Source organism: Eupeodes corollae, chromosome 2 (genome assembly GCF_945859685.1).
Source record: "Eupeodes corollae chromosome 2, idEupCoro1.1, whole genome shotgun sequence".
Lineage (NCBI taxonomy): Eukaryota > Metazoa > Arthropoda > Insecta > Diptera > Syrphidae > Eupeodes > Eupeodes corollae.
In genome coordinates this window covers 152,704,780-152,993,137 of record NC_079148.1, presented here as the reverse complement: position 1 = coordinate 152,993,137, position 288,358 = coordinate 152,704,780, and the positions used below count along the sequence as shown (strand labels likewise).

The 288,358-nt window shown below is 32.8% G+C and overlaps 10 protein-coding genes and 1 long non-coding RNA gene across 33 annotated transcripts; 6 read left to right on the top strand and 5 right to left on the bottom strand.

Moving 5' to 3' along the window:
- Positions 1 to 101,941: 101,941 nt before the first annotated feature.
- LOC129947482 (tonsoku-like protein) lies at positions 101,942 to 106,721 on the bottom strand. Its single transcript, XM_056058059.1, has 8 exons — positions 106,599 to 106,721; positions 106,285 to 106,542; positions 106,045 to 106,210; positions 105,518 to 105,948; positions 104,951 to 105,466; positions 103,342 to 104,893; positions 103,104 to 103,279; positions 101,942 to 103,042 (listed from the first exon to the last, which is right to left on the bottom strand). Exons 1-8 carry the CDS (start codon positions 106,609 to 106,611, stop codon positions 102,027 to 102,029), a joined length of 4,128 nt encoding a protein of 1,375 aa, XP_055914034.1. The 5' UTR covers positions 106,612 to 106,721; the 3' UTR covers positions 101,942 to 102,026.
- A 1,466-nt stretch (positions 106,722 to 108,187) lies between these two features.
- Positions 108,188 to 112,572, top strand: LOC129944094 (zinc finger RNA-binding protein 2). The gene is made up of 2 exons (XM_056053283.1): positions 108,188 to 108,321; positions 108,573 to 112,572. The coding sequence occupies exon 2, from the start codon at positions 108,638 to 108,640 to the stop codon at positions 111,434 to 111,436; it is 2,799 nt and encodes a 932-aa protein (XP_055909258.1). The 5' UTR covers positions 108,188 to 108,321; positions 108,573 to 108,637; the 3' UTR covers positions 111,437 to 112,572.
- Positions 112,573 to 122,203: 9,631 nt separating this feature from the next.
- On the top strand, positions 122,204 to 124,940 carry LOC129947211 (pentatricopeptide repeat-containing protein 1, mitochondrial). The gene is made up of 3 exons (XM_056057679.1): positions 122,204 to 124,295; positions 124,356 to 124,530; positions 124,583 to 124,940. Exons 1-3 carry the CDS (start codon positions 122,638 to 122,640, stop codon positions 124,883 to 124,885), a joined length of 2,136 nt encoding a protein of 711 aa, XP_055913654.1. The 5' UTR covers positions 122,204 to 122,637; the 3' UTR covers positions 124,886 to 124,940.
- A 1,823-nt stretch (positions 124,941 to 126,763) lies between these two features.
- LOC129947358 (divergent protein kinase domain 1C) lies at positions 126,764 to 130,070 on the bottom strand. Of its 10 annotated transcripts, XM_056057888.1 has the most exons (9): positions 129,943 to 130,062; positions 129,703 to 129,892; positions 128,429 to 128,712; positions 128,206 to 128,355; positions 127,996 to 128,133; positions 127,721 to 127,929; positions 127,519 to 127,656; positions 127,269 to 127,455; positions 126,764 to 127,194 (listed from the first exon to the last, which is right to left on the bottom strand). In XM_056057888.1, exons 3-9 carry the CDS (start codon positions 128,585 to 128,587, stop codon positions 126,985 to 126,987), a joined length of 1,191 nt encoding a protein of 396 aa, XP_055913863.1. In that variant the 5' UTR covers positions 128,588 to 128,712; positions 129,703 to 129,892; positions 129,943 to 130,062; the 3' UTR covers positions 126,764 to 126,984. The 10 variants fall into 10 exon arrangements, with proteins under 10 accessions (XP_055913863.1, XP_055913864.1, XP_055913858.1 ...); XM_056057889.1 differs by lacking the exon at positions 129,703 to 129,892 and having other exon boundaries at positions 129,943 to 130,070; XM_056057883.1 differs by having other exon boundaries at positions 128,429 to 128,742; positions 129,703 to 130,064.
- A 3,671-nt stretch (positions 130,071 to 133,741) lies between these two features.
- LOC129944408 (beta-1,3-galactosyltransferase 1) lies at positions 133,742 to 198,964 on the bottom strand. 2 transcript variants are annotated; one of them, XM_056053813.1, is made up of 3 exons: positions 198,540 to 198,964; positions 151,054 to 151,132; positions 133,742 to 137,110 (listed from the first exon to the last, which is right to left on the bottom strand). In XM_056053813.1, the coding sequence occupies exon 3, from the start codon at positions 136,709 to 136,711 to the stop codon at positions 135,326 to 135,328; it is 1,386 nt and encodes a 461-aa protein (XP_055909788.1). In that variant the 5' UTR covers positions 136,712 to 137,110; positions 151,054 to 151,132; positions 198,540 to 198,964; the 3' UTR covers positions 133,742 to 135,325. The 2 variants fall into 2 exon arrangements, with proteins under 2 accessions (XP_055909788.1, XP_055909787.1); XM_056053812.1 differs by lacking the exon at positions 198,540 to 198,964 and adding an exon at positions 197,994 to 198,521.
- LOC129944409 (uncharacterized) lies at positions 198,182 to 198,801 on the top strand. Its single transcript, XR_008781429.1, has 2 exons — positions 198,182 to 198,319; positions 198,498 to 198,801. It is a non-coding gene; the product is annotated as an uncharacterized LOC129944409 (long non-coding RNA).
- A 5,471-nt stretch (positions 198,965 to 204,435) lies between the features above and the next one.
- LOC129947770 (protein boule) lies at positions 204,436 to 225,096 on the top strand. 10 transcript variants are annotated; one of them, XM_056058454.1, is made up of 8 exons: positions 204,436 to 204,916; positions 211,705 to 211,936; positions 212,016 to 212,169; positions 218,821 to 218,880; positions 220,198 to 220,300; positions 220,359 to 220,447; positions 220,553 to 220,586; positions 224,135 to 225,096. In XM_056058454.1, exons 2-8 carry the CDS (start codon positions 211,830 to 211,832, stop codon positions 224,188 to 224,190), a joined length of 603 nt encoding a protein of 200 aa, XP_055914429.1. In that variant the 5' UTR covers positions 204,436 to 204,916; positions 211,705 to 211,829; the 3' UTR covers positions 224,191 to 225,096. The 10 variants fall into 10 exon arrangements, with proteins under 10 accessions (XP_055914429.1, XP_055914427.1, XP_055914432.1 ...); XM_056058452.1 differs by having other exon boundaries at positions 211,702 to 211,936; XM_056058457.1 differs by lacking the exon at positions 224,135 to 225,096 and adding an exon at positions 220,768 to 222,201 and having other exon boundaries at positions 204,438 to 204,916; positions 211,702 to 211,936.
- A 16,797-nt stretch (positions 225,097 to 241,893) lies between these two features.
- LOC129947215 (alanine--tRNA ligase, mitochondrial) lies at positions 241,894 to 245,846 on the bottom strand. Its single transcript, XM_056057682.1, has 12 exons — positions 245,538 to 245,846; positions 245,294 to 245,467; positions 245,084 to 245,229; positions 244,827 to 245,030; positions 244,604 to 244,748; positions 244,405 to 244,544; positions 243,409 to 244,343; positions 243,189 to 243,345; positions 242,838 to 243,123; positions 242,541 to 242,764; positions 242,280 to 242,481; positions 241,894 to 242,212 (listed from the first exon to the last, which is right to left on the bottom strand). The coding sequence occupies exons 1-12, from the start codon at positions 245,745 to 245,747 to the stop codon at positions 242,009 to 242,011; spliced, it is 3,027 nt and encodes a 1,008-aa protein (XP_055913657.1). The 5' UTR covers positions 245,748 to 245,846; the 3' UTR covers positions 241,894 to 242,008.
- Positions 245,847 to 246,897: 1,051 nt separating this feature from the next.
- On the top strand, positions 246,898 to 256,185 carry LOC129948603 (cohesin subunit SA-1). Its single transcript, XM_056059745.1, has 13 exons — positions 246,898 to 247,177; positions 247,251 to 247,572; positions 247,627 to 247,800; positions 247,872 to 248,076; positions 252,922 to 253,016; positions 253,072 to 253,202; positions 253,268 to 253,570; positions 253,639 to 254,474; positions 254,538 to 254,896; positions 254,955 to 255,114; positions 255,174 to 255,304; positions 255,370 to 255,913; positions 255,976 to 256,185. Exons 1-13 carry the CDS (start codon positions 247,110 to 247,112, stop codon positions 256,032 to 256,034), a joined length of 3,387 nt encoding a protein of 1,128 aa, XP_055915720.1. The 5' UTR covers positions 246,898 to 247,109; the 3' UTR covers positions 256,035 to 256,185.
- Positions 256,186 to 258,323: 2,138 nt separating this feature from the next.
- LOC129948604 (threonine--tRNA ligase 1, cytoplasmic) lies at positions 258,324 to 261,395 on the top strand. 4 transcript variants are annotated; one of them, XM_056059748.1, is made up of 2 exons: positions 258,324 to 258,456; positions 259,170 to 261,395. In XM_056059748.1, the coding sequence occupies exon 2, from the start codon at positions 259,179 to 259,181 to the stop codon at positions 261,264 to 261,266; it is 2,088 nt and encodes a 695-aa protein (XP_055915723.1). In that variant the 5' UTR covers positions 258,324 to 258,456; positions 259,170 to 259,178; the 3' UTR covers positions 261,267 to 261,395. The 4 variants fall into 4 exon arrangements, with proteins under 4 accessions (XP_055915723.1, XP_055915725.1, XP_055915721.1 ...); XM_056059750.1 differs by lacking the exon at positions 258,324 to 258,456 and adding an exon at positions 258,470 to 258,493; XM_056059746.1 differs by lacking the exon at positions 258,324 to 258,456 and adding an exon at positions 258,668 to 258,896.
- A 3,867-nt stretch (positions 261,396 to 265,262) lies between these two features.
- LOC129946431 (isoleucine--tRNA ligase, cytoplasmic-like) lies at positions 265,263 to 268,469 on the bottom strand. Its single transcript, XM_056056614.1, has one exon. The coding sequence runs from the start codon at positions 268,313 to 268,315 to the stop codon at positions 265,424 to 265,426; it is 2,892 nt and encodes a 963-aa protein (XP_055912589.1). The 5' UTR covers positions 268,316 to 268,469; the 3' UTR covers positions 265,263 to 265,423.
- Positions 268,470 to 288,358: the final 19,889 nt, after the last annotated feature.

Here is a 288,358-nt window from a genome sequence, read left to right as displayed (position 1 = left end):
GCCCCATTGACATCACGCTAAATTCTTTCGATTATGTCAATGTCATCAGCATATGCTATTAATTGGACAGACTTTTGAAAGATAGAGCTTCTAGTGTTGACGTGTGAGCTCTGCACTACTCTTTCAAGTACGATGTTAAAAAAATATTGTCTAAAACCTTTTTTGACATCTAAAAGTTCTGTTAAGTTTTTCCAACCTTTATGGAGCAGCGTGAATTCTCCATAGTCATCCTACACAAACGGACGGGTTTGCCAGGGATACCAAAACTAGGCATGGCTCTATACAGCTTGTCTTGTCCCTGTTGATGCTGTCATATGCGCCGTTGAAACCGATGAAACGATGGTTGGTGTCGATTTGGTGTTTTTAGGGTTTTTCCAGGATCTGGCGTCATGTCTAAAATCACACCGATGAGGACCTATCAGTTGTGGAGGAAGGGCTTTAGAAGTTTACATATTACGGCAGAGAAAATTGTATAGGCGATGTTAAGTAGACTGATTCCCCTATAGTTGGTGCAGTTTAGAGGGTCTTCCTTTTCAGGATCGGGCAAACAATACATAGGTTCAATTCATCGGGCATGCTTTCTTCCGACCATATCTTACAGATAAGTTGGTGCATGCTCCTAACCAACTTATCTCCAGCTGCTTTAAAGAGCTTGGCATTCAAGCCATCCGCTTCACCGGCTTTATTAGACTACAGATAAGATATGGCAATCTTTACTTCGTCTAAGTAGGGAGGACGGGATTGTTGGCTTTCGTCGTATATGTTGCATGGATCATCCTGCCTGAGAGCGGAATTCGGTTCGTTGTCGTCGTTATACAGTCTCCAGAAGCGGTCCTTGCATATCATCAGCATTGTCTGCGGTTCCACTATGATGTTTCAACTTTCTTCTTTGCAGCTTTTCTTTATTCCTGTTTTTAAACCTCTCAACATCTTCGACCGCACGCTTCTCATGCCCTCTCTTTTTCCTTCTGAGAAGTCGGTGTTCCTTCCGCCTCTTCTGCTCATAGAGCTCGTGAGCAGCTCTCGTCCTTTTATGCACCGCCGCTTTGCGCGCCAGTTATTTGGCTGAATTTGCCTGCCGACATTCCTCATCAAACCATCGCTTCCTTGTTTAAGGCTTCTTGAAACCCAGCACATTAGAGGCGGCTTTTCTGATTGCATCTTGGAAATGTTGCCACTGATTTTCGTTGTTGGGGGCAGTGAACTTTGAAAAAGGTTACTTATAACTCGATCGGATAGGATTTGGCGAAGCGTGTCTGGCGTCGATCTTAATATGGTCAATCTTGCTGACGATAAGTAGATTGATCTGGAGAACTCCAAGTTCCTTTGAGGATGTTGAGGTGTTTAAAACGCGTACTGGCTACCATGACGTTTCGCCCCACAGCAAAATCTATGAGCCTGAATCCGTTGTCGGAAGTGGTGTCGTGCAGGCTGTTTTTCCCGATTATTCCAACACAGATGTCTTCCCTTCCTAGCTTGGCAATAATATCGCCCAGGACAATTTTAATATCGTAGCTAGGGCACTGCTCATATGTTTTTCTAAGAGCTCGAAGAATATATCTTTGTTGTTATCATCTTTCTCTTCTGTGGGGCGTGAGTACATGTCAGGCTAATGTTGTCGAATTTAGCCTTGATGCGTATGGTCATGAGGCGCTCATCGATGCACCTATAGCTCAAGACTTCTTGCCTAACTCTGGCTCCAATGACAAAGCCGCATCCAAATGAGCGCTGGTGGTTTTCTCGGTAGCAGTCATTGTAAATATCGCAGTTTTTCATCTTTTTGACCGGCTCATCCCATAATATTTCCTGGATGGCGGTGATGTCTGCTTTTTCCAGTCTAGGGCCTCCGCTAATTCTTCGGCCGCACGTGGTCTGTTAAGGGACCTAACATTCCACATGCATATCCGAAGTTCGTTTTCTTTAATTCGTTTGCGTAGGTTGTCAACAGTAAGTCCGTCCGTATCCGAGGCTTGATGGTGCTTCGCAATTATGATGTTTCTACGTGGCGAGAAAGTCACCTCGACGGCACAACCTCCAACCAGGATTTTCGAGATGACACAGTTCTTTTCTTCATTTTTTTATTTATGTTAATTGCATTTTTTCCAAAAATATACTTGTTATCACGTTACAATTTTGGTCTCTTGCGTTATTGGTTTTTAGGATTAACCAATATTTTCACCTTTTTTTTTAAACTGCTATGGTACAAAAACCAAACACGCTATTTTCTTGAGAGCCCTTCCTGCATCTTTCTGCACTATTATCTGTATAGCAAAATTTATTTGAGGGCGATATCTCTTCTGGTTCTTGAGCTATGGACAACGAAAAAAAACGTACGTTCACACGCACGCACAGAAATCTTTCCGAAAATCTTTTATTTCGACTCTAGGGAACTTGAAACGTCGAGAAATGTCAAAATGTTCAATTCGACAAATCGGAATCATAATAATAAATTAATATTGAAGGTTAATAACAACTTTCTAGCCGTTTTTGCCCATTTCTGTCAAAAAACAGTTTTATATAATGGTTAAGCATTTCTTAAACTGTAATAAATTATTACGATTTTTCAAAAATTGTATGAATTACAACAATTATTCTAGCTAATAGTTGAAAATAGAGCTTAAGTATTTAAAAAACTACCAAGCCAAATTTTATTAAAAAGGAAATACTGCATAAATTTAGAGAGCCAAAAAAGTTTTATCTTGAAAACCTGCAGTGATAGGGTGATTTTGGAATTCAGGCCGTCAAAATCCATCGAAAAAGAAATTTACAATTTATAAACTTTACAAACTTTACCGTAAACCTTATCGTAAGTACATTAAATTGACAGATTTTCCCTCAAAATTAAAAGCTATTGTATACAAATATTTTGAAAATTCTTAGATGACATTTTTAAAACCCACATTTTTGCCAAGATATTTGAAGAGAAAAAAAGGAACTTACCTATTTAAAAAATGTATTTTTGAATTATAACGCGAAACAACCGACCGACATCAAAAATTAGCTCCTTTGACAATACTTCCGAGACCGACCGCGAGACGCGCAATACGACGCGATGAGACAAATTCAAATAAATTAAAATTGAAATAATTTTAACAAAAAAACACTACACACTTATTATTTGAACTCACTTTTTATTGCACATATGAAAATAAAAGCTTTTAAGATTAAATTTCAAAATTTCTTTTCTTTTGAGACAAACGAATCACCAAATTCAAATTTTCAAATCATACCGCCAAACAACAAATAACAACCAACTAACGGACCGAGCTACGCAATGAATAGAAACTAAATCAATTGGATTCTAATTTACATTTAACACAAAAAAAGACACTTTTCTTCTGAATTAATTAATTTTTTTTTGCACAAACTTAAACTTTAACACTTACTGAACATTTTTCTAATATTTTTTTATACCGCACATTGAAATTAAATATATTAATTAATTTTTAACTTTTATATCGAGAGCGAAACGATCGCGAGCACAAGAATTTCACAAACTAACTGCTATTGGCTGGCGAATGGCTACTACGAAAGAACAAAGATAAAGAATAGGAAATTAATGGGCGCTCACATCGCGCCTACTTTTTGGGTTGCAATGCATTGGCTGGTGAACTTGTACTCCGATTACATGAGTGGGTGGGTTGAGAAATCGAATTCAGATTTAAACGCAGGTATATGGATATTTACGTTGGATGGAAAAATGAATCAAAAATTTAATTGAAATGGGATTTTAGTGACATAAATTATTCAAGGTATTCTATAAATTTACAAAAGAAATGGAGATCGACCACACAATAAAAACTAAATGAAAAAAGAGGCTGCGAATTAGTAAATTGGATAATCATTTTTCTTACTCTTTCATTAAAACAATTTTTTTTTTGACGGATTTTTGGTAGGATTAAATTCTTTGTCAGAAACAACTGTCAATTCGATCTTTCTAAAAACTATACCAGCCGCCAAATATATTATTCTTCGTTGTATACCATCAGCCTGCAGGTAATATCATTTATTCGGGGCTACAAATAATTTTGTAAGTTCGTTGATTTTTTAAGTCCAGCTGAAGCTGTTTTAAAGTCAATAATAATAACTATTGTAACAAAATCCAACACTGCCATTTTTGTAAGTATTTTTTGTAAATTGATTTTATCATTTGAACCAGTGATATGGAAATTTTATGACAGCTAGTTTATGCAGATAATTGAACATTCCTATTTTTGAAACACAATTTTATGATTAGAATCATACATTTGAAGTTAGATTTGTTTTTGAAACTTAAATTGGTCGGTGGGTATTCAAACTAAATGGAATGCCTTCAGTGGAAAAATTTTATTTTTAATTGTTAAATCAAAAATCATTATTGTTTATTGAACACGATTTCATTATTTAAAAAATTCACTGGGGTCGAATAAAGTATTTTGTGTACAGTTAAAGCGCTTCATTTGTATACAAAACACAACAAATTTAATTTTTCTAATTGCTTTGTAATCTCGAAATAAAATTTTTAATTATAAAAACCAATTTGAGATCTATGTGACTAGTTAAAGGTATCATTTTAATTTGTTTGACAGTTCGAAAAAAAAGATTGTTGAACACTTCTGTCAACGGAATCCATGGGAAATTTGTTGTCATTGGAATTGGAACACAAATCAGCAAATCAGTAGAACGATTGGTTTCATTTTTTGAGACAAAATAGATCAACTGTTTAGAAAATTGAATTATTGACAGGAGAACATAAAAATAAAGGATTATCGAATTTTGCGGTTTCAAAAGTATAGGGATAAAACTCAACCATTTTTTTTTTCTGTTGAAAGTTTGACATTTACGAAAATGGATTACTTAACTATCACAAACCTCCTAAAAAAATGATGATTCTGTCACAACCACATAACGTGCTTTAAGAGAAGATAATAGTTTACGTAATTGTCAAACTACGCAAGTAATTGGCAACATTGTGAAGAAATTTTAAGAGACTTGATTGGTTACAAATATTGTTAGGTCTGTGCATCATCATTTTGCTCGTACCACTGAAAATATCGGTGCTGTAAATGAAAGTATTGCTGGAGACCCGATTCCTTGTCGTTCTCAAGAATAAGAACTGTGGCACATCGTAGCATGTTTTGCATTTGGATCTGCACTTAAATCTATATTAAGGCCAGCTCACACATCAACTGAAGCTGACCATTCATAACGTTGTAGATACGTCGAATTGGTGCTTAAACAACAGGCGGTGGATAGCGATTTTTCGAAAAAAATTTTCTTAAGCGTCTAAGCACATTTATCACTCAGTGTGTATGTAAAGAGATCAAATTGTCGTATTTGAGGTATTGAGAATCATCAAGTAAATGAAGAGAGGCCATTACATCCACAAAAAGTGGATTACATCCACACACGGAGGTGTGATTGGGACTTATTTCTTCGAAAACTATTACGGTGAAACAACTCTCACCGTAAATTCGAAGCGTTAAAGCCTTTTCACGCCAAACCCAAAACCATGTTTTTGGCCAAAAGTTTTCGAAAACCCGAAAACTTTTTCATTTGACATTTAAATGTATTTAACACCGGCTGTCAAATTTTGTATGGATGAAAAAATTTGTAAGTAAAAAGTTTTGTTCTTCTCAAATTATTTGTGAAAATAAAATGAATTCTAAAAAATTGAAATTTATTTAAGTACATAAAAAGAAAGTTCAACAAAATATGAAGATTTTGTTCAACTTTTGTTCATTATCTCAATAAAAAAACGTCATTTTCTTTTCCAAATCCTGGAACTTCGAAAGAAAAGAAAAGCTTTAATTGACACAATTTAAAATCCTAATCGACAAAGGTCTATACCATAGAATCAACAACAAATAAAACATTTTCTCCTTCTTTCACAACAAATTCAATCCAGAATACTGAGCTTATCACTATTGCTTCTGTTGGCCAAATGTACCTTCAGAAACGCCATATATTGTGGCCATCCGAGCAACTTATAGGCGGGGTTGAGAAGATTCTGAACGATTTCGTGTAGGCCCTTATGGCTGGAGCAGAAAAGGTCAATTCCTAGTTCCAGAGACGTACTAAAATCACTCTTATCCAGAGCGATCACTGAAGCTGTAATGTCAAGAAGCTTCCCCAAAGTTTCCCTTTGCAAAAAATAATTCTTATTTTGTAAGCAAATTGTATAAATAATATTACTTACCACGGCTAAATTTATTTCAAAATGAAATATTTGTTTTGACAGCAGCCATCAGCTGTTTTGTTACATTAATTTGAGCGCTTAATGTTTTAAAAGGTTTGTTTGTTTAGTTCAACTTTGAATTGCTAATAGTTTTCGAGAGGTTTTATATAAAACTTGTGGCTTACGAAAACTTGTGGTTTACCAAAAATGTATGGGAAAACTTGAGTTTTCGATGAAGCTTCCGGCCAAAGACGATAATTTCGCGAAAAACCGTGTTTTGGACCTGGTGAGAAAAGCCTATTATGGTCACAACCGACTTTTTCTGCCTGCTATTGAAGAATACAACTTGGAAAATATGTGGTTTCAATAAGACAGTGCCACATGCCACTCAACTGGAGCAAATATGACTTTATTGCAAGAGACATTTCCTGGGCGCTTAATTTCTCGTCGTGGCGTTATCAATTGGTAACCAAGATCATGTGATGTGACACCGCTGGACTTTTTTTGGTGGGAGGGCTACGCGAAAGACCATGTTTTTACAGATATTCCTTTAACTCTTGACAAAGTGGTCGAAAATTACCTCAAAATAATCGATGCTTGCAACAATTCGCGTGGTGGTCATTTAAATGATATTGTGCTTCGCAAATAATTTCAACGTTTAAACATAATAATTTTTCAATTATTGAAAACATTTTGAAGTAATAGGCGATTTTTGATGTTACAATGCTCCATTTTGTTTAGATTGTTTGATTTCAATTAGAAAATTTTGTTTCGATGACAGCTATAAGTAAACTGTCAAATTTCAATGATTGGTTTCAAAGATTAAAATCAATGATAGTTATAACGGGGGTGTTATTATGAATAACGGTAATTGTTTTTAATACGGAGTATTTGTGAAATTGTAAAAAAACGATACTCGTATTTTTATTTACGAGTGCCTTCAAGCACTCGTTCAGCTTTTGTTTTGGCGGGTTACTGTCAAGTGTCAAACATTTTTGTGTTTTGGTTTGGTTTTCATTTTGATGAGGGAAAAAAATGTAAGTGAATAATAAATATAATGGTGAAAACATAAAAATAAGATATTTCTAATATTTAGGCACATATTTTGACATTTGTTAATAGGCGTGAAGTTAGTTGCGTTTAAAAAAAATACCATTTTTCATTTTTGGCTGGCAACATTTTCTTGATTCCATTTTCGTTTCTCATAATCGCTTTACGCCATGAGTTTCGTTTTTTCTGCCGTTCGTTTCGTATTTCATAAAAAGGGCCCTGGTTTTCAAATGTTTTTTGGGATTTATTTCAATGACTGGTGTAAGTGGTCATAGCTAAACTCTTCTCATTCTTCAGGACCAAATTCAAGCAAGTTCTAATCCATTTGAAAAGTTTCCTCTTTTTCTTCCTGTCAAACATTTAAATTTAAGTTTCTACATCGTATTACAACATAAATACATTCTTTAAGGACATTTATTCCACATTTTATGTTCAAGTGGGTTTGTTTGAAAACGCATCAATGTCTCAGAACAGAACCAGGATGAATGACGTTCATCGCAATTTTATTACAAATAATTCCCACTCTTGCATATTTGCACTTTCAATGACGCATATGAATTCACCATTTTTATTTTTATTTTTTAAACTCAATGAAACATAAATGTTTTCATCTGTACTACATTACATTCCACATATAACTATATCAAGCACAGACATTTTAAACAGGATCATTTTTCCTCACTCGTCGTCGTATTTTGTTTATATGTATTTTATTTTTGCCTGTTTGAGCCATCACCTTCCAATCTTTTTCCATTTATGTAGAGATGGATGACACAAAAGGCTCTCCAAAAAACTGTTTTTCGGTTTTTATGTTGAAAAAGACTTTATGGTTGGTTTCCTAAATGAAATTACCCTCTGTACGAGAGAGAGTACAATATTCTGGAACACTTTTGGTGGGTGTTTCATTTTATAAGCATCATTATATATTTATGTTACAGGAGGATATTACTTTTGTTGAGGAAGGAGAGGTGTATCTGAAATTTACGGAAAATGGTTTATTTTTTGGAGACACTTTAAAAGCTTTGACTTTTAACGGTGGCATTTTGCTGACGGAAAACATTTGTAGAATTTAAATCTTCACTTTATATAGAACACGGAAATATATTTTCAAATGACTCTATTAGGTGGAAAAATTATTGTGAAATAAGTTTGTTAGTAGCTCTTTCCATTTGGTGCGTAGGGAGAAAGTGGGTGAATGAATTATTAGTTCTAATTCTATGATACAGATGGCTTGCTCTAAACTATTTAAATTTACAACTAATTTAAGTTGGGTTAAAAGAGTCAGTTCAAACTTTGTGCGAAAATTGAGTTATTTGGAATTATAGTTTTGTTGGTAAACATCTGTGGCGGTGTTTTTATTTATTAGATACTTAAAAATAAGTAAAGTGATTAATCATCTTTTATATGCAAAATGTTTATGAAAATGAATAGGTACCTTTGTTTAATGATAGTACACTAAAACCTTCGTCAACAATATGTTGATATATAATTTAAATATTTATGTTACTGCAACCTTAGTGCTTTTTTATTTTCATTGCATTCAATGGTCTTCCACTTTCTTAATTATAAATCAAGATAGCGTCAATCTTAATTAAAAACAAAACGGAGGAAGCGTCTAAGAAAGGTTGTGCTGCGCATCCTGAGCGTTAACAAATGAATAAAAACTAAATTGCACATATTTTCCAACTCAACTCTGTGAAAATTTTTGTATGAATAAATTTATTCTGCTCTTTAATTTAAATAAGCGATAATGACACAAAACATCAAAAAATAAGGATATTTTTTTTAAATATCAATGAATGAAAAAATTACGTATACGCCCAGTGTAAAATTTGTTTGTTGACGTATTTCTGTAGTGAAGTAAATTGGGAGATTTTTTAAAAGCGACTTTCGTAACTCATATTTTATACTCAATACTGACAGGTAGCACCACTATTATGTTTTGACAGTTTCCATACATTCTTCCTTGTTGTCAATCTTTGACTGATTGAGTGAATGATTTGAAATGATTGGGATCATTGACTTTGACAATTGATGTAATTCTTTAGTTTCCTTATCTATTTTTATTTTTGAACTAGGTTCCTGCAAACTTTTTTTCATCAATATTTATTTGATTTAAAAGCTGAAGGAAGGTTAGGTTAGGTTGGAGTGGCTGTTCAGATGTCATTGACGCACGTAGAACTCAAGGGTTCACTGTGATACCACTAATGAGGTTACTCATGGGAGAGTAATGAACTTAAACAAACCATTTCGTACTTTTAATAAAGTAAGAGAGACGTTTTGTGTCAATCGTTGCCAGTGCACTGGTATTATCGAAGAAGGGATTACCGAGAAAGTTATTCCTTCTAATGGTGAGTGCTGGACATGTACATAGAAGTTGTTGGACCGTTTCCTCTTCCTCCTCGTCCATGCAGCTTCTACAGAAGTCATTTGTGTAGACACCTAGCCTCAGAGCATGTTTTCCTATGAGGCAGAGTCCCGTTATTACTCTAATTGTAGAGCTTATACTTTGTCTGCTCAGTGATATCAAGCCTTTTGACCGTTCTAAGTCAATACTTGGCCATATTTGCTTGGTTGCTAGGCAGGTGGTACTTTGTGACCATCTAGCATTTTTTGTTTCTAGAGCATATTGCTTGAGATGATATTTGCATGTAGCAAGTGGTGTTCCTATGTTATGTTTTTGTCTAACATAAGGCAGAAGTGTTCCGTTTTTGGCGAGCTCACCGGCTTTGCAATTTCCCGGAATGTCTCTGTGGCCCGGCACCCAAATGAGGTGAATGTTAAACTGTTCCGTCATCTCCTTCAGAGATGATCGACAATCATTGACTATTTGAGAGTTTGTGGAGACAGACACGAGAGATTTAAGAGCGGCTTGGCTGTCTAAGAAGATTCGTATATCCTTACAAGATATAGCTGAAGAAAAGTTTTTCAAAAAAAAAAAACACAAACAATTCACAATCATGCATGAAATCATTATTTGAATCGATAGTACGGTCGATATAATTTAATGTTTGAAGATTATTTCATGTTGACCTTGACTGCGCCTTAAATGGTCGATCAGCTTTGTCTAATTTTGACATACTCTTTCCAACATTTCGACCGGTATCCCACGAATTAATGCTTCAATGTTGTCTTCCAATGCGTCAATTAAAGCGGGCTTATAAACTTCAATATAGCCTCAAAAAAAGTCTAAAGGCGTTAAATCGCATGATCTAGGTGGCTAATTAACAGAACCCGACGTGGAATAAAATGTTCACTGAACTCGCCTCTCAATAAGTCCATTGATGCGCATACTGTGTGGCATATGGCACCGTCTTGTTGAAACCACATGTCATGTAAGAAAAGCTCTTGCATTTTGGGCAACAAAAGTTGGGTATCTTCATCATCTTTGAAGAAGTACGGTCCAATAATGGCACCAGCCCATAAACCGCACCAAACTGCGACTTTTTCTAGATGCATTGGTAGCTCTTGCAATGCTTCTGGCTGATATTCACTCCAAAATCCACAATTATGCTTATTTACGAACCTATTGAGACAAAAATGAGCTCCGTTTCTGAACACAATTTGTCGGTAAAAAAGTGGATCTTCGGCCAACTTTCCAACTTATACCAGCAGCCTAAATCCTTGCTCAAAATTTTCCACGTTGTTGAGAAACAGTGGCCCAATTACTGCGAATGGCGACGAATCGATAATTGATGGTCATCATTAACACTGACCAATTCAGCTGCGATATTTTCTTCAGTTTGCACTCTACGCAAGCATGTTGGTGGTTTAATGTCCAACAAAGTAAATTTGGTGCGAAATTTATTCGCAATAGTCCGAATAGCCGCTACAGTGGATCGGTTGAACTGACTATCAAATGGAAGAAGGGCGGGATGACCTTTCTTAACGGAGCACACATTTTGATAATAAAATTCAATAATTTGCAAGGGTTGTTCGTTTTAAGATCATCGATAAATTATAGAACAAGCTGAAGATGTTTGGCAGTGGAACAAAACACGAAAAGTGCTTCAGCTGTTTAAACCCGCGTTTCCAAAAAGGTAAAAAAGGTAATCACCCTTTATATTATTGCGTTAAACTTAATCAATGTTAACAAAAGAAAGAACATTTTTTTTAGACTGTTCAAACTGTTTTCTTATTTAATATAAATTTATAATTTACTGTACAACTTAAAGTTTCATTACATTAAAAATATGAAAAACTGGGAAAATCATATATCAAAAAAATGGTTAGTGTATTTGAAAGAACTAATCGAATGCACAAACCATTTTTTTCGCTAAGTTGATTTCCCAGTATTTCTTTTTTTGGGATGAGTTCTTTTCTTTCATTGTGAGTTGTCTTAGGATGAGCTAAGCCTAAGGATAACCCATGCGAAATGTTTTAGTGGCCAGTATGAACCCAGCCCATACTTCATTTGTTTGGGTTTTATGTTTAATTTTTGCAATTTCTTAAAGGCATACCATTTGTAATTTTTATCAATCACCATTATAAACTGTGACTTTTTCTGGAGGAATTGGTAACTCTTGCAATGCTTCTGGCTTTTATTCACTTCAAAGTCGACTTATTTACGTACCAATTTAGGCAAAAATGAGCTTCGTCGCTAAACAAATTAAATAGAAGAAGCGCCGGGTAACTGATGTTTGACAATGAAACAAAACACGAAAAGTGTATCAGCTGTTTAAACCGTTGTTGCCAAAAAGATCATAGCTTAAAAATCACCCTTTATCAACATACATTTATGAGGGTGGGTGATGTTCAAGTTAGCAGTAAATTTTGAAATTAATGTTCTGTATAGTTATTGTTTGTCATTTTATTGGTTTAAATTGGCCACAAATATTTCAGACTTATTATTGTTAACAGTTTTTACATTTAAAAAAATATGAAAACAAATGTTTGTCACCTTGATTATTTAAGGGTAATTTTCCTCATTTGTAACCCCGAAAGATATTATTACTAACTATCGCTCAATTTCCAAACTATCCCAGATTCTAAAACTATTTGAAAGCATCTTGTACATGTATTCATTGAAAACTTTCAATCCTCCTAGAAAACATGGGTTTCATGGATGATTTAAGACCACAACTAAGAACCTTATTTAATTTGTGTCCTTTACGGTTTCAGCGCTTGAAAAAGGAAACGACTCTAGCAAGTAATTGACAAAACATCCCACAGACGACTTGTACTCATTAAGCTTTCTACTCTAGGCTTTGAACCGATTTTGTTTGAATTTCTTATACGTATACAATTTTCACTTTTGATGCGCTCTTTCCTACCCCTTCCTCACTTAGGTCCTCTCCTTTTTATCTTCACAATACAGCAGTTTTGTTAATGGAGATATATATTCAACCTTCGAACAGAATCATGATTTTCAAAACAATTTTGAACAATTTGGAAGCTTTTGTTCAGACGTCTGTTTCACGTTGAAATGTCAAACTAAACCTGAAATAAATCACTTGACAGCTGACTTGTTGGGATGCAACAAACAAAATTCTCAGCTTAAAGATATACCTCTAAAAAAACACCGTTTAGATTCGAATAACAAGTTCTTTTGATGTTGTTTTTTGGTTTATACCACACGAATTTATTTAACTTTATTAAAGAAGGCTTAAAAATGTATAGGGTCTAAAAGAACAGAGATTTTATTTCGATATTGGAAAAATAAATCATTTAGGCCATCCTACGAAAATGAAACGATATTGGTGAAGGAGATAAAACGTTCATACATACATGTGGGATTGGCCAAACCTCGACACATCACCATACCCCAACAGACGAACGAGACAGAACCGACCACTTAATAAACGGACAGACATAACAAAAGAGAACTAGCGTCCCTTCGATTACTATCCTTCCGTTTTCTGTATATAGTGTCAGCAGGAGAAAACACAATGAGTCGTCACGCATTCGCAATCCATAAGACGCTTCGAAGTTTTTGCTCTGTTTAAAGTTATTAATTAAAGTACAATCTATTTTATTAAATATAAATTAGTGTTTTATTTAAGTAAAATAAAGAATCCCTAGACAGAAGGAGCATGAACCCCACATACATCTTTCTTCATTTTTCATTCATATGTATTAACTTTTCAAATTTTGTATCTTTTCTTTCTCTACATACTACATTACATTATTATTTGAAACAGAAAAAAGCCATCTATCTGTCATAGTGAAAACCATTTGTTAGGTTTCTGAAATTGACTCAGATTTTTAAACGAGAATCATAAATTGTTGTTGTATAATGTATAAAGTGTTAAAAAGTGACTCATTTGGATTATTTTAACTGATATAACGCATTCAAATCACCGGCATGGCTATTGTTGAAGCACCATATCCTTTATCATGAAATTTTCCATGACCGATCTTTTGAATGTCCTCCATAATTTCCAGGCTTATATCTTTAAAGTCTTCAATCGATTGTGGAGCTTTTGCTTAGGCCTTAACTTTCATGTAGCTCCAAATTCTGTGACGTGGTTTTTAAAAAGACAGTTTAAACCTGTCAAATTTTTAAAGTCAAAAGTATGACAGCTTCAAAATTGACAGTTGAAAACGTGGCCTGTTCCATTTATTAATATTTTTAAATTCTTGTATTTTATTTGCTGAGGCAAATGTTTTACAACTTGTTTAAGGTTTTGATTGGATATAAAATTTCTGCAAAGGATGCAAAAACGTCAACCTGGTGCAAGGTTAGAAATCGTTTGACAGGTATTTGTTTTAATGAATCAACTCCGTTTTAAAAAAGTGACAACTAAAAATATCTGCAGCTCTTTGTTATGAACGTTTAAAATTGCAATCAACGATCTCAAAATATTGACATAAATTTGATTTGATCTGTCATAGAGGTGACTGCACGTTATTAAATATTTAAATTTTTTAATTTTTCAAAAAACATCATTCAGCTACCAATAAAAATCTAAATACTTAATGAATCGTTAATTTATCCTCATTTATATTCATATTACAATTCATAGGCTTTTTTTAAGAAAACACCTTAATTTATGGCAGTAATAACGTGGTTGACATAAAACAACCTAATTTCCATGCCCAATTAAGGACTCGAACCGGGGTAGGGTATGAAAACGTACTCTCTATTTAGAATCCACCTTATATCTGATGACAAAGAATTTATTATGAGATGATAAATAAAGACCATTTTGTTTAAAATATCCCAGCATTCATCAATGTCTCCATAACAAGGGATTATACTCGTACCTTACCTATAGCTCCTATATACCCTTAGTGGAAAGCAAACCAGTAACAAAAAATGGCATTTCATTTATATATTTAACAACAATATCCTTAGGGTGATTTTTCGTTGTCGTCCCTGTGTTCTTCATAATGAGAGGCTTTCCGTTTTTACTTAATTTTCCTGAAACAGAAGAAAACCTTCCAAAAATTACAAATAATTGCCTGGAAGTTTTTACCTGGATCTAAGCCTCCCAAAAAAAAATAAAATCATATCAATCATTCTCTTTCTTGTTTTTGGTGCTTTGCGGTGGGGCGATGGAATAGTTTAATGAAGGGATTTAGACTTTTAAGCTGTGCGAAAATATGTCTAAAATCACTCCTGTGGGTTTTTAATGCTAATTTTAAGGTTGTATACTAATTTTTGTTTAAATTAACATAAGGCCTACAGAATGACCTTAACTTTAGAAGCTGTAGCCTAAAGCAAAAAGTTATGTTGGTTGAATCATTTTTAATAATGTAAATGTCTTTTTAATGAAAATGGATATTTTTCTATTATTTTTTGACAACTTAAAATAAAATCTGACATTTTGTATTTTTTTATTTTCATCTTCCCTAACATCAATTGACCTAAACAAAATTGTGGGAACCCTGAGAGATAAAATTTGCATTTAATTTTCATGGAAACGTGATAAAATTTTTATTTCAACAGCTTTGAATTTATAATTGAATTAAATAAAATGCCTACGCTGCATTTGCCGATGGCTGACAAGTTGATGATAGAAAAAGAATGAAAATATTAAAATAAAATCAAACCACAATATGACGTGAATAATGACATTAGTAAATATTTGAGGTTTAAAAAATATTCAAGGACAGGACTTGAAATTGATTTAATTTAAACTTTTGTTTTTTCGATATAATAATGACAGACGGAAAGCACATGTCCTCTTTTTCTGAACATTCGACGTCAATTTTGGATTGGGTCGGGAGAGGTTCTTGATTTAAAAATTACTGCAACATCTGAAAAGGTCTAATCTTTCACACATTAGAACTGTCAAATAATTTTCGTCAAAATAAAAACTTTCAAACTTAATTTGATTGATTTGACTAATGTTGGGAAAACATTATAATTTGAAGATTAAATAAAAACGTTTTTTACTGAACACTCGGTTTCATTTTTAGCGTTGGTTCAGAAGAAATTCTCTATTTAAGAACAATTCCAAATTCTGAACAAGTCCTATCTGTTACACATCTAACCTGTCAAATTGTTTTGTATTTAAAAAAAGATTGATCGAAATGATGACATTCAACGAAAACTTGATTGAGGTACACAGAATTTATTTGTCCAAATATTGCGTAAGTTTGTGTTTCTACCTTTAATTTATGTTATTTAACTTATGATAAGAAAATATGAAATTGAAGATTAAATTAAATACAAAATTAAAATAATTACGGACGATAAGAACATTCGGTGTCATTTTTTACATTTGTTCAGGAGAAGTTCTCTATTTAAAAACAACTATGAAATCTGAACACGTCCAATCTGTCACTCATCTAACTTGTCAAACGAAACAAGAAACAGCTGATTTATTAAAACAACATTAAACCAAATGACTGAAAAGGTCTATCTTATCCTTAACTTTCTACTATTAATGACTCCGTCATGTCAGTCCAAACCAAAAATCTAAATCTTATCTAATCCCAACTCAAACCATCAGAGGAGGAGCAGGAATACTAAGATTTAAGTATCATTTAAAGAAATAAATCAAAAGCCGTCTTCAATAAAACACAATACAAAATACAATTTAAATGAGCGTCCCACGAGTCATTATAAAACATAATAATACAACCATTTTCCGCTAGGTGTCGTTGAAATTACGAGGATATCAAAGTGAAATCAAATAAATTTTCAATCTTAACCTACATATCCTTTTTCTTCCTTCATCTTTATTTGGTAATTCTGTCTATGGGGACTTCTGTCTTTTAAAAGCATCATTCAGCCTAAACACAAGTTTATTCCTGGGATCCCATTATTTATTTATTTATTTTGTATTTTGTATTTTTTATTCTTTAGATTTCGGTTCTTCGTAATGTTTTGGGTGATATCATGGAATTGGGTAAATAAACATTTTGCAATTCTACAAAAGTGAATAAGTACCAAAGTTAAGGCTTTATAATGTAAACACTTTTGGTTTAGTTACACCAGAGTCTGGGATTTGATCTAAAGGGGATAAGATATGGCGACATAGGAAACATTATAGAAACGGAAATGAGCTCCATGAACTCACAGTAAGAAAATAGATATAAGTAAAGCTTTATGGATGAGTAAGATAAATTTAGATCATGAGTTATTTTTGTATTTGAATGAGATCTAAATAAAAGTGTATCCAAAATTAGAAAATGATGGTTATTCTTTTGAATTTGAAACATTTACTTTTTTATCATGTTGTTTTCTGCTGTCCACACGTGTTTCACATTAAGTCCAAATTCTCCTAAAAGTTTGAGAGTTTGAACTTCTTTCAACACAAGTCGATATATGATTTGTCATATTTTTGGAGAACCAAAGTTATAGCTTAATAGTTTCTATAATTTCTGAAATTATAGGAAAATGCATTTGAATGTGATTAAATCACTTATATAGAAAATTCCTAAATCACCAAAGCCATTTAATCGTGATAGAATGTTCTATACAATTCACAGAAATAATAGAGATTATAGATATACTCTTGCTATTAAGTAGAATTGGAATAATGACGTGTCTGACCACCATAAACCAAATTTGATTGATTTGATTTGATTGATACTATAATTACTTTTTTAATCTTTTTCGAAACAAGTTGGTGTACCTACACATGCGTAAATTTATTGAATTCATGTTGTAATATTTGAAATTTCATAGTTTCAAAAACTAATAGAATAAGAAATTGCATTTTTCATATTTTTGTAAAGAATTTTTCAATAAAGGGTTTCATTTTCGAGAGCCTGTTTTATTGGTAAGCTGTCATTCTTTGACATTTAACAATTTTTTCTTAAGAAGTATCCCTGCTTTCGTTATAAAAATGTAACCTATAATTCTTAAACGGGCTAGTTGATTGATTTTAATACCCCCTCAATTGTGTTCTAAAATTAATACTTTCTATAAGAATCGTTCAAAATGTTTAAACCTTAAAATTTAAAGGTCAGAGTAGAGCATCGAGCAGATCCTGAATACATGGAGTAAACTCTGGAAGGAGTTTGATTAGCACTCTACGATTTATTTCTACAAAACACACAGGAGCACCAAACTGTCAAAAGTTTTAGAATTTGCCAACTCTCTCTCTCTCTCTCTCTGACACACCACACTTAACACACGTTAAGTTAGCCGCGGCAAACTATTTACTACATAAACACTTTCATATTCTTCAGTATGATTGGAAAAACAAGCACAACCCGAACGTTCTGATATGATTAAGATGAAAACAAATCGCATATATTTTTTGACAGCTCAGTTTTCTTCTCGAAGCTTGAAAAATTAAAAAGTACTTTCCACTGAACTAAACTAAAACATTGTGGAGTAGTAAATTGACGTTTACGTCAAATCTCTTCAGAAATTCTACTACAATATTTAAAGCATCTTGCACATGAGCTACGAACTGCAAACTGTGGATGTTCTCGTATTTTGACTTTTCTTTTACATGACCTTTATTTATATTAGCAGACAGCAACGAATTGTCAATTAAAAGTTACCCTTTTCAACAAACAAAACAAGAGTGGTACAATTTTGAGGTCAAGTTGAGCGCTAACAATTTATTTGTGCAGTGTGGATTGTATGTGGAACGCGAATAGCATTTGACAGTTCGTAGCAACCACACTGCATTTCGTTACCACCAAGTTGTTTTTACGAAATTGTGTTGTTTTAGAAAACAACAATTGAAATTGACTTTTTGAAATGTGTAAAATCAGGTTTGTTCAACCATTCGTTCATTCGTTGTTTGCTCTCATGTGCAAGGCCCTTAAGATTTCAATATTGACCATGATTTACAATCCCGGATTTTTTTCGAATGGGTTCTGATAGCCACTTTGAAATATCTGACGTACAAAATAATTAAAATCAAGTTACCAAACTCACCTAAGTTTATTGCTTCCTCATTGGTTGCGTTCAATATCAGATAGATAGGCTATTCGGATACTTTTTTGTTAGTGTTTTACGTGCAAAATAACAGCTCATTTAGAAAATAGTTTTAAATTATAAGTTGTTAAGGGTTTAGGAGTTCAAAGTCTCAATAGCTTAAAATTGAAGCTCTTAAATTATTTTTAATAACAAAAACACATTTAAAAGTAGAATTTATAAATATTTTTGTAATTTAAACAAAAAAATGACACTTCTGCTGATTTTCTTAGAAAACGTTAATTAAAGGTAATTTTCATTTATTATAATGACACTTTGCACTTAGTCCATGGAGTTAATAACAAGACCTAATCCTTTGGCTATTAATCTTTGAACCAAACTTAATCCAACTATCAAAAGTCAAAAGGATCACGTATGCATTCAAATATTTTGCCCTTCAAGGATTTCTCTAATTTATCTCTAATCCTTAACAATAATTAATAATCAACTATCCTTTTGAACTAAAATGGATATAATTACTCTACTCATAATAATTATTGCTCAACCTTCGAAAATCCCGCCCTAATATTTATACAAAAAGGACGAAATTATTAAACTTAACCCATAAACCTTTCCCCTTTTATTATAGACTTAAACTATGTTCCTCATTAAGGATGATCTCATGTTTCGGTTGCGTTTTAATTTAAAATTTCAAAACCCTTATCCTTATAATCAAAGCTATTTAAATGATAAACCTATGTTTTTAAGAACGAGTATAAGAATATGACTCCAACATATTTGCTTTCTACTTTTTGCATCAATAAAAACTAATTGCAGTGCGTGATTTCGAAGTTAAATTATTCTTAATCCTATTTTTATACACCCACTTCCATAAACTCGAACATAGCTGTACTGAAACTGAATTACAAAAGCTACATATATGGTGTACAAATAGCATAGTAATTAATCTAGTTCAGTGATGTTGGAGTTTATATTATAAATGGTTAAATGTTTTATGACTTTGTAATTATTATCAAGGCAATATTCTACGTAACGACGACGACATGACGAGAATTATACGTTCCAATTCCAATTCTAATTCCAAGGTGTTGTTTGATTGTGATTGATGGCTTTTTATAAGGAACACAACAATAATAATACAAAAATAGTGATTCCGTGGGAATTCAACCAAATGGAAGTTTATTTTTTTAAGTACCTTTGGGTTTTGTGGTAAATAGCTGAGGTGGAATCAATTAGCAACAGTTTTTCCATTTGATGGATGAAATCAAACTCCTCACCTTTTATTGTTTCAATTGGAAATATAATGAACAAGGGTAAAGTTTTTGAAACGTATAACACGGTTTTTGTTAGATTGTGGGGAAAGCTAAGTTTTGAAATGTTGGTGACATAAAATTTTAATATTCTTAACTAGTCCTAAGCAGGATTTCAACTGTCAAGTTTGACAGGTAAGTTAACAGTTGAGAATGTCAAACTTTGTTGACATTTCTGGTCACTAAGGTTTTGCAATTTCAACTGTCAAGTTTGACAGGTAAGTTAACAGTTCAGAATGTCAAACTGTGTTGACATTTCTGGTCGCTAAGGTTTGGCAATTCATCAAAACAATTTCAACAGTCAAGTTTGACAGATTAGTTGACAGTTGAGAATGTCAAAGTGTGTTGACACTTTTCTTCACTAAGGTTTGGCAATTCATCATAAAAAGCAAATTGCTCTCAAGCTAAAACTTTTCATGAATGAGAAGGAAAAGTAAAGTACATTATTGTCTGATTTGATTTTAACCCTATCAGACTATTTAACTTTAAAATGACCAATGTTAAGAAACACATAATGGCTTATGTTTGTGTTGAGGTTGGCAAAGTTTTTTTAATTGGTAACAATTTTGTCGTCTGTGAAATGATTTATTTTTAGCTCAGTTTGACAATTCGGTATTATACTTATTTTGAAACTAATGGTTCTGTCGTATGCTGTGAATTTTGTTTAGCAATGAAGCTCATTGGCTGCATTCAATCTCAGACAGATAGGGTATCTGGATACATTTTTGGTAGTGTTTAACGTGTAAGATAACAGCTGATCAAAAACAGCCGATATGTCAAAAAAGGAATCCAAACAGAACAGCTGGTTCAACATAAGGTTGAATTTCAAGAAATTTGAAAATTGATTTCAGCTTTTTGTATTTGTTGGTAAACAGAAAGACATAAATGGATTGTCGCTTCATAAAAGTCCTAGTTTCTGTTAGGATATACACCTCTAAAAATCAGATATTTAAAATTTAAAAAAGTCTAATAAAAAGTAAACTCTTAAGCAAATTATTTAACCTTGCTTAAGGTGGCGCTACAGTCCGGGGCGGACCTGGGCCTCAACCAACAAGCGTCTCCAGCCAGCTCGGTCCCTAGCTAGCTGTCTCCAGTTTCGCACGCCAAGTTGGTTGAGGTCCTCTCCCACCTGGGTGCGCCACCTGAGTCGCGGTCTTTCTCTACTGTGCCGTCCCTCGGGATTGGATTCGAATACCTTCCGGGCTAGAGCGTTGATGTCCATCCGCTCTACATGACCTAGCCATCTAAGCCGTTGGACTTTAATTCTACTAACTAGGTCAGTGTCGCTGTACAGCCCGTACAGTTTGTCGTTATATCTTCTCCTCCATTCTCCATCTATGCGTACGGGACCAAAAATCACCCGAAGAATTTTTCTCTCGAAGCATCCTAAGACGCTCTCATCTTTCTTTGACAGGGTCCAGGCCTCAGCGCCATAAATGAGAACCGGGATGATGAGTGTCTTATAGATGGTGAGAGAGGACTTTACTTCTCAATTGCCTTCTAAGTCCAAAGAAGCAGCGATTTGCAAGAGTTATTCTTCGTTTGATTTCAGCGCTGGTGTTGTTGTCTGCATTAATAGCGGTGCCTAGGTAGACAAAGTCCTTAACTACCTCAAAGTTATAGCTGTCCATGGTGACGTTTTGTCCAATACGTCGTCGTTCAGTGTCCTTTTTTGATGACAGCATATACTTGGTCTTGCCCTCATTGACCACTAAACCCATCTTCTTCGCTTCCGTCGCAATGCTCAAAAACGCTCCACTGACATAACGCTTTGATCTTCCAATTATGTCAATATCATCTGCGTATCCGAGTAATTGGATGGATCTTTGGAAGATTGTGCCTCTAGTGTTGACGGTTGAGTTTTGCACAATTCTTTCCAGAACGATGTTGAAGAAGTCGCATGACAGTGCATCGCCTTGTCTAAAACCTTTTTTGACATCAAATGCATCGGTAAGATCTTTTCCGACCTTGATAGAGCAGCGTGCATTCTCCATCGTCATTCTGCACAAACGGATAAGTTTGACAGGGATGCCAAAACTAGACATTGCTCTGTAGAGCTCTTCCCTATAGATGCTGTCATACGCGGCTTTAAAATCGATAAAGAGATGGTGTGTATCGATTTGAAGCTCCTGGGTTTTTTCCAAGATCTGCCGTAGTGTGAATATTTGGTCGATAGTGGACTTTCCTGGTCTGTAGCCACACTGATAAGGACCAATCAGGTTGTTGACGAATGGCTTCAGACGTTCACATAATATGGCAGAGAAGATCTTATACGCAATGTTAAGGAGACTGATGCCTCTTTAGTTGGCGCAGTTGAGAGGGTCTCCTTTCTTATGTATCGGGCACACTATGCTGAAATTCCACTCATCGGGCATGCTTTCTTCCGACCATATTTTGCAGATGAGTTGGTGCATGCTTACTACCAAGTCATCGCCTGCTGCTTTGAATAGTTCGGCGGTGATGCCGTCAGTTCCAGCAGCTTTGTTTGACTTAAGTTTAGATATAGCTATCTTCCCTTCGTCAAGGTCGGGTAGGCGGAATTGTTGATCTGCGTCGCCGAGGTTGAGTGGTTCTATCTCCCTTACAGCGGAATTCGGTTCGTCATCGCCGTTATATACTTTGGAGAAGTGATCTTTCCATATTCTCAGCATCGACTGTGGTTCTACTACGATGTTCCCTTGATTTTTTATTTAACCACGAGAGGCAAAAAGTTTTATGTAAAGGTCACCATAATGGAACATAATTATAAAAATGATTAAACGGATGATAACAATAAGAACCCTTAAGTTTCTTGTTAAAGTCTGTAAAGAGTAGTTTGATAAAACTGTCAGATCTGCTACTTGTTATAATGGTGTGTTTTTAACTTCCTGAGAAGAGTGTATGGTCGCTGTCTATTGATTGACAGTTGAGAATGTCAAACGCCGATGACATTTGTGTTCATTAAGGTTTGGTAATTTTTTTAAATAATTTAATGCCAGAATAACGCTTAGAAATTTTACAGATTTACAAACGATTTGTCAAATTTTATTTTGATTAAACTAAGATCGAAATGCTTAAAGACAACTTCCATATCGGTAGATTAGTTGAGGTTCAACCTTGGTTCAGTTCAGGGTAAATAAAAGGTTGTAAGATACAAATTGTGTATTTAAACTTAGTTTGAACCTCATTTAACTCACAAGTAGCAGCTGTTGTGCAAGTCGTCCTTAGATAAATGCCTTTAAAGAAAGAACGTCAATGTATTTTAAAATTCAGCAAATCTGTTATTAAAACTTTAAACTTAAAATGGTGGGTCATGAAGAGTAACTATTTGTCTAAAATATTACTAAATGTGAAGTTAGCAGTTTATTTATTTCTTTATTTTCCCCAATTTAATTACTTATCTTTACTAAACTAAAGTCAACATTACTTTAAAAGAAAAAACTTTCCCCAAAAAAGATTCTCTAAATTTCAAAAAAAACATTGTCGTAATACCTTACTTATGAGTGTTTGTGATGCTCCAAACTGGGAATTCAAACTTTTTCAATGCTTTTTCGAAGGTACGTATCTTACTTCCTGTTGCAATAAAAAGTATTTCACAGTTTTTCCTAAAAAGTTTATATTTTTGTTTCGAACTTCACGATTATATTGATATAAGTGATTTCTTTTCTGTTGTTTGTCTTGAACGAAAGAAAAAATAAGTTTCATTCTCGAAACCTACACTGAATTGAAGATAAAAATAAAAAAGTTTCTTATTTTATTTCTTTCTATCCGAATAAAAATGGTTAGTGTAGAATTCACTGGATAAAAGTTTAAACTTTTGTGATAAATAAAAATGTACTTCTTTAACTTTTTTGGACAATGTTCATCCTTTTCTGTACATACCTTTGATTTGGTAACTTAGTGTAAAAGTGCTTTAAGTTTTTGAGAGTAAAAACAGATTTGATTGATTTAAAGTGATTTCTTTATTGAAACTATGCATTTTTTGACAGGTACAAAATATTTTGGTTCTTTTTCACTTATTTCAAACTTTTAAAATTGAAAAATCTAAAGCTGACCCCAAAGGCAACCTTCAAGTTTTCTTTGTTAAAACATCAAAAAAAATTAAGATATCGGTTCACTTGAATCTATTTTTAAAAGGTTAAAGATGTTCCAAGCCCCTGCAAAATGAACAGGACTTCTGATGTAATTTCAAGGTTCAATAATTCACAACAGATTATTTTTTTTTGCTTTCTATATTAACTTGCATAAAAAAAGTAGTCTTGTATCTTTTTTTGTGTTCTAGGTTGAATGTTGGATGTATATTAACAAAGTTGAAAGGTGATTGAATTGAAAATGACTTGGCGAAAAATACAATGACCTCTCTGATATAAATATAAAGTGAGCACATCATGTCACGTCATTTTATGTCAATTTCTCATTCCATATTTATGGACAAATATGTCAAAAGTGATTAATTTTTGAACATTAATTTCATTCTTTAATATGAAAAGAAATTAGAAAATTGTACATTTTCCAATTATAGACTAAAGGTATAATATTGTCAGACTATCAGGAAGGGATGACAATGCAATATTCAATCAAATTTGTGACATGACATTTGACACATAAAATATACTTTTATTTTTTCCAATTTATTTTAAAGCAATCATTTGAATGCAATCGTTCTGTCAATTAATGTTCATATTCTTCCTGACAGGAATAAGAGGCTTACAAGTACCTAGGAAATTTATTGTCAATCTATTAATCAAACGTCAACTTTAATAGTAAAATAGGTAATTTTATGACAATTGAAAACTCTTGAAGGTTTCGAAAATCTTAACCTATTTTCGAGGAAAATCACCTTTTCAAGATCCACACATATGTATATATGAATATAGTTTTTGGTTTGTTTGATGTTTTCAATGTTGAAAAAAAAATAAACTTTGAAAGCCATTTACGTCAGAGCTTCTAATTTCTATTCCAAATCTAAGCGATATTCCTGGCGGTCCTTTTGTGGCACAATAGAAGAAACTTCCAAGGCATCCAGGTTACGGAACATTCTTTCAAATAATCCAGCCGGACCAAGCGGTCTGAATGGCTCGTGGACAATTTCAAGCGAAGAATCGCTGAACTCACTTTCCTGGTACTTTCCTAACCGCAAATTGCAACAATCAAATTAGTTCAAGTTTCAATATAATATACCATATTGGTCTCTCAACAGCATCAAGCAATTTAAATCTGCAGGACCAGATGGCATATTACCCGCCAAACTACAAAAAGCCCCAAACATAATGGACCTTGAAGCAATTTATGAAAGCTGTCTATATTTAGTACATATTACCTCGGCGTGGAGAGAAGTGAAAATTATTTTTACATCCAAAGCAGGTAAAAGATCGCAAGTCAACCCTAAAGATCTGCAACCTATACGTCTATCATCATTCCTTCTTAAGACTTTAGAAAAATTGATTGATATCCATTTAAGAGAAAGTATTGACACAAGACTTCATGTCTACTGTTAAGGTAAATTGAAGGAAAGGGCGTTACACCGCATAGTACGCACAGTGGCGTCTTAAGGCATGGGCCCGGTAGACCAGGGCCTAGGGCCCCGCAATTGTTTGGCCTACAAATCCACCAATTCAAAGTGAAGGAATCTATATAATTTTTTTTTCTCTTTCTTCCTCTCTGTTCAATGGAAGGAATAAGGGCTATGTTCTCTGTCCCTCGCTCTGCTCATCTTCACAGTGCTCATCTGCGTATGTCATTATTTGCTTAGGGAAGGTTTCATAAAAAAAAAATACAAAATATGTCACTCGGATTTCTGCTAACAAAACCATTGGGTCACTGGAACTTTTAAGTGAATTTAATTCATTCATGCAGATTAAAGAAATTGTGGGAACTCAGAAAACTGATACACTTCCTATTTATCAGCAAATATTTGCAACGAATTCATTGATATTATGGGAAAACAAGTCCTAGTAAAGTGATACGTGAAATTAGACCGACTTTTCTCATATCGACCTGTTGACTTTTGTAATTCGGTATGTTAAAAATTGTGTCCCCATCGGATGGTTCTTGAAATGCATACCTATTCAAGAGCATAAATCTGAATATTTGGCTGACACAATCTTGACATTTCTGGAAAACCATAATATTTCAAAAGAGGATAATGCGTCTAATATGTCAGGAAAATATTCTGGTTTGCAAGCAAGATTAAAGGAGAAGTGCAAGTTTGCTACCTTTGTACCTTGTGCAGCACATTCTCTTAACTTAGTAGGACTTCATGCGGCTGATTGTGTGCAAGAGGCAACAAGTTTCTTTTACGTGGTTCAAAAAATATACAACTTTTTTTCTGCTTCCATGGCTAGAATAAATTGAATCAATGTTTAGGTTCACATAGAGTTCTTAAAAGCCATTCTGAAACAAGAAAGGTTATATCTCTCATCATCATGGTTATATCTCTAGAAATCCAGAGCAAGCTCCTGACACAAAAAGCGAAGCGCTAAGCCTGTCTAAGAAAATGTCAAAACTGGAGTTCCTCATTTTAACAGAAATTTGGAGCACAATATTAGAAAGAATTCATAAAACCAGCCAGAGCCTTCAAAAAGAAACAATAACGATTGACGTTGCTGCCAATTTGCTTTATTCACTTTGTTCTTTCATAAATGATCAAAGGGAGAAATGAATTTGATGAATTTGAAGTATGTGCCAAAATTCAAAATCCAGATGCTAATTATAAGACGAAAAATAGAACGAAGTTCGCGTGCAAAATATTTTGATGGTGCTGCACCATTCTTCCACCAAATATTTTAAAAAAATACAAATTAATTTTAAAATGATTTGTTTAAGCTAAATAATTAAAAATATGTTTATTATGCCTACTTTTTTTGACCCCCAAAAGTCTAAAGACGCACCATCGAATACCATCATAGGGCGTTCACTATGGTTGCTTTCCTTGACATTGAAGGTGCTTTTAACAGCGTGGACACATCTGAAATTACATCTGCACTACCATCTTTGAACGAAGAGAGTAAGCTTGGGGAGTTAAATCATTTAATCCTGACTAGCAGAATAATTAACACAAACCTAGGCAACTCTTCTGTAGCTCCCTTTTCTTGAAAGAAAGCTATAAGTAATAAATGGAGCTTACAACCGCGAATCACGCATTGGTTATACACATTGGTGATCAGACCGATTTTAATGTAAGTAAAACCATATATTCTTCAAGTCTTATTCTTCAATAGCAGGCAAACAAAAGTTGGTTATCATAAGACCATAACGCTCCAAACTGACGGTGACAGTCATATCATCGTCCATTAACACCTCCGGACCAAAGAGCGCAATAAACAGTTACTTTTTGTGGATGGAATGGCCTCTCAATTACTTGAGAATTCTCATAACCCCAATTAAAACAATTTGATTTGTTAACATTTCCAGCACCTGTTGTTCAAGCACCCTTCGACGTTATGTACCAAACAGAACACTAGAAAAGATCCTTCAAAAGTTAAAAACAATTGAAACCTCGATTTCGTAAATTAAACATCATGCTACAATTACATTTCTTCAAAAACAAGGTAAATAATCAAAAAACTATTCAAAACCTTCGTTAAGTACCGTTTTAAAAATGCTCAATTGAATTTCAAAGAATTAGAGAGAGCCTTGAAGTTGACTCTAGATCAAGTTGGTCGATAACTGCTTTTGCGGAAGGAAATGTAGGAAGTTCAAGAAACTACTACTGGAGGATTTCTAAACGAAGTTACAAATTATAGTAGAGAAAATCAATCTTTATATTCGTACCAAAAACTATATTCTTTATGACTGCCTAAATTGTCAAAAGTGAGCACAGGATGGAAGTCGAGTATGCATACAGGTCCTCAAAAACAAGAACAAAATCTTACTGTTGAGAGTTTTGTGGATCTTTGTGGTGAAATTCATTCTAAATTCTTGATCATATTTTTATTTGGGAAGAAACCTGGCAATAATTTTGACTTTGATAGCATATAGGAGTCCATCAGATGGTTAAAGATGGGCACAGAACATCGAAAAAGTTTTAAGTCACTCCTTCAGTAGAAAAGTTACAATTTTTTAGCACTCAAAGGATAAGCTGAAAGTCTTTGAATCCACACCCACAGAACAGCTCAGTAGAGGAAGACCTCGGATTAGGTGGCGCGCACAAGTGCAAAGTGACCTCACCCAACTTGGAGAGCAAACTAGAGACATCTAGCTAGGGACGGAGCTGTTGTCTGTTTTCTTTTCTTCAGTACAACGCCCTAGTTCACAGTCGATCAGTAGTTGCGAAAAAATTCAACATCCTCCCTATAGCCTTTACCAATTCCAAAATTATTTTTATTAATTCGCTGATTAGAAAAAAATCATCGGGGGAAGTGATTTTTTAATGATATAGAGCTCAAGTATGCAATAAACTAATGTTTTGCAGAGAAGGAGGAAGGCTACTTTTAGAGGGGAACCAAAAGTTATCTGAAGAAGTAATAACTGCATTAATGTTAGGAGAAAATTATGCTGAAAATTAAAAATTATTTGGAATTAAATTTGAGTTTCTCTTTATGTCCATATCAAGAATATTTTGAACACTACTCGTAATATTATTTGTTTTGTTCTTGAAATTGTTAAATGTTTGAAATTATTTAATAAATTGATTAAATCGTGTGTATACGAGGTGTGTTCCAAAAGTAGTCCTCCCGATATAATACGCTTATGCCAGCGTTTTTTCAAATCTTTGAAGCGTTCTTGATATTCACTTTTTGATATGTCCTTAAGCATTCTCAGCAATTCGGCATTTATTTCTTCAATCGAGGAAAAACGCCGTCCTTTCCTGTTTTAAGAAACAGGAAAAAGTCACACGGAGCCATATCTGGTGAATATGGAGGTTGGAGCATGACTACGGTATTGGTTTTGGCCAAAAAATTACGAACAAGCAACTACGAGTGAACAGGTGTATTAACGTGGTCCAAAAGCCATACATTTTTTTTCCATAAATCTGAGCGATTTTTTTAGATTGCTCCACGCACACGTCGCATAACTTTAAGATAATACTCCATATTAACAGAACTCTTGCCATTATAATCGAAGAAAACAGTAAGCAAAACCTTCACATTTAATGGAACTTGATGTGTCTGTTTCGCTCTTAGTGACGTTGATTGCTTCTGAATGGTGGAAGATTGTGCTTTGGAGTCGACGTCATAACAGTACACCCATGTTTCATCATCTGCTATGAACTTTTCAAGCAAACTTGGATCGTCGTAAACGTCATTTAACAGCTTCTGAGCAATGTTCATGCGATTGTTTTTTTGGTCAAAATTCAACAGTTTCAGCAAAAATCGCCGAGCTTATAAAAACACTCAGTTGTCCTATTGACTACGGCAGGTGTCATATTGACTCCCGCAGTTGTCCTTCTGACTTCCGCAGTTGTCATGTTGACTACCACATTAGTCAAACCGTAGTTTCAATTTCTTTCAACCAAAGTTGTCATATTGACTACCGAATTGTAAACAAATCTCGGATCCCAAAATTGACAACCGACATTTGTTCTATTGACTATCAGCTTTAAATTGACTACCAAATAGTCATATTGACTACCAAAATAGTCAATAGGATGACTTTTTTCATTTTGTGTACCACGGATAAAGTAAACAGTGACTATATAGCTAAAAATTGCATCATTACTTTAGGGGCATGTATTCCAACATAATTTTAAAAAAATTCACCTTCGGACTCTCCAGACCCGAGCAATTTAAAAATTTCCGGTACTTTTTGAACACACCTCGTCACTCTCATTTTATTCACTCTTCAAATTAATGTTTATAAAAATGATATCGTTATGACATTGAATACACTTTTCAAGTTTTCAAAAAATATTTCGACAGAGACATTCTTATTTTTTTTTCATTGTCATATCCCGTCTGACAATTTGATGTACAGTCAAAACCGCTTATTTGAACTACATACATTAACAACTGCATATTTTATCAACTACTTGTCATGTTGTTATTCATATTCATTTACATATGCGAACAAAATTAAAAAAAAATTGGGTTTTCGCCTTCCTTCCTTTCAGTTAAGCGAGTTTTTAAACTTTATACACTCATCCATATTTGTGACATATAAAAGTTCGAAAATGCCTTCTCGAGTTTCAATGCATCAATCGTATGATTCAAAAATTTAAAGATAAATATTTTTGCAATTTTAGCTACTCAAAAAAAAATACAACACAAAAATGCCCCCAAAGAAAAACATAAAGCTTTATCCTGGACGTGTATGCATATTGATATCTTCTATCCTTTTCAGCTATCAATAAAATTTTTGTTTGCTTTATGACACCAAAAGGAAGGCAATATTTCATGTCAACTTTTACAATATGCTGCAATGTACTGCTGTGCTCTGTGAATGTCCTTAAAAAAGGTTTTTGTATTTTAAAAGTTAAATACCATGAAAACATTTTTTCAGAAGTTGAATATTGTGGGTATTTTAAAAATAACTCGAGGCAAATTTGTCGTTTTAAAAATGTAAATAATTGTGAACCAAAAAGGAAACAAATACCTACCCACAAAGGGATGTGGTTGGTGTAATATGAAAAATAATTTATAAAAATAGAATTCATGTCAAACTAATTTCCTTGGAAGTTTTTGTTGATACTTCCTTAAAGGAAATACCCACCTACCTATAAATTTTCTAAATATACATATAGCCTGATTTATAACACCTTATTTTTCATTCAATCACGCATTAATATGAAACAGGGGCCTCAGAACTTTAGCTTCGTTAAACTGTGCTCATTTATTTATGATTTGTATGCATATATAACTATTTTCACCGATAGAGGGCCAAAAAGCAACAACAACATGTAATTTGGCTCCGCAGTAAATTATCATAAAAATTCTAATTTCCTTATGGGAGGGCCAATCAGGCTCTGGGTAACGAAATGCCACAAAACTCTTGACTAAAGAATTATCACCTGCAGTAATTTTTTGGTTTGAGTTTGAGGTTGGACATTAAAAAGCCAAAGGCTTTTGGTCTTTGGTGCTTTGGTTCTTTGGGCTTTTTAATCTCAACCTGAAATCTTTTCTGTTGTAGTCGTCGTCGCCTAACCTAACCGTTGCCATCATCATCCCCAACCCTAAAAAACCGCCTCCTATCGTGTGCTTAGATGATTTGATTAATTGGGTGTTCGTAGGCGACAATAAGTTTTACTATACTCGTAGCATTGTTGGAATATTAAGACAAAAGGACTTCAAGGATATGGTACCTACCTCTTAATCCCCAACCTCATAGTTAAAAAAGGGTTCTCGTTGTTGGTGGTCGTCGTTTACTTTGTCGACTTTGAGCTTTTGGGGTTTGTTGGATTTAATTGAGGCGCAAGCAAATGAGTTGTTGATTTTAGAGTGAGATTAGGGTTGGAAGAAAAAAATGAATTTAATAACAGAGATTTTTATCATGAGGTTTGAATAAATGAATGAACAAAATTATAATTAAAACACAGCTATTGAGAAATGAAAATTCTTTTCTAAGAGAATAGTAAATTCTTTTGCATAAGCTTAACCTTTTCCTTATTTTTGTATTCATTAGATTGAGTGAGAGCTTCGAATAGAAAACACCTTTTGTACCAACCCTTAACCTTTCCTTTTCATTCATAAAAATCACCCCCATGTTTTTTAATTCTTGTTGTGGCCTCATCGGAGGGGATATACAATTTTGAATATTTTTTTTTTCCTTGTTTTACCATAAATATTGAAATATTTTTCAAAGCTTCTGTTTTTGGCTGTCATGGTCATGGATGGGGAGGTCTTTTTAGGAGAGTATACGAAAAAATGTAAACCTTTGTTGTATTGAACAAAGGATTTCCATTCCTCTGAAAAAACGGTCTTTGAATTGGAATTTAATATTTGCCAATTCAATTCCTTAGATGTATTTTTTTTATTTTTCATCCTTGGAGACAAGGAAGATTGATTCTTTAAAAATGGGTGTGAAATGAACTCAACTTTCATCTTACGCAGTATACGCGGTGGAAGCGTAGACAAAAATTTACATGTAAAACAAAAAGTTTCAATTCATTGTGTTCTACTCGTAAATAGAAATTTAAATTCTCTTAAGGATGACAGCATCAGAGACAAGACTTGAAGCAAGGATTATTAAACGAGTTATCATGTGCAACATCGAAAACGAAACATATGTACATGTTCTTTTTTACACCACCTGAGAAAGCTCTTAGTGAATTTTAGGATAAGTTCATAGAAAGTATATTCTTGTACACATCAACTCGATTGTTGAAACGCACAGTAATTACATTTGCATTAAACTAGTTGAATAAAAGAAAAGTTTTTTGAGTTTTAACACCATTACACTAATTTAATGAAAATGTTGGAATAAAATTAAGTAACATTTTTTAACTTTGTTTAACTATTTGGAACTTACTACTTACGTGAGATACAAACTTGTGAAATTTAGTTTCTTATCTCAAAAAGTAATTTGCAGTGCGGAATGCAAGTAGCTCAATAAGTAGCCCAAAAAGTAGCCCATCATCTTCTAATACAAATATTTAGAAAAAACAATCAGAATTTATTTTTACTATTTAGAAAATCTCTTTCAAGTCAATGAAGGTTGAGTCTATATTAATGTTAGACATTTTATAAAAAGATTATCAAATTTCCGAATAATAGCTTAGTTTTACAGGTCAAGATTTTAGCTATCGTTGTATTATTTTTAATAGAAATACCACCTAAAAGTTCTTTTTGTCTTTAAAAAAATTAAAGTAAGTAGGAAAGTAATTCATTCATTTATTGTTTCGTTTTGCTTTTGGTACATTGTTTATAATTTTTATGAAATTTGCAGCTATGGCATTGCCGTCAGCTCGGTTAGAAAATCATAATAAATAATTTTTCAGGTATGAATGATAAACAAAAATTACAAATTTAAACAAATTCGGTTATAATTAATATACAATTTGCAGGGTGTCCCAAAATTAACGCAAGATTTGAATCTGCCGCCATTTGTGCAGTGAACTGTTGGCAACCCTGAAAAAAAAGCAATTTGACAGCTAACAGTATAGGGTTATTAAAAATGGAGCGTTACACGATAGAACAACGTGTCTTCATTATTAAAGAATATTTCAAAAATAGTGAAAGCTTGGCGGCTGCAGTTCGAAAATTTCATACAAAATATGGTCGAAATAGTGTTTTAACTTCGTCAACTGTGAAGAGATTAATTGAAAAATTCATGGAGACTGGATCCGCTGGAGACGCCAAATACACTGGTCGTCCTAAAACAAGCCGTTCAAATGTGAATGTCGAAGCAGTGCGTGAGAGTGTTGCTGACAATCCAGGAACCTCAATTCGACGTCGTGGACAAGAATTGCAAATTTCAGCGTATACTCACCAAAGATCTGTGTCTTCATGCTTACAAAATTCAATTAACACAACAATTGAAGCCTAATGACCATGGACAGAGAAGAGATCGTTGAATGGATTATTGAACATCAACAAATGGACCCAGATTTTTCGAGCAAAATCATAATAAGCGATGAAGCACATTTTCATCTTGATGGCTTTGTCAATCTCCAAAATTGCCGCATTTGGGGTTCGGAGGACCCACATGTGATTGTCGAAAAACAAATGTATCCACAACGCGTGACTGTATGGTGTGGATTTTGGGCTGGAAGCATAATTAGGCCATATTTTTTTGAAAATGATGCTGGTCAAGCAGTGTCTGTTACTGGTGCTCGATACCGCGACATGATTACACAGTTCTTTCTGCCAAAATTGGATGATATTGATGTGTCCAATATGTGGTTTCAACAAGACGGTGCCACAGTCATACAGAACGTGAAACAATTTAATTACTGCATGAGACATTTTCAGGTCGTGTACTCTCTCGTTTCGGTGATCAAAATTGGCCTCATAGATCGTGTGATTTAACACCATTAGACTTCTTTTTATGGGGTTATTTGAAATCACAAGTCTATGTCAACAAGCCCACAAACACCCGTGCATTAAAGGAGGAGATTCAACGCTGCATCAACGAAATTCAGCCACATTTATGCAGAATAGTCATGAAAAATTTCATGTGTTATTCCATACATAACCCTATCCTATGTACTTTACGAGTCAATAAAAATATAACTATCAAAAGACTAAAAACGGCGTTTTCTATTCAATTCAAATCTTGCGTTAATTTTGGGACACCCTTTATAAATGGTTTTTAAAAAGGAATAGAGTGCTTTCCATCCAAAACACTTCTACTGTTTCTTGAAGCGTTACTCCAGTCAATGAACCAACAAAATTGCGTTCACCTAAACTAGTCCAATTAATAAAGGTTTTCACCTCAAAAAAAAAAAAAAAATCCAACAGTTTTGAAACTTTGCACACTTAAATACCTATAGAGTTATTTTACAAACTAAAACAAGTACAAAAACAATTAATATTACATTTCTTTAGAAAATTTAATGAGCTTTAATTTTGTAGAAGATTATTTTTTATATACGACAAACATTTTTTAAGACAAACCCAAAAACCGAACAAATCGTATGTTTCTCTTCACTGCCGCTAAAGTTATTTTAAAAATTATAACAGATACGAAAAAAATCATAACAGCTTTTTTTATAATATTTTAATAAGGTTTAATTTTGTAGAAGCAAATTTTTTGATACGACAAATAGTTTTTGAGATAAACATGAAAAACTGAATAAATCTCCATGTTTCTCTTAACAGCCGCTAGAGCTCTCGTCGGATTCTTGGGGACTTTTTTTGGATCATCACCAGACATACTTTAGTAAGTATGCCAAGTTTCAAAACTGTTGGATTTTTTTTTTTTTTGAGGTGAAAACCTTTATTAATTGGACTACCTCAGAGAGGTTTTTCCAAAGGTTGCGTTTCTGTAGGCACAAAATACGGGATACATACTCATAAAGTGGAAGCAATCTTTCTTTGCTTTCAAATCACACAGCGTGCAAAACTGATTAAAACTCCCGTTGTATGGTGATCCGTTTAAGCTAAGGACTTAAAATCTTGTTTTAAATATTAAGGATATTTGACTGTAATTCAGTGAATCATTAAAGTGGCTTAATTCCATAAGATTCAGATTGAATTGTGAGTAAAGAATCCTGCTTTGTGATTTTCGAGCTTCCTCCATAAGAGCATCGCCTTCCAAATTTTCAAAGCTTTGTATGATTTTGTTGAAAACCTCTTTAGCATGATTTAAATTTGATGGATTCAGTGATATTGTTTCTCCACAAACGTTTCCAGAGTTTTCCATGTCGACATCCACCAGTCCTCGTTTCTTAGCTCATTCATTTTGTCAGTCGGTAATCATGATGGGATAAAACCTTTAAAATGTAGCATGCTGGTAAATATTTTTGGAAGCCCTGTTTCCAGATACAAGGCATAATTAGGTGTTTTTAGGGGTAAATTAAAAAGTCTATTCAAAAAACATCTTTTCTATCTCCTCGAATTCATTGATTCGCCATACCTGGGCAGCATAGCATAGCATTCGCAGATAATACTGCTCGCAGGTTTGAAAATATGTTCCTCCAGGTTAGATTTAACAAACGTTGTGAAGTCTTGGCTTTGACATTAACGTGATTTTTAAAATCTATTGTTTTATTAAAAATCACTCCCAGGTACTTGTATTCATTAGTAATCTTTAGAGGGTTTCCATTTGATTGCCAATTGTATTCAGTCTGGTTACGTGCAGATCTCAGAATTTTAAATACTCAAATAGTTTCAAAATAAAAAATTTGTTTGGAAAACATTAAAAGCAAACTTTATTCTGAGCATATTAAGCTTGTTTTTAAGACTCAGAGTTTAGAGCTCTCAACTGAAAAAGAAGAACCTCAATCCTGAATCTTTTTGGGAGTTTTGTTTACCCGATAAAAATGTACTGCCTAAAATTAAATTTAATATGAACAAAAATCTATTTCAATGAAATTTTCTTTCACGATAGTAACTTTTGGGCGTCATTTACGTTTCCAATTTTTAAAGAGAGGGAAGCTTTCCAAGAACAAATTGTATTCCCTATAACTACCGAATTGTTTGGTGTCTTTTTACATCCCTATTTTTTTAACCGAACTCCAAAAACCTGATGGTTTAATTTTTGTTTCAGTTTTCTAAAAAAAAATTACTATTCAAAAATAAATTTGAACTAATTTAAATACGTTTTTCATAGGCCCTAAGCCCATCCTCTTTCACAAACTGCCTTGAAATTTAAAATTTCCCCTTTCTCCCTTAAAAATAGCAAAATAAAGTCCTGATTTGTATCACAAAGAGGAATCTCTATGGGATCCGATTAACCTTTGAAACACACAACGCACACACAAGTTTTTATTTGGAAATCTTTCCTTTCTTCAAAAAAAACCAAACGTGTTTTGAATGCGAAATTCTGTTGGTGCCTTCACGAAAAAGTATCCAATTCTTATCTCTCTGTTTCTTGTTCCGGAACTCTGGAACTGTGACATATTTTAATTTTTGGGTTACGGGAAAAAAGGGATGTCTCCTTTTTCTCCAAACGAACGTGTAAATTCACAATTTTAAATTAAAGCCCACCTCTCTGTCCTTTTAACCTAGAAAACACTGGTCTGTCTATGTTTGCTTTAGGACATTTTCACTTCTGATAAAACTTAAGTGTGTAATGTAGTCTTTTGACTCTCGATGCGAAAGCGAAATATGTGCTTTGGCCATAGAACCCATCGCCATCTGTTGACTCAATTAAAAATCCATTGGTTTCATGCGAATCTATATATGAAGCAACCTCCATACGGTGGCGGCTTGGGCTTCGGCGGGCGAGAGTATTTCAAATTAGTAACAGCCATCAGGATAGCCGCCTCAAAACACATAACACATAACATTCATAGGTATGTCGCCAGGAGCTTTGATTGTACCTATTGAATTCCCATTTTGTTGCATGCATCAGGTGAATGAACAAATTGTGTTGCTTTAGCTTTAGCTTCAGTTGCTGCTCCATTTGTGGCAATTACATGTCTGGAACTGGAGTGTGGTGATTTGCTTTATGGGAGACACTTATGAACGCAGTTCACATTTTAATTGGATGCAAAATGAGTTTCTAAGGGTTTTTGGTGTCGCTCTCTGTTTGTCTGCCTCATGAAGTTGGAAAAAGGTTTTTCCAAACGAATGCAGAGACACTATAAATATTTCAAGACTATATAAAGCAATTGAGTTGGTTATAATTGCAATTTATGTACGTCCCTAACCTTTTAGCAAAAACGATGTCGTTTAGATAGAAAATTGTTTTAATTACATATAATGAACATAGGTTTAATGTTACTCTACGTGTGGTTCAAATTTTATTGCACACTTTCTTTGATATTGACATGTGAGAGGCTAGGGACTTGAGTGGACGATTTGAAAAGTGTGTCAAACTTCTTTTATAGCGGTGAGAATTATTAAATAGGCTATAATTTACACTTCATGCTTCAAAACTGTTATTTTTAGTGTCTTTCAAAAATCTTATAAACCGAAATTTCACCGGAGTTTGACATTTTTAACTGTCAAATCAGTGGCGAACGCAGGTAGGGGTTTTGGGGGTTAACTTTTTCTATGAAACTAAGTGATATTACTAACACATACATGGTCTCTTTCACCATGTTTTTTATGGCTAAAAATGAAAAATTGAAAACAGAAAATGATGTCGTTGTACTCGTTTTTGAAACGCTCTTATGACACATTTAAAACAAAAATTAAATATCAAAACACCGAAAAATTGATAGGTTCATTTATGTTAGTTGTAATTATAAATTTAAAAAAAATTTTTTAACTTAACTCCTTTCACTTTTTAAATTGTGACACAAGAATATTTTAAAATAAAAACAGCAACCCTGTTTGCCTTTATCGCGTTTCTTCCCTATTTTTCAAGAACAAAGTTATAAAGAAAGTTACCTGATGTCTCCTAAATTCAATATTTTTAATCATTTGAATGCGTTTCTGCATTTAAACATACCTTAATGTAAGACACAATACAACATGAGGCATATTCATAGTCATATTTTACACCCAAGTCTATTTGAAAAATTTGAAAGCCTTAACTTAACATATAGGTTAGACACAGCTGCTGTTCATAAAGAATTTGCAAGCTCTGTTTAGTTAGAAACAGGATAAGGCATATTGTACTACAATTTTGAAAAATTTCACTTAAACCTATTCAAAATGGCTTGTAGAGGAGACCAAAATATATTGCGTTAGCTGGAGAGCCAAAGTCTTTGAATACCTTCAAACTATTTTGTTTGCTATTAGTTGAGAAATTGTATGAAGTCGGGCTGGTGGTTTTAAGACTTGGAAGCACGCAGATGTTAGCAACACATTTCATTAAATTTCGATCTATAATATTTAGAAGGTCAATCATAAACTTGAGAGTTTTGTTCTCGAATCGATGCCTTTCATACAAATCATTTCAAAATGGTCCAATTGGGTTAAGTAGAGCTTTCGTTTTCTGTTAGTTGTAAAATTCCAACATCCAGCAAAATATGAAAATATTGATAAATGCGTAAGTCTTTTGACATATTTTTTTTTGTTTTAAAATTTTGAAATAAAATGTCTCGTAACTTAATTTTCTTAATCAGTTTAATTATTTTTGACGTTTAATAGATTTAGAAACAACTTATACATAGGTTCCGTCGTGTTTATTTTTAGACTCCAGATTATCGTTTTAAAATGGGTGTAAATTTTCTATGAATAACCAAAGACAGAATCAGAACTTATCAACTAACTGTGAATATGACCCTATGTCATCGGTCTAAAGGTTCGAAACGCATTTAAAATCATTACTTCTAGTATTTTCATGGTGAGTTTGAAAATAGAAAAATCTCACCTCATCTCTTTGTTTCTGTAACTCACATTTATTCATGTGTGAGTTCAGCCTAAGAATGATTGGATGGACAACAGAACCAATGTGATACCACATGAATCTTGATGCTTCCTTTTAGGCTCAATGGAACCAGTTTGAGTCCCTTACGAAATGTAAGAGGCTAATTATGCTGATATGATTTAGATCGTTTAGATCGTTAAAGAAGAATCTTCCTAGGTAATTATTGCGTTTTTGAGCTAGAGTAGAGCATGCACAGAGAAAATAAAGGACCGTTTCCTCCTCTTCCTCGTCCATACTGATCCTGCAAAAGTCATTTGAGAATACGCCTAACCGCGTAGCGTGCATTCCTATTAGACAGTTTTCGGTTATGGCACCTGTTATTGAGCTTATATGCGATCAGCTTAGAGATAGCAACCACCTTGAACGCTTTAAATCTAGTGTTGGCCAGATGTTTTTTGTGACCTTACACGTGGTGATGTTGTTCCACCTGGTGTTTGCCTTCTTCATAGCGTCTTGCATTAGCAACAATTTACAAGTAGCGATTGGTGTGCCAGTGTGTGCCAAACATGGTAGGATGGGCTGCACTGTACCGTTGTTGGCGAGTTCATCTGCCTTACAGTTACTTGAAATGTCTCTATGGCCCGGCACCCAGCAAAGGTGAATACTAAACTGCTGTGCCATATCCATTAGAGATGAACGACAGCTATGGACTGTTATAGAGTTTGTAGAGACAGAGTCCAGCGATTTTATAGCGAACTGACTATCTGAGAAAATACGGATATCAGATGTTGATATCACGTTTTTTTTTAAGCAGGACAAGACTTCTTTTATCGCTAATAGTTCCATCTGGAACACGCTACAATGATTGGGAACGGGACCAAGTCCCTTGTTAGTGACGAAGGTTGAGCTTCAGCTCATCTTCAACTCAATAAAAAACAAAAAGTCAGCAGGTGTCGATGGTATATCCAACGTTGTACTAAGACATTTGCCGATGGAGGCAATCGACATTTACACCACACTCTTCAACAATGCAGTGAATAATGCATATTATTCAATGCATTGGAGGACCGCTGTGGTTCACCCTCTCCCGAAAAAGGGAAAGGACAACTCCAACCCGTCAAATTTTCGGTCGATAAGTCTTCTTCCGAGCATCAGCAAAGTTTTCGAAAAAATCATTAATAGGCCTCTGAATAAGTGGGATGCGGACAACAAAATAATTCCGGATAAACAGTTTGGGTTCTAGGCGGGTCATGACACAATTCATGCTGCGTCTAAACTCGTTTCTGATATCCAACGGAATAAATCAAAACAACAATGCACAGGTGCTGTTCTGGTTGATTTGGAAAAGCCCTTTGACACTGTATGGTTAGAGTGTCTTTACCTAAAACTGAGCAGACTGTGCATAAGCAAACCATTGTTGTATATACTTTATGATATGCTTAACGGTAGAAAGTTTGTTGTCAAAAGTGGTAATGTAACTTCTACCACAACATTCTCAATTCAAAATGGTCTTCAACAGTGAGCGGTGAATTCGCCGATTCTCCTCAGCATTTACACCAGCGATCTGATAGGTAGTCTTACAAAGGCAATTGCGTACGCCGACGATCTAATTGCGTACAGAACGGCCCGAAAGGTTGAGGTTATTAGAATTCTCTTGCAGCGTGATTTCGACAAGATTCAGCGATATTGCGACGACTGGAAACTGAAAATAAAGTCAGAGACGATTCTGTTCCAGACTCCGTTGGCTAGGGCCACGAGGGATACGTGTAAGAATTGGCGCAAGATGGTCATCGTTGATCTTCACGGGCAGCCATTAGCGAGCAAAAGTGTAGTGAAGTACCTCGGTATCTAGTTAGATCAGTAATTATATTTCGACAGACATATAAATGCTGCTCTGACCAGGGCTGATAGGGTGAAGCAGGAGAACCAGTTTTGGTGGCTTCAATCGGCACTTGATAGTGGGTAGTCGGGATGGGGTTTAAGCCTTGGCCGGCTTACATACTTGTTTTATAGTTTTAGGGTTTAGTTTTAAGTAGAATATGCATGGTGGCACAAAAAAATACAAAAAAAATTAAAAAATACAAAAAAAAACAAAAAAAAAATACATGGAATATATAAAAAAAAAAAAAACATACAAAAAAAGACAGTAAAATGTAAAAACAAAAAACGTTAGATTTGCTGCTGTGGTTATTCTAGTTTTAAGTAGTTTATAGGTAGAATAGGTAGTTTAAGTTAGTTTTAAGTTTTATATTAGGGACCTTATTTAAGTAGTTTTTAAGCAAAAATAAAAAGGATATTGATATTAGTTTTTTTTTTTAATTTTCTAATTAATACAATAATAAATAAAATTGAATTAAAGTTAAAATAGATCTTAGGGCCGAAAGGCATTAGTATTTAGTGCTATAGTTTAACTTAGAGTGTCCGTATGGGACCATTAAGTTAGTTGTAAGTTATGGATAATTAGGCTAGTTTTGTGAATTTTTGTCTAGCTTTAAGATAGGTTTAAGATTGAATAAATAAAAATGAATTTAAAAAAAAAAAAAAAAATGTGCGTTGGACTGTCAAGCAAGGGGTCTTGGGTTCAATCCCTGCCTGTGTCACCTTAATTTTAAAAAAATTAATTTTCGCGAGTACTGCCTCTTGCGAGGAATTGACAAATCCTTCAAGAGTAATTCTTGTCATGAAAAAGTGCTTTCTCGGATTCGGCCTAAAATTTTGGTCCCTTCCATTCCTGACAGCAGTACTCGCGAACAGGAATGGTTGAGAGTTGTAAGTTTCACAACGGACTGTTGCGCCACCCAATTTAATTTAATTTATTTAAATTTTATCAGGCTTTTAAATTTTGTCAGTTTCACCAAGCTTAAAATGGGAAATTTCAGGGATATTTTTGTTAAAATAGAGTTCTCTTCACAACCCTGTAAAATAAGAAACCCTTTTTTCTTTCTATAAAGCGAATTAATGTGAGAAACAATGAGAAAGCATTATATGTTGAAATAAATGACAGGAATCGCAAAATACAACAATATAAACTTCTTCAAAATAAAAAACAACCGTTTCAGTTATCGTGTCGTAGAAAAAATTGAATATGAAAACCAATTTAAAAAAAAAGAGAACGAGGAAAAAATTATACCGAGGCTGAAAAAAAGGGCTAATAGCCCAATTTATTAATATAATAGAAAATAAAGCCACAGTAACTGTAGATACAAAAAAAAAACTTGGCAGGACATATCAAACATCTTTCACTGTAGCAACTTCGAACGAAAGTAGTTTTGTACAATTAAGAAGAACTTTAAGTAAGAACCAAAAGAACTTCAACACTCAAAACTTGAGCCAAAGAAAAATTCGTTTTTCTTTCAAAAACATAAAGTCATTTGGGCATCAGTTAAATTAACGCTTCTCAAAGGTGCACTTGAATCCAAGTTATCTGTGCTATGAATTATAAATAGTACATAATTATATACCAACATATGTACCTTAATACCTTCCTAAAACACAAAACTTGTTTGATGATATTTTTATTTCTACAGACCGAAATCTATAAAACTGGTGGTGGACCATGAACTTCAGCCCTGAGTTGCCTGGAAGAAAAAATCGCTGGAATCGAATGGGGGGATTGCTGTTCACACCCGAAGACAACATTAACGATTCCAATGCGGACTTTAATAGAAACGATTACGTTGATGTACTTCCGGAAAACTTCTAAATAAATTCCAAAAGCAAAAGAAAGAATGACCAAAACGATCGGAACAATTCTTCACAAATGTGATGAAATTTGCTCTCTTTAGAAAACAAAATTGGAGAAGAAGCTAGAGATCCTTGAAGTAGACGAGCTTAAAATCAAGGAGACCGAGCTTCAACTGAAAGAAATAGCTACACAAACAAGCTCACCAATAGTTGTATGTGTATATCCAAAAATAATGATACCTTTTTATATATTGCTTTAATCTCAACAATTGTTTTATTTTTTTTTCAAAGAAATGAACCATTATTACATTACGAAACGTGTTTTAATACGTTTAGCCGTTAAAAAATGTATCTACTAGTTGGTTCCGTGCTGCAGTATTGTTTTCGTTTGCGATTTGTAATTCAAAGTATGTAAGCTGGTACTAATACTTCTGCATCATTTGGAGGCTCTTCGTCTCCAATTTCAATATAAATATTATGCAAAACTGCTTTTGCAACAATGACTGCCATTATTACTTTCAATTCTATGAGCGAGCATAGCAATAGAAAGGCAAGAAAAACTCCTTTTTCAAACACCAAAAGCTCTTTAAATTATATTTCTAGTTTTTATTTGAGATTTGTTGTAGGCAATCTGAGCTATAGTATTAGGATTTAGTATTGGGGTCATTTCTACACGGATAGCCACCATCACCAAGTAGAAAACAATTTGGAAATTCATTGTTTTTAAATCTAGCATGAAGAAGTGACTTGGTTAAAAAAATTAGCATCGTGCCACAACATCAATGAATTTCAAATTACTGTCGAATACACATTGAGTGTTAATTGAAACCATCCTTTTCTGTTCCTATAAACTTCTGCTTCCGCTCCACCAGGTGACTGAATTCTAATGTGTGTGCAATCGATGGCACCAATAACTTTCGGAAACCTAGTTTCGGAAGAAGTGTAATCAATTGCGGTCCAATTAATTCTATATGGTGGGTTACTTTTCGTACGATGCGGCAAACAGTTGATTTTGAGATATTAAACATATCTCCGACGCAGACTTGGAAAGATCCTGTGGTATAAAATGTTTAAGTAATAAGCACTTGATTTAATGCACTGAAGGGTTTATTTCGTTTAGTTTTATGCTCCAAATGATGACTAACCAAATTCAACAACTGATCCACAGATGCTTTTTAAAGTCGGAACCTTAATTTGAAGTCAATATCATCATAGTCTGAAAATGGATTCTTGTGAACGCGGAATACTCTTGAACAGTGAATAACTATATGTTGTCATCTTCGTCAGATGAAGATGACTAATCTAATATTAAAATTAAAAAGAGGCTGGGATGCGACCCACACTGATAACTTCCCATCCCGTCTGTCGATTTGTCTTGCTTAAAAGTTTGTCTATATGTCTTTTTATCAAATTTGCGCACTATTTTTTGTAGATTTTATTTTTTATGAAAAAACGGACTGTTGGATTTTTATATAAAAATTACTGAATATTGAAAACAATATTTTCTCTGAAATAAAATAAGTTTGAAGCCAAAATTTTTAATTTTTGAAAAGCTATTTGAGCCGAAAGTAAATTTTTACCAAGTTTTAGTAGGTATCGTTTTTTTTTAGAGTTTTATTTTTTGTAAAAAAACTGTCAATTCGAATTTTTTAAAAATTTTACCAAATGTTGAAAACAATATTTCTTATAAGAAAAAATTATATTGATTTTTTTCAAAAAATATACCTGTTTGGTATCACGTTACAATATATTATATAAAATTTAATTCAAGTCTCTAGCGTTTTTGGTTCGTAAGATCTTTAAGGTTTTTTTTTCATCTTTTTTCAAACTGCTATGGTAAGAAAACCACCCACGCAATTTTCTTGAAAGCCCTTTCTGCATCTTTCTGCCTTATTATCTGTATAACAAAATTTATTTGAAGTCGATATCTCTTCTGGTTCTTGAGCTTTGGACGACGAAAAAACCGTCGCGAACGTACGGACGTACAAACGACCGTACACACGCACGCACAGACATCTTTCTAAAAATCTTTTATTTCGACTTAAAAGGGACCTTGAAACGTTGAGAAATGTCAAAGTTTAAAATTCTGTTAAATATATAAAAGTTCTTTATGAAATTGGGGATAAGTCTTTTAAAATTTTAATTTTTGTTTTTAAATTTTAAAATAAAATGTCTCGTAACTTAATTTTTTAAATCAGTTTGTTTATTTTTTACAATTAATAGATTTAGAAACAACTTAAACATAGGTTACGTCGTGTTTATTTTTAGAGTCCAGATTATCGTCTTAAAATGGGTTTAAATTGTCTATGAACTTATCAAGGAACTATGAATATCACCCTATGTCTTCGGTCTAAAGGTTCGGAACGCATTCAAAATCATTAATTCTGGTATTTTCATGGTGAGTTTGAGAAAAACGCGTTTGACAATTTCAAATTCAATCTAGCAATCTACTGTAAATTTGAATATGCGAAATGCAATCTACTGTAAATTTGAATATGCGAAATCAAACAAAAGAGTACTGTGAAAATAGAAAAATATTGCCTTATCTTTTGAAAAAAAAAAAACACTTGACATTTAAAATAAAAAAATAATATTAATTTTTATTTTTTTTTTATTTTTTTTTTCTGCGTTCGCCCCTGTGTCAAATCATTGAAATTTCTAATGCAGCTAATAAAACACACTTTATATTTCCAACTAAAAGTGGAAGTATTTGCAAACGTTAAAAATGGACTTGTGCGAGTTTCCACAGAATGACGAAAATATTACCAAAACAAATTCTATAAATTGTTTTGAAAACAATAAAAAGAGGATAAAATAAAGTGAAGCTGTCGACAAGGGTTTTCGCTGTGTTAAAAAATTGTACATTTCAGTTAAAAAACTAAGAATATAAAAATAGAATGCAACTTTTCAATAGAGTACTTTAAAATATGTACATATTTTTTGGTGTTCAACAAAACTTGTCATCCTTCGCATTCAAAAATAAATCTCCATTTAAATGAAAATGAATAAAAACAAAAGAAAGAATAGAATTGTTTTCTAAAGTTATATAGTTTTAACTATTCTTTATTTAACAAAACGTGGAGTGCATCAGCATTAAAAAAAAAAGTTTTCAAAAACTTCCTTCTACCTGTCTCAACCTCCGTTTTCTTATTAAGATGCATTTTTTTTATAGTCGAGCTAAAAATAAATTCCATAACTTTGGTATAAAAATGTTTTTATTTTGTCTATTTTGATTTTAATCATGTGAAATTAAATTCTCTGGAAATAACATTCGTCTTCTGGTAGTTCTATAATTTAAAGATAAATTCATGAATTTATTAAGAAATAAAAGAAACCCGCGAAAACAAAACTCATCTTCAGAGATATTTTTTAATTGAATTACCTAAGTTCGAAATTAAAAGAAATAAACGGTGAACAGAAATGTTTTCGACTTCTTATAATAACTTTAAAATTCTACAAATCTAATTGATTTTTATAGAGAATTTTATTTTATTGATTCTATTTATAGTCTTTAAAGTTCTACAAATTCAACGAGTTGTTTTATTTCACTACTTTTATAGCGGCTATCGCTTGTATCTTATCAATTGACGCCGAAATAAATATAGGAATAATTAAATAAAGAAGCTTTTTAAGATAAGTAAAGAAACTATTTGCTTCCCTATTATTATTAACGTTCGAATCAGAGTGGTAAGTTATCGTAAACACACAAAAGTTTGCTGAACTATTCCAATTTTCTTGCAGAAATTTCATCCCCAAATTTGTGTTAGTCTCCTTAAATTCTACAAAAATAATTTCCAAAATATTTCGAAACATGCATCCTCATTATTGTCAATTTGTTTATTCAACATTTCATCGACAAATATTGGTTTCTGCTGCTCACGCTCCTCATGAATTAAAAAAAATAAAATAAAATGGATTAAGAAGTTTTACACCATAAACATAATACTCCTAACTTCTATGTGCCTTCTAATCAAGGACTTAGAGAAAAAAATTATAGGGAAATGAAAGCACTAGAAATAAACAAACAACAAAAAGGCAACACATTTTCTTTGAGGCTGTGCCACACAATCTCTAATCCCCCTGAAGTTAACAACCCGATCCCGAACTCTATCCCGACACCAACATTACATTCTCATCTTCTACTCCTTAAAGAATCCTTCCTTTAAGCAACACCAACTCCAATACCACCACATTGAGTCAAATCACATTAGTCGCAGTCCTCAGAAAAGTTAATCAGTAGCAAATAGATATCTTGACGATTATTTTTCAGGATGAGTGTTTGTATTTTGTGAGCTTTTTTCCTTTCCTTCTTTTTGGTGTGTATTCTCTTTACTAAGTTTTGGTGATGTCCTGACGTCCTTGTTGAAGGAGAAATCTTATAACAGAATCAGCTTCTCGTCATATAGTCGTACTCACACTCGTACTCGTACTCGTACTCGTACTCGTACTCGTTCACAGAAATTTCGTATTTATTTGTTTACGTCCTGAGATAAAATCTCGTTTTGTGGGGATAAAGTTTCTTTTTTATCGCGTGTGACTCAAATAATCCAATATGTTGAATATATGAATGTATGAGTTCATAATATAAGAGTGTATGTGAATGTGTGGCCCTGCACAGAGTTGCCATGTAATGAATTAGTTCAATAGCTCAATTTGAAAATATTTGTAGCCCGAAATCGGTACCATAAAAGTAGTCCAAATACTGGTAATAGCTCAATTTCAAAAAATATTCATATTTTAATCAACTTTAATATGTGAGCAAAGTTTGAATAAATAAATGGATGCGTGTCAAAATTCTATGATCTGGCATAAGCCTCCCCAAATGTTGCCCAAAGATCTCTATCTTTTGCGTAATTTTACCCACTTTGTCTTTCTTTGAGCAAATTGTCTGCCCATCTTTCCTTTGGTCGTCCAATTGGTGTTCTGCTTTCTGGTTGTGTCCATTTTGTAATGATTTTTGTCCATCTTTGGTCCTGTATTCTAGATATATATCCTGTCCAATTCCATTTAAGGAGTTTTGCTCGTTCAACCACGTCCGTTAAACCAGTTTTTCGTCTCATTTCTCTATTTCTCACTCTCTGGCTAATTCGTAGGCTAAGTAGTTTTCTTTCCATCTTGGTTTGGCATATTCTTCCTTTGTAACCCATACATGTAGAATAGTAGAGTCTAGTATATATTTTCGTGTTTCGTCCCCTAGATTCGATTGTAATATTTGTTTTAGACTCCAAAATTGTTTCCAATGCGTCTAGAAACTTCTTTTTTCTCTTGGTTAATGATTGACTTAGTCTGTCCTAGATATGTATAGCCTTCTACATATTCTATGTGTTCGTTATCCAGCATTATGTCATTTTTAATATGGTTAGTCATTATCTTAGTTTTTGACTTATTTAAATGAAGTGCAACTTTCTTGCATTCATTTGTCAATTCTAAGAGCATATTTTGTATTTGTCCGGAAGTTGATGAAATGAGAACTATGTCATCAGCGAATCTAAGGTTGCTCAAATATTGTCACCAAATATTTATTCCATATCTATTGTCCCAGTTTAGTTTCTTGAATATTTCTTCCAGTACGGCAGAGCATAATGGTGGTGATAAATTATAAAGATAGGATGAATTCCTTTGTTTGTCAGTGCTGTCCATATTTCGTCATGTTCTACTAAGTCAAATGCTTTACTGAAGCCAATATATAAAATAATTCGTCAGTTTTTTTCAATTAGTTAGTTCATTGTTTGAAAAACCTTCTCGGAATCCTGCTTGTTCGCTTGGCTGATTTCTGTTTAATGTGTCCTTAATTTTTTTGTACATTACTTTGGAGAACAGTTTATATATTATAGAAATGTTGCTTATTATTGCTGTAGTTATTTATGTCATCTTTATTTCCTTTTTTGTGGATATGCGTAATTGAAGCTTGTTTCCATTGTTTTGGAATCTGCTGTGTTATAAGTATGTCATTATAAATCCATATTTGAGCATTTCTGTTACAACACCATCATTTTCTGTACACTTATCTGTCTTAAGATCGTCAATTGCTTGTTCAATATCTCTGTTTTTGTAAAAAGTGTAACAGTATTTACGTTAGAGTAACTGTCCGCCATCGATATATTATCATCTTTTATTTCTTTTGTCGATTTTAAAAGTTCTTCGAAAATCTTGGAAGCAGACTCATTTATATCTCTCCTATTAACAGCGTTGTTATTTTTGTTCTTAATTGATGTTATCCACTCTTTTCCGTTGTCAAGAAATGATTTTGTCTTTTTAATAGATTTTGTGTTGCTTAATATATCTTTTATCATTGTTTCGTTATATGTTTGGATATCATATTTTGCATCTTCTTTTACGGTTTTCCGAAGGTACATTAGTTAATTTTTTTCCTGGTTTGATAAGTTGTCCTTGTTTCGTAGGTTATCTCTTCAGGTTATCAGCGCTTTAGTGTCATTCGTTAATTTATCAGGTTTTGGAGTAACAGCAGTCATGATTGAAACTTTCGCCGAGTTCTATATTATCTGTTCTAATGAATGATATGTATTTTGAGAATTTTCGTTTATTCTATTTGTAGTTATATTAAGTCTTATTTCTTTCTTAAGCATGTCATTATATTTTTCAATATTTTCGGTTGGTATTGTTCTAGATATACTGAGGGTTTGTTTGTTTCTTTTCAACGTATAATGGTCCACTTTTATTTTTGCTCTTACAAGCCTATGGTCACTATCAAATTTAAAATTATTCAATACGGAGATGTCGTTAATAGTTTTCAGTTTATTTGTTAGAACTAAGTCAATTTCGTTCTTTGTTATCCCATTCGGTTGAGCCCAGGTCCATTTCCGTGTTTCTTTCTTTTTGAAGAAAGAATTTGTTAAATCTGAGATTCGTCTTTTTTCAACCACTTTATAAATAGGTCTCCTCTTTTGTTTCTTCGTCCGTATCCAAATGGTCCCATTCCTTCTTCATCGTTGTCAATCTGTTTCCCTAACTTAGCGTTGAAATCTTCTATAACATACATTATCTCCGTTTTTGTTTCATTATATACTTTGTCCAATAAATTGTAGAAGTTCGAAATTTCTTCGTCAGTTGCTGTTTTGGTCGGGGCATAAACCTGAATTAACCTTTTTCATTTATTTTTGGTCTCTTCAATTTGGTCGAACATGTTGGTTCATTTTCATTTGCATTTGGATCGTTGTCATATTGTCGATTTCTTTTAGGCATTCGTTGTTGTTTCTTCTCTATGTCGTTTCCTGATGAGATTTTTTGATTATTTTGATGTTTGGAAAATATTTTATTTTCTTGGACTGTAGTATTAAATTGTATGGAGCCCAAATAATTTCAATGGATAATATTGTAAATAAATAATAAATTCAATTTATTTTTATTTTTAAGAACAAAGGAAACATAAATATAGATCAAAACCCTATGCATAAATACTTGAAGCCCAAAACCAGAGCTAAAAAAGTAGCTCAAATAATAGCCCAGTATCAGTAGAAAATATTGAAGCTTCAATTTAATTAAATAAAATATAAATTTTTCGTTCATTCAAATAGATCAATAACCCTTTTTAAAAATATTTGTAGCTCAAATTCAGAGCTAAAAAAGTAGCCCAAATAATAGTCCAATTCCAATAGAAAATATTAGCCGCGTTTTATTATCACCGTGATCTGATCCGGATCAGATCATGATAATAAAACAGCATTGGATCATCATATTTTTTATTATTTAAAGTTTGGTAGCAGTGTCAAATTCGTTCTTTCAAAAGTGACATTTCGAAGCAAAAAAATATAAACAAATACCCAAAATGGAAGCTGCTATGGTTGATCGAAGTATTCATTTTAATTTTTATTTCTTTTCTCTTTTAAAAACTTTTATAATTTGTTTTTATTTGAAAGTGATGAAAGCGAAGAATCAAAGAATTCAATTTTATTCCTATTGATTCTTATCGATGATGATTCAAGTTCCAGTTGTAGCTCCACAACTTCTGAAAATGTGCAAATCACAAAAATCAAAAAATGCTGAAAATACTTTTACATGGGATTTTTTTGAAATTATTCTTTAAATTAAAAATGGTTGTAAGAAACACTTAGGTTACATAAATTAGAACTCAGAACCGTCCAAACCATTTCAATAAAGAGAGTAGTTTTGAAATGACGGTGGGTTGTATGTAACACTTTTAAGAATTTTGTATGATTTTATCTTGAAATTCTTGGAAGTGTTACATACAAACCACTGTCATTTCAAAACTACTTTTTTCATTGAGATGGTTTAGACGGTTCTGAGTTCTAATTTATGTCACCTAAGTGTTTCTTACAACCATTTTCAATTAAAAGAATGATTTCAAAAAATTCCCATGTAAAAGTATTTTCAACATTTTTTTCTGCTGCAGCTTTCTCGATTTTATTTATGTTTTTTGACATTTAAAGCAGGGTTGCCCATAGAACATTTTGCTCAATGATTTTTTTTTGTTCCTTTTTTTTTGGGCCAAATATTACCCACAAATTATGTCAAATATACATTTTTTTTGGACTTAATTATTTGAATTTCACCAATTAATTAGTTTTGTTAAAATATCTAATTATTTCATGGATTATATACTCAATAAATAAATATAAAGCTTCTCGCTTTTTATTTAAAAAAATATTTTATTTCAGTCAAATTAAAATGTTTATATGGCAATACAGGTTTTATTTAATTTGTTTGCAATGATACCAACATTTACATGTGAAATCACAATGATAGAGCGCTCCTTGTTGTGAAAAAAAGAATTAAATTTTGGATCTCAAATTGAGATCCAAACACAAAGCAGGATCTTGTGTTGTTGTTGTAATGCATGTTAATCCAAGATCCGGATCAGATCATGGTGATAATAAAACGCGGCTATTGTATCTTCAAATTTAATTTTGTTTTATATTTGAAAACAATGGAAAATTAAATATAAATTGTTTGTTCATAAAATAGTTAAATAACATTTTAAGCACGGAAAAGTAGCTCAATTTCAATAAAATTATTTTAGCTCCAATTGAAATTTAAAAATACTTAAAAAGCCACCAGAAAATAAAAGATAAAATTGTTGTTCATTCAGATTGACGACGTATTGATAGCCTAATTTAAAAATATTTGGTCCCAAAATCGAAGTCAAGAAAGTAGCCCACAAATTGTAGCTCAAATAAGAATTCGTTTTTTGTTAAAAAAAAACAACGGAAATTAAAATAAACATTTCGTGTTCATACAATTAAATCCTTAGCGCAATTTAAAAATGTCTGTAGCCCAAAATTATAATGGAAAATTTAGCCCAATTTTAATAAAACTCTAGCTTAAATTTCAACAAATTATTACTTAGAATATAAATTTTGCGTTAATAATTATAATATGTATGTTAATAATACCATAGGTGAAGTATCAAAAGTTATTGTTTTTAGCTTTTAAAAAACAGACTTGGTCGCCCAGGCTAAGATTTTATAAGCTGTCATTTTCAAACTAAATTTCTTGTCGGTGATGTAGGACAAATTTTCAATAGCTCAATCTGGCAATCCTGAAATCCCGCATCCAATTTGATTTTAGTTTTGATCTGGGAAAAATGTGTTTTTACTTTTATCAAAAATGTGGTGACTATACTATGTTAGAAGCAGAAGCATTTGTTACTTTGTTTCGATGGTATAGTGTGGAAAATTCTACGATCTAGATTATAGAAATATGTATTTTAGCACAAAAGCTTTGAAACGAATGTAGTTTTTCTATCTTCTCTCTACAGCTTTATATAATATAATATTGTATCTCATTGGAAACAATAATTCAAATAGTATTTCTCCACTTATTGTTGTTGTTTTTTATTATTGTAGTTGTTTTGATTTTTCCATCACAATGTACCAAATTGGCTTATGTTTTGGTAAAAAGGATTTATTCACTGCTGGAATTGACTTTTTGTATTGTTAAAGTTATTCATTACACTTCTGTCTAACATGAAATAGGTAGTCTTATATTGGACTTTATGTACTAAATCTTTTATATGTATATGAACATATTTTTGATACTAAGAGGAAATGACATTATTTACGAAGGACTAAATGTTGTGTCTGACTCAGCAGTAAGGATTTTTTTTGTATTTTATGTATTTTGGCACCCTATGAGTTTGTACTTTCTTTTCGATTCATGATGCAGACTTTAATGTTTCAAATAAGAAGTTATAGCCCAAAGTTTTGTCAAAATTGATACTTTCGAAATAGTCATAAAATTGGTTGAATTCAAATAAAGACAAATCTTAAAGAAACATAAATAATGTCTATGTAAGCAGATTACAAGTATACTCAACTCATAAACATATCTTTTGCAACTCATTGGATACTCCAGCTTTATTTTTATAAGAAGTCCTTGAATCTTGATGGTTTTTGTCTTATCTATAAAACGATACGAAAAGTATTTTGTGAAATAGTTAAAGGGTCATCATTAATGAAAGGATAGAACAGTATCTTCGTAAAAATACAAATATGCACATAAATACAAACAAAATTTAGTAAACTTCTTTATTGTTATGAAATCTAATAAAATAATAAAAGTTAATTTGACAGTTTTCTTAGAAAATGAAATACTAACTGCTGGTAAATTGGTTTGACGTCTTCAATATCTAAACTTTTAATTATTTATTGCATAGTTTTTGAATGACAATATCGTTTTTAATTAAAGTTTTTTTTTTCAATTTGTTTATTTGCCACTCATAATAATTACAATTAGGTGCTAAGCTTAAATAAACTGAAAAAACTACACTTAAATATTTTGATTTTGGTAAATGACAACGCAGGTACGCATTACTTGTATTTATTATTAACTTCCCATAGGAAATTATTGTAATGGGTCCGATTTGTCAAATTGGAAATTTTGACATTTCTCGACATTTCAAGGTTCCTATTGTCGAAATAAAAGATTTTTGGAAAGATTTCTGTGCGTGCGTGTGAACGTACGTTCGCGACGTTTTTTTCGTCGTCCATAGCTCAAGAACCAGAAGAGATATCGACTTCAAGTAAATTTTGTTAGACAGATAATATTGCAGAAAGATGCAGAAAGGGCTCTCAAGAAAATTGCGTAAGTGGTTTTTTTACCATAGCAGTTTGAAAAAAAGGTGAACATTTTGGTTAACCCTAAATATCTCAGGAACCAATGAGCTAGAGACTTGAATTAAATTTTATATAATATATTGTAACGTGAAGAAGTATATTTTTTGAAAAAAATCCTATTAACGGTTTTTTTATAAATCAAAAAATTTTACGACTGAAATATGATTTTATCTCCAAAACAATTTTGTGCAACGAAAAATAATGTTGTTGACATTTGATAAAATTTTGAGAAAAATCGAATTAACATTTTTTTATAAGAAATAAAAATCTAAAAAAACATTACTAAAAGTTGGTAAAAATTGAATATTGATTCAAATATCTTTTTAAAAACTTGAAATTTAGGCTTCAAACTTATTTTATCTTATAAGAAATATTGTTTTCAAGATTCTGAAAAATGTTGAAAAAAATCGAATTGACATCTTTTGTACAAAAAATTAAAAACCGAAAAAAAAATTAACAAAAGTTGGTAAAAAATGATTTTCGACACAAATATCGCTTCAAAAATTTAAGATAAAGCTTCTAACTAATTTTTAATATTAAAAAATATTGTATTCAACATTCGGACAAATTTTAAGAAAAATCGAGTTGACAGTTTTTTTTACAAAAAATAAAAACATAAAAAAATTTATAAAAATTGATTTTCAACTCAAATATCTTTTCAAAAATTGTAGATATTGGCTTTAAACCACTTTTACCTTTCAAAAATATTATTGTTAACATTCCGTAAAATTTTGAAAAAAAAATCGAATTGACAGTTAAAAAAATTTAACAAAAATTGGTAAAAAATTGATTTTCGACTCAATTATCTTTTCAAAAATTTGATATATTGGCTTCAAACTAATTTTATCTTATAAAAAATATTGTTTTCAACATTCGGTTAAATTTTGAAAAAAATCTAATTGACAGTTTTTTTACAAAAAATAGAACACAATTTGGTAAAAATTGATACGAGTACATATAGACAAACTTTTAAGCAAGACAAATCGACAGACGGGATGGAAAGTTATCAGTGTGGGTCGCATCCCAGCCCTTTTTTTTAGGTATTATTTTTAATCATATCTACAATAAAAATTTTTGTTTTTAAATATCGATAAAGAAAAGATAAATTTTTTTTATCAGTAAAGAAAACGTGGAAAAAACCTTTGAAAATATGCATTATTTTGTCTTTTTACAAAATAAGGCTTAATGACTAAACATAAAATACTTATGAACTAATACTTAAAACTAACTTAAAAACCTAAAATTAACGCAGTACAGGACTCACTATGCAACAGTCATTCCATTGATTTATCATAATAAACCAGTGAAGTGAAAAAACTGCGAACTAAATCCAGGCCCGCTTAGCCTAAGTATCAGCTACAACCCAGTAAAGCCACCAATATTTTTAACTGTCAAGGCGTTAAGTGCTATTAATATATTTTTCTGGTACCCTAACGCAGTAACTTAGATCCTAGATCTACTGTTTGCACAACTGTCGGGTTCATATAATATTCTTGTCAGTCGCTCTTCTAAAAAGATGGTATACTATAGGCACGTTTGTTGAATTCGATAGGTAGCCATGTGCATCTAGATATAGAAACCCTTCCGGAGGTTTGTATCCACTCTCGAAAGTATTTCCAAAAAATACTGAGGGTTGGGATTAAACCATGCCATTGCCCGTAACATTAACTGATCGTGAAAAGTGATTTCTCCGAGGTTAAAAAAAAGTTATCAATTTTCGATACACCGGATTAATCTAGAAGTATTTTGTTTGAGACACAATGCTGAAAATCTGAGTGTGCTGTGCCCTTGACATTTTGTTTAAATATACGATATTTTTCCATGACGGACTAATATTCCATTTGCGTATGTCAAAATTGGACGAATAAATGCTTAATAACAGATGATCTTCACATCAGAACTCAAACGGTTGCAATAAAGAAGAGGCTTTTGAGAAACATAAATGCAGCTCTGGCTTTTTTAATTGATTATTTGCTTGGTCATTGAAGAAATAAAACTTTTCCTAAGTATTTAACCACCGTTTTTGTTTTAATGTGAAGGCCATTGGAACTTACAATTTTCAAATCTTTCCAATTATGTCTCAAACCTAAGTTACCGCATCACATTATGGATGGTTTATTTTAAGTTTCCAATCTGTGCAGAATGCTTGTAGTCAAAGTTATTTTGTAGTACCTCTAGTATGTATATTTTGCATTTTTGAGCTAATTGCATACAAGATAGTATCATCAGAAACGCTAAGGAGTAATCAATTTCTTTCAGAATATCGGCAATGAAAATGTTAAATAGGGGCGGTGCTATGACTGTTCCTTGTGGTGAGCCATTAATGACTTCAAAAACTATGGTGGCCATGATTGTCAGTTACAACAAATTTCTTTCCATTAATCATAGAAGATACTATTTTTATGAGATGGGTTGAAATATTTAGCGTTTAAATTTGAACATTAATCCGATAAACCAATGAAAAAACACTTATTGCTTGTAATTTAAACCGAGATTTTGAAATTTGTTTTATTGATTTTATTTGCTCATTAGGCCTTTGGCAAGTTAATTATGTTACTAATTGTTTAATGAAAATATTAGATCTTGTTTTTATTTGCTCTGATGAATTTAACGTTAGTGTTATAGAAGCTCCATTTTCTTTACTTAATAATTCTCTTCACCATAAAGAAATTGTTATTAATATTGTTATGTACGATTACCAACAACAAATCGAAACCAATTCTTATGTAAATTCATTTAATTTTTCAAAAACTAACTTCATTGAACTAGGAAATTTCTTTTCTGGCATTGATTGGAATATTGAACTAAAATTTTTAGACTTAGAACGCGATTATAATCGTTTTACAGAAATTGTGTTTATGGGCTTTAATCAATTTGTCCCGCGTGTACAAAAACGGAAATCTTCGAAACCTTTATGGTATAACAAAAGGCTTTTACACCTTAAAAATATTAAAAATAAAGCATTAGCGAAATTTAAAATAACAGGATACCACACTGATTATACGGTTTTTAGTAATCTTAGACGAGATTTTTCAGTATTACATAAGTTCCTCTACAGAAATTACACTGTGAATATTGAAAACAACATACAAAATAATAGTAAATCGTTTTGGTCTTTCATAAACTCCAAAAGAAAGTCATCTGGGATTCCTCAAAATGTTAGTTATAAAAGAGTCAATTCGTCAAATGTTGATACTCATTTGGAACTTTTTGCTAACATTTTTGGGTCTGCTTACTCCTTTCCAATTAACACTTTTGTTTCAAAGTTGGAAGAAAAAGTTGACATTGGTTCAATGGAATTGACTTTCGATGAGGTTTCAGTAGCATTTCACGCCCTTAAAATAAATAATAGTTGCGGTGCCGATAGAATACCATCAAGCATTTTGAAAAATTGTAGTGATTCTCTTTGTTTGCCACTTTTGAAATTGTTCAACAACTCATTGTCCATGGGGTTCTTTTTACCAGAATGAAAAGAATCATTTCTTGTTTTTAAATTCAAGGCAGGTTCTAAAAATCTAGTAGAAAATTATAGAGGAATCTGCAAGCTCTCAGCCATCCCCAAACTTTTCGAAAGTCTGGTTAAAGATAAAATAGAATTTATGATAAAGGAATGCTTATCTGAGTCACAACATGGCTTCGTATCAGGTCGGTCTACTGTGACTAATTTGGCTGTTTTTTCTTCATATGTCCTAAATGCAATGGAGAATAAATGTCAAGTAGATGCTATTTAGTAAAGCTTTTGATTCGGTAGTTCATATTATTTTACTGAAAAAGCTTTAATATTTTGGTTTTCATTCTGAGATGCTTCAATGAATCTCTTCGTATTTAGAAACCAGAACTCAACGAGTAACGAGAAGTATAAAATGTACCTCCGGTGTTACGCAAGGGAGTCATCTTGGCCCTTTACTTTTCCTAAAATTGTAAATATCTACTATATGCTGATGATTTAAAATTGTACTTTAAAATTAAAACCATTGATGATTTGTAAGACTTCAACAAGATTTGGACCATATTTCTACGTGGTGTTTTTTGTACAGTTTGAAACTTAATATTGGAAAATGCAAAGCTATATCATTTTCTAAATCTGCATTAGCTCTTAATTTTTCATATAAAATCGAATCGAATCTTTTGACTAAAGTTAACAATATCAAAAATCTAGGCGTTATTTTTGATAATACTTTGTCTCCAAAAAAGCATATAGATTTCATTGTGGCTAAGGCGAACACCCTAGTTGGTTTCATTAAAAGGAATAGTAAGGATTTTACGGATCCTTATGTTTTACTAACCCTTTATACCTCACTAGTTAGGTCAACAATCGAATATGCTGATGTGATTTGGAACCCATACTATAGAGTTCATTCTAATAGAATTGAACAGGTCCAAAGGCGGTTTACTAAATTTGTGTTTCGTAAAATGCGTTGGAATTTTAGTCCAGACTATAAAGCTAGGTGCTAGGTTGAAAAATTCATGATGTAATGTTTGTGAGAGATATACTTTGCTATCATATATATTGCTTTCTCAGATTTCCATTTATGTACCATCTAGACAGTTAAGAACAAGTTGTTTCCTTTTTGAAAAACTGCATAGAACAAATTATGGAAAAAATGAACCAATATCACGAGCAATTTCCTCGTTCAATGAAGTATGTGTTATTTTTGATTTTCATTTATCTCGAGATAAATTTAAATTGAATTATTGTATAAATTTATATTTTAAATAAATAAATACACATTTTTGTAATTGTATCTGTTAAGCAAATCGCTTGTAGATAAATAAATAAAAAAAAAATAAGATTCAACTTATCTATTCCATTATCAATAATGAACTGTTTGTTAATGATGATCAGTGTTCTCTTTTAATACCTGCTTGCGATATAAGCATTTGAGAAGACAGTGGGATTTTCAGCTTCGGAATTTTGACAACGTTACCGAGCCTGTTCATTTGATTTATTTTATGGAACATGGTTTTTGAATCCGATTTAATTATATTTTCAGCCCTTTGCTTCCAGTAATCGTTGACACAATTCCGAAACTGCTGACTCCACAACGGCTTCACTTTTCTCAAGAGAGATTTTAGTCTTATAAGCTCTAAGAACTAGGAATCATCTTGGAATTGATTCCGAATTTGATTGATCTGGGTAAACCGAAAGCTCTTATGTGTTTGAAAAGTACGGATATTTCGTTTTAAGTAACATTTAATATTATTTTTTTCTTAAATTTTTGGAACTGTTGACTCTATGACTTCCAAAGCCACCTGGTAAAGGCTCCTAGTATATGAATCGCACTCCTCGTTAGAGAGATTTCTATTACTAGGAATGTTCGACGACAAAAGGCAATTCCTATATTTTCTGGTGGCGCAACGTTGAAATCGACACCAATAAGTTTTTCTTAAATTTAATTTAGGAACACTCGTTGCAAAGCTAAGCGATGAGTCTCCAGTAAATGTTGTTGGTATCACTATAGCCATATGGTCACTTTTATCGTGAACCGTTTCAATTTGCAATCATGCGTAGTCGATACAAAGCTCTAGGTACGATTTTCCAGAAGGGTAACTTGGTTTAACAAAACGTCACCATGGACAGCTATAACTTTGATGTAGTTAAAGTCTTTGTCTACCTAGGGACCGCTTTAAATACAGACAATGAAACTCATCATCCCGGTTTTCATTTATAGCGATGAGGACTGGACCCTGTCAAAGAAAGATGAGAGTGTCTTAGGATGTTTCGAGAAAAATTCTTCGAGTGATTTTTGGTCCCATAAGCATTGCTAGAGAATGGAGAAGAAGATATAACGACGAACTGTACGGGCTGTACAGCGACATTGACCTAGTAAACACAATTAAAGTCCGAAGGCTTAGATGGTTAGGTCATGTAGAGCGAATTGACATACTCCAGCTCTGAAGGTCTTCAAATCCAATCCCGAGAGACGGCGCAGAAGAGGAAGACCGCGAACCAACTTGGCGTGCGAAACTGGAGACAGCTAGCTAGGGACCGAGCTGGCTGGAGACGCATGTTGGTTGAGGGCCAGGTTCGCCCCAGAATGTAGCACCACTTTAAGAAAGTAACTTGGTGTAACCGGGCTATATGACTTAATTTGAAATTCAATATGACTATCATTAATAAAACATCGTAAGAGACTACCTCTTGTGTTTTCTTTTAAGTCCAACAAGTCCTTATGTTTTGCGTTAAGATCTTCCGCTAAAATATTATAGTTGGATACATTATCTGACCTTAGTTTTTGAATAAATACTTGAACTCGGTATAAAATAATATGAAAATGTAATAAAAATACAATCAAAAAAACAATTAACTTTTGACCTTCAAGAAATTTAAGAATTTTCTTTCAATTTCTTTAGTTTAAGAAAATTTCAACTATAACTTACTAGAATGTCACTTTTTTCACTTGACACTATATTTCCATTAAGTATTCAATAGCTTTTTTAAACATATTTAATTTCGAATAAAATCACCTCTAAAATATTAAAAATAAAAAATTACATCAACCTAATTTTTTGGATGTTCAAAATTATAAAACTTAAAAAAGATTACCAAATAAATGTCTTTGTTTTTTAAACTTCTGCCAAACAACATAATTTACAATTTGATAGAAATTCCGGTTAAACTTTTTTATTCCAGTTTTATTTAAAGATATGTTCATTCATTAAAATTTTTTTTTAAGCAGAAATCCTTTTGGTTATTATATTTGTATTCTCATTCTTTTTTTCTGTATCTTTATCCCTTTTCAAGGTCCTTTATTGCCATCAATTTAAATCATCCTCAGCCTCGAACCCCTCCAATAAAAAACAATAAAAAGTTCTTAAAGAATTTTAAAAGTCATTTGCAAAACTCATCATTTTTGTTTGTTTCTGCCTTGATTATATATTCTTAAGCTACTTTTGTGGTAATGATATTTTGTTTTCATGAAATAACGAAAAATATATTTCACAATTTTAAAACATAAACACTCATTATACGAAATTGCTCTTGGAAAATTTCAATTGAAATGGGTACGAGTATGAGTCAAAGTAATTGAAACTTTTTTTTTGATGTCTAGAAAAATGATACCTAATCCAATAATTTCATCCTTTGTTCCATTATTATTTCTTTCTTTTTTGTAAGTAGAGACTTTCATTTATTATTGACAGCTTTATGAATTGATTTAATAATTATAATTGCAATTTTCATTGAAAAAGTCATAATACCATGTTTAGTATTAATGCTCCTGGAAAATATTAACCTTTAAACAAATTGGCCATTCCTGATTCATTATGAAGTAAAAAAAAACGAATTTAAATTCATATCTCTCCTTTTTGAATTTTGAAACACGAGCTTGGTCCTTGATGAATATTTACATTATTTGTCAGTTTAATTCTCCCCTTTCTCTGTTAAGCTTCTCAATTTCTGAAATGTAAATTCCCTCAATGGAATCTTTTGTATACACATAAAAAGTGGAGAGATATTGAATATTTGTCCGCATCACATCGCATCCTTCCATTTAATATCAAATTAATTACTCAGCAGCAACATTAAACGCAAAACGATGATGTCCTTAACCAATCGATTTGTGTCCTTTGCAAACATATAATTCATTTGAAAAACCAAGATCCTTCTTGTGGTTTGTTCAGGGAAATGGTTTTGACTATGGCAATGGCTATGGCTATGATGGCACATTCTGCTCTTTATCGGAAAGTAATTGAATGGCGTACATACATACATATAATAAATATATAAAGAATAAAGAATGAAACTCTGGAGTACACTTTGGTGACGAATATTTCTTGGTCAGCAACGCTGGCTGGCTAGAGCTGGAGCTGGGAAGCATTAATCTCGGTTAGATGTACCAACAACACTACACTCCATCCCACAAGTGGGACCGCACAACTATCGGTACTTATACGTATAGAACAAGCTTCATCGGATGACAAATAACCGGGGAAAAGCTTGTGGGCAATGTGCACTTTAAATTGAAAGGACACCAAACCAAACTAACTATAGCTAAAAAAGGCTACAACTACACCATCCACCGGGCTTAGTAAAAGAAAGTGTAAAGCAAGAAATAGAAGGAGAATACGAGAACTTGTAGAGACTCCAAGAGCTGGGAGCTTGGAGCTAGTCTGATTTATTAGATGTAAGAAAAAGGATCAGTTTAACAGTTTGCGGTTGAGCTTGTTTAAGTTATGGTTTTTCAATTCCCTTACCGAGATAAATTAAGTACATAAAAAGAATCGAGTTCCTTTACATTGACTAATGTTTGAACTGACGAATATTATGTTCTATACAAAAAATGGAAAAAGGGTTCTTCTTCCTCCTGTGGGATTGGTTAATACAAATTTAACTTGATATATTCTTTAAGTTGTTTTTTTTTTTGTTTAAGATTGTCAAAATATTTTTGAGTATTCTAAGAAATTGGTTCATTTTGTCTGATTTGGAATTTAAGGACACAATAAATCGCCATGTACCTTAAAAATGGAGTACGAGGAAAGTATTCTGTGTGTCCTTTTGGCAATATGAGAAGAAGTTTTTTAATAGTTGTTGTCTTAGGTTTGACAGTTGAGAATGTCAAACTGTGTTGACATTTCCGTTCATTAAACTTTGGCAATTCATCATAAAATCGTTTAACGCTAGAACAACACTTAAAAATTTTAGTAATTTACTTTGAAAAAATAATTCTGTTCATGAAGTTCTTAGAGTTCTTCGTGTTCATGCTAACGCATTGACTTTTGATTAGACTTTTAGGATTTGAAAACTAATATATTTGGCATAAGAATTTTCACTGCATTCATTTTAAGACTTATTCAAAAACTAGCGGCTATCGAAGTGCTTTACGGTAACATGTAACCCCGATTTCATATTAACTAACTTCTAACCTTTTAATAACCTATTAAATTAATTTCCTCTAAAAAATATAGTCACAATTAATTATTTAAAAATATTAGCATATAAATTAAATACAGTGCATATGTGTTCAATTAATTTATACCCGTGACGCTTATATATTTTATTTACATTATGTTATATCATTTAGCTAATATCAAACCTCGTTGAGAGAATATTAAGGACATTCTAAATGGAAAACGACACCCTTCATCATTATTTCGATATTGATTTTCCCAGTTCTATGTATAATAGAGGACTTAAACATCGTCACCATATAATATGAATTACATAATATGTATATATATTGACCCAGCAGGTTGTAATCAACAGTAATAGCCAATAATTGGGTAATTCTTTAGGCCACCGAAAGTAATTAAGTGGATTGTTGAACCTGTGGTGTGGCGATGGCAATATTGGTAGCTGGTGTAATTTGCCAAACATCCGAACTACCAGACTATTTTGGAACATGGTTTGGGAAGTGGGCGATAATAAATTAGGTCTCCATGTTCTAAGCTTGATTCTGGCTAATAATGAAAATTAATTTAAAATTAAATAATTTAAACGATACTTTGATGTTTAAAAAGTATAAAAAGAACTATGACATTTAATCTCCAAAGAATGCAAAGTCAGTGCAATTTATTTTATCCTTTCACCGCACAAGGATAATTTTGGAAAACCGAAAGCGAAAATCTATTATTTTCGCAACGCAAACCCTTTCCAATTACTATTTCTGTCAACAAAAACCAAAAACGAAATAAATAACTCAACACTTTGTAGCTTCTGAAAATGTGTAAGATATTTTTATGACTATGTAGAATTCTATCTCCAGCTGCGGGGATGATCATTTTTCACCCCAAAACGAAGATGATATACGAGTTATTTTTCGAGGGGGAAAAATTATTTTCCACGAAGAAGCAAGGAGATTGAACTTATGAAATTTTAAATTATATGAATTGCAAAGGATTGAAGGAACAACCAAACGACGACGACGACGTCGAAGATGCTAACGCTAACGACGTCTTTTGGTCTGAGAGCAGGGAACTTAGGGTGTCTTTTTTCGTTTATTAAGTTAAAGAGATTTTTCCTTTATGACATCAGTAATAAAAACTAGAGATGTTCTTTGTGAGTCTGTAGTTTGATAGGAATTATTTTTAATATAGTTAATGTGCTCTGGATTATGATATTCTGATATCTTGACCAGACGAGATGGTCGTTAAAAAACATTTACTAGTTTTTAACGCTTTGAATGAACCAAAAATTAAGTTAAATTCAAACATATATAGAAAATTAAAGTCGTAAAATTTCTCAGTTTCATTGCCATTTTTTTTAGAATCAGAAAATTAAGTGTGATAAAATTTTAATAGTAGTTTACTGGATGAAAAATTGTGTGCATTGGAAAGATAACTTGCTTAAGAAATATATTTAGAAGTCAAAAAACTTTTCCTCAGGACATGATTTGGAACAAAAAATATTTATAATAATAATTGTAATATGTATGTGCTTCAAGGAAAATAATCATCAAAAGTTCAGTGAAATATTCATTACGCCGTAATATGCAGTAAAACCCGCTTAAGAGAAACATCTGTAATATGAAACATTTGTTTTCATCACCAAGTATTTTGAACAATTACCTTGTAAACACTCTAAACTTAAGCAGAATTCATAACTTTAACTATTTTCCATTAAAAAATAAAATGTGTATGGGAAACAAAATTTAATCAAACAGAACGAAAATGTTGCTGAACGCTTTCATTTCTTCTCTATATATCAATTGCTTCTGGCCTACGTATGAGATGGCTAGTATATGTCTGAAAAGTTTTCAAGAGAAATGGGAGTTACACAAGGCTGTGTGTTGAGCAGACTACTATTTGTTTAGTTTAATAATGATATCTTGCAGGAGGCCGGATGAGGAATCCAGTTCGGAAGTACTCGGATACCAGGACTGATATTTGCGGATGATATTGTTTTTATCTGAATCGATGGAAGTATGGTGAACAGACTGGAGACTAAATGTACAAATTGGAATCTGTCAGTTAATTTACAAAAGTCTAAAATTATGATTTTTCGGGGCGGAGGAGAAAGATACGCTAATAAAGGTGATAAGCATAGTTGAGAAGCATAGTTCAAAGCTAACAATTTTTTAACGCTACTGCAGCTTCTATAATGCTTTATGGCGCGCATTGGGATATTGCCAATATGAGGAGGTGAAAAGGTTCCTCAGGTATTTCTTGAGCTCATTTTTCGGCCACCAATTTACACTCCAACTAATATGCTACATTTGTAAATAACTGAACCTCCATTGTTCTTAAGGACCTTAAAGCTGCATTTTGACTACATTATTAAGGTGATGGAAATAGACGAAGGAAGATTGCCGAGACAAGTATACTTAAAAAGATTTTGTCATCCAGGGTAATCTAGTTAAAAAGTGAGAGGAGTTGGCTCTTAGCTTAGGTGAAAGTATAGATTTTTTACCAGGCATAAGCCTTTCAAATCTAAAAGACAATTTTAAAACAATGAAAGAGAAGCTAAGCCATGTCGCGTATAGAAGTTTTAAAGAGGAAGCTCAATTTTACAACCGCATTACGCTATAGACAACGTATCCGCAAAGGATAATTTTAATTAAACAAATATGTTAGTAACACAATTAAACTTAAATGCATTGTTAATTTATTGCTTCCAGATGTTGCCATTCGATAGATAATTATTTGTATGTTATCGTTATTGTGTAGCTACTTTCAGTGAATAACATTTAGAGACAATGCCATAAGAGCTTTATTCCACATTTGTGAGCCTATGCTTGAAAAAATCTGCATTGTATTTAAAAACTTTAACCATTTTCATTTATTTAGTTCATACCTAATCTCAAAAAATACATTTGATATAAAAGTCTCATTTTGAATAACCCAGAATTCGACTAGATGTCTCTTTTGAATCTGTTATGTTTTGGCAGTTGACAAGTTTAAATTACGATAAATTCTTATACGATGCATTAAAATTTGCTCAAATTCACTACAAAAAATGGTGATTAGTTTTTTGTTTTATAAAATAAACATTCAATAATTTTTTAAAAATGTAATTTGTTATTGGAAAACGCATTATTAAATCAATCAACTTTTCTGGATGAGTTAATAAAAGTCAAGTTTTTTTAGGATTCTATATTTGGTATTTCTGAACATTTCTTAAAGTATTTTAAAACTTTAACTTAGCAAGAATTAGTCTACATAAATTGAAACGAAATTCTGTCAAAATATCAGAGTACATCTGACTTTTTTAATGTCATCACAGTGTTTTATATTTTGAACACTTCTCTACGCACACATCCATCGAGTCGACAAAAAATCAAATCTCTATCCACAGTAGGATTTCACCTTCAACAAATATTGGATCTAATATTCTTTTCTGACGCACTCAATTCTGATATTGCTGTAAATTCAGCCGATACCCTACTTGTCGAAGAAGACTGACATCACCCAGTATTAGACCTATCTTTTAATTTAAATGTATGTAACGTTCCTAATTGCTTCAAAGAAAATCTAGAATTTAACTTTAAAAAATGCAGACTTAATGAACTTTTCAACCTGTTATGTAATTATAACTGGATTCATTTGTTTGAGAACTGTGACATGTGCTATAAATTCTACTGTGTTCTCTTTAACTGAGACCACACCATTGCAAAATCCGCGCAATATTTCTAAACCTTCTCCATGGTTTGACTCTTGCTTAAAAAACTTAAAAAATAAAAGAAACAAGGCCTGGATTAAATATAATAAAACAAAAGCTAATAATGACATAATAATATACAATGCGCTAAAAAATATGTTTATTGACTATTCAGATATTCTTTGTAATGACTTTATTTTAAATACTGAAACCGGCATAAAAAACAACCCAAAAAACTTTTGGAGCTATGTTAATAGGAAGAGAAATACTGACGGGTATCCAAACTGCATGTCTTTCAAAAACGAACTCAGCCATGACACTAAAAAATTTCAGATATGTTTACAAAATTTCCCTCATTTGAATTCAATAAGTCCTTACATCTGACGCTTGTTATAGCCCTGTTTCAGATGGTGTAACTCCTTATATTTTGAAAAAATGTGCATCCTATTTATCCTATCCTCTACATATTCTTTTTAATGAATCGCTCAAAGCTTAAATTTTCCTGAAATTTGGAAGATTTCCTACATAACTCCGCTACATAAAACTGGTAGTTAAAATGAAATACAAAATCATCGTCCCTAAGTTATTTGAGTCCATTATTTGTAGGGTCATATCGTTTAATTGTAAGTCTATAATTTGTGACAGTCAACATGGTTTTGTTCGAAATAAGTCAACAGTTACTTACCTGTTTCATTTCAATTCTTTTTGTTTAAATTCGTTAAAAAAACGGAAACAAGTTGACTGTGTCTTCACAGACTTCAGCAAGGCCTTGGATAAATTTTTCCATTAAGCATTAACTTCGAAACTTGAATTCCAAGGCTTTAACGATAAATTCGTTAGTTGGGTTTCGTCGTAGTCATATAATAGCAATGAGCGGTCATCATATACCAACTCTGGCGTACCACAACTGGATAGCAACTTAGGACCTTTACTGTTTCTTTTGTACATTAACGACTTACCTTCTATTATAAAACACTCATCTGTTGTAATTTACGCTTATAACATTAAAATTTCCAACGTATTGACTCGCTTGACAACTGTTTACTCCTACAAGATTATCTAAATAGTTTTCGCGAATGGTATTTATAAATAAGCTTTTACTAAACATAGACAAATATAAATCAATTTGTTTTACACGCAAACGAAATGTTTTGACTTTCAATTATCAATTAAACTCTTCTTATTTGACGAAACTCTCTACTTTTTCTGACTTAGGTATGATTCTTGACTCAAAATTAACTTTTAAAAATCATTATGACTATATTATTAAAAAAGCAAATAAGACACATAAAACGGTTTTCAAATGACTTTTGCGACCCTTACATACTTAAACTTCTTTATATATCATTTTTAAGACCAATATTGGAATATGGCTGCATTGGCTCCCTTTTATTCAGTCCATATGAACAGAATAGAAGGAGTACAAAGAAGATTTATGCGCATCTGCCTCTGTTTCTTCCCATTGTCCAATAGGCTCGAACTTAAACCGTACAATCATAGGCCCACGCTCATAAACCTTCCATCGCTTTCTAAACACAGAGAGTACATTCAGTTCTTTATTATAAAATTAATCACTGGGTCAGTCATATCACCATCAATTTTTGGAACAATTACATTTTATTTATAGCCGTTCAAGTATTAGAAGACAAGTTTCTTTACTTCCTGTATCAAGCAGATCGAACTATGGTAAAAACGGTCCCCTCAACCAATTGATTTCATTTTACAACAAGTATTACTTTTTGGTATATTCCGAAAGCGATGATTTTAAAAGTAAAACATTTAATGTAAATTTTTTCAATACTTCAATTTAACTTTTTTTTGCAAATTTCTTAAAGCATTGTAAATCTATAAATCTAAGAATAAATGTAATTTTAGTCTTAAGTTCTGATGTTAGTTTGTTTAACGAATTCAATAAATAGCATTTTTCCTGCAGTGAAAAAACTTCTTGTGCTTAAAAGTAAAGCAGAAGACGCATGTGCTGTCAGCCGTGTCGAAAAAATATTGTGTGTGTACCAACATTTTGTTAAACACGTACTGCTTATATTAACAAAACTGACGCTACAAAAAATATGTTTTTATAAAGTTTGAACATAATTTTTAACCTCTTTCCAACTCTTTTCTAAACTAGTTTAAGTTGAAATGAAAATGACAGCGAAATGCACATTGTAGAAATCACGTCAAAAATGATTTGAATTAGAAATTTGATATTGAATGATTTTATATCAAATTTATTTAAAATTGCATTGCGTAAAGTTAGAGATATTAGATTTGTATAAATTCAGTATAAATGTTTGACAGCTATTGCGAAGACTATACACTTACATCAGATCTCGTTCCCAATGTGTCCAGTCAGTAATTATTAAATTCTCATATTGATATCAATAAGAGGACACATTTTATTGATGGATTTTATTGATAGCCTTAATTGACCCCTAAATGAACAGAACTCAGAGATAATCAAAATTCTACTTTTATTAAAAGCATAAATAATCTCCATTCTACAACCTTTAACTTTCATTATACAATATTTAAGTAAAACAAATATATCCAATTTAATTGTAATCATATTGAATCGTTGTCAAAAGTGATTTATTGATGCTTGATACTATAATCATCTCTTTTGATTAAATATTCATACACATGTATTCCATAAAAGGACAAAAGTTTCAAATTTGACTTAAATCAAGATAAAATTAATCTATTTTGCTCAATGAAACAATATATGGTCGACAAAATCCTTTTTGATATATCCAAAGAATATTTTATGATATGACCTTTTGCTCTTTGCCAAAGATATAATCTTTTTCACAAAAGAACCAATGGTTACCTTAAACCTAACCTACCTGATACCTGATAGAAATATTCAACCTATTATCTTCTATTTCTATTTGAGTGGATAAATATAAGTGAAGAATATCAGTTTAATGCTTTCAATATTGAAAGCTATTATTTAAGCAGTATTTATTGACTTCTATTGTAACAAAAGTAAGAGCAACATTTCAAAGATCTATTTTAAGGATAAATCTTAAATGTTTCCTTCTGTAAGACAATTTTCTATTCTCTCTCTCTCTAAGGAGCAACGTTGTTTTTGTTAATTGACTTAATTAAAAATTCAAGGACTTCGGATACCATGTGAAATTTTAGAACTCTAATTAATTTAAATATTCTATTTAAAAGGAAAAAACAAAAATACCAATGAAAAAGGAATTTCCTATCAAAAAAGGATCTAGTATGATTTTTTTTTAAACATTTTAAGGGATTTTCTGTAACGATTACATAACCAAACTATATGACGTGGGATGTACTGTACTGTACACTATAATTTAGTACGTATGATAAAACTTTACATCTCATGGGAAAATAACCTTAATAAATAAAAGGAAAGTGAACCCGAATTAGAAGATTGAAGGAAAAGTATATAGATACGAGTAAGAACTTAGATAGGATATTGTTTTAGTGCCGGGAGGGAATGTGGATCTTAGCGTTTATCGACAGATAAAAGGCTATAAAATAATATTATATCCTTTGTTTAATAAGAGAGATTCTATTTTTATCTCTTTTATGATGTTTTGTTTCCCTTCTCTATTGGTCGCTTAATCATTGACACTATATTGTACGTATAGATAGCAAAAGTGGAAAGGCTTTTCTTATCCTGGAATGTTTTACAAATGTTATGTTTCTTCATATATAGATTTTTTGTCTGCTAACCATTTTTATGTGATTTTATAGGAAAAAATGTTTTGAAAAAAACATTTAATCTTCAAATTTTATTTAAAGATTTACTTTAAACTTTTAACTTTCTTTCCAGAATTAGATTCGAAGCAAATTACGGAAGTATAAATAACATCAGATGTTAACTTTGAAAACATTTTTATTTAAGTCTTTTTATAAAACATAGGTTCATAAATCATGATTTCGAGGAAACAACGGAAAGCAAACGTAAGATTACTCTCTTATTTCTTAGAAATATTTTTCCTTACATTAAAATAAGGAAATGATGAAAGTAAACGATATTTTTACCTAGAAAGGTTAAAAGTTAAAGCAAGTTTAAATTTGTATAAGAAATAAGTTACGATTTTTATTAAAGTTTGTTTTACACTTCAGAGTCTTTTTTATATTTTATATATTTATGCTAACCTCTGTTCGACGGGTCTTGTTCTTGTCTATTAAAACGCACTCGATCAATGACTTTGAATATAATCGGCCACAGTCGGGTTTTTGATATATTGGTTTTTAAAATCATGAAGTAGTTTGTTTCCAATAAAACTCATAATGGTTTTTTTAAATTTATGATCTCTATGTTTAATATTTAGTTGAAATATTTATGCAATGCAATTTCAAAAACTGTGCATAAGTTATTAGATTTCACTTGTTTTAAATATATCTTAAAGAAACGCTCAACGTTTTATTCTAAAACGATTCTTATCGGTTTAAAAGTAATTTTGTGTTTGTAACAATACCAAAATACTGTCAATGACAACGACATTACGAAATTTGTAGCACAAAAGCTAAATCTGCCAGAAGAGAACATTGTTTGCGCTTAATTGTTGAATTGTTCTTTAATCATCTTTAAGGCCAACTGGTGTACAAGTAAAGCAGTTTTTGAGCCATCCATGTGTATATCATATATTCCACCTTCATCTTCAAAAATATTGTAGATTTTGCCAATGATAAAGATGAAAATTGTTACTTTGAAGTTGTTGGTGATTTTAACTTGCCTAATATTAATTGAAAATTATCAGATGATGATAAGCAATGGCTTCCTTATAATGTTGTCAAAAATGTATTAGTTTTAAATATGTATCAAACCAACTTAGAAAATAGCATACATCACAATGCAGTTGAAATGGTTTTAAGTTTTTCCATTTTGAATGAATCTAAATTGAAAAATAATTAAAAATTGTATGATTTTAAAAAAGCTGATTATGATCCCATAAAAACTTGGCAACATATCATAAGGAGTAAAGATACTAAACAAGCTTTCACTCTGTTTCGGAACATTTAAGATTCAGCAGTTTCTTCTTACGTTAATAAAAGAACTTTATTTAAAAGTTCATATAAATCTACTTGGTTCAACAAAAGTATATCAAGACTAAAAAATGTCATGAATAAACTTAATAGAATTAAAAAATATGCATTTCATTTAAATTAACAGTTTAAACAAATTAATGGGGAGTATGAGTTTAAACAAATATACAATTATCAAATATTATGAATAACAAAAAATTCGATTGAAAATTACAGACCAATTGCAGAACTGCAGTTAATTCCTAAGGTTTTCGAAGCTGTAGTAAACAAAAAATTGTATAATCTTATTCACAATGAAATTTCAGTTTCCCAACATGGTTTCTTAAAAGGAAGATTCACTACTACAAATCTATCAATGTTTTCAAATTTTTGTCTATCACCGATGGAAATGCGTTCTCAAGTCGACACTATTTACACTGATTTTTTAAAGGCTTTCGACCGCATTTAACATAGTGTTCTCTTAAAAAAAAGATAGATAAAAGATATTAATTTCACTCTCAGCTCCTAATGTAGATAAAAGCTATTTAGTAGGTAGAAAACAGGTGGTAAAAATTGATAATGCCTTGTCTAAGGAAATTATAAATTTTTGCGGTGTTCCTTAAGGTAGTCACCTTGGACCACTTCTTTTTATCATTTTTATTAACGACTTACATCTAACTTTTTCTAAATGTCTTCTATGTGCTGACGATTTTAAAATATTCAGTTCCATAAATTCATTTAACGATGCAAAAAAAGTTAACATTGATTTAAATAATTTAATTAAATGGTGTAATATAATGGGCTTTATTTTAACAATAAGGAACGTAGCGTTGTGAAATTTTCTAGAAATCACAGTTCATTCTATTATAATTATAAACTTGAAAACAAAACTTTACAAAGACTTGATAGCCATAAGGATCCAGGCGCAATCTTCGATTCTAAAATGAATTCCTCTATGCTAAGGTTTTTTTCAAAAGATTTCGAACACCCCTATACGCAAAAAGCTCTTTATTCTATTCTCGTCCGACAACATTTAGAATATTGTACTGTTATATGGAGCCCCATTTACGGTGTCTAGCATTTGTCGTATAGAAAAAGTTCACAAAGTTTGCCTTTTGAAAAATATTTGGTTATCCAAATGTTCCATCTTATGAGACGAGGTGTATTTTAATTGATCTTAAATCTCTTGCACAGAGAAGAAAATTAAACTCAATACTTTTTGCTTTTTGTGTCTTGAATTTTAATATTGACTGTCCAGTTTTGTTATATATGTTTTTTACTTATGCGCCTTCTAGAAACTTGCGCCCTCGTGACTGTGATTTTTTAAATGTTCCTTATCACAGTACTAGCTATGCTAAGTATAATCCTATCACCAAAGCTTGTATGGATTTTAATGAACATGATTTTGCAATTGATTTTAACATTAATAGAAATGTTTGAAACATAAAGTAGTAAATGTGTTATAATGCTATACGTAAATTATGTATTTTATTTTTATAATATGTATCATAATTATCAGTCAAAATGGAGTGTGTAACTTTTAAGACGAATAAATAAGTAAATAAATTAAATACGTCTCGACTAAACAAGGATATCACAGAAGTTTGTTTTGAATATGATATTTTTAAATCTGAGTTCGTCTTCGGAATCAGTACTGAAAACTAATTCCAAAACGTATTTTTTAAAACCACGTAAACAATAAATTTAAGAATTCTCAAAACCTCACTTGTGGTTCAATTTAGTCTTTAGGATTTTTAAAGGGGCATATTTTAAAAACCTTTATGTGGGCAACTAAATCTTTTAAAAAAGGATTGATTTGTTTGTGATACATAAAAACGTAATTTAGTCGACCAGTGATTCAGTTTTGTGAAGAAAATTATATTTCTTAGTTTCATAAAAAAACAAACAAATATCAAAACCTCAAATATGAAAATTTGAAAGTTAGTAACAGAAAACTCGAGAAATTTCACTCGAAAGTGGTTTTTCAAAACAAACAAAGTTAAAATGAGTTACTCGTGTTAAGGGTTTTCAAAGCTTTTTGAAATGAAATTCACAGCTGAATAAAATCGTATAAAATATTTCATGGGAAATTATTTACCATTTTGAGTGAGTTGATTTGCAATTAGAGACTTGACCTTTGGATTTTTCTATGCCCATGCACTTTGCAAGGGAATTTTATATGAATAATAATTTGTCTATGAAATATTGATATAAACTCCAAGGCAATCAAGTCCAAATCGAAATTTCCACGTAACGAAGCGTTAAAACGGGGCATTTCGTACCAAATACCTTTGTGAGTATTTCAATAAATATAAGTTCTGACAACCTGCATTAATCTGGGAAATACCTACTACTTTATTAAATAACTTAATTTGATTTCTATTGAAATGAGTTTTTTAAAAACAAGGTTCCTTCTAAATAACACAAGATTTTTTAATTTTATTGTCTGTAGGTTTTTCATTTATGGACAAAACTCATGAAATTAATTTCAGATTTTTTCTTGTTCAAAATGTTCAAACCTCTAATTCTCGAAATTTATTTATTTTGTTAAGATCAGTGATTATTTTCAAGCTCAAAATTCACATGAAATTTTTCTTATACATAGATACAATTTCGTTTGTCGAAACGTGTGTATCAATAAATTTCCCTTTAAATTCCTTAGGGTTTCTCGGATTCCGGTTTAATTAATTTTTCCTCCACCAGAATTCACTCCATTTTTCTCTAAGTTGAATTCAAAAATAATACTAAGCAAATTTAAACTTAATTCTATTCGAAAGAACTTAAAGGTTCATTAAATTCTTTAGAGTTGTGTAATTTGTGTTTTCAAAAAAGAAACGAAAAAGAAAAGAAAAAAGGTATCTTTCGAAAACTAATAAGCTAAGGACATTTTCTTAATGGTTCGATGGTAAGGAGATTAAAGAAAAAACACTCCTTTTTTGTCTGTTAAGTATATAAGAGGCTATTTTTCCAGGAAAGTTCTATTGAGGTAGTTATTTTGGCTTCTATCCTCCTCCAACATACCTTTCGAATCCTTGATTTTACAGTGTTTTTAAAGAATTACGTTTCTTGAATTTAAAACGTATAACTTTTTAAATTCCGAAGTAGTACAATGTACATACATATGCATAGTATAAACATCGGGCGTCTTTTAAGACGCATGTGTGCGTTTACAAGTGTACACGATCGAGATACCTTTTTTCGTTGACCATACCTCAAGAACTGGCAGGGATATCGGCTTTATATACATTTTATTTTACACCAAAAGATTTCGTAACAACACCAAAAGATGAAGAAACGATTTTCAGAAAATTTGAGTGGGTGTTTTTTTTACTACAGCAATTTAAAAACAAAAATAACAAATTTCAGTTTACCCGAAATATCTCACAAACTATTAATGTGACGTGATACCAAATTCATATTAATTCGTACAAAATTTAACTAACAATTCTTTAATGAATACAAAACACTCGAATTTTTTGCGAAAAAAATATATTACCTAAAAAATAATGCTTTGCATCGATGAGTAACGTTTTTGACATCTGGTAAATATTTAGAAAAAAAAGTGACAGTTTTTATTCCAAAAAGAAATTAAAAACTTTATAAATCCTATCAATATTATCTTCAAATTAATTTTATCTCAGACATTTTTATTAACGTCGTATATTAAGTTTTTTAGTTTTGCAAAAAGTTTTTAGAAAAATCTAATTGACAATTTTTTTTATAAAAAAAAATAATCTACAATATTGTTTACATCAAATGTGTAGAAACTGATTTTTGAATCAAATATCTCGAGAATTTATTGAGACATGGGGTTCGAATTTATTGCACATTCCATTAAAAATATTCTTGTTAAAATATGTAAATTTTTCAGAAAAATATCATGGGTTTCTCTTTTTGTAAGGAAAACAAAAACCTTCAAAAAATTCTTCTAAAAATTGGTAAAAATGTCGACTAAAATATCTCGTTAACCGAAACAAAACTTTAAACCATATGCAAATTATATTTGTTTACTTTTAGTCAATTTAAAAAAAAAAATCCAATTGACAACTTTTTCTACAAAAAGACGACAACCCAAAAAACAACCTAAAACTTATAAAGAAAGAGGCGGAGATGCGACCCACACTGATAACTTCCCATCCCGTCTTTCGAACTGTCAATTCGATTTTTCTCAAAATTTCAATGAATGTTGACAATTAATTTTTTTAAAGATAAATGTAGTTTAAGCCAATATCTCAAAGTTTTGAAAAGGTATTTGAGTCGATATCAATTTTTACCAACTTTTATTAATTTTCATGTTTAGGTTTTTATTTTTTGTAAGGAAACTGTCAATTCGATTTTTCTCAAAATTTTACAGAAGTTTAAAAACAATATTTGTTATAAGTAAAAATAAGTTGAAAGCCATAATCTCAAATGTTTTAAAAGATATTTGCGTCGAAATTGAATTTTTACCAACTTGCAAAAATGTTTTTTAAGTTTTTATTTGTTTATAAAAAAAACTGTCAATTCGATTTTTTTTCAAAATCTTACCAGATGTTAAAAACGTTATTTTTCGTTGCTCACAATTTTTTTGGAGATAAAACCATTTTGTATTCGTAAAATTTTCGAGGTAACACATTTTTTTTGATTTTTCAAAATATACTTGTTTGATATCATGTTACAATATATTATATAATATTAAATTCAAGTCTCTAGCATTTTTAGTTCGTGAGATATTTAGGGTTAACCAAAATTTTTACCTTTTTTTAAACTGCTATGGTAGAGAAACCACAGATGAAATTTGCTTGAGAGCCCTTTCTGTATCTTTCTGCAATATTATCTGTATAACAAAATTTACTTGAAGTCGATATCTCTTCTGGTTTTTGAGCTATGGACGATAATTCTTATGCAGTTTCAACAAACAAACAAAAACACCCTTTATTATGTATAGCTCCCATGACCCACAAACCGATATTTCATTTTTGTTGGTTGTTTCAATATCTGAAATAGTCTTACCCTTAACCATTAAAGTAGTTTCTTTATATGCAAAGGAACAGCCGCTTACAAAAATTTAAAATATAAGTCATATCATAATGTAACCCAAAAACCCTCATATTGGAATTTGGCAGCTACATAATGTATTTTTTTCTCCTACTATGACTTTCATAGAGGGATCCTTGTACATAGCATATAACCCCGGTTTGTTTCTTTATAATATGAAAGTCCTGGCCTTGTGGCTTTCTTAAACCATAAATGTAGATGTAAAAACCCATGTTATCCTACTACCCTAGTTTGTGTTTTTTTGCACTTATTCCTTTAAAATCAGAAAAATACTTTAGCATTCAAAAATTGTACGATGTGGGCAGATGGTTAATGTTGCTTTAAGCAGTTTTCTTGGTTTGCCGATTTAATAAGGAAATATTGCAGTACTTAAACTAATCAATTGAATTTTTATGGAGTTCCTGGAGAAGAACATTTTTGGTTTTAAAGAAAATTGTAAATTTTGAAACGGCTTCTCTTTATTAAGTAGGCATACTTTAATAACACCATAAGGACACATTTAAGTTCCATCAATGATATACGTTATGGATTTTGTATCCTTTAAGATAAAAATAAGTAATAACAAAAACAATAAATGGTTTCATCGAATCTTTCAGAGAGAGAAAAGATAAGTTTTTTGAAACCATTATTATCTTTTGAAATGCTGGAATATAAGGAAAAAACTAGAAGACCATAAAAACCATATGTCTCCACATGGAATCGTCCGCAAATCAAAATAAATCTCACATTTGAGTTGATATTTTTCCTCAGTAAATCAAATTTTTTTCTTTTTCTAAGGATACGAGTATAACTAAGGATGTCATCTCAAACACTATATACAAAAATATATGTAGTATACATACGTTTCATCATCATCATCATCACCACATCACATTCCTTTGGTCTAGCTATAGATATCCTTAATGACACTTCAATTCTACATCAACATCAACAACAACAACAGAAAAAAGGACACAAAAACATTTGTGTTCATGATGGATAAAATTTTGTATCCATAAATCATAAGAAAGAAAACGAAATGAAATGCGTCTCCAAGGTAATCTAAGGCTATTTTTGAAATACTCACTAGGACCAGAATTCATTTTGAGATTTGGACAAAGTTAATTCGAGAAAGTATATGTTTTAGGTTTATTATGTACATGATTTCTTGAAGCTTGTCATTTAAAATGGTAAATTACTGAACAGCAGTTACCAAAATTTCGGTAATGCATATCACCAAATGGACCAATATTTTCTGCCATCAAAGAGATTTATTTGTAAGTAAGTTCTCGTTCGCATGGTAGAATATTTACATAACCAAATTTTCATTTTCAGCACATCATCATGCTTCATCGTATTTATAGAGGAACCTAAATTATTTTGTGTTAATTTTAGCTTTTACGAGACTAACTTCTACATAATTTGTACATATTAATCGACAAAGAAGCCTGAAACATAAACTATTTCTAATACATTGTCATTTAACTAATTGGGAGCACTTGCTTGAATTTTATTATCTTCAAAATTATTTAGATACTCGCAGACATTACGCAATACAGTGGTGACTACATAATTTAATGGCCAAGTACTTTGTGAGCACATCATTGTAATTTTATAGCTTTTGCATTGATGACCGTCCTTATTTCGTTTGAAGATGTTTTGCTAAGGCTTTATGCTTTGCTGTCTTGTCGTTTTTCTTTTTATTGACTTGAACTGAAGAAATGAACATTACCCTCCTCACTTACACACTATAAAAGTCTTTTTCTTGACATTTGATGAGTCCTCCTTATTCTGGATAGCGATGGAAAAATAAATCACATGAAAAACGTTTGATGTGGGATACCAAAATTTTTTGGTCAGATAACAGAAAAAAATTAGGCTCCATTTTATTTCAGAATATAAAATTATTTCAATTTTTAATCTTATTCATTTTAGTCAAGTTGCTATCAGCCCACGCACAAGTTCATTTATTTGTCACAGGTATAAAAAAAAGTCCTTTTTCAAAAACACACTCCTAAAAATATACATATAATTACTTATTCCTTATCTAAGTAGGTACACGTTTTGTTTAGTGCTATTTTGAAAAAAATATTTATAGACCATATTTAAATGAACCCTCCCTTCAAATATTCTGGCCTTGAGACTGCTTCGACAAACGGATTTGAATTGAATGTGGCCTTGATTGTGGTAGCATACCTTTTATTTCGGTTTTTCTTTAAATTGACTCATATCCCTTTCTTTTTATTGACTGATAAATGTCTATCAAGGAACATGATGACAGACATGGTTCGAATATATTCGAAGGATCCATGACGATATATGTATGTAAATTCCTTAACTTTGAAACATTTTTTTAGATGTTGACATTATGTTAACTGTATTGTACAGAGGTATTGAGGTAATAGGATAAGGAGTGTGCTATTTTTTTCTGGGATTTAATGAACTTTATGGTTTTTGTCTGAACGTGCCTGAGTTGAAGAAATATAGAAATGTTGGTGATTAAGGTAGGTTTTTTGATTTATTTTTATCAAATTTTTTGTTTCATTTTTTTGTAAATGGGTTACTTAATTAAAGCTTCACTGAAATAAAAAGTTATCAATGTCATAGGCTCCCAGATTAAGTTAGGAACTTTGACCCTATACCTGAATCTGGACAGTACCGCTTATTATTAACTTCAGATAGGAAGATATTGTAATGGGTCCGATTTGTCAAATTGAAAATTTGGACATTTCTCGACGTTTCAAGGTCCCTAGAGTCGAAATAAAAGATATTTAGAAAGATGTCTGTGCGTGGGTGTGTAATTACGTTCGTACGACCGAAAGTTCGCTACGTTTTTTTCGTCTTCCACAGCTCAAGAACCAGTAGAGATATCGACTTCAAATGAATTTTGTTCTACAGTTAATAAGGCAGAAAGATACAGAAAGGGCTTTCAAGAAAATTGCGTGGCTGGTTTTTTACAACAGCAGTTGAAAAAAAGGTGAAAATTGTGGTTAACCCTAAATATCTTACGAACCAATGACGCTAGAGACTTCAATTTTATATAATATATTGTAACGTTATACCAACCAAATATATTTTTGAAAAAAAAAAACAATTAACTGTTTTTTATAAATCAAAAAAACTGAACAAAAATTGTCACCTCGAAAATTTTACTAATAAAACATGATTTCATCTCCAAAAAATTTTGAGCAACAGAAATAAGATCTGTTGAAATTTTAAGAAAAAATGAGTTGATAGCTTTTTTTTACAAAAAATAAAAACCTACAAAAAATAATAAAAGTTAGTTAAAAAGTGATTTTCGACTCAAATAACTTTTCAAAACTTTGAGATTATGGCTTCCAACTAATTTTCATAAGAAATATTGATTCCAACTTCGGAAACATTTTGAGAAAAATCGAATTGACAATACTAAAACCTGTTAAAAATTTACTTTCGACTTAAATAGCTTTTCAAAAATTCCGATATTCAGTAGTTTTCTTATAAAAATCCAACAGTCCGTTTTTTCATAACAAAATAAAATGTACAAGAAATAGTACGCAAATTTGGTAAAAATTGATGTTCGGTTCTTGATATCTCTCAAATCAATTTCATTCATCCAATTTATAAAATAATGCTACTAAAATTGGTAAAAATTTGTTTTCGATTAAATATCTTTTTAACAAAACTAGATTTCAAACTATATTATTTCCTTATATGAAAAATAAGGTTGGTAATTTTAAAATTTGTAAGAATAATTCAACTAACAACTTTTTTAACCCAACACGAAAATCTACAAACTTATAAGCAAGACAAATCGACAGACGGGAAAGGAAGTTATCAGTGTGGGTCGCATCCCAACCTCTTTTTTGATTTTATTTATTACAAGGAGTTTTTGACAAAGTTTTATTTAAAAACGTTACTTCAACTTTTTTCATTTTTTAAATTCTCATTAGGAGCAATAATTTCAATCGGCATAATTTTTGACATTGAAAATTTGACATTCCTCATTAAGGTTGCAAGACTCTTAATAGAAAGATGATTTTTGGAAGATGTCCGTACGTTCGGGATTCCTTTTTTCTTCGGCTATATTTTAAGAATCAGCAGAGATTTTGAATTTAAGTAAATTTAGTTTTACAGATATGTAATAACATCAAAATATTAAACAAGGACTTTTAAAAGTTTGTATGTTTTTACTAAAGCAATTTAAAACAAAAATGTGAAAAATTTGGTTAATAAAAAATGTTACCACATCTACAAATATTTTATGCTACAAAAATACAAATTTTGACATTTGGTGTAATTTTTAGAACCTAAGAAAACTACTGAAAATTGATTTTCGAATTAAATAACTAGTTTTATACTATACAAACAAGTATTGTTAAAATGTTCTTAAAAAATTCTTTAAAAAATCATTATCACTGGTGCTTGATTTTGGTAATCGATGAGAACTTTATCAGTGACTAGGCCGTTGCCTTTAAAAAAAACCAATTCACAGTGTTTTTATATATGTAAATTAAGGTCCAAACACAAATATTAACAAATGATTTAAAAGTTCAAAAATCTGTACAACAAACATTAACTTTAATTTTGAATTACCTAAAATAAAAATTCAGCTTACACAAAATAATTTTTGGAAATTTTTAAATGTACCAGTTTAAGTTATCAATGTGGATCGCATATTAACCTTTTTCAGTGCTGACATTGAAATTAAATGTTTTGAATTTTTAAGCTTAAATTTTCGCCTAAAGTCCATGGGTTTAATTGTCCAATAAAATAACGCTAAGATATTAAAAATGTCAAAAACTTTTTTAGAGAAAAATGTTAAATCATTTTTAAAATATCACAACGTCGAAATTAGAAATTTGTTTGTTTATTTCAGGCACTACGATATTTTTAATTTAAAATTGTATCGCCCAAACCTAAACATTAAACGAAAACAATACAGATTGCCCAAGAACTAAAGCGTTACAAAAGCTTTCAGAAATCGAAATTAGGCCATTTTTTAAAGTCAAATAAAACGAAATGGTTTTCTTGCTAGCAGTGCTAGTACCCAGAATTATGGCTCATTAACAGTGAAATATGTAACCCCTCTGTGAGGTTGTGCTGTTACTAAGTTTCTTTTATTCACTGTTTCAAAGCCAAACTGCTCAAAATGTTTTTGGGCGCTATGGCCTTGAGACGTTTTCTTATTGATATTTTGTACAACGTTTCTCTTTTTGGGCCTTATGTCATTATAAGAAATGATAATAATCATAATGTTTGGAATACCCAAAATAAATGTCACAAAGCTCCAGCCCAATGTCATAAAACCCAAATTCAAAATTCAAAATTATTTTGGGCAAATGACAATTAACAATTTGGGCGTTCTTTTATTTAAAATATATGTGGGCGTTACGACATTGGCGACATTAGTGTGCCTCTTAAATACAACACAAAATGCAGACTTGTATCTACTTTGCTTTTATAATTATTTATGTTTCTAGATACTTTTGATTTGTTTTTCAATTAATTTCTGAAATTTACTTACATTTGAAGTTGAATTGTCAAAATATTAAAATCTGTATCCTATTAGTAAAGTCCTAATTAAAAATATTACATTACCAAACGCAAAACGTGAAAAATAAGTAACAAGTGCCAACAAAGGAAGCAGACAATTTTAAGTACATACAAGCAAACACAAGGTGAGTGACAATTTAATATTTTAAGTAGAACCAGCCAAGCTTGATATTTCTTCCCTTGCTATTTAAAATCTATTGTAAGGAATAATGAGAAATTCAACATTCTATTTTTTATATTTTGTTAGCTAATATGACACCCTTGTATCAGAACTTTGGTTTATATTTTTGAGAATAGGGAAAAAAATATGTACAAACTTTAACACAATCATTTTAAAATTATACTCTAATTCGTTGAAGTCAAATCAATAGACTTTTTAACTTTGCCCACAACTTTCAAATAAACAATCAAAAGTTGCATTTAGTCAAACAAAATGTTCGTAAAATTGACTCAGCCAAAAAGTGAGCCAGGAAACACAATTTCTTTCGTCAAAATTGTACATACAGTTAGTCACAAAAGTTTACGCATAGACTGAATTTATTTTCGGTGACGTTAGGGGTTACCAAGCATTCGCAAGTGCCGTTCTCAGTGAATTAAGATCTGTTATCCTAAATTTGCGAACCGCTCCTTTCCAGTTCATCCCAAATGTGCTCTGTGGTATTGAGAACTGGAGACTGCGGTGGTGGATGAAGCTGTTTCGCGACCCTAAACACCAGGCACTCCTTTATAATCTTCGCCGTATGTTTGGGGTCGTTATCTTGGTGCAGGATCCAGCTGCTTCCAAGCCCTAGTGCTTCGGTAGAGGCCATCGGATCCCTGCCATCGGATCCAAAAATTTTGAATTTACTTTTATCAGTAAAAAGCACCCTTTTCCAAAAACCGTGGTCCTCTGAAATGTACCGGTTCGCGAACTCTAGGCTTTTTTCTCCATTAGTGTTGCTGATTAATGGTTTTTTTCTTGGCACCCTCTCATTAAAACCTTCACATCTTCAAACTCTTCGCACGGCCTCTGGGTGGACTTCTTTTCCCGACGTATTTGCAATGTCTTACTCCAATTTAGGTGCACTTTTTCGAGGATTGTGGTTAACTTTCCGAATAATGCTTCGGATATCAGAACGGGGACCAGAACGGGGCTTATTTACAACATGTCCCCTTTCATTATAATTTTTTATTATTATTGTAAAGTTGAGTAACTTTTATCCACGATTTTTCCAATAGCACCATAACTTTTCCCTTCGTTTCTATGCTTTATAATTAAATTTTGTATTTCAATTGAGGTTTCACTCCTTTGTTCCATTTTCAACAATATTTTTCAAATATCACACACGAAATAAACAAGATTATGAATCCATTATTTAGTCAAACAAATATATTTGGATTTTGGCTAAAACCATTGATATACCATTTTTCATAGCTATATGTTGACTTTTGTGACTGGCTGTATGTATATCAAAAACGGTTTGTTTTCTAAAGAAATTGGGCCAGTTTATAATTTTTTTAAGATCGCAGATATATTCGTGTTCTTAGAAAATTTCTCACTTTTGCTGTGCGAAACCTGAGAGCAGAATTTGTTTAATTCGATTTCTCACCAATTTCCTTTCGCACAGTTCAAAAAAGATGAAAAGCAATGCAAAGCTTATCAATTAGGCTAGTTTATAATAAAATGTGGTGGTTCTCCTGCTATGTCAATACTTCTTACAAAATTCTCAAAATCTTTGAAATAAAAACTGGCCAATTTTGTTTCTACGAAACTTATTTGACCTAAATGTCTGATATTTTATTTTTTTGAATACGTTCAAGGCCCAGGAAAATTAGATATTCACTTAAAAAATTGAATTGAATGAGGTTTAGTTGAGGACCGGAGCAAAACATTTTAAGGGAAGGCGGGGGGATGGTTTAAAAAGGTCTTATGTATGCAAGTGCACTTTTTTGGAATATACTCTAAAGCTTGACATTTTTTGAATCATATTGTGGTTTTATAAAACAAAGATTCACAGTGGTATTTCTGTCGAAACGGGGCGTCGCGTCGCGTCATCGTATTTTTATTTTCATTTACTTTAATAACTCCGAAAAGAATCGGTCTTTCCAAAAATTATCAACATCAAGAATACAGTACAAATTATCGGGTTTTTGTACAGCTGGCTATAACTTATCGGATATGCAATAAGCACATGACTCATTTAAAAGGCCATTAAGAGCTCTAAAACCTATAGATTTCGAACTATTTGCCCACAAATGAACTTGACTCCATACACTTTTTTACTTTTGTTAAAAATAAAAAGAAAATTTTAGGAAGTGTTAAAGAAGTACTAATGAAGCTTTTTACCAATAATCAGCTTTAAAGGAATTTTAAAGAAGTAAGCCAAAAAATCTTGCATATTTTCATAAAAGCTGAGAGAAATTTCAATGCCGTTCTTATACTGTCATGACACAAAAAGTATCACAACATTTTTATGTATATACATTTTTTAGTACAAACCGACAATACCAAGCAACATTGTTGCTAGAAATTCAACTACCCCTCAACTTACGATATTTCCACTATAAACTTTTATGTTATACTCAAACTTCTCCAACAACATTTTGAAATAAGATTCATTCAAATTATTTAGTCCTTAATTTATCTGAATGTATGTACCTACATAGACTCATAATTACGAAAATATATAACTTAGGGCCACTCTTGTGATAATGAAATATGATTTTTATGATTGCTGTTTGAATGATTTCTTTTTGATGGACTCGTATATTTAGGAAGTTATAAAGTCATGAAAATTATGATAATATGCCTCTATAAAAAAAAGATATAAAATTTTCTGTTTTATAATTCCTGGCAAAGTAGAAACTGTCGTGTTTTCCTACTGATAATAATTTTCCTGACTCAATTTGTTTAAAAAATAAATCTTTTTCGTTTTGAAAAAAAAAAAGAAATGTGTGTTTGCAGTTTAATTATTAAATAACTCCAATTAAAGTCTCTCTCTGTCTTTGTTTTGATGAAAAACCTCCTGGTCATTAATTTAAATTAAAGAATAATGTGCGCATTTGCTCAAAAACAAAAGAGCTCTTTGTCTTCTTGGTCGGGACTTTTGCATACAAAAAGGTATTTTTAATTAGAACACTGAATAAATGCCTTTTATTCATGTAACTTGGTTCTAATTCAACATAATGATGATAGTTGATGTTATTTTAGATCATAATTCAGCATTTCATACTTCCGACTTAAATAATAATTATACTTTGTTGAGGTACATATTCATATTCATGCAAACATAACTTGAACATTAATTATAATTATACCTTGCTTCACAGGATGATGTTAAAATTATAATTGTAGGTTGTAAGAATGTTTAATTGAGAACATTATAACACAACATCGTCATAGATGGAAATAAAATGTTGTGTTAAAAATAAAAAAAAGAGTAACATGCAACATGAAACATATGTAAAATTTATATCGTTAAGAAGAATAAAGGGAACATTTATCTGGGGAATCGTTAACGAAAATTGTGTACATAAGCGACATCTATAGGACGATGACTACGATTACGACGCCGACGACGAAAAGCACGGCTGGTGTTTTAAGTAGATCTCATATTTCAAATTGAAAGAACGATTTGTAAAACATTTTTCTTAAAAGTCTAGGTAGGAATTTCATATTATAGGAATTGTTAGCCTAGATATTTTATTTTGATGTAAGACACATGTTGCTGGGAGGTTGGGTATAGTAATAATTTATATCTACAGCAGGTGCTTAATTGGAAAACAGTTTAAAGTACATACATATGTAGGTATGTTAAAAAATGAGGAACATGAATTTTATTCATTTTATAGGCACACTTTTGAATTGGAAGTACACAGGAATTATAATGATTGGAATTATTGGAGACCAGGCTTAGAGCTTCTCAATTAAAGAGTTAAGGCTGGAAATTATTCAGTAATTTGGTGGAAGTGTTTCGAAAAAAATCTTTTGTACTGTACCAAATTTTTAAACTTTTTTCAAAGCTTTGTTACTTGCCATTGGAGTTATTGCAATCATTTATAATATTTTAATTTTAAAAATCCAGTGGTGATTTTTTTTTAATTAAAAGATGAATAGCCCAAATCTAGATAGCAAATCGACTTCCAACAAATTATATATGCGCTCTATACTTGTTTCTTACCACTGATCCGAATACATATACTGTCAGTGTATTATCGCCTCTAGGCAAATCAGACCATTGTGTCATATCTGCCTCTCATGCCAAAAAACGCTAGTTATAGAAAAAAAACTCCTAAGAGAACCGTTTGCAAATATGAGAAAGCTAACTGGGACGGTCTCAATGCATTCTTCAGGAACATTAACTGGTCACTATGCTTCTCGATAGTGACGTGGATTCCAGCGCAGATATGGTTACAAATTTAGTTAGTTGTGGAATGAGAAATTTTATTCCGAATAGGGTAAAATCAAACCGAAGAAAAAATCATGAGGAAAACCGGAATAAGTTTAAACAAGCTAGAAAGATCTGAATCGACGCTACCGGTGAGTGTCATGAGTATTATTGTTCTTGAGATCGTAAACAATTCTATGGAAAAATCTTCTTTCGCATTCGCGCAGTTGCAAGAATACTAAAAACCTTGCTTACAGAAATCCGCTGGCTCGGAAAGAATTCCCCCTATTTTTCTGAAGAGGTTTTCTTCAACGCTGGCAAAACCACTTCGTAAGCTTTTTCATCTGTCCTATTCTACTGGTCTCTTTCTGAGTGGATGGAAAACTAAATTTCTTCAGTATGTCCCTAAAAAAGGCGAATCCTCCTCCCCCTCTAACTATCGTCCAATTGAACTTAAGTCCCTACTTTTTAAGGAAATATCTTGAAGAACGGAAGCTTCCTAATGAACGGCAGTATGGCTTTCATTGCAATAGGTCCACTGATGATCTCATGGTTTATCCCACCAAACAAATCGTTACATCGTTTTGGAGAAAGTAAGATTATTGCACTTGATATTTCAAAGGTATTTGATAGAGTTTGGCATCAAGCTCAATCACCGAAAATATGTGCTTTTAGTATTGATGAATCTCTTCTTTGTTGGGTTCGAAATTATCTTTCGGACTATTCAATTCAAGTAGTGTTGGACGGGTTCAAATCTGATATTCACAAAATAAACGCTGTTGTGCCCCAGGGCTCCTTTTTGTCTCCGACGGTCTTCCTTATTTTTATAATTGATCTTTTATCTGAAACTTCCAAACCACTAAATTTTTTCGCTGATGACAGTACCCTCAGTTTCTCATATTCGTTTTTAGATTCTCATCCTTGTTCTTCGGATGTGGGCGACCGACGGTTGCGTTTGATAAGCTCATTAAATTCTGATCTTGACAGAATTTTTCAATGGCGAATCAAAAACCGTATAGAATTTAATACTTCGAAAACTCAATGCTGTCTACTGTCGCAAAAGCGTAACCCTCCCCCAATGCCACTATCTACAGGTGATACTTGCATCGAGGAGATTGAACAACGGACTGAAACTTTTGCATCTGTCGAGCACCGTTGTAATGTTTCAAGTTTCTCATTATTTTATCGCTACTTCCATAAGCAATGCTCTAATGAAATAGCCACTTGCATTCCTCCCCTCAAACAGTTCAACCGTAAAACTCGTTCTTTTAGGAATACCTATCAGTTTACCCTTGAGCCTAATTTCGGACGTACTGTAAGGCACAGAGATTCTTTCTTTAGTCGCACTACACGAATGTGGAATGCTTTACCAGACTCAATATTTCCCACTCATTGCAATATCCAAAACCAATGTGCATCTTCATTTCCTTTCTAATCCTATCCTCCCTTAATAATTGCTCGCACTGTGATTAATCATTATAAGGTTATTCATATCCCCTTGGTTGGGCGCATAATATATATAAAAAAAAAAAACAACAATTGAAAGTTCTCTTATAAAACTTTGAAATAGGTTAAAACAGAGACGATTTTCAAAATGGAAAGATCATTTTTTGGTGTTAAAATTTAAATAGTATTTCTCCTGAAATGTGACTGATACAGCTGGTTGGTATTTGAATCTGGAGGTCCAGTTTTAGATGATTTTTGTCAACATTTGTGACCGTATATCGGAAATAGCATGGTGATCATTCTCATTCAAGTGATCAATCGTTTCGGGCTTATCTTAAATCCCAATTTATAGGTCCGTAACGTGAATCCGTGTAACATGTTGCAAGACGGTGCAACATCTCCTGCGTTTTGTCGAGCATCGTTTTTAAAAAAGTACGGGTTAGGTAAGAAGGTAGAGCTGGCAGTCACAGCCCAAGATGCGTGACTCAATTAGCTTTGTGAAGCTCCTTTATGATACCATTTGATACCGTTTAAATAAAAATTGATATTGGATTCAATATATCTTAAGAACAAATAAAATCATTAACTTATACAAAATATCTTTCTTGTCTTTTGGAAAATTAATTGACAGCTTTTTGTTGAAAAAAATAAATTTTACCAAAACTAATTAAATTATTGATTGCATACTTTTCAAATTTCCTTCAATGACAATTTAACTTGTTGCAAAAAAAAATAAGTATTTAAAAGGTTTCAACAGAAAGTTATACCCAAAGTTATGATCCCAGCCTTTTTTATAACTAGACCGAAAAATGAGAGATCAGAATTGGTTCCATATACGAAATACTGTGTCTTCAAAGTTCTGCTGTCTGCATTTTGAAACAGATATTTTTAATATAAAACAAAGTTTAGCCGGAATTCTTTTTAATGAAATTGTTTTCAGCTCAAAAAAAGGAATTTTTCTTATAGATTAATTGAAACTACATTATTACAGAGGTAGCTCATGTTTTTAAACTCCTAAAATTTGCAATTACAGATAAAAATAGAGTGTGTTAAAGTATTCCGCATTCGCTTAGTACGGCTAAAGAACTAATATCCGCACTTTTCAAAAGAACTTGAGTGTGACTCAAAGCAAGCACGTCCTTACAGTAAAAATGCAACTTTGCAATTTTAATAGATATTAATTGGCCTTGTTGTAGTTATATGTTACAAACTCTATGAGGTTCACTTGGGCGTATACGTGTTTTTTTATATTTTGTTTAAATTAATCTTTGTCTATCTGTTGTTTAAGTTAAAACTATAACAAACAATCGTTATTTTTACTCTCGAGTTGATTAAGAAAATGCAAAACGTATACTTTTTAAAAATTACATTGAAGTATTTTATTTATATATTTACCTATCCTGAGGTCTTGACAATTCTATGATGATAAACCGAAATCAAAACAATTTAAGTGGATAAAGTCTTTGAATCTGGTGACTATCCTTACAACCACACCTTCACCTTAAATGCTTTTTTTCTACATTAAAGGTTTAAGAAAGATTTTCATAGCAGTTCAAGGTCAGAATAAAATCACTCAAACTTATGTCAATTTTCTAAAATGTTAAATTCGATTTATGAACTGGAAAAGCAAGATAACCTTCAAAAAATGTAATGTTATGTTATGAGAAGAGTATAAAGTGATTGATTTCGATTCAAAATCATTTTTTCTTCAGTCCTTAACAACAATCACTTCCAATACCACTTTCACTACAAAAAGGGTTTATATCGCTAAGAATATAATAATAAATATATTAATAATACACATATGTACATTCCTACACATAGACACCAATTTATATCAACTCCTACAAAATATATAAAATTACAACACTTTTGCTAAAACCCATTGAGGCGAGGGAAGATAGAAAAACGATATTCAATTTCTCAAAACAAACCCGAAAAGGGAAAGTTAAGTTGTTCTGTTGTTGAAGAAGGTTGTTTTTAATTAATGGGTTGTTTGTAAGACCATATGCTTCCACATCATCAGCATTGAAATGATACACCCATAAAGAAAGCAAACAATATTGAAAATCAATACTGCCTCAATACCCTCAAGGATGAATCTTTACCATATAACATTTTCCATCGAAATCTGTGTCTATTTATAGATAGAAAATCCATCCATATTCATAATTTAGTGTTTCTCTAGTGTTGATTTTTCTCAGAATGAATTTATTGAATAAATTATAGTTTAATAAAACACAAGAAGTGTCAATTATCCCATCGCACCTTACCAATCATCATCTTCAAAAAGGTAAGTTAATCCTTTATCAATTTTCCACAAGTTTATACCGAACTCAACTTTGGGTTGAGGTTGTGGCGTCATAACATTCTCATACCTTTGTACAATTGAACTTTTTTAATTGAATTAAAAAGAACCCCCCTCGAGACCTGGAGATGAAAGTTTACTATTTTAATTAATTCCTATAACCATCAGAAATCCATTTACATTGTTGTTATAACATCAAAGTTGGTTATATTGATTTCCAAACAAGTTCCAATTTATTCAAGGAGAATATCTTAACCTGATCCTGAGAATCCATTTTAACGCCATTATTGTGTAAAACAATAATAATAATTGTATGGAATCCAAGGACATTGCTATTGTAAGAGCAGGAGCTAACTACTTTAAAAATGTATGTAACAGCCTAAGAGCCTCGCTATATAGCCTAGGCGCTAGACCGCGTACAGCCCCAAATACCTTTTAAAGTTTTTAAAGAAACCCATTAAAATGGCCCACTAATTTTTATGCTAATGAAAGCATCAAACCAAAAATGATTGCGTAATGTTCTTTATTATTCAGATGTGAACTTTGGTACAGCAAAAGTTTTAGCTGCAATTTACGCTTGTAAATTTAATTAGGGTAGCTTTATTGTTCTATGTATATAAAAAGAAGATGCTATAAGGATTAAATAATTATTATTAGGGTGGTCCTTTTATATTTACTCGTACTATGGAAATGGCAAAACGGAAACAATGCGGAAGTTCTCTTATTAAAGAAGGTAATTTTAAGCCTTAAGAACTATAACAGTGAAATTGGTGTATAAGAGTATAATATAGAAAAGTAAGATGGAAGTTTTGAAAAGTGACAAAGGTTTGCGAAGACAATAAAACTTTATGAATAGTAAATTTTGAAAGTGGGAAATCCATTTAAGAAAGTTTTTGAAAATTCAATATTTGTGATAAAAAGGAAACAATTACGTATTATTAGATTCATGTGAAAGAAAAGGAACTTTAATCAAAATGACGATTTGTATGTGATCTTAGGAGATTAGAGAAGAACTTGATTGAGTTTTCTAATTCACATGTTTTTCTGCGAATTATTTCTTATTTTGACGGTAGGTTCCTTGAGGAGTTTCGATATGTAACTACACTGAAATAAAAAAAAAGCTGATAAGATACTGGGAAACCTTTGACCTTTTCTAAATTTGTATGCATAATTTATTATTTACATTTATGCAGGTCAAAAAAGGGTTAAGGCAATCACTTTGGAGCTTTCCTTACATAGACACAGATGTCAATGAACATAAAATTTGTCTTGTACAAGATGCGAATACAGTAAACAGACATCAATAGTTGTTCACAGTAAAGAGTTCCAATTTAATTTCGTTGAGTAAGAAGGAATTTTATAAATTCTTGTGGTATCATATGGTCTAAGTGTGTTTTTTTGACAACCAATTCAACCTCTGCCTTAACCTAACCCTTGTACCAGTTTTAGGTCTTAAACGACACTATTTACCCATTTAAAATTCTTTCATCAAAACAGATTGCATCAACATGTTTTCAGTGATTTTGGTTTTAGTAATAAAATAAATTCAGTGATTCAATGTGTCTTTTTGAATTTTGATATACACTCTTTGGTGTGTGTCTTAATTCCTGACCTTTAGAAAAATTATCCTTCGCTCTAAAATATTTCGTTCTTGTTAATTTGAGGCATTAATAAAATTAAGTATTTTAGGTGTTTTTTAATAACTATCCAAAACTTATTGTGATATTAGAGAACGACTTATGTTGCAAACATTAAGTTAAAAGTTTTGTCTTTGTACAAATTATATTTTCTTGAAGTAATTTTTAAGAATTTCTAACGTGAGGCAAGAATGCGTTTACCAGGTTGAATAAACATTTGGTGTTGGTTTTTTTTATATTGTACGTGCACTAAAGGGGATATGAGTGCAAGTAATTAGGAAGGAAGGATAGGATTTGAAATGAGATACCGATGCACAGTGATTTTAAATGCCTGCACACATTCGTGTAGTGCGACTAAAAAACGAATCTCTGTACTCTACAGTGCGACCGAAATTGGGATCAAGGGTAAACTGATGGGCATTCCTAAAAGAACGAGGTTGAATTGTTTAAGGGGAGGAATGCAACTGGCTATTTTATTTGATTATTGTTTATGGAAGTAGCGATAAAATAACGAGAGACATGAAACCTTACGACGGTGCTCGAGAGATGCAAAAGTATCAGTTAGACAACAGTCACCTTTCATTTTTAGAGCTCTCTTATGAATTCTATCCAAGAAACTCAAGTGAGTTATAGGAGCACCTGTGCAAATATGGGAATTGTACTCAAGTTTTGAACGAATAAAGGCTTTGTAAATTATAGTCAGATCAGAAGGGGTAAAAAACTTCTTGCATCATCGGTGAAAACCTAAACACTTAGCAGCATTTTTGGCGATGTCAAATATCACTTCACAAGTGGTTTGTAGTGCACATACCTGGGGCTGATAACTGCTTAGTCTCCTCGATGCAAGTATCACTCATGGATAGTGGCATTGGTGGAGGGTTACGCTTTTGCGACAGTAGACAGTATTGAGTTTTGAAGCATTAAATTCTACACGGGTTTTGATTCCCCATTGAACAATGCTTTCAAGATCAGAATTTCATGATCTTATCATACGCTGCCGTTGGTAGTCCACATCCAAAGAACAAGGATGAGAATCTAAAAACGAATATGAAAAGCTAAGGGGACTGTCATCCGCGAAACAATTTAGAGGGTTGGAAGTTACAAACAAAAGATCATTTATAAGGTAGAGCGTCGAGACAAAACGGAGCGCCGGGGCACACCAGCGTTAATTTTGTGGATATCATATTTGAACAATTTCAATACTACTTGAATTGAACGATCCGAAAGATAATTTCTAACCCAAGGAAGAAGGGATTCATCAATACCAAATGCGAGCATTTTCGATAAGAGGCTGAAACTGCATCCTACATTGCACTTTTAAGTCCTGGTATAACAAATACGTAATTATTTCTGAGACGAAGTTCATGAAAGTCGTACAAAATTAGTTGGAACAAAAGATCCCGTCGAAAATCTTATTTGTATCCAGTGTTTTTTTAGAAGCTTATGAATTGTAAATAATAATAAACTACTCAAAACAAAATAGGGCCCACAAAATTTGTTGGCTTTCGTATGAAAAAAATAAAATGTAAACATAATAAAATGTTGGTTATTATGTTTCAGCTAAGTATTAAGTACACACTTTTCACATGGACAAACAAATCTTTATTCAAGTTACACTGAAAAAAAACACTTTATAGTAAAAGTTACAAAAATTAAACATTACATGTCACTATTTGTTGTTTTAATTTATTGTTTATTTCTTTTGCTTAGTACTACGTAGGGCCTTCTCTACTCCGTATGTACTGTTTTAACCGTTCTCTTAAGCTTTAAGCTTTCGATAAATTGTCTTACAATTTGTTTGTTTATACACTCCTAACGGACTTTTAACGCGTTTTTTAGCTCCTGTCAGTGTCAGTGTTGACACTGCTGTGGTTTTCTAAGAGGTTTCTTTTTGACTAATCCCATACATTTTCGATCGGTTTGAAGTCTGATATCTTTGCTGACTCTGACAAAAGTGTAATATTGGCGTCAAAAACAGCTGCTTGCGAGAAAGGGGAGTATGTGGGCGAGAATTTTCTTGCATAAGAACAAACCCATCAAATAATCTTTGTGAAAATATGATCACAACAGGTCATGTTACCAATTTAATGTAACTGGCGGTGGTAACGGTACCTTCATCCAGAATAGTCAGCTCTGTTCTACTTAGAAAATTGGTCACTTCCGTAAATACACAGGTCGCTTAAACGTTCGCCTGCCCTTTTCCACACTCGTACTTCTTTATTAACACTGAAAAACTTGATTTTGCATTAGTATTTTAAGAGTACATGCCTCCAGTTGCCTATGGTCCTAATAAGTGCTCAGAATTTGTGGCTCAAATTCTTCCTGATCCTGGTCTCCTTAATACACTCCTGGCTTCCTGGAAGCGTTCTCACACGCTTTGGATAGCTCGCCTTGAGACACTCCTTGCTTCAGTATATTAACCGCTCAAATTGCGTTTTCAGTATCCGAATGGCGTCTAGAAGCGGTCATTGTAATCACGTTTAATCACGAAGAAATGAAGAACAACAAGTTAATAAAGAAACACTTAGCAACACCTCTAAAATTGGACTTAGATTGAATGCAATAATTTTTGCATTAGTTTTTTGTTTTTGAGTAGTTTACTAAACATATTTTATTATTAATACTACTTTTTCTAATAGCGTATGGCATCAATGATAGCTTGAACATTGACTTTGAATGCTTCAAGAGTTGCTGATTCGTCGGCATTAGCAAAAAGTCTTAAAATAAAAAATATTCAAAAGGCGTTATGTAGAAAAAAAGAGTGCACCATTTAACAAGAATTAAATATGGGAGCGTATAGGAATCCCGATTTTTAAAAAGTCCCACAAAATTTTTAAAATCCCGTCTTCTGAAATACCGATTTTTTAAAATCACGGCTTTTATAATTCCGCTTATTTAAAATCCCTATCAATTAGAATCCCGCTATGTAAAATCTCGTCAAATCCTGACAATCCCGTTTTTTTTACAAAATACATGCATTAAACTAAATAACGATAGGAGTCAAAAGTTTAAATGTTAAATTAAGAATCATGTCGGGATCTCGCTTTTAAAATCCGAGTAAAACTGAGTTTTTTGCGTAATTCGCCTGAATTTTTAAAATTAAACAAATAGTTTTAATTGCTAAATGGATACTTTAAAACGGGATTAAAAAATGGGGTTACAAAGATCGAGATTATACAAATATGGATTTTAAAAAATGTTATTAAAAGAGACTTGAATATGAAAATACCCAACCCATAAAATATTCACCCAATTATGTTACCAATGAATTGATATTTTAATGCAAGGTAGGACAAGTTGTGCTATGCAGTCTTTTTATGACAAGTTGTGCCACAGAGTCATTGGAACTAAATATTGGAGAATAATCAATCACCTCTTGTTATTCACGAAAACGTCACTTCCTTCCTCATTTCGAAAAAAAAAATATGAACCGATGTTGAGCGAAAGCCACACTAAACTGTCAATCTTAATGGTTTACGGATTATCATCGATCTATATGCGGCAATTTAGGTTATTGAAGCAGCCAATATGAACAAGAAATGAGCTTCATCGCTGCAAAATAAATTTCTCCTATTTGGAAGCGTTGTTCTTGCGTTAAACGAATAATCTATCCAAGCAAATCATGGAGTATCAGTTAGATGAACTTAATACTACAAAGGTTATTCGTGCTCGAAGCAATTTCAAACAAATGGTCATGTTTCCTTAAAATAACCGGGTACGTGGCCACAAAACTACTTGAGGAACACAAAACATATAAACATTTCTTTCCCGGAAACGTGCTGAAAATCAATAAAAGCGGTGGAATCATTTTTCATCATGGAAACGCAAACTAGTTGAAACAACTGAATTTTTGAAATCTTAAAACTTTTTCTTTTTCCCAAACAGCAAAAATAATTTCATGTTTTACGGGTTTCTCACGATATGATTAAAAAAATGTTTCCAAAAAAAAAGTAAACACGCATTAAAAAAAAAATATATTCTAAAGGAAGACAAAATATTCAAGCCTATCCGTTCGAAACCGAAAATACTCCGACTTTATATTGTTCTGAGAATTTTTACTTTGAGCTACTCGGATTTTTGCACATTTTGAAAAATAACTTGTTGATACAAATTCTTAGCGAAACAAACTAAAAAAAATTAATGAGTTTCACTAATAGTGAAGGAATTAACGGCCAACCGATACTTAGAGGACAGCTTACACCGTTCTCTACGCCAGTTTCATTGACGAAAACTTCCTCCAACAGCAGGATGGTTGTATGGATTGGTGGGCTTATCGCATCAAGCAATTATTTGATTAACTTGAAAGTAAAGGTCGAAAAGCACGACTTTACTGATTCCATCTCAGTTGCTATTTCTAAATAACTCAATAAAAAAGTAATTTCGAAATGCTTTAAGATCCAAGCCATAAAATCATTACGTCATGTATTGCATCATTGCCTAAAGAAACGAGTTATTACTCATTTATAATTTGAAATCGAATACAAATCTAATGGGTAAACTAGGGCGTATGAGTAATTTTTGTATCATAACTCTTTTTTTATCAGACAAAATGTCACCTATTAAATCTCCCATTATTGCTCAGAAACGAAAGACTGCCTGCCCCATCGAACACCTTATAGTGTGTCTCTATATACAACTTCAGTCAGAACAAAAAAAAAACAAAGTTCTCATCCCTCAAAGCCTCCATTGCTAAGCACTCAAATTGAACAACCAGAAAGGATATACAATTCATGCCTCTATAATTCCCTACAAAGTGCCCATGAATAGAAGACCCAAGACCAAACGAAAAAAGCTGAGAAAAAAAAACAACTAAATACAAATTTATTGACAACCATAAACCGAAAACAAATGGCTAAAAGTATCTCGCTTCCTGGTTATCCCAGTATTTTTATAGACATTCATCCATTTCATTGTAGTCAAAAGGATACTTTCACATCATCGTCTGTGTTGTCTTAATCGCTGTTCTATTTGTGTTTGCTGTTGTGAGCAAAATACCGTTAATGATTGACAATATTTTCTCTCCCCTTTTGTTCTGCAAAAAATAAAACGAATTATTTATATGAACGAACGACAACCTTTGCTTTGAGAGGAATATTTATGATGTGAGATCGTTGATGCTGTTTGTGGGTGACATATTAGTTAAGCGCCGGAAATTATATCCAAGTTGAACTGATACAGACTAAAGCAGAGTCCTTTGTGAAAAGAACGTCAACCGTATACTTAATTAATAAAGTGCCTAGAACAAATCGCTTCAAAACATCCTCGAATCAATTCAACCCTCTCTGACAAAATCCAGCCCTCCCCATACGATTAGGACTAAACCAAAAAGAAAAAACACTAAGTACAAGGATTAAAACACTTATCATTGTGAACCATATGGAGCTCGTCTATTGATTCAAGCCATGAAAGAAAAGACAACAAATTCTCATAGACTCCTTTTCTACACTTACCTACATTATTATCTGTGCATTCGAGAGTTAATGACTTTTTTATAACTCATAAAAGCTCAAGAGGTAAACGCATATAACATTGTTGGAACCTTGGAGAACTATAAAGTCCTACGTCTATCTTCGTGTTGCGTAAACGGATGCTATGTTCACTAAGAACACGTGACTTGACTTTGATGGCAGTTTTATTAACCAAAATTCAGCTGGTGCCATATTGCCACTGCTTCTGTTGCCATCAACGGAGAAAAGTTTGAGAAAAACACGAATGTGTCATTATTTGGGGTTAAAAGGAAGAACATTCTTTTCAAGACAAATAAACCAAAGAAACATACATTCATTAGGGGGAAAAACAGTACATCAAATTAGGTGTTCTCATCTGAGGGTTGTTGCGGTAAAGGGTGTGTATGATAGAACTTAGGATAATTCAAACATCAACAATGACTGATTTAAAAAATTATAACAAGAATCTTGTAAATCAACATACTTTTTTAAGGTGCATGAGAATTTTTGAAGGATTTTATCTGAGGTTTGACAGCTGAGAATGTCAAACTGTGGTGACATTTTTGTTCATTGGCTGCGTTTAATCTCAGACAGATAGGGTATTCGGATATCTTTTGATAGTGTTTAATGTGTAAAATAACAGCTGATCAAAATCAGCTGAGATGTCAAAAAAGGAATCCAAAGATATCCAAGAATTTCTGGGGTATTTAAGTATCTGACAGAACAGCTGATTCAACACATGGGTGAATTTCAAGAAACTTGAAAATTGATTTCAGCTTTTTCTGTTTGTTGGTAAACAAAAATGTAAAAAATGTTAGTTGAAGTTGTATTTGAGGATGTTTTGTAAATAACAGACGCTCTTTTATTTATTAAATTTTTACGTGCCTATCAATTCATCATCGTCCGACGAATCAGTTGAATTATTCATTAAATGTTTTATCTTACAACAACTTTGACTTCGAAGCTTAAATGTTTCTCTGTTTTTTGTGAACAGCTGAAAGTTGTTTTTATTTTTGACAGCTATCTCAATACAATATCTAAAAATCCACCTATCGAAGATAACCTATTTAACACGAGATAGAACGCAGCCATTAAGTTTTAACAGTTCATTATGAATTGTTAAACGTAAGAACAGTGCTTCGAAATTCTATTAATTTACTCACAATGTATTGGCAAGGTTCATAGAGCTCTTCCATTTTACGATGTTTATTTTTGAAGTTCGTTTCTTTAGTGTTTTTTGCAAGTATAAAACTTCTTCGATGAAGAAGTACCGACCAAATGTTCCACTTACCCATAAAACACACTAAAATTTTTGTGGATGTAATGGTGGCTCTTCGCTCAACCAAAAGCTTCATCGCTAAATAATATGCGCGCGATACATATTTCGAACAGAACCAAGAATAGACGCCTTGTTTAGGCGTCGATCTATTCATATTGAAATGTCAAACCATACTATAAGAAAAGCACTTGACTCCTGGAAAATGGCCGCCAATTGAAATACTGTTCTTAACTTAAAGTTCTATACATATCTGCCGGCATCATCTGCCCCCATTTTTTTCTAAATAAATCAGCTGCTCTTCAGGTGAATGACAAGTGCTATGGAGGCCTGCTTAATGGTTTCTTATTTCCAAAAATTAATCAGCAAAACATCGAGGACATTTGGTTCCAACAAAATGGTACGACTTATCATACTTGTCAACTGATGACAGCTTTTAATTCATGTTAAAGTGTTAACTGGTCTTTTTATCGTGCGATTACTTTTTATAGGGTTATGTTAAGTCACTGGTTAATGTTGACTAATAAGCAAATATTGAAGAATTGAAAGTTAATATTCAAGCAACCATTAATTGGTTTTTGGAAAAAGTAATGAAAAACTTGTATCATCAAATGGACTACGTTGGAAACAACATTTTAAAAATAAATCCCATGATATTAGCTATTTTCTGTCATGAATTAATATTTAAAGTTCTTAAAGTTTTAAAAAACACCCGATTCTTCAATGAAACAATTATAAGTCCCCTATTTTCAACAAAGCTTTGAACTTTAATCAAATATCAAACTTCCCAAGTCTTCTATTTTTACTACTTAAATCTCCTAAAACAGTCATCGTATAGCACTCTAAAAAACACCTTGTATTATAACAAGTTCTTATCTATTTCCGCACAAGTACAATATTATATTTTATTCTATACTATGTATTTGTGGTACACTTGCGAAACAACATAAACACCAGTGATTGGTATGAGAGGCGAGTGAACTTTTACTCCTTAGAGTCTTGGGATCTTGCGGAGGCTATCATTTTGGTGTCGTAAAATAAAAGAACGTACAACACGCATGAAAGTGCTACTACTACCTGTCCTGTTTCTTGTTAAACTTTTGGTGTTGCGTCAATATAAAGGCGAAGGGCTATATATTACTCCTTAAACGATTCTTATTCGTGTCTTGCTTGATGGAAGAGGGTATAATGACAAAGGTGATTTAATGCCTGTTTTTTTTATTTTCTTCTAACCTTGAACCTTGAATCTTTTTTTCCCACATAATTTGTACTTGAGAAGAAGAAAACAATTTTTTCAATTAAGCTTTAGCTTTGTTGCCACAGATACTTCTTGGTTAAAATTCTGGCTGTTCATCATTACTGGTGGTGGTCAAGAACTGATTGGGGATGGTGTGAAGGTCGATGTCGACTCTTTAAATTATTTAGGATTAACAAAAACGTGATACAAGTCTAGAGGAAAATGATAACGAGGGTCGGATACTTGTTGAAAGTGGGAACAAAAATCTATTAACATGATTCATCCAAAACAGTATCGATATACGAGTAAACAAACAATATTTCTTGGGTCAGTAATCACATTAAAAGCCTTTTGTATTTTTGAAGTTCCATTGAAGATTATTTAACCTTTTTCAGCTTATCTTGACAAGGGTTTGGGCTATCGATTTATTTGTCTCTACTTCTGAATTTATCATTAGGGTTGCAGATATTAACATATTTAAAGCTTTTAACTTTATATTATGACCTTCAATTTTTGTATAAAACAACGTTTAAAATACAAACAGTTCTTGTGAAAAAAGTTTTATCTCAACATTGAAAATATTTTTAATAAATACTTAGTTACTTACTCGGGAAGGTTCTTCCTTAAAATAAAAAATTCCTCCTTGACTTCTCTTCTCTATGTGGTTTTCGATTTCCTGACTCTTCTGCCTTCTTAAGAGAAATGATTTGTCTGCATTGAATATCTTGAACTGCTGACCAATACTTTGCCACTTACGCCATCTTACAACGGTGTAAAATAGTTTTAAACAAATGCAAGGTTTTAAAACTAACGTGATTACTTACTTGCTTGGTGGCTTCACAGTCCGAGGCGGGTCTTATTCTTTACCCAAATGCATCTCTTACCGCCTTGGTCGCTTTTTCCTCAAAGTTAATTGAGATCCTGTTCCAATTGTGCCACAGTCTTCCTCTATTTCCTTGCAGGCGTTTTTCGGAATGGAAATCAAAGACTCTCCAGGCAGGAACGTTGGTACCAATTCGCTCTACATCCCGTGAATCTAAGACGCTTTAGAGCCCGTACAGTCCATTTTCATTTATATTCTTCTCGACTTTGAAAAACCACCCGTTGAATTTTCTTTTCGAAGCATCCTAATTCCTAAGACATTCTCATTTTGCCTTGACAAGATCCAAGCCACACTTCCATAAATAAGGAACGGGATGGCAGACTTGTAACAGAATGATTACAGTCTTTTTAAGGTAAAATATTGGTAAAGTCCCTATCTTTAGGTGAATTTAATCTTTAAATTGAATTCAATAAAGGATGTATAATGATTACCTACGTTTGCAAAATAAATTCCTTTACAAGACTGCGAGATGGTAAGCGTCTTATAAAGAGTCAACTTAGTTGCTCCAGAGATGACTTTACTACTCGATTGATTCGATTCTAAGGCTTAAGACGCAGCGATTCGAAAGGGTTATTTTCCGTTTTGCTTTCACCGCTGGTACTGCTGTTCTAGGTAAATAAAGTATTTAAGGTTATATCCACCAATTGTATTTTTCTTTTCCAAAGACGGCGTGGATCAACGAGCCTGATTAGAACATATACTTCGCCTCATTGACCACTAAACCCATCTTTTCCACTGACATCTCAATGCTTACAAGCGCGCCTTTGACATCGAGCTTTAATCCTCCAATTATGTCAATATCGTCCGTTTTATTTTGCTTCCGACCGATAACGATTGATTTTTGTACAATTATTTCCAGAACGATGTTAAGGAAGTCGCATGACAGTGCTTTTTCTACCTTGTTTGACAGCTTGTCCGTCCTTGAAAGTGCAGAACCATATCTTCTGCAAAAGGGACACGTTTAACAAGAATTCCAAAACTAGAAATTGCTCTTAGTTCTTCCCTATACGCGGCCTTGAAATTGATAAAAAGTTGATGGGTATCCATTGAAATTCCTGGATTTTTTCCGAAATCTGCGTAATGTTAATATTTGTTTCATGGTGGTCTTTCCTAGTTTGAAGCTTCATACCTTCACATAATACGTCAGGAACACGTCTTCTGCGTGGTACTCAGAAAACTGATGCCTCGATAGGTGTAGCAATTTAGAAAATCTCCACTCTTAAGGATCAATTCAAACAATATAGAAGTTTCATTCATCGGACATGATTTCTTCCAAAATTGTGCAGATAAGCCATCAAGTCACTTACTGCTTTTAATGGTTTGACAGCTCCAGCACTTGTGTGGGATGTAATTAGTTTACCAAAATTTCAGTAATTCCTCGTGACTGGCATTTTCCAAATTGAACTATTAACAAAAATAATGCTCCATCAAACTAAAACATCCTTAAGACATCTCTACTCTGAAATCTTTCTAATGTGAAAAACAATTAAACTAAGAACCAAGCTGTAAACCAATTTAAATAGATAACTATCTATTCTTTCCATTTTACTTACTTCATCCCCTTCCTCCTTTACACAGCAAATTTTTAATTAGAAAACAAAAATCCCATTACTTTTCTACACACACGGAACAAACTCCCATTTCTTCAATGATTGGCGAACTTTTGAAGTGCATCTTGACTTAAAATGGAACCTAAGGGAATTGCTTCCAGTTATAATAATTAAACGTGAATTGAACCCTCGAGAGTGCTAAGGAACCGACCTTTTACTTCAATTCAATAAGTTTTCGATGGACTTATGTATTCTGTTACTTTAGGTTAGGAACTACTCTCACGAGAAAATGCGAGAGTTAATCGATTGTTATCAAAAATAAATTAAAAATCATTTCGCTTTGTTTTGCGTCCATTTAATAAAAAAAAAAGAAAACACTTACAAAAATACAAAAACAATTAATACTGTTCCTAAAATCTTATAACAAATCCTGATCATTAACATAACAAACTAACTGCGTCCCGAATGTCTTAATCTTACCCCGACCACACCATCGTTTATCCCAAAACTCTCTTAACCTATCAACATCCGAATTCGATTCATTCAATGTGAGTGAAATGAAATTCGGTAGAATCTTCGATTCAGGGTATGTGTCGAGTTTCCTGACATCAATTATCCTTGGACAGTTGGTAACAATCAACTTCCGGAGAGGAGTCAATTCATCCAAGACATATTGCAGCGCCAATGGAGACAACGAAGGGTTCTCTGCCAAATTCAATACTTCCAACTCGGTTGCCTTGTTGAGGCTCTGGACAAACTTGTACACATCACCGTCAGTTAGGTTACATCCTGCCAATTCGAGCTTCTTGAACTTCTCACAGGTACCACTCTCGAAGAACTCCACTATCCTGGTTGCACTGTTTCTGTCCGATTCTACACAAAAACTCAAATTCAAACTTTGCAGCCGACTGCTGTTCAACAAGCTCATCAGCTTTCGGAAGCACTCGGGAGAAAGTGAATTGAAACTCACATCGAATGTCGTCAAATGGAAGAAATTCAAGTCGAATTCGAAGAAGTTTGTGATACCACAATTCGACAAAAAGAGTTTCTCCAATGACTTGCATCCTTTCGCAAGTTTGTCCAACGAACGAAGACTTTTGTTGCCCAATGGATTCTGGCTCAGATTCAACTCCTCCAGCTCGTCTAATGTAGCATTGGATGAGGCTAAACTCTCAACACCGTCACTTGTAATGCAGTTGCCTCGCAAGTTTATGGACTTCAACTGCTTGAGAGTTCGCATGGATTTGGCAAGTTGTTTGCATCCTTCGTTCTGGATGAAATTATTCGATAAATCGAGAACTCTCAAATTAGCTTGATGTAGGATGGCCTTGAAAACGGGTTCTGTTAGGTCGGGAGTCAGGGAGAAGTTACTGAAGACGATGCTATTTGTAACTTGTCCCTTCTCCAAAGCTGATTGAATGTCAGTTTGTACTTCTGCAAGGAATTAAGGGTTTTAAAATCAGTGGCACACTAAAATCTTTTTTTTGAAACTTACCTTTTTGAGTTTGATGGCACATTTCTTCGTAGCGCTGTGCAAGAGGGGACATTTTCCACTCCAACACCGACGCTGTGATCATATTCTCCTCGACTGCTACTTTTATTGGGTCATTTTCTTCGAATGCGAAACCATCAGCTGTCTTCAATCGCAACACCGGCTTTAAGCCAATTAAACTACGAAAACATTTTTAGTGTAAAAAAAACTGAGGCATCATTTGGATTGGACAAAAACTTACTTATAATAACGCCTTGAAGCTTCCTCAGCCAACCACTGAATGTTGACTTCGTTCAATTTTTTCCTATCCACTGGAACCAACAGCAGCTCCTCTTCGACTTTTATCTTAAACGAAACTGTGGACAAAACAATTGGATCGGCGGGTACAATCTTCATAGGAGACACCAAAGTTAAAACTTGTTGAGTTGTTGAGTCTGGTTCTATGGGTCTAGGAAGATCCGTGGATAATTCTTCGCTCGACATGGGACTCTCGCTGCGAAACCGACAGAAGCCACTATCGATTAGCGAAGTCTGCTGCTTCTGTTTCCTGCTCCCTGATGCGCTAGCCGTACTAGTTGTGCTTAAAGAACGCGGAAGTCTTAACTTGTTGGTGGACTTTGTCTGACGACTTGACCCCGATTCTAGGAGAACCTTGAAAGCGTCGTTATCATCAAGTGAATCCGCCGAATCAATTGTATTTGCTCTTGAGGAGGTGCCTTGCGCCTCCCAGTCGTTTTGGAACTTTCTCCTTTTTCTATCTTGGCCGAGATCATCCTCTAGCCAATCGTCAGCGACATCTTCGCTTTCGAGAAAAGCTGGTCTCTTCTTTTGCAGAGTGGGGTTGTCGTCGTCTTCTCCGGACAGTTGCAGACGGTTGGGTCGCTTTAAATGCTCCATTACACTGCGGTATTCGTCTTTGGCGCTGTGATTTTTCCGCGGAGAAATCGAGTGGACGATTTTTCGGGGGGAAATCGAGTATGAATTCTTAATAGGAGAATGGCTAAATGAACTGTTTCGAGAAGGAGAACGAGGAGTTAGTATATCTTCGTTAACTCCTTGGTTCACGTCTTCTTCTAATGCAGGAGTACATAAGTCAGGGTTTTCCATTGATCTATTCAGCGATCTCTTCCGATTGGGATTCACGCCAAAAGAAGGAACATTCCCTCCTGTTTGACTTAGTTTCTCAGCGAGGATCTTTCGAATCGATTCGTATTGAGCTTGTTCTCCAGGATTCAACTGAGCATTTGCTCTCCATTTGTATAAAGCCTGCATACAAGTATCTCCATAGTCTGTTTTGACAGTGGCATTCGCTCCACGTTCCAGTAACAACTCCACCACATCCAGAAAACCATTAGCACAAGCATCGTAGAGTGGTGTAATGCCGTCACAGCTTGTGCCACCTTTGTCGTTGATTGCAGCCGTTGCTCCTTTATCCAGAAGCAACTCGACGATATCTCGAAATCCATGATTGCAGGCTTCATGCAATGGCAACCAGCCTGCGTGATCGCGAATATTCAGAACATGTCCTTGGTCTATCAATCGCCGGACTAACTCCAGATTCCCAGCTATGCATGCCTGATGCAGCTGTGTCTCTCCTTTGTTGTTTCTCTTGATGGTAAGGCAAGTTCCTCGCTTTCTGTGCGGCCGAACTTTTTCGGTTTCATCCAAATCACTGCTGTCGGAGTCGGTGAGTTCCTCAAGGCAAACATCGTCTCCTATCTCGGGGGTGTTTTGGTCTTCAGATGGCGCACTCTCACTGTCGCTATCTTCGTCAAGGGAATCTAAATCAAATCCTGAATAAACAAAGAAGAGAATATATCATTTGTGGCTGGAGAAGTAGAAGGAAATACCTCTCAATCTAGCATCCTCCTCCAGCTGCTCGGCCAGAGTGTGCATATTGAATTTCGTCTGAATTTTCTTTAGCCTCGTGAAAGCCACCTTCTCCAGGTGAGCTTTGCTTGTCTTCTTCGCGAAATCCAGGGCTTTCTGATAGATATCTTGAATCGTCCAGAATGGCTGCATTTGGAGTTCACAAATCTCCCCTATGCTGCACAGGGTCGAGAATGCCTCCACGGGTATTTCCTTATTCAACTCAAACTCCTTCCAGAGGTATTCTAAAGCCTTGTCGTATTGTTTGTTGTCTTTGTAGGTCTGATACAGACTCACATAGATAGGAACTAGGTCTTTGCCGGTCTCTGAGTTGAGTTGGGCACATTCCAGCATCTGACAATAATACTCGATGGCTTTGGGGAAGTTATTGAGATTACAGCAACCATCACCGAGCCGTTCGAAGAGCTTCTTCCGTTCGGAATAGTTGTCGGAGCTACAAGTGACCAATTCGTCCAAAGTTTGACACATCTTAACCACTGAAAAAAGGTGATTAACTTGGTTTATCGATAAAGATCTTTGGAACTTACCAACTCGAAGAGTTTTCTCGATATTTTTGCGATCATTCTCGTCGGGAGTGTTTTTCTTGTAGGCCTTGGTCAGAATCTGTTTGGCACTTGAAAAATCTCCTTCCTTTACCAAGATCTCCGCCTTGGCTATGAGAGTTTCACAGATCTTCTTCACCTTGTCAGGCAGCCTCTTGGCCACCTCCAGAGCTAGATTGCAGTATCTCAGAGCCAGAGTGGAATCATTCATCTTGTACTGATACAGAAGGCTCATCGACACATAGCACAGATGAAGCAACTCGAAGATCTCGTTGGTCTTGCTAATCTTGATCGCCTTCTCTATATAATTTATGGCTTCTTCAAAATCTTCTATGTGCTCTTTGACGACACCAATGTTGAGGTAGAGACGTGCCTGCATGTCCAATTGCTCAAGCTTCGTGATCTGACCTGAAAGTCTATTTTTTAGCAAAAAAAAATACAAGAATTAATTTAATTTGATTTGTTTTGTAAACCAAGTCACTTCTTAAAGTGTTCCTATTTTATTTGCTTACTCTTTTGATATCAACAAACTGCGGATAAATGCCTTCTCAGCATTTTTTAGTGGGGCAAGTGCAGTTGCGGAGTCAGTCGCACTTTGCCCCTCAAGTAAATGGGCCCGGCCGAGAGTGGCATAGGCTCGTTGCTCCTCGACTTTGTTTTTAAGCTTTTTCACGGTCTCTTTTGATTGATTGGATGAAATGATTTACAATTATTGAAAGAGGAAACTAATTAAGAAAATGGGTGAACCTTACTTAGATAGATTTCGATGTGTTCCAGAGCTTTGGGGAACTCACAGAGAAGCATATACATTTCACCGCACATCCGATGGGCCTTGGCCATGTCCAATTGCTTTCCCAAGACAAGGTACAATGCCGCTTCCTGTTCATATTCGAAGATAGCTTCTTTGTACTTGCCCTGGCGGTTGTAGAAGTCTCCTAGATTGTTACAAGCTATTGCCAGTGCATCTTGATTGCCATCGCTAAAGGCCTTTTCCTTTTTCTTTAAGTATTCTGATGAAAATATGACATGATTTACAGAGATTGAATTTTGAATGGGAAGTACTTACTTTTTTCATCCATTATTTAAAAAATTGGATAAATTTAAAACGTAATTAATAACAGAAACAAGAAAACAGCAAACACCTGCGTTATGGATTTTGGAGTGAATTTGAATTTGGTTATTGAAACTTGGCGCTCTCCAATAAACATTTCGCCATAAAAGTTGTCAAATATCACGTAACGTAAGTTTGATCTTACGTTAGATGTCATATTAAAGACAGGATTTTGTTTAGAATTGGCCACATACAGTGCGAAAAATCTGTACATTTTTGCATTCAGTGATTTCTTTAAGGGGTGTCTTTCATTCGTTTTTATTTTGTTCTTTTTAAAGCTAGGTAGTTATTTTAAGATTTTGAAATATGTAGTAAAATCTGAGAAGATAAATAGTTGAACTTTTATGAAAAGCTGCATATTTTTCGAACCATAAAAAGCATTTTCGTTAGTTTTTTTATGAGAGCAAAAAATATCATTTTTGCGAAGTGACTCTATGTAATTTTATTTCCCAAGAGAATAACAATTTTTCAAGTAAACAGTCAGTCGGATTTCTGAGGATCTCATTGTCCTCACTACGAATTTTACAAAAACACTCGTATTGAAGTACTTATATTCTGTAAATAAGGCCATAAGTTTTCGCATCGTTAAAAAATGAAGCAACTCATTGCTCAATTATTACTACTACCAAAAACGTTTTTTTCTAACTGAGCCTAACGAGTGATTTTGGGAGTTGTTCTGACTTATGCAGCTCATGTTCCCTTTGGAAAATTCAGTTTATTTATAATTTTGGCTTCCACTTTGTTTTATTTGTATGTGAAGCGTTTCACTTTTTATAAGTAGAAGTTGTCACCTTTTGAGCTTACATAACACAATTTCACACTTGTTTTTATTCCATATTGTTCCATTCGATAAAATTATTAAGTGTCAAAGTTACAGAACCCTGAACTATAAAATAGCGAATTTAATCTACGCGGTCATTACAGAAAATGGATCAAAAGAGAAATAAACTTCAGATTTTACAAATAATAACATCGAGATATGTAAGAAGGACCTTTATTACAGCTTTTAAAATAAAATTTATAACAATTTGATAAATTATATCATGTAAACGAATATGTCACGAAAAAAGTGATGCAATCCACTTTAATCAAATTTTATTTTACTCATAATGACTTCATACAGAAGAATATGGACTGGGGACATTTTTAAGAATAAGTTTCTTTTAAAAAAAACAAGATATATTTACATCAAAATATAATTGTATGCATTGGAGAACATTTTTAACATCTAATAAAATGTATATAAAAATCAGATTGACAGTTTTTTTAATGCCCCAGATCTCGAATAAAATCAGTATAAAGTGGTTTATTTAAAAATTGTTTACTAAAGGAACTTATTACGCCACATCCTAGCCTCTGATTATCACTTTTTGTCAAAAGGAAACATAATTAAATATGGTTAATTATGGTAGTTCAAAATCTAGATATTTAAGAACAAAAACGTACATTTTCCCAAACCGAAAGCCAACAAAATTTCTTGGTTATACTCTATGAACTCATCCGCTCACTTTTCACAAAAATCTACTCCAAAATTGCACTAATCACCTTCCGAACACATCCCATTTGTCATTGTGAATTAACCTGGCAAATTATTGAAAAAAAGTGCGAAGTGAAAAATTAAATAAAAGTGTCCGTACCAGCTTCGTATTTTCTTTCAGCCAAATTCGTATCAAAAACGGTAATACATTAAATAAAATTACATTCATTTAAAAGTTTAAACAATTTCCTTGATTGTGCACTAAAATTCAAACAACATTTCATGCTCCTTCAAGTGAAAAATTCACATCCAAAACCGAGACAGAATTTTTTCTTGTAACTATACTGAAAAATTAAAATGGTGGTGTTCTTTTGACGCCGCCGCCGCTTAAGCTAATTTCTCACCTCCAAACTAGTTAAACTAAGAAACTAACTTTGTGTGTTCTTTTGCAGATACAAAACTGAAATAACGCGGCAAGCCAGCCAAGCATTCTCCAAATCCTCACGGTTCGCAAAGAATGGCAACAAACAACTATTTCCCGTACGGCGGCACGCAATACGGTGCTGCGGCCTCCAGTCCTCCGGTCGGCTACTCGGCCAACCAGGCGGGCTACGCAGTGCCATCAGCTACGCCCACTTCCTACAATGCCCAGCGAACGGGCTATGACCAGAGTTACACAACAGCCAGCGGAAACGCAACCTCGTTCCCGGCCGCCGCCGGCCCGGCCGCTGCGTCATCCAACTATGGCTACGACTACAATCGCACCCTGCAATCCTATGACTCATCCAAGACCTACTACCAGCAAGCAGCGAGCTACTCGAGTGCCCCCACTGTGTCGAAGACCCATTACTCGGCTCCGCCAGTGAGAAATCCTACTCCTGCGGCCGCTGCCAAGATGACGGCTAACCCAGCAGCTGCCAACGGTGCCAAAGATAAGATCAATGCCGGCGGTGCCAAGCCGGCGGCGACCGCCGCAGCAACAGTCGCACCATCGTACTCCAACTACGATGCGGCCCTGTATAGCGCAGCCACCATGTACGTGGCCCAACAACACAGCAAGACCCCCGCGGGCAACACCAACTGGCAGCCATTTAAGAAGCAGGGCGCCTCCAACTCTGGCGGACACAAAATGAGGGCAAAGCCCCCACCACGGGTACAGCAACTGCACTATTGCGAGGTATGCAAGATCAGCTGCGCTGGACCGCAGACCTACCGCGAGCATTTGGAGGGCCAGAAACACAAGAAGCGCGAGGCTAGTCTGAAGATGCAGGCCAGTGCCACCACAACCACTCAAAACCGTGGCAACAGCTACCACTGCGAGCTTTGCGATGTAACCTGCACTGGCAACGACGCCTATGCGGCCCATGTTCGGGGATCCAAGCATCAGAAGGTGGTTAAACTTCACCAGAAACTGGGCAAGCCCATTCCCTCAGACGACCCAAAGAAGATGAGCAAAATAAACTTTGTCCCAGCTGGAACTGAAGCCACTGACGCAGCCACCAAAGACGGAGTAGTCAAAGCGGATGGCGGAGCCGATGGTACAGCCGCGAAAACAGCTGCGAGCGACGATGGCGCTGCTGCCTCGGACAAAATCAAGCCAGTGGGAGTGGAGTACATTGAGGAGATGAAGGACGATGAGGGCAAAATCCTCAGCTTCAACTGCAAGCTCTGCGATTGCAAGTTCAACGACCCCAACGCCAAGGAGATGCATATGAAAGGTCGTCGCCATCGGCTGCAGTACAAACGCAAGGTCCAGCCCGACCTGGTTGTAGACTACAAGCCCACGCTCCGACATAGGAGGCTGGCAGACGCACGGGCACAGAGAGCAATGATGCAGGCGGAGTTCGGCAATGGCAGGCGAGGCAGCAATTTCGGGACGAATGAGGAGTCCGGCGACGGGATGATGTATTGGGATGAACGTCGCCGCTTCGACGAAGAGTTCGACTACGGCAACTGGATGCAGCGTGGCTTCCAAGGCGTCGGTCCGAGAGGCGCTCCATTTATAGGCCGTGGAGCCGGTGGTCCTCCTGGACACCCATTCTTCGGCATGATGCCCGGTCGCAGGCCGGAGAGTACTGACGATCGTCACGCCATCGCCAGGCACGCCGAGATTTATCCGAAGGAGGAAGAGTTGAAGACCATCCAAAAGATCGTTTCAAACACTGAGCGTGCTTTGAAGTTTGTATCTGACGTTTTCGAGGACAGTTCCCAGGAGAACGGCAAGAGTGCGAGTAATGCCAGTGGCACCGGCACCGGGAATGGGAATGGAACCAGCAGCGAGAAGAAGCCCGAGGAGAAGGTAGCCAACATCAAGGATGGCCGTGACAATCAAATGTTTTCGTTCCAGAAAGAAAATGAGAATGGAGCCAACACTCCACGTTTGCTCAAGGGTGTGATGCGGGTGGGCTACCTGGCCAAGGGTCTCCTGCTGCAGGGCGATAGTCTGGTCGAATTGGTCGTGCTGTGCTCGGAGAAGCCGACCTTGGGACTGCTCAACCGCGTAGCCGATGAACTACCAGCCAAACTGAAAGAGGTCTCATCAAGCAATAACACCAATGAGGCGGAATACAGCGTCGAATTGGCGGTGGAAGATTCAGCGATCCTAGTGTCGGACGATGCGGTTACTGTGAAAATATGTCTAACGTCTCCGCTGTTGCGGGAATCTCAGGATGCTGCCGGCGCCGGAGCCGACGAAATTCCAGAACTGCCACAAAAACCAACAGATTTTCTGCCCCGTGAGCCATGTCTACAGGCATTGGCCGAGTTGCGCCATGCCAAGTGGTTCCAGGCCCGAGCAACTGGCCTACAGTCGTGCGTCATGGTCATCCGGATACTCCGTGATCTGTGTCAAAGAGTGCCCTCCTGGCAGGCCATGAACCAGTGGGCTCTGGAGCTTCTCATCGAGAAGGTAATCTCCTCGGCTGGATTCCCACTAAGTCCCGGCGATTGCCTGCGTCGCATTATGGAAGCCGTTTCCACAGGTCTACTCATCAACGGGCCAGGTATTCTGGATCCCTGCGAGAAGGAATCTCGCGACGCCCTCGATGGCCTAACCAAACAGCAACGCGAAGACCTTACCGTCTCTGCCCAACAATTCCTCAGACTTATTGCATTTAGACAGATCTTCAAAGTGCTCGGCATGGACCAATTGCCGGTTGTTAAGTTCCCCATGCGTCCGTGGCGCCTCAATCGCAAACGTCGACGTTCCATCGGCGATGGCAACAATGACGAAGACAAGCCCGACGAGAAGCTATCAAAGAAGGAGAACGGTAATGGTGGTAGTAGTGGTACCACTACCTTGGCCTCCGCCGATTAAGTCCTTCACACCTCCGCAATAAGAATGAATACAGAAAACAATTGGGGTATTTTTTTTAATATTTAAGATTTAGTACTTATTATTCATATATATTCTAATATACATAAATATAATATTATATATACAAGATAAGGTAGAAACTGTTGGATAGTTGAAAAATTCTTGGAATCTTTTAGCTCTCCTCAAAAACAAAATTCAATAAATTTGAAGATATTTTAAGAAAAATAAATTCAATGTTCCAACCTTTTAAATGAATTAAATCCACAATCAAAAAAAAAAAAACAATGATTCCAGGATTTTTTGTGTTAATTAAAAAAAAACAGTTCCTGCCTCTGTCCTGTATTTCAGTTTAAAATCTCTATAAAAACAAAAAGAAAGAATACAGAACAAACAAACAAACTTATATACAACTTGCAAGGCCGATAGTTTATAACCTTTGACTTTAAAAAACAAAAAAAATTATAAGAAAACTTAAAACACTTTTGATCCAATGTGAGATCGCCTAAAAGAGAAAATTCAAATGGCAGTTCCGCCCGCGGTTCGTTAAATTTATAATTTATTTATTTGAAAAGAAAAAAAAAACAAAACAAACGCGAGATATTTATTTATAAAGAATAAAAAAAAAAAAAAGAAAAAACATAACTACATAGATAATAGCAACTATTCTCTATTTGCAACTTAATTGACAAACAGAATCAACAATAACTACGATTATTTCAATAATAGCGAGTGATTAAATGATAAATTGTTTAACTTTTCTTAGACGAGATGCATTGAGCATTGCCGAACAAATGAAAGAAAGAGAGACGAGACGAGAAACCGTTCTAAAGTAGAAGAAAAATAAACTAAATTCAAATATGTTATAGATTAAATCAAAAATTATAAACAATTATAAGAAAATCATAAAATCACAAAAAAAAAAACAAAAGATATCTGGAAGGAAATGAAAATGAAATTACTCGAGATATAAATTCTGATCTTCTTCTCGTCACACTAAAAGAAACAAACAAACGTAAAACACACGAGTGTAGAGTAGAGAACTTTTTGGTATTTCTCTGTGGCTCTCTGTGTTTTTGATTTGATGTCAACTTAGATGTGTTTTTTGAAATAATAAAAAATTAGTAAAACAAAAAAAACATTATTAACAATTAATTATTTCTGTAAAACTATTATGCAAAATAAAAACACTTTTAAAAAGGAAAAGAAACACCAAAATATCGAATCAACTTTTTCGAGTCGAATAAAAAGAAATGGCCGGATAGAGAGAGAGAGAGTGATTTAATTTTTTCTTTTTAATTTTATTTTTATTTATTATTAATTTATTTTTTAAGGCGGCAACGGCGACGACAAGTATTTCATTTTTATTTTCTTTCTTTTTAATGCAAACATTTTTGTTGTTGGTCTTAATGTTTACTAACTTTTAAAACAATCAACAAAACAAAATAAGAAAAGTTTCTGGGTCTCAAAACTTAAAAAAAAAAAAAAACCAATAGATAGATAGTTGCTGTTACCATTGTAAACTGCAATGAGGGTGTTCAATCACGGCGACGTTGATATTGATACCTAACTCATGTGAATGTTGAACTTTCTCTTCTTTCATTATATACGTATACTCTCGAGTGCACAAAATAAAACACAACGCCTGATAATTGCAATTTGTAACGTTTGTTAAATTAAAACAAAAACCACCCTTCTTAGGGTTTTCGTTTTAATGAAACGACTGAAAACGAAAAGGTACTGGTTGAATGATTTGTCTTTGCAGTAAAATTATTTCCATGTGATAGGAAGAAGGGTAAAGAACACCCACTTTTGCCTCCAGCTCCTTGTCGTTTTCAGTCATTTCATTAAAACGAAAACCCTAATGAGGCTGAATATCATTCGTGAAACTTTATTTGTGAATCTTTACAAAATAAATCAAAACAATGGGTTTGAAAAAAATTAGAAGACCCAAATAAAGTTTTCACGAACCTTAATCAAGAAAGTAAAAAACCGGCAGTTTGAAAAATAATATGATATTTAGATTTAAAACAGGAATTGTCACACTATTTTAATTTACTCGATTAAAATAGGTGTAATATTATTTCTTATAATTTTGGTGAGTTTTGTGTGTAATACAAAACTTACTTCCGTGAGTCGAAGTATTACCGACATGTAACTTTAAATGTTGGTGATATCGTGAATAAAATTTACCTCAGGATGTTTCCCATTCTCGAAAATTGGAACATCAATAAATTTGAATTAATTTCTTTATGTTCCAATTTGTTAATGCTTGTAGGGAACTTTAACTTTCAATTCACAAGCTTAAGTCGTCGAACATTACGAGGAAGCGCGGAAAAGTAATTGCGTATAAAATTTCGTTGATTGAAACAATTCCGGGTAAAATTTTATTCAAAACACAACCTTAAGAAGAACAGAACCATTTCTAATGGTGTTTCCCTTATGGGAAGTAAGAAAACGTTTGATTTGAAAGTAAGTCACACTTAAATCTATCAAATGCATTCGATCCTAGCGATTTATCCGTTCGGAAAGGGAAATTCTCCGATTTTATACGATTCCGAGGAATTTCCCATGAAGGTATTTTTTTCGAATGTCTCCGACATTTCTTAAAGCACTCTGGCAAATCGCGTTACAGTGATATTGATTGCGTATACTCCAACCCAAATTCTTCGCGGAACGAACTGAAAAATAATTATTAGGGACCGGTTATAGCTATCAGTAAAATTTAAAACAGAATAATTTTAAGTGTGTTACTGATAAGCGTTTAGTTTTTTAGCAATCAGTAAATTTACGTCATTAAATGTTGTTTTCTTTCGATCATAACATCGAGCTTTGCGCCTCAGACAATTTTGTTACTGTTGCTTTCATCGGTAAAATTATAAATGATGTGATCGGAACAGTACAAATTTGAAACACCAACAGTAAGGCGCCAGTTATAGCTGTCATTGGTTTTCATCATTGAAAACATTGCAAACAAACATTGGAATTTTCTTGGCAGGTCGTTTATAGCTATCATTAAAAATTTCTGTCATTGATAATAACTTCCTGATTGAAATCTACCGACAAATGTTTTCTGACAGAAATCTGTCATTGGAATTGTGTGAAATTGGAACACAAATCAGTGGAACGGGTCGTTTCCCTTTTGAACAGTTGTTCAGAAAAATGAATTTCCGTCCGGAAAATAGAAAAATTAATCTTTAGAGAAAAATAAATGCGCAATTACCCTTTTTTTCAAAACAACAAAATTTCCTTGTTTGTTTTTCGATCAATCAATTTCATTTCAAAGGAAACAATGTCAAATAATTATTCAAACATTTTTCCGGATCGATTTCAATAATAGTTATAACTGGCGCCTAAAACGAAATGAAATTTTTGTTGGCTTTTGGCAATCAGCTGTTCAGTAAAATGAAATTTCATCATTAAAAAAATAAAAATGGATTTATAAATTAAATAATTATAAATAATAAATTAAATGCGTTGATTCTTTTTGAAAGAAAAGTTCCTTAAAGATGAAACTTAATAAAAATATAAACAAATTTTAAAAATAGGCAAACACCTATTTGCGTTTATTAGACATTTTTATGAAAAGCGTCTCGAACATTCGACTCAAAGCGAACGTTTAAGAAATCCGATATGAAAATTTAATTGAGAAGTTTAAATACTTACTTAGGTCCTCAGACCTGTCAAGTCCGTTGGGAACCCCTTAAGTGGCATAGGGCCTGTACGGTTTCCGCAGATGTGTTTCAACTCCCCCTAACTTTTACATAGTGACGCTGATTCCTCTTCGACTGTCCTGCGCCAAGTACTTCTCGGTCGTCCAGCTCTTCTTCCTTCTTGCGTGAGCGGATTCCACTGCATTGCTTGGCCTGCAATGCAGTGGTTACCTTTTCGAAGCGTATGTCCAATCCATAGCCACTTACGCCTTCGTATTATAGAGTCTATAGGTTCCTGGCCTGTCATTTTATGAAGGACCTCATATGATATACGGTTCGGTCAGAAAATCTTTAGGATTTACGAAGACATATATTCACGAAGGTTTGAAGCTTTCTTGTAATGGCTGAAGTAACCTTTTAAGTCGTAGCTTTGTTCTTAAGCTGATAGAGTTATTGCTTCAAATTTTCGACAATATTCAGAACGCCGCTTTTGCTTTGCCGATGCGGCAGATGACTTCTTGTTCGGTTCCGCCTTCGATGGACACGATACTTCCAAGGTATTGTAAGCTCTCCACTTTTTCGACCGTTTAAATAGAATAACATATATTTTCCAAAAATGTTGAAGTAAACATTGAAATGGAAATCCTGAAATGATAAATTTCAAAAATGTTCGGTTTTAGTCGAACGTTCGATTCGCTGTTCATAATAAAAAAGTGCGATAATCTGCCCTATCAGGAAGTCCACGATCGCATAGTGATAGTATATTCGTAATTCATAAACGATGGAATGCATGATAGGTCTAGGTCTAAGTATTCTCTTCAAACTGTCAGGTTCTATTCAGCATCGTGCTAGCGGTAAAAATCAACGAGATTTTTAATACCGAAAACTTATTTTTTTGTTTGTTATGAAGCTATTGCAGTATTTACGTGTAAGGTTTAATATTTGGTTTTGGTATTCCAACAAACGTCAATATCTCGATATACAAAATAAGCAATGGTATCAGTTTAAGCAACAAAAAAGAAGTATTTGGAGACTTGTAGATAAATAAAATGAATGAAATTATGCACTCATGAAATAAATGAAGGGATACTCGGGCTTGAAATAATCATCCCGATTATGCAATCCGAAAAATTTGACAGCAGTAAAGAAAACGCTAGTCGAATTGTTTCAATTTTTGAGAGTTTAATTAACTCCTAGCTTTCATACAATTCATGGGTGCAAAAAGCTTTGAATATAGCGCGTAATTGTGCATATAAATTTATATATTTTTTAAGATAGCGGTTATATTTTTGAATTTGATGAACATACATTTTTCTTTTAATGGTGTCCAGACCAACATTTATTAAAGTTGAAATAATTGAGTTAATATCGTCGTTAATGCGTCGTGTTAATAGCAAGATCAACATAAATGCATGTTGATTCCATGTTGAATCCTGCTAAAATCTTGCTCTTAAGCTTCATAAATAAAACCGCTGTCCCAATTATTTGCACGCTTAACAATTTCACTTCTTTAATAAGACCCATAGGTGGATTCTGGTTTTGATTTTTAAAGTGATTATCTTACACCTTAGCATATTTTTTTCACAACCAGAATCGACTAAAGAAAGAAATCTAAGAATTCTTCGGAAATACCGTTAGAAATGTTTCAAATTTCAAAAGAATATAATTCCCAATTGAATTCTTAACACTCCAGCAAATCAGTGTAAGCAAACAGAAGATTCTTAACACTGTCCTCAAAAGTTAAGTAATTCGTGGTATAGTCTTAAATTTTCGTTTTTATGAATGGTCACTATCTTTTTTCTTTTGGTTATTGATGTTTCTTGATTTGCTCATGCAATGTTTTATAAACATTACGCTGGTTTGTGGAAGTGTACACAAAGTATACTTTTTTGATAATTAATTTGATTTTTCAGGATAAAAAATTAATTGAGGGACAGAAGCAATATGGTAAGTTACTTTCATTATTTTGTCAAGATTTTATTTACGAAATTTTAGAAAATAAAAAAAAAAGTATTTTACATCAAATTAGTTTTTTTTTTTATTTGAATTTCCTGGGAAATTGAGAGGACATTGTTTTTTTAACTAAATAATTTTAAGGTAAGTAAAGTGCATAAATTATTTCAGAATATCACAGGGAACAGGTATCGAATTATGTTATAATTATGAAATACACGAGAATACTTAAGTTTATCATTAGTCTTATTTTTCGGAATTTTAGTTTGATGCGATGGGCACCTTCCAGTTGGTATTTTCTTCCTAAAAAAGGACTTATCTAGGGAACATTTCCTGTTTTTTCTTTTCAAAATCAATACATTTGTATATCAAAAAAATACAGTTCTTGAAAGCGATGTATTCAATAAACAAATCATTTTGCAATAAATAGACAACTTCTTTTATAGAATTGTATCCTAAGATTATGACCAAGTTTTGGTAAGTTCAAAGTCGAACCTTGCAAAGCATATACAATTTCGAAAACTTAATTCTTTGCAGGAAATAGAACGCTCTATGGGGCCATAGCAGAAAAAAACTTATTAAAAGCTAACATTCACAAGTATTTTTTCTCGAAATGAGATTTTTTCAATTTAAACAGAGTACTTTTAAATAACGCTTAATCCATTTTAAGGTTTCAAAAGTATAGGACTGGAATTCGAAATCTGTTAAACTAAGTTGTCCAACCAATTTTGTTTTTTTGTTCTGTTCAAAGTCAGACATTTGCGAGAATGGATCGCTTAACTATCGCAAAACCCATAAAAATGTTTAAACCTACTATAAAAATGGTTATTCTTCTACAGCCACATATCGTGCTTTAAGAGCAGATTATGGATAACAAATGGCAAAATTGTGTAGAAATTTAAAAAGTCTGGATTGGTTGGTTACAGATATTCTAAGACCTGTGCATCATCGTTTTGGTCGTACCACTGAAAGTCTCAAGAAATTGGGCTGTTACGAAAAATTATGGCGTATTTTGCATTTGGATCTGCATCCATATAAATTTCAGGTCACACCAGTGTTGCCGAATCTCATGATTTATCATGATTCTCATGATTTTTCACCCATATCTCATGATCTCATGAATTTATTGAAAATCTCATGATTTTTCAAATCTTCCTTTAAAAAAGAATAAGAAAACCAATAATTTTTTTGAAAACTTAATTTTAAAACAAACATACCTATTTGCCCATAATAATCAGCATATGCAACTTCCTTGTTATAATTTTAAAAGCTAAATTTGTCTAAATTTGTTTTTGAGGTATTCTCACTGCCACATTCTTCAGCCAACACTGAAAGAATATTTTCAAAAGTAACATTACTCAAAACGAAAATCAGGAACAGACTTGAAGAGGATGCAATAATTGGACTTATTTATTCCAATGACCTTACTTAAAATCAAAGTTGTTTTGATTTCAAAGTCACAAAACCATTAATTGACAAATATTTTAGTAAAGTTTATAACCAATACCTAGTAATGTACATATGTAATGTATATAATATTATGTAATTTATTTATATTTTTCTCTAAAATATCACTAAATGTTATTTTAAAACTTAATAAAATGAAATGAAATCTCATAAATGTATTTTTGTATTTAAAATTTCTGTGATGAATTATAAGCTAATATTGATTATTAAGGGCCCAATAAGGAATAAGCAATCTCATGATAAAAAATCATGATAATTTTTTTTTTGAATCGGCAACACTGGGTCACACAACACTTGAAACCAGCTGAACATTCACAACGACGCACAGTTGTTGTATGGGAGAGCGGACGAAAGTCTGTTTTATCTGAACGGTTCAACGAATTTTAATGATATTTGGCAAGTATGTTTAAATTAATCTTATACATGTTTGGTCAAAATATGGTTGAAAAAAAAATTATAAACAATTGACATTTTTCTAAAATTTGAGGGTTTTGATGTTTGTATGGGAGAGTGGAAAAAAGTCTATAAAATCTGAACATGTGTAGATTAGTCTTAACATACTTGGTCAACATTTGGTCAAGAAAAAATTATTAGAAAAAAAGTAATTGACATTTTTATAAAATTTGAGGCCTTTGTTGTTATATTTTGGCGTTTCTGCTTGTATAAATAATGCAAGAGCCTTATCCGGATCAAATAGCAGGAAAAGCTATTTTTTCTTAAAATAATGGGCTCATTCTGACAATTAATACGTAAGAAATCAAACTTTTTCGTAAACACCACTGTCAAAACGTATTTTTTTTAAATCCGATTTAGTGAAACATTTTTGATCATAACTTCCAGATCTGCACTTATCTGCAGCTGATTTTTTCTGTGCATACTTACTTTCTTGGTATTTAAAAAAAAAAAATCAAAAAGTTTTTAAAAAACGCATTTTTCCTAGTACAAAACTTCAGACTACTTATAGAAGGTATCTTTTATAAATATTCAATATTTGTTTAGATAATCAAAAATAGACCAATTAAATGATTAAAGAAGCTAGAGAATTTATTTAAAGGAATTTCGGAAAAACATCTCAAAATTTGTTAAAAATACGGTTCGCGATTTGAGTAAAATTATTTTTCAACTTTCAGGGCTTGTAAATCAGAACATACAATATATATTTTAAAAATACTTTTAAATCATACCCTCGGGTTATCTAAGAGTACTTTTAAACATAAAGTTTAAAAGGGTAAATATGAATTTTTTTAAAAGACTTTTCCGCTCGTTGATACGTCGAATGAGTGCTTCAGCGACGAAGCACATTTTTCACCCGGTGGGTGAGTTTATAAACAATATTGTCGTATATGGGGTTCTGAGATTCCTCAAGTAATTGAAGAGAGGCCATTGCATCCACAAAAAGTCACTGTTTGGTGTGCTCTTTGATCCGGAGGTGCGATTGGACCCGATAACCGACTTTTTGTTTACTTTTATTGAAGAGTAAGACTTGGAGAATATGTGGTTTCAAGAAGACGGTGCCACATGCCACACAACTCGAGCAAATATGGCTTTATTGCAAGAGACATTGCCTGGCGGAGTAATTTCTCGTCGTGGCGATATCAATTGCCCATTAGAATGAGCCATTTGGCACCGCTTTACTTTTCTGTGTGGTACACTAAAGACCGTGTTTATGCAGATAAGCCTTTAGCTCTTTAGAACTTAAAAAACAACATTCGACAAGTTATGGCTGAAATACGGCCGAATATGTGTCAAAACGTGGTCGAAAATTACCTTAAAAGAATGAATGCTTCCAATAGTTATGTAGTTTTTCACACATAGAGCGGTGTGAATAAAAACGAGTACGACGAGTATTTACTTACAAGTAAAGTGTAACGAGTATTTAAACTAAAAGTAATCCGATGTGAATAAAGCGTCGAGTTTACTTGTGACCGTGTACTCGTCAACCCGAGGGTTTACTAGCAAGTATTTACTCGCGAGACAACTGAATTCACAAAAAAGGCAAGTAAATACTTGTAGCGCCACACAGACTACGCATCATTTACTGTTGTGACTTGTTCTGTTTTCGCCTAACGTTCTGTTTTCGCCTAAACTGAGCCATCTTTCGTGTACAAGTACGACTGCAAGTCTGGGGTCGGGTTGACTTGCGAGTAGACGAATATTTACTTGCTACAGAAGTATTTACTTGCGTTTATTCACACCAAAATTGGCATTTTTCCGGGTTTTACTAGGCTCTCAAGTATTTACTCGCGAGTAAGAGTAAATACTTGTTTTATTCACTTCAATTTTGGCGTTTACTTGTAATTTTGATATGTTCAAGTATTTACTTGTCCTACTCGTTTTTATTCACACCGCCCAATGATCCATATCTTCAATAGTGCGTGGAAATTTAATCCAATCTTCAGACTTCAATACTATTTTATCGAATAAACTTGAAAATGTTCTGGTGACGGTACTTCTTTCAACCCCCATGTCGTTGGCGACACCACATTGGAATCCTGGATCACTAACGTATCTCTGAAAAATGTCCATCTTTTTCGGTGCAGTTAATCCTCCACCCCTTGCATCAGTGTTTTCATCAAGAAAGTAAAAAGTGAGAAAATCTACGTTTTCGCTCTTAAACCGTAATAGTCCCTTAGATAGATCAGGACTTATATCACGCCGCGCCAATCTCTATAACGTTTCACACCCATCTTCCGTGTACAAGTACAACTGCAAGTCTGGGGTCGGGTTGACTTGCGAACAGACGAATATTTACTTGCTAAAGAAGTATTTAATTTACTTGCGTTTATTCACACCAAAATTGGCAGGTTGTACTAGCCTCTCAAGTATTTACTCGTTAGTAAGAGTAAGTACTTGTTTCATTCACTCCAATTTTGGCGTTTACTTGTTATTTCTATATATTTAAGTATTTACTTGTCCTACTCGTTTTAATCACACCGCTCATAATGTCAACGTTCAAACTTTATACTATAACCGAAAAATGGATAACCCTGTATATTTGACAAGTCTATATATCTAAGATTTCTCAGTCAGATTGACGGAGCAGAAGATTTCTACTATAAGTCAAACAAAGTTGGGAAATAAGAATTTCTTATCGTAATTAATTTAATTTTTTACATGCAAAGTAATTGATTTTTTACATCACAATTAGATTCAATTGGTTGATTAAAAATGTAATGGGTTTGATAAAATTTTTGAGGAAATACACAGTGATTGGTTTTCTGTGTTCTTTTTTTCGATCTATTTCATAACTTCGGTTACTTTTCGAAATCACTTCAGGGGAAATTATCATCCAAATATCGTTTTGGAAAGACTCTGGTATTGAAGTATTTTTTCTGAATGTGACTTAAAGGTATTTGATATAGAGAAGACATTTAGTGTCTTGAAAAATGGTTTTAAATCCTTTGTCCCTTCTCTTACATACAAAGTATGAGCTGCAACTTGTCACGAATCGAGTGTATTAATGCATTCTATGAAAAACTTAAGGTTTACACGTTTTTCATTTAAGTTAAACTGTTATTGTTTTTGAACAATTTCCTCTTGTTGAATTTAAATCACACCACCCTAATCTGGTCGAATTCAAATACCTGAAAATCGCAAATGTCGAAATTTAGAGCATGGAAATTAACTCCGTATTGAGTTCAAAAAAAAAAATTAGATATCTATAAAAAAAATTTCAGAACTTCAATTTATATTTTGAATCGATTTCAATTTCATTTCGGGTAATCGTAAAAAAAAATCATTTTTTCTTTAAATATTTCAGGAATTTGACCAAAGTCCAAATTTATTCTTTCTCTGTAGTTGGATTGGATTGCGTTATACTTTTCTCACAAGTAAATCAGAAGTTTAATAATCGCATCTTCCAAAACCCCCAATTTAAATTTATTATTGATTTAAATAATTTTCTGCTTTTGGTTCCTGATGTGTGGTGGGGTTGAAAATCAAATAATTTTCTTCTGGCATTTCCGTGGCATCGCACTCATGGCTGCCTAAGAACTCAGCTGTTTTGTGTGAAATCTGGAATGACATCTGTCAACCGGTACGATGAAAAAAGTTATTTATTTTGGTTAGGTTGAGCGTTTGGCGTATATTTTGTAAAAATTAAATAAAATTTTGAAAATTCTAATTAATAAAATGGCTTCACGTATAATTTGCCTAACATTTGCTAAAACCCTAAGAAATATTCAAATTCACCGTAATGTCTTAGTGCACAGAAAATCCCTGTGGCCATTAAAGCCACACACAAGTTTACTTCATTTCAAAACCTACGACAAAGATTTACGATTAAACGAAGACCCCCAAGTCAATGTTTCTCCACGAAAAACAGAAAATCTAAAAGAAGACCCCCAAATCGATGTTCCTCCACGAAGAACTGAAAGCCTAAAGCCAGAATTCCTAAGCACAGATCCAGATGTTTTTGGTGATGCTGTCATAGATGACACACCTCCAGATCCCGGTGATGTCCAAGAAGATGAGTACATACAAAATCCCACGAGGCGAACTAAAAAAGCTGATATCAAGAAGTATGCCAAGGAGATCAAGGAGCATCTGAATAATAAAAGATTAAAGGAAGCAATTGACGTCCTGGAAGTTAAGATGCTGAAAGAAGATCGTGCCAAACCCAATAGTTATATTTATAACCTTCTAATTAGTGGATGTGCCAAGGCCGGGTACACTAAGAAGGCTTTCCAGCTTTTCAACAAAATGAAACAACGTAACTTGAAAGTTAAGGCTAGCACCTACACATCCCTATTCAATGCCTGCGCTAACGCTCCGTCAATTGCCGATGGATTGGCCAAAGCCAATCATCTGCGAGAGATTATGTTGGAGAAAGGAGTTGAAGCTAATGAAGTGAACTACAATGCTATGATAAAGGCTTACGGGCGATTGGGGGACACCAAAACCGCCTACATGCTTGCCGATGAGATGTTGGATAAGAAACTCAAAGTAAACACCGATACCTTTAATTTTCTGCTTCAAGCTTGTGCCTCCGACAAGCGATATGGATTTCGACATGCGCTCCTAACTTGGCATCGAATGCACAAGAATGGTATAGCACCAGACTACTATTCGTTCAACTTGATGTTGCGATGTGTCAGGGATGCATCCATTGGCGATGTAGAGACCATGGAAGGGGTTCTAAGACACATTTTTGATGGAAGCAAGGATATTCCAACTTTAGGCTCATATGAACGTCTTCAAATAACAGCTGAATTTGCTGATAATACTAATTCAAGAGAGCATTTGGAGGAGAAAATACAAGTGAACCCTTTTAATGACAAGAAAACAGAACTGACTCGCTCTTCAAATTCCATTGAAAAGAGAGTCACAGAATTGGCTCATCCAGAATTCGAAACTCCAAACTTATTAACTAGTCGCCCACACCTAGGAAGTCTGGTAGCTCTTGAAGAAGTTAAAAATCCACACGACAGACTTCTTCTGATTGGGGGTTTTTCTGGGATCTTGCTTGAGATGAAGAAGTACGGCATCACGCCTGGAATCGAAACATTTACCACACTCCTTGAAGTCATCCCTCCAACTTATGCTGCCGAAAAGCAACTCATACAAATGATTCGCAAAATTGGTCTCAAATCCGACATTGACTTCTTCAACATTTTGATAAAAAAACGAAGTATGCGATTCGATTACGAGGGTGCCAAGGAAGTTCTGTCGATGATAAAAACGGCGGGATTGTATCCAGATATTGTAACATACGGAGTGTTAGCGTTAGGTTGCCAAACACAGGAAGCAGCGAGGGAACTAATTGCAGAAATGAAGAGCAAGGATATCAGGTAGGTTGTAATTCCATTTAAGAAATGTTTCTTAACATTAATTTTTGAATGGATTTTAAGAATGAACGCACAGATCCTAGGAGCAATGTTGCGCCAGGGATGTGCACAAAAAGCGTTTGGATATGTTTCGGAAATTCTACAAATTAGTTTAGATGAAAATGTTCCACCAAACGACGTGTTTTTTCGACACTTGGACAACTTCTACAAACAATGCGCTCAATTGTTAGATATAAGAGTGAGTTTTTGAAAACATTAGAAAAGCATAAAATAATGTCTCCGTATTTCAGCACTCTATGACGAGAAATAAGAACTTTAAGAGAGACCACGCGAAATTTTGTAAAAAATATCGAACCTGGCAAGAGGAGCACGGAATCGAGGGACTTAAGTTGGAAGATGCAATTAAGAAACTCAAACAAAGGCCATACCAGCATTTTAAGGAAGATTCCATTGATGGAGTAGAAGATGTTAAAAATGTTAAGCTTTCGAAAAGATCAAAAATGCGAAAGTATATCAAGAAAATAAAAGTTCATAATCTAAGAGGAGATCCAATAGATCAGTCAGCTGATGTTAAACGAATAGAACCGGCTTGAGAATTTGTTAGATGATTATTTTGAGCTATTATTAAAAAGTTATAAAAAAAGGGAATTATTTTGAATGTTCTTTTTCATTGTTTCTGTTTTCTAAATCTTGGATCTAGAACAGCATTTAACTGACTGAATATTCATATTCATTTGCAAAGCTGCTAACACATGGGAAAAGGATAAAAATGGAATAGCGATTCGAATTCTTTGTCTAAATCTTCACAACTTTGGTGTAGGTTTTTCTTTCAAGAAGAAATTGTGGAAGAAATATGTGGTTATTCCATAAGTGAATAATACGAAAAAAAAATGAGGAATATAAATATGGATATTAATATGAATATGAATATGAATATGAATATGAATATGAATATGAATATGAATATGAATATGAATATGAATATGAATATGAATATGAATATGAATATGAATATGAATATGAATATGAATATGAATATGAATATGAATATGAATATGAATATGAATATGAATATGAATATGAATATGAATATGAATATGAATATGAATTTGAATATGAATATGAATATGAATATGAATATGAATATGAATATGAATATGAATATGTTCCTCTATATAATTCAAATGTTATGCCACACTTCAATTATGGTTCGTCTTTGCTGTTCGGATCCTATAAAAAAGTCAAATTAGAAGACCAAAGGTTTCAGAAAAAGGAAATGAGGACGATACGGTGATTTTTATTGTTAATTATGAAAATCTCACAATATATATATCTGATGAAATATGGGAAGTATCTGAATTCCAGACAAAGTCCTTAACTACCTCAAAGTTATAGCTGTCCATGGTGACGTTTTGTCCTAGACGTTCTTGTTCAATGTCCTTTTCTGATAACAGCATATACTTGGTCTTGCCCTCAATGACCACAAAACCCATCTTCTTCTCTCCGTTGCAATGCTCAAAAACGCTCCTTTGACATCACGCTTTGATCTTCCAATTATGTCAATATCATCTGCGTATCCGAGTAATTGGATGGGCCTTTGGAAGATTGTGCCTCTAGTGTTGACGGTTGAGTTTTGCACAATTCTTTCCAGAACGATGTTGAAGATGTCGCATGACAGTGCATCGCCTTGTCAGCCATCGTGCATTCTCCATCGTCATTGACAAGGATGCCAAAACTAGACATTGCTCTGTAGAACTCTTTCTTTTAGATGCTGTCATACGCGGCTTTAAAATAGTGGACTTTCCCGGTCTGAAGCCCCACTGATAAGGACCTATCAGGTTGTTGACGAATGGCTTAAGACGTTCACATAATACCGCAGAGAGGATCTTATATGCAATGTTAAGGAGACTGATATGTCTGTAGTTGGCACAATTTAGAGGGTCTCCTTTCTTATGTATCAAGCATGCTATGCTGAGATTCCACTCATCGGGCATGCTTTCTTCAGACCATATTTTGCAGATGAGTTGGTGCAAGCTCCCTATCAAGTCATCGCCTGCTACTCTGAATAGGCTGCCGAACTATGCCGTCATCACCAGCAGCTTTGTTTGACTTCAGTTTAGATGTAGCTATCTTCACTTCGTCGAGGTCGGGTAGGCGGAATTGTTGATCTGCGTCGTCTTGGTTGAGTGGTTCGATCTCCCTTACAGCGGAATTCGGTTCGTCATCGCCGTTATATAATTTGGAGAAGTGGTCTTTCCATATTCTCAACATAGACTGCGGTTCTACTACGATGTTCTCCTGATCGTCTTTAGAGGCTGGTACCCTTGGGAGGTTTTTTTTACCTTTTGGTAAAATTTTAATTTAATTTAATTTTTTAATTTAATGTGAAACGAGAAGAGGGTGTATAATCGGGATTCATACATTACTTACGGATTATACCTACCATTTTCTTTTCTTTAAAACAAAACCGATATGGATGGGCTTACTTTTTATTTTATCATCAAATGTATGAAATATTTTCTTACTTACAAATGTTTTATGTTTTTGTTTACTAACCACAGTTTTAAATAAAAAATTGCACTTCTCTTAACCTATGATATTGCTTGGTTGGATTTTTTGGTTGATCGCTATTTAAATTCTATGATATTTTTATAAATGGCTTTAATTTGAAAAGTTGTTCTTCTAAGTACTACTAATGAGCAAAAGTCAACTCAGTATAGATTTTTCTTATTTCATTGTAAATACGAATACTGATATCATGGGTTGGTGCCAAATGTCTATGTGGCAAGTGATTCATTGAGTTTGAACTTGGATTTGAGCATAAATTAATGAGCGTTTTAAGCGTTGCTGGTGCTCGAGATGTTGAAAATATTCCTGGAAAAAAACGACTACCTTTAAAAATCTGAAACAACACAAACAAAATTTTCATTAAAATTATCCTTTTTATATATAAAATATGTAGAAATTGAAATTTACCTTTGAACATACAATTTGTAAATTATTGTTTTGCTGTATGCCATCGCAGTGTTTTTTGTCTAGATTACATTTTCCCAGACAATCTTCATGATTACAGTCTTCATCTTTTGAACAGAGTTCACCTCCGGAAAGCATTTTATCAATTTGGGTTTCCGAATAAGCAAACCTAGCTGTTTGATATTTTATTCTAAAATTTAATATAAAATCAGTTTGTGTCTTTGCTAACAGAAAGAAAAAAAGCTATATCAACCTCTTATCAGCCGTCATTCCAAAGAGATCCGGCTCTATTTTACAAATTCTTATAGGTTCCGGTTTGACCGATTCCAATCGATACAAAAAATCCATTATTTGCATTGCAAATTTCAGTCGTGCTGCCCAATCTATGGTTCTATGGATTTAAATAAAATATTGATTTAAATCAAATTTTTAAAGCTTATTTTCTCTTAACATACATATAATACTTGATTGAAGTTTCTGGTCTTATAGATTCCAAATTTTCTGTAGCATAATATGGCCCACAAGATCCTAGAACTGTGGGGAATACAGAATCCTCCTCGTAGAGCTTCCCCATCATGTAATTATTGTCTTTAAATAATCGCCAAAAACTTTCCATTTGTTCGGGATTTTGGGCGTCTATTTCTTGACTCAAAAGAGCTGAAATCTTTAAGTAGAAAACCATAATCATAATCAAGAAATCGAAAGTAATGTATGTATAAAGGTTACTTACCATACTCTCATCAAGAGAAACATTGTACGATAATGTGATGTGCATTTTCACCATTCGTTGGAATACATCGATATGAGGGTATTTCTGGATGCCTTTCGAGTCTCTCCAACTTAAATCATTCGGAATATCCCTTGCCAACTATGAAAAATATGAATATGAATGTTTAGAGAAAATTGCGCGCATATCACAAATGTAATAAAATAATCTAACCTTGATGGCATAAACGTCTACATTTTTAACAGCTATAAACACTGTCGTTTTTATATCATTTTGAGGACATCGGAAGTTATTGAAATTCCCAACAGTACACAATTCATCGCACAGACTTCCACTGAAGTCCTTATTTCTAAATTTAGTGCACTATAAAATTACAAGTAGGTAAAGTAAATATAGAAATAGTCGTTTTCATTGTTTATATAACAAAACAACTTACCATTTTATTGAGGCCCCCATGCCAAAGAAGTCTATAACAAATTTCTAAATCAACATACGAAGCAACAACTAAGATTGTAATAAACAAAAGCGGAACTAAAATCAATCGTTTATAATAAATTCTGAACTTCCGTCGGACTGCATTTAGAGCAGATAACATTTTTTAAATTAAATTTGTTCCATTGAATATTGAATATTGTTTGCAAAAAACTTAGTTTTGCCTTTTTGTGTTTTATTTTGTTTACTGTGTGTTTATGGTTGAAAGGATATTTCTGCCTTTATACACTAAAAATGTGAAATGACAATTGTTTGATCCTGCGCAATTTGAAATAAATATAAAAGGATATACAAATGTTCGCTATGCATATAACCTATCATCAAAGTTATAACAAAACAACAATATTTTTGCATAAATTGAATAATTATTTATATTTTGCATTGTTAATTGCATATGTAGAGTTTATTAAATTCTAGAAAATGCAGTAGGTTAAGTCCTTACTCCTGCAAATGTTAAATTGTTACCGAAAAGAAAGTCAATATGAGCCACTGTAGTCGGGGCAATGCATAACGATGCGGCAGTAACTTTTATATGACTTTTTTGACAAAACGAACCTCGACAACTCAACAACAATAAGATTAAATGAGAAATACGAAGCCCGTAAATAAAATATATTTTTGTACACACCAAAGCAAGATGATAATAATGATGATTAATAGCAAGAATGAGTAGATATAATGTAAATAACTTGAGAGCAGCTTCTCCAGTCATTTGTATAATGATAATATGCATAATCATCGCCAATGCAATTACAAAAAATCACGTCTGACACTAAATTTAAATATAGTATAAAGGTTTTATTGGTTTCAAGAAGCAACCGGAAGCGGCCAAAAAGGTACTTCAAATGTAAATTTTACACATTTTGAAATTGGTGAAGTCCCTTGTCACGATTGTCAAATTTGTTTAGAGTTCCTATAGCCCAATTAAATTTAGTTTTACATAAATGAAAAGAACTGATACTTTATTTCGAGTAATATACGATTTAGAAAGAAGACTGATATCCAACAGTACCAAGACTACACTAGGGAACATTCTGAATATTGCTTGAACTGAATTTGATGAACTTTCTATCAGCATCAATAACATAGGGGGCAGTGAAACTTTCAAACAAAAAAATAATTCTTTTATTTAATTTTTGATTTGCAAATTGTTTAATTGATCAACAACAACAACAATAAAGGGGTAATTGTTAAGGTCATTGTAAAATTAAAACTTACAAAATAACATTTACTCGTACAATGAATTTGTATATCACCTTAACCCTATGTTAGAACTCAAAAAACCAACAAAGTCAAACTTGCAGGGCTTTTTAAATTATATTGTTATTGTCAGCCTTTAGTTGAAGCTGCTGTTCGTTTCGTGTTTCGGTATAACTCATAAGATCGATGCGTTCACGATCTACATGTACTTAATAACAAAAAATTAATTATTATAAAACAATAAAAACAATTATGTACATTATGTATTTTGAAATCATTAAAACGCCCGCCCTATAGTCTTATTTATAATTTCTTCTTTTTATATTTAATTTATGACGCGTTTTGGCTTAAGAGTCATCTTCGGATCACATCACAATCGACTAAATGTATTTTATTTAATTTTATTTATTTAATAAGAAGAGACAAAAAAGCTTTTTTCCAACTTTTAATGTATGTACATAGGGTAGTCTAGCTTGTATAATTTAAAAGTATACGAGATTAGTCAAATGAGTATTTTTTGTATTGTTTTGTGCTTTCAAACAAATTTAATTGGAAAAGCCCGACTTATTATAGGCTTATTAAATGTTTGTTTGAAATAGATAAGCTTTGTTCAGCTGAGCATTCAATTTTTTCTTTAAATTGTTTTTGTATTTAAAAAAAAATTATTCAGCTAAGCACCCTCCAAAAGAGTATTTATTATTCTATGGTTCATTGGAGACAGTGGAATGAATCACTTGTCATTATCAAAATCTAACAGCCAAATTATTGTACGCGCTTCGCATGGTAAACTTTTTGTTTGTTGTTAAATTATAGCAACACTGACAGTATGAGGGTTTTGTAAGGTGGGTAATTTGGGTTTCGAGTGAACAGTTTTAAACACTGGGCAGGTTCAGACAACATAAGGGACTTCATTTGCAGTCAACTTCATTCTTTGAAAGTACATTTTGACGAAGGCAACTAGTTAGTTTTTCAAGTGTCATGAATTTCAAATTCAGAACTAGTTCGCAAACCACTACTTTATGTTCATAGTACAAAAACAACCAAAGACATTATTGTCAAAAAAACACTCCCCAGGCAATCAATAAGTCCATCACGATTTGTGTTTTGTACTGTAAAGAAATATAACTTATTTCTTTTCCGCTTTCAGTTGCGTGAAAAAGCATGATCAACTGTCATTTTGATAGAAGCAGACTCGACTTAAAGTTAGGGAGATTTTTCTAGACTAACTTTCTAGTCAACTTTCCATTAAAGTTGCCTTAATTGGAAGGTAATTTTTTGGGAGCTGGCCAATCACAGGCAATAGACTTTACTTTCAAGTCCCTTATGGCGTCTAAACCTGCCCACTTTTATTTTGCTAAGCCGAACAAGCAGACGGTAATTGTTCGCCTAATCTCCAGTAAGGTGGCGTTGGTGGAGGTATTGTTTACTACTCCCAAATTACTGATAAAAATGGAGACGTATTCTTAAGGATGTATTTATTTTACCTGGTATCATATATCACGTATTAAGTCTTATCCGCGAAAGCTTTGAGAGTTTTTGCCTTTTCTTGAATCACTGTGAAGGACTCCATTACAGCACTTTGAGATAGCCGACGAACTAGATTTGTATCGTAAACACCAAACCAAAAGTTTACTGGAAGTCGTTGAAACCACTTACTTCTTATATCAGTATTGTAAATTATAATCCAGGGTTATCCCTTTTGCGTACTTAAAAAGTAAACGTAAATGAAACACATATAAAATATTTTGTTCATGATATTTCTTTTTTATTATAAAGTTTGAACGTGTTAAACTTTAAAAAAACTTAACTTTTAAATGACCAACACGCGAATTGTTATAAGCATTGATTCTCTTGAGGTCATATTTTACCACTTTTTTATTGGGCCGTATCTCAGCCATAACCTGACGAATGTTGGTTTTTAAGTTCTCAAGAGTTTAAGGTCTGCATAAACATGGTCAAAAACAAAAGTCCAGCGGTGTTAAATTGCATGATCTTGGTGGCCAGTTGATATCGCCACGACGAGGAATTACGCGGCTAGGAAATGTATATTGCAATAAAGCCATATTCACTCGATATATGGCTATCTTGTTGTAACCACGTATTCTTTTCTTATCATTTGATTATAACGCTTTGAAATTACGATGACAGTCGTTGCATCGTCGTTTTCGAAGAAGAAAGGTCCAATCACACCTCTGGACCTCAACAAACAGTGACTTTTTGTGGATGTATTGGCCTCTCTTCAATTACTTGAGAATTCTCAAAACCCCAAATACGACATAGTTGTTTATTAACATACCCACGGAGTGAGAAATGAGCTTCGTCGTTGAGGCAAATTTAGCTTGAAAAATCGCCTTCCACCGCCTGATGTTAAAGCACCTATTCGATGTATCTACGACGTTGTAAAAGGTCAGCTGCCTTTAGTGAGCTGGATTTTATATGGATGTAGGGGTAGAACCAAATGCAGTATACGCCATAAAGTGCATTGAGACAATCCTAAAACAACACTTTCACTTACAGCAGCGGTACTAGCAAACGTAATGCACAGGCATTACAATATCTGTAACAAATCCAGACTCTTCGCATTTCTTCACATTTTTGCCAATTGCTTGCCTAGTTGGACGATTAGGTAAACCATAATCTCTTCTTAAAGCACGATATGTGTCTGTGGCATCACCATTTTTGTAGTAGCTTTTAACAATTTGTATTCGTTGTGCGTAGTTAAGCTATCCAATTTCGTTAATGTCTGTTTTTCAACTGAAAAAAAAACGAAATTTGTTTAACAACTTTATTTTTGAAACCGAAAAATGGGGGTCCCGTTACCTTTAAATGCCTGTGCTTAGACATAGCATAAATTTGGCTTCAAATGATGCAAAGTATACCTTTTCCGGTATACTACACAGCTATGCAATGTGTCAGAACAGAATCCATCAAAAAGTCCGTTAAGGTCAAAAAGTACCTACTACACCTGGACTAACAGTTCCACTAAACCCTTGACGAAAAATATTGCTGGTAATGTTACACATTTAGATGGGATGTTTCCAACACTTACTACTCCAAGGTATTTCCATCAATCGTAGGATCGTAAATGTCGAGATAACATTCCATTAAATTGACCATTGATACCAAGGAAATGTTGAAGTTATTGGACTTCTACAGCATTCGGAGATTGCAACTAACCCAGCCCGCTATAAACAAATTTAAACGACGAAAAAATCCTTTCATATTTTGTGTATTGAAAAAATATGCAGCCGTATTTCGTTTGACAACTAACAACTTTGATAATTCATACATTCTGAAAGTGACCTCTTAAAACTTATTTAATTAAAAAAATTTAAATCCTTTCGTCGATTAAAGATTGTTTTGTTGTCTACAACAGTCTAAATCATTCGCAATTAACAAAACTTTGATTAATTTTTATAAATATTAAATCAATTTGTTCCCTTCTTCGACGATGGCCAAGGCCGTAAATCAAATCCTTTTCAACTTGAATAGTGATTCTAAACAATTAAGTAAAGATTAAAAGTTTCTCCCAACAAATAAAAATAAAAACGACACCTTTCGATATACATATTTATTTTGCTTCTTTATTTTATTATTCTTTCTTAAAATTTATCAAGGGATTCTTTCTTTCAAAATTTCATTTTTCTTTTTTTAAATTACAGTCCAAAGGGTTTATCATTACACATTACACTTGTTTTTATTTTAAATTTATTTCTTTTTGTTTATAAATTGGATTTAATTGGTAATATTTGGTAACATTTCTAAGAAATATAAAATTTAACTACAATTTTGTCATATTTTGTTTTCTTTGTTTTATTTTAATTTTAAATTTGATGAAATGTACATGAAATTCAAATAAATTGTTTGCTTTGTAAAACTTTGCTTTTGTTTTTGTTGAGTTTGAGTTTGAGAAAAAAATTAAGTTCATCTTTTGAGTGTCTATAACTTTCAATTTTTAATTTATATATTTTTATTTTTTCCTGCATTTATAAACAATTTTTAAATATATATAGAATTTATTTTTCTTTTTTTTACTACATCATTCTATGATTATATGTTTTGTTTTTGTTGTTTTGCTTTACTTGAACATTTGATCCAATTTTACGATGATTCTGATTTATGTTTGTTTCTTTGTAGGTACGAGGGGAGAATTTGTTAGTAATGTTATATTTTAGGTATGTTTTCTTATCTAATAACAATATAAAGTTTATTTGATTTTTTTTGTTTAAGTTTTACTTAATTTTATGTCAATGTTTGATGAGTCTGTAATAAAAATAGAATTTATTTTTTTTATTTAGCTGAACTTAAAAAAAATGTTTCAAACAAAAACTGCCACTTTGTACAATTGATAATTATTTACTTAAATACTTTGGCATTTTATTTTTCTCTATATTTAAGTTATTTTTATTTCTTTTTTGTTAAACTTCAATTTTCCTGCAAAAGCCTTTTTTAATTATTCGTTTCTTAGCAATTTATTGTAATGATAAAAAATAAAAATTATTATAACAATGATAACTTCATTCTTTTAGTTTTAATTTCTTACTTTTTCAGTATTTCAGTTTACATTCAACATCACAATAAATGTTATTTTTTTTTTGTTTTATTAATAATGATTGATTATACATATCCATATTACATATTTATTGACACTTAAGTACATAGACGACATTAAATTTAATTGTTTCCCATCAATTCATTCCATAAGTTTCAGTGTAAATTTTTCTTTTTTAAGTTTTACTTACATTTTCAAGTAAGGTCAATTACTTGAGCTTTTTTTGGGGGGGAGGGATGATAGGTTGGAACAATAGATTATACATTTTATACCACTGACAATGTCAAAAATATTTAATTTTGATAATATTGTGTGACAACCGCATGAGAAATAAAAGGATTTTCAAAAAAAAGTAGGTTTTTTCTTGGGGAATGGAAATAAAATGGAATGATTTCTTAGTCTTTGAGTGAGACGGTTTCTTTTGATATTTCTATATTTGAAAAGTTAAAAGCTGAGTAGAATTGGTTTTGTCTTCTAGTTTCTGGCTGGGAAGTTCTAGCTTTTCTCTAAGAACCAAATGGTCCTTATAGTCAGATATTCAGTTTTGTTTGATCTCATACTCATTCTGGAGATTTCAAATATAATTTTAAGTGCATCATATTGGTCCAAGATGCAAACTTTTCAAAATCTGTTAGAATAACAGTGCCTGCCTTATCGTAAATGTAATTTAATAAAATTAAAGAAAATTACGAGTAACCATTATTTCGTTTAATTAAAACACCCAAAGACTAAAAATTTAAATGGACTTACATGAAATTATCACCTTGTGCAAAAAAAGATAAAAGAAATAAACTTTAGATTGGTTGTCACGAAAATAAGCATGATTCTTTTGTTTTCTAAATGATACTTTATTTTTTTACTTTACTGTTCTAGAATATACAATACATACATAATATATATACATACATATAATACAATACATTCACAGCAGACAGAAAAAAAAATAATAATAAAAATAAAAATAAAAACAAATAAAAATGTCCTTCAGGGACAAAAGATTTTAAAACTTTTTAAACATAAAAAATAAAAACTAAAAAAAATACATTACTTTATGTCATACTCGTATATTGTAGATATAAATAAACTAAACTACCTGAAGGAATCATATTTGTACGCACCTACGCCACCATTTGCACGTGTCGAATTGAAATGACCAAAAGTCAACACCCACAAGTCTCGAATTTGCTGTTCGCTTATATTCGGCCATGCAAACAAAAACAAATAGTGGCCGATATCAGTCTTGCCACTCAATATATCACCATAGGCTGCCGGATGGATCCGCCATGGCAAAAAGCTCGTAATCGTGATGTTCGAGTTCTGGGCCAGAGTGCCAGTTATATGAACATCATCGATCCAAAAGTATTTCGAACGTTGTGCTTCTTTGTACAATCGAAAGACCACATCCGGCGAATAGACAATCGAATAGCCAGGGCAGTAAGGTGGATAATATCGACCGGCGTATTCTTTGCCACTTACCCGCCACTTCGAGCGGTAGCTTCGTTTAACTCTAGCTTCGGCTTGTCGCTGGCAGAATAGGAAGTTTTTCGACTGAAGCACATTCAATATATGACTAGTGTTAGTGTCAGAACTACTAGGTACTTGATAGGTACGCGGAGTGAACGGTGACAGGATGGGACGTTGCTGGCGTTGCAGATCCACATACTCGATCAATTGGAGTGTGTTCACAAAAACATCGTCGTCTGTTTTGACCAAGAACTTGGCTTTTGGACAGAGATAGATGAACCATTTCAGAGCCATGACATGTTTGTAGGTCATGTTGCGGTAATCGTCTACAAAGTTTCCTTGTATCAAGTCTGCATATTTTGAGTTCTCAACGTCCAGTTGGTGTTGGAGTTTAATGGTATTAACAGCTCCGACCAGGAACAACAGACGGATATGAGGACTTTGAACGGATCCCCATGTTTCTCTAATAACTTGTCGTTTTTCGTCATTGGCTGGCGCTGAGTGGACGAGAATTAGGAAGTACGCGGTGTTTGTGCGACCGCATGGCGCCTGATTGATGAGAAACTTAAAGTCCTTAAAGTCTATGAGTGTTGTAAAGTCGTCCGCCGGCAATGACTCATTGTCAAAAGGCGGCGACTCCGTGGCCGAAGATGATGATGATGTAAAACTAACTAAACTTAAATTATTACTACTGACTGTGTCAGAGTTGAGAGGGGGTGTTGTGTGGTGGTGTTGGTGGTGGTTTTGTTGGTGACCTGGTTCGACTGAGTATCGTCCCTGATTTGTGCGATGTTGAATATGAATATGGTTGACCTCTGGTGGTTCTGGTTGAATACGCTGCTTGGACTCGAAGGCCGTTGGAGACGGACGGTGATCGTCGTATGCCAATTGGTTGCCATAGCTGAATTCGGTGGCATACATTGCGGGCTCTTGCACTGATATTCGCCATATTGATATACAAAGGGTCAAACCAATCAATAGTCCTAGGATTGGGCGACGACGCTCAAACATGACCGCCCTCCGAACACACCCACAGATAATTGTGGCTTTTTGTTTGATGCTATTCTTATTGTTGTTTCTTTTCGTCTTGTTGTTGTTTTTTTATGGAGATTGTGGCGGTTATGAATTATTTAGATTAACTACTGTTGCTGTGCGTCTGAATGTTTTTGTAATTTGTGTTTTTCGAGCGGCGATTGATGCTACTGCTACTGCTACTGCGACTACTGATGAAAATTTTGTTGTGCTTCTGGCTGCTGCTGGGATCGGAATGTGAGTATTATTTATGCGAGTTAGGTGTCGTCGTTTGTGCTGTCGTCTATTTCTGGTTGTTGCTGATAAAACTAGGTGCGGTTTTTTTCTTCTTTTTAAACGCACAATGAGCAGCATTTCAAATGGTTTTTAGGAGGAAATCTGTAATGAGAAAAGAAAGAGAATAAAGTTATTATTACGAATAATCAAAAAGTTTATGATTTTTAATACTAGCAATGCAGGAGTATGTTTTAAAGGTCACGAAAAAGAAAATATATATTTACAACAATATATTTATTATAGGCCGATAACTAACATTAATGACATAACAAAGAAATAATTAAATATACGGGCATCCGTGGTGCACAGCTTTGTCAGATATAAGAAACTACATGGATTTTAGCCTTGAGAGATAAAGAATGGAAAATAAACCATTCAAAATTAATAGATTTGAAATAAATGCAAGGAAATATATCCTGTTAAAAATGACCTAAGAATTGGATTTTAGCTGCCTTCGAAAATGTATCCCTTGGTATTTTTTAAATATTTACCGTGTGTGTCTGATACTGAGGGCCCATTCTAGGGGTTTTAAATACACTCACATTGGTTTGGAATATCAGAACATTACATTCGTATAGTGCGGCTAAAAAAAGAATATCTGTAATAAACAGTACGCACACAATTTGGCTTAACGATAAACTGATGAGTATTTCTTGAGCTTAGGGTATTAAAGTTGAAGGCACTCAAGTGGGTTACCATCTCAAATATGAGAATTGTACACGTGATTCAGACTTATAAAAACTTTATAGATTGCAACTAGATCGAAAAGGGTAGTAGCAAGTTTTTGCGAGTTCAAATATGTGATCAATTTACGAAATATGATCTGAGATGCAAAAAGCAAAGAACTTATAACAATTGTATCATTGTGAACGGTAACGCTTTTGCACTATCGACAGTATTAAGTTTTCGAACCATTTAATTTTACTCAGTATTTAATTCCCCATTGAACAATGTTGTTAAGATCCAAATTCAATAATGTTATCAATTGGTAGTTAACCTCCGATAGACAAGAATGGGAATCTAAAAACGTTACAGATAAAAGGTCATTTATAAAAATATGTAGGGAAGAGTGTGGCGAAACAGAGCCTTTGGGGACTTCAGCTTTTTTTTTCATTTATCGATTTAAAAGTACCTCATACGCAGGAATTAAAGGACAAGAAAATATTGATTAGTAAACATATTTGTTCCTGTATTTCGCAGTACTTAATTAAGGTAGTACTTGAAAACATACCATCAAAAGTTTAGCAGTTGGCTGATTCATCAAATTGTATGTAATTCATTTATTTTTAACAAATTTTTTGCTGTAGCTAAAAAATCTGATTTTCCACCTAATTTCTTCTTGTTTTGTTGATGCTATATAATTAACAAATATAATCTAATGGTTACACCAGAATAAAATCACAATACACCAATTAAGTGTTTCCGATAAAAAGGAAACTAACGGCTATTAGACACGAAACACTCAACAAGGATATTATATGTACATATCTTTGTACACACATAAATTAAACTACAATATGTTTGTTTGGATTTGAATTAATAATCCAGTAAACAGTATTAAGTAGAAGCTATAAATTATTTTATACATATTTACCTAACTCATATTACAATGTGGTGAAGGTTCTCATGGCCTGATTTAATTTTTAAATAATTCAAAGTGCGTGTATTTTCGTAGGACCTACTTAAATGCATTGCATACAATTTATGTAAGTTAAAGTGTTTCAATTTGGAAATAGTATGTACTTAGTTCCATCTACGTTAATCAAATTTTAAGTTCTCGTTCAAAGCCAAAGGAAATCTCAATCCTATTAAAAGCCACAGGTAAATGGGTAGATTAAGGAGAAAAGGACATTTCAAAAACCCCACAGAAGCTTCTAGAGAAACCTACTTCAATGGAAAGTTTTCAAAATACTCACAATGCAAATCCCAAGGCTTCACAACTGTGACATATTTTAAATCTTCGAACTTTAATTCCTTTTGTAACGTAGTTAATCTGAGCTATTTTGAATATTTATTAGCATTTAAAACTACTTAGGTTCCATAATAGAAACACAAATCGCGTGCATATCCTACCAGCTTATCAAGTCGACCAACGGCCGATATGGCGATGTGACGACAACGAAGATGGACGCCAACAAACGTTGTCTAAAACCTATCGCCTATGTAGTTCGAACAACAACAAAAACTGCAATTATTAAGAACCTTTCCTTTAATAAATAGATTATCATGGACGATAATCGATAAGCTCATTCAATATTTAAAAAGCACACCTGATGATTCCAATAGTGGTGACGGTGTCAATTGAGGTGAAGGTGGAGATGGAGGTGTTGTCGGTCGGTGTGTGGCAGATGCTTTAGAATTTTAAGCGTGTAGCTTGTCTGTTTTGTCATCGTAGGCGTCCTTTTGGTGTTTTAACCTGTCGTCATTGCCTCTCAATGTTTTTTTTTTTTCTATGTGGATCTGTTCTATTGTTCTATTGTTTGTCACTATATTTTCTTTTTTATTTTAGACAACCTCCACCGACGACGCCTTCGTCGTCGTTTTACCATCTCTACCTTCATCTAAAACTAGGTGGTATTTGAGGGTGTTGTTTTAAAAAACTATAAAGAACAAAAAAAAAAAAACACCAAGTGTTCCTCGAATGCAAACAATACTACAGAATAGAATAGCACAAGAAAAGGACATCCTTCATCAGGTACTCATACTCAATGTTGATTCTGTTTTTAGAGGCAAGGCCACATTAAATGTAAACAAACAGAATAATAATACAAAATTATATAATATAGAAGAAGAAATAGAATATACTAGAAACAGATATTTTTCTTTCTGAATTTGAAAAAGGATAAATATTTATTTTTGAGGAGGGAATATATTCAATTAGTTGGGTAAAATAGTATTTGCTTGAATAGGAGGACATCATTAGTGGATATAATTAGTAGTAGTGCATGACAATTTTTTGTTTACAATGAACTAGACGTTCGTTATGCATACAATGCCTCAGGCTTGTAGATTCAAACTACTACTAGAAACTCTCTAGATGAACTCTACTCCTGGTAGTCATTAAGTGCGTAATCGGAGCCCATAGTAGAATGAGGTGTGGAAGAGTGAAATTGATTCTATTATAGATTGATGTTTGTATAGTTTAGATGGATGGCGTTAGCACGACAAAGCCCAGCAGCGATAGCAATGACGGCTGAGACTGCAACTATAAACTCACAAAAACTAATGAAATGACCATAGTGTAAATATTCGGATTTATTTATAAAGTATCAATCAACTTAATTAATTTGTTGACATTTGCGAACCTACACTTTATTTGAGTTTGTTTAGCTGGTGAAACGTGGAATTCCTACTTCAATTTTTATAATACGAGTAATTGAAGTATGAAAATTGTAACAATATGATAGGTGGTTGAATAAATAGTCAAGGAGTTCGTCATTAAATTTAATGGTTTTTTACATTTAATTGGCATGGTTCTAACCTATAAGCAAGGGTTTTTGGTTTATTAGAGAAAAAGAAGTCATTATCAGTATAATGTATGTACACTTGAAAAATTATTCGCATGAAATCTTAGTAAAGATAAACATAGTGTTTGATCTATTAACTACCAAATGTACTGTACAGCTGTGGTCATAATAATAGGAACACAACTTAAAAGTATTCCTTAAGCTCTTGTGTGCGGCAACAAATCTAAAATTTAATCATTTACTAGTTATGGTAAATATTGTTGTAATTTTTTTTAATTGGTTTACTAGATGTTAAGATTTTTGAATCCATTTGCTAAAAATAAGAACATTTGATTTAAACTTAAAAAAAACAATACATTTCGATAAAACTGTGAGTTAATTGAATTTCTTTAATTGTAAAAAATTAAAAAACTTTATCTAACTTTAAAACCAAGAAACTTAAGATGACAGTTTTGGAGACAATGTCTAACCAAAAAGTCCTTAAATTGAAATAAAAATATTTTCGTTCAAATTGACATTCCGAAGCAAGCAGTTTTAGATTTATTTAAATTATAATAGGTCCGATGGGTGGGAAGGTTAAGGTGGTGAAAATTTCTCAAATTACGAGAGTTAGTGTAAAGGAAGATGGAGTTAAAACGATATGGACAGTTAATAGAGCCAGATAGTAGATCTACGTTCTTCTGGAGCCTTGAGATTAACTAATTAAAGCCTTGATATGGAGGAAAGTTGAGATGATCATACCAAGGAAGGCCTCTTAGGGCAAATCGACAAAAATAAAGTCTCTGACAGCTTTCAATTCTTGAAATATGTACGCCTTGATAAGGGGAATATACTTCTGGGAAGGGGACGAACAAAGGTGATGTAGAGAGATCAGGTAACGTGCACTCTTTTAACCAACGTTGCTGAGTTGGTTTTGAGTATTATATTGAGCCCTATCATGAATTCCATCGTAATCGGAAATTTTTACGAATCCCGAAAAACTGTATCATGAAATCCTTTCGTAGTGGAAAATCTCATACAATTTTGCATTACGAACGGATTTCATGATACAGTTTTTCGGGATTCGTAAAAATTTTCGATTACGATGGAATTCATGATAGGGCTGATTATCTTAATGAGCACGGAAGCTAAGCTCTCGTTAACATAAGAGCCGAAAGTCGCAAATAGCCTCAACAAAATGAATGTGTTGTATATGGAGAAATTGCCGACTATTTATTTTTACTTGCATTCGTGAAAAAAGTTACTGACTGACAGTTGTTTATATTAAGATCTAAGCAGTTTTTTTATTCCAGACTGAGAAACTGTTGAGGTCCAGTTGAATAAGGTAAGAATCATGCATTAACGTCATGAACTTACACATTTTGTGGGAAGGAAGAATAAGGGAGTATTTAGAAATCAACTCCATATAATTAATGGTGAGGATAAAAAGGAGAGAGCCTATGTGGGTACATTGTGGTACGATAGAGGTAGCAAGAAAATGGAAGGAGAGTGTTCAGAGAACAAACAAAATCGGTTCAAAGCCAAGAGTAGAAAGCTTATAGAATATAAGTCTGTGGGGTATTTTTTGTAATTGGTTATATGCATATTATATTTCGTTGAAAAATCCCTATTTGAATTCAATTGAGTTAAATATATTTTTAACTTCCCATAGGAAGTTTTTGTGATGGGTCCGATTTGTCGAATTGAACATTTTGGCATTTCTCGACGTTTCAAGGTCCCTAGAGTCGAAATAAAAGATTTTTAGAAAGATGTCTGTGCATGCGTGTGTATGTACGTTCGCGAAGTTTTTTTTGTCGTTCTATAGCTCAAGAACAAGAAGAGATATCGATTTCAAATAAATTTTGTTATACAGAATATAATGCAGAAAGATGCAAAAAGGGCTCTGAAGAAAACTGCGCAGGTGTTTTTTTTTACTATATCAGTTTAAAAAAAGGTGAAAGGTTAACCCTAAATATCTCACGAACCAATAACGCTAGAGACTTGAATTAAATTTTATATTATATACTGTAACCTGATATCATACAAATATATTTTTGCAAAGAAATTCCAATTAACGGTTTTTTTTTATAAATCAAAAAAACTGAAACCAAATATTTGTCGAAAATTTTAGGAACACAAAATGATTTGATCTCTAAAATAATTGTGTACAGAGAAAAATAATGTTTTTAACATCTGATAAAATTTTGCAAAAAAAACCCGAATCGACAGTTTTTTTCTTATAAAAAATTAAAAACCTACAAACAAAATTTACAAAAGTTATTACATTGTTACAAATTGATTTTCGACATAAATATCTTTTCAAAACTTTGAGATTTTGGCTTCAAACTAACTAATTGCTTTCAACATTCAGTAAAATTTTGAGAACAATCGAATTGGCACTTTCTTTTACAAAAAAATAAAAATTAAACAAAATTCATAAAAATTGGTAAAAATAGATTTTATTTCACATAAAATTCAGTAATTGTTTTATAAAAATCTAACAGTCAGTTTTTTCATACAAAATTAATATCTAAAAAAAAAATAATACGCGAAATTGGTAAAAATTGATGTTTAATAAAAAACATTGACTTCAAATTTATTTCATTCATCCAATTTGTAATTGTTTATATAAGAAATAAAAGCTTTTAAGAAGCGCGACAAAAATTGGTAAAAATTCGTTAATGACAAAAAATCTCGTTACCAAAAATAGATTTTGAAATCAAACTATTTCATCATATGCAAAATATTGTTGGTTATTTTTAAATATTTTAGAATAATTTAACTGATAACTTTTTTAACAAAACATGAAAACCTACAAACCTTTTTAAGCAAAATAAATCGACAGAAGGGACGGGAAGTTATCAGTGTGGGTCGTATCCCAGGTACTTTTGTAAGGAGTTGAGTGACATATTTTGGTGACGATTCTCAAAAAGTTGTTTTTTTTTTAGAAGGGTTGCTCTCAATGGAATGTGTCTAACTTAAAAATATAAATTTATTTTCCGTTGAAATCAGAAATTTACAATACACTTTGCTTCGGTCGTTAAAGGCAACATGTGAAAATATACGACTTTTTGATGGGATAAGTTTTAGACTCTAATTTAAGTTAATGTTAAGGAACCATTTTTAACAAATATAAATTTGTGATTTGTTTTTTGTATGCAGTACTAAAATGACTTCAATATTCTATTAAGTGCAATGTTTTTAGCACTTTATTGCTATGTGGCGTCACTCAAGATAACTTGGGACATAATTTTGAAGACTATTATATGGGATTTTTCTTCTATAGTTCCCATTATTTTGACCAACTTAATTGCAATATCTATAAGCTAAGTTTATGGTATTGCAACATATGTACATGTTTAGTTTAACTCAAAAGCAAGAAATGTTGCTATTATTTAGTCCATAGCTGTATACTGGTTTACTGTAAGTGGGGTAGATGAAGCTTTTGTTTGTCGTGCACTTTCATTTTATGCGTTTTCATAAACTTTATAGCAAGAGGAAATATTAAATCTATAAAACTAAGCTGATTCGCAGATGTATTCACACTTTCTTATTTCGTGTTAAAATTCGAATGCTATTTTTAGCCATAAAACGGGAATTATTTTAAATTATTGTATTTTCTGTTCATTACTTATGCTTTCTCTCTGTGTATCTTTAAATTAAGTGTGGTTTTCAAAACTCTTTGCAATATTCATAAAAACAGATCCCATCATATGAAAGGTTGGGCTATATTTGTATATTTGTTAGTTTGTTTGTACTTCGGGAGCTCAAAAAAAAAGCTTACATTTTTTATGTTTGCCAATGAAGTTCAAAAAACACCATTAAACATTTCAAATATGTACAAACTGCTGTATAATTTTATTTACGTTAACAACTCGTGCACTTTGTTTATTTGTGTCTAAATTTGAAAAATGTCTTATTGTCTCGTCGTTATAGACCATTAATCATCAGACCAATTGAAAGAAAAAGTAATCAAAAATATGTCCTTCAAACATTGTCAAGTTCCAAATTTGTACATAGTTAGGTATATATTTAAAAACATTATAGTGACCTTTAATGCTCTTATATGAGTTATAACTTATTTTTACTTGAATTTAGTTATTTTTTCTGTTTTTACAAGAGTACTTCTTGTTTCTGACATGTGTTCTTGAAGGACAACAAAAAGACTTAAATGTTCTGTATTTCTTAATTGCATTACATATTCAAGAGTCCCTACAGGTGTGGCCTCTAAATTTTAAATGACTTGAATGCATTCAAAGGATTGTACAGGTACATCACATAACTAAATATGCACGTTTTAATTTATATAAATACTGTTTTTGTTATAAACACAGTTTTTTTAAACTCTTGGACAATAATTAGTGAATATACAAAAGCTAGTGCATCTAATTTCTTATTTTTAAACCTCACTTCAATTAAAAACATCTATGTCCGTATGTTCACTTTTGTAGGTACTATTTTCAAGGATATTTATAGTCCTTTCTCCATTGAAATGCTTTGGTAACATTCGAATACATTTATAAGACTATCATAGCGATTGCATTATAATAGCTAGTTTTTAAATTGTACATTCAAGTTACATTAAAACCACAAATTAAATTACATAAAATAAAACAAAAATTCGCGTGTTTTTAATATCTTTTGGGAGTGATGAAAAGTAAAATTAATAATATACAATTAGTTATTGGTCATATTATTTATTTCTTGATTTTGTAATTGTAGGAGTAGGATTAGGGTGAATTTCTTAAATTGTGTTGCACCTAATTTCATTAAGTTTAATTTGAAAATGGACGTTACTAGTAATCAAATTTGATATTCAGGTTTAAATTTGTGTGAAATTGACCTTTGTCCTATGGACTCTTATTAATAAACGACACATGCTATTACCCAAATATATAAGTCGTCTTCTAACAATATACCTTTTTTGGTTTGAAATACAAAAAATTAAACTTAACATTTATGGTTCATTAATTGTGATCCTTACATAACATGTATTGGAATTTTTCCAAAATATTGAAGTATTATTGGTAGGGCCTAATATATCGTTTTTAAGTATATAGTTAGAGACTTTTTTAATCTACCAAAGATGCTGATCCTGTCTTGCTAGTCGAAAACTATATTTTCGACTGATAAACCTGAACAATTTATTGAATTCGAAAATTTAACAATTTAAATGAAAACAATAAATTGGAACTTAACCTATCAGTGGTTTTAAGATTTTTTAAAGGCACTGGCCCAATATTTTAATCAACCTATTGTCAAGTGTTTGGCAGTTTTCTAAATACTCGTACGTAGCAATTCATCCACTTATTTCAAATTTGATTCTCTTTTATCAAAAACAGTGCTTCTGAACACGTTTAAACTTTACCTGTTGAATAAGAAAAGAAATCTAATCAAATCTTTTTCAAGTAACATAAAAATAAAATCAAGCATTTTTGGCTTTAAATTTAAACAATTTAAAACACTTAAGTCATTTAAATAATCGTGGCATGATGGTTAGTGCGTTGGGCTGTCATGGGTAAGGCCTTGGGTTTGATCCATGCCTGTGCCACCTAAAGTTTTATTCGCGGGAATTGACAAGTTCTCCGAAGAGTAATTCTTGTCACGAAAAAGTACTTTCCCAAATGAGCCGTTCGGATTCGGCATATAAACTGTAGGTCCCCTCCGCGTTTGGCCAACACTAGATTTAAAACTTTCAATGTGCTTGCTATCTCTAAGCAGATCGCATATAAACTTAATAGGTGTCATAACCGGACACTGTCTAATAAGAAAGCACCCCAAATGACTAGGTGTATTCTCAAATGACTTTTGCAGAAGCAATTTGAAGAAACAATTCTTCATTCTTCTGAATATGCCCTGCTCTGGCTCAAAAACGCAAGAATTACCTAGGAGAATTCTTCTTTCACGATCTAAACGATCTGGATCATACCAGCATAATCAGCCTCTCGCGCTTCGGAAGGGATTTAAACTGGTTCCATTGGGCTTAGACGGAAGCCTCAAGATTCATGTGGTATCACAACGGGCCATTAAACTGGCCTAAGTGTGTCCGTTTCCATCTTGGACAGCTTCTTTAACCTAACCTAACCCCTCCACCCCTGCAATTCCTCGCACACAGGAATGGTTGAGAGTTGTAAGTCACTAGGCCCTGGTTCTCTGCGGACTGTTGCGCCACCTAACTTTTTTGGCTTTAACATTTTCGGAAATTTATAAATGTGTATTTTCAGCTCTTGAAGAAATATATTAATTATTTTTACTACTAGAAAAATTTAGTTTTATTTTTCAAATAAACAATTAACTTGCTTTTTGGTCGAAATACTTTTTCGTTCGTTATTCCGTATTTAAAATAAAACTCGTGTTTTTTTGGTATTCTATAAATAGTATAGTAGAAAATTCCTAAGAAACCGCTTCGTTAGTAGCCATATTTTTGTATTTAAAAATTGGTACAACTGAAAGAAGATCTGTCGGAATAATAATAAAAAAAATACAAATACAAGAAAGTTTTGGGAAAATCAAAAGTTAAAATTAACTTCTGCAAAAAAAGTAACTAAAACTAATAAAATAGACAATTTTCAAAAAGAAATGGTAAGAAAACATCTGGAAATTCAGATTTTATAAAAAAAAGTTCATTTAACAATTGCAGCTTTGACATAAATAAAAAGGGGTTTGTTTGTAGACTACTACATTAACATGTGGTGTTGAAGCGGACTTGAAATGATCTTCATTCGCCTGGATTCCGATCGTGAATCAGAGTCGAGTCACAGTTTGCGTAGAAAAACCTATGTGGAGGAGTTGGTCTCACAGATAATGCATTATGGTCTGTTTATTTGCATGTTTGTGTACAAAAAATGTAGTTTTGTTTTAACCAAATTAAAGAAAACAAATGCACATGGAGAAGGTAGCATATTCTTATATGGTGCTGAACTATTCAGTTCTTCATTGTTTAACACGAATCAAACTATCTCAATTGACTTTATAAGAAACATTCAAACACCATTTGCATTTTAGAAAGAGCTGTCAAACTGAATCATTTCTAAGTCCTCTTGTGCGGTGGAAACACCAAAAGAATTTTTTTAATCTAATCTTTAATAAAAATTTGGTGGAAACATAGCAAAACTTAATTATCTTTTCTATTGTTTTCTCTTGCAAAATAAGCACAGTTAGTCCATTTTCATTAACAAAACTAAATAATATGGACAGTAACAGAATGATTTTTACCCCAATGGAAACACATGAATCCAAATGCACAACAACTCAACGAACACTACCATCGAGGTACGAATGCAATATCAATCGTACCAACATTTGAGAACGAAATCACATAAGATCCATTCGAGACTCGTATAAATGTCAAAAACCCATCCGTAGTAAGATTCGACTTTAATTTGTTTTTGTAGTATTCATACTACGGATATTGTTTTTGTTATTTAAGTAAAATCCTACTATACTATGGATAGATTTTCCAACAAAACACGGGTAATGTATGTCAAAATTCTGTATGAACAAAGTTCTGTACGTTCAAAATTCAGTTTTCAAAGTGCTGTAAATAAATCTATATATTACCAAAAAGATTTTTGTTTTTTAGATTATGTACAGCATTTGGAAGTACAGAATTTTTAAAACAAAATATTTTTGAAAATAAGGCATCAGAACAATGTTTAATTGACTCTTATTTCCTTAACATTTGAAAAATCAACGTGTATTAATTTTTGTGATATTTTTTATGTTTAAAGTTATTAGTTTTTAAGATTTAAGTGGGTTTTTTATGAACACATGCAAATTTTGACTTTTTTGTTTTTCTTTTAGATAACGTTTTATTTATTTATATAATATTAGTTGCATGCATTTAATGTTTACAACGTTTGTTTGGGTTATTACAAAAAAAATATATGTACATATTAAATTAAGATACTTAAAAGCAGAGCTATAAGAAATACAAGCGCAAAATTTTAGACGATTTTGTACGATGTTAAATCATTTTTAGTTTGATATTAGGTTAAAAAAGACTTTTTTTTCTTAACATTTTACTAAAGTTAAAATCACCAAATGGCTAATTTATCTTTTTAGTATCGTACTAAATCTGTATGACATATGTCATTTTTCTAAGGTATGTTTGTTTTGTTTGCTCCACAATCTGTCATTATTTAGATGTGTTCATGTTTTTTTTTTATAAAATGGTTTTAGCATGATACTAGTTAGCAAAACAATAAAAAGTGTTTAAGATTAGTGAATAGTTAGTAGATTACTATGTATATAGTAAATTGTTAACTATTATCGTGCTAAGGTCTTAATAATAGGTTGTTTAAAATTTTGCGCCACACTCTCTAAGGATACAGTATTTTGTGAAAAGAATTCTGAAAAACAGTGTTTCGATCCAGTCCCAATTTATTGTCATCATTAAAAATATTAATTTTTTTAATAATATTAAAATTTTGAAACACATATGATATACAGTTGTGTTCAAAAAATAGGAGTGCCTGTTCTTTTTAGATTAAATCGTGACTCAAAAGTTGTATAATTTTTTTAAATTTATTTTTTCTTTTGTACAAAATAGGTAATCCAGTCTTTTATTATTATGCTTAAAGACTACTTTGTTTAAAACAAATAAGGTAGTAAAAACATGAATTTTATCAAAATAAAGCCAAAACGAATTGTTTAAAATAATAGGAGTAAACAAAATAAAGTATAAAAAACTAAAAAAAAATATTCAATATTAAGATTTTGTTGTCAATATTTTGTGGAAAATCTATTGTTTTTTTATAATTGCTGCACATCTGCGTGGCATAGAGTTCACAAGGATATGGCAACGCTAAATTAGAATTTGGTTCCCTGTTTCCTCGACTGCGTCCCACAACTGCCTCGAATTCAAGGGTCTTCGTCGAGAAACACCCTTTTTCACATCTGGCCATAAACTTTCTATGGGATTGAGGTCAGGTGAATGAGCTGGCCAGTCCATGACCTCAACCCCATTGACCCGAAACCATTCCTTGGCAGACTTACTGGTGTGTTTCGGGCCGTTGTCTTGTTGAAATACCCATTTAACCGGCATATTCCAACTCGCATAAGGCAGCATCACACTGGACATTATATCCACATAAACGCGCTGGTCCATCGTGCCAATGATTTGATGTATGGGGCCAACACCAGCATATGAGAAACTGCCCCATGCCATCACTTTAGCACCTCCATGCTTTACCGTTTTAATGGTGCACCGAGGCTTAAACTCGGAATTTTCTGGACGTCGGACGTATTGCCTAGAGTCAGTTCAACCGAATAAAACAATTTTGGTCTCGTCAGTCCACAAAACGTTTCGCCATTTCTCTGCAGGCCAATTAGCATGGCTTCTTGCAAATTTCAAACGTAGGCATCAGCACTTTTCGTGGACTGCGAGCGGAAAGATTGTATTCCACCAATCGCCTTCTTATTTTTACGCTACTTACTGCCAGTCCTAGGTCTTCCTGCATCATCTTAGAGGACGCAAAAGAATCCTTTCGGCTGTAGCGAACAATACGACGATTGTCATTTTCAATCGTTTCTCGTTTCCGTCCCCGGGTTTCGACTTTTTTTTCATATTTTACAGCATTGGCGATCATTTGGTCGGAGCACCCCAACATCTACTTTATATCCTTATACGTTTTTCCTTCATTTCGCAACTTTTTTATGATTTCCTGTTTTTCGTCGGTGCAGTGTTTAGATATTCGATATTCCAACTATTTAATATTCCTATTTTAATTTAGTTACTTACTGTTTATTTTTTTTATGTTTTTGATTTTTTTTTTTTTACGTACAATATAACTCACACTCCTATTATTTTGAATAGCCTGATTGAGAGTAAAGATCATTTGATCTCTGGTTACAAATGTAAACGGTTATAAATTGCAAATCAGTTCATTGTTTTATCATCTTTAACGTCCCGTTATACTTACCGGTAGAGAAATGGGCTGATTACCAGTATACACATGGTAAAAAAAAAACACTTGAGAAAATTTTGTAAAAGCACTCCTATTATTTTGAACACAGTTGTACATTTTTAAAGACATTCCTCGTGCCATCTATCTCATCATTCTCAAATTTGAACTGAGGTAACTTCTTGTAATAAAGTAACTTTTTTGTAATAAAGTAACTTTTTTGTAATTATTGTAATTTCTTCTTCTTGCGACTTTAACTTTTAATTTTGTTTTTAATTGATTGTTATTGTATAAATTATTAATAGTTTGCTACAATTGCTTTAAACATAGTGTTTACATACTTGCATTATCATTAATAAATATTGTATTATATCCTGTACTATTTATAAGTCAATCTTAATGTACAGCTGTTTTTTTTAATCAATAAATATCAAATCAATAAATATCAAATATCAAAATATCTATTACAATAAAAATTAGTGCTTGTGTTTTGATAATTCTTTTGGAATTTTATTTTTTACAATTTAAGAGAAAAAGCCATCAAAAGATGGCACACAAATCATCAATATTTGGAAAAATTAATCAAAGTATATTGAGAAATGTTTTTCAGTATTCAATTGACCAGGAGTGAACATGAATTTGTTTTGAAAAATAAATTTTCTATTTCTAAGTAAATAAATATTTTGTTACTTACGCCGTCTTGACAAGCGACTTCGTCTAAAATCAACTTGTGGCGATCAATGCACTCGGAAATCGCAAGCACCTTTGAAATGCTGGAATGATAAAAATAGAAAAAATAAATTACAAAAATTTGAATTGATAGATATTAAACATTAAACAATTGATCATAAAACACAGTAACATAAAAAAATTTGACATAAGCCTTATTTTAATTTATTAACAGATTTTTCTTTCTTTTTTAATATAAAGTATAAAAGCACTTCTAATGGCTTCTCTCAAGAGTAAATAATTTACTATCCAAGCAAGTAAGTATATTTTATGAAGAATACAATTCTGTATAAAGTATGTTGCTATAAATATATCTTCCACGTGCCACTCTATCAATATTCTACGAGCTATCAGAAATAACAGGAATAATAGAAAAGTATCTTATGGATGTTTAAGAGTTGAAGAATTTCAGTGAGCCATGAGTCACATGACAGAAATTCGAAAAAAAATGATTTGTGTATTGTTCTAAACATAGATTTAAATTAAAGAAGTAACAAATATTGAAAGAATTAAGTTGATAATTACATTGCCAATTTTATTTCTTCAATTATTGCTTATGTTTGATTTTAATGTATGTATTTATAGTACATTATGTACATAATGATAACATTTGTTATTGATTGTCTAATTGAAAATGCTTGCTAGTAAATTTGAAAAAATAACCAAAAATACCAAACTGAAAGCGTGTCTAGTAAAAGAACACTTGCACATGTGCCTTTCAGGGTTAGACTAATATTTGATTTTCCAGCTAAATGTGTTTCAAAATTCAAGATTCTGATTTCTTAATTTTGTTTTTATAAACACTGAAATGCTAGAATACATCGTATGATAAAATTACGTACAGTGTCTCCTTCGACTAATCAAAGACATGAAGTATAAGTTTTCGCAATACATTTCAAGTTTCCGACGGGGGCTTGCTTGAAATTCCCTTATAAATTTAAATTAAGTCTTTTTGTTAAAAAAAAAAGTCAAACAGTCCCTCTTTGACTTGAGTTTAAAAAAGAACACTTTTCTGTGGTAAATATTTTTTACGATTAAGTTACGATTCATGTACATATATTTTCTAAAAGGTTATGATAGCTTGCATAGGGCATGTTCTGGCGACATAAGGGACTTGAAAGTAAGGCAAGTTTCTAGAATTTGATTGGTAATCTGCAAAAAAATTTCTTCCAATTAACTTTATTGGAAAGTTACTCAAGAAAAATCTCACTAATAGGCTTTTCACACCAAGTCCAAAAACCCGGTTTTCGCGAAATTATCGGTTTTGGCCGAAAACCGACATCGAAAACTCAAGTTTTCCCAGAAATTTGTGGTAAACCACAAGTTTTCGCTAATCACATGTTTTATATAAAACCTTTCGAAAACTAGTAGCAATTCAAAGTTGAAATAAACAAACAAACCTTTCAAAACATTAAGCGCTCAAATTAATGTAAACAAAACAGCTGATGGCTGCTGTCAAAACAAATAATTCATTTTGAATTATTATTTATAAAAATTCCTTACAAAATAAGAATTATTGCTTTTTTTTATTTAGAGAATATGGAAGAGAAAAAAGAGGAAACATTGGAAGAGCTGCGTGGCAAGGAAAGTCCGGTGACTATTTGCGACACTGGCGGTTCTTTTATGATCCTCCAGAGTTTCGAACGTTCTTTGTTTCATTAGGGAGACTTGCTCATAGAAAAAAGAGAGAAAATCTCTAGTGGAGGCTATGTCGGAGCGGGATAGCAAAATTTGCGCCAAAACATTCTACAATGTGGGAATCATTGTTTCAGTAAATAAAACCACTTGATGGGCAGCGATGCCAACATCAAGAAGATCCTCAATCCTTTGGACAAGCCAGGCGAGTCCTCAAAAGAAGAAACCAAAGAGATAGTCATTAAGAAATTGCAGCCCATTATAACAGCTTCAGTGATCGCTCTAAATGAGTGTGATTTTGGTACGAATCTGGAACTAGGAATTCACCTTTTCTGCTCTTGCCATAAGGACCTACAACAAATCGTTCAGGATCTTCTAAGCCCCGCCTTTAAGTTTCTCGGACGGCCACAATATATAGCGATTCTGGAGGCACATTTGGCCAACAGAAGCAGTAGTTATAAGCTCAGTATTTTGGGTTGAATTTGTTGTGAAAGAAGAAGAAAATGTTTTGATTAATAAATTTTTATTGTAACAGTTTTGTTTGTTGTTGATTCTATGATATAAACGGTGATTTTTTAAGAGCTTGAAAACTTAAAAAAAAAACGCATAAAATTTGCAAAATCTCATCGATTCTTTATTTGAAACGTTAGATTGGTCCATGACATTTACTTTTTGAAGATAATTTCATTTAAATGTTGACCGCGGCTGCGTCTTAGGTGGTCCATTCAGAAAGTCCAATTTTGGGTAACTTTTTCGAGCATTTCGCCCGGAATAGCCCGAATTTCTTCGGAAATGTTGTCTTTTAAAGCTGGAATAGTTGCTGGCTTATTTGTATAGACTTTAGACTTGACGTAGCCCCACAAAAAATAGTCTAAAGGCGTCAAATCACATGATCTTGGTGGCCAACTTACCGGTACGTTCCTTGAGATGAATTGTTCTCCGAAGTTTTCCCTCAAAATGGCCATAGAATCGCAAGCTGTGTGGCATGTAGCGCCATCTTGTTGAAACCACATGTCAACCAAGTTCAGTTCTTCCATTTTTGGCAACAAAAAAGTTTGTAAGCATTGAACGATAGCGATCACCATTCACCGTAACGTTGCGTCCAACAGCATCTTTGAAAAAATACGGTCCAATGATTCCACCAGCGTACAAACCACACCAAACAGTGCATTTTTCGGGATGCATGGGCAGTTCTTGAACGGCTTCTGGTTGCTCTTCACTCCAAATGCGGCAATTTTGCTTATTTACGTAGCCATTCAACCAGAAATGAGCCTCATCGCTGAACAAAATTTGTCGATAAAAAAGCGGATTTTCTGCCAACTTTTCTAGGGCCCATTCACTGAAAATTCGACGTTGTGGCAGATCGTTCGGATTCAGTTCTTGCACGAGCTGTATTTTATACGGTTTTACACCAAGATCTTTGCGTAAAATCTTCCATGTGGTCGAATAACACAAACCCAATTGCTGCGAACGGTGACGAATCGACATTTCACGGTCTTCAGCAACACTCTCAGAAACAGACGCAATATTCTCTTCTGTACGCACTGTACGCATTCGTGTGGTTGGTTTAATGTCCAATAAAGTAAACTGAGTTCGAAACTTGGTCACAATCGCATTAATTGTTTGCTCACTTGGTCGATTATGTAGACCATAAATCGGACGTAAAGCGCGAAACACATTTCGAACCGAACACTGATTTTGGTAATAAAATTCAATGATTTGCAAGCGTTGCTCGTTAGTAAGTCTATTCATGATGAAATGTCAAAGCATACTGAGCATCTTTCTCTTTGACACCATGTCTGAAATCCCGCGTGATCTGTCAAATACTAATGCATGAAAATCCTAACCTCAAAAAAATCACCCTTTATTTTCTAGACAATTAGCTTGTCAATTAGTGAATTGTTTGGACCGCTTGAAGTGAACTAAGAGGATAGCTGCAGTCAAGCGAGCTTGTAGTTCTTGTTGGTTCATGTCGTGAGCCCATTTCACGCGTCCCCAGAACTTCAGTTAAAACTCTTCTTCGAGACGAGCTAGTGTTACGTTAAAATCAATTTGAATCGGTTAGAATTTATTTTATTTTTACAAATAATTTGAGAACAAAACTTTTTACTCACAAATTTTGTAATCAATATAAAATTTGACAGCCGGTGTTAAAAAAATGTACATGTCAAATGAAAACGTGTAAATATTCAGTGTGAACGATTTTCGGATTTTCGAAAACTTTTAGCCGAAAACCCGGTTTTGGGTTTGGTGTGAAAAGGCTATAGCTATCAATTCAATTCCACTTATGTCGAAAATACAGCTAATCATAATTTTTCATTCAACTGAAAGCTGAACTTTATTACGCTGTAATTTATTTATGTACATATTTTCTGCACAATTCTATTTGATGTTTTATGTAGAATGGTTACTTGTCAAATTGAAAAAGAAATAAATAGTACTTTTTTTTTAAATATAAACTATAGGCCGATATGGAATATTGGTGTGTAGTGTTTTGTAGATAATGTTTTTGGTAATTTTTGAGCAGTAATAAAGTAAAGTTCCAATTTTGACGTTTATGATACTTGAAAAACTAACTAGTTGCTTTGATTTGAATGTTCGCTCAAATGTCGCAGTTGACTGCAAATGAAGTCCCATATATGTTGTCTAAAAATGACAATTGTTAAAGAATTAAAGCCGTGCAGTTTTCAAGAAGAAATAAAACGCATATATTACAATGTTTATGTCCAAGATAAAGATACGGTTTTAAAAATGATTTCGGGCAATTAACCGTAGCAGCTGGCTCAAAAAATGAAGTCTCAATTTTTGAAGACTTTCTGCGCAGACAAACGACTTAGCATTACCCCACAAAAACTCCAGATGTTTTAAAAAGTAATACATTTGCAAAAGTTGTTCAGTTTATTAGAATATGCTTTACCAAACTGATTTATTTAAGTGACAGCTGTTAAAAAGACCAACTCCGAAAAAAACACCTGCTATGTATGCAAAATTTAACATTTCAAAACAGTTACTAATTTGTTAATTATGAAATGATTGAAACAAATTATTTTTTCAAGATCAACACAAATTCTTTTTATAAAGTATTTAAAATTTCTCTTCATCGATGGCAAACCTTCCCATTTAAAGCTAAACTTTATTCTGAAGCCTCGAAGTAATACAAAAAACTTCGCAGAGGTATAAGTCAATTTAAATTTTTGAATAACAATAACCATCATTTTTTAAGATCGCAATCGACCTCAAGTGAATTGTTCTTTTCAACATATTCAACAACAACATTGACCATATACTTTAGTTATTGTAATTTGTCACCCTTTGGGAAAAATTATACGATGGTAATTAGATTAAGGCATTTGTTTATATTTTTGTTAAATTAAAAAAGTAATTCTATATATTTTCTGTTCTAAAGGGTATAGACGTGCGTGTACAATGTCATATAAAAGGAGTGTGAAAGCAAATTCAAATATTCTCATGGGTACAATTCGACATGGAAACGAGAAAAAAAGTATTTGATAAATTTATTTAAAAAATAGGAACTTACGTAAGTTTTCCTTAAAAAAAAATAAATTAAATGATTAGAATTTTAAATTCAAATTAAAAACAATATATGAAAGTTTTATACAATTGATCTTCCAAACAAGGCAAGATAACTTTAACTTCTTTTATTTAGCACCTAAACCCCAGATCCGTAGCGTCCCTTTTCTAAGCAAACCTCTTATCTTCAAAAAGTCTTAAAAACAACAAAATTTTTGATAATCAATTTAAGTAAAAAAGTTAGGCATACATTTTAAGGATGATGAACATTTCTGTTAGAATATAATATAAAATCTTTTGATTGAAATATTGATGAATAAAAAGACCACCTTTAATTTTGGATAAAAGAAAAAACCTGCACATTCTAAAGGGTGATTTTTTTGAGGTTAGGATTTTAATGCATTAGTATTTGACAGATCACGCTGGATTTCAGACATGGTGTCAAAGAGAAAGATGCTCAGTATGCTTTGACATTTCATCATGAATAGACTTACTAACGAGCAACGCTTGCAAATCATTGAATTTAATTACCAAAATCAGTGTTCGGTTCGAAATGTGTTTCGCGCTTTACGTCCGATTTATGGTCTACATAATCGACCAAGTGAGCAAACAATTAATGCGATTGTGACCAAGTTTCGCACTCAGTTTACTTTATTGGACATTAAACCAACCACACGAATGCGTACAGTGCGTACAGAAGAGAATATTGCGTCTGTTTCTGAGAGTGTTGTTGAAGACCGTGAAATGTCGATTCGTCGCCGTTCGCAGCAATTGGGTTTGTGTTATTCGACCACATGGAAGATTTTACGCAAAGATCTTGGTGTACAACCGTATAAAATACAGCTCGTGCAAGAACTGAAGCCGAACGATCTGCCACAACGTCGAATTTTCAGTGAATGGGCCCTAGAAACGTTGGCAGAAAATCCGCTTTTTTATCGACAAATTTTGTTCAGCGATGAGGCTCATTTCTGGTTGAATGGCTACGTAAATAAGCAAAATTGCCGCATTTGAAGTGAAGAGCAACCAGAAGCCGTTCAAGAACTGCCCATGCATCCCGAAATATGCACTGTTTGGTGTGGTTTGTACGCTGGTGGAATCATTGGACCGTATTTTTTCAAAGATGCTGTTGGACGCAACGTTACGGTGAATGGCGATCGCTATCGTTCAATGCTAACAAACTTTTTGTTGCCAAAAATGGAAGAACTGAACTTGGTTAACATGTGGTTTCAACAAGATGGCGCTACATGCCACACAGCTCGCGATTCTATGGCCATTTTGAGGGAAAACTTCGGAGAACAATTCATCTCAAGGAATGGACCGGTAAGTTGGCCACCAAGATCATGCCAGCAACTATTCCAGCTTTGGAAGACAACATTACCCAAAATTGGACTTTCCGAATGGACCACCTAAGAAGCAGCCGCGGTCAACATTTAAATGAAATTATCTTCAAAAAATAAATGTCATGGACCAATCTAACGTTTCAAATAAAGAATCGATGAGCTTTTGCAAATTTTATGCGTTTTTTTTTTTTTAAAGTTCTCAAGCTCCTAAAAAATCACCGTTTATTAGGCGTAAGGTTGCACATTCCAACGTATGTAAGATAAGACAGGGAACTCAACCGACCTTAAAAAATTTCCCAACTAATTAGGTACGAATTTGCAAAGTGTCTTGAATTGTTATCTCACTGAAAACTAAACTGAAATTCCTCTTAGACTCTCAGTCATCATATTTTAAGTTTTAAATTTCAACTGATGGAGTGCAAATAATTTTAGTAGAGAGTTGACTTGTAAATAATAATTTTTATCTTAAAAGCAATTACAAAGAAGAACATTTAAATGGAAACAGATAAGTTTTATATGAAAATAAAACAATGGACTATAATTTATACTTTTGTTCATTTGCAAGGTCTGAAAACGAGCGACGTTCAAGCTTAAACTACATACGACCAACGATGGAAAAATAAATCTCGGCATCGACGACGACGACGCGACTTAAAGTGACGTTATCACAAAACGACTCTACTGATGGTTAAGGTCAAGTTCACGATAATTTTTTTTATTGGTGGCCTGCTGCAAGAAAGAAAATAGTTTTCTGATTTTGTTTTTTAAATAAGAGCATACAACCATTTATCACAATTAACGCATACCGAATACTTTTTTGATTTTATTGTTATTTGCCTAATAAAAATTTATTGATTGACAGTAATCAAAAGATATCTCAAGTGGTTGGTTCAGTAATGAACATATCAATTATATTGGGTCATTCGTTTTTCGGTTTCAAAAGTAAAGTCTTTACAGCGATACGAATACATTTTTGAATAAATATTTTATTTCAATATAAAGTTTGGACTTTGTCATCAAGTGTGAAAAACAATATCATTGAAGTTGTAACATCAACAAAATTAGCAGCATACGATTATTTTGAGGACATTCTGAATCACCTTATCGTTCATTTGGAGCGGTGTTTATGCCATAACTTGAGTAATATTGGTATTTGATGCTTCTAGATTTTGTGGATCATTCCCGTGAACATCTTTTGGTAACCTTATGGGAAAAAAAATATCAGTGTCAAATCCCATGATCTTGGTGACTAATTGATGTAAAAAAATGATCTGTTTGTTTTTTAGTTCACTTACTCTGTACATATATCAGAGCTCTGGATTTTTTTTGATATTCAATGCTCTATATGAACTATGAGCGCTGCTGACTTTACCGTGGGTATAACTTGTTCCGTGTAATATAACAGGGACAGAGAGCCAAAACAAAACAAACAAACAAACAACAATTATTCTAAAATTTTTGACAGTACAATGCTCCAGTGCGTTTCGAAAATAATTTGGAGAGCTCTGATTTAACTCTACTCAAACGTACTCGACGTGCTCAGCCAGTGTTACCACTATACTTCAGTTCAAGTATTTCTTTTTTTTCAAATAAATTAAAAATCTACTTCCTACTTCGCACCATCATCAAAATGTTGAAATCTACTTCATTTTTGAGATCAGTGTTTCTACCTACTTCAACTTTAATAAAAATAGACTGAATCTACTCCTTTCTCTTCTTATCACTCTTGTATGTAGTCTTAAAACTTTCTAGAGAATTAAAAATCGCTTAAGTATTTGCATTTGCCGTGAGGTTCCGTTTTATCTAATGTACGAGAATTCTTGTTTAACCCGACTTTCGACTTTTATACGCTTTAGAGAGGTTCTTGAAATTTGCAATTCTTGTCCACGACGTCGAATTGACGTTCCTGGATTGTCAGCAACACTCTCACGCACTGCTTCGACATTCACATTTAAACGGCTTGTTTTTGGACGACCAGTGTGTTTGGCGTCTCCAACGGATCCAGTCTCCATGAATTTTTCAATTAATCTCTTCACAGTTGACGAAGTTAAAACACTATTCCGACCATATTTTGTATGAAATTTTCGAACTGCAGCCGCCAAGCTTTCACTATTTTTGAAATATTCTTTAACAATGAAGACACGTTGTTCTATCGTGTAACGCTCCATATTTAATAACCCTATACTGTTAGCTGTCAAATTGCTTTTTTTCAGGGTAGCCAACACTTCATTGCACAAATTCAAATCTTGCGTTAATTTTGGGACACCCTTTATAAAAAAATATTTTTGTTTTGCTCCAGAAGGGTACCTCAGATAGAACCGTTATTTTGTTTTTAAGTTGTCATTGCTTTTTTTTAATTTAAAAACAAATATTTTTTTTTTCGAAACTTGATATCTTGAAAATGGGTCATCATTTTTTACAAAATTGAAATGCGAAATGTCTAATATAATAAGTTCAAAATTATATACCAACAATATTTTTAAACAAAAATTCAAAAACGATTTTCAAATACAAATTTAAAAAATTAAGGAAATCTACTTTACTTGTTTTCTAAAATCTACTTACACTTTTTTTCAGGCTTCTCAAATTGCTCTGGGCTGAGATTTTATGATATTTCAAATGACATCTGAGTTTGACAGATGTTAAATGCAGGTTAAGACATCGTACAAGATTTCATTTGCAGTCAACATCATTTTTAAAACGCAAAATAAGACCGAGGTATCTAATTAATTTTTAAAATGTTATTAGTTTTAGACCTGGTACTTTTCTTCGCTGTCTTTTCAGAAACTCTTATGGAGATCAAGGCAACTAGATCCAAGCCCAAAACTTGAGTATAACTCCCATATCTGGGCTGGTGCTACTGTAACTTACTTAACCCTCTTGGATAGTATTGAACGTAGAGCATTTAGATTGATTGGTGATATTACCATGATAAGATCATTTACGTCACTTGAACATTGTCGAAATGTTTCTTGTCTCACCCTCTTTTACCGTTATTTTAACGGTTTGCTCTAGAGAAATATCCAGCTGCATTCCTCCCCTTAAGCAGTTCAACCGTAATACTCGCGATTCTAGGAATGCTCATCAATATACCCTCGAGCGCAACTTCGGCCGTATTGTCAAGTACAGAGATTCGTTCTTTAGCCGTACTATGCGAATGTAGAATGCCTTTCCACACTGTGTCTTTCCCAGCTATTGCAATATTCAGGAATTCAAAACCAATGTGCACCGACATCTCCTTACAACCCCTCTCTCGCTTTCCTAGTGCTCACACTGTGTCTACATAATAAGGGTAGTATATCCCTTTGAGTGTGCGCTTATTATACAAAAAAAAAACAATTACAAGGGAATTTCGTTCATGAATTGTATAGCAAAAATCATGATGGGAGGCCCTAATGAAAGGTTGTATAATTGGGTGGAACAAGATAATATAAATTTATTAACAGAATATCAGGATGGCTTTAGAAAGATATATTCTTTATTATAACTTGACGTCTATTGTACACATTAAGCTGGCTGAAAAAAAACGTGTATGCTTTTTTCGTAGACTTAAAGGCGGCTTTTGATTAAATCTTCAGACAACTATAAATTTGTAAACCTGCTAGAGTGCATAAACTCTGATACTCGGAGTACTTCAAAACACTATATGGGTTGAAACAAGGATGCCTTTTATCACCTTTACTTTTTGCTTTAAATATAAATGATCTCCATGCGATTATTGAAGGAGGTCTTAATATCGACAGTTTAAATATTAGGTTGTTGCTGTATGCTGACGACATGGTGATCTTAGCAGAGGGCGTGGAGGTTTTGCAACGCATGATAGAACGTTTTGTAGAGTACTGCGTCAATTGGAATATCGAAGTGAATCTCTCAAAATCGGAAATGGAAACCGAAATGTTGGCAGGCTATCAAATAAGTAAAAGTGGATTTTCAACTGAGACGAAATTCGGATCGTACACATATCTTGGTGTTCTGCTCACTCCAAAGATGAACTTTTTTAAGCATATAGAGAAAAGAAATCCAGCATCAAAGAACAGTATTAACGAGACATGGCATTGTTTTTTGAGTAAGCAGAATATCAACCTCAGTTCAAAATGGAAACTCTTTTTGGCAGTATGCAGAGCTATTCAAACTTATAGTGCACAAGTCTGGGGTTTTGGAACTTTTGATGAAGTGGATAAGCTACAACTATACTTTCTGAAAAGAGTTTTAAGGTTACCATCATGCTCTCCAAACTATGCATTACCGATTGGAACTGCAGCTGAAGACGGACACTACTACACACTCGACTTACACCTTAGATATGTACAAAAGACTATATTTGAATACAGTGATACGAGACTAAATAAGCAACTTCCAAAATCCTCTTAGCAAAACAACTGTTTTGGGTTAAGGAGATTAATATGATCGGAAACAGGTTCGGCTTGCACTGGGATGAGAACATGACAAATGAAAGAGATTGGATTGTCAATAACTCACAAATTCTTCATCAACTGAAATCGCATGCCAATCAAGAAACAGAGCAGAAAGCGAGGGGATGTTGGGTTATTCAATAGGACCGCAATACATAACAGATGACTTGGAGCCTTACAAAATATCATGGATTTTCAAAGCTAGATGCGATCTAGTTTCACTCAACGAAAATAGCTGTTCAACATGAGAGAAGAAGATGATATACAAGATTTCCTCGACAGGTGTCCCGAACTAAGAGAATTCAGAATAAGACATATTGAAAAGGCAACCCTAAATGAAGCTGAAATTATTGCTGTCCTTAACGGAAATTGCAAGGCTGATTAGAACAGATTCTCGAGTTATATATTAACGTGGCTATAAGCTATACAAAACAAATCTTAACAGAGTTTATTTGATTTGAGTATACTTTAAAACTTTAAAATTTAGGATTTCTCTTTAAATTTATCTAAAATCAAAAATTGTAACTTTTTTATAAAGGTACTTAAATATAAAATTATTTGTATCTTTTCACTTACCCTTCAGACGACTCTTTATGTCATTGTCGTAAGTTTTTTAAATCTTTCAACATAACTTTCTTTCAAGTTAAATTTAAAAATGTATACAAATATTAAGTTGAAAATAAAAAACATTTTACTACTACTACTTCTAGTTAGTTTTTCTAGTACCATACATTTCAAACTCGGAGCTTATCTTCACTAATCACTATCTTCGCTTGATCGAACAAATACTACCAAGAATATTATTGTCTACAAAACACTCCTTAGAAAACCTACAAGTTAATCACGACTTGTATTTTGAACTGTAAAATAGGTAGCTATTCCTTTTCCAATATAACAAGGAAGCCTTTTACACAAAATATTAAAAAGAAATATTGGGCAGAGAACAAATAAATCATAGAGTAATACAGCTCAGCTTTCGCTTAAATGATAAACTGTCATGTTGACATATATAGACTTAACTTGGTGGTTGGGAGATTTTTCTCGACTTTCCAGTCAACTTTTCAATAATGGTGCCTTAATTGGAAGGCAATTTTTTGACAGCTGGCCAATCAGATTCTAGAAACTTGTCTTAGGCCGCGTTTCCATTTGCAAGAAAACTTCTGCAATAAATGTCCGATAGTCTGTCCGACAGTGAATTGCAAGTGGAAACTACCAAGCAATTTCTATCGCGACAGTACTTTCATAACTTCTTGAGAGTATTTGCAAGTGCAATTAATTGCTAGTTTAAACACATTTGTATCGACTCGCGACAGTTCTTGCAGCTTATCGAAACAGTTTCGTATATCTCGCGCAAGTAGCTGGTTGACATCTTTGCTTTACACATACAAAATGAGTAAAATAAAAGGTCGTGAATGGCCTCGCGAAGAAGTTATGCGTTTAATTGAAGCATAAATTAATTATAAAATTATTTCAATAAATTGTATGTATAACATAATCGTAAATAAAAAAATAAAGTTAATAATGTTATAATAATTATAATTGTTATTATAAATAATTGATTATTAAAAGTTAAATATTTGATTGTTAATCATTTAGGAATAAATCCTTAAAAAGGAGGTAATCCCCCTAAAGATAATAAATTTAAAAATAAAGAAAATTTTAAATATTTATTTATTATAAATAATGAAAACAATTGATTAATATGAAATAATTTAAATATATTAAATAAAAATACTAAATTAAAAGATAAAAATGCATAAAATATAAAATAAGTAATTCATAATGATTCATTTGAATATATACTTATTAATATTCATCCTAAATGATTAATTGAAAAAAAAGTTATTAATTTACGTAAAGATGTTTGGTTTAGTCCAATCTCGAACGCAAGTTGATCTTTTATTCTTTTTTAATAATAAAATTATCATCGCAGCTGCTAATCTTTGACGTTTTCTCGCCATGACTTCACAATTTTAAGTAAACAACCAGATTTCTTGCGACATTAATTGCTCTCCTGGTGTAAATACATCTGCAATAAATTGCGACAGTATGTTGCGCGAGCTTCTTGCAAGACATTTATTGCAGAAGAAATTGCAAGAATTCACATGACAATGTAAACGCGACTGCAAGAAACTTCTGCAAGACTTCCGCGAGTTGACTTGCAAGTGGAAACGCGGCCTTACTTTCAAGTCAATTATGTCGTCCGAACCTGCCCATTTTTAACTATTGTTGTTATGTCAAACAAAATTGATCAAATATCATTGTTACGAATTGTTGGAATTTTTTAGAATCATTTAGAAACTGTTTAGACTGTTGTTTAGTTTATTGATTCTCTTAACCGATAAAAACTTGCCCAATAATGTATTCAATTTATACATCATGTAAGAATGTATTTTAAATAGCTTCTTTCTAAAACTTTTAAATTCAAATGACGTACGACGACGGCTATGTTGCTATGCCTCATCTACCTGCACATTGTTAAAATTTAATTTCAAAATCATAAAAATGCATTCCTAAAAGGTTTCTTCATTTTCAGATTTGTCTGATGCTCTTTATATATTTGTTTTTGTTTGCAATAGTTTTGAGTTTTATTAGACAAGTGTTTGTCTGCCCATTAGCCATGTCAGTCAGTCAGCAGCATAAACAATGGGCAAACAATCACACACCCTTTATAATGTTTTCATACTTTTTATTCTCAATCCATCGTGATATTATGGTTATAGTCATTTCAGAAGACACACAAAACGAAGGACTATTTTTAATGCCTTAAACGCTATTGTTTTAACCCTCTTGTACATTTTGTCACCCCTTTATATAGTTTCTCTCTGTCTGAATAGCTAGATGGCTTGCTGGGCGGTTGGTTGGCTGGTTGGCTGGCCTGGCTCTATGTTGGCTGGCTTAGATACTTTTTCTTTTTTTATTTTGTTGAAGTTCTGCCAAATTTTGTAGCACGACTTTTGCTGGCACGAAACCAATAATAAACAATACATTTTACACAATAGAACGTAGAAGGATGAACGAAGAGAGGAAGCTAGCATAGCTTCGATTTCGAGATATTTGTTGGACGACACCGTACCATTTCGACTATACTCATATAGGTAGGTATACGAATAAGGTAACCCAACTTTCTCTATTGCGATTTATATTCCTTAACCTTCGACTTTGAATTGTCTCATTTGATTTATCATTTTCCGGTGTCTGTGATTATTTTTATTATTATTATTATTTATTAAATTGACTTAAACTCCACACTTTCAAGAAGTGTCCTTTTTTTATATCTACAAAAAATTACATGCTCACATAGTAACTTAACCTATACTGAAACTAGGTTAAGAAAAATTAAACTCTATAGAATATCGTTGTTTTTTAAGGACAATTATCCATATTCATAGCCAAAAGGTCACGATTTGCTAATAAATTGCTTGCTGGTATCCTTGAAGACGATTATGGTGGATGGCGGCGGTGGCGTAGATATTCAAAATATACAACAGCAACAAAAAGAAGCTATACGCGCCTACGTTTATAGAGAATTTGCATGAAATTACCTACCACTCAGCTAAAACTGTAACATGATATCCTTCGTTTGGTTTGGAAGCGAAGCAAAGCTGAGTGGAGTGGAGTGGAAAGTATAGGTGGGTGTTAGAGGAGGCAATTGCTTTGACTTTTTGAGAGGCTTGCCAGGTTGAATTGTTAATCGCAAATCAAGTTACATTTTCCCTTAATTGACAACAAAAAGCTTTGTATGACAGCTCGATCATAAATTGTTTCTTTTTAAACTTAGAGCAGAACCTGAGCAGAGTTTGATCAGAGCTCTCATATATATTTATGAAAGATACAGGAGAACTGAACTGTCAAAAGTTTTGGATTTGTCACACGTCTCTTTCATATCACACGAAGCAATGAAGTCGGCCGCGCTCAGCTTTTTCTTTTTAAGCTCAGAAAAGAATTCTGAACAGAGTCCTAGTATATCCAGGATGCTCTAATCATCTTCTAGACAGATGGTGTTCAGAGAACTCATTTTTAAAATACATCTGAACAATTACCTGTCACTAGTTGACATTTGTCAATATGCTTGACATTGGGAAGGTTCAGGCAACATAAGGGACTTCGTTTGCTGTCAACTTCATTCTTTGAACGTAAATTTTGACCAAGGAAATTAGTTAGTTTTTCAAGTGTCATGAAATTCAAATTCAGAATTTTATTTCGCAAACTTCTTAAACTTAAAGTAAGTTCATAGTACAAAAAGTACCAACAAAATTATTGTTTACAAAACACCTTAGGAAAACTACAAGTCCATCACGATTTGTTTTTTGTATTGTAAAGAACTATTACTTATTTTTTTTTTTTAAGTTAACAACGAACCCTTTTAAAGAAAGCATTAAATGAAGTTGTGCGGATAATAAATCATAAATTAATAAAGTTCGGCTTTCATTTGAATGAAAAAAACATTATCAAATGTCATTTTGACAGAAGTAGACTAAACTTGATAGTTAGGGAGATTTTTAACTTTAACTTTATAGTCAACTTTCTATTAAAGGTGCCTTAATTGGAAGGTAATTTTGTGGCTGCTGGCCAATCAGATACAAGAAACTTGCCTAGCTTTCAAGTCCCCTATGTCGTCTGAACCTGCCCATGTTCTTCTTCAGAAACAAAAACTAAGATTTAAAGCCAAATAAAAATGAACAGATAAATTATAAATAGACAATTATCTGTCAAATGCTTGTGTTCAGCATTCAACTCGGTCAGCCCAATTATTTTATTCTCAAGAACACTTTTGAAACAAATAAAGGGCCATGGATTTGACGATGTAAAAAAGAAACACAATTTTTTGATTGACAGTTCAGTTCTCCGCTCTGAGCTTTAAAAGAAAAAACTCCTATAATTTTGCTATAAGTAGCCCAAATTTAATTTTAGCAAGAAAATGTAATATAAAATTATTAAACTTATTATTAATTTACATTTTAGTGTCAGTTAATTTTTTAAATAAAAAGAAAAATTTTAACTAGGTATTTGTTTTTGTTTGCAATTGATTGGGCTATTATTTGGGCTACTTTTTCGTCTCGGATTTTGAGCTACAAATATTTTTTTTATTTGGGCCATCATCTGAACTCAAGTCATGGTAACCCTGCTTCTCGATAAAATAAAAACAGGGTAAATGCAGTGGTTGTACGGAGAGGACGAAGGGATATTTGCAGTAAACTTGGCGCCAGTCAATATATTTTTTTTTGTCTTCTTTGTCGATTCATAAATGAAAATGTGGTCGTATAACGGTATACACAAGTTCATCGTCTAATTGCCGTTATTTTTTAAAGAAGTATGAGTAAAGGGTGAAGGTGTTTGTATGTGTAATGTACTAGCGGAACGGGAATAAAGGTTCCTTGAACTCCTATGTTTACATAAAGGGCTATATGTACATAATATTAACAACTTAAGGGAAAGGTTAGTTTGGGCTTTTATTGACCGTTTGGTTTGGTTGTCGCTGTCGCGTCAGTGCTAAAATTGTTGCTTTTTTTATCCGGTCGGTTTTGGTGTCTGAAACTCTTCACGCAAACACTTCGGATAAAGAATTTCAATTAATTTTGTTTGTGGTTATGAAGTTAATGGGAATGGTTTAAGAAAATTTTATTCTTGAACAGTTAGAAAAGAATCTATTTTTTCCATATTTTTATGATTTTGTCTTTCATGCATCGTAACATTTTTTCAGGGATAATCAAAAGATGGTTTGGGTTTGGGTTTGGAAACTCAACATTTCCACGATATCAAAAATACTTCAGAGGCCCAAAAGGCATAAAACACATTTTTATGGGCAGTAAAAAGTATGCCGGTTATTTGCGTTGTTCGAAAAATATGTGTCTTTTTTAAAGAAATTAAATTTGATACAAATTAATCTGTTGGTGAAGTTCATAGAGTACGTTGTCCATTTGACGCCGCTTAGTGATGAAGGTTATTTCTTCTTCTCCATCGGTCGTTATATCTTTCAAAATGGCAAGGGAACCCTTCTGACTAAAGATCGACGACATTTGGTTGCAACTGTCAAAACGAAAAAGACACAATTTACAACCTTCCATCAAAAGGGTAGCAAGTACAAATTTTACTATTTGCGGGGAGTCTAAAAATTATGTATTTATTTTAAAATTTTTTGGTATTAACACAAATTTACATATTTTGACATTTTTCAATTATGCATTTAGGTTAAATAATTAACATTATTTATTACTGCGATTTCTTAAAAGGTTTTATCTAACCCTCAAGGCTTAAATATAAATCAACCCTCTGTTGATGCAACGACCTCAATCTTAAGTTTTGAGCGTATTCTCATTTGAAAATAAGTAATTCGTTACCTTTTTATGTAAGATGCGAAGTTTTTGGCAACTTCGTTTTACTTCTTTATTTAAATTGCCTTACTGTAGTACCCGTGGAGGTGGAGTAATGATTGACTGTCATGCCAGAGGTCTTAGGTTCAATATCTCCTTGTGCAACCAAAAGTTTTTTTTTCACGGGAATTGACAAAGTCTTCAAGAGACTTTGCTGCTGGAGAACAAGGTAATATTGATAAGCGTCTTAACAGCGGTCGAGTTGTTTCCGTTTTTAATATCCATAATGGTGAACTTCTAGTTTACACGAATTTAAAATGGTTTTACCTGTCAAAGTTCCATCCATTAACTTCAACCGATTCAATTATTCAATGCCTTTTGTCCAATTTAAATGTTAATCCATTCTCATTTTAAATGCTACACACTTCTGAAAAATGGATCTGACGCCAACTTGAGATATGTTTGCTTTAAAATCGGAATTTCTGCTGAATTGAAGAAATCCGTTTTTAATACATCTGGTTGGCGTTACGGAATAAAGATTTGCAAATTCGACTTCATCCCAAAAAAACCGTATCGTTGATGGAGAAATAAAGAACCCAAATGTTTCTCCATCCAATCCTGATTGCCTGAAAATGTATTCTCATAATTCCAGTGGAATTCGTACAAAAATCCCTGCGCTTTACCTTTTTACCAGTAATGTAGACTACGATGTTATTATTATTGTTGAATCTTGGCTTTGGAGTGATATTTCTGATTCTGAAATTTTTTACGTTAACTCTTATATGGTCTTCCGGAGGTATCGCTGTGTTATTGCGGGAGATCGTGGAGGTGGGCTATTTGTTGTCGTTCGCTCAACTATGTCATTTGATCAATTTCACTACCTATCACCGATATTGAACAAATGTGTGTTTCTATCAGTCTTGAACCTGGTATGTTAATGTATGTCATCGTTAGTTATATACCGCCAAAAAGCACTATTGAACTTTATGAAAAACATCTTACTAACATTGATTTTGTTGATCATTTTAACAATAATTTGCATAAAATTTGTATTATTGGTGATTTTAACTTATCCGATATAAATTGGTCATATTCCTTAAATGAAATAGCTTGTCCCATGTAATTTAAAAAAAGATTCTGAATTTGATCATTTATTTGCTTTAAACTTACATCAAGTAAATAGCATTGTTAATAATTTAGATACAATTCTTGATTTAGTTCTTACATCACAAGATGAATTGAAAGTTTCAATCACAGATACTGTTCCGTATAGTTTGTTGAAAAATTCAATCCAACAGAAGGAATTATATATTGAAATAAAATTATATAGACATTTGAAATTTAACTGTAAAAATCCAAAATCATTTAACTTCTTAAAATCTAACTTCATTGAAATCGATAATTATCTTGGAGCTGTAAACTGGAATAGTGAATTTTTAAACCTAAACTTGAAGAATATGCTTAACCGATTCACGGGTATCTTAAACCGTGCTTTTAACTTATTTGTACCTTATAGGACTGAAAATAATATCTCAAAACCTCCGTGGTATAACAAAAGGCTGGCTCATTTAAAAAATAAATCATTTGTCAAGTATAAAATGACAAACATTCATTTTGTAAACTTCGTCAAGAATTCTTGGTTCTCAGCGAATTCTTGCACAGGAATTATATTTCGAATATGGAGCTTAATTTGAAAAGTGAAACGAAACGATTCTGGAGTTTTATTAATTCTAAAGGGAAATCAATTGGCATTCCAACTACGATAAATTTAAGAGGGGATAATTCTACTGACATTAATAAAACTCTTGATCTTTTTGCTAAATTTTTGTAATGAGTTTACTCAACTTCACAAGGAAACTTGGATTTTCTTTCAGATATTACCCCTAAAGTACATATTGGCTCAATACACCTAGAATTATCTGAAGTATTAAATGGTCTTCAGAATCTTAAACCAAATCACATTCCTGGTGTCGATGGCATTCCTGCTCTTGTCTTACTTATCTTTATCGTCCGAAATATTTTTGGACGAGTGGAAATCTTCTTTTCTGATCCCAATTTATAAGTCTGGTTCGAAAAATAATGTTGAAAATTACACAGGCATTTGTAAGCTGTCCACAGTTCCTAAATTGCTCGAAAGTTTAGTAAAGACCAAACTGGATTTTTTTTTTAAAAGAACCTTGAGTTTATATCGGGTAGATCAACTGTCACTAATCTCCTCTTTCGTTATGAATTGTATAGAAAGTCAAAATCAAGTAGACGCTATCTACACGGATTTCAGTAAGGCATTTGAATTTGTATGCTCTCGGACTATGCATTTTTCTGTCGACTTAGAAAAGAATTTCTGTTTTTATCTAAATTTTTGTATAGTTCCTATTGCCAGTCAATTGAACAAAATTTAAAACGTAATCCTTAGGCCTTTTGGAGATTTGTAAATGATAAGCGAAACATTGTTGGTTTTCCTGATCGCATGCAATATACTGGAGTTTCATCAACAAATTCAAATGAAATAGTTAAAATGTTTGCTAGTCATTTTCAAATAATGTATAGTTCGTCTAACTCGTTTTCAAGTTTGCCATGTAATTTAGCACCCATAACAGATTGTTGTCCCATGTTTGTTCAATTTGATGAAGTTTTTACTGCGCTTAAAGAGCTTAAGCCTACAACTTTTCCAGATTTACTTGGGATTTACCCAATTGTTTTAAAATCATGCGCCTTCGTCTTAAGTCTGCCTTTACAAATAATTTTGAATAAATCCCTTTCAACAGGAACTTATTTAGAGGAATGGAAGACTTCATGTATAATTCCTCTATTCAAATCTGGAATAAAGGATTTAGTAATTAATTATAGGCCTATTTGCTATGTGCACAGGTTGATGTGTGCTACACAGATTTTGTAAAAGCGTTTAGCACAACTAACTTGAATATTTTGTTGGCAAAACTTAAAGCTTATGGTTTTGATGGCTCAGTTTTAAAATGGTTTGAATCTTATTTATTAGGAAGAAAACAGATTGTCTACACAGGCATCTATCGTTCTAAGGAAATCTTAGCTCTGTCGGGCGTACCAGAAGGAAGCCATTTGCGTACTTCTTTGTTTTTATTGTACATTAATGATCTTGTAAGTGTTTTTCGTAATTGTCATGTTCTTATATTTGCTGATGACATACAAATCTTCAAAGAAATAAAATCTATTAACGATTGTTTTTCCTTCCAAAATGAACTTAATAGATTTCATGATTGGTGTATTACTAACGACCTTGTGCTTAATTATGACAAATGTGCTGTAATGACTTATAATCGCATTTTGCATCCAATTTTGTCGGATTATTTAATGAATGACATTAAACTATTAAGGGTATTTGAAATAAAAGATCTTGGTGTAGTTTTTGATTCCAAACTTTGTTTTGAGCGCCATGTTGACTACATAGTTTCAAAAGCTAATACCCTTTTAGGATTTATTAAAAGAAATTCCTCTGGTTTTAAGGATCCTTATAAGGTGAAGTCTCTTTATTGTTACTTAGTCCGACCGGTCCTTGAGTATTGCAGCATTGTTTGGTTTCCTACTACAGTAAAAAACGTTAACAGAATTGAAAGAGTGCAGAAATGTTTTTAAAGATTTGCTTTGAGAAATTTTGTTTTACCTGTTAATGTCTCTTTAAACTATACTTCTAAATGTTTGTTGTTGGGTTTTGAAACTCTTGAAAAGCGAAGGAAGGTTTTTATTGTTATTTTTATACGTGATATTTTATGTTTTTCAATCAAATGTGATAATTTACATTTTGTAATGAATGTTTTTGCACCGTCAAGATCATTAAGATCAAGAGAATTGTTGTATACGGAGCGCCACTCTACCTTGTATGGTCAGCGGGAGCCTATTTGTCGTAGTATCAATCTGTTTAATATTGCCAATGAAGATGTTGATATATTTTGCATGTCCAGAGAAACTTTAAAAAATTCTCTCAAACATGTTGATTTTTAACTTAATTATTTATTTCTGCTCCTGCTAATATGTACATACATAATGTTTATAATTTATTTTACTTTGTTCTAGTTTTTTTTTTTTTTTCAAATCTGTTGCTGTTTTCATATCGTAGATAAATAAATAAATACTGCTTCGTAAGCTTCATAACTTTGGGATTCACTCTAATCTCCTTCAATGGATTTCGTCTTTTTTAACTGAAAGGAAATCTATAAAATGTATCCCAGGAGTTCCCCAGGGCAGTCATCTTTTATTTATAAACTTTATCGATGATATTTGCAAAAACATAAAATTTAGCCATGTCTCATTTATGCTGACGATCTTAAATTATTTTTAAAAGAGAATTCCATTTATGATTGCTTTAATCTCCAAACAGTCCTCGATCATTTATCCAACTGGTGTTTGGTTAACTGTCTTAAACTTAATGTCAACTCGTCAGAGAACTGCTACAGTAAAGATTTGGGTGTCTCCTTTGATTCAAAATTTACATTTGTGCGAGATATTTTATATAACCATATAGTGTCCTAACCTTTTATCGTTAATTTGTATTTATGTCCCGTTAAGACCACTGAGGGAAAGATATCTTCTTTTTCAACCTAAGCATAGGAAAAATTTTGAAATGAATGAACCAGTTTCAAGGTCAATTAGGGAGTTCAACGAAGTAATTAGTCATATTGACATAGCATGGCCTAGAAACAAATTCAAAATGTATTTGTATTATCTATTTTTAAGAAATTAATCATGAATCGTAAATTATTTATTTTTTTGTATATAATTATTCTTTTTTGCATCGGTTGAGCCTGTAGCTCGTAGATTAAACAAATAAAAAAATAAATAAATAATTAATCCTTATCTTAAAAAGTGCTCTCTCAAATTAGATGTTCAGACTCAACATAAAAACTGTAGGTCTTCTTCATCCCTGATATTATTCGCACATCGAATGGTTGAGAGTTACAAGACACTAGGAGCTGATTCTCTACGAGGGAAGCTTTGAATTCGTCGACACACCTCAGCCACTGGACCTTTTAATACCATTGAGTGTTTGTGGGAAGTAATGCTCCAGCACTGCAACCTAAGTAACACAAATCAATCAAAATCGTCAATCAATCGGAAGAATAATAATATCCCAATTTTAAACAAAAAACCTCATCGAATCTACGCCGCCGTGACGAATACAGGCTGTGGGAATGGCTCCTAAAGGTGGAGGTGCAAAATTATAAATTTTCAATTTTATCACACTTACCTTTTTTTCTTGCTTTGATATCTTAGTGAACGCTTAATTAAGCGACATGTATTTGAAGAATCTTTGTGTTATTTAATTGTTATTCTGTTTCTAATTGTTTTTTTATAGTTAGCAATAACATAAAATAATTCATAAAGCAAAATAAAAAAAAAAAATTTTGGTGTAAGCTAAAACTTTGAGTAACTGTTTGTAAATCTTTCCGAAACATATTTTAAGTATTTTTCATTCATTTTTGAATTTAAATAATAAACAATTGAGCATAGTTAAAGAAGATAAATTTCTCTTAAAACAATAAACGCAATAATTTCTATTTAGAAAAAGAAAAGGAAATTAAACAGCGGGATAGAAATATTAACCATTTTCCAACATATCTATGAATTGAGGAAGAAAAAACAAAATAATGTCACAGATTACAGAATGATTCAATGCGACTCTTAAATAGAAACCAGAAAAGAATCTATAGCACAAGTTTTATACGCCAAAGCCAACCTAGGAGGCACCCCACAAATCACAATTTGTGTGCGAAAGCAAAAAATGCAAGCAAATGGTCGCCAACCAACCAACCAACGTCAATTGGAGTGCATAGCTTTGAGATACATACATATATCTATGCTATACAGTATATTTACTATACCTACCAACCTACGTATGAAAAGAAGGGTGGGGTGGCAAACTGAAGGTAGTATGGTTTGTTCTATTTATTCTTGTGGGTTAAAGGAAATTATGTACAACGTCTTTGATTAATGGAAATCATTTTATACTCGTATCTAAATCTATAGGTATACTCTCTCAGTCGTCTATAGTATACTTTGAATCTGCTCTCAAGGCCCTATGATCCACTCATGCAATTTTATCTATTTTATTTTATCTTAACTCGTATGGATATGATTTGATGATAAAGATTCTTCTTCACATTTGTTATCAGAGAATCTTATAATGGGAAAACTATGTTCTATTTTAGTACCAAGAAAATCAATAAATTAAGATACAAGCTGCTGACGGTATTGATCAAGGAACAACTTTCAATTTAAATTCATAAAATTTTAACATTACTCCGATGTCTTTTTAAGTTTTTTAATTTTGAAGATATCCTTCTTTTTAACAACAAAGAACAGAGAGACAGTTGTAACAGATGAGTGTATGAGCTGAAATAGCATATGGAATAGGAATTTCCTGGAAACCGGAAGTCCATTGTTTATGCAAATCCAGATATACTATATGTAAGGAAGGCGGCATTGATGCCGTAAAAATAAAACCAAGAAACTATTCACAATGACCCTCTATGAATGTTTTACTGCACAGCCCCCATATGCAGTCGTAAATACCCGAAAGTGGCTCAGAGAGGCAGCAGTAGCAGCAGCAGCCACACCCTGCAACTAAAATACCCAAAAAGAAAAACAACACATACTACATTTAAGGAAGCATTTCCATTCCACTTCTTCATATATCCTTTGTTTCCTTGCTACCACTTGAGGAGTGGTTCTTTTTTGAGTTTATTATTTTTAACCAAAAATGAGCTGTTTGTGAGTTTTCTTCTTATGGGCATAGGGCGCACTGCACCGCACCGCACCGAACCACAACTTATAAAACGAAAAATAGTAAAGTAAAACAAAACCATATGAAACATGCAAATAATAATAAAAAACAAAATAATCAACCCCTTAAAAAGTTGAAGAGGGAGGGATCACACTTCTTCCATAACCATAACCATAATATTTCGTCCAGATGGTGAGTTTATGTTCCGTATGTACTTTTGAGCGCATTCGCCTTTACCATTACCATGCCAGCGAACATTCTGTGACTCGGATTGGGATTGTGACTTTGTGTCGCTTTGGTAAAGCATGAGTGACGCTCTCTTAAAATAAACGCTATTAATTAGTATTCAACTTGTCCCGCTTACAGCTTATTCGATATGAATGTGAAAAAAAATATAAAATGATTCCTCTTCAATTTAAAACTGTACAATACCCTCTTTAAATCTATTTCTATATTCGACTTGTATACTATGTTTGTACATTCATCAAAAGTCGCGTCACGTCTTGTAAACAGAAAACAACTTTTAAACAAAATGAAAATGTTTGTGGTTAAAAACAATTAAGGGCGAATAATTTTACTGCACAACAATTCAATTATTGATGTTGATGAAATTAAATTTTAATAGTTTTGTAAAATAAACAAACAAATTTTACTTTCTAACAAGTTTAATGAATTTGACTAAAATTATAATGACTTTATGCTACAGTTAATTTTGCGAAGGTAATTTAGGTTTTGAAATTATCACATTAACAGAAGAAACAGGGCCTAATGGCGAACAACTCTCAAACCCTCCTGTGTGCGTTATGGAACGGACCTACAGTTTTCTTATGCCGAGTCTTTGTCAAGTCCTCGCAAGACAAATGATAGTTTTCAAAGCACTGTTTTATTCGGCTTTCTTTAAAAATGCAAGTCGTGTACGCTACCTCTTCAAAGGCAAACCTATGGAGTCTGGTCAAAACAACATCAAATCAAATCAAATGGGGTGGCGCAACAGTCCATTGTGAACCAGGGCCTAGTGACTTACAACTCTCAGCCATTCCTGTGTGCTAGTACTGTTGTCAGGAATGCAAGGGACCTACAATTTTAAGCCGAAATTAAGGTGGCACAGGCAGGGATTGAACCCAAAACCCCTTGCATGACAGTCCAACGCACTAACCATCATGCTACGGGTACTACGGTCAAAACAACATAAATAAGTCTAAAATAGTAGTTTTTGAGAAAAACGCGTTTAAAAGTTCAAGTTTTTTTCTTAATCCTGTTGTGTTTTTTTCAGAAATATTTTGGATAATGATATTTATATGAATATAATATTTTTGTTTAAGGAGGTATTCTGGTCTAGAAATAAAAAAAATCGATTTTTTTTTCATATTTTCATAGTTTAACTATTTAAGAATATGTCTATAAGAGGATTTTCCCAAATTTAAATTATTTTCGGAGAAATAAGTATTTTGCTGAGCAGCCAAATCGGTTGGGCTGCAACTAATCGAACAAAAGAAATAATGGGGTACTTTAAACGCGTTTTTCTCTGAACTGTCTTTTTGAATCGGATACCCACGATTTCTCAGGTTCTGCCGAACCGATTTACTTGAAATTTTAAGAGAGTCTTCTTTAGGGACTTGTCTACGTCCACAACTACGGCCATCCCCAAATTTTCATTTTTACTATTTTTAACAAATCGAAGAATGTTCAAAAAAGTGGTAAATTTTTTTTTCTTTAGGCAGTCGCCATTTTGTAAAAAAAAAGGTTTGTAACTTTTCCGTAGTTCCAGACATTGCGACATTATTGTAGATTAAAACTCTTTTTGAGTTTTTGATTTCAGATTTCTAGGAGAGTTAAAATCGTGGGTATGGTCACGCACCAAATTTTTGAGACACACCACTCCATCAGCTGATAACTAACGGAAATTTGTTTTTTTTTGTCACTTTTTTACTTTTTTTTTGTATGCTTCTAATGTGAATAAATAATGTATAAAAAAATTGATGGTAAAATTGTTGCTTGCTTTTTTTACAGCACTTCAAAAATTACCTAAAATTCATGTATCTAGACCAGAATACCCCCTTAAAATCTATGTTTTAAGGGAGTTATGTTGTTTTGACTAAGCGGATAGTTCATATCATTTTAAATTGGTGGAGATAATTTCCTGTATTGAAATACATTTTGTAGACTTAAATACTTTTTTAACAAACAAATTTATTGCACAGCGCTAAAAATAATAGCAAAAACAATAACAAAGTAATATTACAAAGCTTGAATATAGTTAAAAACATTTAAATAGGACTTCTAAGGAAAATTATAGTGTTTTTGTTGATAAAACTAATTTTCTTCATCAGATGAATCAACTAGTTCATAGTCTTTGTCTTCTACCGTCTCCTTTAAATTCAATTTTCTATAGAAATCATGGACACAATTTTGGAATTAGTGGCAAAAGGAAAATTATGTAATTTTTCTTCTGATATCGGTGGCGGACCACATTTTCTAAAACAAAGTTCGACGAATTTTTTCCTCTTCACAAACATTTAATTTTGTCTTCAAAAACATTATTTCTGATCTGATTTCAAATATGTTATCCATTTGATTGTTTGGAAACCAAACATATTCCCGCCATCTTTTTTTTTGCGGACAACAAACCCCGCTTTGGCTTTCAGTAAGTTTGAAAAATTCCAAACTTCTTCCGGCTTTAATTCATGAACCAAGAATTTTTGCTTCTTTCCACATTATTTCACAAGCTGAAACCAATCATAAGGATGGTATATTTCGGAGTTAGAATATTTCTTTTTTTTGAAAATAAACCGTGTGTTACAGAACCGCTAGTATTTTATGTAGCGACAAAAAAGCGAAGAAGATTTAGTTGGAGTTATGTTGTTTTGACCAAATTGTTATTTAGAAAATAGAAAATTTTTGTTTTGTTAGAACAATATAAGTGAAGTTATGCCGTTTTGACCAAACACAATTTTAAATAAGAAATGTAAGTGCGATTAGGACCATCGAATATCTTCTCAATCGATTTAGATGGACTAACACTGTAATTATCAAACGAAAATATATTTTTTTGTGTTCAGTTCTGTATACTTAACTCAAATTTGACAAAAATGGGCTTATGCAGTTTTGACCAGACTTCATAGAAACAATACGGTTTTTTCGGAGTCCATGTATAGTACAGTGAGAAATTGTCAAAGAAACGATCCGCAGAAAGTTGATACAATAAAACATTTATCAAAATAATTTGAAAAACATTTATCAAAATAATTTGAAACATAAATTTTAGAATATACAGCGAAATTTAAATAAGATGTAATTTTAACTTAATAAAATTGACATTTTTAAGAAGGTAGTCGTACTTCACTTAATATGGGCCACACAATATTTTGAAGGACTATAAACAAATTGAGAACGTCCATTTACAAAAAGATTAAAAGAACACAGAGTTTAAAAATGCAGTGGTAGGGTTTTGTACGTTGGCACAACTCTACGAACGCATCCATTGAGCCTCAAGGATGTGTCAAACATACCAACAACGTGTAAAAATGAAACACTATGGCTGCGTTCATTCAAGTGTTGGATAGGGTCTCTTGGATAGGTGGATTTTTAGATAGCTTGTTAAACGAGTTGGATAGCTGTATTGAGATAGCTGTCAAAAAATAAAAATAAATTTTAGCTGTTCACAAAAAGCAGGTAACCATTTAGGCTTCGAAGTCAAAATTGTTGTAAGATAAAACATTTAATGATGAATTGATAGGTGCGTGTACAACTTCAACTAACATTTTATTTGCCAACAAATACAAAAAGCTGAAATCAATTTTCAAGTTTCTTGAAATTCAACCATGTCTTGAATTAGCTGTTCTGTTAGATCGCTACCTACATACCCCAGAAAATCTTGGATACCTTTGGATTCCTTTTTTGACAACTCAGCTGTTTTTAATCAGCTGTTATTTCACACGTATCCGGATACCCTATCTGTCTAAGATTGAACGCAGCCAATAAGATTAATTTCGATACTAAAATAAAAGTTAAAACTACAGTGGTGATTCTACTGTCGATGTTGTATTTCTTATTCACATACATTTCTACTGTACTCCGGATAGCTTTTTCAAAAAAAAAAAAAAAAAACAATTCAAATGTCAGTATTCCTTGGTGTTTAAATAGAACTTTTATGAGGAGCCATTGATTTTCGGCCCTTTGTGCATATCTGACAAAGATTTGGTTATCCAAGGATATCCGGGATTTATTATATTCAATCTTCAAATGTAAGAAGCTTTTACGAAGAAAATATAAGCTTTTAATGGGGATGGATTAAGTTTAAATCCTATAAATAAATGCACCTTAATTCCCTCCCTCCTTTTTGATTATGGCTTAGGAAAGGCCTAGCTACATTTCTTTGTTTTTCTTTTGACAATCGATACATCGACTGGATATTTACATCCTTCTTTATCATGGGATTAAACTAAATTTTGTACAAGTCAGCTTTATCAAAATTGCCTGCCTTATTCAAGACATTGAATAGGTCTTTAAAGCCAACGGACTATGTACTTAAAATAACACTGAAGAGAATTATCATTGATATAACATATACATAAATCACAACAAAATGTTCAAGATGTCATCACCGCAATTGGTTCTTCGAAAAGTGCAAATTATGTACCTACATTTTAAGTTTTTCAACTGAAAATAGCTTTAAATATATACATATGTATGTAGATACGATAAAACACCAGCTTCACCCTTACTCATTAAAACAAACTCGAAATGACACAGCCCGCATTGGGTGCGTTCAATACTCGTATTGGATAGGGTATCTTGGATAGGTGGATTTTTAGGTACCTTATTGAACGAGTTGGATAGCTGTATTGAGATAGCTGTCAAAAAATTTAAACAACTTTTAGCTGTTTACAAAAAGCAGAGAAACATTTAAGCTTAAGATAAAAAATTTAATGGATAGTTCAACTGATTCGTCGGACGATGATGAATTGATAGGTGCGCAACCTTAATCTGTAATCAATGTTAAATTTCCTCTTATCTCAATTGGAATTCTATACGATTTATAATTTACTTGTGGAATCTCCGGTTTTAAACGATTTACGTTCAACTGAAAACTAGCTTAATAAAGAAATGAGGACTATTATGAAGTGACAATATCTAGATATAGTTTGGAAGAATTTCGATTTCATTTCCGAATGACCAGAAGTCGCTTTGCAGTAAAATTTTGATTTGTTTTGTTCACAGTAGATAAAGTTTTAGTTTAATGGTGGGACCAACGCAAGAACTTGTGTTGGTTATCCAACGCTTCTTAAAAAACCATTCAAATGGCGCCATTAACCTGAAATCTATAATGAATTGCTTATTAACGATTTTAAATTATAAGGATCTTTTGCAAAAAAGGGCAGTAAAATAAAAGAACTTTTAACTTGGAGAAAAAACTGTTGTTTTTTGTTTGGATCCTGAGTAAACAAGACAGTTTCTTATCAACTGGAGACAGGTTCAATTTAGCTAAGAGTTCTTCTCATTTTTGCTGAAATCAATTTTCAAGGTTCTTGTGTTGAATCAGCTGGTCTGTCAGATACCTACATACCCCAGAAATTCTTGCATAAATTTTGAACTCTTATTTGACATCTCAGCTGTTTTTGATCAGCTGTTATTTTACACGTAAAACAATAAAAAAAAAACAAAAAACAAAAAGGTATCCGGATACCCTATCTGTCTGAGATTGAACGCAGCCATTATCACAGTCACAGCAAAGAGAATAACCGATTAATTTAAGAAAACTTACCGTACGTCATGATTTTTAATTTTATACCATATGAATAATTATTGGTATTTTTTTTTAGAATAAAATCATTCAATACAATTCTTTTGTTATTAAACAAGAGAATGCTTGCACTTTGTTTAAACTTTTCAGTTGTTTTTATATTTAAATTTGTATCGGTCTTAAATCGTTGCTAATATTTTTTTTCAAAACTTCTAATTTAAGACTTTCCAATAGCAGTCTCAAATTTTTGTATAATGAAACATGCATACAGATTTTATCAAAAAGAAAAGCTATTCAAATACAAATTTTGCTTCTGATTTCAAAATGTAAACAAATAAATCTTGTTTAAATAACCCCGCAGTTTTTGAGATATCTTTTTGGCGATCATTGCATTAAATTCTTATATACACAGGTAAAGATGCAGACAGGTATAATTTTATACAAAGCACTAAAATAATCAAAATAAAGATACATACAATATAGCTTTGTATCTTTGTTTGCTTCGAGAGACAAAGGTGAGATAAATTGTTGGCATTTTGTTTGAATTGAACTTTCAGTCTAGATTGAAAATTACTGCTGCTGCTGGTTCAGTTAAATGTCAAATTTTATCTCTCGCTATTTGAGCTATAAACTAAATAAACAACCACAAGGGAGGTAATGTCAGATCTTATAAATTATATGTACATATGCATATTCATATAAAAACAATCTTCGTTCATTAATTGCGTTGAACTTTACGTATTTTTCTCATCATGATGCCAATAAAAGTTAAGCGGGTCTATTTTGAAGCTTTTTCAAAGGTCTTAATAAGCATATAGGAAATATTTAAATGTCATTGTGATTTAAATTTAATGATTGTGTGTTGAGACAGGTCAGCAAATTATTTTATGTCTATTAATTTGTATTCCCAGTCTTTTTTCAACTATAAAAACACTATGGTTTACAAAAATTAAATTCAACTAGCGCTTAGAAGCTTTTAACTTTAGAACTTTTCAGTATTCTAATAATGGCATCAATGGAAGGGACATTCAATTTTATGCAGAATCCATTTCATTTGAGAAACGATTTTTTGAAGGGTGTATCAATTCTTCGCAAAAGCCAGACAAAACCAAACTTGTTGCTGGCAGAGACCTAGGCCTAAGAAAAGAGTATCACTTACATTACCCGCGTTTTGTTGGAAAATCTATCAAAAGTATAGTAGGACTTTACATGATTTAAATTAACAAAAACAATATACGCAGTATGAATACTACCGATAAAAGTTAAAGTAGAATCTTACTACGGATGGGTTTTTGACTGGAATGGATCTTATGTGATTTCTTCTCAAATAAAATGATACAATTGATATTGCATTTGTATCTCGATGGCTATGTTCGTTGAGTAGTTGTGCATTTGGAATCATGTGTTTTCCATTGGGGAAACAAATCAATCTGTTACTGTTGATATTATTTAGAGAAAACAAAAGAATAGATAATTAAGTTTTGCTATATTTCCACCAAAGGTTTACATCAGTTTAGATTAAATAAATCTTTTTGGTGTTTCCACCACATAAGAATATTTAAAAATGTCTAAGTTTGACAGCAGTTTCTAAAATGCAAATGTTGTTTAGATGTTTCTTATGAAGTGCAAGTGAGATACATAGTTTGATTCGTGTTAAACAATGAAGAATTGAATTTCAGTACCATATAAGAATATGCTACCCGCTCCATGTGCATTTTTTTCTTTAATTTGATTAAAACAAAACTATATTTTTTGTACACAAACATGCAAATAAACAGGCCATAATGCATTATCTGTAAAACCAACTCCTCCACATAAGTTTTTCTTCGCAAATTTTGACTCGACTCCGATCCCCGACCGGAATCGAGAAGAACCAAGCTCATTTCAACTCGATTTAGGTATATACAGAATTGAGGCGAGCTTCAAGCCCGCTTCAACACCACATGTCTTAGTTAGTTTTTTTTGCTGAAATTAATTTTGACTTTTGATTTTAACAAAACTTTCTTCTATTTGTATTTTTATTATTATTCTAACCGGTCTTCTTTCAGTTGTACCAATTCTTAAATTTAAAAAAATCGGCTTCTGCCGATGGGTTATCTCGGGAATTTTCTACTATAATATTTATGGAATGTTAAAAAACCTCAATTATTTTAAAGTATTACACAGGTCAATAAGATAATGTAGGTGTCAATTAAATTATACTTTTTCTAATATGTGAGATGGCTTTAGTTCGAATTTGACTCAAAATCAATCTATCACGGCAGGTTTAAAGGATTCGAAATAAACCTTATATTTGGCTTTTTTGGGCTATGTTAGTTTATTAAAGTGATTATCTTTTAATCAAATGTGTAATGATTTTCCAAATCTACAAAATCTAAAAGTTTTTAACATCTTACTTATTTTTCAAAAGAAATCCTCATTACTTGAAAGTCTTCTGCTGCCATACATTAACCTTTAAAGAACGCTGATATATGTATGCTTAAATGATTCTTAACAGAAAAGCCCAAAATTTTTGATCGAACGAATTTATAGATTAAAGTTTGAACATCAAGTTTTTGGAATATGTATATCGAAACAAAATATAAAACTTATGTTGATGGGTATTTCTGAGTTTGAGTACATAAAGCTAAAATTAAAGACAGCACTAACAAAAAAAGAGGGTTGGATGCGACCCACACTGATAACTTCCCATCCCATCTGTCGATTTGTCTTGCTTGAAAGTCTGTAGGTTTTCGCATTGGTTGGGTTAAAAAAGTTGTCAGTTGAATTATTCTTAAAAAAATTTAAATTACCAACAATATTTTTCATATAAAGAAATATGTAGTTTAGTTTGAAAATATATTTTTGTTAAATAGATTTTTAGTCGAAAAACTATGTTTACCAATTTTAGTGACATTTCATAAATTTTTACATATTGGATGAATGAAATTTATTTAAGAGATATCAAGAACCGATCATCAATTTTTACTAAAACGGACTGTTGGATTTTTATAAAAAAAAAAACTACTGAATATCGAAAACAATATTTTCTGTGAAATAAAAAAAGTTTGAAGACAATATTTTTTAGTTTTGAGTCAAAAGTAAATTTTTACCAAGTTTTAGTATTGTTTTTTTTTTAGGTTTTTATTTTTTGTAAAAAAAAACTGTCAATTCGATTTTTCTCAAAATTTGTCTGACTGTTGACAATATTTCTTATAAGTTAAAATTAGTTGGAAGCCATAATCTCAAATTTTTGAGATGATATTTGTGCAATTTTGACCAACTTCTGTTAAATTGTCTTTTAAGTTTTTATTTTTTATAAAAAAAAAACAGTCAATTTGATTTTTCTCAAAATTTTACCGAATATTGAATACAATATTTCTTATAAGTTAAAATTAGTTTGAAGCCATAATCTCAAGTTTTTCAAAAGTTATTTGAGTCGAAATTTAATTTTTAGCTTCTTTGAGTAATATTTTTTTTTACGGTTTTTATTTTTTATAAAAAAAAACTATCAATTTTATTTTTCTCAAAATTTGACCAAAATTGTTTTGGCGATGAAATCATTCGTTTTTCGTAAAATATTCGGAGTGACAGATTTGTTTTCTTCAATTCATTTATAAAAAAAACCTTCTGTTGGATTTTTACTAAAAATATAGTGATTTGGTATCACGTTAATATATATAAAATTTAATTCAAGTCTCTTGGTTCGTAAGATATTTAAGGTTAACCACACTTTTCACATTTTTTTAACTGCTATGGTAAAAAAAACAGCAACACGCAATTTACTTAAAAGCCCTTTCTGCATCTTTCCATCTTTCTGCATTATCATTTGTAAAGGGTGATTTTTTTGAGGTTAGGATTTTCATGCATTAGTATTTGACAGATCACGCAGGATTTCAGACATGGTGTCAAAGAGAAAGATGCTCAGTATGCTTTGACATTTCATCATAAATAGACTTACTAACGAGCAACGCTTGCAAATCATTGAATTTTATTACCAAAATCAGTGTTCGGTTCGAAATGTGTTTCGCGCTTTACGTCCCATTTATGGTCTACATAATCGACCAAGTGAGCAAACAATTAATGCGATTGTGACCAAGTTTCGAACTCAGTTTACTTTATTGGACATTAAACCAACCACACAAATGCGTACAGTGCGTACAGAAGAGAATATTGCGTCTGTTTCTGAGAGTGTTGCTGAAGACCGTGAAATGTCGATTCGAACGATCTGCCACAACGTCGAATTTTCAGTGAATGGGCCCTAGAAAAGTTGGCAGAAAATCCGCTTTTTTATCGACAAATTTTGTTCAGCGATGAGGCTCATTTCTGGTTGAATGGCTACGTAAATAAGCAAAATTGCCACATTTGGAGTGAAGAGCAACCAGAAGCCGTTCAAAAACTGCCCATGCATCCCGAAAAATGCACTGTTTGGTGTGGTTTGTACGCTGGTGGAATCATTGGACTGTATTTTTTCAAAGATGCTGTTGGACGCAACGTTACGGTGAATGGCGATCGCTATCGTTCAATGCTAACAAACTTTTTGTTGCCAAAAATGGAAGAACTGAACTTGGTTGACATGTGGTTTCAACAAGATGGCGCTACATGCCACACAGCTCGCGATTCTTTGGCCATTTTTAGGGAAAACTTCGGAGAACAATTCATCTCAAGGAATGGACCGGTAAGTTGGCCACCAAGATCATGCGATTTGACGCCTTTAGACTATTTTTTGTGGGTCTACGTCAAGTCTAAAGTCTACACAAATAAGCCAGCAACTATTCCAGCTTTGGAAGACAACATTTCTGAAGAAATTCGGGCTATTCCGGTCGAAATGCTCGAAAAAGTTACCCAAAATTGGACTTTCCGAATGGACCACCTAAGACGCAGCCGCGGTCAACATTTAAATGAAATTATCTTCAAAAAGTAAATGTCATGGACCAATCTAACGTTTAAAATAAAGAATCGATGAGAATTTGCAAATTTTATGCGTTTTTTTTTTTTTAAAGTTCTCAAGCTCTTAAAAAATCACCGTTTATAACAAAATGTATTTGAAGTCGATATCTCTACTGGTTCTTGAACTATGGACGACGAAAAAACGTCGCGAACGTACATACGTGCACATGCACACAAAGACATCTTTCTAAAAATCTTTTATTTCGACTCTAGAGACCTTGAAACGTCGTCGAGAAATGTTAAAATTTTAAATTTGAAAAATTTGGAGCCATTACAATAACTTCCTTCAAGAAGTTAATAACTCTAAAAGGCACTATTCAAAAACATAAAGGAAAGGAGGTTTTAAGAACCCACAAATCATTTCATAACTAATGAGAAATAACAAAAACTAAAAGAGATACTAAAATGTTTTTAATGAAATCTAAAATATAAACATTTGTACTTTGCAAAATCATCATACAATTTATTGTTAAGGGATATGTTCTGTTTTAAATTTTTCTTAAAAATTGCTTTTGGTCATCTTAATCATTTTTAAAATGACATATTTCAAAAATCCAATTTGATGCAAAAATTTAATGGAGCGAACTCAAGACAACTTAGTTCTTCATTAAAAAAGTTGTAATTAATTAAGTTTATGCAATTTAAAATTTTTGTTTAATAATTGAATTTCAACAAATGTGTTTATTTCAAATATCCCATTTTAAAATTAAAGAGTCTTGATTAAATGATCTACCCTTTAAAAAGTTACAATATCTTCTAAGGAATCTAAAACAATACTAAAAAATTATTTTTTAAATATAAGACAAAATATAAAGAAAACTATAAATTGTAATGTTTTTCTTGTCACGTTTTTGTTTAATCTTGAAAATAGATAAGTGTTTTTAAATGTCTTCGTCGGAGGAATTGTAATTTTATTTTTAAACGTCTACAGTGTAATTATAAAATTCCATAACAAAACAAGAAATTGTATTTTTAATGCATTCCACAATAATAACTATTTACGTATTAAATATTATATTCCACCTCGTGACTATTGTCAACAAATTTCTATTTAACTATTAATAAATTTAACCATATTCTAAAATGTAGACTGTAAAAAGGCTATGTTTGTAGGTATTTACTTGTATGCATAGTAGAAAATAAATTTCAAAATTTAGTTTTGCCTGCGTATTCCCTTTTTATATATAAATTAACAACAAATCAAATCTAATATTTATGGAATAAATTGCAACTGCTTGCTAATTACAAATTCATACATACCTTACCCATGTACATAAAATGTTGGTTGTAGGCCAATAAACGATTCGATCGTAAGCCAATAGGTTTACAATATAAAAAATGTATAAAATATAAATTGTACGAATAATTTTATTATAAAATTAACAACTGAATGTAGAGTATGTGTTCCATAACTGGTTTAAGCCGCTTTCGCTTCTATAATTTCCTACAAATTCCATTGTAAGCAGTTTTTGCATTTTATTTAACTTAAACGTTTAATCAAATAATTATACCAACAATAGAAACAAATTGTTATATAAATACCACTACTAGGCAAGGTGCTAGCTGATGTATACTTTTTGTTGACAATTTATATTAAACACTCTCATTTAGTTTAAACAATGAGTTTTGAAAGGTTTTAACTTATACAATTTATTTTTAACGAAAACAAATAGAAAACCAAAATAGTATTAAGTATTCATAAAAATAAATTGTTTGTATTTCAATGGAGGTCTTAAAATCTTCAATAAATAATTCTAGGTATTTCAGGAGTTTTCAACATATACAAAACTAACAAATTAAAAAGTACTCAAGCTTCTACTATAAATTTTGGAATTGTATATCTAAACTATTCCAAACATTCTTCATAGTAAACGGTGATTTTTTAAGAGCTTGAGAACTTTAAAAAAAAAAACGCATAAAATTTGCAAAATCTCATCGATACTTTATTTGAAACGTTAGATTGGTCCATGACATTTACTTTTTGAAGATAATTTCATTTAAATGTTGACCGCGGCTGCGTCTTAGGTGGTCCATTCGGAAAGTCCAATTTTGGGTAACTTTTTCGAGCATTTCCGCCGGAATAGCCCGAATTTCTTCGGAAATGTTGTCTTCCAAAGCTGGAATAGTTGCTGGCTTATTTGTGTAGACTTTAGACTTGACGTAGACCCACAAAAAATAGTCTAAAGGCGTCAAATCGCATGATCTTGGTGGCCAACTTACCGGTCCATTCCTTGAGATGAATTGTTCTCCGAAGTTTTCCCTAAAAATGGCCAAAGAATCGCGAGCTGTGTGGCATGTAGCGCCATCTTGTTGAAACCACATGTCAACCAAGTTCAGTTCTTCCATTTTTGGCAACAAAAAGTTTGTTAGCATTGAACGATAGCGATCGCCATTCACCGTAACGTTGCGTCCAACAGCATCTTTGAAAAAATACAGTCCAATGATTCCACCAGCGTACAAACCACACCAAACAGTGCATTTTTCGGGATGCATGGGCAGTTTTTGAACGGCTTCTGGTTGCTCTTCACTCCAAATGCGGCAATTTTGCTTATTTACGTAGCCATTCAACCAGAAATGAGTCTCATCGCTGAACAAAAAGCGGATTTTCTGCCAACTTTTCTAGGGTCCATTCACTGAAAATTCGACGTTGTGGAAGATCGTTCGGCTTCAGTTCTTGCACGAGCTGTATTTTATACGGTTTTACACCAAGATCTTTGCGTAAAATCTTCCATGTGGTCGAATAACACAAACCCAATTGCTGCGAACGGCGACGAATCGACATTTCAAGGTCTTCAGCAACACTCTCAGAAACAGACGCAATATTCTCTTCTGTACGCATTCGTGTGGTTGGTTTAATGTCCAATAAAGTAAACTGAGTGCGAAACTTGGTCACAATCGCATTAATTGTTTGCTCACTTGTTCGATTATGTAGACCATAAATCGGAAGTAAAGCGCGAAACACATTTCGAACCGAACACTGATTTTGGTAATAAAATTCAATGATTTGCAAGCGTTGCTCGTTAGTAAGTCTATTCATGATGAAATGTCAAAGCATACTGAGCATCTTTCTCATTGACACCATGTCTGAAATCCCGCGTAATCTGTCAAATACTAATGCATGAAAATCCTAACCTCAAAAAAATCACCCTTTATTATTTATTTCATTTGTATAAATTGTAGTATTTTAACAAATCATATTCCTTTCCTATGTGGGCGCAAATAATATTAATTCCATTTAATAGTTTATATTCTGAGAAACTAGAAATTCCTGTATTTAGCATAAGCAACTATACAAAAAGGAAGGTAGCTAGTTTTAAATAAATAAATTATTTAAATTACAAAACAATTTATTTCACCTGGTTTGGGTAGACTGCCTTAGTTTTGATGTCACGTTATTTCCTTAAAATCTTAAAGTCGAAAATGACAAAGCAATTTACACTCAGGCGTCTCGTCTTGACTCGGTTCGGTTTGGCTGTTGCTGCCTCGCACGTTTTCATTTTCATTTTCATTGGCAATTAAAAGCTTTTTGTGTATAAAATTAATAAGAAAGGGGGAAAAGGATTTTGTAATATTTAAATGATTGAAATCGATGGAAATAATTTGAATTGAGTTTTCTTGTATTCTGCCGCGCGCCGCGCCGTAGAGTAGAAGAATTGAAAACTCACTTCAAAAAGGCACAATGGAAGTTTTGATTGAATTTCTTTTGATACGCCAAAGTCAGAGTGTTAGAGGTGATAAAGTGGCAACGTTCGGTAGACCGAGATATGGATACCCACCATACCTTGCTATAAAATAAGGCAGGAATTTCATTGTTTGATTGTTGCTGTTATGCACAGAGTTTAAAATTTCAATTTCTCAAACGATGCTGCACGCACTTGTGTTTTATGATTCATAAAATATGAATAAATTAACAGTTTTGTTTTCACTTACAGACGAATTCGACAGGGAGAGTGAATTGCATGCAAAATAAGAAAAAAAAAAGCGAAAAATAAAAAAGAAAGCGTGTAATTTAAAATGGAATAAAAATTGATTTAAAAATTATCAAGTCGTTCGTCGTTGGAATTGTTCATTATTATTTTCTTCGACCTCACTTAACATTTTAAAAAGTTATTTCCACTTAAATTGAGGCAGTGGCAAAATTTTAAGAACTTTTAAATGGGGAAATTAACAAGTGATATAGGGAGAGGGCCACGTGCCGATTTGAAATTGCTTTGGTTCTTTTTATTTTTTTTTTTATAATAGCAAATCAATATTAATGTGAAGAAATTTTGTCTTCAGGCAAAATATAGAGATAAGGACACGTCGTGTATCTAATAAGGGAACTAGGTAGGTACCGACATTTTATATAGGTACATGTGTATGTATTGTCTTTTGACTATTTTAAATTTGAAAAAAAAACGAATTTAAACTTTTAATTACATTTTGTCAAAATGAGACTAATGCGGTTTTCCAGGGGTACAATAAATCAATTTATTCTTGATCTAGATTTGTCAAAACTCAATTTTTGCCCGGTTTTGCATTCCATGGGGCAAAATAAATCAATTTTGTAAGGAAATCTAAATGAAAAACTCCAAACATGATGTGGTTTTACTTGTCTCTAAGTCGTAGTTAGAGTTTATGAAAAATAAATAAATTAATGTAAGTTACGCGTCTGTGACGCGTTTCGAAGATGCTTCTCCATAACTATCGGGTTATCTAATAAGGATTTGAAAACTAATTTTAATTTGTGAACGCACCCTTTCAGTTTTTAATTTTAGACTTCTACCTACTTCTTTAATAAACTCAAAATTTTCATTATAGTAAACTACACGATTTAGCACCATCTGCAAACATTTTTCAAGAGCGTTAACTACAATTTTTAATCGTAATTCTCACCTTAGTAGACAGGCCATAGCAAGTTTAGTGGTAAAATTAGAGTCTACATATTCGTTGCGTGATGTTACCGAGTCAATGAGACAGCGGGTTGGACGAAGTGTGAAAAATGTTGCTGCTATTAGGGTGTCCGTAGCAAACGATCGAAATCAGTCAATTTTAATCCGTTATCAATATCCGAAGATTAGACTAAATTATGGCGTACGAGCCTATGGGACATTTGAAAAGACGTATGTATGTAATCTGAGTAGGCAAGTTGTCAAATCCTCACTGGTTGATTATCAGTTGATAATCAAATAATCGAACAGTACAAAAAGCATGTTTCTTACGATCGCAGCCCGAAGTGTAGAAGCACACATAAGCGGACTCTACGAGTTATAACAGAAGTGGGGAATAAGGATAAACACTTCCAAATCGGAACTGGTGTGCTTCCGGAGACAGATCACCAACATCAGCCGCTATAGATCGGCGGCAGTTGCCCGAAACCCTGTTCTGACGTTTCCGGATGGATCAAGGATTAAAGGCAAGCTGCTGCGCTTCAACCCACACTCTAAGACTGTGATAACGAAGGCCAACATTGTACTCCACCGAGTTCATCCTCTCTTGAAGAAGAAAACTAGATTGAGTAATCAAAAGACACTGTTGATATAAAAACAGCTGCTAAGACCGGTTATCACCTACGGTTTTCCGATATGGTTCACCATATCAAAAACTGAAATTTAAAAACTTCAAGTCTTCGAAAGGAAGATACTATGGATATTCACTGATCTACAATTCGACCGTCAACGACAGAAGCACTATAGCAATCGAAGACTACGAAGAAGCTGAAATCAAGCCACTTGACCAGTTGACCAGAATGAAAATAATCACCAAAGTCGCCAACCACCCTAAGCAATTAATTAGAAGGACGACACCCGGACCCGAGATACCTTTGTGGTATGGATATCTTGGATAAACTCCCCACTGACGACGACGATGACGTCTCCTTCTTTGCTGGCCAGGAGGCAGCATACTACCGCGCCTGAACGCCGCCACACCCAACCTTCATCAGGACACCCGGGACTGAACAACCCGAGATGAACCTCGCTAACGAAAATCTTTTTTTAGCCATCGACTTCCATGTTACACACATATTAATTTTTTTTATTTGCCAGTGTATAGAGTTAGGCCCCCTCTTTGTGCCAACAAATGATTTATTATTATTATTATTTATTAACAAGCAATTAAAATTACAAGCTAATATAAAATTTAACAAGCCTAGCTGCAGAGACTATGATTTAATTTAAGTTATTGTTAAATATTATTTATGTTAGAATTCAATAAATTTAAAAAAAAGTACAAAAAGCAGTAGCATTAAATCTTGTGACCGACAAAAGTGAAGGTTTGTTAGGGTTCTCCTAAAATTTTCTATAGAATCACACCGCGCATGATTATTTAATTTACACCTATCGCACGTGTATTGATGGTGATTTATTTGATTTCTTCATTATTTGTATTATGTTGTGTTTTATCATATTCCTTGCAAGAGGAATGAACTCTTTTTAAGATGATTTTAATATCAAGACAGGTACCGGTATGCTGATTATTGTTGTAAATACAATAAATATGAAATATTTTACCATTTGTCTATATTTACTTATAATTTTCTTTTATTTTAGCAAAGAACATTCAGGAGCTCTTAATTTCTTATCTCGTAAGCAATTAAAATTTTCACACGCAATTAATTTTATACTCCTTCGTTGATATATGTTTAGTTTGAGATATAAGTATAAGCAAGTTCAAAATTCGGCAAGTCTTAATATAGTACATATTAGGGGAATGAAAACATTTTACTGCATCGATAGGGCCATTGGCATTGGAGCAACTCAACCGTGTGGAAATATTTATTTAGTATACAAATATGATACAAATAAATTGAGATAACTTTGAATTAGGTATTTATTTTAGTGCAAAATGTTTCATACATGTTAGAACAGTACAAAGTTAGAATTTGGATATACTTTTGAGTAAGTTTCTGCGAAGTAGATAAATTGTAACAAAAAATACAAATATGTTTGAATTAATTTTGTGAAGGTTGTATGATTTATCTTAGCTGAATACCTACTTATCGTGGTTATTTGATTTTAAAATGATGGAATATCTGTGAAGTGCATTTGAAAGAAACTCCAGAGTCTAAAACAAGGACACCGTTTGGTTAAAATAAAAAGAAATTAATGATTTTCCACACCTTTAAAGACATGTGTCATGCTAGTTAATTCTATGGTGCAAGTTAGTACCTATTTAGTTAGTAATATTTAGTTAAGGTTCAATGACCTGTAACTCTATGAAAAGATAGAAAAACAAAACCATTCTTAATTCGTTTCTTTTATTTTTTCCAGTCGAAAATCGTGTTTCTTTTTTTCTTATACTGTTTCCAATACTCTAAAAATTACAGAAAATTCTGGGGTACCAGCTGTTTTGGATCAACTGTTAAAAATTGACAAAGCTTTTAGTCCTCCGACATATTATTTTATTTCCTTCCTTCGGGGTAAATGCCTTATAAATTTAGGGCAACCAAAAGTATGTTCGAACTTATTTTTTTTTAACATTACTATTAATACGAGGATGTGATAGAAATGCGTTTTATTGGTCGCGTTCACAAAGCTAGTGGCTACGTAGTCAAGGGATTCTGATTGGTTAAATCAACTATAAAAGTAATTCATGCCTATCACGAGTTACGTCGTAATAGAAAAAAGACTACGAATCCCGAAAAATCTATTACAAGTTCCCTTCGTAGTGGAAAATCTGGTACGAAATTCGAAATTCGTAAAATTTGATATTACCAGCCCCGAAAAAACTTGAAATATGTTGTCCTTTTCTACGACAGGTTTTTTCTTCCGTAGACTAACAAAATCAGTTATTTGAAAAAATGTGAGTTCTTTTAACTTAGTCTTGTTATTTTGTATTTATAATTTTATTTATTTACGATTTTAAAGGTCGAAAACAACCAATAAACATTAATACAATAAACTGTATGAAGCACTGTCCCGGAAACCAGACATTGCTAAAGGATACACCAAAAGAACAAAAAAGGAAGTTAATTTGTTTTGGGAAGAATTAAAAACAGATTTAAATCTACTTGGACCTCCAATAAAAGAAGCAGGAACTTGGAGAAAAGTAAGCCTTAAGCTAGTGTAATCAATTCCTTTAATTTCTTCAACTTTGTATCTAGGTTTGGCTTGATTGGAAAGCATATGTTAAAAGAAAACTCACGGAGAATCAACTTGAACATAATGCAACTGGTGGTGGTAGCTATAAAAAACATAGTTTTTCTATGTTAGAAGAAGGAGTGATTCAACCCACCGGTCTCCAAATATCTACTGCTGGAATAAGAGGAACCATTTCATATGGCGTCACAAACCAAAAACCGGTCTCTTATTCTGAGAGTTCAATTATTGAAAACAAGGAACCGTCACCTCAAAGAATTGAATCCCCTGTTAATGTATCGATAACCTCAGAACGCGAGTCGTATTTACCAGCCAGCCATCTACATCAAATAAGGCTCAAGTTAGTAATGTGCTCGCGCTTCTTGAACGTCAAATAAATATGCAGAAAGAATTTTATGAAAACACACAAAAGTACTACGAGAGTCAGCAAAAAGCTCAGTACAAAAAAAATGAGGCATCGACCAATTGTGTGATTTGGGAAAAAATGATATTATTATCATGAAAACACACACCTCAATAAAAGAAAAACTTTTAAAACAAAAAGTTAAAATTAAAGCCCAGATTCTCGAAATTAAAAAATCAAAGTATGGATTCCAAAACAATCAAGACTCTGAATCAGATTAATATTTTTTAAATGTGTTATTATTTTTTTAAGACTAAGAGCAAATTGTTTAGTTTTCAATTTTTTTCTTAAGATGAATAAATTTTATTTTGTTTTTATATAAACGTATTTTTTATATTTTCTCTTATTATATTTGCTGCATTACGATAAGTCTGCTGGTCATGTTCACCTTGGTGGATTTCTTCATTTAGACTGACTGCAGGAATTGTGTCAAAATAATTTTCTACTCCGAAATGAATACAGATGTTGTGAAGAGCACATACCACATTCACAATCTGTGCAGTTTTTTGTGGACTGTAATGGAGTTGCCGTGTATCAAGAATGCATCTAAATCTATTTTTTAGTACCCCAATGGTTCGCTCGATTATATTTCGTGTTTTACAGTGGCTTATATTGTACTTTGTTTTCGACCTGTCGTCATCAACACATCGAAACGGAGTCATGAGCCACGGTTCCAGAGGGTAACCAGCATCTCCTTAAAAACAAAACTTGTTTTTCTCAAATTAAATGCATATATTTATAAAACACAACCCCAAAAGCCAAGTGTTCCTCTCGTCTTCGTCGTACTTCTTCTTGAAATGCATTTTTGCATTTGACAGATTCCAAATATGGGAGTCGTGGTTTGATCCGGGGTACTTTGCATCAACGCATCTTATTTTCATTTTATGATCGCATATCAAAAATAAGACGTGCTTTTTTTCGTGATTCGTAGCGGAATTTTTCATTCGGGGATTTCTCCGAAGGGATCTTTTGATAGGCATGATTAAAATGTCACCTCCGACGTAGTGTACAAATTTCGGCTACAAATGGCGTTTTTCTTTTTTAGTTCAGAGTTGAGCTCTGAGCAGAGTCTGAGCGAGCAGAATAGAGTCCTGAGCAGAGTATGTTCAGAGCTCTCTGATTTCATTATGAAACAACTTGGGCACAAAAACTGTCATGATTTTAAAGGTCGTCTGTTTAAAGGCTTTAAAATTTTTATATTTGTATTTAAATACCGAAAGATTCATTTCATTTTGAATTCTTGTGTCCTTACCGAGCAGCTGATTGTGAAACGTCAAAACCAGTAGCCGAAATTTTTACACTACATCGGAGGTGAAATTTCAACTACTTTTGTAGTTAGATTTAGCCAATCAGAATCCCTTAACTATGTAGCCACTAGCTTTGTAAATGCGACCAATGAAACGCAACAGTTTTTTTGGACAATCTTCGAGTTACACAAAACATACAGAGGGGGCAGATAAACCCTTGTTCAAAATTCGCGATGAAAGCATTCGTTCTTTTTTGGAAAAATATAGGTACCGGGCACAGAATTCCTTGTACAAAAAAAACAATCGATGCAATCAAAAACAAAATGAAAAATCGATTTTTATGGGTTTCAATGGACGAGACAACATTCACAGCAAACAGACATGTTGCAAATGTTATCGGAATTTTGTATCCAGATGAGACGTTCGCTAAAGAAACATTCGTATTGAATGCAGCTAAACTCGAAATGACAAATCACTCAACTTCGATGATTCGGTAAAAATTCTGGGTGAAGATTTTAACAAAGACTCGATTTTACTTTTTTATCAGATGCTGCTCCATATATGGTAAAAGCGGCACAACCTATTCAAGTTTTCTACCCAAAAATAATGCATGTTACATGCCTCGCACTTGGACTTCACCAAATATGTGAAAAAATTAAAAGTGAATATGCTGATAATAGAAAAAAGTGTTTTTAAAAGCTGCATCCAGAGTGAAAACTCTTAGACATAGAACCTGGACTGGAACTACTACGTCAAGCATTTTGAAAAGATTGTTCGGTTTTTATTTGTTTTTTTTTGGCTTTCAGCAATTGTTTTCTAGTAACATCAATTATAAGTGATGCGGTGAAGACAATCTACAGCATTAAGCCTTGTAAATCGGTGAAAAAAAATAGAACATGTAATGGAAAAAATGTTGGCTTCGAAAAACTAAAAATAATTGCAATGGCTATGTCAGGAGAGAAATCCATTGCAGTAGAAGAATATACAATCGCTGAAGTTTTAGCATTCAAATACGCTCCGCTCACTTCTGTTACGTTGAACGGAGCTTTTCCTTGTATAAAAGGGTTTTTCGATAAAACAGACAAAGCTAAATTTTCAAAATTGTTAGTGAAATGATTGATATTTACTGCAACAAAAATTTGCAATTAATTTTTTTACTGAAAAAATTTCTTTTATTCAAACATTAATTTGCTTTGTTTTTTTTTTTCTTTCTTAAATAATATATGTATGTGTATATTCTTCAATAATATATTTTGGTTGTTTTATTTATATTCAAAAAGTTGAAGGGAAGAAGAGCTTTGATTTTTCTTTTTTTGATTGGTATTGTTCTTATTAATTAATTTCCTAAAGCAGACAACGCTTCTTATAAACATCTTTTACATTTATTAAGCATATTTTGAGGGCATATAGCACTAGTTTAGGACATATTCTTGGTTGCCTTATAAATCACTTCGCTATCAATTTTCTTCAACGTTTCGAAACCAATTAAAATATTATTCAAGCTAAATGTCACAATACCTATGTTTTCAACGTTTTGTAGATGGTGTTGACTAATATGCTTTGAACGTTGATACCATCCTTTCTTCTTTTAAATACGTGATGGATAAATAGTAAATTATATGCTTCTATAATCATTATACCATGACCTTTAAGACCATTTCTATTTCAAAAGTATTGTAAAGGTGAAAAGTTGCTTACCTACTATGTTTAACATTTAACCCGTTGACTTCTGGTATCATTATTCAAATTTTTCACTTTATTTTTTTCCCTCTAAACTGAACTTAAATTCATATCAAATCACATAAAATATGTACATACATAATTAGCTCACAATTATTCCTACCAGGAAAGTAAAAATTTCGTCTATCTATTAACTAACTAAATAGGTAGGTGTATCCAACTCACAAATTTATTATTAAAATACGTATCGAATCGACATATGGATATCATACCCACCTACTATAAATGTTTGTTCACTGTTTCGTTGTCAAAAAAAAAAATAGGTGAGGTAGGTAATTTGGTCTCCAATTATAAAGTAGGCAATGCCGGCCTAAAATTCCTTAACTAGCAATAACTACTAGGTAATGTTTTTTGCATTCTTTGTAAGACCAATAATTTGCACAAGATAATATATCCAGATACCTATACCAACATTATTCATTTGTGTTATTTCAGCTGGATGTACATAGATTGGGTTAGGTACCTACCTACTCAGCTAAATTGACAAAAACAAGGCTTATAAATAGGTTTAAATGCATAGGTAGGTACATTTGTTTAATTTGCAGTTTTTTGCTTTATTATTACAGTCACGGATGGGATTCCCAGAATTGCACAGACAACCTTCAGCAAATTCACCATGCCACACCAACCCCTAACCCCAACCCCCATCGCACCTTAATCCAGAGAAACCAGAACCAGAAGCAGAGTAACTCTGTGTAGAGATATACTTAAACTAAAACTAAAAAATAAGAAAAAAGAAACACACGACCAACAGCAAAACAGAGCGTCAACGAACTTACTTGGGTTATCGTATTCCATTCCAGTTTGTTGGAGCACAATAATAATTATTGCAGACGGAAAAAGTTGTTGTTTTTTGTGTTTTATTGTAATTAGTTCACACGAAAGTCGTCCACGCAAAATTTAAAATATACAAAAACAAAAAATACCAACCGAGCAACAAAGAGAGAAATTGGAAGGAATTTCTCGAGAATTTGCTAACTTTCTCAATCAATTTGAATTTTTTGACTGTAGGTATCTAAACTTATTAAAAACGCACAACATTTTTCTATTTTCTCCTGCTGAATGATGGTGCTGGAGAATTCACAAGAACAAGAACAGTTCACAGGTAAAATTATAAAATGATTTAGTGAATTTTGATTCTTCTCTTTTTCTATAAATAAATTTTGAATCACATTCCAATATATTTTACACTCAACATTTAAACTAACATCACTTGAATTTTGATTTAGATTTTGGATTAAATTTTATTTTTTTTATTTAACATTTTTTTCAATTCCAATGAGGGTAAGAAAGAGAAGAAAATAACCATAAGGGCATAAACGTACACTGAACATTCCTCTACTCAAAACTCAACTAGGATGCGCGTCAAGCAGCAGGCAGGCAGGACCCTCCGGTGACGGTCACGGGAGATCGAGATGGAAAGAAGATTTTTCTTCCTACAACAAAAAGAAGAAAATATGATGACGATGGATGCTGTCGCTGTTCAGGCAAATAGTTTTCCACTTCAACATCCAACTTTCACCTGCAGTTTTTGTTTTAACGTTTCGTTTTTTGATTTATGCAAATAAACTTGAATTATTACCGTTATATACACATTTTATTGCAAATAGTTCAATCGAAAGCTAGCCGACTGTTTTTCTTTTGTCCTTCACTTCACACGAAACGAAAACGAAGACGAACAAGAACAACACTCGACCCGCCTTTCTTGCTCAGTGGTACGCAGAGAATAGCAATAGCGAAGCGAGTGAGGCGATATTTCATATTCGTGAGCGCCGAGTGAGCATCAATCAAAAACCGGAATGGAAAAAGTTATACAAAATAATAAAACAGATAAAGAGAGAAGAAGACAAATGCATTTGCACTCTAGTTGACGTCTTTTATACCCAGTATAACAGTTAATTTTGTGAGTAGAGTGTTGTCCTTTTTTATCTTTATTTTTGTTTTTTGATTGTAGTAGATTATGGAAAAGTTATAAATATTAATGTAAGTTTTGGTTTGTTGGGCATTTTTTGGACGGATGTTTTAACATTTCTGACATAACGAAAGTGTCAAAAAATCCCAGTTTTGGATTTGTTGCTTATTTTCGATTATCCGATGTCCATTACTGCAGCACGAATTTCCTTCTGTTTTTTTATGTTCAGTTAGGTAGGGGTTTTAATAGAACATGTTTAAAATATTAAGGCGAGGAAACACCTCTAAGTAATAAAATAAATATTTTTTTATTTTTCGGAGTTACCCTACTTTTTTTTGTATTTCGTTTCTTGGGCCTAAAACAATTTTTTTCTTAATTGATTGTACGGCGTACTAATATCCCTAATAGGTATGTAAAGGGGACATGTTGCAGCTCTGCAACCCCCCTGTTTGGGCCCACTAAAGGATTTGGGGTGGGTGCGAGTTTAGGAACACTAAAATCAAAGAAATACCCAACAATTTAATCAAGTATGGTGACACTGACCAAAAAACAGGAAAGAAATGTCAAAATCAACCATTTTTGCGTGTTTTGTACAGTTTGTTTTGTATGCGAAAAAGTGAACTTTGAAAATTAATTGAAAATAGAAATAAATGTTTCCAAGCTCTGAAATTGCTTAAGTTATTATTTATTTGCACATATCTATCAAATAAAAAACGCGAGTCAAAATTCGTGCTGCTGTAATGGAAAGTTAAGCCGTAATTTTTTCGGCTTTGCTGTGCTGTTTTTATGAAACAGAATTAGTTTATTTTGAAATTAGCGTTGTTTTTTTATGTGTGGAGGGAATAAAAGGATAATTTGGACATTTCTACCGTTGTAGAAGTGTCAAGAAATCACTCCGAATCCATCCACAACTTAAATCCTTGGATTATGTCAGCGGCACGAAATCTCGTGCTAATTTGCGTGGGCTTAATGATCGCTTTTTGGTGTCAATTATTAAGTTTCATAGGTTTAAAGAGCAAAAAATGTTCATTGTGGGTTTTTTTGTGATAAGTTTCATAATTTTGAATTTCATTTGGAAATTTAAAATTCATAAGATATAATACAAAAAGAAGAAATGAAACGTATGTAAATTAATCTTATGGACAGGCTTATTTATTAGGATAAGGATATGTCGTTATGTTTTAAATTGATTTCGGGCCAGTGGCCATTACTGATGTTTTGAATGAATTTTAAACGAAAAGTTCAATATCAATGAATACTCTCTTCCAAGGCATCAATCGTCTCGGACTTACATATATGCATAGTCAAGTGACTTCACCAAATTGATTGCTTCCGATTCGTCACTTGGACCAAACTATTGATTAAAAACCACACGTCCAAAAAGACCACCTAATTTTAATTTTATTCAATAAGCAAAATATACACTAAACTGTACAAAATCAATGAATACAAATAAAATGACTTTAATTTAAATTAGAGTTGTAAATGTAATACACTTTCAATAAAACACAATAGGTGATGTTCACTGCTCGAGATCTTTATTACAATTGAATTTCTTAAAATACATAAAACGACCGAGAATGATTTAAAAACGGGACTATACTTGTCATGCGATGCGATGCAACAAATAATAATAACAGTTAGTTTTGTTTGAATAGACAGAAGACAGAGAGAGAATATTATATACATAGAATACATTCTTTTCTTATATGCATGCATACATGCAAGAAGTTTTATTTGAACAGGGTCTTAGATTTTGATCTCACATAAAGTAAAAATTAGAGTTTACACATGAAATTGGCTAGGCACTTATATATATTTATTGAACAACTTTTTTTCACAACCCAAAAACAAAACATTTGACAGTAAAAATGAAGATATTAAAAAACCAATGTATACTAAAAAATCCTTAAAATTTCCCTACCGACTTAAAAGGAGGTAAAGACTTTCCAAAACCTACATTAAACATACGGTAAACCAAGAAAATTAAAGTTTATGAATTAATTAATAATTCTAACTCCACAAATTTTAAGTTTGACTCAAAACTTTCACATAAAATGTCCTCTTAGGTTCCAATGGTCAATAACAAGGTAGTTCAATAATTGAAATAATAAAAAAGTTTGGCAAAAAATTAAATGTTTTTTAACTTTAAGTAATGATGATAGCTTCACTTGTAAATCGGTTGTGGCCTTTTATTGGAACTTGTATAACTACACTTATTAAAAACTAGCAATAAAACACGTTGTATTATAATTTATAATTTATATTTTTGCTTTAATTTGAAAATGTCTTCTTAAATTTTAGGTACATATCAGTATTTCAGGATCCTAAAAACTGGGGCCCTACTATGCACATATTCGTAACTCGATTCTACGAAATTGAAATTGCTCGAATTCGAAAAATTTGTACTATGTATCTATTTGACTACTTTTAAATCAACGGGAATCGAATAGTTCTAGTATTGCCAACTAAATTCTTATGAACTTTCGATTAAACGAGGAACTACGTAACTCGAAAGTAGAATTCAAAACAAGGATAAATCGAAAATAATCACTCTACATCAAATGTGTTTGCGAGCGAAGTTTTTTTTCTCAAGAAGTAAGTAAAATGTTGAATATGAGTTCCAACTACCACCCCAATTACACTGGCAATTCGTGATTTTTGCCGAAAATATCGTTTTAATTTTCGTTTCTCTTCCTCATTTATTTCAAAATTCATGACTCTTTCTATTCAAGTCAAAACTTCGGCAAGTATTTTTGAAATGGTTTTCTGTGCAAGTCCAGCGTTCTTCTCATCACCGATTTAGTTTTGGTCACCTCCTATTGCCAAAAACTTCAATGCTGCTGATAACTGATTGATAATTGGAACATCATTTTTTCTTCTGAGAGTAGTCATGTCGGATGATATGGTGTTAAGAAAGAACATAAATCCGTCTTTAGAAAGACGATAGTTCTTAACAAAACTAAAACAAAAGTATATATTTTCCATTAAGAATGTGTTCAAATATTCTACCGTATATACAAATATGTTACGGCAGATCCTGGAAAAACCCACTATCTATCAAAAGTCTGTCCAATTACTGTCATATGCTGATGACATTGACATAATCGGAAAAACTCAGCGTGGTGTCAATGGGGCTTTTGTGAGTATAGAGGCAGAGGCGGCAAAAATGGGTTTAACGGTTAATGAGGGCAAAACAAAGTACATGCTGTCGTCTAGAAAGGACATACAACACCGACGTCTTGGTCAAAACGTCACAATCGACAGACGTAACTTTGAGGTAGTCAAGGACTTCGTCTACCCAGGCTCCGACCTCACAAAACTTGGAGCGCGAAACTGGAGACATCTAGCTAAGGACCGAGCTAGATGGAGAAGTTTGTTGGGTGAGGCCCTAGTTCACAGAGGACTGTAGCGCCACCTTAAGTAAGTAAGTAAGTATATACAAATATGTACAAACTTTTTCTCACTTAGCGCCATTATGTTGGAATTATCTTTTATTCTTCTGCGTTCAATTTTCTTTTAGCGTTTTTCATTTCCTTGCAAATTAAACCAAATTCCAACGGTGTCCATTTTTATAATAATTATTCTTCCCCAAAAATTGTATGTTTTATTTTTGTTTCTTTTTTTTGTTTTTAAAACTGTCAAACAACTCGATACTCGCTCGAAACCGAAAGTACAACATTTTTTGAAAAAAAGTTGGTATAATCAGCATCCGATTTTACTTTCAAACGTAGAATCGAGTTACATAGTAGGGCCCTTGAATTATTTATCGGTTTTTGTTTTATATAAATATTTAATTCCTAAGTTAGGAAACATTTTCCTACATGTACCACCACTGACATGATACCAAATGTCAAAATATAGGACTTATTCACGAAAATCGAATTCGCTATTCACAGTTAAAGATATATCAGTCGATTGAGATAGACAATATGAAAAACTAAATTTATCTATAATTTCGACTATTGTCGTATCGAAAGTTGAACGACACACTTATTAGTCTATATTTTATCTTTTTTCATTTCCTAACTTTGCTCAACCATGTGTCTTAATAAATAGTAGTTGGAAGGGTATTTGGAGACAGTGTTTCCTCAAAAATTTAAAATGTCAGTTTTCATCCTCTAGAATCAAATCACAAATGTCAGAACCATTCTATTTTTACATGCATCTCTCACTTGTAATTTTTGTCTTGTATTGTCAAAACGCAGGGTGAAAAAGCTTGAAAATTTTACGATCTCTCACTTGAATGACGATAAGTTGAAATGGAAAGTATAATTGTGGGCTCAACTTTCCATTACCGCAGCACGAATTTCGACTCGCGGTTTTTTTTATTCGATAGATATGTGCAAATAAATAATAACTATAGCAATTTTAGAGCGAGGAAACATTTATTTCTATTTTTAATTAATTTTTAAAGTTCACTTTTTTCCATACAAAACACTCAAAAATGGTTGATTTTGACATTTCTTCCCTGTTTTTTGTTCAGTGTTGCCATACTTGTTTTTTTTCTTGGTAATTTCTTTTATTTTAGTGCTCAAATGGAAAAGTACTTTGCATATACCCAAACTCGCACCCACCCCAAATCCTATAGTGACCCCAAGCAGGGGGGTTGCCAGGGGGGCAGCATGCCCCCCTTACATACCTAGCTGTTAGTACGCCGTGCTATCAATTAAAAAAAACTTGTTTTAGGCTCAAAAAATGCAATACAAAAAAGTAGGGTTAAGTCCGAAAAAGAAAATATTTTTTTTTTATGACTTAAAGTTGTTTCCTCGTGTTTCCTCTAATTGTGTATTTTTGAGTCAATAAAATTACATAATATTGTATTTAATTATTTTGTTCTTTTTTTTCAATTTCGTTTGACAAATCGAACCTTTGACAGTTCAACCTTAAAATGATGGCCTTATTTATTTCTGTATTCATTTAAAGGAATTATTTTGAAACTTCATAAACACTTTTATGCCAATTTCAAGAACTGATTTTGTTTTATTTCTGGCCAGTTTAAGTGTACCCTCAAACAAACGTCAAATTTATACTGGGAAATCCGCATGTTGTAATGTAACCCACTGTTAAATCAACACCACACAAAAAATCTAGTTATCTCTTTCCAAATTTCCCATTTGTTTTTCTTCCTTCTCCCTCAAACCTTCGCACTCGAGCACCTCTTATATGAAACAAAAACATCTAATACTCTCTTTGGAAAGAAACAACAAATGACGAGACAGAAAACATCAAAGAAAAAGAACCACACGATACACGAACCAAAACCGAATTAGAAACCGATTAGAAAAAAAGTTAGACGAAAAAGAAAAAAGAAAAACGCAGCGCCGCACTAGAATTTAATTTTTCTCAGCAGTCGAATCGCAGGGTACAAATATTTTAGTCATCTGTTCTTCGTTCAGCTCAGTTCGCTCTGCCATTTTGGAAAATATTGAGTTTCATTCTGATTCTAGTGTTCTCGCTGTCTGAGAAAAAGAAAGATAAGAAAAAATACCAAAAGAAAACGGGGTCCTCAAGAATTTCCAACCAAAGTGCAAAGGAATTTCTAACCCGTCATTGAAAATAACATTAAACAAGTCAAAACTCCCCAAACCAATAAGAATTTTTTGAAAAACTTTAAATTTTCAATCGAAAATTCTTCCAATCGAGGTATTTTTCTAATCGAGAAAAGTTTATTTTTTCCTCTCGTCGTGTCGTGTAAGGAAAACTTTTCTTTCTACTAGAAAACTAGAATAGAAATAAAAACTGTATTCGGGAAGTGATTAGTGGCGAAATAGTTTCTATTGAACAACGGTAAGTGGAGTAAAAAATGTAAAAGGGATTCCCGCAAATTGTAGGATGAATGATTTTAATTTGAATTGTACGTAAATTGCATTAATTGTGACGAAAAATGAAACCATGAAATATACGAAAAGAAAAATTAACTTTCTGAAATCATTAGTTTGCATAGCTGTATATTTTTCGGTTCTATGTGTTCTGTGAAATTTTTCTCTTCTCTAGCGGGAGAAGAAGAGAAAAGTGCGGAAAATTGGGTTAGTATGTCATCTTGGCATCGTACTCGTACCCGTACCGTCGTCGTTGTCTAGTACTGAGTTGACTACTGCCACTGCCATTGCCTGCGACTGCGATACTGTGTAAAGTAAAGACAGAATTGTGTGGAACTGGGTCTGGTTGTTTCGGTGGCTGTGGCTTTAGCTTGCTTGGTATTCGGTTGATGGGAGTGCAACAGCAACCAAAATCTTGCAGGTGTCTATTTTTCTTATTTTCTCGAGATTTCTCGACGACCTGGTCGATTGAGATTCTCAATGCTCTAGAGCAGCTAGAAGCTTTTATTTTGTAGATTTATACGATTACCTATGAGCGACAGAATATACCAACTTATCTACCTACAACTTGTTTTTTTTTTCTCTCGAGATTCATTTCGTTTGGTTAATAGTGCCACTGCCACTATTCTACACAACTCATGAATTTGCTATTCGCTTCGATGTTGATGGAGATGGATGATATTGGGAGGTTTTCTCTTTTGATGTGTATTCGTGTTTTTTATGTTTTATTATTTCTCCATCTTTCCGTTTGGCATGTTGTGCGAATTGCTAACGTGATTGTGTTTGGGGTGGCGTTGGCGTGGGAGTATAATGGTCTCTTGGAATTCACCGCCCCTGAAACTGAAAATGTGAAAAATCGACAACCAGGGGAGGATGATGCTGTTTACTGCTCCCAAAGTTTCAGAAGAGAGCATGAATATTATAGAAGGAGTCACAAACTCAAAACCAACTAATCCTGAGAGTGGGTAGCTCTCGACTCTCTTCCCCCATAACGTTAGCAGATTACTTATGATATCGGGATTCCAGCAGTGATGTTATTCATTTAGATTTTACTTTTTATTCATTTCCTGTTTTTCTATTTTAATTAAAAAAATAACATCATAGGAACGTAGGTAGTTTCCAAGCAAAGCTATTACACTTAGATTTATTGAAGGTGTAGAAAGAAAGTAAGTGCCTTGATTCTAAAAAGAAAATTTGTAGGTATGTGAAAAGTTGTTTTTGTCTCTAATGTAATTTTGAATGCAAAAACTAGTTTGATATTTCTGGTTTTTATCAGATTTCTTTCCGTATGAAAAATTCTGATGCCTGAGATTGTCTAGAACAAAAACCAAATATAAACATTTCCCAAACATTAGTGCTGGTTACATATAGAATAATAAATGTATTTGGGCAGCTTATAATTCTAAGATTTCTGATCCTAAGATTTATGTCAGAATGACAGAGCAGTAGAATGAAAAATAAGGCGTTTTTATCTCTAAACTCTGAGCAGAAATTTGAGCTGTCAAAAAAAGTTATGTGATTCTTGACAGGTCCTTTATAGCTATCATTAAAAACTTCTGTCATTCAATAAATTTCCTGATTAAAATCCACCAACAATTTTTACTGGCAGAAATCTATCATTGGAATTGTGTGCAATTGGAACACAAATCAGTGCAACGATTTGTTTGACTTTTGAACATAAACGTATCAGCTGCTCAGAAAAATGGGTTTCCGTCCGGAAAATAGAAAAATATATTTTTAAAGAAAATCAAATGAGCAATTACACTTCTTCTCCTCACAAACAATTTCCGATCGATCAATATATAATTTTTATTTCTAATCGAAGAGAAATATAGTCAAATATTGATTCAAACATTTTCCCGGATCGATTTCCATAATAGCTATAACTGGCTCCTAAGTTCGTGTACTGTTTATTTGTTCGAGTATTTATTAACTTTGCATTTTTTTGTTTTTTCTTTTCGTACGATAGAGACAAATTAAGAAATCGATAAAAAAAATCCTTACTCAGAGTTTTAACATTGTGTTAGAAATGTTATTCTTATTCATGCGAATATAGAAATCTCTTGAGACCCTCGAAATATAAACTGGACAATTTTATTTTCAGTCAGAATATATTTATAAACCAATAAAAAAAACAGCGTCACGTTAGCAACAGCAAACCAAACTATAGGCTGGCCTGATGAACAACATCAAATTTAAAGCAAATAGGGGGGTTTACATGGACAAGCATGCTCGATAACATGGCTCGACAACTATCGACTGCATGATCAACATGCTGTATGAATTTCAAAAATTTTTAAAAACCTGAAGGCTCGTTCAACCGGCCAACTTGTGTGATTAGGTGCTCGACTAATAAATAAATAAATTGGGTGGCACGACAGTCCGTTGAGAACCAAGGCCTAGTGACTTACAACTCTCAACCATTCCTGTGTGCGAGTAATGTTGTCAGGAATGGAGGGGACCTACAGTTTATATGCCGACTCCGAACGGCTAATTTTGAGAAAGCACTTTTTCATGACAATAGTTACTCTTGGAGAATTTGTCAATTCCTCGCAAGAGGCAGTACCCGTGAAAAGACTTTAGATGGCATAGGCAGGGATCGAACCCAAGACCTCTAGCATGACAGTCCAACGCACTAACCATCATGCCACGGGTACCAAGATGCTCGACTATTTTGTATTTTTTTTTTCATTCGGTAAATGATCTCGGGCAGATAACACGGGCACGGTAAACGAAAATAATAATAATTGGCAACAATACCCAATAATAGCGAGTTGTGGAAAGAGTATTTGTTTGAACTCTACAAAAGCTTACCTGAGGTATGGAAATAAAAAGTGACATTTTTAAAAACAAAAATTTAAATCTAAAAGGATAAGAATTGTTGCTGGAAAATATAAGAAAATATACCCTAATTTGAACCTCTTTGGTTCTATACCAAAGTACATAGACAACACTATTCCTAAACCCCTATTTGGAAAAAAACTTCCAGGTATTCATTCCATCCAGAGATGAATGGGAAGACAAAAAACTCCTGGATAACAAAAGTATTCATTTTTATACAGATGGATCCAAGAAAAATGAGGGAGTTGGTAGTGGTGTGTACTCAGAAAATCTAAATCTAAGCATCTCATTCCGCCTCCCTAATTATTGCAGCGTCTTCCAAGCTGAAATTTTAGCGATCAAAGAGGTTCTCTCCTGGCTAGGAGAAAACGTGATATGAACTTCTGATATCCGCATCTTCTCTAACAGTCAGGCTGCAATTAAATCTCTTGACGGTGTCTCATCCAAATCTCAAACGGCTCTCGATTGTCGATCGTCTCTTATGGAGATGGCGCAGCAATTTAACATTCACCTATGTTGGGTGCCGGGCCACAGAGACATCACGGGAAATTGTAGAGCCGATAAACTCGCTAAAAATGGAACCGTCATGCCTATTTCACCTGAAAGGGAGGAGATATGTATACCGATAGCTACATGTAAGCTAATGCTAAAAGAAACCGCTTTTGCCATAGCAAATTCTTGGTGGCATAATTTACCAACATGCGCTGCCACAAAACTCATATGGCATTCACTGGACCTAAAGCGCTCTATCGCAAAGCAGACTTCATATTAGCTCCCTTATAGGTGTCCTTACGGGACACTGTCTTATAGGCAGACACGCAATACGACTTGGTGTAGCCTCAAATGACTTATGCAGGAGCTGTATGGCGAGGAAGAAGAGGAAATAATCTCACCTTCTCTGCACTTCTCCTGCTCTTTCACTAAGACGCAAACTTCATCTGGGAGACTACTCTTTTGATAATCCCAGTCAACTAGCTAAAAAGAATATCAAATATCTTCTTCGCTTTATGAAAAGATCAATTCGCGCCTGTTATCGCCGGGAATTAACAAAAGTAAAAAAGGTCAAAAATCTAGTATTTTTTCTGTCCATCCATAAACGTTTTTCTTTTTTCCTTTATTTTTTTTTCTTTCTGTTCCTCTTCAAGAATCTCATTCATAACTAAAGCTACCAAAATCATATTCGCCAATCTGCGTCTGGTTGATTCGAAAATTTTAAAATACTAAGACTCGATATCATCAGTATCAATGTAAGCTCAAAGTTGTGCGTACAATTATTTTTTCATTTTGATTTTAAAACTGCATTTTTTACATAGGTAAAATCAATTGATGTTGTAAAGATTGAGGGCAGTTATGTATATCTACCATTGATTTTCATCAGTAAAACCAATTAAAAGATTTCAATATTTAGAAATTAAAAATAACCTTAAAGAAAGGTTCAGCGTAACTCATCAGAATAGACATTAAACATAACCGTTTTGAGTATTATTCGCTTTTAAATAACGAAACAAAATTTTCAATGATGAAAACCAATAGCCAAATATCTTCATCATGAAATTTCTTATTGTTAACTCAAACATTGGTTTCATTGGTTAAAATAAATTGATTCATTTTTAATTTAAATATAAAAGCATCCTATCTTTCATTTGGCAGTTTGTTAAGTATAATTTTGTTCTTATTGAAAAAATCGAAATAATAATAATTCCGCAAGGAGGCAATATTTTCTACTCTTATTAAGAAACGTCATCATCGCAAAACACTCTAAATATTCTCATAAACCAATCGAATCAGTTAAACTTTGTTTTTATTTTTTAAAAGCATAATATTGCTATATAAATTAGTCAAGAGACAAGTCCATACGGATTTCAATTCGAAATGAGAAATTGTAAACCGGAAACTTGTTTTTACTTCCGTCTTGACGTGAAAAATGCATTATTAGCTTTTTAATATTTTATCTGTTTGTCTTAAACACTTTTTCTCGCGCCCAAACATTTTAGAGATAGTTGATAAAAAGTACGCAGTGCTCGGTACATTTTTGAGATGAAATTATTTTAAAAAATGTATTTTTTACTTTAAAATATGGAAGTAAATAAACCCCTTATTTCTCCTTATTTTACTGGAATAAATTCTTTTTTATCTTCAAAAAATACTTTTCTTTACAAATGAAAATTTAATATAATGTAAGCATTACCAAACCAAATAATATTTCCTTTTAGAACCAGCAAATAAAAGAAAATTGAAAATTAGTCTTTTTCGCCGTTTCCCATAACCTTGTGAAACAGGCTTTTCCGTCTTCATAGCTTTCGTAATCCTTGACGGAGCTACCCTTAATACAATACTGTCATCCTACACAGATAAATGTGTTTTTTAGGGACTCTGTTTTAAGTAACGGTAAATCAAATGAGATTGTTTTAAGCACTTTCACTTCGTGTAAAATCTTTTTATGTTGGATGAAGAAATCCTTAAAAGACGGAGGTATTCCTTCGTTAATAAAACGAGTATATAATATAAAAAATAATCACCTATAAAAGATGAACAATTTTTAAGTAGGACATTTTCGTGAATATACAAATGTGCTACCAAAAAATCAATTCAAATGGTATTGTATCCATGACGAATCAAATTCTAAGTTCTTTTAGCTATAAGAAAGAAATTCTTAATAATTAATTCATACTCCTCAAACATCATAACATTTCCACCCCCCCTCTAGTTACTAAAACCAAAAAATAATACAATATAACATCACTGAGTTTAAACAGAAGGAGGTAAATAGAAATACAAATAAAATAACGAAGTGATGACGACGTTGTTTGGCTCCTTGTTGGGGTTTTGGCCCACTACACCAAACCACATCACACCACACTACATATCACCACAACCATGCTTACAAACCAACAACCAAACGGAGAGAGTCTGAGAGATGAGGCTAATTTTGTATATATTATCGGATTTTTCCAAACCCAACCGAGAGGAGAGCAGCACAGAGAAGAAAATGGGTATATTTTCATTTTAACCTATATTTGGTGGCTGTGTACTGGGAAGCGGATTGTATTGTTCTCGTAGTTTACACTTAACTCTGTTTGCGACTGTGTGATTTCTGATATCTGGTGTAATGGTGTAATATTTAAATCAGAAAATTAAGCAGATAGTTCTCTGCTGCCGCCCACTCACAAGGATATCAGAGAGTAAAAAACAGGAATCGATTGCACACGCTGTCACCTTCTTCGTCGTTGTTAAAGTTCAAACGAAAAAATTAAAATTAAAAGAGCAAAAATAAAATAACCTACGTAATACCTAAAATCCCAGATTTTAAAATATCACAAATTCCAATTGAATTAAAACTACATATTTGTACGCAGAAAAGAATTCCTGGATATTTTTATTGTCTTCCTATTTGCACACTTTTCTCCTAGAGTCCTTCGTCCAAATCCTTGTTGTAGAACATTGTGTAAGGAGCTCTGAGTGTTCAGTGTAAAAATCGTGTGTATCTGTGGAAAAAAAGAAATAACTACTCTGAATCGTGGGTGTATAAAAAAGTTACGTATACGCACCAGTGACTTTCGATTCTACTTAAAATATTCAGTTGATGGTTGGAAATTGCTTTTGGGAGTTGTAGGTAGGTACAAAATCTTGGTCATCATCGTCGTCATATAGCGCCATGTGGCCATCGTTCGTGTGGTCTTACCGGGGTGTAGTTCAGCAAAGCTAAATGACCTTAAAATTACTGTGCCTTTTTTTCCGAGAACCAGTCATCCATCAAAATACGAACAAAAATTGTGTATACATACTGTAGAGTTTTAAAAAAATAGTTTTGTTCATGTTTTCTTCTCGTTCACAACAAAATTCATCAATCAAATAGAAATAGAATTAGAAATAAATTGTATTTTTTTTTTGTTTTATTTGAAATCAATTTAGCAGAAGAACAGATATTTCCTGTGCTAAATAAAACCTAAAGCAGAGAAGCGAAAACCAAGAAGAAAAAAAGGAACTTTTGTTTCCGTCATCATTCAAGTGAAGGAAATCCATCGAAAATCGATCTAATAATGCATAAGATGGCAGCACCTACTGGGCCAGCCCAGCTCGAGGCACCACTGGCGGCGCCAAAGTACGGGACACTTATCCCGAATCGAATTTTTGTTGGTGGCATTAGGTGGGTACTTTGAAAAAGATTTTACCAAACAAGAATCCTTTTAACAATGGTTTTTAATTGTTCTATTTTTCTTTTGTAGTGGTGATACAACAGAATCAGAACTATGTCGTGTGTTTTCCGCCTATGGCAATGTCAAATCGACAAAGATCATCGTGGACCGAGCTGGAGTGAGCAAAGGATATGGCTTCGTAACCTTCGAAACGGAGCAAGAGGCTCAGAGACTACAAACTGAGGTGAGTTTTAATTTTCTATTGCTTACAGATCGATATAAAATCAAATAAAACTAAAAAAATATTTAATTATTATAATATCATAAATTATTATTAAAATGCGCCATCTAATATGGGCAGATATATAATACAATTATTTGTTGTAATTCTCATCCCATTTAGGGCCCAAGTAAAAAACCTCCTCTTCTTGATTCATAAATGTGTGTAGTGCGTACGAAATTATCGATAAATTTTCGCTCAGTCCTCACAAAAAACACAGGGAAGATTTTGTTTTTGTTTGTTCAGTTGAAATTCTGTTTTTTTGTTTTTGATTTTTATTTTTCTTAAATAAATTAAAAGTACCTTTTCCTTAAAAAATTCAGACTTGTTACAAAAATAAAAATTAAAACTTTGTTCGATTGGTTTAAATTTTAATTTCAATTTGTTAAAAAAAATTGTTTGGTTTTGTTCTGGATTTTTTTCATTTATACTTTCAAGAAAATTCATTTAAAGCAATTTAAAAAAAAAATCTAGTTTCGAGTTGGTTTAGAATAATAAAAATAATACGAAATTGTGTGATTCAAAGTTGTTTCGCATTTTATGCTGCAAGTTGTATTTGTTTTATCTGTTGTTTGTTTTTGTTAATTGCTGTAGGATATTTTTGTATTGTTTAAATTGAATTGTTTTTCTCACTTGTTCAATTTTTGAGAAGAGAAAAAAATGTAATAGAAATATTAGATGTAAATAAATATATTTTGTTTGTGTTGCAGTAGAGAAAAGCATTGACCAATATGTAGATTTAGTCGCGTAGGATGGTATTATAGTGAGATTACTTGTTTGTCACTTAAAGTGTGGGCTCTTAATGCAATATTTTTTCTTTGCAATTGGAATCAATAGCTTTAGAAAGCGTTTCTTATGTGTAAAAATGAAAAAATATCACCAGAGATGTTTGTGTAACAGACAACACGTGCTGCCTGCGAATGGGCATCATCTTTTGAAATTGACTGCTTTTTTGATAGTACATTAGAGTTGTAAGATTTTGTTTTACTCAATTAAATCTATCTGTCATGTTGTAAAATAAATAACAAATTATTATGTAAATAAAACGCTTTTTGGCTTGGATACACCAAACTAAAAATATCTCGATTCTGCAACGGTCAAGAGTCTATTGTCTTAAATTGTGTCAACACAATGATTGTTAAATTTATTTCTTCTCCGCAAAGAATTTACCTAAAATGTACTGTTTCTAGTTTATTGGCAGAAAATAACAACTAGATTAAAAGTTTCCTATGATTTTCATCAAACGTGGCTTTAGTTGAGCGCATAATTTGTGTTTTATTTGTAAGACCTTTTTAGTGCTCTCCTTCATTATTTCATTAACTAGTTTTTGCTATCAATTTTTCACACCCAAATTTAAATAAAAACATGAATTCCTCCTGGATGTATTCTATTGTAATTAAGGAAAAAGACAACGGACACGAAGAAAAGCTAAATAAACAACCAAAAGGATAAAATAAAGGTAGGAAAAAAGGTATCGCCTTAATAATTCTCTTCGTTATCCGTATCTAAATCTACCAGGGATATAAAATGGATAAACACAGCTAAATTTAATTTATGTATGTAAATTTAAAGCAGCAGTTATGCAAATTAAGGTAGTTAGCCTTATTTTGCGTCACCATTTTTTGTTATAAATTAATCAATTCTCACAAAACAATAATTCAACCACAAAGTAAAAAAGAAACTATCTTATGTTTTATGGAGCTAAAGATGAGTTGAAAATGAAGGTAAAAACTCTGAGATTATTGGGACTTCTAAGGTTTTTTAAAGCTTTAAGTGATGATCATTTCTAACAACCAAAACTAATTTTTCAATTGTGACTGTCGTTGGTTTCAAAAGTATTCGGTTTGTGTATCGCAGATCATCACTTATGGAATGATCACATATTCGATATTGCCAAAAATGTTTCTAGCTGCTTAGGATTGTTCCGACGACGACAGTGCAAGAAATGTTTCACCTCTCTGATCTGGCTGTAATTTACATGGCCTTCATTCTTCCGAAACTTGAATATTTGGGCAAGCTACCCTAAAACAAGTTTATTTTTTTTTTGTCAGGAAATAGAGCTTTAAAATTGGTAGGCGATGGAACTATAACCGAAACAATTAAGTCTTCTTACTCTTTAGAACCGTCTTTCAATTATTTTTTTGGAACTTGAAAAATGCAAGCATAAATCAAACATAAAATATAGACACAAATTTAAATTTGTTTATAGTATTCTATTTCAACATCTTTTCGGTTAAGTTTCTAATTATTGAAACATTAAGTTCACTCTTCTTTTTTCATACGTTTTAACGAAATTGAAACATTTTTTGGTGAGCGATTCAAAAAGATCGGATCAATCACGATTGACAAGGGCTCTAGTTTGTTTCTTGTTTATATTGAAAAGAGTAAATAACGAAGTGTTTCGGAAGTTTCAACCAAATCAGCTTTCAGTTTTTACAATTAATAGAGGAAACTACATTCATTATGATATTTGTTCTTCAATCCTGCAACTCTGGGAAAATACCAGAATTTCATTATAACTTTTGTCATATTATATATTCATGTAAATGTAGGTATGTCACATATTTGCATAAAAAAAGCTCACTAAAAATTAAATTCATTAAATGCGCAGTATATGGTAATAAAAGGGTCCAATTGTATAAAACCATGAGTGTGTTCAAGCGTTTATATTATATATTTAACAGTTATTTAATTGGCTGCTCTTTTTTTTTCTTTTATTAGAAGCAGACACACATTTTTTTAAATGTAGAATAATTATTATTTTATGCTTGGCTGAACACAGTAAATTATTTAGTTGCAATTTGGCAATAAAAAAGTCAACCAAGCGAAAATTTATTATAAAAATAACATATAGATATTTATATTGATATCAATTTAGAGTGATCTTTACTATTTAAAGTTCACCCAAACATTTGTGTTATGGATTTCATTATTATAATGCTCAATAGAACATCGACTTTTGGTTATCTTTTTGTATATAAAGGGATAATGACAAAAATCCAAGTTCATAAATATGTCATGGAATTTTTGTTGATAAAAGATATAATGATAATGATTATGGTTGCGTGTTCTTTATGATTTAGCTGTCGTGTTAATTTTTTTAAAAGTTAGGACAATTAAAATGTGTGCTTGTAGCCATTGAGAATAAAACTGTATAGTAGTTCCATCTGTTTCAAGTTCATTTACAACTAAGTTCAACAAATTGGGTGTGAAATAACATTGAGGACCGGATGCATTTGTTTTTACGCATCTTAATCGATTTCAAAAACTTCTAGATAACACCTCAGACTTCATCACAAATGAAGCTTTTTAATTGTTATTGAAATGTAACGCAAGACTTACAATTTTGCATTTATCAACTTTAAGTAATAAAAGACGGAGATAATTTTGGAGTTCATTTTCTACTATTATAATCTGGTTGTTGAATATGATTTTTGTATGAAGAATCCACTCTATTAGTTCAATTTCTCACTGCTGTTGCCAATTAATCTGGCGACCAATGGAATATTGGCTTCGAATGCTTTAAGATTGCTGATTTGTCAATTCAACATACACTAATGACTAAACATATCACAATGTAATCGAAAAGCTTAAAAGCGCAAGATCGAGAATATAAATTAACAGGAGTAGTTATAGAAATAAAGTTGTCACCAACTTGATTTTGCAATAAATTGTTAATCGCGCTGTATGACAAGTTGCGCCGTCTTATTGGAACCAATGTCATCAATGTTTAGCTGTTTAATTTTTGGAAACAAAAATTCAGTCATCATGGCTCGATATCACTCGCCATTAACTGTGACTGTAGCTCCTCCCTTCTTTAGGGAGAAAGATGATGATCACTGATGCCACCAAGGTGTAAACAGGAGTAAACATTGAGTTTTAAAGGATGTTGTTTTGATATGTAAATTACTTGGGGACATGACAGTTTTAAAATTCTCAACTTTTTAACTAGACAACAGTCTTCGAAATCTCTTATGTAACTTAAAAAGCTGGTCGACAAACAATACTTTTTTAACTTGAATTTCAACTTGTTTACATCAGGTTTTTAAAATATGCCCCTTTAAAAATGCTAACGACAATTAAAAACTGGGTTTTTTGAAAGCTAAGTTAAAACACAACAAATATTTGTTTTCTAGATACAGTGAAAATTGTTTTAGTATCTTACTTAGCTAATGAAAATTCTCATTAGTTATGACTCTTTACAAAAATCTATATAAAGTTTTGCTAAAAGCTTGAACTTAATACTTTCATAAATTAGAAAAATACGTTTTGGAGTTAATTTTGTGTGCAAATTTCGAATTCGAACTTTAAGGCTAGGCGCGCACATGCAACTTTAAGTTTCGAAACTGTTTGGTTTCTAAACTGCGCACTATAGACTTATATGAGAGTCAGTGCAAATTCAGAAACTATTCTGTTGCCCATTCGAGCATCTTTTTAGTTTGTTTTGACATAAACTAGACGATCACCTCAAAAAAATTCCTTAGTTTGTGTCGCTGCGCGGACATTCAAATAAATCGTTGAATAATTTTCTGTAAGTGCAAGAGAGAGAAAAATTTAGTCAAGGTGAATAAATGTTTCCTGTGCATTGATTTATTTTGTTGATTACTTTCGGAGTTGCTTATGTGCGCAATGTTTGAGCAACTAACGATCGAACTATTTGGTTTCGAAAAAGTTGTATGTTAGTTTAACTTAGTTTAACCATCTGCTCAAGTTTTAAAAATACGAATTTTCAACAATTGTAGAAAATTAATATGATACAATTTTAACGATGGATTCGTTACATTTTGCCTTTTTCGGTGAAACCCCATTTAGTACAAATATTTAAGCGATTATTTAAGATTAATTTGTTAAGCTTGAAATCTAAAAACTTATGAAGATTTTTCGAACATTTTATGAAATACTGAAGAAAAAGATTATAGATTTGGAAAACCATCACAAATTGATTCTAAAAAAAGGTATTTCATGAACTTAGCGTAAAAAAGCATTTTATTTTTAATAAGTAATACCTCAAAAAAATTAGGGGGTAGAACAAGTTTGAAGATGGATTTAAATTAAGGCCATAGAAATTGATTAAAAAAGTGTAATAAGATTGCGAGAAGCAAATTCTTTTCGAACAATGTAAGCAGTCCTATGATGCTTAATGCAGAAGAAAAGGAGTAGCGCTTTTTACTCATGAAACATATTTTATTTTGGAAAGAATTATTTAATATTTATAGAAATGAAAAAAGGACATTAACTCCTGGTTTGAATTTCTGTTGAATTTTTGATTTAATTTCGATTGGTTGGTTATGTGTTTTGAAGTAAATTCATACAATCTGAAAAACAAAGAAATAGGCAAACAAATATAGATACGGAATTGAGAACAGGAGGCAAGCCATTAGGAAAATAACTACTTACTCAATATTCTGACAAACGTTAAGCTTAAAAAAGTGAACTTCGCAAAATACCTTCCCAATAAAAGTGATAACTTTTCTAAAAAAAAAAAACAGCTTTAGAGAGTAGGCAATAAAACATGTAGTTCTCTTTTTTATTATTTTTAAGTATAATTTTGTATTGCAGCATAAATTGCTAAAAGCTTTGAGACGCCCGCTTTTTCTTAACATCTAGACTAGATAAATGATTAAAATCCATTACTCTTGTTTTTATGGATGAATTTAAAACAAAAATTACATCTGTATAGCCTCATTGGTATGTGGATTTATTCTGAAAAATAAAATGTAAAAGAAGAAAACAAAGCAACAAAGTTTTGATTAATTTAAGAATGACTATCGAATGAATTTTATTTTCGTATTCGTATTTTATTTCGGTTAATACACACAACAAATTATTCAAATCAAAGAAGAAAAAAAACATTGTACTATAATTAATTATAAATAAAACACAGTTTTGCTTAATAATTACACTTTTTTACACACATACAATTTTTAGTCGATTTATATTAATTTTCTGTTGTAATTTTTGTTATTTAAAATTATTTTCATAAAAGCACTAATTTTTCTATTTAACAATTTTTTCAAAACTAAAAGCTTCTTTATATTATTCTTGGTTATATGGTTAATATTTTATTCAATGTTAGTTTCAATTGTTTTTTTTAAATCGCTTTTAGTAAAAAGTAAAAATATTTTTAAAAAAATAATAAATTACCCAAAAAACAATATTCACCTAATGAGGTTATACAGCACCAAATAATTATTAGAAATAGGTTGTTTTCTAAATCAGTTCGTTCTTTCGTTTTCTGTCCTCGTGCACCTTCAAAAGTTTACATATATATATATTTACAGAGTGAGCAGCAAAAATTATATACTTTAAAAAACAAATTCTCATTGATTTTGTTCACACAAGGTTTTTATTTAATTTGTTTTCGTTTTATTTTGTTCTTCATTGGAAAATGGTTATAAATACGTTGTTTTTCAGTCGTTACTTATGATGTAATTTTTTTTTTTTGAATTTATTTGAATAAAGCTTCTAACTTTTTTTTAATATTGAAAGAGAGTTCCACCAGTTTGTTTGTTACGAACGCTATAGCATTTTGATTGTTTGATATAAAATTTGGAGTTTTTTAAAGACATATTTTAATAATTTTATTTTGTTTATTTTTTCTTTCCAAAAAAACAGGGTGAAAGTGTTGTGCTCAGAGACCGGAAGCTGAATATTGCCCCTGCAATTAAGAAGCAAGTAAGTATTAAGTTTTGTTTTGGTTCGATATAGTGTTTAGTACCCGTGGCGTGATGATAGTAGTAGGGGTCTTGGATTCTTTGATCCCAGCCTATTCCAACTTAAGTTTTTTTTTTCCACGAGTACTGCCTATTGCGAGGAATTGACAAATCCGCCAAGAGTATATCTAGTCAAAAAAAGTGCTTTTTCAAATTAGCTGTTCGGATTCGGCATACAATTGTAGGTCCCTTCCATCCCTAATATGACCCGTACACAAGGGTGGAATTGGCTAAGGTGATAATTGACTATCATATTTTTGATATTAAAATTGTCTATCACCCTATTCAAGTCGATTGAATAATTTTATATTAGAAATGTCATTGTTCCTATGGTGAAATTTTAAAATGATTCCTACAAAATATCTTAATAAAACTATAAAATTGGCTGTGTTTTAACAACATTCTTTCTTTTCTTGTGTTTTTTCGAATGTCTAAGCTTTGTCGGTCACAAAAAAGATAAATAAGATTATTTTTTATTCGTTTGTGTAAACGTCTTGTAGTTCTATTCAGAAACGTCATTTTGTTGTGACAGTCTTTTAGGTATCAATGGGCAGGTTCAGGCGGCATAAGGAACTTGAAAGTAAGGAAAGTTTCTAGTATCTGATTGGCTAGCTGCCAAAAAATTACCTTCCAAGTACCTTAATTGGAAAGCTGACTGGAAAGTAAGTCAAGAAAAATCTCCCTAGGTTAGGTCCCTAACTTTCAAGTAAAATCAACTTATGTCAAAATGACAATTGATCATGTTTTTTTCATTCAACTAAAAGCTGAACTTTATAACTTTACGATTTATTTATTTTCTGCACAACTTCATTTAATGCTTCCTGTAAAAAGGTTCCTTGTAAATTCGGAAAAGAAATAAGTAATATTTCTTTACAATACAAAATACAAATCGTGATGGACTTGTAGCTTGCCTGAGTGTTTTTTAGACAATTATGTTTTTTGTAGTTTTGACTATGACATAAAGTAGTGGTTTGCGAAGTAAAGTTCTGAATTTGAAATTCATGACACTTGAAAAATTAAATAGTTACCAAAGTTTACGTTCAAAGGATGAAGTTGACTGCAAATGAAGTCCCTTATGTTGTCTGAACCTTACATAGATAAATTTAAATAATTTCGACTGTCGTTTATCAACAATCACCTTAGCCGATTGGTTGAGAGTTCTAAGTGACTTGTTCTAGTCTTGTCTAGTTCTCAATGGCATGTCGCGCCATCTAATTTTATTTATTTTGTTGTGTGTAAAAAAATGATTTTCTAAATGTAATTTTTCTTCAAATTTAAGTCAATCGTGGCAACGAATGGTGCTGTGTACTACACAACAACACCACCAGCTCCTATAAGCAATATGCCTATTGATCAATTTGCTGCAGCGGTTTACCCACCAGGTAATATAATTAAATTGCTTTCATTTGTTTTGTTTGACTTGGTGAATCTTAAAAAAAGTTACTGATTTTTCCGCAGCTGGTGTGCCAACTTTATACCCACCTTCAATGCAATATCAGCCGTTCTATCAATACTACAGCGTGCCAATGGTAAGTTTTGAAGTTTTCTTTTTTTAGAGAGTTTTCAAAAGTGTAAGCTTTCAAAAAATAAACGTCAGTTTCTTTAAATTTCCCATATTCTTATTTTTTTTTTAGAATGTACCCACCATCTGGCCCCAAAACTATCAAGGTAATTGAGAATTCCAGAATTAGCAGCATGCAACAGATTAATTTATGATTTGTAAGGGTTAATTTAATTTAATTTTAATTTTATTTATTAGTGTTGTATTAATGTATTATTTTTGCAAGTATTCTTATTTGTCAAAATAATCTTGATAATTATTATATCTTGTGCTATCTTGTGTTTTTAGGCATTTATCCGTGTTAATTTCGAGGACAAATAACACAATTTACAAAAAAGAGTCATCATCATTCATAAATTAAGTGAAACAAAAAGAAAAACTTTGTTGTGGGTATATTCAGGCTACACCAAAGATAGTTTTTTTTTTGCTAACCGCGAAACAAAATAAATAGAAGAAAATAGTAACTCATGCACAACATATTGAGTTGAATTATATATATTTATGTAAATAAAATATATATTCACACTAAACTAACAACAACAGAAGGAAGACAAGCTGATATAGCAACTAACGACATAATGCATATATTATTTATTTAAAACAAAACAAAAAACATAGATTATATTAAAATAAAAAAATATATATAATATATTAAAAACAAACCTAATTTATGTATAAACGTAACACATAGTTAATTATATATATATACTATACATAGATAAGTAAATTATTACGTATAACAAGAGAAAGCATCACAAACATACAGTAGGTAAAAATAAAACAAAAACAAAAAAAAAACTAAATAACATACTAAACTTAGTGACAACAAAAAAAAAAACATAACGAAAAATTATAAGCAATATAATAAACCAAGAAGTGGATAAATTCATTAACCATATAGAAAAATAAATAAAATATATATATTAAAAGAAATAGTATTAGCATTGGATGAACAAAGTAATGCAAACAAAACGAAAATTCAACAAAAAATCAAAAAAGACAACAAAATTTTGTTATACACCATAATTTTAGTGTTAATTTATTATAATTATAATTATTATTATTATTGTATAATTCTAATAAACGATGAGTGCGAAGTGGTGTTATGGTTTTTAAATAAACCAAACCAAGTATAATGAGAATTTATAAAAAGAAAAAAACACAAATGCGCAAAATTCTCAGATTTTGATTAATATTCATTGAAGAAAAGAAAAAATATATATATACAGAAATATATATATATATTGATATTATTTATTAATAATTAGTGGATATATTTAAATATGCAGTGCATTTCTTTTGAGATGTACATTTTTTACTCAACAAAAATATTATACATGATATATGTGCATAATTAAGTCATTCTCAAAAAAAGAAGAAAACAAAAAGAAGAAAGTAAACCACTCATTGACTATAAACAAAACTACAAAAACAAAAATTTAAAAATAAAATATTTATTCAAAAGCAAAATAATAAAAAACAAATATAACGCAACATACGCAATTGTTTTGTGTTGCATTTAATAATAATAATAAAATTAAAGAAAAACAAAAAATTAAAAAAACTGTGTCCCAGTACACACACTCTCTCTCGCCCTCTCTCTCTCTCACAGAGGAGGAAAGAGGCAAATTCAAGCAATAAAATGCATAAACATTATTATTATATTTATTTTTATTTATAGTATTGTTCCCATTATGCAGTGCATAATGCGAAACATACAATTCGTGATATTTTAAAATATAAATTTTTAGAACATACAAATTTAAATAAAAAACAAAAAATAAAAAATTAAACAACATAAAACAAAATAATAAATTATTATTAAAACGAAGGAAGGAGGAATGAAACTACTTGTTTTGACATGAGAAATAAAAAAAAATAAACTATTATTTAATTAGTAAGAAAACACTTCATACATATATAAATATATATATATATATCTAAATAATAAATATAATATATTAATACACATGCATATAATATATAATCAATTCAATTTTTTTGTTTTTGTTTTTTAACCCTAGTGATAATTTTTAAGTGAGAATAAACTAATTTATTGATTATTAATATGAACTATGAACAAAAAATATTATTTATTTGTATTTATTAAATTAGTTTAACCAAAATATACGAATTATTATAATTATTATGTTTCATTAGTAAGATTTATTATAAACTATGTTTTTTTTCCTTATACTATATTTGTTATTAAAAAAAACTAATTTGTTTGTTAGATGAAAAAAAACATCAAAAGTCTTTATACATTTTTTTCCTTATTTAAAATCTATTTAAAGAAAACAAAACACGTACATTTTTGTATATTTATATATAAAAACAAATTGTTATGCATGAATTTAAACAACATAGATAATTTATAATAAACAAAAAATACATACAACGTACACACTACTATTTAATTTGTGATTAAAAGTAATTTATACAAAATTAAACAATAACTGAGTTAAATTTACTTTTTTCATTTTATGTTTGTTAATAATTTTTTGTTTTTGTTTACTTAAATGACAATAATTAACTAGAATAATATTATGTTAAAATTATATATATTTGTTAAACAAAATGAAATGAGCAATATAATAATTATATAATAATATTCTTGAGTGTTGTAAGAATTTGTAAGTCTTTTTAAAAGACATCAAACTTTTTTTAGTTTTTTTTTTTTTTAACTGAAATGTTTTTTTAATGAATTTCTGTGTCTAGTCTTAGTTTTTGAGATCAATTAAATCTTAATTGCTCCTTGCCTGATGAGATGCATTTTTTCCTATATTTGTCAAAGAATTCATCTTGGCTTAGTCTCCTCAGAGTTAATTCATTTTTGTCAGTCTTCTTAAAGACTAAGCTTCAATTTTAATTTATAATAATCGTTTTTAATTTCATGCAAAAATATTGTTTTTTAAATAAACAATTTTTTGAAATCCTGGGCTGGACTTGGAATATTCTCAGCTTGTTGAATGTATTCCTGTGAAATAGGATATTTTAAAGGAATGTTATTTGAATTGTATCCCATTGATGATTGATGTTAAATAGTTATCAGGCGGTAACAACTTCCCATAATATTTTCTGATTTTGGAAAATGACCTAAAATTAAACAAGCAAAACGCAAGAAATTGAGTAATTTGTTTCTTCAAATTTTATTTCTAACGATTTGTTGAGCCTAGCTGTTCAACTAAATTACTTACTTTATATTAATCTTAGAATTTTTTTTCCAATTTCTGATTAGATAGCTAATCCTTCTTTTCTCATAGAAAGAGTCTTTAATTGATCCCCAGTAAATGCAATAATCCTTCCGAATTTCATTATAAATGGTAAGCATAAAAACATAATAGCATTGCAACTGAGTTAAATTAAAAGTCCAACCAGGTGTTTTTTGTGAAATAATTTGTCCTTAAGTTGAGTAGGTGCAAGATGGCAGTTTTCTAAGGAAATTTAAATACTAATGACATAGATTTTATTTTAATAATTTTTTTTCAAGCAGAGGCTATAGAAATCTAATGAAATAAACATAAATTAGTCTATTGGTGCTTAAGAAGTAATATTCGATAAATTATAAGTAAAAGAAATTATTGAAACTTATTTTACTTATATAAAACAGCTTTCTGATTTAACTAATTTTGGAATATTCTTTTTTTTGTTTAAGATTTAAATAATAACGAAATCGAATGCAACCCCAATGTATCCGCTCAAATTTTTTAATAAATAAGCAAGAACAAGAAATAAATCAAGAAACGAAACGAAAAAATAAGCATTACTGCCTAAAATTTGAGCACACAAGAAACTGGCTTTGTTATTTGTAAAAACAAAGCGAATATGTATAACAAAAGACTTATTTTTAATTTATTATTTAACAATTAGGAATGAAACAAATAATTTATAATATTAACAATAACATTCGGCATATTTCCATTCACCCCCCGTAATATTTTGTTTTCTTGATATTTGCTTCTCCTTCAATCAAATACAAATTTTTCTTTTTATTATTATTTATTAATTTCCTCCTTTTAACTATAATTTCTTTTTCTCACATACACATTACACAACAGAAAATTAAATAATGGTAAACAAAAAACTTTTAGCATAAAATTAAATCTCTCAAAAGAAAAAAAACCTACAAGAATTAAGTAATTGTGTAAAAAATAAAAATAAATGAAAAAAATATACGGTTGTGTCAAATTAGATAATATATAAAAACAAAAAAAAACATAAATAAATACTGCAACTATTACTAGGTATATAATCTACTTAATTAATATTATCTATTATATATATATTATACTTGTAAAATGTAATAAGAAAATAACATTTGTGTGTTGAAAAATAAATTTAAAAACAACTCAACCTTCTCTAGCAAAACAAAAACAAAAAAATATATATATATACATAAAAAATATTGTTATTCATTAATATATAATAAAACAAAAATACATATATACAATTATTTATAAAAATGCAAATTACCTTTTCAATTTTGTTCTTTTTCTTTTTTTTTTTCAAAAATATAAACAAACAAACAAAAACAACCAATGCACACAAAATATGTAATTGGTGATGTAATTTGCATTTCTATAAATGGTCTTAGCAAATAAATTATTATAACAAAAACCTGAGATATATTTACAAATGTATTTAAATATATATATATACTAAATGAAATATACAGTGTTATTTTATTATAAAACACAAATCTGAAAATGTGATGAAATATCTTTTTGACATTAATTCTTGTTGTCACACACATTACTGTAAAAAAATAAATAAATAAATAAATAAAAATAAAAGTAATAACTACAAAATAAATATATATAAATAAATCTTTGTAGAAATCTAAAACAAAAATCTAATCTAATGTACTAGTATCAAAAACCAAGTACATAATATATAAATTATTATTATAACAAATAAATATATACACAATGAAATATGAATGAAAAAATAAAATAATTGTACACAATAATTGCGCAACGAAAAAATGTAGTTTAACCACAAATAAATTAAAAGAAAAAAAGACAAAGTAACAACTATGCCTAGAAAAAGACGATTTTTAAAAAAGTGTTAGGATTATGTTTTATAAATCTAGAAGACTTTTTTCCGAAAGTTTTTTTTAGTTCTTTTTAATTTCAAGAAAATGTTTTTTTTTTTTTTAAATGCCGATCGTATAAATTATTCGTTCTTTCGAATATTTCTTATGCTATATTGGGGCTTGAAACTTTTTGCAAATGTGTAGAGATTCAAAATCGAAAACGTTAAATAAAAGACGAAATAGCTTTTGAATGGAGGGTCGTTCCATAATTATCGCTTGTAATTTGTTCGTCTAATTGCACAAATTTAAAGTTTCACGGAGCTACACTTAATATTCGATTCTATAACTTTACACCTTACTGAGAGCGCCGCTTGTATTTGGGAAAAAAACTATAGTACAAGAGCCACTGCAAATTTTGGCAGTAAATAAATAACCAAATTAGGTGTCGGAGTAGATTGGTTGTGGGAAAAAGTGTCTCGACATTTAACACCAAAGTCTGGGCCCTGATTCGTTATTTTTTTCAAAAACGAAATAAATGTCCATGTTCTGTATTTCACTTATTGTGAAAACACTTTACGAAAGTGAATTGGGGTGTTCCACAGTTCGCTATAGTGAATTGGATTTTCGAACATGCAAATGGATGTTCTGTATTTCGGTTTGTTCTACTTTTTGAACGCATTCAAATAACATTTTTTATTTCTGTGAATTGGTCTTTGATAGCTTCCTTCTGTTAAGTCTGAGGGTTGCAGCAAGTTTATGAATTGAAGGAATCGATGAAGGTATTATCAAAGGTTTTATTTCCCTTAGAACATATAAAAAAGCGTCTTTGCTTAATCTAAACTTCCAATGAAAGCTTAAAAGAAAGAATTTACTTTATTTATCAAAACAACTCTACATAATTTTCACACACATTCTATATTTAATTTGTCTCGCAAAATTCGTCTTCTTATTTTTTCTTTTGAATTCTGCTTCTTTCTTTCACTTAAAATTGCCAAATTTCAATTCACATTCGATCGAAATTCAGAACATGGGCGAAATTGTGCGTTAACGATGAGATTTTTTGACACGTGTTATCGAGTTGGTTTGCTTTGTGAGTAACATGAAGTAAATCTATTCCACAAGCCATAACCTTTCGTTCGTTTATTCCGCACAAATATCATAGATGGATTGCTATGGATATCAGTTAGATTCAATTTAACTCGAAATAAAATCGAAATTGAAAAATAATGGACATATTTAACTCAACACAATTGAATGATCGCTTTTTAAGTCTGATAAAAACCTATCGAAATGTGAAACAGTGGAAACAGATTAGATTGTTATTCAAATAGTAATTTGGAATTTCTGTGTCAACTAAAAAAAGGAGGATATAATGTTTTGAACTCAATAAAAATACATATGTACCTCTCTCAGATAAGCCCAAAATAGTCAAAATACAATTTATTTTCATTCATACGAATCACCAAATTTGTGGACACACAAACATCTCCTGATTGAAAAATTGAACTCCAAGCTTTCGACCCTTGCATTTGTCAACGAGAACCAAGATTTTGAGTATCATTTGACATGCAATTAAGCAGCTAGGGTCTACATTTCACTTTTACTCGAAATGAAATCAAAATTTTAGTTCTGAAACTCACTTTCATCGATATCGATTTACTTTTTTCGAACTCAAAACGAAGTGAATTTCCGTGATCTGCATTTCGATATTTGTGATTTATAAGTGATTTGAAAACTTTCGATTTTCAATTTCGATTTCATTTCCACTTGATTTTGGGAACCTTGCTGTATATTACAATAAATGTGCACACAATTCTTGAAACAATATGTCTTTTAAAGCCTTGTGCAGGATGAAGCGATCCCATCAACAAAGTTAAAACAATTTACATTGGTTCTCAATTTTGTATCAAGAGCAGTCACCTAAGTTTGGAACTAAGAGTAAAATTATAATTTTATATCGCTGCTCGATTTTAATCTTTATTTTTTGGGAAAAGTCTTCACCATCTAGATATTTTGCAAACTCGTCAATGCCCAGTTATTTTTCGTTTCCAAAAATATAAAAAAAGGTCAATAGGATTTTTTTGACTTATAACAAAAAACTGCGTATACTTGAAAATAATTAGGAACATTCACACTGAGAATAAATAAATACAATTAATAATAGTATAAAATATTAGCAAACAAAATAAATCTAATATTCATTATAAATGGCCCGCCCTCTCTTTTAATAACACTAAAACATAATTTTTAAAAAAAATATAGTAAATGAAAATAATTAACAAAACAAACAACATTACTCAAATTAAATGTGTATTTAAAACAAATCTTTATATTTACTTAACAAAACAAACAAAAATACAAAACATTTGATTACTTAAAACAAGTCTAAAAAAACATACAAAAACATAATTAATTAGTTGTAGTCAATTAAAAAACTCTTAGGCAAAAAAGGAGTTAAAATAAAACAAACACAAAAACATAAAACATGATGCACAATGTATAGAGTAAAATATTTTGTTTCTTTTTTTTATTAAGTTTTTAAAAAACAACAAAAAACCAAAACAAGTTAATATTAAATTTTAACGTTCAAGACAGAATTTTTTGTTTTTAATTTTCTTTTTCAAAACTTTGTTTTGGATAACACATAAAAATGTATGACACATGAAGAGGACGAAGAATGTGATTCAAAAACACATTGTTTTATAATTTTGAATTCATTATACATTTTTAAGTCGATGACAAAAAAACACTAAAGCTCAAATTTTACTTATTTTTCAAAACTTCTTAATTAAAAAAATAAAACAAAAATATTATAATATTGATAGAGCGAGGCAAGGAATGATAAAAAGCCACCGATTTGTTACTTAAGATTAATCACTAAAAACATAATATATTTAAAGAAATATAAATAAAAATACAGCGGCCGATTATGGTTAAAAAATAAAACGAACACATAAAACAATAATTTTCTCCTGGATTGTGGAAAACGCGGTTGATAATAAATAATTTAATATAAACAAAAACAAAAATCATTACCTAACGATCATAAACAAAACAAAAGAATAAAGTAAATCTATATTCTATACTAGAGTGCATAATATATTTTTGTTGTTATATACAAAATACTATTTTTAGTGTGTAATTTCAATTCTCAATTATACAAATTTCACTTAAGTTAATTATTTGACAATACCTAATTTAAAGTACGAAAAAAATTAATAAAGTAAACAAAACGAAATTTATTATTAAAATTTAAACAAATGAAATAAAAAAAAACTTTCTTCTCAAGTAAATATATAAATAAAATATTTAAAAAATAATAATACATTCACAAAAACGATTTTAAGATGCAGTAAAAAGAAAAGACGGATAGCAATGAAATTTAATATTTAAACAAAAACATAGCACATAATGAAAATATTATGTAGAGTGCTGAAATTTAAATAGAAAACAAAATATGGTTTCAACTGGAAATTGTTGAGTATTTTTTAGTAAACAAAACATTTGTTAATAATATGTATACAAAAACACAAAACATGCGTATATTTAAAATATGCATATGATATTAATTATTATACTGTCATCATTATTGAATTGACAAGTAAAATTTAAATTAAACTGTAGATTATTTAGATACATGAGCATTTATATAAAAAAAAAAAACAAAATTAAGTAAAGTAAATTAAATAATAGAATATTATCCACGCATGAGATTCATGAGAATTTTTCACCCGCCCTTACTAAACAAATAAAATAAAAATAATAATAATTAAAAGAAGAAGAAACAACAAGAACAAACCATGATGATAACGATAATGATGATTGAGAGCAAGAAAAAGGTGGAATGGAAATATTTGGATCGCTTAGCGAAGAAGAAATAACAACCTGACTATATCTGTTTTTTATATCAATATACAAGTTTTATAACTTTTTTCTAGTTTTTAGATTTTTAAAAAAGGGGAAATTGAAAGTTAAATTTGAAAAACAAACAAAAATAAGACGAATGTGGGTTGTAGCTTGTGACTGCATTTGCTTCTGCATTCTACAAAAATTGCCAGCTTGATCTTAATATTTTTTTTTTATTTTTAAAACTGGACATTGGAGAAATTCCTATTTCCCTTCTATTTTTGACATTGACAAGATAAAAATAACTATATATATTTAAATTAACTTTTATTTAGTTTTTGGCTTAAAACCATTAAGGTTTTAGTCATTAGAAATGATTTTTTTAAGTTTAAATTTGGCTGAAAAGCATTTCACATCATTTTAAGAATATTTATGGTCAATTTCTTACTTAAATTTCTAGCACTAAGATTAAAAAGTTAAACTTTAAGATTCATAAAGACAAGAAATTGGAAATTATGGATTTCTAGGAAACCACTTGTTATATGTAATTTCAGCTTATACAAAGTCGATATTATCGACCAAAGGCTAAAAGCCCTTTTATAGCTATTAACTATCAACAATATACTTTATAGATATCAAAAAATTTAATGGGTTGTTATTATGATTATCAACTATAAGTTTTCTCAACCACAAATTCTTTTTTTTTAAAGTAAGCACAATAATTTGTTTGATATTTTTAAAAGGGAAAAGAGTTAAAAAGGATAATTACTTCGATAAAATTGTTTTTCAAAGGGAGTTATGATGAAGTTAAATCAACAAATTAAAATCCGCCGAGCATTACGGGATTCTTCAAACCCAATTAATATGGACGAACACATGCAATGCAATTGATTACTTTGGCGAATAAAAATCAGTTGGAGATTCATTCAAAACCTTACACTTCCCAAACAAGCCTTCCTGGAGGTACGATATTGATAAGAAATTAAACAATACAAAAGTCAGCATTCCATTCCAATTATACTTAAATTGCTGCGGTCTTAAAATTCTTTGCTCAAGGAAGTTCAAAATTGAGATTTGTAACTGACTTTAATATTGGCATGTCAATATTACAACCAGCGGTGTCAGTCGTTCTGTTTATTACTTCGAATTACTTCAGTAATTCTTAACCATTCTTTCTATCACTTTTTTCTGTTGCTTACTATTTTGCTCTTTAATAAAGGAATATCATATTAAGAAACAAAGTACACATTTATAAGGTCAACTTACATCTTCGCAAAAAAAAATAATAAAACTTGTTCAAAATTAACGTTTGATAAATATTCACAATCGGTCTAAAATTACCAGTTGATACCCATAATTCCAACTTATCAAATAATTGATAGAAATTATCGACTATCAAATTGATACTCATTTAAAGGCTGTAAGGCAGACTGTAAGTTGTTAGTTTTTTGTTGAGGATTGAAAACCATGACTACTTATTAAAGCTTAAAATTTTGTTGTTCGCTTCGCTAAGCACTGAAAAAATAAAAGCCGAGATTTAAAATTAAAATTATTGTTAGTTATTCAAAAACAAAAGAAATAACTGTGATGTAGAGATATATGAGATTCTGTAACTGGTGCGATCGAATGTACGTTTTCTTGCTTTTTTAAAAGTTACATGACGCAAATCGTTTGCACATCAAATATCACAGAATATCCCCAGCTAGGTTTCACTTTCATTTGAATTGAAATCGAATTCGGAAAAGGGGGTCAAAATTCAACTCGTAGCGATAGACTTATGATCTTTTGCAACTAATAATAGGTCCTATTGACTCGACTAGAGTGATTCACAGAAGATTTAAAAATCAATTGAAATGCAATTTTACTCGTTTTTCAAAGTTCAATTTCAACAAGCTGAATGTGTATTGATTTGCTCACAATTCGAGTCAGTAGGAACTATCACCTTTTAAGACTAATCATAAATCCAGTTGACTCGATTTGAGTTATTTGCAGACATTTTTAAAATCAATTGAACACTGAATGCAAACTATTCGTTTTTTAAATTCGATTTCACCTTATTTTTTAGAACATGGCTAAATTTGTATTGATTTGCACCTTAACCGGGTCACTAGGATCTATATCGAGCTCTTCCCGCGCAATTTATCATTAGCGTCAAAATAAATTTGATCATAAAAAAAGATCTAAAGCTAACTGCTGCTCCTTTAAACAACTTGCACCTTAGTCAGTATTGGAAATTATTCAGCCCTATCATGAATTCCATCGTAATCGGACATTTTTACGAATCCCGAAAAACTGTATCATGAAATCCGTTCGTAATGCAAAATTGTATGAGATTTTCCACTACGAACGGATATCATGATACAATTTTTCGGGATTCGTAAAATTTTCCGACTACGATGGAATTCATGATAGGGCTGATTAATTATGCTAAAGTTAAGACATGACAGTAGCCTTCAAGGCTCTATGTGTTTCTAGCAAATTTTAATAAATAAATAGTCTTTTGTATTGAAAATATCGCTTAAGATAAAATGGTGGGAAGGTCTCGATATCAACTTTTAATATTAACTATAGCTTTTGTTGGCTTGACTTGAATTATTTGTAGACATTTTTTAAAATAAATCAAAATTTGGAACACTGAATGCAAATTTACTCATTTTTGAAATTCGATTTCAAGAACCTAGCTGAATGTAAAAATTAATTTCCATTGTTTTAGTTTTTAATGAAAATGATTTTCTCCTTTTTGTTCAACAAGAAGGTTTTTGTGAAATAAGACATTTTTGAGCTACTCGTATATTTTATATTGTTCATTTAATGCATCATCGGTCTAAAGTCAAGTCATCACTAGAAAAAAGCCGCAAAGAGCTGTTTAATTTGCTAAGATTTGGATCTAAAAATATAAGAGAGGATAAAAACTAAGCTTTTGTTCAGAAGAGCATGGTTTCTAAACCGTTAAACTACAATTTTAAATATTTGATTATTCTCAAAAAGCTGTTCGTAGTATCCGAGGCTTGATGAAGTTATTTAATCTACTCGTAATTTATTTCGTCACAAGCTACCAAAGAAAAGTTTTCATCTACACCTACAACAATACCCACCTTCATCAAACTAAAATAGAAAACTTTTAATTTTACCCTTAATGATTCGCTACACATAAAATAAAAAATATTCGTAAAGTTTTTCATTTTTCAAAAAAGCAATCTGATGAGGAAATTGTTCGTTTTTTGAGAATTTTTTTGAAAAAATAAAATTAAATTATTTCTCGTTTTTATAATAAAAAAAAAATGAAAAATAATAAAAAGTTCAAATGAGAAAAAAAAATTTAAACATATTTTAATTCCTTATGTGCCTACTATGTGTACGGTAAGTGTTATTTATTTATCGTTTCTGAATTGTTACATCAATCAAATACGAGAAAACAAAACAACATACAAAAAATAAACGAATTAAAAATAAAAAGAAGAAAGAAGAAAAATTGTGAAAATTAAGTGCAATTTAATTGCGTTTCATTTTTGCAGTAGTGAATCATTAACTTTAAAAAACAAAAATAAAATATTTAAAGGAGTATTGTGACTTAAAAAATACATAAAACTGGTGCATCAATAACTAGGATATCAAAAATAAAAATAAAATATTAAAAAATAAACAAAACCAAGGCAACGAAAAACTTTTTTCAAAATAATAAAACAAAACAATAATATTTAAAATTTTAATTTGTTTGGTATTTTCAATTGCTGAGGCTATTTTTTACGGATCGTAATTGATTTGTTTAAATAAGTAATAAATAAAAGAATGTGTATGAAACCACAACCCCCTCTCCCTACCCCTTATTTTATTTATTTACCCCCCCCCCCTAGATGCAATTCCTTATTAAAATATACATAATAATGTAGAAATAAAATTATCAATAAAATAAAAACATTTTATTATTTGCGCTTAGCTTTGTCGTAAAACTGTACACATAACTATTTAAAACAAAAATCAATATCTTACTATTTAAATAATTAACAAAATAAACAAAACAAATGGTGCAAAAAACATAAAATATTAAATTAGTATACTAAAGTATAAGCAAAAAAACATAAACATTATTGTTATCAAATAAAACCAACAAAAATATTACAACAAAACAAAAACAACATAATAATAATAAATAAATTAGCAAAATTATTTTTTAGAGTATAAATTGATTTAAAACTTAGCACAGTAGACGAAAACAATAAATATAAAATAAATAAATAAAACAAAAAATATTAATTATTTAAAATTGGTCTTAGTAGCAAAATAAAAAAATATTTCCTCTCTTAACAACAAACAAAATCTAAATGTGTTTAATATCCAAAAACAAATATCCAATGAAATAATATTTTAGTATTTTAAAAACAAAACAAAAAAAGAAATCTTTTTCAAAAAAATCATCTCAATGTAAAACAAAATTTTGAATTTTTAAAATTTAACTTAACAACAAAAGAATAAAACAGGTAAAAGGCGGATATAGTTTTTCTTTTACATTACTAACTGCTGCTGCATTTGCTGCAAAATCCTCTTCCATATAAATTAACAAATCAAATAAATAAGTATTAAATGGTTTTTTAAATAAAATCTTAAAAACAAAAACAAAAAACAAAAAAACACAACACATTTCCAAAAACTTATTAAATATCTTTTTTCAATCATATTATTAACTTCTTAACAAAACAAAATACAACATAAACAAATATCAAAAATAAAACCTTACTTTTGGAGTACAACAATTGAATAGATACCATTTCTCTTATAAATTATTATATATTATATCTTATCCCATGAAATAACAGAGTTCAAATGAAATCTTTATTTTTATCCAAAAATACATATAACAACAAAATGTCTATATAAATATTAAATTAATTAAACAAAAGAAATTTAACAAAACACAAAATAAAATAAATTCTATTAAAATCTGTCTGAGTGGTAAAATTTGAAATTATCTATGTCTTGATATATAAATTGATCTCTACTGTGTTCTAAAACAAAATATAAATATTTATATATATATAAAAACAAATTAAAATCAAAATTATATAAAACAAAAAATATACGTATATATGGTAAAATATTTATAAAACATTACACGCTAAAACGCAAAAACAAAAACACAACTCTATATAAATTACATAATTAAAAAAAATATAATTAAAAACAAAATATTGTTCTTTTTATTCTCTTTTGAGAATTAAAACTCTGACATACGACAACAACAACAACAAAACATGGATAAAATAAATTATTTAAAAATATTTAAAATTATTATTATTATTATAACATATATTGTGTACTGTAAATGTGTATAGCATAATGGAATACATCTTCAATATTTAAAAATACAAAAACACTCGATGATTCAAGAGAAGAAACACGAAATAATAATTTAAAAAAAAAAAATAAAATAAAACATAAACTTAAATGTAATTTAAATTAGTAAACATAAAACAAATATTACAAGACACAAAATAAAATTTAAAAAAACGACTCTATTAATATATAAAATAACATAATATAAAATATATATATATATTGAGAAATTATTTTTTAGGAATGGCCATGATTAAAAAAAGAAAAGAAAAGACAATGGAAAGAAAAGGCATCCATATATTATTATAAATATTTAAAAAAAAAAATAAACAAATAACAAAAATAAAAAAAAAAAACTTAGGTATGTGAAGACGACGAAAACATGAACAACAACAAAAAGAAATAAAAGTGTAACGTATGTTTAAACCATAAGAAGAAGCAAAAGAACACATAAAAGGCTGTAATTTTAAGTGAAATAAAAATTAAATTATAATAAATATAAATTAAACTCTAGAACTAATTGTAACCATAAAATATAAATATAAGAAAAATAAAGTGTAAATGAAATGAAATTTTTGTTTGTGTTTTCTTATTTCAAGACGAAATTTTTCGAACAGGTATTTTCATTAACAGAACAGAAGTTGAACTTAACGTGAGGATCTTTATTCGCAACTTGTGATTTATGTTTTTTTTGACAATGTTGACAGCTTTAACTTTTAATTTTGAACTCTCGAGTTGGTTTACGATTTTCTTCAGTTCCGAAAACAGTAGAAATTCAAATTTTTTTTTTATTTACATTTTAATTTATTGAACCATCAAAATTTATATAAATTTGGCTTAATTCTAACATAAATAATATTTAACAATAACTTTAATTAAAACATTTGTTGGCACAAAGGGGGCCTAACTTTATACATTGATGAATTACAAAATTTAACATGTGTTCATCTCGGGTTGTTCAGTCCCGGTTGTCCTGATGGAGGTTGGTTGGGTGTGGCGGTGTTCAGCCGCGGTAGTATGCTGATTCCAGGCCAGCATAGAAGTAGACGTCGTCGTCAGTGGGGAGTTTGTCCAAGATATCCATACCACAAAGGTATCACGGGTCCGGGTGTCGTTCCTGATTGGTCATCCTTCCCATTAATTGGTTAGGGTGGCTGGCGACTTTGATGATTATCTACCCTGCTGCCTGTGCAAGGAACTGGTCAAGTGACTTGATTTCAGCTTCTTCGTAGACTCTACAATTACTATAGTGCTTCTGTCATTGACGGTCGAATTGTAGATCGGTGCATATCTTTAGTATCTTCCTCTCGAAGACTTTAAGTCTTTCCATTGCAGTTTTTGATATGGTGAACCATATCGGAAAACCGTAGATGATAACCGGTCTTAGCAGTTGTTTGTATATCAACATTTTCGTTGGTTTACTTAATCCAGTTTTCTTCTTCAAGAGAGGATGAACTCGATGAAGTGCGATGTTGGCTTTTGTTATCAAAGCCTTAGAGTGAGGGTTGAAGCGCAGCAGCTCATTGAAGTGTATTCCCAGGTATTTGGCGTTCTTCTTGGCTTTAATCCTTGATCCATCCGGGAACGTCAGAACAAGGTTTCGGACCACTGCCGCCGATCTACAGCGGCTGTTGTTGGTGGCAGATCTCCGGAAGCATATCAGTTCCGATTTGGAGGTATTTATCCTTATTCCCCACTTCTGGTAGTACTCGTAAAGTCTGCTTATGTGTGCTTCGACTTTTCGGGCTGTGATCGTAGGAAACATGGAGGACGAATAGATGAGTGAGTCATCCGCAAACAGCAGGTTCTCACAATCCGTTGGCACTGGCTGGTCAGATGTCATCAGGCTGTAGAGGAACGGTCCAAGTTTCGATCCTTGGGCGCTTCCAGCCTTTACGTCTCCAATCGTTGACTTGCAACTATCTATTTCTACGAAGAAGTTTCTGAAAGAAAGAAAAGACATTTTTATTATTGGCTGTGGAATATTAAAAATTCGGAGCTTATGGATGAGGGCCTCAATCCATACGCTGTCGAAAGCTTTCTCGACATCAAGAAAGCATCCAACTGTGGCTCGGTGGCTATTGAGAGCAGGGGTGACGTCGGACTGAATCTTTAGAAGTGGATGGATCGTTGAATGAGCCTGTCGGAATCCAAACTGCATGTCGGGGATGATGCTATGCCCGTTGCAGAATTTCTTCAGTCTCCTTAAAATGTCTTCTTCCAGAATTTTGCTGATGTTGTTGAGGAGTGAGACAGGCCTGTAGTTGGAGATCATATTGGTACTGCCTTTCTTCGGAATTGCCACTACTTTGGCTGTCTTCCACTTTTTTGGAAAGTAGTAGAAATTAGAATATCAAATTTGAGAGTTAAATCAACTTCCCACAGGAAGTTATTGTAATGGGTCCGATTTGGCGAATTGAAAATTTTGACATTTCTCGATTTCAAGCTTCCTAGAGTCGAAATAAAAGATTTTTTAGAAAGATGTCTTTTCAAAAATTTGAGATATAGCTTCCAACTTATTTTATCTTATAACAAATATTGTTGTCAACATTCAGTAAAATCTTGAGAAAAATCGAATTGACAGTTTTTATTGCAAAAAATTAAAACCTAAAAAAAACTAACAGAAGATGGTAAAAATTCATTTTCGACTTAAATATCTTTTCAATTTTGAGATGTTGGCTTTAAATTAATTTTATCTAATGAGAAATATTGTTTTCAACATTCAGTAACATTTTGAGAAAAATCGAATTCACAGTTTCTTTACAAAAAATAAAAGTCTAAAAAATAATAAAAGTTGGTGAAAACAGATTTTCGACTCAATTATCTTTGCAAAAATTTAAATATTACCTTCAAACTAATTTTATCTTATAAGAAATATTGTTTTTACATTCGATGCTAGAAAAATTGGTAAAAATTGGTTTTCGAATAAAAATCTCGTTAATCAAAATAGATTTTGAAAGCAAACTATTTCATCATAAGCAAACATTTTTAATTTTTTTAGAATAAGTCAATTGACAAAACTTTTAAGCATGATAAATAGACATAAAGGATGGGAAGTTATCAGTGTGGGTCGCATCCCAGCCTCTGTTTGCAAATTAAATTTATACTACATTTTGATTATCAAAAATTATTCTCAATTTAGATACAAATATTTTTACACTATGATATTCCGATAAATTAGTTGTTGAAAACAGATAAAAAAAGAGAAGAGTTGTTTGCGATTGAAAGAAGGCAATATAAAATCTTTTCGAGTGTGTTGGGCTCAAATTTATTTATGGTTCTTTTTTTATTTCAAAGCGAATTCGAATTTTGAACTCCAATTGAAACAAGATGTGCAATTAAATACTTTGAATATTCGATATTTTATACATAATATTAATTTATATTAAACGAATAACGTATAGTACACAATTATGTTGATAGTTTTTTTTTTAACTTTCGAGTTTTATTTTTTTTTTAACACAAAGTTTTCATTCTAAACTCAAGATTTATTACTTTTTTTTAACTTTTGATTTCGAACACTTCCAAGAATTTGAATGGCTGTCTTTGAAAAATTGAAGTTTAGCAATAACAGCAAGGACCGGCCATTCAATTCTTTCAGAGCTATTTATTTAATAGAAGTCAATCAACAAAAACTGACATTGGTACATCCAGTCCCTATAATATGAACATCGGAGTTCCTTAGGATTCAGTTCGTGAACCCCTGTTGTTCTCTATGTTCATCAATGACTTACTTGATGTTGTTCAACATTCTTTTGTACATATTATGTATGCAGATAATTTATTTATTTATTTATTGAATTCGTTAAACAAACTAACTTCAGAACTTTAGACTACTATAACATTTATTCTTAGATTTATAGATTTGCAATGCTTAAAACAATTTGCCAAAAAGTTAAACTAAAGCTAAAATTGTTAAACAAATGTACTTTAAATGTTTTAAAAAGCAATACTTGTTGTAAACTGAAATCAATTGGTTGCAGGGACTGTTTTTTCCATAGTTCGATCTGACATCTGCTTGATGTAGGACGTAAAGGAACTTGTCTTCTAAAACTTGAACGGCTATAAATAAAGTTTTATTGTTTCAAAATTGATGGTGATATGACTGACCTTTTGATTAATTTTATAATAAAGCACAGCTGAATGTACTCTCTGTGTTTAGAAAGCGATGGAAGATTTATGAGCGTGAGCCTATGATTGTACGATGGAAGTTCGAGCTGGACCATGGGAAGAAACGGAGGCAGAAGCGCATAAGTCGTCTTTGTACTCCTTCTATACTGTTTATATGGACTGAATAAAAGGGAGCCCATATTATGCAGCCATATTCCAATATTGGTATTAAAAATAAAATAAAGTAGTTTAAGAATATAAGGGTCGCGAAAATCATGTGAAACCCGTTTTATAAATCCGAATGTCTTATTTACTTTTTTAATAATATAGTCATAATGATTTGTAAAAGTTGATTTTGAGTCAAGAATAATACCTACGTCAGAGAAATAAGAAGAGTCTAATTGATAATTGAAAGTAAAAACATTTTTTTGCGTGTAAAACACATTGATTTACATTTTTCTATAATTATTAAAAGCTTATTTCTAAAACACCATTCGCGAAAACTATTTAGATCATCTTGTAGGAGTAAACTGTAGTTGTCAAGTGAGTCAATACGTTTGAAAATTTAATGTCATCAGCGTTATTAAAATAGATGAGTGTTTTATAATAGAATAGGAAAGTCGTTAACGTACAAAATAAACAGTAAAGGACCTAAGTGGCTACCTTGTGGTACGCTAGAGTTGGTATAAAAATATGATGACCGCTCATTCCTAAAAACTACGCTGTATGATCTATTATATAAGTACGATGAAACCCAACTAACAAATTAATCGTTAAAGCCTTGGGTTTTAAGTTTGGAAGTTATTGTTTTATGGCACAATTTATCAAAGGCCTTACTGAAGTCTATGAAGACACAGTCAACTTGTTTCCGTTTTTCAAATGAGTCTAAACAAAAAGAACTGAAATGAAAGAGGTTAGTAACTGTTGACTTATTTTTACCAAAACCATCTTGATATGACTTTACAAACAATGGACTCAAATAACTTAGGGATGACGGACAGTTTGGCGATGGGACGATAATTTTTTATTTCATTTTTACTACCCTTTTTATGTATCAGTTTTATGTACGAACTCTTCCAAGTTTAAAAAAGTTATTATCTACAACTTTTGTGACCAAATAAATAATGACTACGGTAATATTCAGCCGTTTCAAATAAATGTCCTTGTTCTAGAAGACAAATTAATAATGAGAATCTTCCTATGACAATAATTTTAAATGGACAAAGTGTTGAGTATGTGACCAAAGTAAAGTACTTGGGTTATCAAAAAAATATTCGTTTAACTTTTTGTGATACAATCTCAGATGCCATACGAAAAATATATGGTACACTTAGATACTTAAGACCATCATCTCACTTCCTTGATTCAAAAATAAAAAAAACATCTAGTTCAGAGTTTAATACTACCATTTTTCACTTATAACTCGTCTGTTTATCCCGATTTAGATTCAAAATGTAAGCGAAAATTAAATGTTTGCTTTCAATGATTGCATTCGTTTCTTTTTGGCACACCGCCATTCATCAGTGTTTCTCCTCTTCAAAATTCTCTTGTAGGTTTAAACCTGGAAAACCATCTTAAAAGTAGGAATGTGATACTACTTCACAGCGTAATATCTACATAAGAAATTTCCGAGCTACTTGGAAGAACTACTTCGGTTTGCCCAATCACAGAGAGGCTTGCGAATAATATTACCGCGCTTCTCACATACTATTTCAGAAAGATCATTTTTCGTGTCTGTAGTTCGTTTGTGGAATACTCTGCCAATCAAATTGCAGAGAATAACCTCATCAATTTTGTTCAGGGAAAAGGTATATTTATTTTTCTCAGCTTCTATAAATTAATTCTAGGTATATATTCTCTTTAGTTTTAACTTTATGTATGTATTAAAATTAAATTTGTGTGTAAGTAGAATTTGTACTTTAAATATTCGTCAAACATGTTAACCTGGAAACTGTACATTTTCTTGGATCTAAAGGATTCATTATCTTGTTGCAATTAGTAAATTTAATAAATAAATACAAATACAAATACAAATAATAAATAATTTCCAAAATATGTCCTGAAGAAGCTATTGTTCGGGTTTTTTTGTATTATCATCAGAAAGTGAGAGTGGGCGTTAAATCCATCTTTACCATTTAAATTTTTGAAGATAAACTTATTTTGCAATTGGTATATTTTATAATCTTAAAGTATAGATACTATTCACAAACAAACTTTTTGGATACATTTCGTTTTTAACGATGTGGTCGACCTGTAGTTCATACCTATGCCATAATGAGATTTTAATTCCTTGTACGTTATTTGCGGGGAACGGTGAACGATCGATGATATACCAACTTTCCAGAAACGATTCGACCACTCGAGACGAATATCATTTAAGCAATCCGTGAAACTATACCCCGAAACCAACAACGCATAGAAAAATTGAAGTTCAGCCGAGACAGCCCCTTGAACCATGTTGTGTTTTTTAAAGATAAGTTTAAAAAAGTTTGTAATCTTTTGTTTGGAAAAGTTTACTTTTTCCTGTGTTAAGAAATTCAATTTTTACCAAAAAATAGTTAAAAAATAACTTTGGTAAAAAAATAACTAGGGTTGTAAAATATCCTATAAGAATGTTATTAAATTCACAGTGGCAATTTCAAAAACTTCGAGCATTTCAACTTTCCAATACTATTCCCTTAGTAGAAAATGATGCTTATCTTGATTTGTATGGGGGTTTCCGTGAGTAAATATCAATTTATTATTGATCTAGTTAGTTACACTAATACAATGTTAGAAATACTAAAAAATAAATCGAGATTACAGAAACGGGTACAAAAAACTTCAATAACTAATGTCCCCTATGCCACTAAGTTTACAATATTTTAGGGGTTTATATAAAAAACGTTTCTTAGACTCATCAGTTCAAAGTAACTTTCATGTTGCATCATTTGGATGTTTTTTAGACGAATTTTGCATGGTTTAAATAAAAAATGATTCAATGATAAAAAAAAAAATGTTTTGTCCTGGTTGCATATTTTGTCTCTTCAAATTATTAACAACTTTTCTTAGTTCATAACCGTTTCTTTTTTCTTCAATAAAACACATCAAAATTTAACTCTTAGTTATTTTAACTTTATAATCAAACAGAGATAAAAGCATCTGATAAATAAATTGTAACTTACAAAACTATACAACTAAATCCAGTATACAAATATGACTAGAACATCACGATAATTCATTAGCGGCATATTCACGGCATTTATTGATGGCAACTTCAAGTTTCTCATCGAATTCTAAGGAGACTTTCTTCCCCTTCATAGTGCAAACTTCATTTGAATTCTGACCCTTCGGGGCAGTCAGTTGTGCCTCGAAGATAGATGCAAACAATTGTAACCATTTTTGTGCGTTAAAATTATTTGTTACGAACTCCTTAAAAAAACAAAAACAAAATAAAATTTATAATAATTGTGTGATATTTATGATTGGATTTTCTTACTTTTGGTACGCAACATCTCGCCTTGACAATTCCATCACACATACTAACCACCAGAATAGGACGATCGGTACATAACTGTGTGGCTTTCTGCAAAGGTACTTCTTCAAGAAGAGCCGAACTCGATAGATAGTGTATGATAAATGGATACTTTTCAATTGGTTTCTCTTGCAGGAGACTTCTCATTTCATCTTCAACAAATGCTCTAAAAATTAAATAAAATAGTAAAGAAAATACTTTCCTTGTTTCTTTTTGTCATCTCACTTGAGCGAAGTTCGGGACGTCTTCTTAAGCTGCTTCAGAATATCGTTGATTCGGTTTAGAATTTCAACTCGAAAAACATATGGCAATACGATATCAGTGTGAAGAATGTTGTTTCGAATTTTTTGTAATTCAATTTCTGTTGTATACAAGATATCAGTGTTGGATTTGTACTCTTGCTCTAAAGTGTCGACTCTAGATCTTATTTGCGCTGCACGAGTTATGGCCTGAAAAATAACCACAAAACAACATAAATATGAAACCCCTACTTAGTGGAGTAGTCGACAAAAATAAACCTACATTATTAGCAGCTTTTCCAGCTGCAGCTGTGAAGGCGTACCTCGCACGGTTCGTCTGCTTAAGGTTAGTAATAACGACATTGTCCAACTCACTTGTGTTCAAAACATGTGTTCCACAGCAAAGTTCATTCGATAAGAAGGAAAGATTCTTATTTTCAATTGTTATTAGACGAAGACCAGTTTCAGGATATATTTCTCCAGGCACTAATGTAATATTCGTCTGACCAATAACATCTGAGGCATTCGCTAAAGAAACTTGAGAAGGAATTCCTGACTCGATAACATTTCTAAGAGACAAGAAAAGTTGCTCTTAAGCAAATTTAGTTTTTTAAGCAATTTTGTATATACACACCTTAAAAGTTTCTCGATTTCATCTACTTGCTCTCTTCCTATACGCTGGCCAATTATACCCAATTCAAGTTTGCAATTCTCACTGGAAACAGAACTTGTAACTTGATATGTGACTTTTTTGTACAGAGAACGCACAGCGCCATTAAGCAGATGAACCGCTAATAAAACAAAAAAGACCTACGTCAAAACAAACCCCGTTTTAAGTTCATCAAAGCACAAACCTGTATGATGACAAGTGTTTGTTGTACGATGTTCTGGGTCTACGTGTAAAGTAACTTTGCTGCCCACTTTCAGAGTTCCTCCAGAATCTTTAAACCTCCCAACATGAACAATGCAATCGTTCATGTGGAGAACCTTCTCAACATAGAGCTTACAACCATCAAATTCTATATAACCTCTGTCAGACTGTTGACCTCCAGCTTCATAGTAGAAATTGCTTCTTTCAGTGATTACACTGATAAGATCAGTCCCATCTTCAGCTGGAGTCGCAGATTGAACTTCTTTATCATTTTGTAGAATTCCCAGGACAACTGTTTGCACCTGTGGCACTTCGTAAAATCGTCCTCTTGTGTTAAACCTGTAGCTGTACCTGGGACTACTATCAGTGTTCTTGCAAGAGAGTGTAAGTTTCGATAAGGCTTCATTCATTTGTCGCTGATTCGTGCTATCGAAGCTTGAAGCTTTCGATCTCTCCTTAGCTCTAGCCGACTCTTCCCTATAACCTTCTTCGTCCAACTGCATTCCTTCCAATTCGGCCAGAATTTTAAATGAATCCTCAGACAACCCAAAAGTATCTGTTAATTTGAACAGGAACTTGCCGGGAATAACCCCTCCTGTGAATGTCGATTTTTGAGCTTGGAGATCTTTAAAAGCCGGTACAAAACCCGAATACTCCATCAGATCGACATCTTGAAGCTTGGGATATTGTTGTAAAACCTCGTTGAAAGCTTTCGATGAACTACTTCGAACTGTTTTGAAAACATCCTGTTCATGTGCGATTATTTCTAGAACGTCACTTAATTTGGCATTCATTTCAGGATAGGCTGTTCCTAATGTATCGACCACAACGGGTATAAGTTGTGGCAGAAGATTGGCATTTTTGAAAACATTTTCTGATGTTAGAATAGCTTTCCGTAAAACACGTCTTAGTTTTTGACTGCAAAAGATCGAAATATTCATACAAATAAGAATCCTGAAAAAAAGTTTAATGGTCATACTTTTGATCAGGAAGCATTCCATCGGCTATACACGCAGTTATCATTCTCGAATGATCAGCTAATATTCTGTATCCAGTGTCGAGAGATTGTCTCTCTGTTTCTGTTGGAAACAAGCCTCTATATTCAGGCACTTTGCAGAGCTACAAACGTGAGAATTGTTTGACCTTTTGAGTTTTTAAAAGTTTTTCTTAATACAAACCTTTTGTGTAGTTTCAAAAATTGGGGTAAATAAATCAGTGTCATAGTTTGAACTCTTATTTTGTAGAATCGCCGCTAAGCGTTCAAACCCCATTCCGGTGTCGACATGCTTCTCTGGCAATGGCTCTATAGAGCCGTCTGCATTTCTAAGGAGATTAAAATGTGATGATTCTAACTAGCTTAAAGTTTTTTAGACCAATAAAATTAAGGAAAATTCAAACCACCTGTTGTACTGTATAAACACAATATTCCATAGTTCTGTAAGGTCGGGTCTTCCGGCGTTAACAAGTTTAGCTCGGTCTTCTTTTGTCGAAAGATCTGGCCTATGATCGATGTGAATTTCTGTACATGGACCACATGGTCCTGTCGTACCCATCTCCCAGAAGTTGTCTTTGCTCCCGAAGGGAAGAATTCTCTCTGCTGGAAATCTTCAATTTTGTTTACTTTTTGATTGAACAAAAACTAATTTTAAATAGTTTACCCTAAACTTCTCCAGATCTCAAAACACTCAGTATCAGCTGGTAAACCTAGAGCCTTATCACCAGCGAAATATGTAACGTATAACCTTGAAGTGTCTATTCCATAGGGGCCTTTCAGCAACTCCAAGGCCATTTCACAAGCTTCTCTCTAAATTGACAGAGTGTAACTATGAGCAATACATACTCCATTTCTGTAGTCAATAATAGTTTACCTTGAAGTAATCTCCAAATGACCAATTGCCCAACATCTCAAAGAACGTATGATGATAGCCATCCTGTCCAACGATTGACAAATCATTATGTTTCCCACCAACCCGAACGCATTTTTGCGAATTTGCAACTCGTTTACTTGGTGGAACAGTCTTCCCCAGAAATACAGATTTAAACTAGACGACGACAGTGACAACTTGTATTTGAGTTTTGATTCATTTACAACTTTTTTGTAAACCTTATTACCTGATTCATTCCAGCATTGACGAATGCCACAGTTGGATCACATAATGGAACCACCGGACTCGACCTAACAAACTTATGACCATGACTTTCTGTGAAATATTCAAGGAATGTCTTTCTAATTTCAGCTGAAGAAATAATTCGATTCAGTTTTCTAGACGAGGAGTACATTCTTATATAATTTTGTTTGCAAAACTTTAACAACATTCCCATAAACCATAAAGAATTTTATTTTTAATTCATAGAAAAATAAAATAAAACGAAAAAATCAAAATTTTGTAGATTTTGAGTTTTTTTTATATGGCCGGTATATGAAATTTATTTGACAGTTAGTGTCAATTTTATGGGATGTGTTCAAAAATGTAGCATGAATAGAGTATGTTTTGTAAATAAAGAACTAGACATGTTTGGAAGTTGAAATGTTCAGAGAATTTTCGACAATTTTAGGAGATTTTTTTAAAAATTCCACAATTTTAATTAATAATTTGAATTATGTGACTTAAATGGCAAACCAAGTGACAGCTGTCAAAAAGACGCATTATTTCATGTGACCCCACAAAAAAGTGTAAATTTAAATTTACGAAAGAATAAACAAGATCACAAACATTGAAATACATACTATACTTATTTTTATTTATTTTTTGACTAGTGCAAGTTTACGTTTTATCTTGAAAGTGGTACTTTAGGTTCAGACCTTTAACCGAGCTGAATTTGAAAACAAATTTGGTTAACAAGAAATTTTGAGGCTAATCAATTGTTTCATTTGAAAAAACACTAAATTATATTCTGACCTTCAACATTTACGTAGGACACTATGAATTAGTGAAGGCAACAGTTGAAAAAGTATTTGGTTTTTTTTTAAGCATGGTTGTTATTTCTTATCTACGGTTTAACAGCTAAGAATATCACTCTGCTGTGACTTCTATTCATTAAGGTTTCCGCAAGACATTTTTTCCTAATAAATAGATAAAAAAACTATATCTTTTCTTTAAATTCATAGAGCAATTTGTAGGAAGAAGATTTTATTGTAAAATTACTTGATAATAGGTCTATTTTCAGAAAGGCTCCTTTTCACTGAGCTTTTATTTATGCTGTGTTAAATCATATGGCTCTATATAGAACATCTAGAAACTCTTAAAGCAGTTAAAGTCAACCTTTTAGCTCCCATTGTCATTGCTATGACAATTTTGTATAAGTTATTTTTTCAGTGAATGTTTAAGCTTTTCACTTATCACAAAACAATCAAATTTTTCAATTTGTTTATGAAATAAGGAAAAATTTCTTAAAATAGTGTGAATGCATTCATTCCACACCTGAACTTCAACTTTCATTCGCCTGACAGATACCAATTGTCAACGAGAAATTAATGGCGTTTATTTGTGTAAGGAAAACCAAACCAGACGCTATTTTAAAAACAATTCCAATTAATCTGTTAATTTTATATTTCTCATCCTATTTGTTCATTTAAAAATGTTCTTAGTGTAAAATAATTGTTCTTAGTTATTTATTTAAATAAATTAGCCATCCTTCAAAAAGGATTTATTGTGAGAAAAAGACCCAACAAGAAACTTGAATATGTTAGCCAGAAGAGGCGGCAAAAGAATCAGGATGGATGATCCTCCTCCAGATTATGAGGACGAAAGGTAATAATCGAAAAACACTCACTTCTTATTAAATTCAATAAAAATGAACTTATATTTATTGATTTTCTGTTAGGGAGCCTTTAAACGAGAGTGTTTCGGATGGAGTTGAGGGTGAAAGTCCAACAAAACGTATGACTCGTCTGAGAGCTCGAGGAGGGGTCCGAGACAAGCCACCGATTATTGACGATGATGAAGATGATTTCTTTGCCCCCGTGATTAAGAAACGCAAACAAGCACTACCCGCCAAGCCTCCCAGAGAGAAACGTGAACGCGTCGAACGTGTACGAAAAGTCGATGAAGACAAAGAACAGGAGCGTATAGATAAGGAGCGCGATGTCACAACAGATGAATCCAGTCTCTACTATATTGTCCGTCATTCCAAAGCTGCCATTGCCGTAAGTTGAAATAATCATTCCTAATTTCCATTAAAAGACAATACACTTCTTTAGAGCATTGTCGATGACTGGATTGAGAGCTACAAACAGAATCGAGACACTGCATTGATAGCGCTGATGCAATTCTTTATCAATGCCAGTGGGTGTAAGGGAAGAATCGCTGAAGATATGCCACACCCAATGGAACACACAGCTGTCATTCGTAAAATGACTGAGGAATTCGATGAGGTTTGTTTTCTTTACAAAAGACAATTAATCATAATGTTTATTTACATTTTTGTTTCTGTTCTTGATTTTAGGAAAGTGGTGAATATCCACTCATAATGCCAGGTGCCCAATGGAAGAAGTTTAAAATGAATTTCTGTGATTTTGTGCAAACATTGGTAAAACAATGCCAATACTCGATTATCTACGATCAGTTTCTGATGGACAATGTTATTTCGTTGCTCACCGGACTCTCGGATTCACAAGTACGAGCTTTTCGTCATACAGCAACGTTAGCAGGTAAATTTAAATAAGAAGAAATAAGACTTTGTTTCAGCGTTTATCAAATGACCACGATTTATGTTTTTTTTTATTTAAAAGCCCAAAATTGTTTGAATAATGCGTCCAAATATATCCCAAAGCGAAAGAAAGCGTTTTGTTCAATTTCTTCACCACCTAGTGGGTCATTCTGGCTTCTGAATCGTCCTTTTTGGAAAGATAACTTATATTTCAAATAGGGTTTAAATTATCAGATTGAAAGCTAAGTTATAGTTAGATTTGAGCTGCAAAGATGTTATCAAAAAGGAAATAGGTGACCGTCAAGTGTTTAAGAGCCTCCTTTTAAAGGTATGAATACTCTGATGAGCTTAAGAAATATCTTGAGAAACAAAAGCTAATTATTGACCGGTTTACCTCACCTAAATGTACAACAAAGCTATACATCGTTTTGGAGAAAGTATTATTGCATTTGAAATTTGAAAAGCATTTGATAGAGTTTGGCATCGTGAAACCTTCTCAAAAATCCGTCCATTGGGTTTTGATTAACATCTTCCCCCTTGAATTAGTAATTACCTTTCGAACTGTTTCAATTCAAGTAGTATTGGATGGTTACTAATCTGATATCCACAAAATAAGCTGGTGTGCCCAAGGGCTTCGTTTTGTCTAACACACTCTTCCTTATTTTTTAAATGATCTTTTATCTGAAACTTCTTAACCATTAAACTGTTTTTCTGACGACAGTTGCTTCAGCTTTCATATTCGTTTCTAGATTCTCATCTTTGTCCTTTGGATGTGGGTTACCAACGAATTGTAGAATCAAAAATTATATAGAATATAAGGCTTTGAAAATAACAATGCTGTCTACTGTCACAAATGCGACTGTTCAAACTATGTTTTTTAGATTGATTTATTTCTTTTAAAGTAATTTTGATTGCATATTTAACATTAGTTATTTAGCGTACAATCCTTTTAAGGTATGACCTTGGCCTTCGCCTCAGATGGTAGGTAGGTAGGTAGAAATGGCGATCTCAAGGCAACCTAGCCTGAGATCCAATTAGCGCTGTAGTGCGCCGTTTTGATACCAAAAACTCGTTTGACCTTTGATTGAAAGGGATAGATTGTTAGAGAAGCTTCATAGCGATTATGTTAGAGCCATTTTGTCGCATTGAGAAAAAAGATTACGTCTCTAATCTTTGTCTCAGATAGCTCATCAAGTTCTTGAAAGAATGCATTTCCAAAGTATTTCATTCTAGTGTTTGCCAAAGCAGGACATTCTCTTTGGTCACTCCAGCTACGGCAAAAGGTATTGTAAGAGATACCCAACTTCTCTGCATGAACTCCTATAGGCCAATGTCCGGTACAAACCGCAACAATCCTGGCTATGTCTTGGGCCATATCTTCCTAGATATAATGCAGTTGGGTAAATTGCTCCACCTTCGGTTTGATTCAGTTTGGTAGATAGAAAAGATTTTACCCTTCATAGCACCAAAAGGAATGTTAACCATTTCCGCAAGTGAGATATGAAGGGCCGATCCCTGCCTGGCTTGCTCGTCAGCCCGTTAATTTCCCACCATAACACTGTGGCCCGGAACCCAGATCAGGGTGACACTGAGGTTAATATTCAGGCTCGCAAGCTCATCGCGACATTTCTGGACCAATTTAGAAGAGGATATGGCCGAGTTAATGGCTTTGACAGATGCCTGACTGTCTGTAAAGATCATTTCGGTTTTGGTTTGGGCTTTGTTTAAGTATCTTACATGCCTCCCTTATTACCAGTAGTTCAGCCTGAAAACGCTAGCAAAGTCAGGAAGCCTAAAGGATTTAGCTACATTAAGGGACTCAGAAAAGATCCCAGAACCAACTCCGCACTCCATCTTTGAGCCGAAGGTAAAGATGGTTGTGTCGAAACCTCTCGACACGATGTCATCCTCCCAATCTTCTCTCGATGGGAAAATAACCTTAAAACCCTTACTAAGGTTCAAAGTAGGAGTGCAGTAGTCAGTGTCTACCGAGATAATATCTGAGGGAATCAATGTAGTGTTGCTGTGACCATAAGGTTTTGACAACCAGTTATTTGATTCCTTCAGCCTAATAGCGCTATGTATTTAATAAAAAGGTCGATTTGTAGAAGATCCAAAATAACGTTCAAGGCGTCCGTTGGGCAAGTACGCATGGCCCCTGTGGTGCCCACTGCTATTCTCTGAACCTTCTTTAGCTTATTAATATTATAGGCTTTGCTAAGAGCAGGCCACCACACAATCGAACCATATGTTAAGATTGGGCGTACTACGGCTGTGTATGTCCATAAAATCATCTTCGACTGAAGTCCCCACTTTTTACCGTAAGTTTTGCTGCAGGCGTAGAAGACAACACAGGCCTTCTTAACCCCTACTTCAATATTTAGTTTCCAGTTTAGTTTATGGTCGAGTATAACTCCCACAGAGGTGTACTTTCCTGACACCAATAGCACCAAATCATCCGCGTAGGCTACCGCCTTCACTCCAAATCTCTAATTTAACGAGAATTGTATCCATGACCAGAAGCCATAGAAGAGGCGAAAGGACACCAACCTGGGGTGTTTCCCTACTCACGTGTTTTGTTGCGATTGTATTGCCTAGAGTGGCTCGAATCTTTCTACCACTAAGCATGGAAATAATCCATTCTCGAATGAAGTCTTCTACACCGAACTACCTCAGATGGCAAGTAAAATTTAATATTTTCTAAAACAATTTAATATAATGCAGCAAGCAGCTTCCCTCCTTGACATCTATTTAAAATATTTGTTATTCTCTTTAATGTTATTTTCGTGCTGTCGAAAAAAAAATCCTTCTTATATCTCCAAGAACCGGGCATATTGCTATAAAATAGAACACATCCTCTCGTGATCCAAGGTTACATAAAGTGCAAAATAAAGGAAGATCATCCCTGTGTGGTTTGAAATTCAAGTCGTAATTAAGTGTGCAGTAATATCGTCTATAAAGAGATGACTGCACTTGCTCTTTAATCTCCTCTCTCAGTTTCTCTTCCAGTCTCCTTATGAAAACGTACAAATTCTCACTCCCAGCATCCATATTAGCAAACGTAACATTTAGATCCAGGTTGTATCTTCTTGCCAAAAGTTACCACTTTTTGTAAAACAAAGATTTGGAAGAGATTGCATACGCTACAACAAGCCTAGTCAGACGGTTAGACGGCTGCGACATTGTTTTCATTATATAACCAAAGTGAATCTTCAAGGTTGCAGTAAATAAGGCGACAAATCGTTTCTAATAAAAGCATATAGTTTGAAAATAATTTTTCAACTTCTTCAATTTGTTCGTAACCCCAATTTGCAGCGTAAAACATGACTGATTTTGAAGTCGCATCAAAAAGTTTATACTTTGCACTTAAACTGAGTGTACTCGAATTAATGCAGGATGATGATATTTTGATGCCAAGATATTCGTACTCCTTGACGATTTCAATATCTTCACCAGCAAATTTCGACTTTTCGTTTATTTTGGACTTACTCAAATTCACCATGAGATTCCATTTTGCGCAGTATTCTTCAAGGTCCAAAATCATGCGACTTAGTCCTTGAGTCGTGTCCGATAAGAGAACAATATTATCAGCATACATGAGCACTTTAATTCTCCTTCCAGCTCACAAAATTCCACCGCAAAGCTCACCATTCAGGTCGTCAAGAAATAGAATGAACAAAAGAGTACTTAGAACACACCACTGTTTTACTCCTATGTTTGCTTTAAACCATTCCGAAAGTATCTTTCCATTCCAAACTGCTGATTGTGGATCCGCGTACAAGAGTTTTAGAATATTTAGCATCTTTGCGGACATTCCAATCAATGACAATTTGTAAAATAGTGACCTTCTATCTATAGAATAAAGAGCTGCTTTAAAATCGACGTAAAAAGCATACAGTTTCTTATGTTGGTCCTGAAAAATCTGGTTGATTGTTGAATGATTTTGCCTAAATCCAGCCTGAAAATCTCTAAGCTGGTTCTCCTTTTCAGGCCATGTTGTAAGTCTTGTGAGAAGAACAGATGAACAAATCTTTAATGAACATTTCAGGAAGGAAATTCCTCTATAATTCTCGGCTAAATTTATGTGACCTTTTTTATGTAATGGAAACAAAATTGCCTTTCGGGAGCCTTGCGGTAAATTATGGAAGTTAAATATGTGACTAAATGAGTAAGTCAGCATAATTAAAGCCTCTTCTGTAAGACTCTTGTAGCACTCAAAAGGTATTCTGTTTTCCCCTGGGGCTTTGTTCAACTTTTTTTTGCGATGGCCTCTTTGACTTCCTCCAAACTTATGCATCTATCTAGATAGTCATTTTGTACTAGAGGTCTGGCATATTGTACTATTGGGCCGTTGTTTATTGGGTTGAGAATTTTGAAGAAATGCTCCTTAGTATATTTGGGTGTAAGTTAACACCAGATCGGCCAGATATAGCTTTCCAAAACTGTTTTGCATTGGTTGGAGTTCGTAAAAATTAGTTTTAGATTCTTGTTAGCTTCTAAGTACATTTTCTTGAATATATCTGAATAGAATTTACGGTATAAGTCAAGCTGCCGGAATGCCCTCTCTCTCGTTTTTTCACACTCCCGATTGAACCATTTATTTTTGAGTATGCAATGCCGTCTTTGAATATTTTTTGGCGCACATTTTGGTAATCATTTCATCAAGGAAATCTAATCGAATGGGTTCTTCGCGTTCCAAACGGTGTTTACTAAAGCGTTTTGTCCAATTGCTTCACCATCCGTAGAGTCTGAGTTTCCCTTATGAACTGTTTTCAACTCATATCCCCCCTTACCTTCTCTTATATTATAATTTTGATAATATAATTTCCTATTTTTAAAATTAAAGCCATGAAGTTGATGACCGCTTTGGTTGACGTGGCTCTCTTAGTATCGTCTAACTTTGAAAACGCCGCAAAACAATATGAAGCTGAAAGAGTAAAAGTAAGTTCAATAGATCGACCTTAATCCATAATTCTTACATAACATCTTCTGCTAGACTCGCGATCGCAGAGCCACAGATCGTCTCGAATCGCTGATGACTAAACGCGCTGAACTCGAGGAGAATATGGATGAAATAAAAAATATGCTAACTTATATGTTTAAATCGGTCTTTGTCCATCGATACAGGTACGTTTTTTTATCTCTCTCTCAATCGACAACGATTTCTTAACCTTCTGAACTTAAAATTCCAGAGATACTCTGCCAGATATCAGAGCCATTTGTATGTCAGAAATCGGTGTCTGGATGGACAACTATTCACAGAATTTCTTAGATGATTCGTATCTGAAGTACATCGGTTGGACTTTGCACGACAAAGTTGGTGAAGTGCGTCTGAGGTGTCTACAAGCCTTGTTGCCACTTTACGAGAGAGATGCCCTCAAGGGAAAACTTGAACTATTCACATCCAAATTTAAGGATCGAATTGTTGCCATGACATTGGACAAGGAATTCGATGTGGCCGTTCATGCTGTCAAACTTGTTATAAGCATTTTAAAGTAAGTCACCTTAGAAAATGATTTAATTGATTTTTTTTACAAAAGTAACGCTTTGATTCTGTCTTCAGAATTCACCCTGACATCTTGGCAGACAAAGACTGTGAAATTGTCTATGAACTGGTGTATTCTTCACATCGTGGTGTTGCCCAGGCTGCAGCTGAGTTCTTGAATGTACGTCTGTTCCATTTGACACCCGACATGGAGGAAGTAAAGACCAAACGTGGCAAATTACGTTTGCCAAATACTCCCCTGGTCCGCGATTTGGTTCAGTTCTTTATTGAATCGGAATTGCATGAACATGGAGCGTATTTGGTTGATTCCTTCATTGATAACAATGCCATGGTAAGAGACTGGGAGTGTATGACCGATTTACTGCTGGAAGAACCAGGACCAAATGAGGAGCAATTGGACAACAAACAAGAATCGACTCTGATCGAAATTATGGTCAGTAGTGTAAAGCAATCGGCCACGGGGGAGGCACCAGTTGGTCGAGCAAGCAACAGAAAAATCACTTTGAACGTCAAGGAAGTTAAGGCGATTCAAGACGAGAAAATCAAACTCACCGAACACTTCATTCTCACACTGCCTCCGATGTTGGAGAAGTATCAGGCTGATAGTGAAAAGTTGACGAATCTTTTATCGATTCCTCAGTACTTTGAATTGGATATCTACACAACTTCCAGACAGGAATCGAATCTACAGGCGCTGTTGGATAAGATGGGACAGATAATGTCCAAGCACACTGATCGAGATGTTCTCGAGACTTGTGCTAAAACTCTGGAATATCTTTGCTCCGAGGGAAGTGCCACCTACACTCGATGTGATGTAGCTCGATCGAATATCATCGATAATTGTGTCAACAAGTACAAGGATGCCATCGATGAATGGCGTAATCTTATTGCAGGTAAAAGCTTTTGAGGTCTTTGGTCATATTCTTTAAGTTTTAAATGTTTCCCTGAAATTTAAGGCGAAGAACTTCCAAATGAGGACGAAATTTACACAATTATCATATCTCTGAAAGTGGTTTCGATATTGTTCTCCTGTCACAATCTGAATCCATGGAACCTTTTTGATTCTCTGTATCAAGACATTGAGGAGAGTCAATCAAAGGAGAATCCTGGACGTGGACTGCCAAATGAAGCTCTGGCTTATTGCATTGAAGCTTGCTATTTCTCCCTCACCTGGGGTTTGTATTATTTGGAGAATCAATGCGAGAGCTCAAGTGTCCAGAGTGGATGTGCGGAGTTGAAGACAAATTTACACAAATATATGAACGCCTGCTGTGAATTGACTCGTGATGGCCCAACTCAACAGATTCAGGAATCGGTAAGTTTAAGGGAAAGGCAACCTATGGACACACTTCATATTTTTTATCAAATTGTAGGCTTATCAGTCAGTTTGTGATCTTCTGATAATCTTCTCGGATCAATTGTCCACGAATGAAAATGAACACATCCGAATTTTGGAATACAAATCTGCTTTAGACGAGCAGTTGATTTTAAACAACTTTGTCCAGCATTATGTCTTCTCCCTAAAACCTGAAGGTAATTTCTTTGTTAGCAAAGTCAACTAAATATGTACTTATGTTTGAGGTATCGAATAGAATGTCACGATGAAACTCGCATCGAGGAGCTACATAAGAAGAGGAACTTCCTAGCATCTTACTGTAAACTTATCGTTTACAATATCATACCAACAAAGAGTGCAGCTGGACTGTTCAAACATTATGTCAGAGTAAGAATGACTCTTCCTACATTTAAATCCCTGAATGTTTACACTTAGTTCGACTGTTTTTTCAGTGCTACAATGAATATGGAGACATAATCAAAGCCACCTTAGGCAAAGCAAGAGAAATCAACAAGGTTAACTTCTCGTTAACGCTTTTGTTGAGTTTAATCGCTGTCTTTAAGGAGCTTCAAACGCAATCGGAAAGTGGAATTATCTCCAAATCGTCTCATGATTTTAGCGAGTTAAAAGAATTGGCCAAGAGATTTGCTCTCACATTTGGTTTTGATGCTATAAAGAATCGTGAGCCAATAATAGCATTACATCGAGCTGGAATTCTCTTTGCAGTTCATGATATTCCCGAAGATCCATCAGCTGCTCCAACTCGACTTTTGTTTTTGGAAATATTGAATGAATTCAATAACAAACTTTTGAAGCAAGATAAGAAGGTTATTTTGAATTTCCTCGATCGCCGGATATCACCGGGGATGCCTTCGAGCAAAGCCGAAGAATGGCAACCCCTGGTTTTATATAGAAATTCGTTGCTTCATGGTGAAACTGACCAACCACCGCCAGTGGCTACTAAAAAGGCCTATCATAGAAAACGACGAGATCATGGTAAGATTTTAAATTTTTTATTTATTTGAATTTTAAAAATAAATGAAAATAAATTCTTTTAGATGACGACGACGATGATGATTATGATGACGATCTAAATGACCCAGACTTTAGGGGATAAATGGAGTTTTTTTTTATGTATAATCTTAATAAATTGAGAATTTTTTTTTAATTATAATTTAGTTAAAATTGAAGTTAAAATACTAAAATTGAGGATTAAGATCATAAAAGAATTCTATTAAAAATAAAGAATCATATGTTTTTAATGTCAATGAATTTCTTTACTTTGCAGCAAACTTTATAAAGAATCATTTTATCTTAAGCGTTTTGAACAATGTAAGCCGCCCCTTCTATCTGACATTTCTACCATAGTATAAGTGTCAAAAAATCAATTTGTTTCCTTCATTCGCCAGATTTTGTAATCGGCGTGAATAAATTAAAATATAGTTTTCCTCGTTACAAATTAAACTATTTTCGAAAAAGTCGTGTTTTTAAAAGTTTGCATAGAAATTGACAAACACATTTTTACATATTAATCTAAGTAAAAAATATGCATTAAATTGACGTCGCGACATGACGTTTTGTTCTTTCGGAACAATATGTAACCTTTCAACATATAGGTTCTTGGTACAAAAATTTTCTTCTATCCTTTCTTCAAATGTTTTCATTTTATTCACCTTTACACACGGAATTGACATTGATATCACAACATATCATACAAAAAATACATCAATTTATTTTTGAGCTCAATCTGTCAAAATTTCGATTTGGTTTTAAAACTAATTTGCAGAACATTTTTTTTTGGGATTTCCTTTTTACACTAAATTTAGAAATACATTTTAATGAAAATTTAATAGAAGCACCTGTCCTCTGCTCCAGGAATCATAGAATTATAAACTGGCTTATTGCCTTTGGGTTGAATTTTCAAAACAATCACACCGATTAAAGAATCCGATAGGTATACTAGTAATGTCAATTTTGACTTTTATATTATTTTAAAAATGCCAAAAAATTGATGGTTCCATTCGCAACTCATATGTTGGATTCTGTAATCGGATCTTAAACCTATAAACTTAACAGTTTTTATATTGCCGAAGTAAATATGATGCTTTTGTGCTAATCCGAATTTGACTGTCAGATCCTAAAATGTCGTTCTGACAATTTTTGATTGGAAATAATTCAAAAAAATATGTCTGTGATAAAAATCTAACAAAAAAAACACAATAACTTTTTTAAATAAATAACTTTTACCCAAAATCAATTGAGTAAACTCAAAATTCCTATTGAACCTATTTTGCGTTCCTTTGAACAAGAAAAAATCAATTTATTTTTTATTTAAAATCAAATTTGAAGAACTACATTTCAAAAGTTTATTTTTGAATACCTAAAACATCAACACAATTTTTATCTGTCAGAATTTTACTGTTGTGGTTTGCGATAGACATATTTTTTTAAATAATTTTACCTCAAATGTAGAAGCAGTTTCAAATGAAAAAGTTTCTATATAAAACTCACTTTCTTTTTCTTAAGTGCATCAAACAAATTTGAATGACACTTTGACAGCTACACATAATTCTAGTGTAAAATGCATTACCTCTTCTAGTAATAAATGCATCTCTACAGAAACAAACTGTCAAAATTGGTACAGGAATAAAGGAATAAGGACGTTTTATGACACTCTAAAAGAAAACATTCACACAACTGTTAATCTGCTGATTTAAGGACGAACAAAATGGTTAGTCGACTTCATTTGCTTTAATTAAGTCATTTAAGGGTATTTAAGCTACCAAAATATTGAAAATTCGATTGATTCTGACGACCTTGATAGCCTATTTGTTTGGCTCTGCAATATGGACATCTAAACAATTAGAAGTCTTGGCCACTTTAAACTGACCAATTATTATACAAAAACAAGATGGCGAATAAGTTATAAAATTTTACTTTTAAATTCTTAAATTACAGCCCTGAAAATAATGTTTGCCCTTTGTTTTCCGTTGAACTTTGCACCGGCATTAATGACTATTGAAGAAGTCATTTAATCAGAAAAAAGCTTCATCATTAAACATCTTAAAATAAAAGAAGTGATTAATGTGCTTCGCGAAAAGATTTTCTTTCTCCATATGCGGAAGCGTTGTCCTGGCTTTTAACAATGCTTGAGGAATTGTCAAACCTGAGGGCATATAAATGTGAACACATTTTTACATTCTCATCGAAACTTCTTATTCAACTAAAAAACATTTTTAACAGAGACCAAAAGTTTTCTGTCACAAATGATTAGAAAAATAGAAACAAGTTGATGTGACATCGGCTTAACTGCATCGAATTCAACTGAAAGCACAACGACCATATTCAGTGATGAAAATGTTTCAAAAGTGCTAGAAACAGCTGACTCATTTGACATTTTGAAATGCACTTTTCGTGCTTCTCCAATAATTTGAGAACGTAAGCAAATTTGGCGTCTTGTGTTGTTAAAGGCATTCCGTTCGTTCCGCCGAACCATTCTAATTATTTGGCTATTCCAGGCAAAACCGTAACAAAACGAGGTTCGAGTCTTTATTTATTTATAAACTCAAATTTAATGTAAATAAATTATAAAACAACATTCCCTTGCATCATCAATCAAAAGTGCATTAATTCATTCATCAATTCAGTGAAATTAAACCTACTTTTTTGTCCACAATCAGTTTCTTGCTTCTTGCTTTATGGATTGCTCATCCACCTCAACTTGATATAGAATCCGTTTCATTCCATGTTAAGATTTTCGCCGACGTCATATAAGTTTTTTCAGAAGAAGAAAATTGCACTTATTTTTGCGTTTTGTATTTTGTTTTAAAGTTGTGCATAACATTATGATGTAGTTATGAGTATTTTGGTTCAAGTTATTCGTCTCGCTAAACTCGATCCTCTCCCGGTGGTGCTCAGTCAAAAAAGACAAAGGTTCTTCAACCAGTGGAGGTCGTCTTTCAAATCATATGCAACTTGGGTCAGTGGGAAACGTGAAAAATCGAAAACACGTGTGCTTCACCCTTTTTCTCATATCTTTTCTTTTATTTGTTGTTTTATCTTCTTGGCTTGCTTGAGTTTCCGTTGAAATTTCGTCATCCAAACCTTAAGAGTATGACTGTATCGTAAGAACCTTCCCTGCAGTAGCAAATTCCCTCCCAATTCACAAATCGATTGTCATTCATTCTGCGTAGTTCCCTTGTCCTATCCTAACCTGAATTTAAAGTGAAATCTAACAAACTCCATTTTTCAGGCAACAAAAATGAAAAAGGAGAAACAAAAGAACGCCGCTGCAGCTGGTGGTGGAGACTCTTCGAAGAAAGTCAAGGAGCTCAATCCATGGCCGGCATATATTGAGGAGAGAAATGTACTGTGGGAAAAGTGCAAGAAAGAGTACGCCGATGAGCTTGCGGCCAAACCCAGAATTCCAATCAAGGTAACCCTTCCCGATGGCAAAGAAGTCGATGCCAAGGCATGGGAAACTTCACCCTACGAGGTAGCCAAGGGTATCTCCCAGGGTCTAGCTGACAACACAGTGATTGCGAAGGTAAATGGCGTCCTTTGGGATCTGGACCGTGTGTTGGAGGGAGACTGCACATTGCAATTGCTTAAATTCGACGATCCAGAGGCTCAGGCTGTCTTCTGGCACAGCTCGGCACATATGGTCGGCGAGGCCATGGAGCGAGTCTATGGTGGACATCTGTGCTACGGACCTCCAATTGCAGATGGTTTCTACTACGACATGTTCATCGAAGGCGATGGCATCTCCACCAACGACTACCCAGTCATGGAGAATATTGTGAAACAGATTGCCAAGGAGAAGCAACCTTTCGAGCGTCTTGAGATGAAGAAGTCCGATCTGCTGGAGATGTTCAAGTACAACGAGTTCAAGGTGCGCATCCTAAACGAGAAGGTGGACACAGAGACTACAACAGTATACAAGTGCGGGCCACTTATTGACTTGTGTCGAGGCCCACACGTCCGCCACACAGGCAAGGTAAAGGCATTGAAGATCACCAAAAACTCTTCGACCTATTGGGAAGGCAAGGCTGATGCAGAGACTCTGCAGCGAGTGTACGGCATTTCGTTCCCAGACACAAAACAACTCAAGGAGTGGGAGAAACTTCAGGAGGAGGCAGCCAAGCGGGACCATAGGAAAATCGGTCGCGAGCAGGAGTTGTTCTTCTTCCATGAACTCTCGCCAGGGTCGTGCTTTTTCCAGCCACGTGGGGCCCACATCTACAATACTCTGATGAACCTCATGAAGAGCGAGTATAGGAAGCGTGGCTTCCAAGAGGTGATCTCTCCAAACATCTACAACTCAAAGCTTTGGCAAGTCTCTGGCCATTGGCAGCACTACGCTGAGAATATGTTCTCCTTCGAATCGGAGAAGGAAACATTCGCACTGAAGCCGATGAACTGTCCCGGGCATTGTTTGATTTTCGACACCAGGAATCGTTCGTGGAGGGAGTTGCCTCTTCGTATGGCTGACTTCGGTGTACTTCATCGAAATGAGTTGTCTGGAGCTTTGACTGGGTTGACTCGAGTGCGTCGTTTCCAACAGGATGATGCGCATATTTTCTGTGCTCCTGAACAGATCAAGAGCGAAATGAAGGGAGCACTGGATTTCCTTCGCAGCATTTATACAATCTTTGGATTCTCCTTCAATCTGGTGTTGTCCACACGCCCAGAGAAGTACCTGGGAGAGTTGGAAGTGTGGAATGAAGCTGAAAAGGCTTTGGCTGAATCCTTAGATGAATTCGGTCTGCCCTGGAAAGAGAATCCCGGCGATGGAGCTTTCTACGGACCAAAGATTGATATTACCATTCATGATGCTCTGAAGAGATCCCATCAATGCGCCACCATTCAATTAGATTTCCAGCTGCCCATTCGATTCAACTTGAACTACGTTTCCGAATCTGGCGAGAAGAAGCGTCCAGTTATCATTCATCGAGCCATTCTCGGTTCCGTCGAGCGTATGATTGCCATTCTCACAGAGAGTTACGCCGGTAAATGGCCCTTCTGGCTGTCACCCCGACAAGTGATGGTCGTTCCAGTTGGACCACAATTCGATGAATATGCTCAATCGGTAAAGGATCAACTCCACAATGCTGGATTTATGGCCGAAGCAGATCTCGATGCTGGAGATACCATGAACAAGAAGATTCGTAATGCTCAGTTGGCTCAATTCAATTTTATTCTAGTTGTTGGTGAGAAGGAACGTTCCTCGGGCACTGCCAATGTCCGTACTCGAGATAACAAAGTTCACGGTGAACTGTCCATTGCCGATTTGATTGTCAAACTAAATAAGATCCGAGATGAATTTATCTTGAATGAGGATAACTTTTAAATAAATAAAACCAGAACATTGTTACACAAAACACACATAATAATTATATTTATGGAAATGAAATATTATTAATAAATTATTTGTCAAGCTTCTCTTTTTGGCCAATTGATGGCTAAATAATATTGGAAATTGTTGTTTGCTTTCTTTAATATTTTTAATTTTTAGTTACTAAGTTAAATGGTAAGAAAAATCCAAAAAAATCTACTGGACAAAGTAACCGTGTTTACTTCTCCTTCATTACCATCAAGTTCTGGAGCACCGGGGCTGATAACTGCGTCTTCTAGTAGTACTATTCAATTCCAAGTTATTTCAACTGGCAGTTTCGTTTGGTTTCCTAACTTTGTGACGAATAGGTCGGTATTTACACTCGGCATCCAACACCTCTTGAATTTGTCCTACGTCTCAAAGTTTTTCACCAGGAAACTTGGGTATGTGGCAGTTTGAAAATGACTGCAAACTCGAAATATTCAAGACTTTCGAGAGTTTGAAAGCATATAAGAGCATGGACTGGAATATTTAATGGAATCATCCCAACTTAGAACGTAAAGAGATTGGACTAGAGTTCCAAATAAGAGACATAAGTTAAGGACATGTGATAATTTTTTGATATTTTAATTTCGAAAGCGTCCCGAATCTCGACAGAGTACTGAAACTGTCGCGTAGGTATTCCTCTACTTATCCGTTCAGAGAAGTTTTCTTCCTTCCATCTTAAATCTGGCGAATGATGATGTTATCGCCACTCTTAGACCAATGTAGATCCATTGTGATACCTTGAAGTATTGAAGATTCATAAAACTGAATGATTGAACCTATAATACCTATGGATTGTCTTGTTCCAATCTAACAGGCTGTTTCTTGATATATTTTCTTTTTCTTCAGGATTGTTGAAGAAGTGTCTGTTAAAGAATTAATTTCTAGTGTGGCAGTGTCTTCTTGCTCTTCCTTATCTCTGCCGATGTCATCGGTGGTAAGCCGGATTTTCGTCTTAGGGTAACCCAATAGGTTGTGCCTTGTTAATATGTTTACAAGTAGTCGTAAAGATTTGTTTTGTAGATATATAATGGAACAGGATCTTGTTTTGTCAAATTTAAGACAAAGTTTCCTGGCTGTGACATAGGTTTTAAGGCACTTTCATCATTCGTTGGGGTTTTGGAGTATCTTGTTACCAATGATGAGTTACAATTCACAAGATGATGTGTCTAAAGTTGGTTCAGTGTTGTGCCTATCACCGTCAGCTCTGTTGTTTCCAAGTACCAAGCAGAGTGTAAAGTTGTGTTATAAGGTAAGAACCGTAAGTACTTATTGTTGACCACCTTGAGCTTTTTATTAATTATTTGTGGAAGGCAAGTAGAACCAGCATTGCCAATCTGGGTAATGCGAATCTTTGAACCTCTTCTTTTATAAGATTCTGATCTTTGTAGTGTGCGAAGAGGAGACGTTCTTTTTTGTCTCTTGTCTTCAGGTGGGGGTTTAGGCTGCTTCGGGTCCTTCAGCCTACTAAGCAGCTATTGTGGCTTTGATCGAACTTTGTTTGTTTATTTAGTTTTTCCAACTATAAATTTACAAATTTTATAAAATACATTCTTGTTTGTGCGTGTTTAAAAAGAGCAAGATGTAAATAATTTATTTTTATAACAAATATATAATTCAATAATAATTAAATTAAATAATTTAATTAGAGTTTAACAAAATGTATAATGTTCCTTTTAAAACTGTTGTAATTGGTTTCGGATTTTAAATCATTTGGCAAACTGTTGAAAATTCGAAAAAATACAATTCTGGGCTGCACTTGTTCTTGCAAATAGAATGCGGAAGTCTTGGTTATTTCTCAGAGAGAATGGTTGAACATTACCTACATAGTTGAGGAAACGAGAAAGATAAGCAGGCATTAAATTATGTTTTATTTTAAAGACAAACAGTAAAACATTCATTAAATTTCTTTGTTCAACGTTAAGCCACATTAACATATCTAACATATTAGCGATTGGAGTATAAATATTACACTAAAATTGTTCGCATTGCTTTATTTTGGAGAAGTTGCTGCTTATTAATCATTTCTTGATTGCACAAAAACAGAATTGATGGACAGTGTTCAAAGTGTGGTTTTATTATCGCATTGAAGATATTTATTGCACTAGGGGTTGAAATATTTCTTCGAATTCTTCTCAATAAGTTAGTCTTTTTTGCTATATTTTTCACTACATAATCTACATATGTGTTTATTAAATGAAAGTTGGTTGTCTATAACAACACCAAGGTACCTTACTTCTGTTATTATTTCTAAGTTTTCATTATCAACTTTAATGTTTGTCACACTTTCACTTGTATTATTTCACATATTCTCAACATCGACTGCGATTACAGGCTTCGGTTCGTGGCTGGTACCCTTGGGAGGTTTTTTTTTACCTTTTGGTTAAATTTTCGAACCTCATTCCTGATGTGACATCCCTCTATCTCCTCGATCGCGCGCTTCTCATGCTTTCTTTTTTTCCATCTAAGAAGCCGGTGTTCCTCTCTCCTCTTCTGCTCGTAGAGCTTGCGAGCAGCTCTGGTCTTTTTGTGCAGCGCCCTTGTGTATGCCCGTTGTTTCACTGCGTCCGCTTGCCGGCATTCGTCGTCAAACTAGGGGTTTCGCTGTGGTGGCCGTGTGAAACCTAGCACTTCATAGGCGGTATCTCTGATGGCTGCAATTCAATGTTGCCACTGGTTTTCAATGCTTAATGCAGGCAGCATTGGACTCCTTAAGAGGTTATTAGAGACTCGATCGGAAAAAGACATGGCAGTCTCTTGCGATTATAGCCATCTAACACAGTACTTCCTTGTTTTGGCTTGGATCGGGATATCCATAGCCGTACCTTGGCTACAACGAGGTAGTGGTCCGAGTCAATGTTGGCCTCTCGGAATGTTCGGATATCCTGTATACTGGAGAAGATTCGTGCGTCGATCGCAATGTGGTCAATCTGGTTGACGGTTGATTGTTCAGGAGATTTCCATGTCCCCTATAATGAGGTGTGTGAACTGCGTACTAGCTACCAGATTTGAATGTCATAGCCAGGGCCCTGCTCATATTATGTCTTGTCCAAGAGCTCGAAGAATATGTCTTTGGTGTTTTCATCTTTCTCCTCTGTTTTGGCATGCGCGCAGATTACGCTTATGTTGGCGAATTTAGCCTTGATGCGGATTGTCGTGATGCACTCACTCACACTGTTGAAACTCAAGACTAGTTCCAACAACAAATCCACACCCAAATAGACGCTGTCTTTGTTCTCGGTAGCAGTCGCCGTAGTATACATCGCAGTCTTTTAGTTTGCGTTTGCCCGGTCTATCCCATCGCACTTCTTGGATGGCGGTAATATCTGCCTTGCAACAGTTTAGGGTTTCCTCTAATTGTTCGGCTCAACGTGGTCTGTTAAGGGGCCTAACATTCTACGTACAGATCCGAAGTTTGTTGTCCTTATTTCGTTTGCGTGGGTTGTCAAAAGTGGATCTGTCCGTATCCGAGGCTTGTTGGTGCTTCGCAACTAAAGGTATTTTTTACGTGGCCAGGAAGTCACCCCGACGGCACAACCCCCAACCTGGAGGGCCAGATCCTTAGTATAACTCCAAGAACGGGCAGCCGGATAAACCGCTCCTTACAGGCCTGGGTTTCGAATATGTCGAAGAAGCCCTATAAGGTGTTCACTAAGTAGTTCAACCTTACTGGAACTGTAGACGCCACAGTTGATTCCATCTCGAGAATTCGTCCGCTGTCGTCTGGATAAGGAAACACCTCTAACCTATCTCTCGTTTGCTGCTGATTCAATTTTTTTTAAATCAGCATTCAATTGATCGATACACTCCTCCGCATATCTTCCAGACACATATAACAAGGTATCATCCACGAACAGCCTAGCCTTCATGATGCATTCAAAATGTAGGGTTAGGGGGATCATCATACTTAAGTTCACCAAACCTCCCTTGAAAATAAAGTTTGTTGAGAAAATAAAACAAATGGAATTATTTAAAAATAAATTAATTTTATTCACATTCTTCTACTTCTTCTTTGTCATCTAAAAACATATTTATCGCAGCTCCTTTAACCATTATCCGCTCTCCTGCATCTCTTCTTCCAGTTCCAGTATCCACTTTCTGGCTTAATTTACAATAAGTAGATTTTTTCAAGTCTTTCCATATTTGGCTATCACATTCTTCAGACACTCATCTTCCGTCGTATACATGATTACGACAGAATCTTTTCGATAATAGTTTCTTCTCCTTTTGAGGCTGCAGATTTGATGGATTAGTTCCTTGACTGTTCCTTCTTCATAGAAACTCAAAGACTTGTTCATTTTCATTACTACAATCAGTTCCTCACTAGGAGCAATTGCAATATTCAAATCGGTGTCCTTGGGAACTTCATATGATATAACAAGATCTTCCAGTGTGATGTCCTTCTCTTCTTCTAAATCTTCCTCTTTTATCAAAAAATTCAATTCTTCTTCTGTTAAGTTCTCCAAAATCAACTGTTTCTTATTGGAATTCGAATCTTCTTTGACTTTAACGTTCCTTGAAATTCCAAACTCTCGATGATCCTCCGAAACCCTCATATCAACTACATTCATCATTTTTAAAAACGACTTCTTAACGGAATCAATTCCATCTCGTAGTTTCTCGTTGTGATGAATCACAACAACTTCCTGGATTTGATATTGCATTGGAATCATGTGCTTACCTCTGAGTGATCCTAAAGTCTCCATTATACTTTGCATTCGTTGGATATTCAATTCAAGATCTGGTTTTATTACAGAGACGCAAGGTGGAAAAAGTCGAGCTTCGTGCATGGATTCCTCCCGGACATAAAATACCATCCATTTTTTGTGGATTTGATAGATGAACTCCGTCAGGAATGGAGCTACTGGAGCTAAGATTAGACACAGTCTATAGATGACATTAAACAACATACTGGTGCTTAGATGTATTGAGGTCGAATTGATTGATGTCTCTTTATCTTTCGGATTGGGTTCAGGACATCTCAATGGAATGTACCAGGCTTCAATTTGTCCCAGGAGCTCAATCAATTTGGGCAAAAACGAATTGACACGGAAGGCATTCATTTCATCAATATAAAACTTTAGAAGTGACTCGGTTCGGGACAGAATCCATTGGTCTAGTAGGTCCTGGGATTGATGATAAGTCCATTCTGAAATATATCCATAATTCACCCAACTAGGACTTCCCATTTGACTTGTGCACTTATGGAAAATCCTATAGAGCGGTTGAATCACAGTCTCGGCCATTCTTGCGACTCCTTCCTCCTTCACGGTGAAATTAGATTGTGAACAGTTGAGCATGTAAAGTCTGAAAGCATCAGCTCCATACTTTTCACATAGCCTCATGGGGTCGTTGCGATTGTGTTTGCGTTTGAGAACCTTAGTCTCATTCGCTTCCAGAGTCAGTCCGTGGGTAATCACATTGCGATATGGTGAAGGTCGCGCCAGAGCAGTCGCTAGAATCACTGTTGTGTAGAACCATTCTCTGGTCTGGTCGTTGCCTTCAGCAGCAAAGTCAGCTTGGTCATATCTTTCCCAAATAAATGGCAAAGCTCCAGATTCGAACCATCCATCGAAAACATCACTAACCCGACGAAGAGGGGGATTTCCAGGAGTTCTTGAAGGAATTCGAATGAAATCAACATTTTCTCTATGCAAATCTGGAATATTTTTTTTCCCCGAAAGTTTCTTGAGCTCCTCGAGACTTTCGACACAAACAACTTCGTCACCGGATGGGGATGACCATATAGGAACAGGAGTTCCCCATTGTCCCCTACGACTAATTGGCCATTGGGCAAAGTGGTTCTCAATCCACTTCACAAGATCCTTCTCTGATACTTGTTGCTCGGGAACCCAATTTATAAAGCTCATGATATGCCTTAGGAAGTCTTCGACAATTTCTTCGACTCGAATAAACCAAGATTGGATGTTTCTTCTCTCAAGGGGAGTTCCTGACTTTGGGCAGTGGGGTCTCTTGTATTTGACTTCTTTGGTGTTAAGAATGGTTCCATTTTTAAGGAGTTCAGAAGATAAATTTGCGGAGCCAGTAATACCCGTGCTAGGTTCCTCGTCGTCGGATTTTATTGGGTCAGTGTTGATTCGGAATCCCGAACTTGGAGGGACATTCTCAAACAAGGATTCACACTTGATCTTTGCCAGAGATTCACCCAGAACTTTTTCAATGACACTGTATTCGGATGGGTTCTTGAAAACGAATTCAAGACTATTCTCGGCGAGGATGAAGGTCTGTTCCTCAACCTTCACTCGGACATATGTCGCCTTAGGATTCACGTAGAGCCTAGAATTGAATGCCAGCATCCAGGGATTTGTTGTCCATATCAAGAGTTTTTCACTGGAATCAACTATTCTCAATGCAATTGTTGAGCCTATCTCAGAAACTTCCTTCAGATTCTCCTCAGCTTGAAATTTGGTGAAATGAGAGGAGCAGACAGTTGAGTAGAAGAGGGGTTTGGTGTCTCGGTACACAAGACCTTGGTCGTAAAGCTGTTTAAACACTTTCCAAACCCCTTGCATGTATCGGTTGTCCGAGGTGCTATAATCTTTGTTCCAATCGACGCAGTGTCCCAGCCTCTGGAAGACGGACATCCATTCAGCGGTGTGTTCCTGTCCAACTGTTCGACAATATTCATTGTAAAGTTTAGCGTCACTTCTCTTCAAATTCTCTTCGTGGGTGATTCCTAATTCTCTGTCCACTTCATGTTGAATTGGAAGATTGTGTCCATCCCAACGGAATATGCTGTCAACTCGACAATTCTTTTGATAGCCATAACGCTTCAACACGTCTTTAATCAGACTATTCAAAATCTGTCCAGAATGAGGATGTCCATTGCATGACACTGGTGCACTGTGAAAGCAGAACTTACCATCGTTTTTCTCTCGGCGATTGGTCTTTATTTTGTGGAAGGTCTTCTTCTTGTGCCAGAATTTTATGATTTTAGGTTCCTCAATAAGAGGATTGTAGACTTCGGGAATGGTTATGTTATGATGGAATCTAGTCATAGCCGCCACTCTTTAGTAAGGTACTTTTTTCGTCTTGACTTCTTGATGAATCAACAGAATAACAATGAAGGTTTTACTATCGGGTTTACCGAATTTATAGATAAGTTTCGATTTTAATTGCATTTTATTATGAAGTGATTAATAATAATTTAGGGGGTGGAGTGGAGGGTGCGTTCTTGTTTTTGTTTATTGTTTTGAAATTTGCTTTGCATTTAGTGATGAAATAACAAGTATCCATCTAGCGGCAAATAGGAAAACAAATGAAGAGAAAGAAAAGGTCTGTTTGGCATCTTGATTCAATTCAAAATTTCATCAAAACTGATTTGTTTTCTTGTTTTAAGCAGAATATTTAGTAATTCAAATCTTTCCCACTTTTAAGGAGCAAACGAAGAACATGTGAAGAAATTGAAAGGAATTAATTTTATTTAATTTGTTTTCATGATTTCATTTTTGTAAATTAAAGCTGAAAGATATAAGAACTGATGGAAAGGGGTTTGTTCGTTAATTATGGTCTAACTGTGTGTACATTTTCTCGTACAGCCGGTGGAGCTATATTTGTATTAGAGATACTCTGTTAAGCTTACCGACAATAACCCACCAAAACATAGAAGTATAAAGTGAAAAATTGTCAATAGGAATTTGTTTTATTTTACTATCATAATTATTTAATTAAACATAGCTATGAAATTCCACATTATTTCTAATTCTCTCTTTCTTTCTATCAGATAACAGATTTTAAGATTTTTCAATCAGGACCGATCGGGAGAATGAAACATAAACACAATTCACTCTCACCTAGCAATCAAAATTGCTTTTCATTTCTTTTCTTCTTTTTTGAATTGTGTTATAAAGAATTTTTGAGAAATCGAATCATAAAAACTCTGTTCTAAGATTTCTGACAGTATGAACAATGTTTTTATATTTTCGAGAACACGAAAATCTTAATTAATTTCAATTAAGTGCCCGCTCGAGCTCATTGTCACTCTTGGCTATATTTGTTTTAAAGTTAATTTTTTACAAAATTGCAATGTCAATAGAGAAAATGACGTTTGATTGCAACACATTAAACGTCATTTTCTCTAGGTGGGTTTGTTTGTTTTCTAAATCTATGACACAATACAAAATACAAAATTTCTCATTTCGATGGGTGTTTTAACAGCTTACAAAATTTGAATAAAAGTACAAGACTGACATATTGTTGGAATTTTGTGGTAGATTATTTTATGACACTTATTCTTTAAACGTGGCTAAGTCCAATTTTTCACTTTTTTCAATGTGGCTTCAATATAGACTTTTAATGCTTGAATAGTAGCTGGTTTGTTGGCATAAATCAATCACTTAATGCTTTTCCAAAGCTCCATAAATCGTTATCGAGAGACTTTAGATCTTTTTGAAATAAAGCTATCACTAAATTGATTTTCCTATAAATTGCTCAAGCACACTGTACGATAAGTTGCGCCCTCATGCTGTAATTAAATGTAGTCTCTGTTTTGGTGATTAATTTGTGCAAATAAAAAAATACTGAGCAGTTCCTTCTTCATTTCGAAAGAACTATTGAGCGATAATGCTGACAGCGTGTAAGCGGCACCGAATTGTCAAATTTAGTGGATGTTATGTTGATTGTCTTCACTCCATAAACATTAATTTTGCTTATTGACGAAATAATTTAATTAGAAATGAGCCACCGTGAAGTGGATGAAGTGCTGTATGAACTTCATGAACAAATTTATTTTTTAAAAGTAAATTTCCACAAATTGTGAGCGACGTCAAGGAATTTTCGATGAATTTTCAAACCTTACTGAAGAGAAATGTCAACACAGTTTGACGTTCTCGACTGTCAAACTATAGACAAAAAACCATTGAAACTTCTTATGCAGCTAAAAAATATATTTTTATATTTATAGATATTTGTCAAATTTATCCGTAGCATATATGAACTGCCAAGTCACCGCAATGAAAAATATTAATACTTTTTTGACATATTGACTTTTGACGTCTTGATTTATACACTATTACTTATCTAATTATTGAGTTCTTTTGGCTGAAACACAAACACGCTTCAGCTTCGGCTTCAGCGATAGGAATGCAATACATGCTATCACAATGAAGCTTCGACTTCACGTTTCATTTGACAATCGTAAGGAAAAGAACGTTATGTTACGTAATGTGTCTCTAAACTTAAGCTCTAGTTCAAATTTGCTGAACATTTTCTTTGTCTGACAGATCAATAGCTGTAAAAAAGGCAACAAACAAAATACATTTGCTTTCGGAGGGATTCCCATTGGTTATTATAGGCTGTGTATAAACTACTTCCGATTTCAAAACTATTTTTTTTTATTTTGAGAAAAAATAACAGCTTCTAATGACAGAAGTGCATTTTAGAAATGTCATATTGGAAGTGTCATTCAAAGCAGGCCCAACGTGAAGTAGACGAAGCCGAAGCTGAAGCGTGTTTGTGTTTCAGCCATTATGCCTTAAATCCCATTTAAAAAATTAGTTAGGTACTGAAATTTCACTAATTATTTTTCGATTCTTACGTAATTAAGGTATGCGGATTGCCTTTACCATACATACCTTTTCTGATTCTGCATAAAATAACGCCGATAAACTCATAACTTTCACACCAAATGTCTACCACCAGAGAGCAACCCCTATCTAATCGAAAATAGTAACTGCTACTATACGCTATATTCTATTTTACCCAAAACCCATAAACCGAGGTACATACAAAAGACTTCCCTTTTACTTAAATAAGCATCTCTTCTATAATAAACATATATAATTCTCAACAAGCTACATTCTGGAAATAGAAAAGCCATTAAATCACTTGCTGCTTTTTTCCCTATGGTCAATTAAGATATCGGGAGGTTATAAATATATAGGTCATTCTTTTACGCACCTACCTACAAAATAAAATAGGGAAAAAAGATAGAGTTCCACAAATCACAAAGATTCCTGGAAGGAGAATTTATGCCACTATACTCTTCCTTCGGCGATACAAAAGCCCAACTCCCGGATATCCGGTAGCTCTTAAGTAGGTTCGTGTTAGGGTGGTGCGTATTTAAATTTTTAATTTGTTTATTGAAATCAGTTTAAAAAATGAACAATTTGTATTCCATAATTTTAATAAATTTTTCATGAAATTCATGATTAGTTTTCATTAAATTTTCTATAATTTTCGAGTAAAAAGTACTGAACATTTATAGGAAATTTGAAATAGTAGTAGAATTCAACTATTTTCAAAATGTACATAACACCCTTATAGAACATGGAGACTCAATAAACACAGTAGACATAAGTATAAAAGTCCATTATTATATAGACTTTATACATTACTATATCTTAACTATTTTCTGAATGGACTTCGGATATCTTTAAAGCTTCCTTATATGGGGCTCAATGATTTTAGCATATTATGATTCGAAATGGGGTCACTTCTTTAGGTCATAAATGTGGAAAAGAGGGTACATTTTTAAATTGAATTTCAATTGTGCCTCATTTAATAGCCAATGAATGAACACAAAATTTAAAATTTATGGAAGTCTTTATGTGCGTACATTTACAATTTTACATATATGCAAATTCAAAGTCGATAAAAAGTCAAAGTGTTGAAGAATTTGCAATCATAAATAGTACTTTTGGTCTCATATAATTCATATCATATCATTTTAATTATGAATTATTGTTATCAAATGGTGACTTCATTTGCATGACGCCGCCGCCTGAGCCACGCTATACCACACCACGCCACGCCACCACCGGACACCGTCAATAGAAATGAGTCGAAATTCTTTGTCATATTGATTTCTTAGAATTAAAAGAGGTCTGCGACAGAGTTCAATAGGTTGAACTAATAAAATATTCAGACATTTTTGAATTCTTATAATTTTTATTTGTTTTGTTTTGAAACAAATATTTTTTTCTTATTAATTCATTTTAATGGTTTTTGAATTAAAATAGACAGTTTTGACAGTTGAACGTGAGTTAAAGATTATTTAAAGCTTAAATTAAAATTTATTCGTGATTTGAAAAAATGACAATAAGTTGTCGTTTTTAATTAAAAGACACGAAAAATATAAAAAGACAGCTTAGATATTTTTGATTGAAATTTATGGGATGGCTGTGGTGTACTTAAACCAGGCATACTCACCTTTTTTAACTTCTCGTAAGAAGTTATTGTAATCGGTTCGATTATGGTGAAATTAAAAATTTTGACATTTTTTAAAGTTTTAACATTTCTAGAATCTTAATCCAGGCTAAGATTATATAAGGGACTTGAAGTTAAAGCAAGTTTCTAGTATCTAATTTGACAACTGCCAAAACATAACCTTCCAATTAAACAACTTTATACGAAATTTGACGGAAAACTTATAAACACAATGGTTAGCTTGTGTTTGTCATTTTAAACCTGACATCGGTCGTTCTTGGTTTAAATCTGACATTTTTACTCCAGTTTTATTATAAATTATAAAAGGCATATTGACACAATCTTGTGTCAAAATGACAGCTGATCATATTTTTATTTTCATTCAACTGAAAGCTGAACTTTATTAACTGTGTAAGGAGCTTTTTTTGGTAAATTGTGGTTTAATCTGCAAATAAAAGTTACTCATGTAAAGTTCTAAGTTTGAAATTTTTGACATCTGGTATGAAAATAATATTTTGTTTTACAGATTTTTTACTACAGGAATTTAAAAAAAGTGTGGATAAATTATTTTATCCCAAATATTTCATGAACCTATAACGCTATTGACTTCAATAAAATGTTGTATTACACAGTGTGACGTCATACGAAATTGGTATGAACATAAAGAAAATCAACAAACGAAGGAAAATCCTTTATTTCTTTTTAAAATCGTGCCAATACTTTTTATTCAAACAATAATAGAATATATCGGGTTATCTTTGAATTTAATTTTTGAACGTACCCTTTACGTACCCTTTCACTAGTCATCGAACTGTCACTATAAATTTATTTAGTAAACTCAACATTTTCATAGTAGTAAAGTACACAAAGTAACGTTTGAGCTTTACCGCCTGAACACAATGGCTGCGTTCAATCTCAGACAGGAAGGGTATCCGGATACCTTTTTGTTAGTGTTTTACGTGTAAAATAACAGCTGATCAAAAACAACTGAGGTGTCAAAAAAGGAATCCAAAGGTATCCAAGAATTTCTGGGTATGTAGGTATCTGACAGAACAGCTGATTCAACACATGGTTGAATTTCAAGAAACTTAAAAATTTATTTCAGCTTTTTGTATTTGTTAGTAAACGAAAAGATACAAACTGTTAGTTGAAGTTGTATTTGAGGATATTCTGTACATAATAGATGATTAAGAAGCTATTTGCCTCCGAATTTTGGAATGTAATTATGATCTATTTTGACTTCCAAGCTCGTTCAACAAGGTATCTAAAAATCCAATTATCCAAGATACCTTATCCAACACGAGATTTAACGCAGCCAATGGATGAAGCTTGTATGTATACCTTAAAAAATACTTGATGTAGAAGCTGTCATGAAAAACACGCATTTTGATCACTTAATTATCCATATAATCCATACAAATGTCAAAAATCTGCACAGCATAAAGTCCAAATTCACCCAAATTGAGCTTCAGCTTCGGCTTCAACTACGCATCGCACCACGATGTATTGTTTTCGTACTTTTCAATTTTGACAGTACTACAAGCGGTTGTTATTCTCCCCCTAGTACCCAGGCAATATCAAAAATTTTAATTTACATATTCGTTGTGTGATGTTTCCGTGTCAGTGAGACATTAAGTTGGTAGAAGTGTCAAAAATATCACTGCCGACCAGCCAAATCGGTCAATTCCACTTTCCATTTATTCACTAAATAAAGTTTAATAAACAGTTCTTTTATAAAACAAATTAAAACCATTAAAAATTCCAAACTGTATTGGATTTACGTCCCGATTATTTCAATAACAAACAACATAACGTTCAATTATTGATTGCATACATCTCAAATTTCCTCAAATAACAATTACCTCATTGCAAAAATTGTAATCAATCTCGCATTTCAGACTCTCTGGTCTTGCATTATTTACATTTTGTTTATTCTACTGCATGTTTTTTTGTTATTAAAAATCTTTAATATAAAACATTTCTCATAATGAATGTCATCTTTGTGTATAAATAAAACTCTTATCGGAGAGAAACTACAGGGCGACATCTAGTGGTTACGGCGACATTAGCTAGTACACACTTTTTTGAATTACCTTTGCATATTAACACAAATAAAAATAGCTCCATAATTATACGAAAGGTTTATCTATACTACAATTCTATTTTTACTCAATATTTAACTAATCTTTCGATCCAAAGCACGTAGAAACATACTTGGATTTACATAAATCTAAATTCGAATTCAATTCGATTCCTCAATCCACTCTTGTAATTGAGTATTTCATAGTTCACTATAGTTCGAAGAGTTGCATTTTAACCCAGGTTAATGAACACGACCATTTGCAAATTCATCTCTTTATATTTAGTAATGGGCAGTAACAGTTATTTTCATTTGTGAATTTCTTGTGCTTGTGATCGTTTTTCGTCTCGAAATTAAAAAGAAAAAAATATAATTAAAATGTTTATATTAAATGTGCGGTGTTAAAAATTCAAGCAAATTGTTAAGCAAGTGTTAAAGTTTAAGTGTATGCAAAAAAATATGAATTCATTTCAAAATTAAGTGTTTAATTTTGTGTATGAAAAATGTGAATTAGAATTCAATTCATTTTCTTTTTCATCAATGGCGTAGCTCATCCGGTTGGTCGCTCGGTGTCGGTTCGGTAGTGTTTATGTGGTTGGTAATGTTAATTGGCGGTTTAATTTGAAATTTTGAATTTGTGCCTTTGGTGATTAGTTCGTATCTTAAAAAAGAAAATTTATTTCAAATGCATTTATTATCATTGTGCAGTAAAAATGTGAATAAAATAAAGAAGTAGTGTATTAAAGTTAATTAAAAAAAGGAGGTGTTAAGTTTTTTAGTGAATTTATTTAATTTTCATTGCATTTTTGATGTCGTTTGGTTGGCGTTAAGATTTTAAAATATTTAAATAGGTAAGTTATTTTATTTCATTTTAAAAACCTTGATAAAAATGTGTTTTTAGATAATTGCAGCTTAGAACTTCAACAATTTTAAAATTTTAAAGCATTTTTTACGTTTAGATAGTCGGCAAGTTTAGGTATTTTCAAAGAATTTATAAAGATTTTAATTTTGTGCTAAAAATCAGTCGATATTATTTTATATTTTATTTATCTAGTTATGGCAGTTTTAACAAAATCACTGCTTATGCTGAGAAAGGTTTTGAATGATTTAATTCATACAATTATATGATTGGAATCAGCGTAGCGGTTAGCTCAGAGCGATAGCGTATCCACGGTCCCCAAAAAACTCTCTTTTGGTCTTTTTAGAGTGTAAGATGCAAGTGTACTTGAGTATAATAAAAGCGTCTAGAAAGCGACTCATACTGATAACTTTATCGATATTTCTAAAAGTTTACCAAAATATTCGCAACAGCATTTTGTGTAGAAAAATAAGTTTGAAGTCAATGTTTTTTACAAAATATACCAAATTTCAGAAACGATATTATTTCTAGCTAAACATTTTTTAAAAATTGTATTAGTATTTGAGAGAGTTGTAAGTCCTAGGCCTTGGTTTTTTACGGACTGTTACGCCACCTAATTTATTTATTGTTAGTATTTGTGCAAACAAGAGAAAATCTGTTGAAAAATTCAGATCTGCAGATCTGATCTTAAATCAAAAATAAACCAATCTATGTTGCCCCATTGAATGAAAAAGAGGAAAAAATGTGTGTTTTTACAGAACGAGATCAAGAATAAATTGATTTGTTTTGCCAATGGAAAAGGGAGCTTGAAACGTCCAGAAATGTCAAAATATTACATTCGAAAAATACAGAAAGTTAAAAAATGTTGTCAGTTGAAAAATGAACAAAAATGTCTTAGAATCATGAGAACCAAACATTGTATCTAATTGCCTTAAACGTCATTGTTGCCATTGTCACCTGACGTTTAAAATTGTAAGATGTCATTAAAAAAGTTTAAAAAAAACACATACAGTTGTTCATAAATATAGCAGTACAGGTCATATTTTATTAGATTATCAATTATTTTAAGAAAGAAAATTCCTACAAAAAAATTTGACATGTTACTTGCATCTAACGGTTTTTCATATTAGAGGCTTTTAGCTTGAAGTTATACTCTACTTTTCCCGTTGAACACACATTATTTGAAACTCTCTGAATAAAGAGTGTTCATAAAAATAGTAGTGCTTTTGATTTTATAATTAAAAAGAGTTAAAAATTATTTTTTTTTTATTTTTCAGTAAGTAAATTTCATACTATATAAAGTATTAAAGTATTTGTACCATACTAGCATATAAAAAATTAACAAATATTAGCTCAAAAATAAACAATCGGGCGGTCAAGACACTGTACCGAAGAAATTCGAAAACTGCGTTTGGAGGGAAAAACCTACTAAAATATTTAAGACATCCTAGGCCGCTCAGCAAAAATGGTCAGTAACGCCTTTAAATGGCAAAATAAACCGAAAAGGCTAGGCCCAAAAAGGATAAATTCTGAAAGAACTGACAGAAAAATTGTTCAGTTAGCAAAACAGAACCGTTCCATAGGCTCAAGGAAAATAAGAAATGGGCTTCAACTGTCTGTTAACGCTGTCACAATACGAAGATGTCTTTAATAAGCGAAGTTACCAGCCCAAAGTCCACGCAAGGTACCATTCTTGACGAAAAGGCACGTGGTAAAGAAAATGGAGTTTGCCAAAGCAGTGAAGCATGGTGGCGGAAAAATTATGATATGAGCTTGCTTTTTATATTAAGGGGTCGGGCCTATTTATATCATGGTGATGGGCAACCATGGTTTGCGCAGAAGAAGTTATCTGTTATGGAGTTACCCGCTCAATCCAACGACCTTAACCCCATCGCAAATTTGTGGGGGGATGTTAAGAACGCAGTTCATAAAGCAAAACCCTAAAATTATAAATAATTGTGGAAAGCAGTGCGTGATTAGTGGAACGCAATACCAGTCGAAAGGTGTCAGGTTTTACTGGACTCGATTACAATTTTTCTTACTTCTTACGTAATTGATCTAGTACTTTGTAATGAACTGCCATTTTTATGGACAGCCATATATTTAAAGAACAGGTTTTACTGTGACTAAGCCAACGGTAAAAAATCGATAGTACTTATTTTCTGATATTATGACTAAAATATTTTAGTTTGTTATGAGAAGTTTAATGAAATATATTATAACGTTGATATTGAAGGCCTTTTTGTTTTATTTTGAGAGCACTGCTATTTTTATGAACACAACTGTACAATTAAAAAAAATGCATGAAATTTTTATTTGAATTGATAGTAGGTCCATATAATTTAATATTTGAAGATATTAAAATGGTCCATACGCTTAGTCCAATTTTAACATACTTTTTCCAACATTTAGGCCGGTATCTTATAAATAAATGCTAAAGGCGTTAAATCGCACGATCTAGGCGGCCAATCGACCGGTCCCGAACGTGAAATAAAATGTTCATCGAACTCACCTCTTAATAAGTCCATTATTGGGAGTGCTGTGTGGCTATGGTACCATCTTGTGAAAACCACATGTCATGCAAGTCAAGCTCTTGCATTTTGGGCAAAAAAAGTTGGATATGATCTCACGGTAGCGCTCACCATTCACATCATCTTTGAAGAAGTACCGTCCAATGTTGCCACAAGCCCATAAACCGCATCAAACTGTGACTTTTTTCTGGATGCATTGGTAGTTCTTGCAATGCTTCTTGCTGATATTTACTCCAAAACCGATAATTATGCATATTTACGTACCCATTGAGCCAAAAATGAACTTCGTCGTTCAACACGATGAACTTTCTCAACAGAGAACGCATTTTGATAATAAAATTCAATCATTTGCAAGCGTTGTTCGTTTGTAAGACGATTCATGGTTAAATTATAGACCAAACTGAAGATTTTTGACAATGAAACAAAACACGGAACGTGTGTCATGTCAGCTGTTTAAACCAGTGTTGCCAAAAAGATAATAGTTAAAAAGTCACATATTATCAGTCCCGTACTTGGACGCAAAATTAAAGCCACTAGCCATCTGACAACCGAGTGAACATGCAATTTTGAAGTTTTAGTGTGAAAACTGGTAAATCCGTTTTCGAAGAATTACTATACAACATTTTTCACGTGTCATTGTTACGAATTGTTGGTATTTGTAACAATAATTTAAGAAGAACAATTGTTAAACTTAAATATTCTATTGGTGCAAAAGTAAACGTGCGAATACAAAGAATCTCAATACGAGTGAACATAACGGAGCTAGACTCCATTATGTTCACTCGTATTGAGATTCTTTGTATTCGCACGTTTACTTATGCGCGCATATGCTAGCTTATGCCTATTATAGTTGGGCCTAAAGTCTTGTTGACAGTTAAACAACTGTCAATCTCTGCCTGAATTTGACATTTGTACTCCAGTGTTGTTATAAATAAGAAAAGGTTTGTTTGCACAATTAACAAAAATAAATGATTTGGTCATTTTACTCATCCAACCGATCGTGAACACCTCTTTTCTATTGATTAAATAAAAAAGTTATTATTTGCTTGTGCAAAAGGAGCAAATGTCAATAATTATTCATTTTTATATGGCGCCATCGATCTATAACAGATCATAATGCAATAAAAAATATATTTTAAAATAAAAAAATGATAAGAATTTTTAATCAAACAACAACATCTTGAGAATTGAGATGCAATTCTAGAGCTCAATTAAATACTGTTACATTGCATAAACATTATTTTATTACTCTTAGTGTAAACAAATAATACAAAACTAAAATCACTTAAATTATCTTTTTTCACATGTTGTGCGAGTAAATATGCTTATGACACTACCTCAGCAATTGCTTCGTATTACTAAACAGACTCATTTTATGACTGACACAAATATTTGAAAAAATCATCATTAAAAATTATTATTATTTTGTTTCGTTTTTATTTTTGTTTAGACTCACGAAACAATTTAGTCTTCTTCTGAAGTCTAACACCCCCTTTGCTTGTCGTGCCTGATGATGGTTGGTTGCATTTTAAAATTTTAAGTGAATGCGACACATAAATAATTATTTTGTAGCTTTCTCTGATGCTTTGCAATTATTATTATTATTATCCTAAGATTCCGATCGTGCAGCTATGTAAATATACAAAACTAAAATGTTTTGACTCTTGTTTAGGTTTTGAATAAGTTCGTATACATAAATATTTGTATATTTTCGGGACTTGTTTGCCTTCACTGAAGTGTGAACAATTTTTACGACCCGTCTTTACTACATGCACCAATGACCCTGGATCATATATTCTTAAACCAGAGCAAATCAACTGTTTGTGGCCTCTTTTTGTTTTTTGAATGAACCAAATATCTGGCAGACATACAGAGAAAAACGAAAAGCAGACATTTGGATGACGATGACGGTGTAAATAAATATTTAAATGAGTGCGTTGCGTGAGCGTGGTGTTATAAAACGCGTTCACCACTCATATACGATTAAGATAGGTATACGTTCCTTAATATTGGGAACGTGTTCAATTGGAATTGACACACGAGAGTGTTAATTGATCGGCAATACAGTGCTGGACGCCACCGTCTCTCGACTCGATCTGATACTTAATAAATTTATTGATGGTGCAAGAATGCAAGTTCAAGTGGACTTGGTCGCCAAGAGCATCATTACATTACACTGCATATAAGTATAATAGCTGCGGCGCTCTGCGGTTTATTTGTTGATTTATGACCCAGTTGCACAAACAATATTATGTAATATCAATTAAATTAATTTTTCGATTTCTTCTTCTCGATTGCAATCAAGAGATTCGTGATAAAATACAGAAGAACAAAAATCTGATTTTGGTCTAAATATTGAAGAACTCAAGAAACTTAAGGCGAAAAAGTGTTTTTTATTAACAATTTTGACAGTTCGTAGAAAATTACTTACACAATATTTTCATTATAATCTAAAACAGTCAATGGACAAATGGGTGAGATATCACGTTTTTCTTTTTGTGTACAATATAGCATGTGTATGAAATTTTGAGACATTGCAATTTTGGTATATGCTTTGTATTTTTAATGAACTTTAAATGATCTGTCAATTCTTAGATTGGGTAAATTGAATGTCTTAGATACAAAAGCGGCGAGAGCAAATGGTATTTCTCTATATCAGTAATGTTAAAAGAACGTCTGGTAATACTTTTTAATAAAGTATTTGAGGGGCATATTTCCGCAAATGAATTTCGAGATTGCTATAATCTTTCTGATACACAAAAAAGGATCCTCGTTGAATGCAGCAGACTATCGTGGAAGTTCTTTTCTTAATTCGAGTTTTAAGATTTTTACAACTCTGTTGCATTAGAGACTCACAACGTGGATTGCAGATCAGAACCTGTTAAAAGAGACTCAAGCGGGCTTAAGATCAGGGTACTCTTCAATAGATAACATTTGCATTGTCAGGAGGCTAGCTAAAGGTTTTATTAGGTTAGGAAGAAAATTGTATACATTCTTGATTGACTTCAAAGCAGCATTCGACTTAATCAACCGAGGTGCTTTATTCAACAAGGTATATGGTCTGGGCTTGTCTCTGAAGCTCGGACGCATTCTGGAAGAACTGTATAGAGGCTGCAGTGTGGAACGGAGCTGATCTTTCTGATTGGTTCACAGCCACCTCGAGAGTAAGACAGGGGTGTACATTGAGTCCCACCTTGTTTTCGCTCTTCATAGATGACCTTGTAGATTACCTACAACTTATGATAAATAGAGTATACCACTACTGCTGCCTTTGGAATCTTAAGTCAATACTCAAAAATCTAAGGTGATGATATTTAAGAAGAGTGGTGGTGGACTTCCATTAGTTTACAACCACCTCTGGAGTAAGACAGGGGTGTTCATTGAGTCCCATCTTGATTACCTTCCAGGTGGTATTTCGCAAGTATGTGGATGCAAATAGTTTCACATGGTGCACAGTGTGGTATTTTGATCTGAAACGTGGCCATAAATCAATTTTGTCAACTTTCACTCCCAGGCAACTGTTTAGTGCAGTCGTTCTATAAATTCGTCACCCCCGTTCGCGACACCATCAGTTGCAACTTGCACTTTTTGAATAATCACGTGTTTGTTTTTGATTTAAAAAAAAGTGTATTTTTTAAGTGTTTTTTTTTTTTAATCTTAAAAGTGACTTTTGTGAAAAAAATTTGGTATGGATATCGTAAATCAAGGTATGTACAATATTTTAAGCAAAGAAATTTGTATATATTAAATTTAAGTTCTTCATATCGATGCGTTAAGGAATGTACTTAAAAAATTAGCACTTTTTCAGTTGTTTTTACCAAACATTAGAGTTTTTGAATATTGGCAACACCCCGCAGCAAAGTTAGTCAAATATATTATTGAACTTCGGGATATGTAGAACAATCTTGCATTTCACAACCATTCACAAGTTTTCACCTAAGAAAAAACAAAGCATTTGAAAAAAACTCCTTTCAAGCGACCATAACTAAACATTTTTTATATCATTCCAGATGACTCTAATTCCACCTTTCCTCTGATCAGGAAACAGCTCCATCAGTTGGCAAGGGGAAGCTCACAAAGACTTCTTGACGGTAAACTTAAAGATTTGGATACAAAATGTATGGATATCACAAACTGTCCCCCAGAGAAAATATATGAACTTACAAAAATTATCAAGGCGTTTAAAGCAAACTATAAACGGAGATGGCAACTCTCTGCAACTGCACAGAAAAGCGTTTCTTGGATAAGAATGAAGAGTGGCTTAGCGAAGAAGCAACACTATCGTTGGCATACTTCCCGGTAAGTCTAAAGGTCATATGAAGTTCAGGAAACCAGCTGCGATTGGTAGTAAAACCCTGAAAACTGAGAAACACACTAAGGAAAACGCTTTGAGGATATTCGTCGAAGCTAATTTAACTGCTAGTGAATACGAAGTGATTCGTCAGGCCAACAAAAATATATATTCGTGCTATACCTATGTGTATAAGGCTGAACATGATTGTTACCCCCAAGAATCCTAAGTGAGACATTTGCCGAAGTTGGGTCTACTCAAAGCCAGAAATTTGAAGATGACGATAAAAGTGATGCAAATATATTTTTGAGTTCCCTTGTACCTCTTCGTCTCAAGAATGGGAGTCAAATCTTATTGCAAAATATTCACTCTTTATCCCCGAGATGGTGCAGACCAATACGGATTTGCTTTGTTAAAGTAAGAAAGAACATAACCAATGAAGGAATCGAATACGTTGAAAACTAGGCCGAAAATCTATACGAGTCAACCATGTACTGCTTCCAACAATGGTCGATGGAAAAGTGTGTAACGCAGCTACGAATACTTCATCTACATTACGTTGTAGAGAAACTCTTAAAACAGTATGTGAAGAGAATATTTCGTCTGCCAATAAATACGCCAAATTACGTGATTATTCTGGAAATCAGACTATCATCTTTATTTATAAAGACTTTAAAGATGCAAGCGGATTATCATCTGCACGTTTCTAGTATGAACGAATACCGACTTGTTAGAAAACTAGTAGTAAAAGCTGTAGAAGACCAAAATCACTGATACAGTAAGTTGTCGAGTCTCGCAGAGGGATGTAACTTAAATTTAAAATTAAATGTGGAAGATGTATCGCACAGTAAAGCTCTTATGTACAAGGTTATAGCAGCGGTAGATCAGAAGTGTAGAGAAGAATATGCAGCTGAAGCAGTTGGGGCCTTACAGTGGGTTCAACCGTAATCTCGCAGAAAGGAACTTCTTCCATGATGCAAATAATGTAAACTTCATTGCTACAATGGTTAGGTTAAGAAGCGAACTACGCAACCTGAATTTCATAACGCACAGACCCGATTTACCACTGGAGTGTACTGTTTGCAATTTAGCAGAAAGAGAGAACGTCATACATTTCGTCGGAACGTGTCCAACTTTAAGGGAAACTAGAAGAAAGTGCCTGAAGAAACTAATCCCCGAATCCGCACCGTACCTCCCAGTAAAGATGAGATCGTTGCTGCAATTTAAGCACTTAAGAACAACAAAGCGGTAGGACCAAAAGCTTTGCTCATGAGTGGAAGAAGGGAATTATCGTCAAGCTCCCAAAAAAAGGAGATCTTACAAAGTGCGAAAACTGGACAGGAATTTGCGTTTTACCAGCCGTTGCCAAAATAGTAGCAAAAGTTATACTGGAATGCATCAGAGAACACCTTGAGGCCACACTCGATGACGAACAAACAGGATTCCGCGCTGGATCCTCCTGTATTGATCATATTAACACCCTGCGGATCATTATTGAACAGTGAGTTTAATATCGATCACCACTACACCTGCTGTTCATCGACTTCGAGAAGGCCTTTGATAGCGTTAACAGCGAGTATATCTCGTTAGATTTACGGAGGAGAGGCATCCCAGAAAAACTAATTGCTATTATTAAAGCAACATATGATGGATCCAAGTGTGACGTTCTGCACGATGGTAGGTTGTCAGATAATTTTGAAATCCGAAGCGGAGTCAGACAGGTCCAATATTGTTTTTGTTAGTGATAAGCGATGTATTGCGCTCACCTCTGCCAGGTAGCGAAGGGATCCAATGGACTTTGACATCCTAATTGAAGCATTTGGATTACGCGGACGATGATTGCTTACTCTCTCATAGGATCATGGATCTCCATCAAATGACAACAAGTGTGGAGAGAGAAGCAGTAGTTGTGGGGCTGAAAAATAATTCAGGCGAAACAAAAATGATTTCCTCGCAACTAGTGGAAAAGGTAGAGAGCTTTCAGTACCTTGGAAGTATCGTCTCCACTGAAGGTGGAATCGAACAAGACTTTATCTGCCGCATCGGCAAAACAAAAGTGGCTTTCGGTATGTTGTCGAAAATTTGGAGGAATAACTCTATCAGCTTAAGGACAGAGCTACTACTGTTTCGCAGAAATGTCGAATCATTGCTTCTTTATGGGTGCAGCACTTGGAAGGTTACTTCAGCCATAACAAGAAAGCTGCAAACCTTCGTAAATAGATGTCTTCGTAACATCCTTAGGATTTTCTGGCCAACCGTATTTTAAATGAGGTCCTTAATAGAAGGACAGGTCAGGAACCTATAGAATCTATAATACGAATACGTAAGTGGGAATAAATTGGACATACGCTTCGAAAAAGTAACGACTGCATTGCAATGCAGTGGAATCTGCTCACACAAGAAGGAAGAAGAGCTTGTCGACCGAGAAGCACATGGCGCAGGACAGTCGAGGCGGAATCAGCGTCACTAGGCAAGAGTTGGAGGGAGCTGAAACAGATCTCCGGAAACCGTACACGATGACGCGTAGGCGTAATAGAGGCGCTATGCCCCTTAAGGGGTCCCCAACGGACTTAACAGGTCTGAGGACCTAAGTAGAAGAATTATTCTCAGAAGTGACTTTTTATCAGAGGAAAAAGTGCTTAGTATGATGAATGAGATGAATGTCTCCAAGCTGTATAACTATTGCAAAGTTGCGTTACGATATAGATCCTGAATTATGAATGAAGACTTCTGACGCTTTAAATTTACTAGTTTTTTGTTTCTTCAGAAAACAACACTAGGCCTGAGATCAAATAAAGAATTACTCTTACTAACCGCTGTTTCTTTACACTAAGAAAGCGACTGAGTAGCAAGCCCTCTCTCCAGCGGCAAAAATGTCTCTATATAAGACCCTCATCATCCCCGTCCTGCAATAAGGTGCAGAAGCACATAAGCTATGATAAAAGCGGATGAAAGTCTCTTCTTTATATAATCTACGGTCCCTAATGCATAGAAGGTGAGTGGAGGAGAAGATGGAATGACGAGCTGTACATCGACGTAGAGTTAGTTAGTCAGAAGAATAAAAGTTTAACGCCTAAGAAGGCTGTGTTGCGCAGAGCGCCATGCTCCAGCCATGGAGAGTCTTCGACTGCATGTCCAAAGGACAGCGCAGTAAAGGAAGTCCGCGAAACAGGTGGCGCACATAATTGGAAAGTGATCTCATCCAACTTGAAGTGCACAACTAGAGACATTTATGGCTGAAACACAAACACACTTCAGCATCGGCTTCGCCTAACGTTTACGAGTTCACCAATAGGAATTCAATGCATGCTATCACAATGAAACTTCGACCTTACGTTTCATTTGAGAATCGTAAGGAAATAACGTAATTTTACGTAATGTGACTCCAAACGGAAGCTCTACTGAACATTTACTTTATCTGACAGCTCAACAGCTGTACAAAAGTCAACAAAAAATTACATTTGCTTTTGCAGGGGTTCCCATTGGTTTTTAAAGGCCGTGTAAGCTACTTTCGCGAAAAATTAAATTTTTTCGATTTCAAAACTCATATTTTTTTATTTAGAGAAAAAATAACAGCTGCTAATGACAGAAGTGCCATTTTAGATATGTCATATTGGAAGTGTCATTCAAAGCAGGCCCAACGTAACACAGACGAAGCCGAAGCGTGTTTGTGTTTCAGCCATTATGTAGCTAGGGTCCGAGCAATATATGAAGAGATTTGTTGGGTGAGGCCTTAGTTGACAAAGGACTGTGGTGCCACCTTAAGTAAGAAAGTAATACTTGCACTTTTCAAACGGACCTAAGCGATTGTCAAATTTGAGTTCGTTTATATAACTGAAATTTTCTTTAAGCTTAAAATTTTTAAATTGAAAAAGACAATGTGTTTAGTTTTATATCGAACTTATGGTTTGTTTGGTTTGTAGTCCAATTCTATAGACATTCTTTTATTAATTTCTTTCCTAAAACGATGACAGAATCAGTCCAATATATATCACTTTTTAACAATCATACGTCTTTAACATAATATATCTTCCAAAATTAAATAGTAGTGTCGAATATTTCTGCAAGTTCTTAGAAACTTTGAAATATAATAAATAACAAAATTGATTAAAGATAATAAATCTTAAAATACGAATTCAAAAAAAAACATTCAAACAAAAATAAGAATACATATAATTTTAATGATTTTAAAGCATAAACGAAAATTCTTTAAAAAATCCTATGAATGTTGTTTGTAAATTTAGAATAGTATTCATCAAATCCAAACCAACAAAACTTTGTGGTCAGCTTTTGCTGGGTGATAATATGTTGACAAATAAAATTCCCTTTGATGTGTTTTTGTATAAATTTGTATTCTACTAGTGGGTGTCTTGATGACTCAAGTTCAAACAATCATACACACAAAAATTGTCTTCACCAATTTTAAATTATAAAGCATATTTGTTTTTATGTCAAGGTCAAAAAATATATTCGATTCATACAATTAAGAAGAAGAATCTTATAATTAAAAAAAGAAAATTTTTTGAGTATCTTTGTGATTTGATGGCCTATGGAAATTACCGAAGATTAATCATTAATTACACAGTTGAATCAATTTAGCATATTTCCTGTCACATAAGAAAATTTGAATATTTTAATGAAGTAAAGAAGTAATATCGACATAAATGTCATTATTCTTCGTTAAGTTTTCTTAATTGTCTGCGTTCAATGTTGTTAGTTCATTGAAAGGTGAGAATGACAATTAAGTAGTTTTATTTTTGACACTTCCATTTGCATTTAAATTTTCAAATATGTATGTCTTATAGGCTTTTTACGCCAAGTCCAAAACCCAGTTTTATTGAAATTATCGGATTTGACCGAAAGCCTACATCGAAAACTCAAGTTTTTCCACAAGTTTTATATAAAACCTATCGAAAACTATTTGCAATTCAAAGTTGAACTAAACAAACAAACCTTTCGAAACATTCAGCGCTCAAATTAATGTAAAGAAAACAGCTGATAGCTTCTGTCAAAACAAATATTTCATTTTGAAATAAATTTGGTCGTGGTAAGTAATATTATTTATACAATTTCCTTACAAAATAGAAATTTTATCTTTTTGTTTTTTATTTACAAAATATGGAAGAAAAAAAAAAAAGAAACTTTGGGGGAGCTGCGTGGCTAACAGAACAAATTGCGGGAAAATTTGCCAACGTCTAGAATAAAAGCCCCGGTGGCTATTTGCGGTAATGGCGGTTCGTCTATGATCCTCGAGAGGTTCAAACGCTCTTTGTTAAGCGAGGAACCGGAATTCACTATGACTTCTATTGGCCGACCCCAAGGACGAGAACGACTTGGTCATAGTTTGTAATGACGTTTCCAAGGGATGTTTCTTCGAACTCGTCGCCCACAAATATGTTCGACTCTTTCGCTTACTACCTAAAGAGACACTTTCCAGTAAGTCCGTTCAATCATAAGGGCTTGGGAGATATGAAAAAGGCGATAAGTTTATTTGTGGAGGAGAACAAGTATGAAAGAAAATCTCTGGTGGAGGCTAAGTCGCAGAGGGCTAAGAAAATTTGCGCCAAAACATTCCACAATGTGGGAATCGTTGTTCTAGTGAATAAAACCACAACAGTGGGCTATCACCCCTTGATGGATAACGATACCAGCATCAAGAAGATCCTCAGTGCTTTGGACAAGCCAGGCGAGTCCTCAAAGGAAGAAGCAAAGAGAAGGTTAGGTTAGGTTAGGTTATAGTGGCTGGCCAAGATGGAAACGGACACACTTAGGCCAGTTTAATGGCCCATTGTGATACCACATAAATCTTGATGCTTCCTCCTAAGCTCAATGGAACCAGCGTGAGTCCCTTACGAAACGTAAGAGGCTGATTATACCGATATGATTTGGGTCGTTTAGATCGTTAAAGAAGAATTCTTCTAGGTAATTCTTGAGTTTTCGAGCTAGAGCAGGGCATGTGCAGAGAAGATGAAGAACTGTTTCCTCCTCTTCCTCGTCCATACAGCTTCTGCAAAAGTCATTTGAGAATACGCCTAGTCTCGTGGCGTGCTTTCCTATTAAACAGTGTCCGGTTATGACACCTATTATCGAGCTTATATGCGATCTGTTTAGAGAGAGCAAGCACCTTGAACGTTT

Excerpts from the sequence above, each read along its gene's own strand:
- LOC129947482 (XM_056058059.1), bottom strand. Across the intron at positions 106,211-106,284 it reads ACACATCGAAATCTATCTAA|AGACCGTGAAAAAGCTTAAA; the intron begins GTAAGGTTCACC and ends ATCAATCAAAAG. Across the intron at positions 104,894-104,950 it reads GGAGGATGCTAGATTGAGAG|GATTTGATTTAGATTCCCTT; the intron begins GTATTTCCTTCT and ends TTGTTTATTCAG.
- LOC129944094 (XM_056053283.1), top strand. The coding sequence starts at position 108,638 with ATGGCAACAAACAACTATTTCCCGTACGGCGGCACGCAATACGGTGCT.
- LOC129947211 (XM_056057679.1), top strand. The coding sequence starts at position 122,638 with ATGGCTTCACGTATAATTTGCCTAACATTTGCTAAAACCCTAAGAAAT. Across the intron at positions 124,296-124,355 it reads ATGAAGAGCAAGGATATCAG|AATGAACGCACAGATCCTAG; the intron begins GTAGGTTGTAAT and ends ATGGATTTTAAG. Across the intron at positions 124,531-124,582 it reads CTCAATTGTTAGATATAAGA|CACTCTATGACGAGAAATAA; the intron begins GTGAGTTTTTGA and ends TCCGTATTTCAG.
- LOC129947358 (XM_056057889.1), bottom strand. The coding sequence starts at position 128,587 with ATGTTATCTGCTCTAAATGCAGTCCGACGGAAGTTCAGAATTTATTAT. Across the intron at positions 128,356-128,428 it reads ATGGGGGCCTCAATAAAATG|TGCACTAAATTTAGAAATAA; the intron begins GTAAGTTGTTTT and ends GTAATTTTATAG. Across the intron at positions 127,930-127,995 it reads TTTCTCTTGATGAGAGTATG|ATTTCAGCTCTTTTGAGTCA; the intron begins GTAAGTAACCTT and ends TTCTACTTAAAG.
- LOC129944408 (XM_056053813.1), bottom strand. The coding sequence starts at position 136,711 with ATGTTTGAGCGTCGTCGCCCAATCCTAGGACTATTGATTGGTTTGACC.
- LOC129947770 (XM_056058454.1), top strand. The coding sequence starts at position 211,830 with ATGCATAAGATGGCAGCACCTACTGGGCCAGCCCAGCTCGAGGCACCA. Across the intron at positions 212,170-218,820 it reads CTCAGAGACTACAAACTGAG|GGTGAAAGTGTTGTGCTCAG; the intron begins GTGAGTTTTAAT and ends CCAAAAAAACAG. Across the intron at positions 220,301-220,358 it reads TGCAGCGGTTTACCCACCAG|TTACTGATTTTTCCGCAGCT; the intron begins GTAATATAATTA and ends TCTTAAAAAAAG.
- LOC129947215 (XM_056057682.1), bottom strand. The coding sequence starts at position 245,747 with ATGGGAATGTTGTTAAAGTTTTGCAAACAAAATTATATAAGAATGTAC. Across the intron at positions 244,545-244,603 it reads TTTTTGAAACTACACAAAAG|CTCTGCAAAGTGCCTGAATA; the intron begins GTTTGTATTAAG and ends TCACGTTTGTAG. Across the intron at positions 243,124-243,188 it reads GAAATCGAGAAACTTTTAAG|AAATGTTATCGAGTCAGGAA; the intron begins GTGTGTATATAC and ends CTTGTCTCTTAG.
- LOC129948603 (XM_056059745.1), top strand. The coding sequence starts at position 247,110 with ATGTTAGCCAGAAGAGGCGGCAAAAGAATCAGGATGGATGATCCTCCT. Across the intron at positions 253,203-253,267 it reads GTCTTTGTCCATCGATACAG|AGATACTCTGCCAGATATCA; the intron begins GTACGTTTTTTT and ends TTAAAATTCCAG. Across the intron at positions 255,115-255,173 it reads CTTCTCCCTAAAACCTGAAG|AATGTCACGATGAAACTCGC; the intron begins GTAATTTCTTTG and ends GGTATCGAATAG.
- LOC129948604 (XM_056059746.1), top strand. The coding sequence starts at position 258,774 with ATGAGTATTTTGGTTCAAGTTATTCGTCTCGCTAAACTCGATCCTCTC. Across the intron at positions 258,897-259,169 it reads TCAAATCATATGCAACTTGG|GCAACAAAAATGAAAAAGGA; the intron begins GTCAGTGGGAAA and ends TCCATTTTTCAG.
- LOC129946431 (XM_056056614.1), bottom strand. The coding sequence starts at position 268,315 with ATGACTAGATTCCATCATAACATAACCATTCCCGAAGTCTACAATCCT.